The sequence below is a fragment of the Protomyctophum bolini genome (assembly GCF_963924005.1).
Source record: "Protomyctophum bolini genome assembly, chromosome: 3".
NCBI lineage: Eukaryota > Metazoa > Chordata > Actinopteri > Myctophiformes > Myctophidae > Protomyctophum > Protomyctophum bolini.
The window spans coordinates 18,334,277-18,622,634 of NC_137864.1; the positions used below are offsets into that span (position 1 = coordinate 18,334,277).

General features: G+C 42.4%; 10 protein-coding genes across 15 annotated transcripts in view; 7 read left to right on the top strand and 3 right to left on the bottom strand.

Moving 5' to 3' along the window:
* Positions 1 to 7,721: 7,721 nt before the first annotated feature.
* atf7ip (activating transcription factor 7 interacting protein) lies at positions 7,722 to 47,871 on the top strand. Its single transcript, XM_080757240.1, has 15 exons — positions 7,722 to 8,241; positions 8,358 to 8,450; positions 29,887 to 29,942; positions 30,760 to 31,306; positions 31,447 to 32,026; positions 33,012 to 33,184; positions 36,726 to 36,863; positions 37,055 to 37,126; positions 37,687 to 37,811; positions 43,069 to 43,124; positions 43,312 to 43,959; positions 44,599 to 44,700; positions 44,828 to 44,908; positions 46,066 to 46,148; positions 47,236 to 47,871. Exons 4-15 carry the CDS (start codon positions 30,767 to 30,769, stop codon positions 47,698 to 47,700), a joined length of 3,063 nt encoding a protein of 1,020 aa, XP_080613366.1. The 5' UTR covers positions 7,722 to 8,241; positions 8,358 to 8,450; positions 29,887 to 29,942; positions 30,760 to 30,766; the 3' UTR covers positions 47,701 to 47,871.
* A 19,127-nt stretch (positions 47,872 to 66,998) lies between these two features.
* On the top strand, positions 66,999 to 190,226 carry grin2bb (glutamate receptor, ionotropic, N-methyl D-aspartate 2B-b; the record flags this gene model as incomplete). Its single annotated transcript, XM_080757229.1, has 15 exons — positions 66,999 to 67,010; positions 89,584 to 90,312; positions 131,224 to 131,367; positions 133,284 to 133,557; positions 134,351 to 134,543; positions 161,467 to 161,581; positions 163,340 to 163,548; positions 165,311 to 165,482; positions 169,108 to 169,261; positions 171,906 to 172,031; positions 174,450 to 174,679; positions 175,047 to 175,207; positions 179,277 to 179,464; positions 184,886 to 185,124; positions 187,977 to 190,226. The coding sequence occupies exons 2-15, from the start codon at positions 89,605 to 89,607 to the stop codon at positions 190,224 to 190,226; spliced, it is 5,163 nt and encodes a 1,720-aa protein (XP_080613355.1). The 5' UTR covers positions 66,999 to 67,010; positions 89,584 to 89,604.
* Positions 190,227 to 199,398: 9,172 nt separating this feature from the next.
* On the bottom strand, positions 199,399 to 204,330 carry LOC308312741 (uncharacterized protein). 2 transcript variants are annotated; one of them, XM_080759449.1, is made up of 4 exons: positions 204,028 to 204,330; positions 202,520 to 202,656; positions 201,896 to 202,025; positions 199,399 to 200,635 (listed from the first exon to the last, which is right to left on the bottom strand). In XM_080759449.1, exons 2-4 carry the CDS (start codon positions 202,632 to 202,634, stop codon positions 200,299 to 200,301), a joined length of 582 nt encoding a protein of 193 aa, XP_080615575.1. In that variant the 5' UTR covers positions 202,635 to 202,656; positions 204,028 to 204,330; the 3' UTR covers positions 199,399 to 200,298. The 2 variants fall into 2 exon arrangements, with proteins under 2 accessions (XP_080615575.1, XP_080615574.1); XM_080759448.1 differs by having other exon boundaries at positions 204,077 to 204,328.
* Positions 204,331 to 206,856: 2,526 nt separating this feature from the next.
* On the top strand, positions 206,857 to 212,486 carry nfam1 (NFAT activating protein with ITAM motif 1). The gene is made up of 6 exons (XM_080759353.1): positions 206,857 to 207,040; positions 207,244 to 207,504; positions 208,086 to 208,204; positions 209,819 to 209,935; positions 210,082 to 210,198; positions 211,505 to 212,486. The coding sequence occupies exons 1-6, from the start codon at positions 206,974 to 206,976 to the stop codon at positions 211,565 to 211,567; spliced, it is 744 nt and encodes a 247-aa protein (XP_080615479.1). The 5' UTR covers positions 206,857 to 206,973; the 3' UTR covers positions 211,568 to 212,486.
* Positions 212,487 to 213,445: 959 nt separating this feature from the next.
* Positions 213,446 to 221,778, top strand: f8a (coagulation factor VIII associated). The gene is made up of 12 exons (XM_080759797.1): positions 213,446 to 213,549; positions 214,259 to 214,305; positions 214,722 to 214,794; positions 216,202 to 216,361; positions 217,311 to 217,379; positions 217,490 to 217,610; positions 217,729 to 217,821; positions 219,259 to 219,323; positions 219,766 to 219,847; positions 220,662 to 220,708; positions 220,998 to 221,053; positions 221,177 to 221,778. Exons 1-12 carry the CDS (start codon positions 213,491 to 213,493, stop codon positions 221,256 to 221,258), a joined length of 954 nt encoding a protein of 317 aa, XP_080615923.1. The 5' UTR covers positions 213,446 to 213,490; the 3' UTR covers positions 221,259 to 221,778.
* A 139-nt stretch (positions 221,779 to 221,917) lies between these two features.
* LOC308312968 (epithelial membrane protein 1) lies at positions 221,918 to 227,388 on the bottom strand. Its single transcript, XM_080759798.1, has 5 exons — positions 227,291 to 227,388; positions 226,209 to 226,292; positions 225,733 to 225,832; positions 224,513 to 224,653; positions 221,918 to 223,473 (listed from the first exon to the last, which is right to left on the bottom strand). Exons 2-5 carry the CDS (start codon positions 226,281 to 226,283, stop codon positions 223,310 to 223,312), a joined length of 480 nt encoding a protein of 159 aa, XP_080615924.1. The 5' UTR covers positions 226,284 to 226,292; positions 227,291 to 227,388; the 3' UTR covers positions 221,918 to 223,309.
* A 14,189-nt stretch (positions 227,389 to 241,577) lies between these two features.
* Positions 241,578 to 243,102, top strand: LOC308312333 (zona pellucida sperm-binding protein 4-like; the record flags this gene model as incomplete). The annotated part of the gene is made up of 4 exons (XM_080758935.1): positions 241,578 to 241,667; positions 242,223 to 242,345; positions 242,576 to 242,761; positions 243,092 to 243,102. Exons 1-4 carry the CDS (start codon positions 241,607 to 241,609, stop codon positions 243,100 to 243,102), a joined length of 381 nt encoding a protein of 126 aa, XP_080615061.1. The 5' UTR covers positions 241,578 to 241,606.
* A 4-nt stretch (positions 243,103 to 243,106) lies between these two features.
* Positions 243,107 to 248,284, top strand: LOC308310193 (zona pellucida sperm-binding protein 1). The gene is made up of 6 exons (XM_080756380.1): positions 243,107 to 243,189; positions 243,607 to 243,734; positions 243,974 to 244,154; positions 247,103 to 247,289; positions 247,877 to 247,971; positions 248,191 to 248,284. Exons 1-5 carry the CDS (start codon positions 243,116 to 243,118, stop codon positions 247,949 to 247,951), a joined length of 645 nt encoding a protein of 214 aa, XP_080612506.1. The 5' UTR covers positions 243,107 to 243,115; the 3' UTR covers positions 247,952 to 247,971; positions 248,191 to 248,284.
* A 951-nt stretch (positions 248,285 to 249,235) lies between these two features.
* rbfox2 (RNA binding fox-1 homolog 2) lies at positions 249,236 to 285,167 on the top strand. 5 transcript variants are annotated; one of them, XM_080755521.1, is made up of 13 exons: positions 249,236 to 250,297; positions 257,726 to 257,776; positions 269,572 to 269,772; positions 270,130 to 270,288; positions 270,899 to 270,952; positions 271,142 to 271,234; positions 275,584 to 275,683; positions 276,006 to 276,071; positions 277,584 to 277,791; positions 278,564 to 278,609; positions 281,410 to 281,504; positions 281,913 to 281,994; positions 282,102 to 285,167. In XM_080755521.1, exons 1-13 carry the CDS (start codon positions 250,046 to 250,048, stop codon positions 282,144 to 282,146), a joined length of 1,452 nt encoding a protein of 483 aa, XP_080611647.1. In that variant the 5' UTR covers positions 249,236 to 250,045; the 3' UTR covers positions 282,147 to 285,167. The 5 variants fall into 5 exon arrangements, 4 of the variants coding, with proteins under 4 accessions (XP_080611647.1, XP_080611648.1, XP_080611649.1 ...); XM_080755522.1 differs by lacking the exon at positions 278,564 to 278,609 and adding an exon at positions 279,237 to 279,273; XM_080755523.1 differs by having other exon boundaries at positions 277,638 to 277,791.
* Positions 285,168 to 286,713: 1,546 nt separating this feature from the next.
* The window catches only part of LOC308312724 (retinal cone rhodopsin-sensitive cGMP 3',5'-cyclic phosphodiesterase subunit gamma-like), a 4,208-nt gene continuing 2,563 nt past the window's right edge, over positions 286,714 to 288,358 (bottom strand). Inside the window, exon 3 of the mRNA XM_080759428.1 lies at positions 286,714 to 287,231. Coding sequence (XP_080615554.1) covers positions 287,114 to 287,231 — 118 coding nt within the window. The 3' untranslated portion in view covers positions 286,714 to 287,113. The remainder of the gene's footprint in view (positions 287,232 to 288,358) is intronic.

Sequence of the window (288,358 nt, forward strand, 5' to 3'; positions counted from 1 at the left end):
AGCAAAGCCACGTAGTCGAAATGGCGGTGCAAAAGAATGCACTCTATCCCCGAGCAGTTGGCAGCTGGATGTTGGGTTATAGTCTATAGGTCTGTCATTTGACTCCTGCATTTGATGCTTTAGCAATGATCTGGATGCATGGGATCAGGTTGCACTCGCAGCGTGTGCTAAGCTACAGTATTTTTACAGCTTAAACCCTTTTCCCACCAAATCTCTTCACCACAATTAGCTGAACTACAAGCTCACATCGTTGTGAGCTTATAGATCGTTAACAGACTGTAGCCTGATCAAAGCAAAGAGGTGATCCCACAACACTGACATGTCTGCTGGCTTCGGAATGCCGGTGTGTAACCGAATGATATGTCTTTCATGGTGCGTAAAATCTAGCCAATCTAAGAGCTCAGAACTCTGTGTATGATTGACAGATTTCCATTTCCATGTTGCATGTATGACGTTCAAAAACCAGCAGCAATGTTGGGCACAAGCAGTGGTGTAATGGTGTTTATTTCTTTTTGTGGTACAGCAATTTAATGATGTCACGTGTACGCAGCTGATTTATTTTTCCATTTTTTATTTTTTTTATTGATAGGATTTAGTGGAGAAAGACAGGAAACGGGGAGAGAGACTGGGAATGACACGCAGCAAAGGTCGTCGGGATTGAGACTCGAACCCGCGACGCGCTGTCAGGCAAGGGCCTTGTATGTGGCATGCGCCTGGGCCGGGCGCCCCAATTAATTCACATTTTTGCTGTGTCTACTGTTTCAGTGTCACACTACAGCAAGCGAGAGCACACACACACACACACACACACACACACACACACACAAGTAGCGGCCTTCAGCCTCGAGAGACCATGGCACAAGCGCACTTGGATTGGATCAGGTGGTGCTGAGGGAACAGTGCTTTGTGTGTCTGAGCAGCCCAACGCGTGAGAGGCAGTCTCTTTGGCAGTGATGGCATTTGAATGCGCTGCCGTCGCCTGCTGACGCCGATTGAGGTGCCTTTCGCCTATAGCTCTCCTTTCTGCTTTTTTTGGTACCCCGTGCATTCGTGCAACGAGCATGACACCACTGGGCACGAGGGTTTATCAAATACAGACGCTACTAATCACACTTGGTCCCCCTGTGGGTGACTTGAGTAACTACAGGTTTCCCTCTGTAATATGAGCCTCTCAAATGGCTGTCGTTATGTAATATGCATTAACCTCATAAGGTTGAGCGGAGTCCCTCAGGGCTGTATACTTGTGTGTTTTCTGTTTTCAGTTATTGCGGGGAAAGCTTTAGTTGAAAATAGCCGATCAACACTGTGTTGCGTTGTCAGCATTATGATCTGCTATTTTCTGCAAAAGCTTTCCCCCGCAATACGGATGCTGGCAGTTAAGTGGTTAATATGATTGTTGAAAGTGCCTCACTGCAAACTGTTTTTATGCACACTCTATAGATATGGTGCTGTGTATTGTGTTTTGCTCAATTCTCATGCACATACACGCGCATGCCGCACACACACACACACACACACACACGCACAGACACACACAGTTGTTTTTTCTCATTGCAATGTTTCTGTTAATTTAATAACGTTTCAAAATCCAAGAAGACACTTGGTTTTTATCAGGCAGATGTGCGAACAAACATGGGTTAATAATATTTATTTGTAGAGGATTAGAACATTGCACCCTCTGCTGGTGACATGGGCATAGTACTACTTTCCTTCAACCAGATGAAGCAACAAAATGGCTGTGCAGATCATAGACATAGAAACCTCATTCGCCAATCGACCTGGAAGTGCACGGTGCGCCCATAGAGTTAAGGCACAATCATATTCCAGTTTTAGGTGATATCTTATCACCGCGGCATAGGTTTTTTTTCTTCTTTTTTTAAATTTAAAAGATTTTTTGACGGTTGAGCTAACCGTCTACAGTGTAGGGTTGGAAAACTACAACATTGCGTGGTGATAAGCTATCACCTCACGCGGTGATAACCTATCACTTCACCCTGGAGTATGTATGAGGCTATATGGACATGAGTGTCATGGCGGCCTCCAGTCACGTGACTCACGCCCCTTCCTTTCATTATGTTCCTTGGCACCAACGTGGAAGGTTGCCCTCACTTGAGAGCATACGCCCCAGAGCTGGAAGAGGCGTCTACCTTTCTGTCTATGGTGCAGACAATATGCTTTATTATAATGGCTGGAAATAAATTACACTGTTGACAAAAGAAAGAAAAGAAAAAAGAATAACACAGATTTAAATCAGACGGTTTTCACTCCAAATTATTCAATCAATTAATCAAGTTCATTGCCAAATTATTCGATCAGGTAAAAATAATCTTCCGATCACTTAAAGCTTGACGACCTCCGGAACCGTCGATATCGGTATTGTTCCAAAAGCTGGAACAAAGTACTCCATTACAGCAGGAAGAGACTCTTCCTGTAGGCATAAGGGTTATCTTTAACATTGACATTTCTGTCAGCAATGCATTGGACACACGTTATATGGATCGCACCTCAGTTCTATAGGGAAGCCCCGCTGTGATTGACCGTTCTCGTTTTTGCAACTATGCCTAACCCTAACCCGCCTAACCTCAGTAAAACTATGCCTGCCTAAGAGCCAATCAGACGCATGGTAAGGTGGGTCTACCCTAGAACATTGGTGTGATTCATAATCACGCCCACACAGTCACACACTCGTCTTCCCTTTGAACATTAATGGCTATGATGAAAAGCGGGCAGCTGGCAGACATAGATGTTTTATCTAATGAGTATGCCCCCCTCCCCCACCACACACCAGGTGCAGTTATGACATAAGGTCTGCTTTTTCCATGAACATATGAACACCAGGCACTCAGTTGTGTTAACTAAACAATTATTAGCCTGGAATGTGTCTGAATGGAATTGCTTTATTTTCTTTTGCTAATAATAACAACAACAACAACAACAATCTTGAGGGGGAAAACCAGGGATCGGTATTGGACCCCGATATTTGAATCGGAACACCCCTACTCATTTTACAATGCACAATAACAGGCTAGAAATGTGCTTTTGAATTAAATACTGTATATTGCACATTACATTCACCCATTCACACACATTCATACACCAATGGCGGAGCAATTGTTCACTGCTGCTGCGGTAAGATTTCATGATCTCTCTGACAAAATTTGATGACTGTGTCGTGGCACAAAAAACGGTAGGAGAAGACATGCTCTACTCAGGGGGAGTCTTGGAGTAGTCTCTGTAGCTGGGTGATAATGTCCTTGCCAGTACACAGCGGCTGCTGTGCTCAAGCACCTTATATAAATACATTATCTCATGTACTATGTGTACATTTATTTGTGGAAAAGAGACCCTTTCGTTGTACGGCTGTACAGCCTGTAAATAAGATAAGAGAAACCCAACAGCTGCGCTGTTTGTGAAACAAGCTTCTGAATTATGTGAAACCCTTTACTTGTACTTTCTGTGGTACTTTCTTTCCCTCCTTGATCCCCCCCCCCCCTCTTCTTCCCTTTCTTGTATTTTCATGGAAGAAATGACATGGTGGGAAGTGAACTATGCACAAAAAATATTTTTTTACCTGTAAAGCTGTGAAGTTGATTCTTAAGGTGGTTGCACACTGGGCGCGTTTTTCGGAAAACCGATGGAGAAACGCCACTAAAAATCCTAAAAACGCGCTCGGTGTGTGGGGACCTTTATTCTTTAAACTCTTCCTTCCCTCCCTGTCAGTATTTATTTTTTGCTCTCTCCTGCATCCACAAATACATGTACCCTCTGTTTCACCAATAATAAGTCTCTTTATATAGACTAGTGTTCTCAAAGAAAATGAGACATAAACAAGTGGCAGTAGGTCATTGCAGGCTTGATGAGCTATGCACATTAGAAGAAATATATATATTAAAAAAGAAAAAACATTGTGACAATACAATTTAGGCGTTTAGCAGACTCTCTTAATCCAGAGCGACTTACATTAAGCAAGAACAAATAGCATGGCAATACATCACATACATAAAAAAGTAGTTCAATGTAGATTCATCATGAATCATACGTAAGCCCTAAATCCCTTTGCTGACGATCTACAAGATCACAACATTTTGGTGCAACACGTTGTGAGCTTGATGATCTGATTCTTTCACTTTCGTCTATTTTCGCAGAATGCTCACATTTTAGGACATGCCCACAATAGGGATGCTATAGGCTTCATATGGTGTAAGTGGTCATCCGTATTCACACACTACCATTAATGAAGCTGAGCTTTTACTGGACTCAAACACAGAATAATAAAAGCTAAATCCTCACATGTTGTTGTAATACTTCCCAATTAAGAGTGAAAATTCCACAAAACCTGTAAGTTAGAGCACCCCAAAAATAAAAAAAGAATTAAAAACAGAGAAAGAAATAAGAAATAAATGCATTTGTAGGTAGGCTATGGTAAAACACACTTCTAGTTCAGGCTAGAATTTAGCTTTTGAATTAGAATGTGTTCATTTATTTCTCAAACATAATTTGACCTAAAGTGACACTGTAATTTAAATATTAGTTTTTCCACACCCGTTTTTTAGAACAAACTGTTCCTTGTGTTCTTTAAACTCCTCCCCCTGACTGATTCCCCTCCCCCAACTGCACCCTTCCCCCACAACTGCCACAAGTACATACTGCCCTCTAGTCTAGTTCCTCCTTTTTTCCTGTGTGAATGTTCAGTCTGTGAGGCTAGTTTCAGCTACCGCCTCTATATAGACAAGTGTTCTCAAACAACATTAGACAAATAAGAGCCAGTATAGGTCCCTGCAGTCTACTCTGTGTCTTCAGAGCTGCCAAAATTACAAGAAAATAGAACAATCGGAAATGTAATCGAATCATGATCTAAAAAAAGCTAATATAATTGTGAAAGAATTGTGACACTCCTCTACACACAATATCTAATATAAAAAATCTTGCAAATGTTACAATATTTTGTAAAATGCATACAGCTTGCCTCATTCAAACGAAGCATTTCACCATATCAGTTTCAAAGTGTCTTCTTTAAACTCCTCCCCGTGACCGATTCCCCTCCCCCAGTGTTATCTTTCGTAACGACAAACTGCCCTTTGCCCCGTCTACCTACAAGATCTACCCTCTCTGTTCCTCCGTTTCCCTGAGTATTCACTCAAGCTGTTTCCGTTACAGCATATGTAGATATTAGATAGACTAGTGTTCTCAAACAAAATGAGATAGAGGTGGCAGTATAGTATAGGTCACTGCAATCTACATTGTGTGTTCAGAGCAGAAAAAGAAAAAAATAAGAAAAAAAGCTAAACTGAAAATGTAACCGAATAAAAGTAAAATAGAATCGTGGATTTCAATGTATTATCTCTATATCAAATCTAGCCAATCTACAAGCTCACATATTGCAACGCATTTTACATAGATCTCATAATGTTCATCTATTTTCATTGAGAGATCACGTACGACGACATGTCCGGAATAGGGATTGTAGGGTTCATGTAGAGAATATTCACGCACCACAAGGGTTTATCACGTGCATACAATATTTGTGGAAAACATGAAGACATTCATCCGCTATGGCTGACTTGAGTAACTACATGTTTCCTTCTTCGTTGTTATATAATATGCATTAATATAATGGTTTAATGTCTCTCTCACACACACACACACACACACACACACACACACACACACACACACACACACACACACACACACACACACACACACACAAATATACTATACTGAAATGTGTAATATAGGCTATTGTTGTTCTAACGGCAGCCACAAGGGCTTATCCGGGTGATGTACACAAACAAACATAGTAACATAGTTTGTAGAGAACATAAGCACATTGCTCCCTCTACTGGTGACTTGGGTAACTACACCTTCCCTTTGACTAGATGAAGGAAAAAAATGGCTGTGCTTACAATGATGATGGCTGAAAATGGCACAAAACCTGATTTATTGACAATTTGCTTCTGCTGTCTGTACTTGATCATGTCACCAAAGTATATAGAAAATCAAAGTGGGATTTAGTAACATTTATTTTGCTTGCCAAATTCAAATACTAGTATTCCTCAATAGCAAAACAACATGTCTTCTTTAAACTCCTCCCCCTGACTGATTCCCCTCCCACAGTCTTTATCTTTGCAACGACATGCACCCTTCCCCCTCCACCCACAAGCACATCTACCCACTGTTCCTCCTTTTTTTCCCCTGCGTGAAGAAGTCTGACAGTCTGTTTCAGTTACAGTACAGAGATAGACTAGTGTTCGCAAACAATATGAGATAAAGAAGTGCCAGTAGGTCAATGCAGTCTACACTGTATGTTCAGAGCTGTGTCTACATTATGTGGAGGAAAAATAAGTGGTGTGACTTTAAAGGAGGGAGGCCACTGGCAAGCACATAATCAGTGCCGGCACAGACGGCCACTGGCGGAGAGGAGACTGAATGCTCTCTAGTCTAGTCTCTACGGCTGGTATCGTCTGCCAAAAACACTGCGCAGTCTCTATAGACGCGCTCACGTCCGTTTACATTGTTCTCTGTGTTGACCAATAGCGGCGAAGCAGCCATGATTACACAGTTAGGCATGGTCATTATTACACTATTACAGAGGCAAATTTTGTTGGGATCATGGTCACCCGTGATAGCCGACCCTAATTATCTATTATTGACACATGAATCTGCTCAGTTAATTTATAATACTGGTCCACTATTGGGAAATAAGTCAATATGTTGAATTTGGCGATCCTAGACAATAGTATGACAATTTAAAACACACAAACATGAATGTCACCCTGGGCTTTTATTAGACTGAATCAGAGGTATTGATCACCAAAGAAGCATATTCGTAATTATTTCCTTGCCACTGAGTGTCATCAAACTATAAAATCATACCATTTTCCCAGAAATCCTATGCCTACTGCAGACTATGCAGAGATATGCGTACCATTCTCGTGCGATCACTGTATAAGTAGCCTACCAATCTTTGTATAGAAAGTTACCTGGTATGATTTCCAAGTGTACACGTCCATTGTCTTGTGTGCAATTTGTGTGTTCGTGCGCAGGGCAGCCACATTTTGTTTTCAAAAGCTTTTATTGAAATGTGTTAGTTTTATTTTTTCTTCATTTACATGCTTTTTTCGTTGTAAGATAGTGAATCTGGAAAAATCACCCCTATCCCACATTTGTATCAACTAGATGAGTACAATTGATCAGTAACATTTGTGGAGAACATTACCAAATTGCACCCCCTATTGGTGACTTGGGTAACTACATGCTTCCTTTAGTCAAACATGAAGCAACAAAATGGCTGTCCTTATATAATAGGCTACGCATTACTACAAAGGCTGAAAAAGTTATTATTATGAGAATATGGATTGACCACCAAATTTAACACAGCAAAGCAGAAAAGCATTAGATGTTATATTACAAATGCATTGTACCATATGTTTACTTCTCTTTGAGACTACAAGGTGCTTTTGCATTATAAAGACTAGTATATACTTAATTAAGTTTACATACTTTTCCCTACTAATTAGTTAAGTTCACAGTCTGCATTATTCAGACTGACATCGGTTATGGCCGAACCGATTTCTCCATGCCAGTTTCAGGAGGACAAAGTGTTCAGGCTGTTCTTTAGGCTCCTCCCATTGACCGATTCCCCTCCCCCGTCTTTTTTCTTCTCTTCACAAACTGCGCCCTTCCCCCCTCCCCACACAAGTTGCTTCTGCCCTTTTTTTCCTCTCCCCATCGGCGCGATCGACCGACGTTTCGGTCTGTGTGGAGGGTGTTTCAGCCGTCTAGCTAGCTAGACAGTCACAACTAGGGTTGTCGTCAGAGAAACCCTACATAACAACTTTCACGTAGACGACCCGTCCAGAAACGAAGAGCACGTCCTAACTGCCAAATACTCACCTTGTCAGATCTAACTGCTTCGGCACCAGGATCGGCCAAGACTGAGACTAAAAAGTTGGTTGGGGAAAACATCTACACGTGTTGTTTTTCCTGTGGAGTCTGGACTGCTCTTCTTTCGCTCTGCTCTCTGCCTCTCTCTCTCTGGCGTGCCTGTAACAGCCCCAGCCCCCCTCCTCCCCCCACTGCTGCCTGGCTGCCTGGCTGCCTGACGTCTGGCCACCGGCGCGCTCAGGACGAAAAGAGGAGGAGTCTGTTTCTGTGCCGACAGGACCGAGCCGTGTTGTGTGCACTGAGAACCGAGAAGAGTCCGACGCCGGAACAGCTCTTGAATGCACCGTCGCGTCGGTAAGGTTGTTTTATTTTGATGCACTAGTCATAATCATTCACGAGTTCTCCTCCTCACTGCAGCAACACCAAACCACTCCGCTCTGTAATCTCGAACTGTCACGTTTTGAATGCAGGCTCCGGAAGTGTGCAAGAGGAGGAGAGAGTTCGTGCACTGACGCGATTTCGCGGGGAACCGTCGCTCGTTCAACACTGTGGTTCAACACCCGGTGAGTAACCTATCAGTAAGCTGCTTGCATGCTAGCATATTAGCATTGGCTTAGCATGTGAATAAACAACAAGGCAGGGTGCATCATGCCATGGATATGTGTTGTGCAGTAGTCTGTTGCAAACTAAGGAGGATAATGACAAATGGGCATAGTTTATTATTGAGTAGTAGTCTATATTTGCATTTTGATTGCAAGTCGGTAAGGTTGATTGGTTGGTGGGTTGAATACTTTATTAAAGGACGACTTCACCCATTTTCAACTTATCTTCATATCCTCGCTAATAAAATTGTATTTTTGTCCTACTTGGTCTGTGTCTTAGGAGAGCTGTGGACACTCCAGTCTACCAGTGACATCATCGTTTGACTTTTTTCAAACAAGATTTAATTATTTTTTGTATTTAAATAAATAAATAACGCGATAGCATTTTTACAATGCTATAATGAGCATTAGTGAGGACCAATTATATGAAGATACATTGAAAATGGTTGAAGTCGTCCTTTAACAGTTTGCGTGTGAAAGCACATGGAAGTACAGTAGCCTACAACACAAGATTGATAACATGTCTGTAGTGACCCCTGCTGGTCAAGAATCAAGCAGGAAGGACTTGGAAGCTAGCTGATGTATTTGGCAGTTGGCGTACAAAATATGCATTTCGTTAGCGCTAATTAGCTTTACAGTTGGTTTCATCCAGCTCTGTTCAAAATGAATGTTACATGGTTCAGTGACACCACATCAACTGTAACGATGCATACGCTTTCCATATTTTGTGAAGAAGTGAATGCAAATACAGCTTGCGGTTTATTTATTTTTTTGTCCATACTTTCACACTGCTTTTATATTCATGATATTAAACAACATGACGTCAATGCCATGTCAGTCATCTCCATATTTGGGCATATCGAGAGACAGACGAGACAAAGAAAGTGTCAATTCTGCCCAAAAGGTTGCTAGTTTTATCTTTTAAAACAACCAAAACCAGGAGGAGTGCAAAATAAATCTTCTTTTTTTCTTCTACCAGGTGTCTTAATATAAATTTAGTTTAACTTTATTTTTGAGGGGCGCTAGCCCCTCCTATGTCCAGCTTTGAGGGTTTGTGTAAACACAAACATTGAATGGCCACAAATCACTTCCTGTATATTTGCTGTTTTGTAGAGTGACAGATATTCAATTGGAGTCATTAAATAAATAAAAGAAAGGTATGCTCACTCATGTTGAGCAACTTTAGTGTTCTGAACATTGCACCCCTCTAAGCCTACAGTGGTACATTCCTGCAGTACTTTTCCATGCAGCTCTGGTCTAGAAAGGGGGTGTGGCTTAAAGAGCTGAACTGTTTCACCCCCCCTCCTAGTCATTCTTAGTCCTGTTTTCTAGGCTGAAATACGGTATGCCTATTTATTTATTTATTAAAAAAGATGTTAAAATGTTAAGAAAAATGCATATGTTTAAGACACTGTCTCCACTAAAGATTTTTTTTTTTTTCATTTTTGTTTGAGAGTCCACAGACTTAAACTTAAAGCTTAGGTTATGCATCATTCAATGGGATTTCAACTGTGACTTAATTTGTCCCACAAACACACTGTTGAGCTGTGTAGACTTTACGGACTAGCAGGACATGGTACAGACCTGCTTCTAGTAGTTTCCCCTCCCCCACTTTGTCTAGTGTGACTGCTCACGTGGGACACTGGTAACCCGACACTCTGCTTTCTCCACAGCAGAAAACCAAGAACAGACTCGAAATGCTCCTCCCACTTGTTTGTTTGCTTCAGCTTATGAATGCCTAATGGCCGCTGTTGTGTTCTGATTTTGAAAGGCCTCAAATTTGCATATGCTGTATTGTCGATCAATGAGAATTGATATATTGACTGTACATTGAATTTCAAAGGCTGTTGTTGAAAACATTTTTTATTTGTTTTAATTCAAAGCTTCGGTGCAAATTACCAATGAGCTTGTCAAAGCTTGACATTTATTTATTTATTTATTTATTACACAAATACTACATTCTGATTCATTCTGTGGTCTGTTATTTTTGAGTACTAGATCGATACTTTGAAACAGGTCAGTGAGTTTGAGTGGGAATGTGAACACTGAACACCTTTGATTGTCCTTTAATGTTTTCACTCGGAAAGAAGAATTGTATTGGTTTATTAGCGTTGTCGCACATTGTGCAACATCCAGATTATTAAATAGTGCCTTTGTCTTGCAGTGATACTGGAACTAGTACACCTGGAAGCCAGTCCCTGCGTCACAGGGGGAGGGGAGCATAAGGGGGCCCCTAACCAGACCATCTAACCACCTCAGTCAAGACTGGCAGTTAAAAAAGAAAAAAAAAACTTCTGGTAATTTCGGTGTCAAGCCTTATTCCTCAGTCGAGACTTCGGTGTCAACCAACCATCAGGTGCACCGTGAGGGTTGGTTGTGCACCCCCCCCCCCCCCACCACCGTTGTCGTGATATACAACTGCTAAATAAATAATAATAAAACGTACGTGTGCGATAGCACCCTGTACTTGTGTTGCGCAAGTACATCAATAACATTTGATTACTAGTTTGATATCAATCAAAACTGATGCACACCAGTGATTTCTGGTTTGATATTGATTACCATGGCAACAATCAAAACTGATGCATGCCTGTGGCTGAAAAAATGTCTGCCATTTTCTCTCCTTGCGGCATTATACATGGTCTGAGTGTGGATCTATTTTAGTGCCATTTGGTTGTTGCACTGTAGTTCAGATTAGCACCCTCTATTGGTGACTTGGGTAACGACATGTTTCCTGTAGTCACATGAAGCTACAAAATGGCTGTCCTATAATATGCAGCAGGGTGAAATCAGCCCTATGCTGCTTTGGAAATATAGGGGCAAGAAATAGAAATACAGTGTGATAAATGTCTTTCTGACAGAATAACCATCTGATTAATGCATCTCTGATAGAAATACATTGTGATAAATTTATTTCTGACAGGAAATTGCAGTGTGGTAACTGCATTACCATAACCCTAACCTGTATCGCAGTCTAAATTTTTACTTTATCGCCAAAATAAGTTGTTTGCAGTTGGCACAAAAATAGTGGCGCAAGTAGGATTAGAACACAGGAGGTATGGATTGAAGTGGGGAGGGAGTGGTAGGAGAGGGAAGCCTCGCCCCGTAAGGTGTAAAAGTGTCCATTCATTGTCAATGGGAATTTAATGTTTGTGTAGGACGAAGAACATACTCTAATAGCTGAATATAGCCCCTCAAAAAGTGAGGACAGAAAAGTGAGGATGCCAAAAGTGATTGGCCGGAATGATAAGAGCGCCCCTCACTTCACACAAGTTTTTTTTCTTCCTATTTTACGTAAGGCGCTTTTGAATTTTCAATAAATGCTAGTATGTTACTTAAGTTTACATACTTTTCCCTACTAATTAGTTAAGTTCACAGATTGACAGGAACAGTATGAATATTGTAATAATTGTATACTATTAGTATACAGTGATGTCATAGGTTACTGTAAGAAGAAACGGTGTAGGCTTGAGTAGCTCTGTACTCAATGATGACGTATTGACTCACATGATGTAGCCTTGGTCCCAGGCTTACTTATCTGCGAAAAGAAAAGCCTGGTCACAACGAAAGGCAGAGAAGCTATTGGCGGATGTATCCTCCGGAACATCCGTTAGATGTATTTCCCCCGGATACGATATTTTCCCGACCAATCACAACACTTGTTTCATTCGCGGAGAATGTAAACTGATTTGTAAAGCATCAACGTAATTTCCTTGGGCGCAACTTCCGCCCAAACAAATGATAGGCTCTAGTCTACAGCGTAGGTCTTGCCAGGGTACACATGATGTCACAGCTCTGTCTTCCTACTGACTCCTGGTTGACATTACAGCCGAGCAGGAAAACGGTCACGGAAATAAAGACTACAGTGGGCTCGCTACTCGAGGCAACAATTATAGTCGTTATTTGTCTTCACAGTCTGTTGAAGGTGAAAGTAAAGGCACGATTTATACTTGGTTGCATGCCGGTGTCGGGCACAGATAATAGCTGATCTACAAGCTCACAACGCGTTGCAGTGTGGTGCATTTAGAACTGCAGTGTGAGCTGTAGGTAGCCAAAAGCCACCCCATATTAACTTGTTTACTGGCACTGTGATCCCAATCGATTTTGAAAAAAGAACCCAGCAATTGAATTCACACAGATGAGTGCAAGAGACGGTATAGGCAAGGCCTTCAATAAAATGAACTACATTGAGAGAATTGTGCAGCATTGGTTGGCTGTCCAATTAATTTTAGTTACTCTTACGTTTTTGCTACAAGAAAGACTTTAAGAGGTTTTTAAGTCAACTTGACAACTGATTTTGTCTGTTTAAAGTCACAGTAGTTGACTCCAGGTGTGCCATTTTGAATGTATTAACATTCAGCAACTAAAGACAATAAATATTTTCATGGAAAAATGTGGAACATGGAACATGGGCACCAGTCTTAAAACAATAAAGTATCTATCTAAACCCCTGCTGAAACTTAAACTTTTGGATTTTACTAAACAAAGTTTTTAATCTCATGAGTTTACTTTCATAACAATTTGGTAGATGATTATGTGTTTTTAATAACTATTTAATTTATACTCAATAAAAGGTTACATTTATCAATAAATTAATAATGTATTTATACTGAATCTGTTTCATCAGGGAAAATGGTGATTAATGTAAACACAGATTTTGTTGCTTAATGTGACCTTTAAACACATTTTAGTTTGGCAAGCAACCTTTTGGAAAGTTGTTTACATGCTCTTAATGATGCAGTGATTGATTGGAAAAGTTTGACATTGATTTAGTCTGTGGAACACCTGATTAACTGTCGGCCATTCAGAGCATTCAATCAATTGATTGGCGTTCAATCAATTGATTTTGCTGTTCCTGCAAAAAAAAATCCAGAATGTTGATAAAATGCCCTAGAAATGGCACAATCGGTTTGCCGAGTGGGCGACTGAGGTTCAATCACAGCTCGGGTCTAAATCACTACATCTGGTGTAGTCGGCAGGACATGATGGAGGTTGTTCTCGCGCAAGGGACATGAAAGACGTGCTTCGTTGTGTGTATCGTGATCGGCGTAGTGTGAAGTGTGAGGAGATGCTCCCAAGAACTGAAGGGGTAGATGTAGTGCCCCAGACAAGACCCGGCTTGGCCAATCTGTGTAGCTGGTCGGTTGAGTTGACCAATCGGTGAAGCCGATGCATACACTACCTATAAAATACTACTCAACGTGGACTGGTTCCATAGGTTTAGGACCCACCGCAGTGGTGTCCAGTGAGAACTTAAACGGGATGTCTAAATCTGCACTGTAGTTCAGATTAGCACCCTCTATTGGTGACTTGGGTAACGACATGTTTCCTGTAGTCACATGAAGCTACAAAATGGCTGTCCTATAATATGCAGCAGGGTGAAATCAGCCCTATGCTGCTTTGGAAATATAGGGGCAAGAAATAGAAATACAGTGTGATAAATGTCTTTCTGACAGAATAACCATCTGATTAATGCATCTCTGATAGAAATACATTGTGATAAATTTATTTCTGACACGAAATTGCAGTACCGCAGTGGTGTCCAGTGAGAACTTAACCGGGATGTCTAAATCTTTGACACAACGATATCTGGGTTGTAAGGCCAAAATATCGCTGACTCGTATAGAAGGCGATGGAGGAGCGTAGCAAATGCTGCTTGCATCTCCCTTAAAGGGCAACATCCACATAGGGTCAGCTGAATGCTTGTCACAATGTCTACATTGACCTGATGCCAGCACTAGATGTCTCTGTCGTCTCCATATATGGAACTTTTGTGAGAGTGAGTGAGAGCCTTCGTTACAGCCACCCCCAGATTTCTTGTGGAAATCTTTACAATATCAAGAAGGCTTGGAACAGTATACGTTGGCCCTACAGGCCACCCCATTAAAAGCACACCGCCACCCAATATGGGCAATACCGCTTTCTTTCTTCAATGTTCTGGTAGGTCATAAAGAACTGAAAATTGAAACCCTTGCCACCCCGTTGACGGATGGGTATCACAATGGTTCTCCTGCATCTGTAGCACTGATGGAGATAGTGGTCCCAGTACTTAGGGGCTAGGCTGTACTAACATCTGACAGCCAGTACCGACAGCCCCTGGAGGAGAGAGGTTTCCCAGACCAGTTCTTTCACTTGCTGCTGTAACACTCTTAATGTATCTGTCCTGCAGCTGTCTAGCCTTCTCTATCCAGACTCCGGCTGCCTTTCTTCCACTCCACGTTCACACAAGCTTCCTTCCTCGGAGAGCTGTTCTACCACCATTAATAGAGGATTTCCACATCCGGTTACTGCAGTACACCATAATCCGGCTCGAAGGACCATATAAAATACTACTCAAATGGAACTGGTTCCCTGGAAGTAGGACCCGCCAAAGTGGTGAGAAGTTAACGCAACGATATCTGGGTTGTAAGGCCAAAATATTGCTATAGCAAATGCTGCTTGCATCTCCCCTCAAGGGCAACAATCGTTCTGGGTTGAATGCCCGTCACAATGACCATGCCAGTTGTCAGCGGCAGCTACGGGTGGGATCTGCTAATCACCTGCCAATTAGCTTTTTTTTTAAAGGCCCACCTTCTTCAGTGATTGGGCTTCACTGAGCCCAGATGGAAGTAGTTTGTGAAATGGGTGTGAAGCAAGCTTCTTCAATCTTGTGGAGTCAGGTTAACGCATCCCTGGGTCATCAAAGAAATATACAAAGATGGACAGAGATTCCTGTTATAGATGGATAGTTATTAATTGTTAATTGTCCAGTGAATTTATCTTTTGTAAGGCATGTCATAAGGTGAAGCTATCACTAATCATCTCCATGGTTAAGCTCTACTATGCTATACCACAAGGCAAGACCAACTGTAACAGCAATCATGCTAAAAAATGAATAAAGTCCCAGAGGTAATACAACCTCCCGTTGTATGGTAGTTGTATGTATGGCTAGAGACATCTTGTCTTTCATAATGGTTCAACATCTCAAGGACATGGAGACATTTCAGATCTGTGGTGAGAATGATGCAGCGTGCACTGATCCCAGACTTGAGATATTACTGGTTCATTCTGCATTTCATCTGGAGTCAGACATGCATTTTTCAAACACATCTTTGGATGTTTCATAGATGTTAATCTACAGAGGTGCATACCGCATAGTGGTGATGGTCAGGGTGTCTTCTGCTTCCAGGAGTTCTTACTTGACCACCCTGGTTAACTGGTGGTGGTGCTGTTGGCATGTAGAGTGAAGTGGGGTCAATTTTCGAAGAGACCCACGTCACCACCTGCAGGAATTTCACCTTTGAGGCTGGTGACTGGAGGGATAGTCATTGTGAAACTGGGGAATGAAAATGTTGTATCACTAATATCATACAAAGCTTAGCTTAAAGGCAACGTGACATCTTGCACCATAATATTGAGACACTCGCATACTGTTCCCTCCTACTTGAAATGCCTTCAATTTACCCGCTGTTCCTGTGGGAATATGCAACTTGTATTGTAAATATCCCGTCACCCATGCCTGCATTCTTATTCCTCAACCGGTGGCAAAACTGTTCAGTGAACATTGTTGCCATGTCCACTTATTTACGAGTTTGGCCTTGTTTTGTTGAGAGTTGCTGGAGAAATTCATAGGGATGCAGCGATTGAGATCTTTCACTTCCGATCCGATACCGATATGGCAGCATCCATACCGATACCAATACCCATCCGATACAGCACTTATTTAAGTCTCTATGCTGTGTATTGCTTCTGTGTGCTGCCTGCTGGCTATGATCTGGTTATGATCACGTGGCCTCTGCATACTGCTACTGTACATGCTGGATCTGCTGGATAGAAGTGCTGGAGTGAACTTATGGAATGAGTGCTTGGATCATTTTCGCTGCAATCCCGTTCTAGTGGAAGTAGTTTTGTCCAATGGGCTCGACACAAACGCTTCCGCACGGGTTGTGCATGGATGTGACACTACTGCGCATGTGAGACGACGCAATACGTCGCATGAACCCCAAATACACCTGAGCTCTATGGTCCCATGCATGGTCTGGATGCCTAGAACCCCATAAAGTTAAACGGAGATAACCGACCTACTCATCCAGACATCCCCATATCTGGAGATAATTGACCTACTCAAGTCTGACATCCTTGACCCTATCTTTGGGCATGATTGATATCGGGGGCTCCAAATAAGGATATGAATGACATTACCGTAATGACACAAGCAACGCAGCCTAAGACATAAAGGCAATTGAAGACTCACATTACTTTCTCTTTCATCTTTAACCAGAGTGTCAACTACCTCTAAGATAGACAGATTCCACTGAGCTCTATCGGCAATATTAGACATTCACCCAGGTAGCTGACCTTACAGGGGCATCTAGGTTTAATTCCTACTTGGACACCATCTCAGCGGGTCCACAACTATTGGTAAGTCTTAATTGGATTGATCTGGAATATTGCTGTGAAGCCCGACGCATCTATCTATTTTTATTAGGCATATGGCCATATCACGGTTTGTTTTTACTTGTATTTCAAGGTGAGGTTGCTTGTTTTGGCCTTGTTTGTGGAAGTGCGGTTCCTTATTTGGCAACACAAATGCCTAAAATGTTTTAAATATTGTTTCACATAAATGCCCTTAATACACTTTACCTGCCAAATACATGTCACAGCTTTTAATTAACACCCCCGTCAGCTGCCAAATATGCGATATTGCATTTTAATCGCTTTATATGGATAATAAACTGTCAAGCTAAAAATCTACATTTCAGATTTTACACTGCATCGCCATTACAATATTAACGTTTCTGGAGAAACATAGCTAACGTGTGCTAATGTTAGCGTTAGCAATTTTTCTTCTGCTTTTCAGCTAGCAAAAAAACGGAAGTAAAAGCTCACTGCATCCGTCTGGCGGATATCGCTGGTGGCCACACGGTGGCAGTCAAAAATGTAACCGAAATGTCAGACGGATTATCACAATCAGTTCTGGGGTGCCAGAGTAAAAGCGGCCATGTCTGGTCGCTTTTACTCTGAAACCCACGACCCGGAAACAATCCACTAAAAAAACGTTACTTTACATTGCTAGCTTACATTGCGATCGTTTTAATTTATACGATATATGATCCAAAAAGCGTTCAAATTTTGCGGGAGAGATGGATGAGGAGCAGAAAAACGAAGCACCGACAAAACAAAACATGCAGATATTTGCGTAATTTATAGTAGGATATAGAGAAGTTTTAATTCATGTATTAATTGTTATACTGTGAAATCAGATTTATAAGGAGCGTTGCACACGTTTGCAAGGCACTGAGGGCATCTCACCTCCTCATTAGAGACTCATCCTAGAATCGCCCCAAACTGTAGAGTGCTGTAATATTACTGCTAGGTAGCGAACAGCACACATTCTTAGCAAACGTGGCAATGAACAATGGCAGTGTTGGTGCCATGTGAAATTATAGTTTTTTTCCTTAACTAGGGCACAAATAATCCATAGGCTGTGTGGAAAAACATAAATAAATAATCGGATTGTTTTTCATGGTCAAGCTTAACATTATATCCCCAAACTTAATGAATGGAATCCATGTAAACATTCATTTCCTCTCAAGTTTGTGCAATATAGTGTTTAACTTAGCATTTTAGCATGAGTCTAGAGAATTAATGCTGGTTGAACCTGTCATTAATTTTCTAGCTCCTTCCCTGGATGGAGCACCCTTCTGCTGGAATGGTTTAGTCCATGCTGGAAACCGAGTATGTGCAACAGACTGTGCTAGAGTGGGGGAGGGGTGCTGGCGTTCTGTGTTTCCATTTCTGCTTGCGCGGAGCTAGCTAGAGCTTACGCGAACTGATTAAAATCAGTTGTGCTTACATTTATGAATTGTTTTGGAATTGGGAATCAGTTAATATTAATATATACAATATTTAGTGAAAGTGCGTGTCCCCAGATACAGACACATTTCACAAGGACACATACATCTTTGTATCGAATCAGGGAATTCCAGGTTAAATGGATATTTTACACCAGAATAGTTGGTTGTGGCTTGGTAGAGATTGGTGGCTTTTTGTTGACACCGGAATGGTTTCTCTCAGCTGTGCTGTGTTTCTGTAAACTAAGGATCACTCTGCGCCTGATTCAGATGTGGCTGCTGGCTCAGCCACACAAGGGGAGGGGGGATGTGTGACTGTGGCCCACACATCCCCCCTCCCCTTTCCCTTCCCTTTTCTCCCTCTCCCTCTGCCTTCAACTACTGGGAAACAAATCACGTGCACGTTCTCTAGGGCCTAGACTCAGAGAACGGCCTACAGTCTAGGCAGCATTGGTCTGGTAAAGCGTTAGTTTAGTCATACAGTGTATATCTTTTGAAGAATTAGTTTTGACAATTGCTTGCCGGAGACAGAGAACATTTGTGTATTGTATTTTTTTTAGGAACCATATAATTAGTAGATAGTATGGCATATTATCTAATATGTATTTATTTGTATTGTAAGAAATTTCGTCTAGTTTAATAAATAATCTAGGAAAAATATCCACCTGGACAGACAAAATATTACCGTATGTTAGCCGCCCAAACGTCAAAGTAAACCACACCTCCCCACTCTTGGACCTTGAAGACAGCTTGACTGAATTTAATTTACGCGTAGCGCATTGTAACGGGGATAGACTCCCGCGTGTTACCGGCTGATACTGACAATAAGCCACTCCCGACCTACTTCTTGTCCAGTGGGAATATTATCATGATACAACAGGTGTAAAACTGATCATATAGAAAATGCACACAAATATGCTTTTCATAGCTACTCCCTGTATGCAAAGGAAGGGGGGTGAGGGGCACTTATAGATGTTAATTTTAGTTGAATAGGAAATTTACCCAGTAGGCTACGCCAGAGAAAACAATCGGGTTCATATTCAAGTACTGAACGAAAGTGAAGTGAAGGCTGTTTTAAAAAATGAGACTGGTTTCACTCCCTGGGGAATGGGTTATTTATCTTAATCTGCTGAATAAGAATATGGATTTATTCCTGGTGTTTTTTATTTATCTGCTTTTCCTCTTCCTGGTGTCCTTGAGCTGCTACGGGAGTCCTTCAGCTATTTATTTTTTAAATGATCTTCATCAATAGCCTATAGTACAAATATTCAAGACTTTGTCTAGATATGGTTGGAACATCAACATGGAACATCAAATCTGTCATTGATTGCTGACTGCTGAGTTCTGTGGTTTCCTCCATGGAGTGAGATGAATGACGTCATTTTTAATTACATGTATTTATTCAGCAGTTGAAAATCATTCACACGTGCCTGTGAGATTTCAGATGATCTGGAACTTGAGTAGAACGCCGATATTACCTGACTATGCTAGGTCAGAATCATGATTCAATGTAGGGGTGAATAGAGAAACGTAAAGACTGGCAAGAATCATAGCATAAACGTGTGGTTTTTGAACTAGCAATTGCTAAAAGTAATCAATTTTGTAAAATATTGCACAGCTATCATGTACGTAGCATGACATGACATGATGTGATTAATTAGTTCAGGCTATGTTAAAAATGGCAAACCGTTAAAACGGTAAGCTTAGTCCTCCACTGCTCACGCAATAAATCAATGAATGCACACACGATTTGCTTGGGAGCTAGTAAGAAATGTGCACGTGTGAAACTGACATATAGTTCAAAATAATGCCTCATTGCTGTAACTTGAAATTATACTGATATTGGGCGCGTTTCCAAAGAGAACCTTGCGCAGGTTCTTACGTGCGGCCCTTACGAAGGCTCCAATACGAAGGGTGCCTGATATAATTTTAGCTACCAGAGCTGAGGTAGGCCGGCCACAGCAAAACATCATGGTGGCCATTTTGTGTTGCTGCAGTGAATCCAGATTCAGCAGCCAGTGTGAGCGGGGGAGGGGATGAATGCGCACTGTGCGCAGTAGCATTGGAACACAGGCTAAACTCTCGCTGTTCATGGTTCAGCCTCTTAACTGGGAAGATTGATGAAAAATTATATGTTGTCATCTGATCAAATGCATTTGATTACCAGTGTTAAAGCAGATACGGTAAGTAGGACATGCAGTGTTCAGCCGTTACTCCATTTCATGCATCCACCTGGCTGTTGCTCTACTCTGTGTCAAGCAATGGAGCCATAAATTCAGATTAGATGAGCCATATAGGCCTACATTGAGGTTCACAATTGCAATTTAGATAAGCGATCGTGTCGATTTAAAAAATCCAGGAGGTCAGAGATGAGTAGTTGGTTCAGCTTTCTTTGAACTATAAACGGGTAAATATTAATCCACAAATATGAAAATATTTACAGAATGTTTTACGTTTTAACCAAAAAGTATATGGGGGAGGTTTGTATATCTACTTTTGTATAGCTATTCTGACTTGTCTGCTTAGCTTGTTGCTCAGCATGCTCAGCATAGCAACAAGGGTGGCCATTTTGAGTTGCTGCAGAAATGGAATGTGGGTGGGCAAAGAAGTAGGCCTACTACACAAAACTGATGTATTAAAACCATTTTGGCTGCAATGATGACTGATGAGAAAGAAAAATGTTACACACTACAGTGTTTATATTTCAGTTTAATACAAATCCCATGTAGGCCTATCTGTTTACTCGAATAATTATAGCCTACATTTTGTATCACACTCCTAGAACTTAAAAAGTCCAGTATACTGGAAATGTTTGATCTGGCAGGGGCTATGTTGTCATTTTAAGATTCTATAAGCTATATTGACATTTTATGATTCTGTAGTCCCCACTCTTGTGTGGAGAACCCCCCTCTGCTAGAATGGTTTGGTCCATGTTTGGCACCTCTGCATTGTGGGAGAGGCCTCCTCTAGCATTGACCCACCCCCGCCTGCATGTGAGTGAGGCTGTTCTTCTGGTGTGGGGGATGGGAGGTGAATCAGTAAAGTATGTCAGGGAGCGTGCAGTTCAGGTCCGGCTCTTCGCTGCTAGCTAAGCTTTGTTTGAGAAATAAAATTCATATTGTACTGTGGAAAACTGGAAATAGCCTGTGAAATATTAAACCTGAGCTTATGGTTTTTGGTTAGCTTGGTAAGTAATAGCCAATACGTTGCATAAATTCTCACTAGGAAGAAAAAACCTGTTTCACATCATGCGGTATAAATGGGGCGGTTTTGCACTGTGTATGGCTATTTTAAAGTCATTAACTGTTCACTTTTGTGTTAATTATATCCACAAAGCTTAAAATAAAAAAACAACCCCTCTGCAATGTGATGGAACAGTCTATGAAGAGCTCCTCCCCCTTCCCTCTTGGTTTTCCCCCTGGCCTCACTCTAGTCTGCATCAGGCCTCTTTGCCATGTGTTCCTTTGACCAACAAAACAACTTTTGAATGACATCCAACGGAAGGCCTTCCGCCATCTTGATATTAATCCTGTCAGAGGTGAACCTCTCTTCATTTCGAAAGCATATCTTATTTTCTTGATTGTTAATTTGACCTGATAAACAAACATGTATGTTTGCTAGCATAAAATGCTAATACCCTTTGATTTTTTTTGTTTGGTGCTAGTTAGGCTATATTTTACGTGAGTGTTTTCCACATAAGGGCTCTCTGTGCATCAAAAAAAGGCAACTAATGGAGTTAATTTGGCTTATTTTGAAACCTTGGCACAGTGCCAAGAAATGATTTAAGGAAGATTGATTTCAGCTGCAACCACACAACTCACATAAGCCTGTCTGTCGCAAAGTCACACTGGGTGTCGCCCGCAAAAGAAAAACGGGTATTGACGACATAGGACAGATCTATATCTCTGTCTGTCTGTCCTTTGCATATGTTCAGAACTGTTCATCCAATAAACTTCGTACTTGGCTGATGTAATGCTCGTGACACGTGAGCTTGTAGATCTGCTATTTTCTTTGGCTTGTCACATTTTACAATGGGCTTATGTGGTTAATCAGACTATTTTATTCGGATGAACTGATCTAAAAAGTAACCAAAGGAATAATTCATAGTTCTATAGTTGGATGGAAGTAGCCTACTGTATCAAGTGTGACATTGATCGTTTGTTGAAGTCATCTGAATATTGACTATATTCACACAGCGGCCATTTTGCTTTCACGTCATGTTTGTGGATTAACTTAATATCAAAATGGCCGCCGTGTGAATATGGCGAATTGGTGAGGACCCAGGGAAGTACAGTGTTGATTGGACGAGCGGTTATCATCCAGAACCAGCCTGTTAGTTTGAGTGGGCACACATTCCGATTTCCGAATGATGGCCATGCTCCAAAAAGCACTGCACTTATTTTGTTTATTCAAGGCAAGTCAAGGCATATGTTTTTCCGTTCTTTTTTTTCTTTTACGCGGCAGACAGGAACGAGAAGGAGTAGCTAAATAACAACTTATCTACATTTCATGAGCTGGATTTCAAACCCATTTTTGGAGATTCATGCATTGAATCAGTCATTTATCATCAGCCATTTTAGAGAATTCAGTTTTGTTGAGCTAAACTCTTTAGCTGCTAAAGAGTCTCACAACAAGAGATGTTTTAGATTATTACATGGAAGAGTTTAGTAAAGATTCTGAAATGTCCAGTATCCTATAGTAACAGAATATGAACCACTTGAGTCCTACTATATGCTTTGTTGGTGAAAATAGACGATCTACAAGCTCACACAGCGTATTGTAATCTGTTGTGTGCTTTTCTATTATGTTTACTAGGTTGTGGGGGGGGGGGGGTAATGTGATTAAATGAGACTTAAGCATTTGGGGAGAAAGTAATTTTTTTTTTTTTTTGTGAGGGTTATATTCTTTAAAAACTTAGTATAGTAGTAAAGTATGGAAAATCCCATCCCTCTGCCAGAATGGTTTAGTCCATGGCTGTCTGTGAATTTCCATACCGGTTTGAGTTTGTACTAGGATTGGGGATGGGTGCTGCTAGGTGGCTGTGTGCACTGCACTTTGTGCCTGCAGACACGGCTAGCTACGGTCAGTGTTCACTGTTTAGCTATGATCGGTGTTGGTTAAAACCACACTGTATTGGTTGGTTATACGTGTTGTTGTGGTTTGTTTTAACACGATGCAGACATGCAGTTAGGAACAGCACAGGCCCTGAAGGAAAACAATCTTGTATTTCATATGCATTACAGCACTGTGCCGTGTTCAGTCACTCCCAGTAATGACTTCACTAACCAATTCTATGTTTTAAAGCTACTCTGCCTGCATAGGGTTTTAGTATGGGAATATTAAAGGAGATAAAATTAAGTTTTCTTTTGTAATATAGTTTGCATGTGAAGATGAAGAACAACAATTTGTAGGCGGACCTTGTACTTCAGTTAAATGGTTCCAAGTGTTCAGTACAGGCGGCCATTTTGTGTGCTTTCAGGCAACGCAGATAAAAGATCCATGAAAGGTGGGTGGGGACGGAAAAAGCAAAGGATGCCGTGAAAGCTATGTGTTGCTTGGTAGGGTAATTCTTACAGAGAGAAGTGGTTTACAGACTAAGATATTTGTCTGGTCTACATTTGTCTGATATGGAGCCAAGAAATAGCTTAATTATAAACGGGTCGTAATACAGAAATGCTCATCACCCTGAAGATATTTTTAGAGTTTGTATTTAGGACCGTGGTGAATTCAGCTAATATCCATTCCATAATGATGACTCATCCATTGTGAACAATTTCTTGATCACAAATCACATTATATTTGGTCTCTGTTTATCATTCCATGTTGTGTATATGAGAGAATAAAGTTCCTGTTTTTGGTTTTGAGAGGAAGCTCACTGCTGTGTGGGTAAATTGGGGAACCCCCCCTCCCTCTATCAGAATGGTTTAGTCCATGCCGAGTTTGTGCTAGATTGGGGGATGGGTGCTAAGTGGCACCTTTGTGCTCTGCCCCTTTACCTTGTGCCTGTCACAGCTAGCTACGGTTGATGTGGGTTAAAACCACACTATTGGTTATACATGCGGTTGTTTTGTGATGTATACGTACTGAATACTTGTTTGTTTTAACAGTATGCAGTTAGGAGTTTTGTTCCGATGCAAAAATAATCTCTTAATTTCATATGCAGTACACGGTACTGCAGTCTCTCCCAATACGGTAATCACGTTAACGGATTCAATATAAAACTAATATATAAAGCTAATCTGCCTTCATATGTTTTATTAATGGCATACTATTAATGTTCTTTTTTTCTTTCTTTTTTTCCCCGTTTCTTTCTTTTTCTTTTTTAACTGCCGGTAAGGGGAGGGGCTGTTCAATGTTTAGCCCACTACATAAGGCAGAGAGTAGCTTAACGATGATGTCGGAGGAAAATACTGTAGCTGATCTGCAAGCTCACAACAAAACATATGTGTTGTGAGCTTGTATGTTGGCTATTCTAGTATTTTATTTTTATCATTTTTTTATGACATGCCCAAAATGCGGGATGATGGATTACGATATAGAATCGGTTAGTAAAAGGAGTATTGGAGCACTGTGTTGCAATGCATGTGAAATACCACAAATGGGGATAAGAGATTATTTTCATTTGGGACAAAGCTCCTAACTGCACCCTGTTCAAAAAGAATGAACCAATACAGTGGGGTATTAACCGACACCGATCGTAGCTAGCTGTGACAGGCAAAAAGGAAGTGCAGTGCACAGCACAGCCTACTATAGCGGCTCCCATCCCCCATTCTAGCACATACTCAACCTGGTACAGACAGCCATGGACTAAACCATTCTGACAGAGGGGGGTGGGTTCTTCATACTAAACTTCATATCAAAAGCCACAAAAAAACATTTATCCTAAAAAATAAACTAAATAAATAAAAGCGAATATGCACAAAATGATTTGATCTATATTAGCGGATTTCTTTTAAATTAAATAAACTTCTTTAGGGTTGATTTATTATGACATTTTGTAGTTTTCCAATCATTCCTTTTTCCCAGATCAGATATAAATAGACTAGACGCAAAGTAATAACAAAAAAGCAAGCAACAGATAGCTTTCTTTTTCAGATAGCCTTTTCTGTCCCCACCCACCTTTCATGGATCTATTCACTCACTGGATTTGCCTGCAGGCACACACAAAATGGCCACCTGTATTGCTATGCACCGGAACACTTAACACAGTTTGGAACTGAACTAGTTATAAGCTCCACCCACAAAACTGGCAAAACAGGGGAAAGAAACGCTGTGCTTTTTGGGAAATGTTTTGTTTGTCACTATGAAGACTGGAGTCAGATAGTCTTCCTAAAGCTTCCAAATATTTGTCAACAAAACAGTCAAGCTTCCAAATATTTGTCAACAAAACAGTCCATGTATGACAGTGAAGAACATTGTAATGTACACATACTGTGTGCTATGTCAGAAAACTGAAATTGTTGGGCATTATTACCAGTGCAGTACCAGTTTGTCAGAGCGTACTATTGCACTATGCGTCAGTACCCATTGCCAGAGTAGTGCAGCTCCTGGCTGTTATCACAATACTTGGAGGCAAGTTTATTGCTTTAGATTTTTCAGATCCCCAATTTTCACCTCAGCAGTGACTATCCTTCCTGGAGTCAAACAAGAACGTATCTCGTATGCTAGAACATATTGATGACATCAGTGATCTCCCTATATATGGGCGCACACACACACACACACACACACACACACACACACACACACACACACACACACACACACACACACACACACACACACACAGCTTCCTGGATTTATAGTTGATTTACCATTTGCACCTGTTTTAATTCCTATTATTCCTGAAGGCCTTCTCATCTCTGGAATCTGAGGTATCAAGCACTCTGCTGAGTCATATAAGGGCTGTCGGTTTTAAGTCATTCCTTAGGTTCCTTAGGTTTTTCTTATGGAGAATACCGTCCAGAGCATACCAAGGTTTTCTTTTCTCAATCAGGAGAGGGAATGACCAAGTTCAAACGGGACATAAATGCATAGGAATAGGTTGGGTTGAAATATGAACTCATGTAGTCTTGGAGCATATTTTATTCTACCGTACATTTTCGGAGGCAACATTTTGTCTGCACAAGGCTCTTATTTATTTATTTTTGATTCAAATTGGAACACTGCATTGAACATTGATTGTGTCATCAATAACCCACTAGGCCACTACTATGCTACTCCTAAGAGGGTTCAATTCAAATTGTGCTCAGTGCTGGTTAATCATTTCTGGCCTTCTGGCACATTAACAGGATCGGTGCCGCACATTTACGGCCGTCTTTTATGCTAGAATGCCTAAGTAGTGCTGCTAGGCAGCTTTCCCATTGTAAAAAATAGGGACTACATTTCCCATAACCCTTTGAACACTGGAGTGACGGACCTTTTTGCGATGACGTCATATTGCCATTATGACTTAAAACTGATTAAACGTGGATTAAACAACGAAAACATAATTTACAATATAGTGTATATGTAGATTTTCACCTGGGCGCTTGTCATCTGACATTATCCAGAGCTGCTTAATGCAGCGGTTCCTTAGGTTGGATATAGGCGGCTATAACGAATGCTGAGTGTACTAAGTTGTACGATGATGTGATGTGAAAATATCCAAATTTAACAGACAATGAGAAAATGCCTTTTGATCAACTCTTGTAACTTCTTAAATAGATTAACATTGGGCTACTGTGACTGTCTGCTAAGCACTGCCTCTTGCTCAGATTTCCCCAAAAGCATTGGGAGGGAGTTTTCTACTGGCGGCTGACCTTGCCGGTGTTGGTACGCATGCAGGGCAGGCAGTCTTAACCGTAGAAGGTTAGCTGTTGTGGTTCCTTTGTGCACATATAAAACACTCCAGAGTTTACTCAGCCATGAATTGTACTGTACCTCACCATCTGCAGTAACTTTGTTTGGTGAAAACATATTAGTGATCCTACATCTGTTGACCGTCGTACTGATGTGATGAATTGGCTAATTTGACGAGATTCTTTTATTATTCATGTTTAGATCTCAATTGAGATCCACATGAAAAACTAATGACTAATGACTAATACTGACACTTGAAGCCTCCAGTCCCCCTGCTTTTGGGGATGTTTGGAGCCTCCCGCAGGAAGCCCTGAGAAGGCTATGTAAAAGCTGCATAGACAAGCAGAGAAATCTTGGCATAAGCTACTAAAAGAGAATGATCATCTTCAGAATGAAAGCTTATTTATCCTACGTTCATCGGCTTGTATCCGTAGTCAGCAGCAATTAACCAACACTAAGAAGCAGTGAATTAGCTGTTTACATTATGGGTATGGAAAGGAAATACTTTAGGAAAAGCATTTTGTTTGCTGAGAGAAATGCTATACTGTTGAATAATTACTTTTTTGTTTATGATAATGACTTTGCCTGTAAGTGATATTAAATTAAAATTTGCATATGCATGTCAATTTAATATCAAGAGCAAATAATGAATGAACAGCAGGGTGGTGGTGATGTAACTTGATCCGGTGCAGCCTCTGAAACCCATTCAGCTAGCTACCGTGAATTCAGTCTGGCTGCGCAGAGCAGAGCCACCCGCCATTTTGAGTTTCTGCAGTGAAACCACCAGGCACAGTTGATGAAACCTTAGTGTGGGGGAGGGGAAGGTTGCGCACTGCACTGGGCAGTAACATTGGAATGTCAACTAAGCGTGTAGCATGCTGGGAATTTATTTTACACATGTCCATGTCCTCTTTTACGCTGCATATTTTGAGTTGGGGTTACTTTTGAAACTATGTGTTGAAATGAATTACGACGTCTTATAACGACCGAAAAACTACTGAAAACAAAAACAAAAATGTGGCTATTACAGTGTCACGTGTACCTAGTCAGCTCAGCAGCTTAGTTTGCCTCTCAGCTTTACATGCAGTGTAAAGAATTTACTGAGTGAGGTGTGCTTAGCGGATGTTGTAAAATTCTCGGGTGACTCAGAAGACAGCCTACCTTAGGCATGCTGAAACATAAGTGGTATGTTCAGGAACCAGGAAGCCAGAGGTACTAGGACAACAAGGTTCACATTGTTCTTCTAGACTTGTAGTTGTGGAAAGAAACACTGCACTTTTTTTTTTACATTCTAGAATTGTTGATTACAATCTAGGCATTTTGCAGCAGATTAGCAATGCTTTCACACTTTTTTTTTTTCAATTCTGAGAATGCAGTAGTTTGTTCATCATAATTGAGTAAAACGTACTTGCCAAGTACGGGTTGCATAATAATTTGCTTTGGGTTTGTGGTACACGGTGACAGCCCAACATCAGACTCAGAGGAGAATTATACACTCTGTAGTTTGTTTTCCTGTACAGGTTAAGATAAGAGCGCCAGACAAGTTTAAAAACATGGCTAGTAAATAACACACAGCTGCAGCTAACGGAAATAATAGGCGTGTTAGATGACGTAGGTGTGCCCAGAGCCACGGACGGGTGTGCCAATGTTGTGGAAGCATAGATGGTAGTGATCAGACTTGGGCACACCCACAGTAAATCCTTACACACCCATTATGAATGCATTTAGCTGCAACTGCATCGCTGTGTCCTATAAGGTCAGCCTTATGCAGCTTGCCATGGTTTTTAAGTTTAGTTCTTAACCTGAACCGGAACACAAAATCAGCTCTACAAAAGGCTTGTAGAGCTTGTAGATCTGCTATGTTCAGCAAAGAGATTTGGTGTAGATGAAAAAGAGAGAGCATACAGTGCAACTTGGGTCCAGAGTCTAAATGTTTAGGCAGAACTATGTATAAGAACATGGATACATGTCATTAGATCAATTAAAGCACACAGTAACCACAAGTAATGGCTTTTAGTTTTGTATCTTATAAAATAAAATAGTTCCCACCACAGAGTTTAAACTTAAAACACAGGTATAAAATATAATGGAGATCTGCCAGGGAGAAAAAGGACCTTGGTCAAAGAACCCACAAGTAGGAGCATTATTCTCTGTAGTGAAGGCAGGCAGAATATTCTCTAGGGCTAGGCCCTCTAGCCCTGTGTTTTAATACTGGTGACTAAACGGTTCAAATTGGTGCTCCACCTTGTGGTCATCATTGTCATTGTAAGGTCTGTCATTATAAGGTTGTCATAAGGCCTGTTAATGTCAAAGGCAACAGTATTGTTTATTTCAGAGAAAAGGGCACTTCACGATCAGCTGGTTTTGAGGAAGTCATAGGCATTTTTAAACATAATTAACCACTGTTTGACTTGACTGACTTTGACTGATTATAGTTTTTTTTTTAAATGTCAGTGTTTTTGGAAGGTTAAAACCACGGTTTTGTATGTATTTTTTTTGTACATATTGTATGTACTGTGCGCAACTGCACTACTGTAACTGATTTAACATGGTGTTTGAAAATTGGCTAATTTGCAGATTGTGTTATAATTTCTCAGTAGGCATGCGTCACGTTGACAATCACACCAATCTTCCACATTAGCCTGAGTCTGAAGACCGTACACCTACACTGTGAAACATAATTTAATCAAAACCGTATGTTTTTTTTTCTTTTTCTTTTCTAGGGTGCTGCTGAAGAATTAGGCAGAAAATCACATGATAATCAGTGTGCCAGTTTGAGGTGAGATGTAATTTTTTATTTTATTTTTTATAATACGATATTCAATCGTAGATTAGATTTTCTTTAAAGATGTTCAGACTGAGAAATTGGCAAATATTAGTTCTACCAGACTACAACTGGTAATCACACATAAGGTGTGAAAACTAGACTAGCTTGAAACGAGAATTTGTTCGTACGGGAATGGAAACTGCAGCTTTTGCATGACATATTATATTACTGTTGCTAGTGCTGACTACATTTGGCAAGTCTGATTGGCTGAGGCTGTGACCAATAGGATGATGCGGGGGAGGGGTAGAGAACACTGTGAAAAGCTGGGCTGTTTTGCTAGGGTGCCATTTCTGTTCATAAGATCGGGAGTCAGGACTGGCCCATACTTGAAATCCTGAGGCTAATCAGAAAACTGAGACTAGGGGCCTTGGGTTAGTGCTGTTCAGACTTCAGAGCAACCTCTAGTAACATAAGTGCTCATAGTGTACTCAGGAGTGTGTGCGTGTGTGCGCGCGTATGTAAAAATGCTGGGGAGCTTCAGTGGAGACACAAATTGCTGGGGTTTTCAACAATATCTGAATCAAATTACGACATGAAGTTGTGAAGCAATGATTTGTTATGCAGACCTCAGAGTGGAAAAAGAACCTTCTAGAACAGAACAAAGAAGAGAGTCATGGGGCACCACAGTGACCTCTAGTGTTTCCTCTGAAACTCTGCAGTGTTTTCTATCGTTTTCCGGTAAAGCATTCAACATGGGGAAGTGGAAGTGTATTGTACTCTTGTTCAAATTATCATTATATTAATGTCATCTATTCTTCACCCTCTCCAGGTAAAAAATGGAAGTTGCTATGGCAGAGGAGAAAAAGAAGATTTTCCGTGCCAGGAAAACCATGAAGATTAGCGATCGGCAGCAACTGGAAACTCTTCACAGCACCTTGTTATCAGCAGCTCAACAATCATCGAACCCGTCTCCATCTCCCCCTCCCACGGCACCTCTAGTAAACGGCACGCACAAAGAGGAGGGGCCAAAGGTGGCTGACAAAGAGCAAAATTACTTTTTGGACTCAAACTCGTCCCCCGCAAACTCACCCCCCTCCCCAGCCTCCCGGGGCTCCCCCCCGCCGTCCCTGTCCCTAAATTTATCCCCTTCCCCGACCTCTTCTCAAAGTCCCAAAGCCAGAGAGGACACTCCTCCTGCATCACCATTCCAAACGATCAACTTTGACTTGAAAAACACAGACGAGGGGAAGAAGGCCTCGTTGCCTTCACCATCAAACGGATGTTCAGCATCGCCTTCAACAGAGAGCAAGGAAGGACCAGATGAAGAGGTGGTCAAATTGGAAAAGAATGCAAAATCTACGGAGTCTAACAAAAAGGTTTGTATAATGTAGAAGTTTAAAAAACGACCCTAGATTGAGATTGAATCCTGATTGAATTAGTTTACAACATTGTTGCATTTTTGGATTGATTCGCAGTCCGAGCATCCCTTATCATACTTTTCGGTGTCTTTCCTCAGGAAATTAACACTACAAAAGACGATACAGTTACGGCGAAGGATTCTCCGAAGCCGACAATTAACGATTCAGCTCCATCTGTAAAAGAGGACGACCACAGTGCAGTCACTGATTCCACAGAGCCCATGGAGACAGATGCTGACACTATGGAGGCCAAGACTCCCGAGACCTCCACGTCCACAAAGAAGGACGAAAAAACATCTTCCTCCAAGGCAGGTACCTCCGCCTTGGTACCTGCATCCACCTTGGTACCTGCATCCTCCTCCTCCTTGGTACCTGCACCGTCATCCTCCTCATCCAAGGCAGCTTCAGTTCCTCACCAGGAAAAGGAAACCAAGGAAGCAGCTAAGGAAGTGAAAGAGGAGAAGGTGAAAGAGGAGAAAGTCAAAGAGGAGAAAGTTAAAGAGGATAAAGTCAAACAGGAGAAGTTAGTAAAGGATGAGGTGGCTGCTTGTAGAGAGAAGGCGAAAAAAGGACCAACAAAGGAGGTGAAGATGGATGTGGACCACGTGAAAATGAAAACAGAAGTTGGAGAGACCTCAAAACCATCCCGACCCACATCCACTCCTCCATCTGGCACAGGTATGAGAGCAAAAAGAGAATCAATGCCCAATTGAATGCGGAAAATAGAGGATCTACAAGCTTGAATGTGTCGCAGATCTGCTATTTTCCGTGTATAATTACCTTTAAGCATGATAAATCATGCTTAAAGGTCAAATGGTTCAAAGTTGTCAGATCCTTTTACACATGTTACTTTAGTCCGTTAGTCGTTGCACCAGTATGATGGATGAATCAAACGGTAACATTACATGCACAAAGTAGTCTTGTATAATAGTAGTGCTGTTAACGATATCGTCCCAGGTCTTTGGTATTTGTTTTCTTTTCTTCTTTTTTTGATTCTAAGGATTTGTCTCAGTCTGGACAGTGAATCCCTGTTAATGCCTCAACGTATGATTGTGTTGCTTGCTGAAATCCACCGATCTAAAATCTTTGTGACGCAGCACGTAGTGAGCTTGTAGATGTGCCTTTTTCGCCGTTGTCTGAATATGACAGAATATGACAAATGACAGTGTGGACAGTCAATCTTAAAGAAAGGGAAATAGGATTTGTCTGCAGTCTTAACAAAGCCTCTGGGTCAGCAATTTTAGACCAAACTGCCCTGGGAGAAAAATCTAAATTGTAAATAAACAGACTTACAGATTTGATACTACACCGATCTGAGCACCCGCCCCTGCCCCCCTCCGCCCCTCCCGCCATGGTATTAAACAGCAGAGAAAACTGACGTCACCATATTTCGAGCGACGCCCCTCTGCACCGTAGTTCACTCCCACACCTTGATTATAATTATGAAATGATGTATACATTTTTTTATGTTTTTGTTCTGGTAAGAGTTTGCGGAAAAGGCATTTTTCTACTCAAGATATAAGATATAAAGATATAAATAAAGTTCAGCTCCTGAAGAAGTTGAACTACAGGTTTTGCTACCACTAGCATAATACAACTATCTGCCATTCAGCAAGTGATCTATTCTACACCAAACTCACATACTTTTTCTTTGTTGTTTCAGTGGTCAAAGTTGATAAGAACCCCTCTTCACAACTTAAGCGCGCTCTGTCAGAGGGTGAGAAAGATGGTGTGAAGGTGGAAAGAGAGGGGAAAAGGCCCAAGGTGGAGTTGGAAGCGCAGCTGGAACTAAAGATTACTGCAAAAAAAGCTAACAGTCTTCTTAAACTTGAAAAGGTTTGTAATGCCCTTTTAATATACTATCTTTTATTTCTTCCATTACCTGTATAAGATATTTATTCCCACAGTCATGCACTTTACAGGAGAGCTCAGAAACACTGTCTAAACGGGTACAACCTCATCGTTCATGCACTATCGCCATCTTAAGCCGAAAAGCACTGGCCAAAGAAAGTTCTGTTCTGATAAGCACTGTGGTCCAGATTATATTTGAACAGACTAGCATTGCACACGTGCTAACGTCTATATGCTAAAGTTATACAAGAAGTTGAACACATATCCGACATATACAACGTTTTTGAAGGCCTGCAGACAATCTTCAGACATCTCATGACATCCTTGCTGTTATCTCGCTCAGTGAAATGTGCAATTTCGAACTTCCAATAGTATAAAACGGTAGTGCAACATCAACGGAAGCATTCAAAATACAAAGTAACTAATGTAGTGTAAATGACATCATCATGTGATGAATTTTGGTGGTATTGGACAGTCACGGCGTAGACTGGCATACTCGCCAATACCATTACCAGCATTTTAGGCAGTATAGGTAGCTTTTACAATACTGGTATCGGTATCCCTCACCCTCCTCATAATCGTCTCCATAGACCTGATCCTCATAGTCTTGGACCGATTCTTCGTCCTTGCCAACCTTTATTTTTGAAGGCGTGGTCTTGTCTCTCTTGTGGCTCGTCTCATCTGCTTCTGGGTCTGCCTCCTCCCTGTGCCTTCTCTCCCTGTGCTTGGATCGGTCTCTTCTGTCTCTTTCACCACGGTGATGACCAACATTGACCATCACTGTCATCTCTCTTAGTGTCTCCGTTCTCTTAGCGAATATTTTGGCAATCTTCTTTGTATACCTCCTTGTGTTCCGAATGCCTTCTGTCTGCATGCCTCTCTCTACTCTGTCATGCGACTCGTGCTTTTGTCGCTCGCCTTCTTCGTTCGGTTTGTCGCTGTAAAAAATCTACATCCATAAACATGTCATAATAATCCAACAAGAAATAGTTCAGTTATAAATCAAGTGAATTAACTAACTTTGTTTGTCACCTTCCCACGTTTAAAAAAACACACGTACAATTTTAAATATACCAAAGAACAAATTAACTTGATAATATAATTGATGAATTTACTATGCTTGAAATGTTAATTAGCCTACACTTTCTGTGCCCAGTTGCACCAACATGCTTACCTAGAATCACCAGTAAGTCATGCGTAATTGAAAGGAATAAATCACCAGTAAGTGATGCGTAATTACAAGTAATAAGGTGCTCAGATGGGCAAAAACCAGCCGAAACGGTAAGTACCAGTCCAATTCATTCATTTTGTGGGGGTCTGCGTCATTTTTCAAAATGTTTCCATTCCTGTCCGTCTACATGAAAGTGGCAGCGTTTTCAAAACAAAACAGGGCCAGCAGCCTTTTCAAATGTCTCTATTTTAGGGAGTAAAATGGCAGTGTGGATTATCAGTGTTGGAAAGTAACTAAAGTAAGTTATTAGTTAAAGTAATATTACTTTTCCCCCACTAACTAGTAATAGGACTAATTACTATCACAGTTTGAGTAATAATATTAGTATATTAATAATATTAATATTGGCCTGAATATATGGAAATATCCTAAAAATTGGGGTCATATTATAATCGGGCCTAGACTATTTGACATTCAATGTTCTTTTTCCACAAAGTCAGAGTCTTGGAAAAATGGGGGTTGTCTTATAATCAGTTGTCTTATGTTCGGGACAATACGGTACTATTTTCTAAAAGTAACTAAGAACTATTTCCACACGCCTTGGTGGTACTGTGGGTTTGATATTGGGTTTATTTATAATGGTAGACTGGGTTGGAATCGAGTTGCTTTGCAGGCTGCTGATCCGGTCTACATCTAGACTCTAGAGCGGATACGGAAAAGATGTGCACTTGTCTGTACGTGTGAATTACCGAATGCGGAAGGGTGGGCCTTAAACCGTCCGGAACAAACTGGGTAGTCAAGTGTGAGACTTTTGGGGAGTCACAGCCAATCTATTCGAATTCTAATAGAACTGGTTACGGCCTAACGCAGCGGCAGAAAGTGTCTATAGGGCGTGACTTCCATTGTTTCCCTGTGTCTTTTTTTTTGTTGCCAAATGGGTTTCATGCCTGAGGAATGTAAACGGCATCAATATAACTTCCTTGGGTGGTTCTTCCGGTACTTCCTGTTAGATACTGGGTGAGTAGAAGATCTCGCCCAGTGTGATTGTGTGGTCATGAGATTAGATGCGGTACAGGTACACAGTACAGGTAAAACAATGAAAAAGCTGAGTGAATGTTACTTAAACACGATTATGCAGTGTTTGTTTCCTCTGTTTATTTAGCTTTTTCTTTGGAATGGGAACTCTGATCCAAACCCAAAGGTGTCTCCAACTTGGAATACTTAAAGTTTAATTCAGCCTCTACCAGCCCTTCCAACTTTAGAAGATATGTAAACACCAATTAACAGCACTAATATTTGCAGACATAGTAAAAAAGTCACTTTACCTGAAATGGATTTGTGAAATATGGCCAGATTCTGAGCCGGTCCGAGATCTGATTATTTACAAGATTTTAAAGACCTGATGGGGAATCCATGATTGTACACTGGTGTTTTACATTCAAATCAGCCTGGCGTGCCTTGCAGTATGGTACGCTATGCATGCATTGCGTAGCTAAACCTTTTTTCTTTCGCTGCAGTAATCTGATCCTGTATTCTTGTCTATGAACTGGACCATGCCTCCCGGAAGTAGACCTCAAAAAGAGTGATTATGATTAGTAGTCCTTTTACTGCCGCCAGATGCAGCGGGGAATTTTATTTTGAAGACTCAAAAGTTCACCCCAAAATTAACCGGAAGCAAAATGGCTAATGTGGCTACCCTCTTCTTATAAGTCACTGGAAGCAAAATCGTCTAAAGCTAATGTGGCTACTGTCTTCTTATAAGTAATCTGACGCGCTGATATTCTAACCACAAGGTAGCGTCGATTCAGTAAGGAGCCACTAACACTTTGTTGTTCAAACACCTCAATCTGAGCCTCAATTCTGAGAAAAGATTGTTCGTGGTTACAATGGCGGTGGACGAGGGGGAATCAGCGGAGCCAAGCGTTACCTAGCGACGGGGACACTATTGGACGGTGGATATCAGCGGGACCATTCTGAATCAATAAAGACCTAAAAAGACGTTAAAGACATCAAACGGCAGTGAGTGCCATTGGGGAAAAGAGACGTCAACGACCGTCAAAGAGTTAATGAGTGAGATGTTCTCACCCCCAGTGAGGAGTGGCTTAAGAGAGGTGCTCAACGCATGCCGATAGTTGGAGATTACTAATATACATTGGGAAGCAATCCAGAGGAACACACATTACATCATGGTTTTCCGGTCAAAGGGCGCCAATTACAAATATGAGTACTACACTACAGAACCCACTGCAGTACCCACTACAGAAAGTACAAACTTTGAATGACTATAATGACGTGTTCAGGTGAAGTTCCGAAATGGCGTTTTGACATTGCATGTTTTTTTTCCTTCTGTTTCAGATTGTGCAGCAGGTTGTGGCAGAGCAGTTGAAGGCGTTCGAGAGTACGGTTATTGATAAAGGTTTACAAGAGCTGAAAGACAGAGTGGAAAAGATAGACTGTGCCACCAAACACCAGACCAGTATCAATACACTACAAGTAAGCGGATTATCTTTATTGAAAATGAATCTCCCCATACATTTTAATTGGATTAAAAGTTATGGATGGATACATACATGCAATAAGACGTCTTAATTTATATATATATGGTAATGTAAGAACAGTAGAAATGTATTCTATGTATTAGTTAGTAAGCCCTAAATACTAAGTCTGTCTGCACTCTTTTTCAGGCTAAAATAACTCGAATAGCGAAGAAGTTTGGAGAGGCCAATCAAGCATCGGAAAACAAAAGAAAACAGGAGGTAATTTATTTTCTTCAACACTTTCAGGGGGCATGAAACCTTAGGCTGATTTTAAGATTTAGGTGTGCCAATCTGGAAATGTTGACAATTAGAGATGCACAATATGGAAATTCTGATATTAACGGTCACATTAACGGTGAAATATCGGTCAATATCGATTGGCCGATACCGATATCATGCATCAATATTGACAATAGTTGGACATTGGCCACCATGGCTCAGGGAATACCCAAATAAATATATTAACAGAGTTGCCTTATCGCCTTCTAGTGCTGCACTCAAATGTGAATCTCGATTTTCCTCCACAAGAATTGAGATCACGATTTTCATTTGTTCCATGAAAATATTTATTACAAAAACATTAGAGTAACTAAAATGGATTGGACAGTCAACTAGTGCTTCACGATTATTCATAAAATGAGATGCATAGGTGTCTTGACTCATAGTAGTTTTTCACCTGTACAGGAAAACAAAATCAGCTTGGGGTTTCATTCGGTTTCAAGACTTTTTGTTCTGGTATTGAAATCATGTCTGAAAAACACATTTGATCATTTTCACAGATACTTACAGCTGCTTCCGCCAAGAGTGCAGCTGCTGCAACAGCTTCCATAGCAATGGCTGCAGCAGCAACAGCTGCAGCAGCAACATCTGGTCCAATAACCCAAATAAACCCGGTGACCCATCGGTAAGTGTTCATCTTTTTATTGATTCATAATGTAAAACACTCTCAATGCCTGACTTATAGCAGACAAGTATTCTGCCCTACAATGCCAAAGTGCAGTAACTATGTTTTTGAACATGCCAATTTATTTGTCTATCCTAAAGGTCAAATTAGCCTTTGTGATTTTGGGGGATAAACAATTACCTCAAGAACAGATTTACAATTTCTGTAATATCACTTATTTGCCGATATCTCATTTGGCTGACCAGTTGAAACACTTTTAAACCCAATAACAGCCCCACAAAAAAGTGTGTGTAGTTACTGCACTTTGTCTTTTTAGGGCAGTAATGATGTTTTACATAACGGTATATTACAAATTCCACTTGGTGAATCAGTTGGGTGATCTTTCATCTAGTCATCACGGAAATTAAAATTCTGTGCGATCATAAAATGCATCATATTTTGCGTATGTTTGTGAATTTCCCAATGGGCCTTTGTATGAACGTGACAATACCAGACTGAAGCCAGTAATATGCATGTAGGGCTATTATCATTTTCGTAATTCGGCAACATTAGTGAAAAACAAAAAACAGCGTCCATATAATTATACAGAATTGTGCAGAATTTTGGAGGGTTGAGTTTTTGACCATATTATGACTGCCAGTTTTATTTTTTTACCATATTATGACTGCCAGTTTTATTCTGGCTGCGTTAGGCCACTGCCAGCCTCGTATTTGATAACCTTTTAAGTAGTCACAGAATATTCATCTTCACTAGGATCACATCCCGATCGTTGATAATCTGAGATTCTGAGATTCTGAGATTTGCTGCGTGTTCGCGCGAAACAAAACAAAAACGTGTGTAAAACCATCTGTTCAATAGTTAGTCTATTGAATGTTGGTCCGGTTGCCGCTGGAGTGGAACGATACAGGAAGGGACACTTGAGCGTTCTAGAAAATTCTCCAACATGGGAGTGGATGGCAGGCGAGTTTTGCGACCACGTGATTTCCTTGTTCCTTGTCTCAGGGACTAAAACGGTGAATCATAGGTTAGCCAAGAACGCCATCTAGTGTAAAAACACAAACAACTTGTCCAAACCCGTCCTTGGCAATGTGGGCCTTTGGGAGAAAGAAAGTCGTCCAAACTCGTCCTTGGTAGTGAATAATTAGTTAAGACGGAGTGAAAGTGTACCACATCAGCAGCATGTACATCCATAAAAACGTGGGTATGGGATACAGAAAAATGGCCAGCAGCAGAGGAACCAACACCAACACAGTCTAAGAAATACAACATGGTTACGGTCAGACCAAAACAGTATCCACATGAGTATGAAGTTTTGTCAACTTGTTGACTGGACACGCGCACACAAAATGTAACGTCCATGCCAAATCCCAAATGTATATCTCAAAAACAAGGGAGAAGTCACATTAGTGAGTTTGAGAAAATGGATTTCATAGTGCCCTACACATGGAGAGCCGTTCACAGCAACAATATTTGAGATTGTCCCGGATGACTCTCTATGATCACTGATTGAAGACAGAATAAAGACCACAATCCTTTACATCTCCTAAAAACGATGAACCAAGATTCTGTGACTTTTCTTTTGCGTTGTCAAGAATCAAGATCAACTTGACCTTAAAAATATTTCACTAGTAAACCTCATTTGGAATAAACATGCAGCTTTTTTTAACCTGCGACGTAGCCCTGCATGGTTACAGCTGCTGAGTCTTGTAACGTTCTACAATGTGAAGCTTGATGAGCGTTACCCCAGGCCACTGCACAGAGTGTAGTTAAAACTGCAACTCTCCTCCCAACAGCGTGCTCCGTCGGCAGACGCAGGAGCCGCAGCCTGAAGTGCCCTCTGTCACTAAGACACCCGCTGTGTTAAAAAAGAAGAAGAAACACAGGACGAAGGACGAAAAACAAGAAATTCCGGCAGGAGGGCCGCAGGACGACCCTCATTCTGGCGTGCAGCACATGACCTTGGCACAGCGGTTGACGCAGTACAGCGTGGGCAGGTGCCTGACCAACGTTCCGCTCCGGACAATCAATACCCAGTGGGAGGCGGTGCTGTACCGTAACTGTGGGAGAAACTCGCAGAAGCCCAGGCCCGATCGATACGCTTCGTATATATTCCGCAACTTGGTTCCCTATGACATCTACTCTAGCTGGGTCACGAGGGTGAACTATATTGGCTTATTGGGCAAGGCCGCTCTGCCCAGGAACGTAAGGAAGACACTAAAGATGTATATCGAACGTCGGTTCAGCAGACTGTCCTCTGACAACTGGAGAGATATTCGTGAATCCATCAATGATTTACTACGAACGAAGAGAAAACCACACTTTTTTGGGGTGTGTTAATGGATGAACCGGTCCGCCATGTCTACTTGACCGTCTTTAGTTACAAGAACAAAAGCATACTGTAAAAGTTATTACATTATTGCATTTTCCTTAGACATGTTTTCTGCATATTCATCAAAAATAAAGTTGAGAATGTGGTTGAAAAAAAACTGTCATTGTGTGATATGTAATGTGGATTACACATGGGAAACATACTGATGGTCTTCTGCCCACTGCTTGGAGCTTAACTGCTTGGAGCTTCTGTATGTGGGGCGACACAGCTTTTCCAAACCTTCAAAACCGACCTCTTCAACATTGCTTTCCCTAGCTAACTCTTTTCACTGTTTATAATGCCCTTAGCTTTTAGTATTTATTTATTTTTCCTAATAAAGTTGTTTTTATTTTGTTGCTCCCTTTGTCTTTGGGTAACTAGAAAAACGCTATATAAGTTTGAGATTATTATTATTAACTGAAAACAGATTTGTTAGATTTTCATCCATACAGATACAGCCCTTCTCCACCACCAAAATTGGCCAATTTAGTGATCTATAAGTAATGTGCTGAGCTTTTCTTGTCCCAGAGAGTTCTCTGGCTGCAGCATTTTGAATGAGCTGTAGCCTTGAAGCCTTCATACAGTAGTTTTGGGTACAACAAAGAGCATTACAGTAATCTAATCTGTTATTAATGCATGCATCAGTTTCTTTCAATTTGATTGGGACATAAACTTTTATTTTGGAGATGTTTTTAAAGGACCATGTTAGTAATATCACCCAGGTGACCAGCTCACTGTGTTTCAGAGGCAGTGAAACCAAAGGGGAATGGGTCTCCTAGTACAGAGATCTAAATCTGTATTCTTTGTTCAACTGTAGAATGTTTTGGAAGTCGTTCAGTGTTAATGTTGATAATTATTTAAGATTTTCAATTAGTCTTGAGACAGAAATTATTACTTGGCACTAATAGCGTACACACACACACACACACACACACACACACACACACACACACAGGAAAAATCATGCAAACTAGAGACAACAGCTGCTTTGCTTGGGCTCAAAATCAATTCATCATGGTAATATGCGTATCCACAATAAGAACAAGTCTCCAATAATCATGGACCAAAACCAGCTATAGGAACTAGGCAGTTTTACATACTGTACCTAGGAAGCATAATTACTGTGGATGGACGAAAGGGATGCGGATGGCTGTGCCAGAATAGGAAAAACAGGGACATTTTCCAACTGCTGCTTCCGACGCCTCCTAGGAATCTAACGGCCATATAACACCATCTCCAATGCCAACCCGTGGGACCTCACCAGACAAGATGCCACAGAAACACAAATCGGGAGGAGGGAATGGAACTGTCTTACTAGTTCACACACCTGAAAGACATAATATTGATCAATCACAAAACATGCTCTGACATGGAACCTGCGAGGCAGGAGGAAGGCCCACCTGGAGAATTACCACAGAGTGGGAGATAAAGGCACAAGGCACGTCATCGAGGGCAGAGGGCACACGACTGAAGAGGATGGAGGAGTTTCATTAATGGCCTATGTTTGTCATTTAGTCAATATTAATCAATAGAAAGTATCATAAAGCTCAAATAATAGACAGGTCTCAATTAGGGACCAGGGGGGTGATTTGTGTACAAAGAGAGACATGGGTTTTTAACCCAACAAAAGTGGGTTAAAAACATTGAAGTTACAATAAGGGCTGTGGTGGACAATTTACTGTACCACAATTTTCATAGCAGTGATAGAGTTTCTGTTTTCAATATGAACAGCATTCTGGGCTCACGTTTCCAAAGCATCACCATCAAAGTTTAAAATGTGGCTGTAGTGGTTAAAGCGGACTAGCTGAATCCAACAGCTGAACATAGCACTGACAAATCGTAAATTAAGTGTGTCATCCACCATGGTTGCATTTTGTTAAGTTCACCTGCTGCCAAGCTTCCACTTCCAACTATAAACTCCAGTGCAAACCGCTCTCTAATCCCACACAAATCAAATCAATATTTTACAAGATTGTTGCACATGCTGCAAAGAACAACCAAAGAAAAATGTGTTTGTCGCTTTCTCTGGCTTCGTGAACAAGGTCTCTTTTCTTATTATCTGTAAAGCCTTCAAGGCAGCCATCAAAACCTTGTAGCTTCTAAGCTAACACGTACTTGGCAGATTTGGTCTGTCTGCGGAAATCTACATACAGGCAGTTTTAAATGTGTGTTGCTTGTGAACAAGCAACACATGATATAGAAGTTCATTTTTAATTCCAAATACCCATTCTAGTCTTTTCTTTTTCATCTGTGATAATGTACAGTAAATTACTTGCAGGGTGCCCAGCATTGAAGAAGCTTTTCACTGCTGATTCTCGGGATTGGTTGGGAACTTGGGATGCACTAATTTATTCTTGCAGTACTAATAATTGAGCTGAACATAATAATAATAATAAACTTTATTTGTATAGCACTTTTCATACATAAATGCAGCTCAAAGTGCTTCACAGGGCAAAAATAGAATACAATAAAACACAAGTAGTTAAAATGATAAAACAATGGCAAAGAACAAAATTGAATATAAGAACATAAAATAACGGCCCATAGAAGCAAAAAGCAGTGGGAGGAATTTCAGTCCGAATTCTGGAGTAGTAGAGTTTAGGTCAGCAGTGTAGTGTATTTGTGGTACTGGTACCTCTCTTGATTGGTTTATTTGTGAATATGCAAAGCTTTGATCAGACTAGAGACTTGCATGAAGACTCTATCCAATGATTCCTAAGTGAGCTTTCAACTTTTTTTGTAATCTCCTATGCCAATTTACAGAAAGGTCAACACATGTAATAAAACGACATCTGCACCTTGAATGTCACTGGATTAACACATTGTCCCCTTAAGTGTCCTTCTGATAACAGCCTGAATAAATACATTTATTTCTAAATTTCCAAACAGGCTGATCCGGACTACTACGCAGACTCCAACAACCATTTCAACAACCAATGCAATTTGTGAGTAACAAGATGTACATTTACGGTCTTCATTATGACTTGACTTTGACCTTTTGTAAGGATTAAATGAGCTACCTTTGAATATTTATTGATAATTATAACTCCAAACAGTATAGTTCATATTTATGTGTATCATACTTTCAAATTCTTCATTGCATTTGAGTGATCATTTCCCCTCCATTTCCAGCCTCTCCACGTCCCCCAACTTCCGTCTCCATGGCTACTTCTGGGGCCGCAACCCTGGTACAACAGAACCAGATTCTCCAGCTGATCACCTCCAGTGCCAATGCAACCGCTAACCTGGCCGCCGGCATCAACACCCAGGCACAAATGGGCATCCCATTGATCTTGAAAACGGCCAATGGTCAGCCCATGATGCACGGGGGCCAGCCCCTGCTCATCCAGCTGCCCATGTCTATGGCTAACTGCCAGCCAGGCACAGTGGTCAACATTCCCGCCTCCTGTTTGCCCACCGTCAACTCTCTCAACAAGTCCAAAACGTCCACAACCACCACTTTCATAATCAAGCCGGCTCAAGCGATCACGACCTCAGCAACCTCGGTCACCTCGGTCCCTGCTCTCCAAGCCGCCGCGAACCAGATGACCCAGATGGCCCAGATGTCTATTGCCCGGGCCGTGTACCAGGGGGGCGCCGGAGGGATCAGTACTACGCCCAGCTCTGGAGTGTCTGTGACCATGGCCAGGGCACCAACTCAGCCAATTGCTGTGGCAGGGGCTATGTCTTCATCCTCTTCGCCTGCATCCTCTGGGCCAGCAGCGACAGGTTTCACTGCTCCAGGACCGCCACAGGGAACATCCATGATGTCAAAGACAGGTGTGTGTGTGTGTGTGTGTGTGTGTGTGTGTGTGTGTGTGTGGGGGGGGGGGGGGGGGGAGCCTAGCTGTCTATAAGAGTGTTTGTTTGTTTGGAGCTAATCTTGCAAACCATGTACACACTGCTAGTAGGTTGCTTGCACTGCTTTGGGCAAAATCCACTAAAGAATTGACCAAATGCCCTCGAGAATCATTTAACCCATTTAGACAGAGGGCGATTTCTAAAAACGTCTTCTAAATCCTGTAAGTTTTCTGAAAGACTTCAGATTTGATCTCTTCACACGCGGTGTCAGCAAAGGGTAGATAAAAGCCTTGCCAAGTCATTTTGGCCAAATATGGTAAATTTCACTTCCGTTTCACCCGCTCGCGGATCGCCATTATAAGAAACGGCTTAAGTTAGCATTCGCTCACGCCATTTATCTTTCGCCAGAAACTTTAATATGTCGTAATCACAAATCAGAGCCGAACCTCGGATGGATGATGATCACAGCGAACAGCACCGTATTATTCAGAGAAAAGAGCCAAAGGAGATATATAATGGATGTTTTGAATTGTAATCCTATATTGTGTTGAATATCGTCATTGCCTTGACCAAGGAATGAAGAGTAATGGTTTCCTATGTTTGACTTCCACATTTCAGACAACCAAGCTACAAGCTCCACTCCAGGAAAACCTGCTGTGGTGGCGGGACGCCCCAAAGGCTCCGTCATAGACCTCACCGAGGACGATGACGACGTGCAGGGTAAGGTTGAGGAGCAACTGTGTCTTCTCCTGTCCTCCTAACACGAATCTTCATCTCGTGATACCTTTTGCATTGTGATAATAGATCAGAAATACAATATTCATTCTGATTCCTCTGTCTCCTACAGTAACGGGGGTAGTAAAGAATGCCACTTCTGCACCTGGCTCGGTTACACAGCGGCCTCACCCAGTCATCAGTGTTCCCAACAGTAAGTCCCTTCATATTATGATTATAGGTCTTTGGGTGAGTGGGTTTGGGAGTGTTATGCAGGCAGACATCATTGACCATTTCAGCACCATGGACAGAGAGTGCTGGACTACTTGCTGATCACATCAGTATGCTGATTTGATTAGATGACCTACATTGAAAACAATGTGTGTTGTCGTCTTTTATTTCCAGGCCTGCAACGATTATTTGACAAAGGTCACAATGAGTGGTTTTCTTGCCACTGCGTAGAATCTCAACCTTTTTGGCCATCGCTCGCCAATCTAACAACATACACGCACTGAACAAATACGCCATGAACAAACTTGCATACGCGCACACTGAGACGGCTATACTAATTATAATAGCTATATTAGTTAATCATTATGGCATTAATTATAAGTACAGTTTTGATAAGTGTAGTAATATTACACTCGAGTCGAACCGTGTGTCCGAGAGGAAAACCTATGCACCTCTTCACACAGTCCCAGTAACCAATGGCATTGGCCAACGATGTTGGCCCTGCAATTTCGCCTCTTATGTTGAAAAACCTGACGTTAAGCTTTCGTGCGTCAGAATCTCCGGACATATTGTGGCTGATCAATTCATCTTTCCCACCACTTTGTAAAAAGCTGTGCATGCTCACTTGCGGGTCGAAGTCAACCATTCTTGTGGGGTGTTAAATGTGTGATATGTTTTAAATATCTTAGTAGCCTATCTTACTAACATGCAAGATGCATCCGCATTCCATCCACTGTTATTGAGAGCCACCGTTTCATATATTGCAAGTTAAGTTTATGTGGTTCCCCGTGCTGCAGGGAGTGCAAAGCCAGCGTGAGCGGTCTGTCTCATTGTGGCCAGTGTGCCAGTGCTCTCTCTTCCTATGAAAATGTTCATGTCTACCAACTAATTCAATATTCTTTATTGTGATTTGTGACTGATTTAACTGAAACTATTAACTAAGGAAACAGATTTATATATATATATTATTTAAATGATTTAACGCCCAGCTTGAGTACCACTGAACGGGACACATGTGTCCTCTCCTTTAATACTTCTTGGTTAAGGATGCAAGCTTTGCATTGGATCCTACAGGAGCCCAACCCTAATGTAGGGCAACTAGCTTATTTGAACCCCCCTTGAATTTGTTCTCTTTCCTAGGTGCTGGAACCAAGTCGTCACCTCAAAGCAGTCAGAACTCTGGAGGCAATCCTCAGACCACAGTACACCATCGTGCCCCAGTGGTGAGATTATAGAATTACAATTTACATGTTGCATTACACACCACACACTAGGCCACATTTACATTTACATACTCTGTGTGAAATTGATGTCTGACTCAATAAGATGGCAGCTAATTACACAATCAATGAATAGCACAATATTTGTATGTGAAGCTAAACTTTAAATATTCTGTAATAATAATATAATATATAATAATATTCTGAATGGTGTAATCTGTGCAACGTCATGGATCCTTCAACCATTGCAAGAATGAAAAAAGACAAATTCAGTCATGTTGAAATTGTAATAGTGATGATTAATCAAGTAACGTGAGATCATTAATAGAGGGGGAAACAAACTGTATGTGAGTGCAATATATGGCTCCCATAACGTTGGGGAGATGAGCTTTGGCAAATAAAAAGTGTTCCAAAAGAATCTCAGAGCGACTTTCCAGCTGTGCCTTGGTGAAATTATTGTAGTAGATCCAGTGGAATACATAATCACTCAGACTTGTCTCGTCTCCAGACGTTATTTGCGCGATCCTACGTCGGATACATATGCATAAAGGAGAGGGGAGCACTTGCAATAGACCATATTCACATGGCGGCCATGTTGGCATTGAAAAATCAGACCTGTCCGAAGTGAGTGGTACTGTACTGTACTGTACTGTACTGTACTGTACTGTACTGTACTGTACTGTACTGTACTGTACTGTACAAGCCCTCCTCCCTACCTGTGTGTGTCTGTGTGTTAGGCTGTGCAACAGTGACACTTGGGGTGGTGAACAAACCCTATTACTCTATTTTCTCGCTTGGACAGACAGACCCTGCAGGGACAAACCCAGGGACAAACGGCTGTCTATAGGAGTGGTTTTACCACAAAACAAAAGCAGGGTGGCAAGTTGCATTCATGTAACGTTTTGCTATGCGTTGAGAGTGAAAAGTATAGAGAGAAAAAAGATGATGAAAAATATTTGGTTCTACGAAAGCTCAACATCACTTTATATTAAATATTAGTACTCACAGAATAAAGTTCATGTGATAACCTGTACACTGTACACTCAGGCAGTAGTAGTTTTAATTTATTTTCATGTTTGTTCTCTTTTAGGAATCTCCAGCGAAATCCCGTGTTGTAACCACCTCTATACCAACCAGAGCCACCGCAGCGTTTCTGCCACCCCTCCCCGCGGCACCACAACCTGTAGGTCGGCTACCTGCAGAGGCTGCCAACACCTCACCCCCCCAGCAACCCCAGCTGAAGCTGGTGCCAAGTCCCAGTGGTATAGTGCTGTCCTGGTGTGTAGCAGAGACTGACCTATCCTGTTCGACTGTAGATAGCTACCACCTATATGCCTTCCATCAGGATAACTCGAATACCAACAGCGCAACACAGCAGCACTGGAAAAAGATTGGGGAGGTTAAGGCCCTTCCTCTGCCCATGGCCTGTACTCTAACTCAGTTCCAGGCTGGCTCCACCTACCATTTTGCGGTCCGGGCCAAGGACATATATGGTCGATTTGGGTCCTTCTGTGATCCTCAGTGCACCAACGTCATCAGTCCCAACTCTGGCTGAGCTGAGGCGTTTTTCTGTTTTTTTTTGTTTTTTTTTATAACTCAAGACATTTTCTTTTTACTTTAATTTATGTTCATGTTCTTATTGTTACTTATTTCTGATGTTATTATTAGTTCATTTGTAAGTTCTGTCTGGCAACCAGACCTAAAGTTCAATAAACGGTTTTATTAAGATGCTCGTGGTTAATTACATTGCTGTGCATGTTGATACAATTTGTTGCCTAGCTTCTTTTTTTATTTTATTTTTATAACAAAAATGCATATAAATACATGTTTTTACTTATTTGGGGAAATATAATCAATAATACAATTTTAACATACTAAAATAGTAAACAAAACCGCATGGATACTGATGAAGTGCTAGCCTTCATCTAACATATAATTAACAGAATGTCTGAATGAATGAATGAATGTCTGAAACACTGTCGCTGCTTGTCACTGGCTGCACCAATCGCTCTGAATTTTCACACCGGCATTGACCATTATATTCTCAAACCAGACAACTCTTCCACAATCTTCAAATGCTTCAGAGTCGGGAGTCACTACGCTTCCTGAAAGTCTTGAATGGCTGCAGTAATGTTTGTCAGTAGGACATAATTTACGTCACTGCAAAAACAAAGCAGAAGTGGATTACCCAGCGGCTGTTGCGCAAATACCGTTGGAGAGGAGAGCGGAAGAGGAGAATGCTGAGGCCGTTGAGAGCCTATTTCAAATGGATGAGCGTACAAGGGGAAATGAAAATAAAAAAGGGTTAGGGAAATGGAAATGGCACGGCAAGTGATGGAAGTCTAGAAGAAACGCATGTAGTACGAATTAAAATAGTTTCAAAAGTGGATGGGAACTTCAAGGATCAACACAGAGTGGGAAAGTTTGTTGGAAGAACCATGATTGCTAGAATAATAATACTTTATTTGTATAGCACCTTTCATGGCATGAAATGCAGCTCAAAGTGCTTTATAGAGCAATAGAGGAAGAAAAAGCAAAGACAAAACAACATTCAAATAATAGCAGTGAATAAGGCAATACAGTGAGGACATGAATAAAGGGTTTTAAAAGCTCAACTAAAAGCAAGAGTGTAGAAGTAGGTCTTTAGCTGTGCTTTAAAAATGTCTACAGAGGCTGCCTGTCGAAGGTATAGTGGGGGTTTGTTCCACGCCATCGGCCTGTAGAAGTGGTATGGAGCGATGCTTGTTTGTTGCCAGTCCATTTTTTTAGGCACAGCAGGGCAGCAGTGGAGGACCTAAGGGGGAGGCTTGGGACATATCTATTTATCTAGGCAGGCAGTGTTGAACCAATCCTAAAAACAACTGGGAGCCAATGTAGTGAAGCTAAAACTGGAGTAATATATGTGCTCTCATCTTAGTTTTAGTTAATACTCTGGCTGCCGCATTTTGAACTAGTTATAGTCTGTCAGTTGTTGTGTTTGGCAGGCCAGAAAAAAAGTGCACTGCAATAATCAAGCCGAGAGAAAACAAAGGCGTGGATCAGCGTTTTTGCATCGTCCAACGACAAATTTCTAATTCTAATAAGCACTATTTCTATGGTGAAAAAAGGCAATTTTGGTAATGTGTGTATTGTAGGAGAGAACTTTCCCACACCTAGAAATCAGGTGTATGCACAAAAACGCTATGTTGAATATTAATATGTTTGACGTACACCTACCTGGCATCTGTCTATCTAATTTACCTTTGAACCTTTTGCATACAAGTACGTGTGTGGTAGTCGAGGCTAGACATTTGAAAGAAACTATTATACTGTAGGCTATTGTGTATAATATGAATGAATTTGCATTGGGTATTATCTAAGTAGATAGAAATGTGTTTTATTATTTCCTGTCATAATAGAGGAGTCTAAGAGGGCATAAGTGGAGAGGACCTTGATTATGTACCCCTGAGGGAAGGGTTCGCACCTGTTGAAGTCAAGAATGGAGTATTGTACATCACGTGAAAAAGGGGGTCACTTTAGGTGGATTTTGTAATAAAATAGACTACTGTCTATGATATTATTACAGCAGAAATACTTTGCACAGTAGGTGGCGGTATACACTACACTACACCCCACAGGTTACAACCTCTATTAAAAATCAGACGTGTCTGAAGTGAGTGGTGCAACAACGCCCCCTGTTGGTACCCTTGACAGACAGACAGACGGACGAACATACATTACATTGCTGGTTCTATAGTTGCACCACTCAAAAACCAAAGAAGATGGAGAACACAGAAGTGGTCGAGAGAATTCGACCTCCAATATTTTATTTATAACTTTTATGGTAAAAACAAAAGAAGAAGGAGAACACAGAAGTGGTCGAGAGAATTCGACCTCCAATATTTTATTTATAACTTTTATGGTGAAGACAAGTTGAACCGGCAGCATATTCAGCGGCCTGCCCGTTGTGGAGGACTTGGCGTTAACAATAACAATGGAGCCGATCGACTTGGAGCATGCAGGTAAACCACCACATAGCTGCTCTGCTAGCCATGCAGGCGTCATGGCGAAACTTTACCTAGCCCCATATGTGCCCTCTCCCTACGCTCATTCTGTAGCTCCGAGATGAGGTCACAGAATGGGCCCCTCCCACGCGTTTCAGGAACGGCCTTCAACGGCGCAAGCTTCCGCAGGGAACATTTCTTATCCTTACCACACCATTAATCCAAAAAGTGTATGGACAATGCACCTTTACACTAATTCATACATAGGAGCGGCGCAGAAAATCCCGCCGCTCCTATGTATGAAAGCCTTTACGTCCCGTCTTTTGTCAGTCGCTTCCATGTTTATCAAGGAAGTTGAAAAGCTTTAGCGCCTCCCCGGCGCCTCCCCTGGTCGAAATTTCCAACTGACTTCAGTTCACTCGACATGCACGCGCACACGCACACTTCCTTGATAAACATGGAAGCGACTGACAAAAGACGGGACGTAAAGGCTTTCATACATAGGAGCGGCGGGATTTTCTGCGCCGCTCCTATGTATGAATTAGTGTAAAGGTGCATTGTCCATACACGTTTTGGATTAATGGTGTGGTAAGGATAAGAAATGTTCCCTGCGGAAGCTTGCGCCGTTGAAGGCCGTTCCTGAAACGCGTGGGAGGGGCCCATTCTGTGACCTCATCTCGGAGCTACAGAATGAGCGTAGGGAGAGGGCACATATGGGGCTAAACTTTACCCTGCTTTGCGCACCTTGCTACTGTGCTACATTTGGCTGCAACGTTAAAGTCTACAACAGTAACAGTGGTTCCCAAACTTTCACGTCAAGGACCCCCAAATTGACACTAGTTAGCCTGCGGATCCCCCATTTGAAAAGGTGTGCCAGGGACCCCCATAAGAGAAGATTTTTACGGCTCTAGCATGCAGTGATTTTCAACCATTTTCAGTACAGTTTGATATGCATTAGGCTACAGAGTACGGACGGCCCCATTTAATGGCATTTCTATCTCTGGGACCCCAATTTATATTGTAAAATCAATGTTAATTTAACTCTGAGAGACTATTGTATGGATTTGGTTCCATTTGTACTCTCTCAGAGTTACAGAACCATAAGGGCCATTACTCCATTTGGTTCCTAATTATCATTTGCTGGGCCCTGGGGGCTCCCTCAAGGACCCATGGGGGTCCCAAGACTCCACTTTGGGAACCACTGACAAGTCTGACAGGGCATGCCAGAGTGGAATAGTAAGAGGGTGGCGACACGATCTATAGTTCCAGAGGTGGACATTAAAAGTAAATGTACTTAAGTACAGAATCTGTACTTAAGCACTGATTTAAGTACAGAATAATCTGTATTTACGTACAGATTTACTTAAGTAAATATCCACCTCTGTATAGTTCCAAACATTGGAACTATCCCATTGAGATAGAATGAGCACTTGCGCATTCCATTGTTACAAAGGAGTCAACGCTAGTTGACTCCCTTTTTGTTTTGTATTGAACAATACAGAATGAACCGGTGCTAATATCCGCCCGTGCAAAATTCTAACATCCGTGGCCCTGGGGGTGAGCACTTTATATTAGAAATATTAACGTTTATCTAGACTTTAACTTTGTACATTTAGCAAGGTGCCCAAAACGGGGTGAAGTAGCGTCAAGACTTTCAAACAAATCCTTTACTATCCCTATCCGCTAGGACCAGGTCAGTGGTTCTTAATGTGGGGTCCTGGGACCCCAATTATGGGGCCCTTGACGGAGTTCCAGGGAGTCTCCAGCTAAATTGGTTATATGGACCGAAATGCATGGATCCTTATGGGTCTCCAATGGGAACCAAATGGACCCATTTGTTTTACTGTATAAATTAGGGCCCCATATAAATGTCATTAAATGGGGGTCCGTAGCCTAATGCATGTCAAACTGATGTCATGGTTTTGTTAACCATATCATAATTTAACTAGCCTACTTAAATACTTATTTAAATACTTTGCCACATCTGTTGAATTTCCTACTTTGTTCTCTTTGCTAGGTGCTGGAACCAAGTCATCTCCTCAAAGCAGTCAGAACTCTGGAGGCAATCCTCAGACAACAGTACACCATCGTGCCCCAGTGGTGAGATCATAGAATTACATGTTATATACACACTATATACACATTTTCATACAAGAAAGGGGTCAAAGTGTGCTGCGCCTATCGAGCGTTTTATGCGTGAATTCTCTGTGAAATTCATCTCGATTTATGCCCATAAAAGGGACAAGAACTGACAAATATACACGTATATTGGGCATATCTGGGCATAATCGGACTAACGGACGCACATCTTCATTATGCCCATATTGCCCATTATGCCCGCTTGCCACATAGCTGCCCAAACCTCTAGTACTCTACATGGCAACGACAACCCAAAAATGGGTTCCCGTCTTGAAAGGTTAAAACCCCAAAAGCGGTTCCCGTCCTTAATGGGTTAACATAACTTTGACAAAGAATATAGTGTGTTGAATTCTTTCTCAAGCAAGTTTCAAGTCTCTGCAAATGGCTTTTCATACCATACTGAATGGACAGAATCTAATGACGTCCTCGAAAACAAGCACACTACAGTTACGGTATGCTTTGGAAAATGTCCGGCAATTTATTTTTCGTATTCATGTAACGTTTTGCTATGCCAGTGAGAGTGAAAGGATAGAGAGGATAGAGAGAAAAAAAGGACGAAAAATATTGGTTCTACCAAAGCTCAACATCACTTTAAATATTAGTACTCACAGAATAAAGGTCACGTGATAAGCTCATGTACACTCAGGCACCAATCTGTAGTAGTTTTAATTTATTTTCATTTTCATATTCTTTTAGGAATCTCCAGCAAAATCCTCTGCTGTAACCACCTCTATACCAACCAGAGCCACCGCAGCATTTATGCCACCCCTCCCCGCGGCACCACAACCTGTAGGTCGGCTACCTGCAGAGGCTGCCAACACCTCACCGCCCCAGCAACCCCAGCTGAAGCTGGTGCCAAGTCCCAGTGGTATAGTGCTGTCCTGGTGTGTAGCAGAGACTGACCTGATCTGTGCGACTGTAGTTAGCTACCACCTATATGCCTTCCATCAGGATAACTCGAAAAGCGCAACACAGCAGCACTGGAAAAGGATTGGGGAGGTTAAGGCCCTTCCTCTGCCCATGGCCTGTACTCTAACTCAGTTCCAGGCTGGCGTCACCTACCATTTTGCTGTCCGGGCCAAGGACATGTATGGCCGCTTTGGGTCCTTCTGTGATCCTCAGTGCACCAACGCCATCATCCGTTCCAACTCTGGCATTAAAGGTACCCCAACTGTCAGCAGCCGTCACAGATTTCCCTAGGGAAACTGAAACTGAAAGTTATTTAGTGCCCAGGTTGAGTACCACTGGCCTAGAACAGAAAATATGTGACCTTCAATACTCCTTCAAGGAACAAAATTGTCTTGTTTTACTCTGTTCAGCACTTTGGTCAGCTTTGGTTGTTGTAAATGTGCTATACAAATAGTTTGATTTGATTTGATACTCCTTGGTTAAGGATGCAAGATTTAGAATTTGATCCCTCGGGCGCCCAATCCCAATTCCCAAATAGGGCCCCCGAACTTTTCAGGTCGAGACCCAAAAGAGAGATTAGATGTTTGTCCAGGACCCAAACCAGTGAATACAGCAGATCTACAAGCACATGTCACTTTGCACCGTGTTGCATGCTTTTAGATCAGCTTTTTTCACTAGTTCTTTTTATTATTATTATTGGTTATGAAGTTTCATAGATTTGTAAGATTTATAGATTTATTAAATTACTTTACATTTTTCTATTTAAAAAAAACTTTTGATTCTGTATACCTTTAAATTTATTTTATGTAGGAAAAGAAAATGGGATTTTTACTCGAGTCGTGACCCATAACAATTGGTGTGTGGCCCAAAAATGGGTCCCGACCCACTGTTTGGGAAACGGTGCTCTAGTCTAGTCTATGCCACTGCTTGGTATCATGGTTTTGTTAACCACAAAATTATTTAACTAGCCTACTTGAACCCTAGCACATATTCTGTTCTCTTTCCTAGGTGCTGGAACCAGGTCATCCCCTCAAAGCAGTCAGAACTCTGGAGGCAATCCTAAAATAACAGTACAACATTGCGCCCCAGTGGTAAGATCACGGAATTACATTTTATATGTTGGATATGCACCACACACCAGGCTACATTTACATACAAGAAAGGGCAAAGTGTGCAGCAAATTTCTAAATTGTATGTGAAGCAAAACATAAAAAGTCCTGTTGAATGGTCTAATCCAGTGGTTTTCAAGCAGTGGTCCGGGGACAACCATTGGTCTCTGAGAGGGAACCAGGTGGTCCCCAGCTAAATGATGGAGAGTTGGTAACCAAATACCCAATTATAATGTAGAAGAAATAGTTTGCCTGTTATCTCACCTAATGGTACAACATCAATTCAGCATGGAATTGTGGACAAAACCGTATCCAACGATAACCAAATAGTCTTTAGTTTTGGCTCTGAGAGGTCAAATCTCATCATCAGATGGTGGTCCCTGGCTGAAAAGCAGAATAAATAATGGTCCTTGATATGAAAAGGGTTGAAAACCACTGGTCTTATCTGTGCAACAGCATGGAGCCTTCAACCATTGCAAAAATGAAAAAAATCAAACTGTCAAGTAACATGATCATTGACAGAGGGAGGAAAAAACTGTATACGAGTGCAATCTCTGGTTCCAGTAACATTGGGGCGATGAAAAAAGTGTTCCAAAGATTCTCAATGGGATTTGCCTGTCGCTGACAGTGCCACCACCACCACAACCTTCCAGTAATTCACTCACTTCCACACTGCCGATGTCCATGAGTGTCTTGCTAAAAGTATGACTATGAAGGACTAGTTAGGGATAAAAAAATCAGGGCTTAAGATAACATTACTGTGATTGCCTTAGCGATCCCACAATTGGTACTCACAGAATAAAGATAGATACTACCCTCATGTACGCTCAGACACCAATCTGTAGTAGTTTTAATTTAAAGAGAGGTTTGTTCTCTGTTAGGAATCTCCAGCAAAATCCCGTGCCGTAACCACCTCTGCACCAACCCCAGCCACCGCAACGGTTCTGCCACCCCTCCCCACGGCAATACAACCTGTAGGTCAGCTGCCTGCAGAAGCTACCGAGACCTCACCCCCCCAGCAACTCCAGCTGAAGGTGGGCGGCGCGGTGCCTGACCACCCCAAGCTACAAAAGCCTGGTGAAATAGTGCTGTCATGGTGTGTAGCAGAGAATGACCTGACCTGTGCAACTGTAGCTGGCTACGACCTATATGCCTTCCGTCAGGATAACGCGAATGCCAACAGTTCAACACAGAAGCACTGGAAAAGGTTTGCAGAGCTTAAGGCCCTTCCTCTGCCCATGGCCTGTACTGTAGCTCAGGTCCAGGGCCAGGCTAGCGCCACCTACCATTTTGCGATCCGAGCCAAGGACATATATGGCCGCTTTGGGTCCTTCTGTGATCCTCAGTGCACCGTCATCGGTCCCAACTCTGGCTGAGCTAATGCACCGTGATTTTTGTTTGAACTTGAGAAGTTTTGTTTTCACTTTTCATTTATGTTCATCTTCTTGTTGTTACTCTCATGGATGTTATTTAGTTCATTTTTTGTAAGTTCTGTCTGGCAACCAGACCTAAAATTCAAACGGTTTATGAACTCATTTACTGCCCAATTTATTTCGCCCCCTTTTCTCCTCTTGTCACTTCTTATTTTGAAGGCCAAAAACTCATGTGCCATGAACCAGAAGTAAAAACGGCTATGAAAAGTGAGCCAAGATCTTATTTGAATTCACGGAAACATACATTTTGTAACTGCAACAAGCGACGCTTTAGTTATGTGCCTTGAATATAGCTTGTTTTGATCAAAAACACAATCTGGGAAAATAATCTGTAAAAGTCGTCCTTGGCACTCAGGTCCAATGGGGGTAAAAGTCATCCTTGGCAGTAAATGAGAAGATGCTTGTGGTTTTCATTACATTGCTGTGCATTTTGATATAGGATTTTTTTGTCTAGCTTTCTTTTCCTACTTTTTTTGCATAAACATATATTCTTTCAAAAAGAAAAAAAAGCTTGAAAGTGGTCCTTTTTGTCATTTTGTGCAAATATGCATGTAAACTGAGTGCCAGAAAAATATAATAAATACATCCATAAATGTTGGCAGAAGGGCCTTTCTGTGTGGAGTTTGCATGTTCTCCTTGTGTTGCCTAGGGTAGGTATGGTACCCTCACAAAAAAACATGCAGTACTGCAGTAGCGCCGATGACAAAAAAATTATACATATACACACACACACACATGTTCATAAAATGTTAACAACTGAAATGGTAAACAAAACGGCATGTATACTGTTGAAACTCCAGCTTCATCTCTTAAACCAGACAACTACCACAATCTTTGAATCCTTCAGAGTCAGTAACTTTGCGTCCTGAAAGTCATGAATGGATGCAGTCATGTTTGTCAATTAACGTTTTTGTTAATACATTTAGAATTTCAACTGCTAAGCAGCACACTTGATAATGAATATACTAATTTGATTTCTAGTTGGACATATTTATGACTTGTCTTGAGAGACTAGGTCCAGCTGATATTCAGCCAGCCCGTTATGGAGGAGTTGAAGTTAATGGAGCTAATCGACTTATGCCAGGGGTTGCAGGTAAACCATTCTTTATTATTACTTTATTAACAGTTTGCAAAGAAAAACCTAAAAATAAATAAAGGCACAGTGGCACAGATCATTTTGTATGAGCTTGTTTCCATTAAGGTCCTGTGTATTAAATTAATCAAGACATTTAAAGACAAACAATATTATAGTGAGAAAAGGAGGCACTGGAGCAGCTCAGACAATTTAGGCCCTTAATTTATTAACAGGGTACAAGTCAAAAGCGACAACGTTTCGATGTTTCAGTTACATCTTTGTCAGGTCAGCCCGAGGGGCAACACAGTAAGGCTTAAGTACACACATGGTACAGGGGCAGGCCCTTAGTTAACCAATGTCACCCAGCCAGCAATCTTTAGTTCATACATATTTTTCACGTGGAACATTCAATTGAGGAATTATCCAGATGAAAATTAAAGTGCATTTAGACTATGAATATACAGACTATAAATACACAAATATACTTACATTTTCATCTGGATATTTCCTCTCTTAACTAAGGGCCTGCCCCCTATACCATGTTGCCCCATCGGGCTATGACCTGACGAAGATGTAACGGAAACATCGAAACGTCGTTTTTTACTTGTACCCTGTTAATAAATGAAGGGCCTAAATTGTCTGAGCTGCTCCAGTGCCTCCTTTTCTCATGATACCTGTCTTGCTTCTGAGATGCACCAGACTGGCCTGCCATAGGCTAGAGGCGCGGTTGGAACTGCCTTCTGCAATAATATTATAGTGTTTGCATTATGCAAAATCATCATCATATATACGAGTAATAAGAAAGAAAGATAATTTGGGTGGGGGTCATTTAATTCCAGTGATGAGCTTAGACTTTTTACAGTGGCCAGTTACAATTTGCAGCCACCTGTAGGAGCGGTTTTGAAGGAGGGAAAGTCAGTTATTTTTGACAGTTGGTAGGGCATTCCATATTAGTCACCCTTGAGTAACTTAAGCCCAGCTGTTCACACGCAGTTATTCACAGCGCAATGAGTTTCAACTTAAGCAGTAGCAGTGGTTTGACTCTGAATTGACCTGTTGCAGTTTCGGGATACTAGTTGCAACTTTTTAAGTTGTGAATCATTGCTGTGGACACTTTGACTTTGAGTAGCAATCACCATCCATTTCTTTAGACCTTAACCACTTAAGCCCTGATATCAGGGTCCTCCATTTTCAATTCATCAGAACATTTTAAGACGTACAAATATACACTTCTATGCAACAAATGCATAGAAGCGTAGAAGCATAGCATAGAAGCAGCATGCATGCCTTCATGGCTTACCAATGTGTGTAGCTGGTCCCACATTAAACCGTTTTTGTTGAAAGTTGAAATAAAGCATTAGTATTATTAGAAAATAAATTTGCAACGCTGTGATTCGACTGATTCTGTGTCCTATCAATGTAGTTTAAAGCTGCAGTGCAGTCTTTTTTTTGCGATTTATATGGCAATATGGTAGGTTGTTGTGATAGTCAGTGTATGGTTAGATCCCAGCTCGGGCCTAAATCACCACACATACTGACAGCTCAGTGGTTCACAAAGTGGGGTCCGGGGTTAAACAAGGTTGGTGCTGCAATACAGTGGCAGTAGATCTCTTCCCCTGAGAGAAAAAAAATAAATGGTTTGATATTACAGTTGTTGCTAAGAAAATAAACGGACCAGAAGGAAAAGAAGGAAATTTGTGTCATCTGTCATCCCAAGATGAAAGACTATTGAATAAACAATTGAATGCTACTGAGAAATTAGGGTGACATCCAGCAAGGACTTTAACCCAGAGGTATTTTATTTAATACTTTTCATATTGTTTAATTGCCAAAGTTGTTGTTTGTTGTTTTGAGCGCAGAGCAATCAGAATCATATTCTTTATTTAATTCAAATTAAATTAGCAATGCAAACCAAACCTTTAATTTGGATTGCGGGCCCTGGCCTAGATGATGCTCTCAATCTCCCCCAGCAGATGATGCTCTCGATCTCCCACAGCACGTGTGCCTGATCCAGATGTTTTGTGTCTGCATGCCTGAAATACATAATTCTAGTGTACTGTATGTTTAAAATGAATAGTGGAATCACCACTAGGTGGTGTATTTACTTTCTGTAGGTTATTAGTATTTTACACTGGCAGTGGACTGTGGGTTAGGCCATATTCGGCCATAGGCACTTGCCCAAATGTGCCCAAATGCACTGACCTCATCACATTTGTGATGCCGGCTATGGACGTTTTTAGCCCAAAGAGTGTTTTTTGTGCAAAACTAAAGCTTGGGTTGGATTCAGAATCATTAAAACCCCCTAGTTTGACAAGCAGAATGAAATGTAGTTGTTGCCTTAACCCTACACGGGTTAATCTTACTCTTTGTAGCAAAGGCAGCTTAGCTGTCAAATACGTTTTTTTCTTGTCTCAATAAAAGTCTATTTTCATCTGCCGGCACCTCATTAACACATGCATTTCACCTACTTTCACATTAACTGTCTTATTTACAGGTCAAATGATGATGTAATATAGAAGTGGAGAGTAAGATATTTAAAAAATGCGTTGGTTCTTCTGTCTCACTCGCACTCTGTTTGGAGCCTGATGCCAGATGGAAGTATCCGGGTGGCAGAGGCCACGGAAGACTCCCTGGGCACGTACACTTGCCTTACAACGCCCTGGGTACCATGGGAATTTCCCCCCCTGAAACTTTGGTGCTAAAGGTACATCATCCCTCTCAGGCAGAAACCTTGTATCTCCATGTTTCAACTTTTTGTGTTGTCCAGCTTTGAGGATTTGTGTAACCACAAACATTGTCCTAACACAAACATTGAATTCCATTGACAATGAATGGCCAGCTTTGAGTGTTTGTCCTAACACAACCATTGAATGCCATTGACAATGAATGGCCAGTTTTGAGTGTTTGTCCTAACCCAACCATTGAATGCCATTGACAATGAATGGCCAGCTTTGAGTGTTTGTCCTAACACAACCATTGCATGCCATTGACAATGAATGGCCAGTTTTGAGTGTTTGCGCAAACACGAACATTGAATGCCATTGACAATGGATGGCCAGTTTTGAGTGTTTGTGCAAACATTGAATGCCATTGACAATGAATGGCCATTTTTGAGTTTGGGTACATTGTGTAAACACAAACATACACACAAACACGCTGATAAGAGCGCCCCTCACTTCACACGCGTGTGATTTTTAACTTTACATGGCATGCTTCTTTGTTGTTGCTATTGGTAACATCTAACTCTGAAGTCTACGAATGTAACCAAAATAGTCCCCGTAAAGGTCCATTTGTTCCATTGGTATCCACACTTTTCCTGGGCTGTGTGTGCTCCAGTTCCTGTTGATTTCATTGGATATCATTGGTCATCTGACCAGTTTCATTGGCTTTTATTGGATCAAATCGACAGGAACTGGAGCACACACAGCCCAGGAAAAGTGTGGATATATGTGAGTTACACATGGATAAATTCAAGATATTGAATCTTGAGAATCCTGAGGATTTTAATGTATATTTACTCAATGCAATAGATGTGTACTGTAGCTCTCTGGCATCTGCTATAGAAGCAAACAGCCCAGGCGTGCAGGATTGAATGTTCATTGGACAAACTGTATAAACCTCCAGATTTTTACAAAAAGAAAAGAAAGAAAAAAATCAAGTGTTGGTTATTTTTGCACCAACAGAGGGAGCCATTTGTTTCCTTATAGTAATTTAGTTAACAATTGTTGCAGCAGCCAGTCCTTCATGACTGTATCACTCCTTTAATTTGAAATCCTAGGGATCCACTCTACCCCACCACCCCTTTATTCTGCCCCCCTCCTTCCCCTCTCTCTCTCTCTCTCTCTCTCTCTCTCTCTCTCTCTCTCTCTGGTAGGTTAGAGAAGGGGGAGGAGGAGAAAGCGAGTGAGTGAGTTGAGCGCTGCATTAGATGCCACACAGAGGTGTGTGTGTGTGTGTGTGTGTGTGTGTGTGTGTGTGTGTGTGTTAGTTCCTCACTCTCCATCTCTGGGTAGCGGCACTACACCATGCAGCCAGCTGAGTGCCATATCTAACAGTTGGTCTTGGCAAAGGGTTTACTACAGCTCTTCTAAAGGGAAAGTGTCACCTTGCTTTGAGGAGGAACGAAGACACAGAAGATTAGGCAGTTACTGAGACAGGGAGGGGGGGTACAACTGTAAGCCCGCCCCTCGCCTCACTAAACAGAGCAAAAACGGAAGGCTTTGGAGTATTCAATTTTTTCTTTCGTTTTATATTTTTCTTATTCCTCATCGCGGTGCTGGGAGGTGCTTCATCTTTTCATATAGTCGCTCTCTCCTCCATTTGCCTCCTCATCTATTTCTCCATCTACCTCGTGTACAATTTCCTCTATTTATGAGTGACAGAAAAGAGAGAGGAGGGGTTGCTTTTAATTTAAATTCCCATCCTTCCTTTTTTTTTGTTTTCCACCACTTTTTGCTCCTCCTCACCGTACCATAGTGGTACTCAGCCTCTTCCTTCCCATCTCTCCACTGACCCCTTTCATTCGTTCCTCGTGCTCTATCATACTCCTCACTCTGTCTCGAAACTTAGGCTTTATAATGAACATGGACTGAATTTTCTTCAAAGAGAACTAAACCACTCCTCATCAATGACTTTTTTCCTCCCCTTTTCCTTCTCTTTTGATCCCTCCACACCCATGTCCTATGCATCACACTTTTGCGGGATTCTGTAATGTTACACTATAGGTAGGTTAACTATCGTTTAGTGTCTGTCTATCTGTCTGTCTGTGTGTGTATTTGTGTGTGCTTTACGTATACATGAAACACACATTAACACACATATACACTTGCACACTAAACTATGGATAAAAGAGCTGATATTTGTTTTCACGTCCTCATCCTTTTCACTCAACAAGGCAAAGTGCATCCATTTTTTTAATTGTTGTCTTTGAGAAATCTGTCCTGTGATTTGGCCACATCTCATGTTCCTATTTCCATGTTACAGGAAACAGTACATTTTCTGGCAATTGGCTGTAAAAAGAAATCCAAGAGAAAACAGTATGAGACTCTGGGGATATGGAGATGAGTGTCGTTGCATTTGGCTTAAATTGATATATATTGAATTGGTATGTTGCTGACATGTAAATTATATTCTTTTGATGCGGTATCCTCTGTTTTGCTGCGGTCAACAATTGGTGCATATGATCATGTCACGTCATTTTGAGAGCATCACATTTCACACTTGGTTTACACTTTCTGTCATTCTGCTGGACCTGCAATTACACCTGGTTCTCCCCCTCCTCCCACTCTCTCTGTAAGACACACATGCACAAGCATGCACGCAAGCAGTTAGCGTGCGCACACACACACACACACACACACACACACACACACACACACACACACACACACACACACACACACATACACACACACCCTTAACCCTTTGGCACTCACTTGTAGCATAACAAAAGTAACAAGATCCGTGGTCATCGCCATCGTCTTTGACAGAGTTTAAATCTGTCATTTCTGTATGCTTTTACTTATCCATTACTTCCGTCTGATGCTATCCATGTAGAATTTGCCATTTCTTTGATTCCTAAAGCTCTTCCCACACTACTCGTACTCAGTCATATCCTTCGTCAGACAAGGGAGACCATTGGTATTAGCTGGTGGCTGATCGGCAGATTAGACCGGTGATGGCTTGCTATTGGTTTGAAGCTTCATTCGGAGTGTGTGTAGGCTGCAGATAGAGACAGACTGACAGACAGATAAAAATAGTAACTCGTCTCATCACTCCCCCTTTTTCCTTCTCCTGTCCCCCCCTTTCCCTTTCCCATATGGTGTCTTTTGATGCCGCCTGTCTGTGTTTCACTTTGGGGAGATTCTGTTTCAAACCATCATCAACACTAGTCTTGGGCTGTATTTCCATGGACATTAGTTGAAACAGGCTGCATACCCAAGTTAATAGTGAATTACTCAATAGCATACAGTTGGCCTATACCAGCAACAGTGGTTTATTTCCCCCTTTCTTATGGACTGATGAGGGGGACTCTCAGTGCCCACTTTCTTTATTGTTTCGAGAGTGGGATGTCATCTTGAAGGAATATGAAGAACCTCTCGTTTTGCTCCGTCGTTGCTTCTTTTGTGTCTCAACTCTGCTCTTCTGTAAAACATCTCCACTACAATATATAAATTATGTGTTACAGAAAAGAGATATTTAGGTGAGTAGTGAATTAATATTGCACTCACCTTTTTAAACTTAAGTGTGCACATGCATGGTGTGTGTGTGTGTGTGTGTGTGTGTGTGTGTGTGTGTGTGTGTGCGCGTGCGCGCGTGCGTGGCGTGCGTGCGTGTGTGTGCACAAGTGCCCACAGTACACAACTGAGTGATTATGTGTGCGTGAATCGGTTTGTCGGCATGTTGTACTGAAAGTCAGTAATCAGTATGGTATTCTGCATGATCCTTTGCGAGCAGGTTCTCTCTGAGGGGGTATTTTCACATTTTTCCTCCATCTTTTGCATGTGCAGTTAAACCTTTCTCCACCTCACTGTGACTAATTGGTTGTTTTTTCAAGCCAGGCCTTTCATCTTAATCCAATTTCTAAACATTCGCTCTCTATGATCGTGTGTTCATTTAGTCATTACACCTCATGGCATCTCATTTCAAAGTTGAGTAAGCCTAGCTCTACACTGAAATGTCCTAGTTTTCGACTATAGGGCTTAATTGTTCATGATTCATTCTTGCTATTTACTTCTCCTGATTAAATGATGCTGCTGTAATGACCAACTCAATTAGTCCAGTGTGGTGTGCAAGGTGCATGGTTCAGGCCTCTGGGGTTCATTATCTTTCTGTGTTGCTCGTTGTGCTTTTAACTAATGCCATTGCATTACTTGGTATGTAGTACTGTACCCCTGGTATACCTGTAGGCTGGATCTCTCTGGAAATGAATCACAGGTCTAGGATGACTCATACCCCCGCCTTGCTGTGTTGAGCTATTTCTCTAGTAATTTCCCTAATAAGAAAGAATATTGCCGTGTATTACCTACTATGGTTTCAGGCCGTAAATAACACAGAAAGTTCCAAACGTTGTGAACTTCCTGTTTTGAACTGCTGCCTAGCTCTAGCAGCCTCTGGTCCATATAGGCTATAGCGAATGCCATGGACCAGAGATAACTGACATAACTGTTGCCCAGGGAAACGGCATAAACTTTAATAGAAACAGCTGTTCGTTAGCTACACTAGCTAGCCTACAAAAAAGGACCACTTTATTTGTTTATGTTTTATTTAATTTTTTTGTATCTATCAATCAATCATTATCCTACTATCTTTCCCTCTATAATCCTATCATCCTATCCTATTGATGAAACGTCCTTCTGTCCTCATCATTTATCTCTAAGCTGTGAACATTCCATTTAAGCTTGCACATGTATGGGCATAATTAAACATTGGCTTATTTTATGGGAGATTGGGAGTGAAGAAGACAATTTTTCACTCACCACGCATTTGTTGTGTGAACTCCCACTCAATTAAGAGGCTGTGGGTGGAGTCGCGCACTGCATGGAGATGGGGGTGACTGAGAGAGAGAGAGAGAGAGAGAGAGAGAGAGACTTTTGTTTGTTTTGTTTAGCAAGTAGCTACACGTAGCAAATAGCAATGCATTTGCTCCAGCTCCGTAGCTACACCAATGTGTGTGGTCAGCCGGTCAGTCAAGCGCAGCTGTACAGTATGACCAATCAGTGGTACTCCATTCTCATGCATGTTTTCGCCTCAGTGGGTAGCCTCGGTCCCAGGCTTACTTATCTCAGTGGGTAGGTAGGTATTCTGAAATTGCTGTAACTGTTTGTAAAGTTTCCAAAACTTTATTAGCAATTTAGCATAATTAGCAATTCGTAATGGTTGTCAACTTAATTGCTGCTATAGTGGTGTAAACTGATTTCACATGTCTCTTTGCCTTATGATTAGACATGTAGGCTATGGCTTCGTGTAGCCTAATGTAATTACCTGTAGTTGTTCTGTTGTTCTTGTTCTCAAATTGGGGTCCACTGTCTGTAATTCCACATTTCTTCTTTTAAAACGATATTGTCAATTTGTCAATCTGTTAAGAGGATGTCAGTGTATGAAAATAAGTTTAACCAGGGTCTGTGCAAGCCTCTTTTAAAATATGAAAAAGTCAAGAGACAGAAAGTAGTATCCGCCGGCCCGCCACTTTCCTTGATGTTTCATTTTCATTTGAACGTATTTATTTCAGATTGAAATTGTCTGAATAATTTAGGACAACTTTCAAATGCATGGTGGGGGTATTAGAGTATAGAGTTGGAATAGAATAATGGTTTTAGAGGTAATTAAGTGTAGGCTTAGCCGGCTACCCGTAATAATATCAATCGCAGTGCATGCGGTTTGGCTGAGCATCTGTGTGCAGCAGTTTGGTTGTGCACGTGTGCACCAGACCATGGAAGCCAAGTCAGGTGGGGACTGGGGAGGGGGTCGTTGTGGCTGCCTGGAGGAGTGGATGGGGCTAGGTGCTCCTCACTGGCTGGTGAGCCAGGGTACATCAGGGTACACACTAGCTCTGGTCCATAGCGCATTAGAGCTATGGACCAGAGCTATAGTACACATGTACAGGGATGAGAGAATTGGGAGAAAATAAATGGGAGTCGGGAGACAAATAATAACAATAAAGAGGTTTTGTTCTTATGAGACAAATATTGCACTTTAAGCCTTGTTATATTGTTAAGGTGAGGTTGTCTTAATGTGGCTGTTGAAATCCAGGTCTGAGTCCATGCTACACCAAGGCTTTGATTTAAAAAAGGCCTTCTAAATCCTGACTTAAGTTTTCTGAAAAACCTATATACTATAGCAACAACAAGTTACAACCCCAAAAGGTGTTCCCAGATTGAAAGGTATCGTTACGTATAGGGGTTCCTGCCGTTTAACCCACCTACATAGTTTATCTGCATGAAAAAAACAGAATGATGAGAGTTGATTATATTGTCATCCAGGGAATATTATAAATGTTACTTTCATTCATTGAAACTTTATTGTACAACTCACATCATAATTCCACCTCAGTGCATCAGCTTCAACAAGTGGTCTGTCTATACACAAACACTGTGTTCGGGGGAGGGAAACGGGGCCGGCAGGGCAGTCTTATCTCTAGGATGGAAGTTCTACATACTTCCACTGGGGGCTCCTCACTGGCAGGTGAGCCAGTAGGGTACGAGGATTTGCCATAACGATTCAATTGTGAGCTATTTTACCGTTTTACAGTTTGGGAAAATAGCTGATCTTCAAGCTCACAGCACATTGCATCACAATGCATTATGAGCTTGTAGATCTTCCATTTTGTGTTTTCCCGCTTTTTTTGCAACTTTTTTGAAAAAATCAGGGACGCCAGGCTGTTGTGGTTAACCAATTTCGCACATGCATCATTCGCACCGTGCTAACACAACTGTCCTCTCTCTCTCTCTCTCTCTCTCTCTCTCTCTCTCTCTCTCTCTCTCTCTCTCTCTCTCTCTCTCAGACTGACGAAGAAGAGGGTGCAGAACAGACACCAAACGGATGACCATACCACTGCAAGGTGAACGAAAAGGAGCGAGAGAAAGCTACGCACGGGAGTGACAGAAGAAGCAGAACACACACTGTTCTCATCTCCACGGCAACAGTGTTCCCAGACTTACTGACCTCTGGGAGGAATCCTGGGCAAAGCCTAGGGGCATGATTTGGATGGAAAGAGACCAATGACCACTACATTACCACTGCATTACAGTACATTCATCATTTTTGGTTCATTTCAAGTACTGTCTCAAACATTTTGAGTTGACTGTTTGAGTTGTTACTGTTCTAAGACCTCAGTGTAAGGCATATTGGAACCTGACTGTCCCATTTTTGATCAAGGGTACTTTGGAAATAGCTGGGATTTGATCTCACTATATTAAATTGTCAATCACTTATTGAATATTAACAATTGCAGTACATATTTTATGCATACTCTCATTCCTGACCACACCCATTTCAACCTCAGTATTTCATCGTAACTCAAACACATAATTTCCCAGCTCATTCACCACAAGACGGTCACAAGACACTCGGCAAGCCCCTTTTCAGTCTCCTCTGCACGGATTCATCTGTCGACCATCCCTCCATCTGAGGCTATGAGAGGAGGGGTTGAAGACCAGACCACACCATCATGCCAGTTCTGAAGAGCAGAGAGGAGATCTGGGCTGGCAGTGTACAAGGTAGGCCAGACCCCATGGTCACTTGTCCGTTAACTCAGTGGTTTTCAACTCTTTTCATATCAAGGTCCATTATTTATTCGGCATTTGAGCCACGGACGACCATTAGATGAGATTTAGCCTCTCAGACCCCAAGACTTAGAATATTTTGTTGTCGTTGGCGACGTACCATTAGGAGAAGCGATGTTCAAATTAACAATTCTTCTACATTCTCTATTTGTGTAGACTTCTTATAAATTAGTAATGCTGATGTTTAACAATAATTTTACTCTCGAGAGCGTAACTTGAAAACATTTGGTTTCATTTTACACTCTCAAGAGTTAAAGATCTAATAAGTGTCTATTTGGTTACCAACTCTATCATTAGCTTGGGACCACCTAGCATCCCTTCAAGGACCACTGGTGGTCCCCGGACCACTGGTTGAAAACCACTGCTTTAACTATATAATTCTATTTCAACTCTTGAGAGAGTACAAGTAGGCTACAAATATGACGCTTCTGGGTCCATTTGGTTGCATTTCTACTCTAAGAGTTACAAATGGATACATGAACAGTGAGGATTTTAGGCCAGAGTTCAAATGTTCCTCACTACAATGGTCAGTGAATAATGGGACTAACACAGTAACATTGGAGTTTTATGTCTGTGTATTGATTCTGAAAACAGATCGTTTCCAGAGTTCAGTTCCGTGTGTGTGTGTGTGTGTGTGTGTGTGTGTGTGTGTGTGTGTGTGTGTGTGCTTATTACATATTTAACTAACATGACCTTTAGATTCGACATTGACTACTGTATTAGGCAAGGCACGTACTGCACATTTCAACAAGGCAATGCAATGTGCTTTACATAAAACATTTTAGCAAAAGAAAGAATACTAAAACTATAATTAGCCTAATAAATAGTGTTATTAACTTTAACATGAAACAAATGAGTGTAACTCTGGGTATTGAACTGAAGAATAGGAACGTTCTTTCCTTCTTTTTGCTTCTATACTTTAAAAGTAACGAAAAGTGATGAGAAATGAAGGATACATTCAGAGCCAAAGGAAGAATGGAGAAATTGCCTTTTCTTTTTTTTCTTTTTTACCCCTCATAGACTCAGAGCCTAGTGTTCAGATAAGGGATAATGAGACACTGGCTTCAATAAGCCCATCCAAATGCTTGAGATGTACAGCTTCACGAGGGAAAACAGGTCTAGACAATGGTGTGCTATAACGTATATGTAAAGCAGCTTGGACGAGGGAGCTGGAGTCCGTTTTTATTGCTGAGCTTGTGCTCCTCACCAGCCAGCCAACCGGCCTACAGCTCAGGACTGATAAGAGGGGGCAGAGAGGGGGGGGGGAGAGATTAGCAAGGAAGTTTTAAAGCTGTGGGAGAGGGCGTTGATAATGGAAGGACATACAGTAGAATACATTGATGCAGGGGGTGAAGCAGAAATGTAGCTTCAAAGTGGAGCTCACATATGTTGTTCTCGTATGATGGATTGTTAAAAGTAGCTGGGATCTCTTCAGTGGTCTGTCCTTAGCCCCTCGACACTATTTTTCCGAAAATAGCAGTTCAACAAGATCACAAGGCTTTGCGGTGCGTTGTGATGTGATGTTATTACACCTATTCTTGCATATAAGGTTCGTCCTATGACAGTCTAGACATCTTAGGACAGACTGAGTTTGTGTAGAGGGTGTGTGTGCCGTGTTTGCGTGTGTGTGTGGCCTGTGGCGCGAGCGCGCGCGCGGGGGAAGGGGGGGGGGGGGGGGGGGGTACAGAGCCTGGTTAACTTGCATCTAAGGTTTAAGTTGCAATTGTGCCTTCCAAATTAAATTACTAACATTGATTGATTGAGTATTTAACAGTTTGCATAATTACAGTACATTTCAAGCACAACTCAATACAAAAACTGTTAACTGGGTGGACAACCCAATACAGCACTATACTTGTTTAGAAGAGGGTCCACCTTGTTCAATTCATCATAACATTTAGAGACATACAAATATACACTTCTATGAAACAGGAAATCATCATAAAGGAGGTAAAAAGGGAAAAGAAAACATATACAGTGAGGGGGGGAAAGGGGTTGGTGGAGGGAACACCGACTCACACTCAAAATATCAGGTCACAGATAATTGGGAAGTTGTATGTATGCGGGAGGTGTACTTGAAGAAGTAGTGTTGTGTTGAAAAGACATGTCTTGAATGCTTTATAAGTTAAATCTGGTTTGATCCCAATACAGCCGCCTTGGTTCATTCAGGTATTTGAAAGACAATATTGAAATTCAAGTTTAAGCTTGTTTATTTACTGTGGTAGAGTAATAAGGCCCTTAAAAGTTACCCCTAACAAAGGAGGAACTATAAGAATAACTATACAGGAATACATTTCAAAGGTGGGGGGACACAGTACCGACACAATAGCCTGGCCATACTCATATCACACCGTCTTCGCAAATTTCTTTCCCAACGGCAGATTTGCTTATTATCCAGGCTACCGACACACATCCTCAAAAGGGCTTTTCAGACAGGACAACTCATGATTGCATAGAATATATATTTTTTAAATATAAAATGAGCAATATATTTATTATGGTTTGGCGATGAATTGGATCTGCTTTTAGGTACTCTAATAAAGCGCATCTCCCAACCATATGGGTCTCCAAATACCCCGTACCTAGACAGCAGATCCAAAACAACAGGTGGCAGCTGGGGTGGCAGCATTTTATAAGCAGATAACAGAGCAGCAGTTTCAGTGTGAGCAGCACAAAGCAAGCAGGGATGAGCAGTGCAAACTTCCAGTTTAAATAGCCAACATGCTCTGCACATGTCTGACGTGACCCTGGTTTCCGCCCTTTTTTGGGAGGGGCTGGAAACAGCGTTGCGGCTTGTGATTGGGTGAGACGGGCCGTCAGTGGAGTAGGAGCGCTCCGCTGTGTTCATTGTATGGGGGGGGGGGGGGGGTCTAAAACATAGGGCAAAAGTCCTCCCCAAAGCGGGGCAGAAAACTTTCTGTGACAGGCGTGACGCTCATTCGTTTTCAGGTCATCCTGCCTGAGGTAGAACCAATTGTGTGCCCCTCCAATACACAGGTTTAATGTTTGTCTTTAGTTCAATGTTTGCTTTGTAAACACCATTGACAATGAAGGGAACATTTACGTCATAATATGCCTCATTACGTCATATTGTCTCTTTAAGTCATAATAATGATCATTATAACATTGTGAAAGAAAATATAAAAAACAAAACATCAGGGAAAATGTTATATACGTGTACAATCGAAATATGTGGTGTGCACTTAAAAAATGCACTTAATTTCAAAAAGGTTGCAGACACCAACCTACACCATTTCACTAGTGAACTAGAGAAAATAACTAAAGTCCACTGGCTTTGCTTCATTGGTTGTTAATGAAGTAAAACATGTACTTGTTAGCACTCATTATTTCCCCTCAATAGATATATAAATATATTATTCACACCATGAACTTCTTTTCTAAATAAGAATGGAAAATGATCTCCCGTGAATCTATTTTCCATATGAAATGAAAATGTGTTAAAAAAATGTAAATGTTTGCGCCACCTGTGAAGTCTCATTTATTCACTGTGTCCATGGACTTGACGATGAATGCAGGCATAACATTATGGTTTCCGTATGCAGTAAATAGCAGCTGAGTTCTGATCATATTGGAGTTTATTGGGGACTTTGGAGGTGGTGGTAGCCGTAGCACTTGCACTAGCCTCAACGGTTACAGGCATATGCAAAGGCAACACTTATGTAATTTAGTAAGCATTTTATGTATGTATGACATAGCACTCTATACTCATAGTTTCATTGTACAGATTCTACTATTAGGTGGATGTTAGGCTCTCAGCTTGCTTGTGATCCTTGATGACTCTTTCTCTATGTATTTGATGTATTACCATGTGTTGTCTTTGCTTGCTGTAAATCGCTCTGGATTAACCAAATGCCTAAATTGAGTAAATGGTGGTGCCATAGAGGATACTGTTGCAATAGTCGAGCCAGGATGTGATGAAACTGTGATACGAACACAGCGTTGCATATTTTAACCATAAAATGTAGAAGACGTCCACATTGTTTTGGTCTCCGCTAACTGGCCAACTAGCAGCTCCAGGGCTTGTCCCTCACTGATACAATCTTAAAGCAAGTTTGTGGTTAAATTTAGGTGTTACTTTAGATCTAAGGGTGTAATCCCAGATTACAGGAACAACAAATTTGTCTCTAGGGCAGATTTTACCTTCATGAAAACAGGCTGATGTAGAGTATGTAGAGAAAATAAAATATAATGTAATGAATGAATGAAACTGATCACATTAATGCATCACATTCAATTAAGAAATCCCAGTATAGCACAATATCACACATTGTCAAACATGTATGTGGCCAAATGCACCTATAGGCTTGTGCACATTGATATACAGTACACTATCAAACATACAAAACATTTGCGCGCGTGCACACACACACACACACACACACACACACACACACACACACGTGTCAGGCTGGGAGGGGGCTCAACAGGGCAGGGGATCTGATATACATTCGACACCGTGTTTCAATATGGTAACAAGATATGTTTCCTCGTTATGACGTTAACTGCGTTCTCATTGTGCCGTGATATTTATTATACAAGATGGCGTCTCCTCCTGTCACAAGGAGATACCGTTTCTGGTACAATGGGGTATAGGCCTACTTATCATGTTATACTGAGATAATGATGAAATTATACATCTGTGTCGGCAGCTCGGGCTGTCTGTAGTTCACGCATGGCATGGAGTGTATAAAAGAAGCAGTCAGAATGAGGCAGGGAATCGACGTTAACAGACGTAATGAGGATGAAGGAGACCGATCGCCTGACAGATGCTGTATGTGGGACATGAAGCCAGGAAGGATAATGTGACAGTGACAGTGTGGTGGAGTTGTGGAGAGGGCTGGAGGTGTACTGCGAAACCCTCAGTGCTAATTAACCACAGTAAGCCTTGCTGACTGTGGCTCCTGCCATAGGGTCCGGCCGGAGCCTATCTCCTGTTTCTGTAGCATGAGGTGTGGCATGATGTACAAGGACACCCCCTGGACATGACGCTAGCTAGTATGTCGCAGGGACTTACCCCAGACGCTCCTCTAACCACAAGATCACTGAGCTGCCTGCTAGCAGCCTGTTCTGGGAAGAAGATTTCAGATTTCTCAGCACACTCAAACAGGATAGGATGTCAAACTGGGGTGGTCCATGAAATTTAAATGATGAGAATATCACTGATAGAGCCATAACAATCTTCTCTTATGGGGGATCCTTGCATATCTTTTCAAATGGGGGTCCGCGGGCTAATAAGTGTCAATTTGGGGTCCTTGACATGAAAAGGTTTGAGGCCAACTACTAGACACACACATAACGCTCAAGCACCCTCACACTCACAGTACAAGTAACCTAATTGCATGCATTTCGGCATTTCATGTTATATTGTTGTTTTTATTAATTAAAAAAATAAGATTCGATAACATATTGGTGCTCCTTACATTTTGGTGGGTGCTCCTAAAATGTTTCTCGCACTCCTACAATTTTATACTGGTAGCACTGGTGCTACCACGTAAAAAGGTTAATTTCGAGATTGGGTTGGGTTTTGGGTAGGGTGTTGGACTCATGACTGTAAGACTATTTAGTATGTCAGACCCAGGGACGTGCACACATAGACATCAAAGGGGCCTTCAGCCCCTGCCCTTTTACCCGTCTGTATTCTGTAAGACGTCTGCCCTCTCCAGACCACGAATGCAATCCATGCCATGCTGGAAGGCAGCATTCAGAAGAATTGCTTTTTCCCCCGAAGTCTCCTGAACTTGAACGCAGCATTTTGCGTTGAACAAATTTATTTAGAAATCCATGTCTCATCTCCACTAGCTAAACATTGCTGGGTTGTGCCCCAAAAATAACTGATCTACAAGCCCGCAACGCATTGTGAGCTTGTAGATCTGCTATTTTCGCTATTTTTGTCCAAAAGTGCCATTTTACGGGATTTCAGCCCCTGTCTCTAACACTCTCTGCACGTCCCTGGTCAGACCAAACACATGCACCCGTCCAAGAATAACTAAAGTCCAAGTCAACTAGTCCCTGGTATAATCCACAGTAGGTTCAGGAAGAGCAAAAAAGAAGAAGTAAAGTTACATTCATATACTCTTGGAGTTACAAATGGATAAAAGAACACTATGAAATGTAATGTTGTTTGCTCTCTTTTTAAAGTAGTAGTTCAGCAACAAACAAAACAAATACTTATTTTCTACCAATTACACATCCCACGAAGCCTTGAATTCATGGAGATTCGTTTTGTTTTTGTCATCCAATCATTTGACTGGGTGGCTGGTTGTTAGCAGGAGACTCTGCTGGTCGTGAAATTATTGGTTCAGGAATGCGACAAAAAAACACAAAAATATCCATGAATTCAAGACTTCATGGGGTGTGTAATTGATAGAATAATAAGTAGTTTTTAGACTAACTACGTCTGTAAACATGCAGCAGCATTCCCTCCCCTGTTTTGAACAGTTAACTTTGGAGACACCGTGGCCAAGTGCTCAATCAAGGGCGTCATTTTAAGTGAGGGCAATTGCCACCCTGTTAGCTTTTTAATTTAATGCCAAAATTCTGGCCTTTCTAATTTGGGCATGTCATTAGGCCACATGTGATTAAAGAACAAAACTGCAGCTCTTATATTTTTGGAATCAAGTGGTCCCTTTTTTGCCACCCCAATGAAATGACACCTCTGTGCCAAAGTGATAACTTTACTTAAACACATTTTTTGTTATTAGCTCGATTCCACTGTTCACCTCTTTCTTCCGCCGGCCCTTTATATTTCGATCTGCGTTTCTGCAATGCTCTTTGTACTAGCCATGTAATCCTCTCCAAATGTGCATGTCATTTACATTTCACACATGCACGCCAGTACGTACCGGTACGTACTGTATGTATTGTGTGCGCACGCCATGCCATGCCACGCATGCACGCACACACACACACACACACACACACACACACACACACACACACACACACACACACACACACACACACACACACACACACACAGATTATAATATATTCAACTTCACCTCACCTTTTGGCAAGAACAAATAACATTTGACATGTCTACCACTCTTTATTTCCATAGCTCTTCATGTGTGACTGTGAGAAAATGAGATGGAGCTAAGAATAGAAAAAGTGGGAGCAATACTGTGAGGCTGCTGCTGCTAGTCAGTCTTTTACACCAGTGGTTTTCAAACCTTTTCAGGACCCCCAAATAATATATGCATTTGGCTGCAGACCACAATCTTTTGTGCCCCATACAAGATTTGTGTTATGATTCAATATTTTTTTCTGATCTACAAGCTCACAACGCATTGCAATGTGACACGTTGTAGATATATCTATCCGCTATTGAATAAAATGCAAACATGCATCCGGAGCTAGAGAGCCTTCTTTCCCCTTGTGTGTTCATTTATGACATGATGAGCTGTTTCCGTGTCAGCTGCCATCTGTTGAGACCTATGGAAGTTGTCACTTCTCCTTTCATTCCAAAGATAGTCTTTTTGAAGCATTTTACTTGACACACTACGGCAAATAGAGGACAACAGACGCCAGTGAGGCTTTTCAGATGGAGAATGGCAGATTGCAGTACGAAAATTAAAGATTTGTGGGTTGAGGAACGGCTAGAGGTGACGAGAGAGTGATGACAGGTTTTGATTGCTGTACAGGATTGGGGACAATGTGATGAATTAAAGTACTGAAACGGGAGAACAGAAAAGAATCATGTGTGACACAGATAGCTCAGCCTGGGAGAGAGTGGTTGCAAGTGGATAATTATGTTCAAGAGGGAGAGGAAGAGCGTCATAAAAAGATGGACGAATAAAGCATAGATTGAATTTGTGGAGACATTAGCAGAGACATGATAGTCATCAGTAATAGGCTTAGTTCACCCTAATAAGTAGCAAACGTCATGACAGCTGCACATCGAAAATCAATTTCATTGTCACCAGACAATCATAGTTAATACTTGGTGAAACAATGAAAACAAAAAATGGCACACAATGGTTGTCCTCCACCAACCAGTTGCCTTCTACTCTGTATCTGTGCAAACTTATATCGTGTACTGTGTAATAGTTAATTAAGACTTTGAAGGAATTGAATTGATTGAATTGTGTTTTGTGAGGTCACAGTGGCCTTGGACTTGAAACTCAGCTACTTGTAATCAGTGTTGTAGTGCTACTTTTAGAAGTTTACAAGCTCACAAGAGTGTGAGCTTGTAGATCAGTGAGCTTGTAGATCAGCTATTTTCAGCAATTGTAAAATCAGCCATTACGACGCATCAAGGCCTGCCAAAATACATTTTAGTCGACTAAATCAACTGTAGATTTAGTCGACTAAAACTAGACTTAACACAAAAACATTCCAGGTGAATGTAAATTATTCAAAATACTATGACTAAAACTAAAATAAAAATTTGCTGCCAAAAACAACACTGGTTTGGTGGCCGAGTTTCTTCTATGTTTGACATGGTGACTTCCACAAGCAGAGGTCAGTTCAGCAGGTGGTGGCTTTGCAGAAGGGAAGATACAGCTTTAGATTCTGCTGATTCGTCAGCTGTCATATAAGATATAACCACATGGATGAGAAGATATGGCAGTAAACCATTCGATGCCTTTATCACACATCTCACCTGGGGGTGGGTGGGTGGATGGATGGATGGATGGATGCCTGGTTGAATGAATTGAAGAATGAATGAATGACCATAAGTGGCGTGGTGGTTAAAAATCACACTTGTGTGAAGTGAGGGGCACCCACTGTATTTGTATCGGCCACATGACATCTCACGTCATATTTAGTGCCCTAAAAAACAAACATTAAAGTCCATAGACTTGTCTGGCAAACGATTGATGTCATACGTGCTCTAAACAAATACTAAAGTCCATACTGTACACAGACTTAGCTGGCACTCGTCCATAGACTTGGCTGGCTCTAAAGTGCTCTAAACAAACCATTTTAATATCCTCAAAGTCCATAGACTTGGCTGGCAAACGATTTATGTCATAAGTGCTCTAAACAAACATTAAAAAAAAACATAGATGTAATCTTCAAAAGCCATGTACTGTATTGGAGGGGCTAGCGCCCCTCAATTACAGTGACTGCTATTGACTCCAGTATATTGTCTCTTTTCGCATAAAGCAACAGAGATCAGAGTCAGAAGCAATGCAGAGCTATCATCTTGGGGGTAAACGGAACACGGGAAGGCGGAGACGAGCCATGTTTGATTGTTTGTGAAACCGTGCATTAGTGCTGATTCATTACATTTAGGCTTATATTACAGTAAGTGGAGGGGAGTGTGTAGGCTTATACTTGATATAATTTGCTGGGATAGTTTTGCCTGCAAAATGAGGAACATAAAATATGACAGCATCAAATGGGTGAGGTGCTATGTTTCAAAATGAGACTCTGGTCTCGTAAAAAAAGATCACTGGCATGAAAGTCGAATTCACTGTGGAATATTATAGAAGTTATTAAATATGAAATATGGCACGAACCGCTTTAACAAAAACCTTCTTCTTTTTCACTATGAGTGGTCAGTTATCGTAACAATTATTTTAACATGTAAAAAGGACACATACTTCTGTGGGTCTTTAGATATAATTGCTCTTTTGGATTAGATGAGGAACTCTGGGCTATATAGCTTTTCACTACTGGTTCTCAAACCTTTTCATGTCAATGACCCCTTGTTGCTAAATTGCTGCAGACAACCCATCTGAAATTATTTTGTGCCAAAAATAAATAAGAAGCGGTTCATGTTGTCCATGTTTAACCCATTTAGGCCTGATAAATAAAAAGTCTGCACATATCCTGAAAGGTTTTTCTGTGAAACAGAAAAACATCCAAACAGTAGGCCCGTCTTCCATTGCACATACTGTACTACCTGGTGATGTCAATGCTTTAAATGGCAAAACTATGTACCTCATTCAATATGATGCCAAACTAGCCATATATAAAGATACAGATGCTTTGTCAATTAATTCTCCTACTTTTGTGAACAAGTGGCCTCACTTGTTGCCATGTGATGATCTGTCAGAGCCTTCGAGATTGTAAGATATGTATAAATAGTCACTTGCATTCGTTTGGATTGCAAACCACTGGTACTTCGACATTATTTTCTCCTTAATTTTTCACCCCTCTGCCAACCTAGTCCCCATATATGGGGGACATGGGGAGAGCAACGGACTTGAACTCATACTTCCTTCATGCCTGAGTATCCAAGTTGCTCCTTTCCCTGGTTGGATGTAGCGTGTGGAAGGAACACGTTATTCCAACCAGTTCCTTTCCCCTCCATCAGGCGCCCCGGCTGGCCAGGGGGAGGAAGTTTAGACACCAGGATTACTGCATGTCTTTTGTGAGGGTACCTACCCTAGGGGACACGGGAAGAACAAAGGAAAGGAAAGGTACTATGTTTACCCAGGGTAACTGGACTAAGTTCAATAACTTGTTTACAGCCAGGCCCTGCTCATAGAACATTTCATGGTAGGGGTTCAATGCCATGTCCAAGGGCACTTCAGCGGTGGTAATTTTAACGTGCCGGTCCGGGGATACGAACTAGCGACCTTCTGATACCAAGACCACTCCGCAAACCGTTCGGCCACCGCTGCCTAACATGCAAACTCCACACAGAAAGGCCCAGACCCGCCTCGGGTATGGGCACTGATGACGCAGAGTAGGAAACACGCCGCCAGCACCCACAGCGTCCCGAGTGGGAATCGAACCCAATACCTTCTAGCTGTGAGGTGACAGCACTACCAACTGTGCCACCATGCCCCCTCAACATTATTTTCAATAGAAATTTTCCTTGCTTTACTACATAGGGACTACAGAAATACATCAACTAGATGGGAGCCACTGTTAAAGCATTGAATTTTGTGACACATTGTACACTATTACCAAGACATGGCACACTGCACGTCTATACACTTGTGAAGATATGACAGGGGGCTGTCTTTGTAAGCAGTCAGCGTAGCTATAGTTCCGTGGTGGTTTGATCCCACTGGGGCCCCCAGGGGCCCCGCCATTCTGAGAAAAGGGACGCGTCATTTTGCTGCTAAATTAAGTTCAGAACAGGAGATATGACCTCTGTGGAATAAATGGCTCCAATGAGGTAATGAAGACCCCGGGGGATAAAGGAATCCTTCCTTGAATCCTCGGCCCCCGCTTTTTTTCCTCTTCCTTTCTTGTTCCTTCAGCCCTTTGTGTGCGTGCGTGCATGCTTGTGCGTGCGTGCGTGCGTGCGTGCGTGCGTGCGTGCGTGCGTGCGTGCGTGCGTGCGTGTGTGTGTGTGTGTGCGTGCGTGTGCGTGTACTGTACGCTAGTATTTGTGTGCTTATTACCCCGTCTCTCTCTAGTCAGTTTATTTCCTATAATCAAGAGAATAATGTGTTATAGGATGTTCTTTGGAGAGCTATATACAGGCAGCCTCAATACGACACTCTGGATCTGTGTCTTACTTACCAGAGGAGACTCGGACAACCTGAATTGCACTTCATCAAACACCCCAGACCCTCTTCAGTGACCTAATGATTTCCCCATCATTCTGCGGCCCTCTATGACAATAGCAAAGTGAAAAGACTCTTCACTGTAGAGGGCCCTTAGTGGCTCGTATTAGGACCTGCCATGGTTTCCTCTCTTCACTGTAAAGACCACTAAAATGGACAAAAAACTGCAGAAAAACAAAAAGCTTCAAATTGTGAATTTCTGCTGTTTGTTCAGGTGCATGAATGACACTGTATATTGTCTCTTCTTTTGAGACCATTACCCTCCCCTAATGCTGCTGATACACGCTATCCCTAGGGTATGCGTGTGACATCATCATACCCGGAAGTTATGCAGGAACAACGTTAAACTGTGTGTGTGTGTGTGTGTGTGTGTGTGTGTGTGTGTGTGTGTGTGTGTGTGTGTGTGTGTGTGTGTGTGTGTGTGTGTGTGTGTGTGTGTGTGTGTGTGTGTGTGTGTGTGTGTGTGTGTGTGTGTGTGTGTGTGTGTGTGTGTGTGTGTGTGTGTGTGTGTGTGTGTGTGTTCTATCTACAAGCTTAGAATGCATCACAATGCATTGTGAGCTTACATATCAGTTATTTTCACTATTTGACATACAGCAGTCAGTGTATACTGTAGTGGGGTTTTGCTGCATGGAACTATACTGTAGCGGCCCTCGATTGTGTAAGAAGACAAAGTGGATGGTCTCAACGGGTGTCTTTATTTTCTTTGAATAAGCACCATTTGAACACCGTGAAAACAATAAATACTTTCAGACTCATAACATTTCATTTCATATTTTCACACAATGGTACATGGTAAATGGTGCATTTGTCGAAAAAGGCGCTTTACATATAGATACATTACATTCACCCATTCACCCTGTACCTCGCTCTGCTTATCGAGGGTGCTATGGGCTGGAAAGGCCACATTGAGCTTCATACAACTTCATACAACGAGTCACAGCATAGCAGTCACACCAAACAATCAGACACTGGATCATTTAAACGGTTCAGTCCACTGAAGCTACAAACATCTTGATTGTTCAAGATGACCACATCAGTGTGCAAGCATGAACATTGCCAACACACAAACTTCTCATACCGCGTTGCGCTGCTGCGTTCAAACACGCTGTCTCCCCCTCTGTCACTCTCTAGCTGTGTGTGGGTGAGTGAAGCTATCAGGTTAACCGGAAGGTTCACAATGAGGTAGTAGGTACTGCAAACATACAGAAAGTAACAAAATAAGGCGAACAAAATAATCAAAGAAAATAACGAACTTCAAACTAAATAATTGATTGAAGTTAAAAGAACCAAGTGTCACCGACACTTCCAGTACATATACCATTATGAGTGATTGACATATAAACCGTTCTTGATTCTTTGATCCTTGGTTTAAGTGGTTAAATATCCCAGATCTTTCTATTTTAATGTCTCACAATGCTGCATAGCCTATTTGTAGATCATCAGCATCTCCACTGTAATCCCCCCACAGTATTTAGGACAAGCAAGCATTTACCAAGATTTGCACAATAGCCCCTTAACCACCGCTCACATTCATTACTGTAGAACACAGCCAGGGCTGAGTTGATCATGTCATACTGTGGATTAGGGCTGGACAATAACCAAACATTTATTGAAACTGATATTTAGAACCAGTTACCGACTTATATAGTCAAATAATTGAGAAGCTGTGTTTTTTTATCATATTTTTTCCATATATCAAACATTTTAGTTGATGTTTATGTAATAAACTAAGGGCCCTATTTCGTGCTAAACACCTCATCCCTAAACTTCTTTGTCTTTTTGAGCGGTGCCTCTGTCCGTATGTAATATGTATGTCCGTATATCCGTATGTATGTCTGAGCACGGAAAGCTGCAACATCTAAAGTAGGGCTGCACAATATATCGTTATCGTATCGATATCGAGGTATGAACATGCACAATATCAGTATCGCAAAAAGACAACGGTATCGCGATATAGATATATCGTCGACATATCGATATATCGTCTATATCGACAATATATCGTCCACTTCTAAAGCCAGCCCTCTATTTTAGCCTGTGCCCCTCGGAAAATAAACCATCACTCGTTTGTCCCTCTGTCCTGTTGTAGCCTGGCTCCAGCCCTGCATCGCTAGCCAGGTCCATTAAGAAAATATGTTCTGGCGATTCAGGTCTGGAGTCTCCCGACGACGGTGTCAGCTAGGGCTGCACGATATATCGTCATCGTATCGATATCGAGATATCTGCCATATATATCGTGATATGAATTTTTGTCCATATCGTGCAGCCCTAATCTAAAGTGGCCAGTAGAGTACAGCACAGAGTAAAGTGGCACAGAGTACACTACAGTACGAGCCTACTAACTTGAAAAACATTTTTGAATAGTTCAAAATGCCGATCTACAAGCTCACAACGTGTTGATGTAGATCGCCTAGTTGAACAATTTTTAAAACAAAGTTTAGGCATAAGGGGTTTATCACTGACGAAAATAGGGCCTTAGTCTTAATAAGCCTTAATAATCACATAATCCCGTTCATAAATTGCTGTATTGTGAACCGCCGTGAGCTTTTAGATCACCCTTTTTAACCATAAAAACCAGTTCCTTAATTGTAATCGAGGAAAATGTTTGAAATGACCATGATGCAGATTTGTAGTCATATCGCTCAGCCCTATAGTTGTGGTATGAAGCAGAGGGCCGTATAAAATCTGTCCCCGGGTCGCATCTGGCCCACGGGCCGCACTTTGGACTTCCCTGCCCTAGTCACACGTTGCCAGACTATCACAGCACTCAGAAGCATTTAGAGATTTATTTGTGAGTCTAGAGTAACTATAATGTTACTGTAGTTTGTGCTGTTTGAGAGTTCCTCGATCAATGCTCTTTGTAAATGGTAAGTGTGATGATGACACTAGCAGGCAAGCCATCTTATTGACATGAGCCTTTTTATCTCAGGGCCCGCTTTATGTGTGCGTGCGTGCCAGCATGCGTGCGTCTATATGTTTGTATTGCTTAGCTCTGTCATGTCTCTCTCTCTTTTGTCAGTGAGACACGCACACACACATGCACACGTGCACACGCCTCTTTTCATAGAGGGGAAGCATGCTGTGCAACACATCACAAACACATGACCAACACGTCAGGGGGGACTCAAGTGTGTTTGTATAAATGTGGGAACACAAACTGTGCTTGACCTACAGTCCTACAGTATACTGTACATGCCAGTGATGGAAATGTTTCACCCAGCGCGTGAGGCTTGCATCGTCCAAGTTATAAAGGATAGAGGGCGCCTGCATTCTCAGCTCTGACCAGTAGGGCACATCGCTTCAATGCTGGCAAGCGTTCCTGGGCGCTTGCCATCGTCTTCATTGTGAACGAGCGGAATTAGGGGAAACCAAACTCCATGTTTGAAGTTTTTAATTCCCCCCCCCCCCCCCCCCCATAAATCAACACTATTGAACACCCTACATCTGTGTGTTGGTTAAAAAATATATCGGACGAAGTTAAAGTATTAAAAAGTGCTTCTGACAAAACCTCTTAACTGCATGGACCCTCAAACTCCACCTTCCCCCCCTCTCATGCAAGGCATTGACAATATATAAAGTCACAATACTAACTTTGATGAGTCAGTATTGCAATATAAGCTTTTCTTCATTTCCTGTAAAATGAACATTTTGGAGTTGGGTGCGTTCTGCCTGACAGCAGATACACCGTATCTGTGTGCTTATGGGGAGAGGATTATCCTTCATTTATACTTTGTTGTGTGTGGGTGTTGCACGCAGGTGTTGCATGCAAGTCTTTAGAGAAGGCCGAAAATAGCCGATCTACAAGCTCACAATGCGTCACACACACTGGCACATATCAGTATTTATATCTAAATGAGCAGGTAAGCGATTGAACAGTGTGGGTGTCTAGCTGCAATACAAACAGCCATTTTCTCCACATTGTGTAATGGGAGTATAATCGCTGTGCAAGTACCATAATGGACATACCCATATGGAAAAAAAAATACTAAATTTGTATATGTTTTACATGAAACTTGTAGTTAATATATATGACAGTCAAAGCAGATATAAGATCCATAGTATTTTTTTGTAAAGTGAAACTTATATAATTTTGTCATTTATATGAACTATATAAAACAGTCAAAGCACATATAAGATCCATAGTATTTTTTTGTAAAGTGAAACTTATATAATTTTGTCATTTATAGGAACTATATAAAACAGTCAAAGCACATATAAGATCCATAGTATTTTTTTGAAAAGTGAAACTTATATAATTTTGTCATTTATAGGAACTATATAAAACAGTCAAAGCACATATAAGAGCCATAGTAAGTTTTTGTAAAGTGAAACTTATATAATTTTGTTATTTATAGGAACTATATAAAACAGTCAAAGCACATATAAGAGCCATAGTAAGTTTTTGTAAAGTGAAACTTATATAATTTTGTCATTTATAGGAACTATATAAAACAGTCAAAGCACATATAAGAGCCATAGTAAGTTTTTGTAAAGTGAAACTTATATAATTTTGTCATTTATAGGAACTATATAAAACAGTCAAAGCACATATAAGAGCCATAGTAAGTTTTTGTAAAGTGAAACTTATATAATTTTGTCATTTATAGGAACTATATATAACAGTCAAAGCACATATATAGAGCCATAGTAAGTTTTTGTAAAGTGAAACCTATATAATTTTGTAACTTATAAGAACTATATGTGACGGTAAATCCACATACAATATTCTTAGTAAATTAGTATAAATTGAAATATATATGAACTTAAACTTAAATAATTACTGCAGTAAATCCACATACAAAATCCTTAGTAATTGTGTGTTGTCAAACTTGTAGAGTTGGGCAAACATCAGTGAAACCAAAATCTGATAGGATATTGTATAGAAACCATACAATACAGGCCATGTATGTCACAGAGACATCCAAATTAAACAAAACCTAATCTTACAATGAAATAACATGAGATGACAAAATAATGAGTTGTATTCCCTTTTACATTTTATGACTCCTACATTATTTAAGATCCCCCCACCCAGTGCCCCCCCAGCCAGTGTCCTCCCCAGCCAGTGACCCCCCCAGTGTGACACCCCCCACCCAGTGCCCCCCAGCCAGTGTCCCCCCAGTGTGATGCCCCCCCCCAGCCAGTGTCCTCCCCAGCCAGTGTCCCCCCAGTGTGACACAAGCCCCCAGTGCCCCCCCAACCAGTGCCCCCCCCCCCAGCCAGTGCCCCCCCAGCCAGTGTCACCACCAATGTCCCCCCATGTACCTCCCAATGCATTTTATTTTATACTGCTATGGTAACTTATAAGAATCTTCTAAAAAAAACAAAAAACATAAAGAGAGCATATCAAACACTTCACATATGTCAGGATGTGTCTGGGTAGCTCAGTCGGTAGAGCTCTCGCCTTAAGACCACAAGTTCGTGGGTTCGATCCTGGGCACTGGCAACTCAGCGTATGAGTAACACAGCTTGGGTGCGGCAAGTGATGCGGGAAGAATTGGGAGTTGATGGTATAGTAGGTGTGGTGCTCTATCTCAGCAACTTTTTAACAACTATAAGGTATATTGTATTGGCTGATTTTATAACAATGTTATAAAAATCATATAAAAGAAGCATACTTTTCTTGTAAATTAAATGGTTACAAACTATAAAATACATACTATAATGGTATTTTCTTTATATATGGAAAGGATATATCTCATATAATTTAAAACTACAAACATTGTATGGAACATGTAAGGAAAATACAGTTTGCCATGTACTTACCTCATAGATCACATACATGTTGTTTACTTGATTCATACATGATTCACTTTATTGTCTTATATGAGGATTGTATGAAAGGTGCCACTTTCAAGAGTTCACATATAAAATCTAGTATGTACTTTACATGACATACATGTAAATGACATACATAAAAAATGTAAATACTTACTATTGGAGGCAACAGGACAACATATATGTTTCTTCTACTTTTTTTTCCATATGGGTATACAAGAGCATATCAGTGCAAATGTCAGTTTAGATTGGTTGTTCGTTGATGCAATGCTTCAGTGTTTATTCTTCTCTTTCTATTGTATTGTAAATATCTGTCCGCTGTGAATACCCTCGGACACCCTGCCTCCATTTAGATGTTAATTAGTGACGGTATGAAGACATTTGGCATAGGAGTGCTAATCCCCAAATGTCAGTGCAGTTTACACTTTGTCAGAACGCGTGCATGTGTGATGCACAGGTGCCCGGAACCGTGTATAATTTTGTATGAATGGTGCAAACTCAAGACTAGAGAAAGGCATGGCGCCGTGCTTTGTCTGTAGCAAGTGTTATATTTACTGTATATCAGTGAAAGTTAGCCCAATAATGTATAGCTATGATAAAAGTGAACAGTGCATTGCATGAGTTTTGTGTGAAATTGTGTGTGAGTGCGTGCGTGCATATTTCTCTGTCCATCAGGGCACAGTGTGGAGGCATATTTGAATTGTTGCCATGGAAACCAATTGCTGCTGTAAAACAGAAATTCTCTTCTCTTCTCTTCTCTTCTCTTCTCTTCTCTTCTCTTCTCTTCTCTTCTCTTCTCCCTGCCTTCCTGGCTTCCTGGCTTCCTCCCACATGCTTCCTCTTCCTTCTCTCCCCACACCATGGCCTCCTCACAGAGAATTCAGCTCATTCACAGTTAGTATGTGCACCTGCAATTAGGGCTGACAAAAATCCCTCATAATTAGACCTTTTGGATGGACCGTTTTAGCAGGAGATCACCACCCCTCCCCTCCTGTTCTCCATCCTGTATAGAATACACATGGGATCACACTATGAGTGTTGTTTTGTTGTGGTTCCAGTTCAAGGGTTCGGGTTTTTCGTCTGCACTTTGTTTTGGTTCCCCCATTCCCCATTTAAATGCTGAATCGAGTATACTGTAACTACTAGTTTTAGTTTAGTCTCGCCAGTCACTACTAGAAGATTGATATAACAAACAATCTAAGGGTTTTATTGGGCAGGCCCTAAAACTATGATGCAGGGAAACGTTTTGGGTAATACTGGTTCCGGGTTGGTGGTTTCCGGCCTGATGACTACAGACCAGTGACTACAGCATGACGTAAGTTACTGTACCATCTGCTCCCGGACCGGATCAGAAACCCGGAAATGGTACGCCTCCAAGGCTACTCACTAAACAGTAAACACTATGCATTATTTAGAAGTCAGAAACCACAATTTTCACATCATGCGATGACTAATCGTGTTTCTCCTCGCCTGACATGCCCCCCCCCCCCCCCTCCCATCCCCTGCACACGTGTGTCGTCCTCCTCCCACTGGCTCCCAGCTCCTCTTTCTCTTTCCCTCCTCCTCGCCTTCCCCATCTATCCTCCTATTGCTCTGTGCATGGCTGTTAATAGACGAACAGTAAATAACAGCAATAATAGTAAATAATAGGTCTGCAGCTGACATCAAAGAGCAGCGAGGGCGTGTGGGAGGGGCTGGGGGGGGGGGGGGGGGGGGTGAGGGATGGAAAAGAAAGAAGTGTACTGAGAGTGAGTTAGGAGGGAGAGATAGAGAGAGAATGGACAAGACCATCAGTCAGAATTGGTCACTGGTGTGATTGTCTAATGGTCACTTAGCCTGGCAGCGAGTCCATGAAGCTCTGAGCCCGTCAATATGTCGAAAAGCATCCGCCGCTGTCTTCACTCACTGAACGCACGCACACACACACACACACACACACACACACACACACACACACACACACACACACACGCACACACACTGGCCTTTGAAGTGTGCAGGGTCCCTAAGGTAGTCACAGCACGAAATAATGGATCTGCCGTTTGTCACTGGAAGCTTTATGAAACCGTTTAGGATCCTCTCTCAAAGGGCATTGTAAAATTCTCAAGTGTTAATTTAAAGGGAAACTAGCCTACACTGTATATATATTATATATATAAATATTTTAGCCCTCATTTCCCTCCATCAGCCACTATATTGTTGTGCTGGTGTGTTTCCTTGCAGAAAGACGCATCCCTCTGGCTGTATTTGGGGTTTGTTCCACTGTTGACATTTCCTCTGTTTAAGTTGACTGATCCATTGGGCCATTTAAACTTGTTCTGTGCTCGTTAGTGATCTCTCTAATCAATTAAGGCATCAAAGACACCTGTTGGATGCCTGTCAGAGAGAGGGAGTGTGTTTGTTATGGACCGATTCCGTAACGGGTCTCATGGTCGCAGCCTACATATTTCCTGTAGGCGGAGACGACACATCTGCGGTTTCCCCGCACCAAGCTTCTACTACAGTGAATGGAAAAGTGACTGATGTTAGTCTGCCTCAAACTTTACTTTTTTACCTGCTTTTACTAACACTAACATTACAAAGATGCCCAGAACATTGGGATGAACCTGTGTAGTTTATGGCTGCTCCAACAGTAGTGGCAACATATATATATATTTTTAATAAACAAATGTGAAAATATCTACCGTGGTGGCTGAGACCAGAGCCATATAGTAATGGTTGAGACAAAGCAGTGAAAGGTCCTGAAAGACACATAATGTCAGTCTTACCCAATACCCAATCTTTCTGTTTTAGGAACACAAGGCTGTTGTACTTTATACCTCATACTAAGCAGTATGAGGTATAAAGTAAGTATGAGGACCTTTCACTGCTTTGTCTTAACCATTACTATATGGCTCTGGTCTCAGCCACCGCGGTGGATATTTTGTTTTTCTTTTCTTCTTTTTATGTTGCCACTACTGTTGGAGCAGTTATAAACTACACAGGTTCATCCTGATGTTCTGGGCATCTTTGTAATGTTAGTGTTAATAAAAAGCAGGTAAAAGAGTAACAGGCATCAGTCACTTTTCCATTCACTGTAGTAGAAGCTTGGTGCGGGGAAACCGCAGTTGTGTTGTCTCGGACTACAGGAAATACGTATGCTGCGACCATGAGACCCGTTACCGAATCGGTCCATACACACACAGTCAGACTTGCCTAGTATCCCTTTAACATGCGTGCTGTACAAATGGAACCGTGTGTGTGTGTGTGTGTGTGTGTGTGTGTGCGTGTGCGTGTGTGTGTGCGTGTGTGTGTGTGTGCGTGTGTGTGTGTGTGTGTGTGTGTGTGTGTGTGTGCGCGCGCGCGTTCAGTGAGTGAAGACAGCGGCGGATGCTTTTCCACATATTGACGGGCTCAGAGCTTCATGGACTGCATGCGTGCGCTCGCGCGCATTTGTGTGTATGTATGTCTCTCCACACAATACATACTCTTCCTTCCATATGGCGAAAGGGGGCTGGAGGTCCCAAATGTTGAGTGGATTTATGCAGCAACAAGGCTGAGCCACCTACTACACATGCTCAATAATGATGGTGGCACCATCAGAGAAATGGCCAGGAGAGACTCTGGGAAACTGGACTCACAAGCCAAGGGCTTTGGGGTCTGGTGTGATTGGCCAGATCTCAACGACCTCAGGAGACAGGAGTCCAGCTAAAATGGGCAAAAAAACTGTGCCCATCTCTGATGGATTAATTACAGACTCCAGCGTGGTAGTGGAGGCTACTCTCACCCACCATGCAGGCAGGGGACACTAGACTACAGGAATAAACGGCTACACAGGTTCAGCTTAGTACAAAACAGACTGAAGCCAAACAACATTGGCGTGGACTTCGACTGCAGGGAAAGTTGGCCTGTGTTGATTCAGATGATCACTCTGTTTCACATTCGATGGACAAAAATGCTATTGGGGAGGATGTTTTAAAATTCACCATCAAAGCGAGACTGCAAGTATTACCAACCAAGACAAGCACAATCTGTCAAGTGCATACAAGAATGTGTACTGTATATTGCTCACCACGACCGTATTGTTGACCGTCCTAGTGTCTGATGCAGTTCCAAAATAAATCCAGTGCAGCAATGTATACACTAAACATTTAAGAGTGTTACCAGATTGGTTTAGTTGTGCATGCGTTGTCTTTGCTAACATCCCAAATACACCTGATGATGTTTTTCAAGGAGGTCCTGATTCTGGAGGTGGGCTGTGTCTTTGATTTGTACATGGACCAGGCATTTCATGATAAACATTCTAAGTACCAACCATTACTTGGAATCATAACAAACCTTGGGTATCGATGTAGATTCGCCATAATGATATTCAGAAGCCTGGGCCATTTCCTGTACATAAACTGACCAACGAGTGGCCTAACAATAGCTGGCATGACAAAGAGGGAGCCAGTGGAGGGAGCGGAGCAGGGGGGAGACATGTGAGAATTTTGTCTGGTTGAAGACCAAGCGAGCTGCGGCATTTTGGATCAGTTGGAGAGGCTTAAGTGCACATGCTGGTAGGCCAGTAAGGAGGGAGTTACAATAGTCGAGTTTTGACAAGAATGTTGTCTGGATTAGAAGCTGGGCTGATTCCTGGGTGAGGAACGGTCTAATTCGTCGTATGTTATAGAGTGTGAACCTACAGGATCGAGTGACGGCTGTGATGTGAGTTTTGAACGAGAGCTGACTGTCCAGGACAACACCAAGATTCCTGGCTGTTGGGACAGACGTTACCAGGGCGTGTGCGTGTTCACGCTGATATCCTGGCAATGTGGGTCATTCACTTTGCGTTTTAGTTTAAAGCAATGGTGCTCAAAGTGGGGTTCAGGGAGGGACCCCCACACAGGGTTCCTTGACCCTCACAGGTCTGTAACTCTGAGGTTCCATTTGGTTCCAATGATGTGTATACTCTTCCACTTCCATCCACTCTCAGAGTTAGGGGGGCATTGAGAAAGGCTCAGCTGCATCACTTTGCACTTCCTAAGCACAATCATGTATTTAATGACCCTCCCAACATCTAGCTTTTGGAAATCACGTCACATGGCAGCCAAGTCTACAGACTTTAAATGCTTGTTTGCAGCAGTTTCAACAAACATTACCAGGCGCCCCTTACTTCACACGAGTGTGATGTTTTTCAATCCAATTTCAGGTATTCATGTTCTGTGTGTGTCATATATTTACCACCCCACTCTCTCTCTCTGTTCCTCCAGGGATTGCATTTACACTCCTCCATGATGCTCGTCAGCCTCCGCCTCTCTCCTTCCCGTCTTCAGGACTATCTCTTCCTCTCCCCCGGCTCCTCCTTCCCTCCTCCTCCTCCTGCCGCTCCAGACCACCCGTCCCACCATCATCCTCATCCCCGACTGGCTCTGCCCTCCGTCTCCCTGTCCTTGTCCCTGTCCCTCCTCTTCCTCTCCTTGCTCCTCCTTCCGGCCGGCGAGTGCAGCCGGGCGGGGGGCAGGCCCGGCGGCGGAGGAGGTGGGCCCGGAGGTGCCCAGGGGACGCAGGGAGGCCAGAGGGGAGGGGGAGGGGGCGGCGGACAGAGGGGGGGCGGTGCCCTCCTGCCCCCTCACTACGCCGCGGGTTTGCCCCCCATCTCCCCGGCGGTCAACCCCAAGCTGGTCAGCTCGCTCAGCATCGCCGTCATCCTTGTGGGCAACTCCAGTGAGGTGACGCTGGGCGTGGGGCTGGAGAAGGAGGACTTCCTGCACATCCCCTACCCTCCCAAGGTGGAGGTGGTCACCATGAACGAGACCGACCCCAAGAGCATCATCAACAGGATCTGTGGGCAGATGACGCGGCACTCGCTGCAGGGCGTGGTCTTTGGCGACGACACGGACCAGGAGGCCATCGCCCAGATCCTGGACTTCATCTCGGCCCAGACGCACATCCCCATCCTGGGCATCCGGGGAGGGTCCTCCATGGTCATGGCAGCAAAGGTAAGGGCTTTGTTTGTTGTTTGGAGAAGTGGGGGAGGGGGTCCAGGGACCCTCAGACTTCCTTGAGGGGCTTCCAAATTGACCCTTACAGGTCTCATTGACTGCCAAACACCATTTCCACATTTAGTTTTTCTTTTTTTATATGCTGGATGGCACTTTTCGCTAACCTATGGGTCCCCATTGGTTTCGGGGGTGACAACCCGACACATCGATCATATAAAAACTGTTTTCCCGAGTCTGTAGGAGCCGGTGGAAAAACACCACATTTTGTTAATGCATTCCTATGGACAACTGCGTACAGCGCTCGCTCTACACCAGAATCCTTTCAGCCAATGTGTTGACCACATTTGTGCACCATAAAAAGAGTTTGAGAACCAGTTTGAGAACCACTGCCCCAGAATACATCCTTATAGCCCATGGGTGCCCACACTTCTTTTTTTTTTTTACTTCAGAGCGACTTTCAAAATGCCCAGCTAAACGAGATCTACCCACCAAAAGTTGTTTTATCCCATTCCTGAAAATAGTTTGAAGAAATGTACCTTTGGACTAGTGGCACTGATGTTACATATAATAGAATGGTACATTTGGTACATAACATTGTAATGCTACTGACATTTGTGTGCAACACTCTTGAAAACAAAGAAGACATTGCATTGTTTGTGGGTTTGAGCTGACTTTTTTATGTCAATCAATCAAGTAAAGTCGCCTTAATTCATGTGGCAGATGCCTTTTTATATTTAAATTATATCTTTTTAGGGGCATCATGTGGTCTACCTGCACAGCCTTTGTGATCTACAGTACTGGTAGATCACGATCTACCTTTTGGGCACCCCTGGGTTAGCATACAATACATACTTCATTGACCAGGGCTGCCAGCAGTCTGTGTTCAGCATCCATATTTTGGGGGGAACATTAGCCACAAATAGCTCACAGTGAGATTTGGTGTACATGGAGAAAAATAGGTCCAAATAACACAGGTGATTTACTACTAGGGTTTAAGAAGTGCATGGTGAATTGAATTCCCCTGTGTATCCAACCTCACATTGAAGTCGTTGACAGTGAGTTGACTCTAAGAGGAATGAATCACAGTGTGTATAACCATGGGATGCTTGACAAGTCAAAAGAAAGGTTCTGTAGGATTTATCAAATGTGGTTATAAGAGATCTAATCTAGGATACACATGGAGAATCGGTGATGTGGTAATGGAACGATTTATTCAAACAGTGCACTAGAATAATGTTTTCTTAATAGGCTTATACCAGTGAGTGAGTCAATTACTGAACACTCCGGGAATCCATATTGAGGCTCGGGCATGTATTATCTTTTTGATTCAGCTCATAGCTGTTGGAGAAATACTGAGGTTGTATTGGATTCACTACAGCGGTCGTTGATTTGCAACATTCATGAATCATGATTCTTTACTGTTGTCACATACACGTATAGAGTACAATTATTGGGGCTCAACATTGCAGCGAAATGAGAAAATAGCAGCAATAGCAATAAAGTAACAAATTGGAAAGAGCAGTTAAAAACAAAAGTACTAGTAAAAATATATACAAGAGCAATTACAAAAATGTGTCTTTGTTGTGTGTGGGTGTGTGTTTGGGGGGGGGGGGGGGGGGCACATTAGGGCACCTGCCCTCACAAAATGTCTGTGCATGGCAGCCCTTGGTGGTTGAGGGCAGTGTAGTCCCCATACAGTGATGCATCCAGTCAGGGTGCTCTCTGTGGTGCTTTTGTGTAGAAGACCCTTAGGAACTTGGGGCCCACAAAACTGAAGAGTTTTACTTGACTGTCTCGTTGCATTATAAGATTTGAAAATAAAATGTTCCAAACTGTGATGCTGAGTATAGTAGTCCGGTACCAGTGCTATAGGCCTTTTTATTCAGTTGGATATTTATTTTTGCCTGTCTCTCAAATTGAATTAAGGGAGAACCACATGAATGTCCCAAATGAAGGGGAATTGAATCAATTCCCCCTCAGCCTAAAGGCCCATACGGCGGTTTGCAAAGGTCGGAAATGGTTCACAATCACTCATAAAACCTGAATGCCTCCCTCTTCTTCCAAGTCAATGTAACTCACTCACCAGGGTTTACTTTAGAAGAGACAAGGGCCAGGTTTTTAATGCATTCTCTGCCATTGAAGTAGATTTACGTCTAAGTCTAATCCAACGGTAAATGCACCGATGATGTTTATTATATATTGGTTTATTATAGATCGCGCTCTTCACCACGGCATGAATAGCTCTTGTTTACTAGGCGATCGATAAAAACTGAAAAAACGGAAGTGAAAAAGTCTGCCTCTTTTTTATTCACTTATCTCAGATTATTTTCCCAGATTGCGTTTTGGTCAAAACAAGCTTTATGCACGGCCCATAACTAAAGCGTCTCATGTTTCAGGATAATTCAAATAAGATTGTGCGGCATGATGTCGCGCGGCCACGGTGTTAATGCAATAGGATCTATAAAAAGGGCAAGAGACTGTATGGAAGTGATAGAGAGCAATACTAGGAAAGGAGAGAAGGATAGGAAAGGAGATGGGGAGAGAAGGATAGGAAAGGAGATGGGGAGAGAAGGATAGGAAAGGAGAGGGGATAAGGATAGTAAAGGAGATGAGGAAGAAGGAAAGGAGAGGGGGAGAAGGTTAGGAAAGGAAATGGGGGCGAAGGATAGGAAAGGAGAGGGGGAGAAGGATAGGAAAGGAGAGGGGGAGAAGGATAGGAAAGGAGAGGGGGAGAAGGATAGGAAAGGAGAGGGGGAGAAGGATAGGAAAGGAGAGGGTGAGAAGGATAGGAAAGGAGAGGGGGAGAAGGATGGGAAAGGAGAGGGTGAGAAGGATAGGAAAGGAGAGGGTGAGAAGGATAGGAAAGGAGAGGGGGAGAAGGATGGGAAAGGAGAGGGGGAGAAGGATAGGAAAGGAGAGGGGGAGAAGGATAGGACAGGAGAGGGGGAGAAGGATGGGAAAGGAGAGGGGGAGAAGGATAGGAGAGGGGGAGAAGGATAGGAAAGGAGAGGGGGAGAAGGATAGGAAAGGAGAGGGATAGGAAAGGAGAGGGTGAGAAGGATAGGAAAGGAGAGGGATAGGAAAAGAGAGGGGGAGAAGGATAGGAAAGGAGAGGGGGAGAAGGATAGGAAAGGAGAGGGGGAGAAGGATAGGAAAGGAGAGGGGGAGAAGGATAGGAGAGGGGGAGAAGGATAGGAAAGGAGAGGGGGAGAAGGATAGGAAAGGAGAGGGGGAGAAGGATAGGAAAGGAGAGGGATAGGAAAGGAGAGGGTGAGAAGGATAGGAAAGGAGAGGGATAGGAAAAGAGAGGGGGAGAAGGATAGGAAAGGAGAGGGATAGGAAAAGAGAGGGGGAGAAGGATAGGAAAGGAGAGGGGGAGAAGGATAGGAAAGGAGAGGGGGAGAAGGATAGGAAAGGAGAGGGATAGGAAAAGAGAGGGGGAGAAGGATGGGAAAGGAGAGGGATAGGAAAAGAGAGGGGGAGAAGGATAGGAAAGGAGAGGGGGAGAAGGATAGGAAAGGAGAGGGGGAGAAGGATAGGAAAGGAGAGGGGGAGAAGGATGGGAAAGGAGAGGGAGAGAAGGATGGGAAAGGAGAGGGATAGGAAAAGAGAGGGGAGAAGGATAGGAAAGGAGAGGGGGAGAAGGATAGGAAAGGAGAGGGGGAGAAGGATAGGAAAGGAGAGGGATAGGAAAAGAGAGGGGGAGAAGGATAGGAAAGGAGAGGGGGAAGAATAAGGGAGTGATATTGTAGAGGTATAAAGAACAAAGGATTAAAGGCGTATGTGCATGGGGGATGGGGGGGGGATGATGGCTATGAAATAACACAGCGTGTGCAGTGGTGGAAAGTAACTAAGTACATTTACTTATAAGTACTGTACTTAAGCACAAACATTGAATGCCATTGACAATGAATGGAGAGTTTATGTCATATGTGTCTGAGCAAATCGGTATTTTTGTTAAATTCCCATTGACAATGAATGGAGAATTTACGTCATATGTGTCTGAGAAAATGTTACGTCATGATGATGTACGATGATAGAGCGCCTCTCACTTCACACAGCTGTGATTTTTTACTTCTACTCTACTACATCTCGGATCCAAATATTGTACTTTTACTCCATGCACTAGATTTATTGGAAAACTGTAGTTATATAGATTTCGATTATTATTGCAATATTATTGCTATATACATTTTGGCCATTTGAAAATAGCCGATCTACAAGCTCACAAGTTTGCAGATTGGGGATATTCAAAAGATTGAAATACATTTGAAAACCTTGAAATGGAACATTGTGCATAATGAGTAGAGTACTAGCACTTTACAATACATTTTCATGCCAATACTTTAATAATAATTATTTCACTCAAGCACATTCTGAATTCCGGACTTTTACTTGTAACAGAGAGTATTTCTACATTTCAGTATGGATACCGCAAAAAGTACTTTTCCCAGCACTGACAGCGTGTGTGTGGCTGTCACGGATCTCAACGTGTAATTACCACGTTTGAAACCTGCGCGACAGAAAGACAGCGAGGGCACCAACCGAGAGAGGGACATGTTGCAGGAGACACCGCGCTGAGGCAGAGGTGAAACAGATGTTTTAAAATGCTGCCGCAGAGAGGAGGAGGAGGAACGAGACACCAGCGAAGATGTCTTTTTACACTGTACAGTGTATGATGTTGATGCTTTCCATTGAAGGGTTTTTCTTAGAAGTGATTTTCCACTTGCCAGGCTCTGCTTGTGTCTTTATCTCTTCCCTCTGATGCTTACTCACTGACACACACGCGCGCGCGCGTGCGCATGGGTGATCAAACGCGCGCAGATCTCGGTGTGGTGGATACGGTTGCCGTGGCAACCACTTGCTTATACATTTACTTGTCTTCTATATATAAAGTCAGCTTGAGAGAGGAGGCGTGTTAATTTCTGGGCCTGGAAGAAAAAATGAACGGGGTTCTTCAGATTCACAATACCCTCAGCCACGGAAGGAAGGGGGGAAGGGCGGATTGTCGTTGGTGTGGAAAACGGAGAAGTTGAGAGAATGAGACAGAAAACAAACTGGGTGGAAAGATGGATACGGGGTGAGGTGTTGATCACACAGTGTCCAGTATTGCACAGGCTTTTCCTGACAAGTTGTGCACAAAATTGATGTTTTTGACAGCAATTTTTGATGTAGTTTTAAGTCACAGTCTTTTGAATGATATGTAATTTAGTTTGAGTCACATTTACGTAGTCATCTGAAATGTTTTAGTCGACTAAATATCATAAGTGCGCGCATCCCATATAGGGTCCCATTAAAAGTAGGATCTACTTTGGCTGTTATCTCAGCACTGTCCGTGGTGGTCATCATCCATCCGATGTTCGGATCTGATTTGTGATTTTTGAGTGGTACAACCACTCCCTTACGGAGCTGTGTGGGTGGCTGGGTGCGTCTGAGCACGAAAACAGCATGGTTGTTTTTCACCAGCTGTGCACAACCTAATACACACGCAAACACACATGCACATATTAACTGTATACAGTATATGATGATTTCAGGTGTGCCAGTACAGTACAGTACAGTAGAGGGCCCCCCACTAACTCTGTCATTTCTCTACCCTCTATCGCCACCCGGTGGCAGTTAACTTGGATTTGGTTGTCAATTTTTTTTGGCAGGCCAATACCTGAATTTACACTCGGTTGCATAAATAGCCGATCTGCTATTTTCAGCATGTAACCATGAAAAGTTGACGAAATTTGTAAATATATTTAGTCATAGCTCAGTTTTTATTATGTTTTTATTTAGTTTATGCCGGCGGAAAAAAAGGTAGTCGAAATTTTTTGGTCATAGTTTTAGTCGACGAAATCAACACTAGTGCACAATTACACTGCGGTGTACAATGTATAGCCTGCCCTATACCGTATATGAATCGGGTTAAGAGAATGCTGGTGAAATCTCCGATGCAAAGGCAGAGAGCTGTGTGGGAGAGAAGTAACATGAAGCCTGTATAAAGTCCATGAGGGGGAGTTGTATGAACAGAAGTGTGTGTGTGTGTGTGTGTGTGTGTGTGTGTGTGTGTGTGTGTGTGTGTGTGTGTGTGTGTGTGTGTGTGTGCATGTGCGTGCGCGCGTGTGTGTGTGTGTGTGTGTGTGTGTGTGTGCGCGCGCGCGCGATTGAGTGAATGAATTTTCCAGCATCAATAACTCAATTACCTTCAGGTTGCTGGGTCCATTCTCTATCAATCCACAATTATGTCTAATCCATTTTGTTATAAATATCCAGCAGGCTTTGTCTTCAGGCATCTGGGTAGGGCAAACCATTTGATTGCTTGATATCATTCATTGGTCACTGAACAATTACCATTTCCATTTGAAAACGACGCTGGATGTACATTTCCCTTTTCTGCTTTCAGCCGCTGATCTTTAAGCTAATATTATTCCACATGCTTACTGGCGTCAGTGCACATGAGGGGCATGGCGAAATAAAGAGTCATTGTTGGTTGATTGTATGCATAGGATTCCTTCCATCTTCCTTCCCTCACCCCGTTATAATAAATGGGTGAACCAGAAACAGATGCAGGCAGGTTAGGTCCATTATGCACCAAACAATTCACACACTCCAATTTAGCCATTCATTCACACCGTGCCATGGGTTGGTTTCGGCATAATGGGACAGCAGTGTTCTTGGCCCCGACCCACAACTCACCTCCGGCTCCAGAGACTAATGAGGTCTCTCAGATCTATTGTTGGGAGTTAAGGTGTGTGTGTGTGTGTGTGTGTGTGTGTGTGTGTGTGTGTGTGTGTGTGTGTGTGTGTGTGTGTGTGTGTGTGTGTGTGTGTGTGTGTGTGTGTGTGTGTGTGTGTGTGTGTGTGTGTGTGTGTGTGTGTGTGTGTGTGTGTGTGTGTGTGTGTGTGTGTGTGTGTGTGTGTGTGTGTGTGTGTGTGTGTGTGTGTGTGTGTGTGTGTGTGTGTGTGTGTGTGTGTGTGTGTGTGTGTGTGTGTGTGTGTGTGTGTGTGTGTGTGTGTGTGTGTGTGTGTGTGTGTGTGTGTGTGTGTGTGTGTGTGTGTGTGTGTGTGCGCGTGCGTAAGTGAATTACTATACTTGTGAGTATTAGTAGAATTTATGGGCTTTTTTTATCCAAAGCGCTTTACATGTACATTCACACACACATTCATACAACAATGGCAGAGGTAACTACTGTATGCAAGGCACCAACCTGGGAGCTATTAAGGGGTTCAGCATCTTGCTCAAGGACACTTTGACACTAACACTGGGAACCTTGTGGTTCCCATCCGGCTGCTCTACCCCCGAGTCATTGGCACTGCCGCCCCGGCATGGTAAAAAACTAAATAGGCTTACATTTAGGAACAGATTGAGGTTGGAGTTAGGATTAGGAATTTAGAGGTTAGATTTAGGGTTTGGGGTTAGAGTATCCCTATACACAACATTGTGTGGCAATCTCACGCAGCGGAAAATAGCTGAAAAACTAGTTCAAAACGCGCGCTATTTTCTTTTTTATATATATATATTTTTTATCCCACGATTTTGTAACCCATTTTTCACCCCTGTGCCAATCATCTACTGTGATCCTGGGCTCTACACACCCTCCGCCAACCTGGGGAGAGCAACGGACTTAACTCATGCTCCCTTCATGCCTGAGTGTCCAAGTTGCTCCTTTACACCTGACAGCGCTATTTTCAATGACGCCCTAACATGTCTATGTCCTCTAAGTAATACAGTATGTATGTATGTGTGCGTGCGTGCGTGCGTGAACACACCTAAGTGTGAGCATGCTGGTGTTCAAAGATAATGGGCCCTGTCCTTGTGGTTGGGGAGATTACGGTAGTTGTTTTCTGCGCAAACAAGGCACCAGGAGGCTTCCATCCCTAAACCATTTCTCATAAAACGTATGAGAAATGCTCTGGTTTTCTTCAAGTTGATACAGTTTGTTTGTTTTTTGGTTCCACTTCAAAAAGCCTATAACTTTTTTTCCAATGTGCGAAATCGAGTGGTTTGCACTTCTTGCTCTCTCAGTGAACCTCTCTAGGGGTAGAAATGCAGTCTGCTGTGCAGCAAAGTGGCCAATTCTGAGACCCGTGGATTAATATTAATAAGTGTGTTTTGTTTGTTTTGTAGAACTCTCCTCTCTGTGCTCTGTGTCGTTAATGCAGTCTGGCTTCCCCTGATGAAAGAAAGGCAAGAGCAAAGAATAGCTTGCAATTTCTTCATTAAAAAAAGAATACAAAAATAACAGACACTCTAGTGACAAAACCCTTTATTTTATGTTGTTGATAGGGAAATATTGATCACAACAATTATTGATTTATTACATCTTAAGCTTGTGGTTTTTCTTAGTTGTGCATCCACGTCCCTGTTCAGGGCATGATAGGGGAACATTCGGTGAAATTAGGCAAACATTTAGTGTAGAGGGGGGAAATAATGCTGGGCCAAGTATACAAAAGTATCTAAAAGTATCTAAAAGATCTCTCAAAAAAATCTACACAAGCTTGTAGATTGGTTATTTTGGCTAGTGTTCCACCCAGAATATGGATGCTGGGGTTCAACTGCATTTGTCATCGGCACGAGGACCAAATTGGCGGCCGTGTCATGGGGTGCATAGATCTGTTGTTTATTGTCTGTTCATTTGCTCCCCTCAGTCAGTTCAAGCCTGTATCTCTGGCCTTACTCCAGGGCTCGAAATAGCGACCATTTTGGTCGCAAATGCGCCTGAATTTGAACCTTTGCGACCTAAAAATATATTTGGGAGCACGAGTGCCACTACAAATAATTACTGTGGTGCGCCTGGCTACAACGATCGATTGTACAAAAACGGGCGCTCTGAGCCGCTCTCTGACATCCACTGCACTGCTCCTGTCTGCTAGCTGCACTAGCACTTGATGCTAACAAACCAACGTGTGTAGTTAACTACTCTTTGACACAACGGTACGGGACAACGTTGAGCGCTGCATCGCTCACATTCCAGAGCGCCTCGGCTCGCAACTTCACTATGTGTCAGAAAGTACATTATTTCAAGGCAGCGATTCAGAAAAGACCGGAGCCTCTAGCCAGCTAGTGGCGGACCGGCATGTGTGTGTGTGTGTGTGTGTGTGTGTGTGTGTGTGTGTGTGTGTGTGCGCGCGCTAGCGCGCTTGCAAGAGAGAGAGAGAGAGGGAATGAGAGAGAGGGAGGGAATGAGAGAGAGGGAGGGAGAGAGAATAGCAGACCTGTAAGTGTTTCTACCTGGTTTCTACATAGCAGCAGTATTGCTACTTTTACTTAAGTATAACATTAGAGTAATTTTCCAGCACTGAAGTGGTAGGCATAGTGAGTAGGCATAGCTATAAATACCATGTTTTACATAGAAATTATTTTATATTAGAAATTCTAATTATATGATCTAAATAGGCTATGAAGGTGAAAAACACAAAACAAAGAAAAAGAAAACGGGTGATTGGGTGACTGGCCGGAATCAGTGTAGACTAGAGGGTCCTCAACTGGATATGTTTGATGCCTCGGCCTCTTTGAAGAGATGGATGGATGAGGGACAGAAAGTCTGGACACTACATTTTAAATTCTGGCATGTATTTTTATACTTTAGTCATTTTATGTTATTTGTAAACCACACGTTATATTATTGTTTTTATGATTATTTCATAAAATTTCATTTTATGATCGATTACATATTGGTGCTCCTTAGATTTTGGTGGGTGCTCCTAATTTTTTTCTGGTGCTCCTTCATTTTGAAATTGGGAGCACCACCAGTGCTACCAAGTAAAAAAGTTAATTTCGAGCCCTGCCTTACTCTCAGATGTCATCATGCATTTGGACCTACAAACAGTCCCTCTGAAAGCATCCGCCACACCTCCTTAGTAGTAATAATAATAATAATAATAATACACTTTATTTATATAGCACCTTTCATGTCATAAAGTGCAGCACTAGGGCAAAAATGAGAGAAAAGTGTTTGATTCTGTTGGTGCCATGCTGTGTTCTGTTGTTGATTACAATCTGCCATAGCTCTGCTTTTTAACAAGCTGTGGTGCTGACTTAGTGTGTGTGAAAGTGGTTAAATGTGTGTTTTATAAATATTGAATTATGTATTGTAAACATTCTGTAAGTGCATAAATTATGTAATGTAACACATGCTGTAATTGCATTTGGGAAATGGTGTCTTATAAACCCATGAGGGTTGGGCACAAGGGGCTCCATTTTCGTCACCGCTAAACGCCTTATCCCTAAACTTCTTTGCCTTTTTTACTATTTAGCAAAACATTTTTGAATAGTTCAACTAGCCAATCTACATTGACACATTGTGAGCTTGTAGACTGGCCATTTTAACTATCGAAATGTTTTGCAAAATAGTAAAAAAAAAAAAAAAGGCAAAGACGTTTTGGGACTAAGGGGTATAGCGGTGACGAAAATGGAGCCCAAGGTGTGCATGACACGAAAATAAATAAACAATCAATCAATCAAAATATTGAACCAATGACTTACTGTCAGTATTAACAAGAGCTTGTGTGACTAAATTATAACACATTATACAATGAATCCATTGGAACACAGGTTTCCAATGGATTCAGGTTTCCACCCGATAGCGAAGGCTTGTTGTCTGTCTTCCCTACTTTATTGGTTACAGGTTATATGTACTTGGGTGCTAGTGGTGGGGTTGGATGCACCCTGGCAAGACCTACGCTGTAGAGGCTATCATTTGTTTGGGCGGAAGTTGCAGGATTTTAGCGGAAGTATCGGCCAAGGAAATGACGTTGATGCTTTACAAATCAGTTTACATTCTCCGCGAATGAAACAAGTTTTGTGATTGGTCGGGAAAATATTGTATCCGGGGGAAATACATCTGACGGATGTTCCGGAGGATACATCCGCCGATAGCTTCTCTGCCTTACGTTGTGACCAGGCAGATAAGACCGAGGCTAGGTTGGATGAGGCTGAGCAGGAAGTTATAGGTTCCTCAACGCTGAAGAAGGCCCACCTGGCCAAAACGCGTCCGTTGTCTCGTCAGAGGTAATAAACCATGTGAAAAGGACATTTATTGTGTGCTGGCATCTCCTTTGTTTCGTATTTTTGAGCCTTGCGCAGACAAGAATATACTCTTCTAATTTGGAGTGCTGCGGGTTGTCTGCTTCTGCAGTCTTTTTTTCCTGGAAGTTATAGGTTTACAACGGTTTATTGGTAATGGAGCAGACACTGCTATCTATGTGATGTCAGCACAGTCTCATCATCATTCTGTACTCATGCTGCTTCCATCTGCATTGTGTTTGAAAATACAGCTATTTCTATGTTGGCATAACTTGGCAAATTACTTTAATCTGTGGCTTTATTATCCACAAATTCCATTTGCATTGTGGATGTAGTTGTTGTGTTTCTATTGTAATTTATTCCCCTTAAAATTTGTTTTGCTGGAGCAGACAGGATTTAGCTCTTTTTCGAGATAAGTGGCAGCAGAACCTAGTGAATGCGTGAGTATAATTTTCAATAACCATAATAGTACAAATAATTGACACGAAAATCCTTAAATGAGTGCAGTACTGTATTTACCCCTACTATAAAGAGATTACTGTAGTTTTTAAATAATCTCCCCAAAATGTTTTAGTAGATAATGTCAAATTGCAGAAAATGGCATCATCATTTCCTTTCATTCTTTCCCCAGGAAAGACCCCAATGGCCTAATTGTATATCCTCGCCCCCCGCTCTCCAGAATTTGGCTTCTTGTTACTGTGTTTGCTTGTCCCTTAATGCTTTTTCTATCCTTGGCCTCAGATCTTCTAAAATCTCGAACTAAATGTGACTGGGAGATGGATTATGAATTATGCAGCCACATTAACATACTGAATCCGTATTCTTTTCATCTTTGACCATTCAGTCTTCATTCATGATTGAGCAAGGACAACTCTCCCACAGCTACAACCAAGCAAGAAATCCCAGACTAATGTGTGATGTCATGGAAAGACAAAGCCTGGGGCTGTTCTTTAGTCAGTTCATTTATTTTTCATGCACACACTCGCACGCATGCACACACGCACACGCACACACACACACACACACACACACACACACACACACACACACAAACACTAAACAAACTGGCTTGTGCAAGTACTCTGGTTAAGGCATTAAATCGGGTAACAATTAGATTAGTAATTTGTTGTGTGGAGGTATTTTTGGTCCAGGTGAAATAATTAACATATCTATATTTTGTCAATACAGTAGGCTTTTTCATCTCCTTTTTGTCCCCTATACGTTATCCCACAATTTTGTAACCCATATATTTCACCCGGTGCCAATTGCCTAAAGTGTAATCCTGGGCACTACTCTCCCTCTGCCAACCTGAGGAGAGCCCCTAACTGAGCTCGTGCTTCCCTCAATGCATGAGGAGTGAGCAGGCCGCGCCCGCTTCGTATTACCTGACAGGGGGGAGTTTCCCCTGTAGCATGTAGCGCGTGGAAGGAGCACATTATTCTAACCAGTTCCTTTCTGGCGCCCCGGGGGGAGGCAGTATAGAGACCAGGTTTACTGCATGTGTTTTGTGAGGGAACCTACTGTATCCTAGGGGACACTAGGGGGACACGGGTATGGGTGCTGATGACACGGAGAAGAGATCACGCCCAGCGCCGCCCACAGCGTCCCTGGTTTGGAAAGCCTGTCCGAACTAGATGATTTTTTCCGGCCTCTGAAGGAGCATGTATTTAGTCTGTACTTACGATCAAATTAAACATACGGCAGGTTTCTCCTCTTTGTTGCACAAAAAAAATTACCAACTCATTAAGTTATTTAATCAAGTTAATGTGTCAGTGTCAAGCACCCAAACTGACACTATGGGAACCAACTCAGGGCACTGACAGGACAGGAACGTTCTGGTCCATAGTTAGAACCAACTCAGGGCACTGACAGGACAGGAACGTTCTGGTCCATAGTTAAAACCAACTCAGGGCACTGACAGGACAGGAACGTTCTGGTCCATAGTTAGAACCAACTCAGGGCACTGACAGGACAGGAACGTTCTGGTCCATAGTTAAAACCAACTCAGGGCACTGACAGGACAGGAACGTTCTGGTCCATAGTTAAATCCAACTCAGGGCACTGACAGGACAGGAACGTTCTGGTCCATAGTTAGAACCAACTCAGGGCACTGACAGGACAGGAACGTTCTGGTCCAACTCCATACATAGTTAGAACCAACTCAGGGCACTGACAGGACAGGAAAGTTCTGCTCCATAGTTAGAAGGACTTCTCCTTAACACTACAGGACTTTCAAACCTCTGTGCACGCATTACAGGCTTCGTCTTCAGTAAAAAATAAAAAGTACACTTTCACTACTCACCAATAAAAGGGGGGGGGGGGGGGGAATTGCACCACTCAGTTCACACGTGTGCGATTTTTTTACTGAAGACAGGCTTTTCAGCCTGTGATGCGTGCGCCGTGCACAGAGGTTTGAAAGTCCTATAGTGTTAAGGAGAAGTCCTTCTAACGCTATGGACCAGAGCTACTGAGCTAGTCATCAGTATGGGTCTACCTGGACAAAACCCTTCTATGGGCGCAGTGTTGTTTTTGGCAGCAAATTTAGATTTTAGTTTTAGTCATAGTCTCTTGAATAGTTTTAGTCACATTTTAGTCACCTGGAATGTTTTAGTGTCTAGTTTTAGTCGACTAAATGTTGTCAATACATTTAGTCTTAGCTTTAATCAACATACAGTAGCTTAGTTTTAGTCGACGAAATCAACACCGTATGGGTGAAATCATTATCTTCAGGATACTACATGAAGATGTACTGTAACATAATTGAGTCATGTGATAACCATGTATAATTAAGATTATCTTATTTTATTTATCCTATCTATTCTAACTCATCTCATGAAAAGCTTTCTGCTTGAGGAGTGAAAAAAGCGAGTCTTCAAGTGCACTCTTGTAGTGGACACATCATGGTGTGTATCACAGTAGGGGGTCTGAGTGTTGGATCAGCTTGAAACCAGAGCTTATTAGAGGAGAGAGGCGAGTACCAATGAAGTTGTCACTCGCACAAAGAATAGACGCACGCACACACACACACACACACACACACACACACACACACACACACACACACACACACACACACACACACACACAGTATAGTATTTGGAGTTGCTTTGAGATTGTTGATACAAGAAAATTGTTGATACAAGACATTTCTGTTGGAACTTTATTCCGACAGAATGTTTCTTTCTCTCTTATATATCTGCTCTCTCTTCTTATCTAAGTTCAAACAAATTAGAGGCTCTGTGGTGAATATTAATGACTGGCCTCTTCTACTCCAACACAATCAGCATAAACTCAACCTCAATGCCTTTGTGGGGGATTAAATATCCAGGTTTAGTCCACTCCCTCCATATTTAATACCCTTTCCTCTGTCTTATGTAAAACCATGAAAACCAGAAAAAGTTTTTTCCGTCTAATAATTATCGCTTATCTTCGGTGTCTCCTTTATCTCTCTCTCTATCTTTCTGTAAAATGAAGAAATGCTGCATTGACCAAATGAACACATTTTCGCAGCCATTTTGCTCTTGAATATGGTCACCGAGTTAAATTCACAAACTGAGCTGGCGTCAGCAACCCTTCTAAAACTAAATACGTAAAAAAATGTATGTGATGTATTACCATGTTTTTTGTTCTTGCTTAATGTAAATCGCTCTGGTTTAAGAGCACCTGCTAAATGCCTAAATTAGTAAAACAGTTCAGCGTAATGTGAGTTGAACTTTTCCGGAGTATTCAGTCCTGATGACCTTGAACTATTCAATGGATTCTGCCAATGCCTACAGTATACTACAGTATATCCAGTAATTAGGAGTTTACGCCTGCTTAATTCTCCTCACATTGGACAACGTTGAGTTGTCCAAAATTGCTCAGGCATGCACTCTGCGCTGATTCTACATGTAGGCCCACTGTAACGCATGCTTGCTTCATCACACTTTTGGGAAATCCCACTGGGACCTAATTGGGATCTGAATTTGAAAAGCTTTTGGGTTTGATGTGTATTTGTTTATCTCTTATTACGTCAGTCCAGCACCTTTTTCAGAGAACGCTAGTTGTGAGTGCTAGGCAGTCAGCATAAATAAAATGGAAAATGGTGCATGTTCAGTATAATGTTTCAGTATGCTTGGAAAACCAGTCAAACTGAAAAATGAGCTTCTTGTTTGAGTGAGACCACACTTTAAGTTGGCTAAACTGTTGAAATATTTTGACCAAAGTCAAATCAGATGCAGATGTATGCAGTTGCATTTTAGAGTGCAGATACCACAATAGAATACAGTGCTGTCTTGAACCAGTACTGTATGTTGGGTGATTTATTTGGACAGTATATAGGCTACCTACAGGTACCTTGGCGCTCACGCTGGGCAAGACCTAGCCGGTTGAGTGGTTTAATAGTAGCGGAATTTTGATGGAAATACCGCACGCGGAAATGACCTTGTCCGACGGATGTTCCGGCCCGACACTTCAGGCAGAACACTCTCTGCCTCAGGTTGTGACCAGGCAGACCTATTGCAGACGTACAAGCTCGTAGCGCAGCACTCGGTGCCGTGCTATGAGCTTGTAGATCTGCTATTTTTCAATACCTAAAGGGTTCCCGCCCAGAATGGATTAAATGACATACAAGGTTTCTCCCTGACAGCAACGATATCAGTCTTTCTTCGGTCTTCTGCTATCTCTTCCTCTTGCTCCATGTTTCTCCTTGTCTCTCTCCCTTTTACTTTGTTGTTCGTACTGCTGTTAGGTGTTGTTAGCCTGCTACTGTTCTATATCAAAGTGTGTGTGACATGTGGCATGTGCCGGCTCAAACGCTTACTGTACATTGTCACCCATCAAAGCCACAGTTTGTATATGCATGTTATGAAGTCAAAACGGTGTTTGGATTTGTTTGTGGCACTGACTGCAAGAGCTATGCGTGTTTCATGCCGCATGCACGCACTCACTCACGCACGCAGGCCGGGGGGACACTGAATGGGTGAATATAACAGGAATATGATTCATTCACCACCGATACTTGAGGATGACATGGCAGTATACTGTATGTTAGTCACCATGAAGCAGGTGATCAATCCCCCTGTGCTTGAGAGCAGCGATGGGTGTTGTATCGTAGACTATGTAGCCAGGGAGCTGTCATCCATTCCTTTGAGGGATTAGAGGTATCATTTCATCCTGTCATGACTAATGTAAAGTGGTTGTAAATTATTCATACAAATTCATACTGTTGCAGTACTACGCTCTGTCCGTTGGATGTTGTCACACAAATGGATACTGCCACTGCCACACACATGGCCTTATGGGACAAGGATTGACACACAGACACTGAACGCTCTCTCTCTCTCTCTCTCTCTCTCTCTCTCTCTCACTCACCCTATTTCTCTGTAAAGCACTTTGAGCTGCATTGCATGTCATGAAAGTTGCTATACAAATAAAGTTATTTATTATTTATTTCTAATAAATCCTGGCAAGCACCTTATGGTTTGTGTGTGTGAATGCGTGAACTTTATCAAATCACTTTACAATGTGCATTTATATGCACATTGTACTGTAAAGCAATTTTGATAGGCACCATTTACCATTGCACACTGTATTCTAGAAGCATAGTCTTACACAAATAAGACTAATACAATTTTAAAACTGCCAATAAATCAATGAATATGGATCTCTTGGGGGCCTGTTTGACAGGCATTAAGAGAACACGACTTTAAGAGGCCCCTGGCAAATCAGTTGTCTCGCTGCATCATGGAGGGAGTTTGTGAAGGGAAGTGTCTGTGCTCAAGCAATATTTTGTGTACATGCCATGGTGGTATATATAATTATAACTGTATTATATGCAAATATATTCCAGTGCCCGTCCGTGTACTGTGTGTGTGTGTGTGTGTGTGTGTGTGTGTGTGTGCGTGTGCGTGCGTGCGTGCGTGCGCGCGCGCGTGTTTTTGCGTGCATGCGTGCCCCTATCCCCTTCAGATAGATGTGCAGAATGCTAATATGCTATGAGCCAGTCTTGGCCCTTAGGGCCCCCCCCATGACATACTGTAGGGGTGATGGTGGGGCATGTTGGGAGAAGAGCACCGTGTTCCAATGACGCATGAGGGTATGTCAGCTGTTGTTTTGACAAGGCCTTAGTGTGCTGGCCATTGAATCATCAGCCGTCCACCTCAAAACCAAGGCCCACGTCACAGGGGCTGACGTATGTAGGGAACATACTGTCTATACAGTACAGTTACTGTACGTGACAAACCAATGTTGTGTGTACAGTAAGTGGTATAGGTACATGTACACTACAGCAGTGTTGTTTTTGGCAGCACATTTTGATTTTAGTTTTAGTCATAGTCCCTTGAACAGTTTTCATTTAGTTTTAGTCACATTTTAGTCACCTGGAATGTGGTCTGGTTTTAGTATTTTTTTCACTTGCTGAAAATAGCTGATCTACAAGCACACAACGCGTCGCGCTGCGATGCGTTGTGAACTTGTAGATCATCTTTTTTCAGCATGCAACGAATTGTAAAATTACTTATATTGGAGGAGTTTTTATTTGTTGAGTTTTAGTCATCATAGCTTAGTTTTCATTTAGTTTCCATTTAGTTTTCGTCAGTGGAAAAAGGTAGTCGACGAACATTTTTCGTCTTAGTTTTAGTCGACGAAATCGACACTGATGTACAGTATAAAGTAAACACACTGGCGTTATCCGCTCACGGGTCAACGGTCAGCTTGACTTGGCTTGTGTGTGCACCGGGTCCGCCCCTGAAGCAATCTGACGTGTCAATGCACCAGAAGTCACACTGCATGTGAAGTGAGTGGCACCTCACTTCTTTAAACAAACATTGCACTTAAAAGTCCATAGACTTGGCTGCCACAGGACATCATTTCTGAAAGCCGTACATTGGAGGGTGCTGGCGCCCATCAAAAAATGCACGGGGGATGGGGGTTGGATGATGCACTCATCAGACTGCAATTTAGGAGTAGGTTTGCAGGAGGTCATGGGGCTTGTAGTCCCTCTAAACACTCATCACTAAGTGCAATTGAATATGCTGTATTAAACAAATTGTGATGCTATTGATTCATTTTACTGGGGGCCCCCTGGAACCCCCTCAAGAGCCCCTGGGGCTTATTAGTAAGGCCATTTGACTCATCCCTCATAACACAGGCGGCAGACCTACACTGTATCTGTCATTGTGCTACACTCATAATCTGACGATAATTGCACTATTGAAGTTGACCTCAGGTGTATTACTTAATTAGCTGTACGCACGTCTCTGTGTGTGTGTGTGTGTGTGTGTGTGTGTGTGTGTGTGTGTGTGTGTGTGTGTGTGTGTGTGTGTGTGTGTGTGTGTGTGTGTGTGTGTGTGTGTGTGTGTGTGTGTGTGTGTGTGTGTGTGTGTGTGTGTGTGTGTGTGTGTGTGTGTGTGTGCGCGTGTGTGCGTGCGTGTGCCGTGTGTGTGTGTGTTTGTGTGAGCATAATAGGTAAAACCGTTTTCACAGGCTATTGTGTATTATTGTGCATATGTCCTTATGTTTGTGTGCGTGCGTGCGTACGATGCAGTGGAGTGTAAGTGGGTATTTTTTCACTCTAATGGCATCTTTAGCAAGGCCCGTTTCCATGGAAACCCAAGTTGCCACGGAAACACTGCATGTCTTTTTGAATTAGAAATGTCTTTCTCCATCACTTGTCCCTCTCTCTCTATGTTACTCTCTCGCTCCGCACTATCTCGTAGCTTCAGTCGTCTCCCTCCTTCCTCTGTACCCCTCGCCCCAACGTTGACAGGCCAGCTGCTGTCAGTCAGGAAGTCTCCAGCAAGTAAAAGGAGACGTGTTCCACAAATGGAGGAGGAATTGGTTGGCAGCTCTGCTCTCCGAAAAAAAAAAAAGGAGACAGATTCGTTCCTTTTGTTCTTTGTTTAATCAAAAGCACTGTATTGAAATACAATGGGACGATGGAAGTCTTGAATGACAGCCAGAAGATACACAAGAGCAAGGAGACTGCAAGGAGGATGCAAAGAACATATTAAGAGAGAGGGGGGGGGGGGGGGGGGGATATTAGAAATACCAAGAGGGATAGGGAGTTAGTTGATGAAAGGCAGTGCCAGTGAGAGGTGATTGATTTTTGCTCTTTTTTACTGCCTCTGGTATCCGAGTAGCCAAAGCGCCCGCACTTATCTAGCCCTTCTGATTTGACTGTGTGTAAGAGAGAGAGAGAGAGTGAGAGGGAGAGAAAGATATATTATGTATAAAGAAGACAGAGGCTTGAAGACTTTTAAGCAAATATATTGAGTGCAGTGGTTCTCAAACATTAGCATGTCAATATGTTCTTGGGCACGGATCTCCATCTCATTTCCTCAAGAATATTGTTGTTGGAAAATCGCAGATATACCAGATCATACTGGTACAGTACAAGCAGCAAACTGTTGGTGTGTCATGTTCCACAAGATTGTTTAGAGCAACAATAATGACAACTAATAATAATATTAATAATCATAATAATTCTATGTGTACGTACGTGTGTACATCTGTAATCCACATAACTCGTTCGCCCACCGACTTCAAATTCGACACACACATTCCACCACAGGGAGTGCAGTGCAGTGTCCGGTGTCGAGTCTGTCGGATACACCGTTGTCCAGAACCAGCACAAAAGGCTCTTCCCGGGGTCTGGCCCTGATCTCACCCATGTACAGTATCTCCATATATGGAGCTGGCCTGTTCACGTGGTGTTCTGACATCTGCATAGACTCCATTTGGGCATGCCTGACAAAGAGCTCATAATATTTTTTTTAAAGTTAGGGACGCTAATATATTAAAGTCTATTTCATGTTGATTAGGTGATGTAATGTAAAACACAGGTGCAAACACAACATTAAATTATCTTTATTGTTAATGGCATTTAATGTTTGTGTTAGGGACAAGATGACGGAAATGTTCCCTTCATTGTCAATGGCGTTTTTAAAACAAACATTGAACCTTTGTATATAGGAGGGGGCCCTCAAAAATAAAGATAATACTGGATTGTAGTGAAATTAAATAGGGCAAGAAAAATAATAAAATACGGTTGGATAAAAACATTAAGGTTAACATACCGTAATATAAGAATAAGTCATAGTGCTATACGAAGTAAACATCCTCAGTGTTTATTTATCCAATACTGGGGATTTTACAATGTACACAGTTGGGTAGAGAAAAACAGAGAGAGAGAGAGAGAGAGAGTTCTCTGTCAGGGTTCTGAACTGTATTCATCTCATTGTTGTACACTACGCTTGACACCATTCTGCACTCTCACGCTGTGTGCTTGGAGAAAGAAAACAGCCGAGCCAGGGAGGAGGGAAGAAGAAAGGGAAGATGGATAGAGGCGGGAGGCGGGATGTTGCAAACATGTGTTTTTGGTGATGTGATACACCCACACGAGGCAGCATCTAGAGAAGTCCCTTTTTTGAAGGAAGACAAGAGTTACAGTGTGAAGTCGTTAGTGTTCGTGTACATGTGTAACTCAGAGGGTACATTGTGTACATTTCTACACTCTTACTACTTACGATTTAAATTAATACTAAGGATTGTACTGAGTATATCCGGATGATTTGGTCATGTTTATTACAACTGCTTTTCTAAATCCTTTAGACCCGTTATTGACCTTATACCAACCCTGAAACCCACCTTAGTAAGGGACCACCATTTGTACCCATGTACCTTAGTTACATCATCAAGAATGGTGGTCCCCCATTGGCCGACGGACAACACCGACATATGTACACCAACATACGCAGCTTGCACGCTCTGCTTGCGCATGTAACGACCTTTCAGATGGCAAGGACATCTCTAGAGAGCAGCGGAAGCTGTATGCCTAATCAAGCACGCTGTGTATTCATTTCATTGTCAAAGTATTTGTATACTATGTGCAGTGACAATAAATTGAATCTAAATTGAATCTAATGTGTTGCAAATTTAGCATGTGATCAGTACCTGTGAAGATAACTTTAGATTATTTTGTACACCACTGGATACTGCCCACCTGTGGTGTCGCTACAGACAAGGCAGCATCAGATGACTCACAGTGTCTTATTAATGACTGTATGAGGCTGCTGCTGAGAGCTCCAAGAAGTTCCAGTGTGAGCCAGATTGTTTGTTACTGTCGGGGGTTCCCACCTGCTCTGCAGTGGGACTCAGGGGTAGAGTTACCACTTGAGAACCAGACGGTTCCCAGTTCGATCACGGCCTCCCCCTGAGTTCGTGTCGAAGTGTCCTTGATCAAGACTCTGAACCCCTAATTGCTCCCAATTGGTGCCTTGCATGGTTTCCTCCGCCGTGTGTGTGTGTGTGTGTGTGTGTGTGTGTGTGTGTGTGTGTGTGTGTGTGTGTGTGTGTGTGTGTGTGTGTGTGTGTGTGTGTGTGTGTGTGTGTGTGTGTGTGTGTGTGTGTGTGTGTGTGTGTGTGTGTGTGTGTGTGTGTGTGTGTGCGAGAAATGTGAATGGATGAATGTAATGCACAAAGTGCCTTGGATAAAGGCGCTATATAGATTCACCATTTACCTAACCTTATGTACAGGTTCATGTGTTTGGTAGTGTCGAGGTATCACCTGCTCTGCTGTGCTATATAACCTTATACAGCTTTATGTGAAGGGCATATGAGTCAATAAATGACATCATCGCTGTCATAACAAACCCTACAAGCAGTTCTGTCAAGTTTTCTGTCATTTGTCACGTTTTCAAATTGTCCTTGGGTGATTGATTGTGGAAAAAGTATGTGTCTCTGATGTCTTGCTACAGTGGGCAGGTGAAGTGTAGCTCAGCTGCCACCTTTATGTTGTGTTCAGCCTTCTCTTGGGATCCAGGTCTGCCTGCAGCGGCCTTTATACTCTCAGGGTCTGTATACCTATCCATGCTTTTCTTTGTTTTGGGTCAGTCACAGTGCTTAGGTATTCTGCCTCTCTCCCTCCCCCCTCTCTCTCTCTCTCCATTTCTCTCTCTCTCGTTTTTCTCAGACACAAACACCACTAGTCGGTTCAGCTTAGGTGACACAGTCTAGGTCATGGCTAATTGAGCCTTTGGATCTTTTGGATTGGTTGGATGTGGTCCAATCAGCATGCAGCTCCCATGTGTCAGTGATTAATTACCTACATTCTTCATGCCATGCAAACACTTAATCAACTCCTGAAGGGGCTTTCCATTAACTTACAGGGTCAAAGATTACAAGGCTAAATTGACTTCTTCTGTCCCTACCTCCCTCATTGTCCGAGCCACTTGAAATTGAACCCATGAGCCAATTGAATCCATGATGACCCAATACTTGTGTGAAGTGAGGGGCGCAGCAAGTGCAGTATTTACATCAGCCCTAAACAAACATTAAAGTCCATAGACTTGGATGGCGACCGGTTATTTATTTAAATTATGGCTTTCCAAAATGTTGTCATGTTTGTATAGAGCCTTTAAAAAAATCACACTTGTGAAGTGAGTGGCGCTCTTATCATACATCATCAGACATACCGGTACATCATATACTAAAGCACTAAAGATATTTTTGTACAATAAATCTGTTATTTTATTGTAAAAAAAATGGTTAAAAAAAAGACTGTACCATATGACATAATAAAGTGCTCTAAACATGCATTGAGAGTCCATAGACTAGGCTGCCGTCATTTCAAAAGCCAGACGCTGGAGGGGATATAGCGGCTCTCAAAGAATCACTTGTGTGAAGTGAGGTACACCTGGTAATGTTTGATTAAAGGGCTCTAAACAAACATCGCTGCTACTCTTATGTTTTGTATTGAAGAGATTTGGTGTATCCTGAAAATAGGCTGGGTGGCTGCGATCCGACTCCGGTCATCAACAGGTCATCAAATTATGGACTTAGGAATGTAATAAAAACAATAGAATCCCCATGAATTCAAGGCTTCATGGGGTGTGTAATTGATAGAAAACTACTAATTTTAATGGTTTAATTAAATCTTGTATGATTGTGCATTTACTGTAGGTGACGGAAATGTAAACAGCATGTGGTACAGTAAGACATTAAGGCTAAAATGATTAACACAAAAACGACCTGGGGACTTGTTTCCATTGTCATCAACATAGCATAAAAATGTACACCACAATACATGTCATCAACAACTACGAACGTAATGGAAAATTAGTACATTTCATTTACTTTCTTCTTTCAGGACAGTTTTGAAAGAAAGCAGTGTTTCACATCCTTCAATGCAATGGTTTTCAACCCTCTTCATATCAAGGCCCTTTATTTATTCTGCATTCGAGCCACGGACCACCATTTGAGATTTGGCCTTGCAGACCCAAAACTAAAGAATATGTACACAAAATAACAATTCTTCTACATTCTCTAATTGTGTATATAGACTTCTTGTAAATTAACTTAAGTAATGCATGCTGTTTAACAATAATTTAACTCTTGAGAGCATGAAATGAAACCATTTGGTTTCATTGTACACTCTCAAGAGTTAAAGATCTATAAGGGTCCATTTGGTTACCAATACCAACTCTCCATCATTTAGCTGGGGACCACCTGGAACCCCCTCGAGAACCACTGGTGGTACCCAGGGAGAACCACTGCTTTAATGGATGTGATTGTCAGGACATTCCACATTTGGGTGGCAGAGTAGTAGTCGAATTATTGTTTTCCCATGTTTGTTCTTTGTTTGGCTACAGTACCAGATCGTGGTCGCTCCCTCTATTATTGTGGCTGTGGGTGTCACTCACTTTATGTAGCTTCTGTGGTCCACGGATCCCCTCGCTTGATCCACAGCCATGTAGACGCCTTTGCAGCGTCGGTGACGTTTTGATGGCTCTTCTGTTGTGCCGTCTCTTCTTGTTGGCAGGCAGTAGGCCACATGACACGGCCATGTTCTGACAGCATGTACAGTACACACACAGTACAGTATGTTGGTTGCTTGTTCACATACTATGCTGGTACAGTATGCGCCTGTTCTTGTTTTCTTTCTTTTGTTTTACTGAGAATTAGGTTAGAAATAAGTTTAGGCTTAAGTGTAGTTTTACTGGGGTTAAGTTTAGAAATAGGGTTAGGTTTAGGCATAGTTTTACTGAGGTTAAGATTAGGAATAAGGATAGGTTTAACCTAACAAATTCAAATTCAACCTGAAAGGTGGCTAAAAACAACTCAAATCTGTAATCATGAGTAACTATCGGCACTATTTAAGCAATAATCCACGAGAGGTCTCAGGTTACCGGGTATTTTACACTGGCTGGGGGCGTAGGCAGAACCGTTTAAGCATAATTTACTTTAGGAATACCAGACTGAGCAGCTCCACCGGCTGTATGCCTGGGGCGAGTTGGTAAATGGGCGACTCGTTTGGTATTCTATGCATCGATGTATACTTGGATTCACTTAGATGTGAAGTTTGATATTTAAGTGCTATAGGCTTGATGTCTACCTGGTTACTTGTAGCACTTGGCGATGGGCGACAGGCGACGGGATCAGGAGCAGGTGAGCCCTGGGAGCTCCTAGCTTGGGACCCACACATTGGCGGCAGACGCAAGAAGATTGCTGGGCTGACAAACATGCTGGTGAAGTTGCCCTTCGGTTGCTGCATCTGTGTCAGCTGTCATGGCAGGGCTTTTTAGCCATAGTGCTGCCCTCTCCAATTCGGAGAAGGCCCTAGAATAGGGTTCGTGCCTCTTATCGTGAACGTTTTAAGCCGCTCTGATAAAGAGCGTCTGCTAAATGCATTAATCGTTTCAGAATGAGGCTTTGGGCTTGATTGACATGATGTGAGGGCTGCCAGAGTGCCGGATATAACAGTGGGTGATTGAGTGAAACAATTATTTCTATCCATCTTCACAGTGGCAGATGAGGTTATCAGTGGTGGAGAACGCTTGAGCCTTGAGCCTAATTTATGATTTGATGCACAACAGTGTCGCTCAGGGCTCATCGAAAATAACTGATTCTCAAGCTAACAATGTGATGCAATGTTGTTGGCTCATTTACTTGAGAAAGAGTTATTTTCTGCAAGCAATGTTGTCGTACAACAATGTATAAATTAGGCTATACACTGGTTTCACAAGCTTTCATAAGGTGTGTGTGTGTGTGTGTGTGTGTGTGTGTGTGTGTGTGTGTGTGTGTGTGTGCGTGTGCGTGCGCGTGCATGTGTTTGCTCTAATTAGACATTAATATGATGTTTCAATGCTTGGTGGCTAGTTATGTGGAATTTAATTCATGGTAGAAGTGGTTTAGAGAAGATAATTAAAGCCCTCTGGTAAACTAACCAGTTCAGAATTATCGTGGTGGAAATACAGTCACTTTGACTCTAAAATATCTGCCTTGATTAGACAAAATAATAATAAAACATACTTTAGGAGTATAGCACATATATTTAATTTAATTTAATTCCTCCCTTAGAGATGGGGTGAGAACTAAGTTCAGTCACGTGAGAGAGACTCGGAGTAGAGTCACCGCTTCCTCGCCTGGAAAGGAGCCAGCTTAGGTGGTTCAGGCATCTGGTTAGGATGCCTCTCGGGCGTCTCCCTAGGGAGGTCCTCGAGGCACGTCCCACTGGGAGGAGACCCCGGGGCAGACCAAGGCACAGTTGGAGGAAACACATCAACTCACTGGCCTTGGAACGTCTCGGGATCCCCCAGGAGGAAGTCACTAATGTTGCTCTGGAGAGGGAAGTCTGGAGCACTCTGGTGGAGCTGTTTCCCCCGCGACACGACTACGGATAAGCGGTTGAAGATGGATGGATGGATATTTAATTTAGGGACAAATACCAGTAAGATGGCCTGAGGGCAAGGTCGTGCTGAAACTACAGGACTGGGAATGCCCATATATGGACGCTATTTTCGGGCTGGGCGAAAAATGTGTGCAAATTACTAAGGCCAGGCGAGGCCTCGGGCCAGCCCAGTTAGGGCCCAGGTCAGCTCCATATATGGAGCTCTATGGGTGGCAGCGGGGGCAGTGTCTTGAGTGTACAGGGTACTTTGGGCCCAGGTAGAGCCGGGCCTTGATTTTCTGGCCTGTTTAGGTGAATACATATCTTTATTTTTTATGGATATGTCTATTTCACTTAAAAGCTTTGGGCTACTACTTTATCCTAATTCTTTCCAAAATAAAAGTGGAAAAATAATAATGATGCAGCACTTTTCATATTTAGGTCCCTGAACTCAAACTTAAAAAAAACTGTTCTAGCTGAAGAATGAGTTTTCGTCATTAATTGCGTTGTCCCCCTGTGATACGTGGTCATATTTGGCATCTTGTGTGTCTGCATGCATGTGTGCGTGTCAGGGAAATAAATGAACACTAGCCTGCACCAAATGCTAAAGTTACATTTTGTCTACTACTCAACCAGCTACAGTACTGTTTGTGGCAGGTAACCAGATCTATTTTGACCTCACTCTGACCGCCACTTCGGTCTTAATCATGAACGATGCCACCATCTACCATGGCATCATTCATGATTAAGACTATAGTCACGGTCTCATAGACCCATATACTGTAGTTACAAAGCTAACTATTTAGTACTTAATACTACTTAATAATCCACGAGCTGTGTGTGTGTGTGTGTGTGTGTGTGTGTGTGTGTGTGTGTGTGTGTGTGTGTGTGTGTGTGTGTGTGTGTGTGTGTGTGTGTGTGTGTGTGTGTGTGTGTGTGTGTGTGTGTGTGTGTGTGTGTGTGTGTGTGTGTGTGTGTAAGCGTGCGTGCGTGTGACACATCTGTTAATTTGAGGGGTAGAGTGGCCGGATGGTAACCTAACCGCAAGTTTGCTATTCGAACCCGGGCTCCCCCAGAGTTAGTGTCGAAGTGTCCTTGAGCAAGACACTGAACCCCAAATTGCTCCTGATGTGTTTGTTGCATGCGGTTTCCGCCGCCATCGGTGTATGAATGGGTGAATATAATGCATAATCTATGCAAAGTGCCTTGGATAAAGGCGCTATTTAAATGCACCGTTTAACAAAAGCAGTTTGACATGATGACCAATGTGATGTGGTCTCACATGCTGGTGGCTCTAACTAAAAGGTGAGCCAGTGTTTACCAGGGTGGAGATTATGTTTAAGTATAGAACACAGAAAGATGACTGTGATTAATTCACAGTCAAGCTCGCCGGTGTGCTTGACTGTGAAATAAATAAATTCATAGACCAGTCGATCGCAATAGTGTCCTCCCAATAGTGCGGGGACATTCGATCCGCTCTGATTATTACAGTGCACTTTCTTAGTTTTTTTGTTTTTGTTTTTCTATTTCATTTAAAATAATAGATAGGAAATTTGTCTCAGTAGCAAACAAAATAAACTCTGACTAGTATGGATTGACTGTGGTCGAGATAAGTCCTAAATATTATAATATATCTAATCAACGTGTACAGTACAATCCTTAGTGTTTATTTAACTAATGTCCAATTTCGTACTGGAAAGATTATCAACAGACTATCATCGAATGAGCTTTAAAGTAATTTATGATATTTACTGTATTTAAATGACATGCCAGCCTGCCAAAAGGTGTTTTATCAACCACATTGACATTTCCATGCCGCAATGTTTCATCAACATAATCAGTAATCAGTCTCTGACAATTATGACAAATTATTATTAAACAGCAGAGCAGAGAATATATGTACAGTAGCTTATGGAGTCTATCCTTAGCTCCCTCGTTTCTTCTGCCAAAAATTGACAATCAACAAGCTCACAACACGTTGCATTGTGAAACTTTGTGAGCTCACAGATGTGCTCATTTTGGCGAAAGTCTTACAAACACTAAGGGGTCAAGTGATTCTTCATAGCATTATTTGCATGCTAGTCATGCTGTTGCTAATCATAGCTCTTATACATGTCCCCATGGCTACAATGTCCTCTTCTGAAGGTCTTCATTTAGAAACCCGTGACATTGTCACCATCCCATTGACAGCTCCGGGAGTGAATCATGCTCCAAAAACACTCGCTGACAGTAATTTCCTGGACTGAAATAGCAAAGTAATTGAATTAGAAGACTATGGGATCTTTTAAAATTAAAGTGTAATAAAAGAAGCTGCAGAGAGAGGCGGAAATAGGGTCGTTGCTAATTAAACAACGAATAAGAGATTAATTAACGCTGTGTGTGTTTGATTAGCAGGGAAATATGATGAAGCGGCACAGAGGGCTTGTACTTAAATAGACTGACACAGCAGCAGCAGCATGCATGCCAGAGAGAAAGCGCTGAATACTGGGACAAAAGATCCACACAGAGAGGAAGATGGAAGGGGGACAAAGTGTGATAAAGAGGAATAAGCAAATCTCAGATTTTTAATTTAGAAGTATAGCTGTTAAAGTCCTGCATTCAAAATCTTACTTACCGGTGTGTTAGCGTAAAAGTATACTTACAGTAGCAAAAGTGAAACGTATACTCATTATGCAGAATACCCATGTTATATCATGTTATATTGGATTATAATTATGGATCATTAAAGGCGTAGTAAAAAAAATCACACTTTTAGACCACATTCGTGGTAAAAAAAACATTCTTTCATTTTTGTGTATTTATATTTCAAAAGTCCATTAAAATCGAATTTTAATTACTTCCTGAAAACGAAAACGTACTGCGTGATGACGTGTCGAGGCCCACATCGATAAAAGCCAATAGAAATGAAGCTCACCCGTTTAATTCCCCATATCTGCGCATCCGTCCAACACAGCTGCTACTGATTACAGAAATCCTCCGTTTTTATTCCCATTCAAGTTAACATCCAGACAGTGTATTACTGACAGTGTGTTTCAACTTAATCATCACGCTAAAATATGTATATGAAAACATTACACGGTAGAAATAAGCCAAATAACTGCAAACTGGTACAGCTGGCCGACTATCTGACTAAACAAACACATTCCATGGGTCCTGGTGTAGCATAGCTACCGTCCCATCGCCTGAAGGGATGCGACGCTCTGATTGGTTCAGAAACTTCAGAGCGGTGTTTCAACTTGAAACCGTCTGAAACTTCAAAATAAAATGTCCACCATTTCCGTTTCACTGCGCCTTTAACCACTCCACTAATGCCTTATTTATACTTTGGCTATTTGAAAATAGCTGATGTGCAAAGTTCACAACGTGTCACGCACAAAATCTCAAATGTAAATAGTAACTCAGGCTACTATAAAGTATCAAGAAACAGAAATACTTACTCAAAATTGTACCTTAAAATTGTACGTAAAGGACAACTTAAGTCATGCACACTTTTAGAGAAAGTAAAAGATGAGTGTTCAGTTTTTTTTCTCCATTTACTGCTTTCTTTCATTTTAGGGATTTTAGCTATTTTTGACTGGGGGAATTCGAACATGGTGATAAATATGTATTTTTTCCCCAAATTTTATAGCGATTTCTTTATTAATATTTACTATAGTGAATAAATTACCCAATAAATTACATATAGCCACAAAAGATCAAAGGATCTATTGAATGTGAAGGTATACTGGGGGGATGGTGTGTCTCAGGCTCAATACTGTATGTCAGTTTGTCTCCTCCCCTTCACATTCAGTAGATCCTGTGATCTTTTGTGGCCAGATGTAATTTTATGAGGTCTAGTAGGACTAAATTAGTAAATAATAAAAAAGAAATCATTATAACATTTTGTAAAAAGAAAAAACATATTTAGCCCCACGTTCAAATGCCCCCGCCCCACTGTCAAAAATAGCTAAAATCCCTAAAACGAAAGAAAGAAAAAAGAACACTCATCATTAACAACCTAAAACATGAACTTAAAGTTGTCCTTTGAGTACAGTTTACATCACTGGGAATAAGGAGGAGCGAGGAAATGAAATGAAAACGTTCAGAAATTGTAAAAATAGCTACAGTGAGCTTGCAGATGGGCTAATACAGTATGTAGGACATAGGTGATAAAAAATTAAAAAAAAAACATTAAAAGTTGAACTATGGAAAATTGGAGATAAAAGGTTTCTGCCAGACAGTGACAATATGTGTGTATTTGAGAGTCATTCAGTCCCTCTTGAGGTTTTAACTTTGGACTGTTTTCGCATGCATGACTCCTCAGTAAACCCTATTTTATGAGAAAACTTTGGCAGATCTTAGAATGGCTTATTCTTTGTACAAAATCAATTGCAGTAGGGCGAAAACTCACTAACAACTAATTATTTCAGTGCCCAACATAACAATTGGAAGGGTGCGCTTAGCAGAGCACAAATCTCCATGAGCCATGTGAGGACAATATGTTGGCGGTGTGTGCATGTCTGAAATGGCACGGCGCGGGGGAATGGGGGACAGGGATATAATAATCATTATACATCATTTTTGCTACCAGAGTAGACGAGCTGTATGGAAAATCAATCATTTGACAGTCACAGCACATCAAAAGGTAATGTTGTGACATGTTGCCATCACTAGGACAAACACGACCTTATAGTGTTATAGCCTAAAGGACAATCATTGTCCAGATTTATACCACGACCTGACATGTGTGTGGGGGGGGAGTCCGTGGCCAAATACATATCATTTTGAGGGTCCTCGGCACGAAAACGTTTGAGAACTACTGATTTAGAAGGCATTTAGAAGGTCTTAACTCTTATTGTGCCTCTCTTGTTTGTCTTTCTCCCTCAACCTCCCCTCCAATCCTCTCTCACCGGGATCTGCTCGTAACTCCCACGGCGCATTAGTCCGACGACCACGTGGCTTGGCGTGCGGTTAGGGTTCGGGTTAGTAATGATGACGCTGACCCCTCTCACCGGGACTTGTTGAGCGCTGAGCCGACATGCCACCCTTCCTCTGCATGTTGTCATCTCCATATTTAAACTGTAGTTCTTTGTAAATGAAGGCCTACTTTTTCCTTTGACAGTGTTGACAGTGTTCAAAATGAGTGAAAATATCAGATCTACACGCTTACAATGGGCCAATGTGATAGTGAGCTTGTAGATCGCCTATTTTCCTTGTTTTAGAAAGAAGAAGAATAGTAAAAGTGTCAGTTTAGTGTAGCAGAAAGATGAAATCAAGGCACTCTTGTAGAAAAGTAAAAAGCCTGTAATAAAGTGGCTAATGCATTGAAATGACGCCTTTCAATCTTGCAATGCACTATAGCCACTTCATTACATTCTTTTTACTTTTCTACAAGAGTGCCTTGGTATCATCTTCCTCTCCTTCCTCTCTTTGTCTGTGGTTTTATCAATATTGAGCCAGTGAAAAGTATGAAGCTTGTGACTAAATAACTAAATTGGTTCCACTGGAACACAAGGTTAGTTTCTTTTCCATTTCCTTGAAAAAGTAACTCTTTTGGACATACAAGGTTTCCCAGCCGACATTGACGAAATCTAATTGGGAGAGACGACAGGCTTTCGTTGGGTTGGCATGACGTGGTCATGCGTTGCCAGATCCTTTCAGCCCCCTGTTGTAGGCTCTCACTCTCGCTCTTTAGCACATGTGCTTTACGCCGTATGGAGGCAGCATGCAGCGTGCAGCCACGACGGCAGCGGAGAGCTCCATGTCACTAATGCCCAAGAGGAGTGGCCGTGGCGAGCTGCATTACATCCAGTGTGCCCAAGAGTCCCCCTAATGGGTTTAGATCTCCCAGCAACACGGGAGCCACCACACTGGCATCCAAATAACATCCCATTCAAATATCGCTGTCTCGGGTGGAAACTTTGTATGTCCAAAACTGTTACTTTTCAGGAAATGCAAAGAAAATGATCTCTTCCAGCCATCCATCCGTCCATCTATCCCTCTTCTACCGGTTATCCGGAGTCGGTTCACGGGGGCAACAGTTCCAGCAGAGAGCTCCAGATTTCCCTCTCCAGAGCAACATTAACGACTTCCTCCTGGGGTATCCCGAGGTGTGTTCCCAGGCCAGTGTGGAGATATATCATATAATCCCCCCCACCTGGTCCACAGGAAACAATTAGCAAAAAAGAAAATAACCTTGTACTGTATGTACTTTTCAGGAAATGGAAGGTTTACAGGTGTGAAACAGTGGGAAATAATTGTTTTCTTGTGTGCTCTCCATCAGTGTGTATAGTATTCCATGAGGACAACAACAACCTTGTAGAGCTTCTATTTTCTAGAATGGCATGGCCAGACTAATATCACTGCGTTACAAACAGATGCCAACATCACAGCGGGAAAAAAAGGTCTCACTTTGAATAGTGTGCTCTGATTGGTCACCCACAATTCTTGTGTGAGTTAAATGTATTTCAAACTGAGGAGTGCCAGACCAATCTCCCCAGGGATTTCTTTTTTTTTCCCTGTGTCAGATTCGTCTGGTTTCCAGTTGAATTATATAGTTTGGAACCAAATGGACCATTGTGGGTCTGTAACTCTGAGAGTGTACAAATGTACACTCTCAGAGTTAAATTAACATTGATTTTACAATAGAAATTGGGGTCCCAGAGATAGAAATGCCATTAAATGGGGGCCCGTAGACTAATGCATTATGTCAGACTGGTGGTCCTTGAAATTAAACGGGTTGAGAATCACTGCTAGAGCTGTAAAAATCTTCTCTTATGGGGGTCCCTGGCATATCTCTTCAAAGTTCAAATGGGGGGTCTGCGGGCTAATTAGTGTCGATTTTGGGGTCCTTGACATGAAAATGTTTGGGAACCAGTGGCCTATAGGGTTGGTGTGTAAGCTAATGGCTCTCCAGGACATTCAGTGAAGGAGAAGCATAAGGGCGGAGCTGAGATTCATACTGTCGATCAGTGGTTTTCAACCAGTGGTCCCTGAGGGGGTTCCAGGTGGTCCCCAGCTAAATGATGGAGAGTTAGTAACTCTTGAGAGTTAAATTATTGTTAAACATATGCTGCATTTCTTAATTTACAAGAAGTCTACACAATTAAAAAATGTAGAATTATTGTTATTTTGATCAACGTTTGCCTCTTGTCTGTCCTATGGTACCAACAACATAAATGTAGGATGGAATTGTGGACAAAATCTTATCCAACGAAATGTGTTGGGTCTGAGAGAATAAATCTCATCAAATGGTGGTCCGTGGCTCAAATGCCGAATACATAATGGGCCTTGATATGAAAAGGGTTGAAAACCAGTGCTGTGGATGGGAGAGATCGAAAGTGCGAGTGGACAGGGAACACTGACACTAATTCAGTGCAAATCAAGGAGAGAAATGAAATAAGGGTGATTAGGGTTTGAAAGAGAAAGAAGAAAGAGGATCATTAGCTGTAATCTAGAGAAGGGGAGCATGTACCCAGTGATCTCTCTGACTGGCAGGTTGGTCCTTGTGCGCCTCTGTGGACGCCCTTGGGGGAAAGAACGGATTAGAAGGAGAGGAGGACTGGGGGTGAGGGCTGAGAGAAATTGATACTGCCCAGGTGAGAGGACAATGCGAAGAAAAAAGGCAACCTGGGAGAGTGGTGTGAGATGAAAGTTATTTGTGTGTGTGTGTGTGTGTGTGTGTGTGTGTGTGTGTGTGTGTGTGTGTGTGTGTGTGTGTGTGTGTGTGTGTGTGTGTGTGTGTGTGTGTGTGTGTGTGTGTGTGTGTGTGTGTGTGTGTGAGAGACTTGTGTGTGTGTGTGTGTGTGTGTGTGTGTGCGGAAAGGGGGTTACGAGGTAATGGACAAAGTCGAGAGGCGTCAGTGGGGATGGAGGGGACAGGTGGATTAAGGAATCCATTGAACGGAATAATAGTGTCGGGGGAAATTACATGCGGCACTTATCTTCACCTTATTAATTTAACACTCAGCGTGAACTGAAGTAGCCGAGATACTCTGACAGTGGCAGAGTGGGAACGGAGGGAGGAGAGAGAGGTCACGGGGTGAACGGCCAGGTCCGTTCCAAAAAAAGTGAGGAAGTACGTTTACATTTTAGTACTGTCCTTTTTGAAAACTTTACACTTACACTACACTACACCTCAGGGGTGTACTTTTTACTAAAAAACTACAATTAGCTTTGGTTAGTTACTTTGCAGACATGTAGGTCTATTTCTTGTTAGAGTCAAATGTGGGGGGAGCACACACCAGTATGCAATGGCTCTGTGCATGACTGTTTTCTTAAGTGCATTGGTTTTGGGCAGAGGAAAAGTAAAGTGACCATTTAGTGCATGTCTAGTATTATAATCAAGACAATTTCGACAAGCTGTCAGTCGTGTGAACTTCTTCGGGCATACCTGAAGTTTGAATATGTACAAAGCGTTGTGATGCAACGCTTGTAAATCTGCTGTATAATGTAATTAGTTAGTTATTTTGTTATTTTGTCCACCATATTGGGCTGCATACATACTGAGTGTCATCGTGTCATGTCAGCTTCAACACCCGACCCTGCTCTGCCGTATTCGTGACCCCTCCAGCTGTCTGGAGTGGTCTGGAGTATATTGGAACGCCACAAATAGGGCCGACATGGTTAATGTGGTGAAGGTATGTGAACTATGGATGATGAAGTCATGCCGGTCGGTCCCCATGGGGGAGGGGGAGGGGGGGGGGGGGACAATGGCCACAGGGGGTAAGGGGAAGATGGGCTTTTGATGTTGATTGGAGCGAGTGGCCCTCGACCCGGGGACAGGCTTAGGCATGACTAACGTGTACGAGTGCTTGCACACATGGATGGGTACACAGAACCCGTTAGAAATGTGTTCATGCGCGAGTACATATACATGATGAACGCATACACCTATGCACAAATTGTAGAGATGCACAGTATACACTGTATGCATGCATCTCTACGATACTATACAGTATATGTGAATGAGGGGGGGGGGGGGGGGTAGTCCTTTAGGGCACTGCTACTTAACGTAGGGTTCAGGGGATCCAGAGTGTCCCCAGCTGAAAGGATTAATACTGCTCTACAAAGCCAAAGTGCATGGCATTGGCAACTAAAGTTTTTGGACACACTTGACTTTTTTGTGTATTCCAAAGGTCAAGTTAGCCGTCATTGGTTTGGGGGGGATAAACAATTACCTCAAGAACAGATATGCAATTAGTGTAATATCACTTACTATGCCGATATCTCATTTGGCTGACCAGTTGAAACACCTTAAATTTGGGTGTGTCCCCCAGAGTTAGTTAAGTAACTGAAAAACGCTAATTTAAGAGATGCAGAATTTGTACATGTACAGCTGGGGTGTTGTATCTTACCGTGTCATTTGAATAAAAACTGTGACTGATGAATGAATGTGTACATCCGAACCGTCCATGACAGCTCGTGTGTCTGTGTATGGGGCAGTGTTGATTTTGTCGACTGAAATCTTATGATATTTAGTTGACTAAAACTAGGCTAGCACTGAAACGTTTCAGATTATTAAAATCTGACTAAAACTAAATATGATGTGGGTCAAACTGAACAACCAATATGTCAATTTGAAGTTATTTGATTCCCTGCTTTCATATGACATGAAGAAACGAAAAAGACTATGACTAAAACTAGCAACACGGCTGTAGGGCCTAGTCAGTGGTGGTCAAATACACTACTGAACACCAGGACGACTTTAGACACCGCAGGTCAAATATGACTCATAACTACAAGTGAAAGTTGCTCTGTCACATTAGTACTTCAGTTAAATTACTGGAGCAAAGGAAAATAGTAAGGCTTTAAGTATGAATGACATTTCATATTTTCCAGAAATTTAATTAAAAATCTCTCTTATCATCGTACATCATCAAATACACACTATGGCTATTTGCTCAGGGAATGGAAATTTCTCACGCAGTGTTTACACAAACACTCCAAATTGTCCATTCATCTTCAATGGCATTTAATATTTGTGTAGGACAAAGTTTGTGTTTGCACACACTAAAAGCTGGACATAGGGGGGGCTATCACCCCTCAAAAATCACAGTGAGGGGCGCATCACTTCTACAGCTGCTATCTGGTGAACGATTATCACATGCCGAAACGTTGCCTTCACTCTTAGATAAAAACCTCTTGAACCAGCAAGTGGCAGTGTGCGGGTCTCCCTCCTTCTCTAAACGTCTGCTGCTTTGCTGCCAACGCACCTGCTGAAAATTGAGCCGGGTGTGCGGAAGTCTTCTCTTTATTGCTTTTCCTTCCTAGAAATGCAGCGGAGTCAAAAGCACAACATTTGTCTTTCAAATGTAGTGCAAATACTCAAGTAAGGTACAGTCAGAAAAAAACAAAGTACTCTCAAGTCCATACTGAAGTATATTTACTCGGTTGCTGTCAGTGTTGATTTTGACACCAAATTTTGATTTTAGTTTTTGTCATAATCTCTTGAATAGTTTTCATTTTGTTTCAGTCACATTTTAGTCACCTGGAATGTTTTAGTGTTAGAATGTTTTAGTGTGACTAGTTTTAGTCGACTAAATAGCATAAGATTATAGTCGACTAAATCTACAGATTTAAGGTCCCTGCACACAAAATTGCCGATCTACAAGCTCACAACGTGTCACAGTGCGACGCGTTGTGAGCTTGTAATCGGCTATTTTCAGCATGCAACCAAGCACATACTGGATCTCTTGTCCACTAGTCCCTTCCTAACATTTTAGTCATGTCTAGGTTTTAGTCATCATAGCTTAGTTTTCATTTAGCTTCCATTTAGTTTTCGTCAGTCGACAAAAACAATTCGTCATAGTACTAGTCGACGAAATACTGGTTATTGTTCTGTCCACCACTGGGGCTGTATGTACATAGGCAGAGGCAGCAGACAGTGTTGCTCATCATGAGATGCACCCTGCAGGGCACGTGTCTCCAGTTTCCTCGTCAGTCGCACTCTGGTCTACAACTAGCGCGCACAAAATTGTTGACATGATGGCAATGTTCTCCATACAGTCCCACCCTAGCTCCCCCTTCTCTCTCTGTACGCCGCGTCCCCTCTGGTCATTTTTACTTCCATTAATTGTCCACCTCAATCTCTGTGTCCTGATGAGTCACGCGTGCACAGGCATGGGTCACTGCCCCCCCACCCCCACGTCTCCTCTGCCCAAGAGAGACTCAGACATCAGGCTCCTTGAGCTCTCAGAGCTGTCCCTCGTTCTCTCCTGCTGCTCTTCATTAATCTCCTTCTGCTTCCTACGCTGTAAACAGTATGCGGCTGTGATTCCCAACCTTTTCTGGGTCATTGGAATGTCTCGAAAGCGTTCGTGGCAACCCCCACCCCACCCGTCTGACCGCACAGAGACTGGGCGTTTCTTTTCGCAGCGTGTTTATTTGAAACGTTTCATGACATTAATTTTCATCTATTTTCATTTTTTTTTTTTTTTTTAGGTTTCATGACCTCTTATTACACCCACAAAAACCTGAACTTTGAACATTCGGTGGATTTGTTTTGGGATTTTTTCCTGTGTCTGTGAAGCCTTTTTTGAGCTGCGACTAAGGAAAACAGGCAAAACGGTGAAATTACGATTCAACGTCTGCTCTGATCAAAAGAGGAGGATCAAAAGAGCAGCGCTCACCTCCTCTCCAGAAGGTGAACTATTGTCAGCTTGAAGCTTGGGCGCTGTGCCAAAAAACACCAGATGCCTGGATCACTGAAGCGTGACTCTCAGGCGCTGGAGCAGGCGGAGCAGCACCAGCGTGTCTTTACCGTGGAAACGCATGGCAGACAGTCTGTACCATCGGTATGTCCCAAGACGCCCCCTCAGGTCCTCCGATGCTGACCTGCTCTATAAGCAGTGGTGTGCACAGATATACACTAGGGGTGGTAGAGCACCACCTGGCCTTTCCCTCTGGACAGAAATGTGCCATTTTGAAAAAAAACTAAACAAATAAATACTTTTTTTGTACAGTGTACAGTATGTGGACCATGGTGACATTGATCAATTCTTGATGAAAAATTATTTATGCCCCAAAATATATAAATCTCATACTATTAAGGCAACCGGCCGATTCCACGCGCTGCACAAGGTGCCCTTTTTCACTTGAGCACCTGCCCCTCTAAGTGCCTACAATGGCAACTAAAAACATGGTGAAGCAGCACCCCCCTCCCCCCCCCCACACACACACAGACATACGCACACACACACACACGCACGCACGCACGCGCGCGCGCGCGCGCACACACACACACACACACACACACACACACACACACACTCATCTTACAGTTGTGTCCCCCTGCCTAATCTATAGTTGAATAGTACCCCTGACTTAGGTCACATTCTCACCTGTACTGCGGTAGACTCGATGTGATTGGGCGGAGAAGTTGCATCGTTCTCGCATATTTAATTTCCTGCGTTTGACTTCGCACTATGTTCATCCGCACCACACCGTTTGGAAAGGCAGCAGGGAACTTCATCAATGGGTTCAATTCATAAACAGCTACAACTACACAGTGAAATATATGGTGTTAAAATTGTAATTCGAGTAATAGTTATATAGGACGTAAAACGTGGATGCAGTGTGTCGGGGACTGGACGTCTCTCTTGTCTCTCTCTCTCTCTATGTCTCTATCTCTCCACTCGCCTTGAATGTTATGTTACATTGTGTGTGTGTGTGTGTGTGTGTGTGTGTGTGTGTGTGTGTGTGTGTGTGTGCGCGTGCGTGCACATACACGCACTGTTCTTTTGGGCATGTGTAGGCACAGCGCAGACTGCAGCAGAAAATGAATCATTTACAAGTTTATCGAGATAAAGAAAGTCCCCACTCCACACAGTGACAGCAGTGACAGCACTCCATGTTTACGCACAGACAGACTGACAGACTGAATATTCTCTACACTGCAGTGTTTTTATGTGTTTCCTTAAGCAATTGATTAATGTACTCGTCCTCATATTTCACGTCTATCCACGGTAACGGGACATATTTGCTCCGCGTAAAATATGCCTTCTCCATCTCCAACTGTGTTTACTCCTCATTCATCCGCCACATTGTTTGCTTAATTTCCTTTATTTGATGCGATTGCATTCACCATGCGGTAATCGCAATCGGCACTCTGTTGCGCTTTGAAGCGAAGTGAAACCCCCGTTTTTTGGCAAAGTAGAATGCGTTTCTTTGATGCGCATTAGGATTCGATTGGGCCTTCACAAATGCCAAACGAAGCGCACTTTCCGACAATACGCAGCAGGATTTGTTTTAATCTCAGTATAGCATGCTGGTGTGAATGCGACATTAGACCTTCTAGTAAAACAGACCTGAGTTGGCACTGTACTTGGTGTGCTCTTTTTTCCCCCCTCTACACTAAACTTCTTCACCACAATGTGTCGCATTGTGTGCTTGTAGATCTTAACTTTTGCTTTGGCAACGTAAATGTTTTCTCATGCTAATAAAGCCCATTTGAATTGAATTCAATTTCCCACAGTTTTTCAAATTATTATTTTTAAAGATTTTCTAAATGTAAAGAACTTTTTTCCCCCATATATATATTTCTATTGGCTGGGGAGCACCTGGAACCCCCTCAAGAACCACTGGTGGTCCCCGGACCACTGCAATGCTGACCTTCCTGTTCCTAGCCCAGAATGTAGTCACTCACTGTATGAATAGAGTCTGTATTTGTGAGTCATCATAAAATGTGTAAAAATGTGAATGTTGTGAAATGGGTTTGTCAACAGCCATTACGGCTGTTGCTTTTACTGCGTTTGGTGACCTGCTTTGGCTGTGCAAGAGGTCCATTTCAACAGGCCTACAGTACTTATTTTAGTCATAACATTTTGAAGCAATGTTTTCTTTTAAATAAACATGAAAAAAGAAATGTTTGTCACAAGTGCTCAGCAACATGATTTATTATGCAGAATATTTAGCAGACAAAATACATTTGCAAAGCTAATTAATCTCCTCTTTCTTGCAGTGTTCATAACCCAATACTGTATATTTCCTGTGATCTCCAACTGGTTTTGGTCACAACAACGGCGGTGGCGGTGGCTCAGGGGTAGAGTGGCTGGATGGTAACCACAAGGTTGCCAGCTTGAATCCTCGGCTCCCCCAGAGTTAGTGTCAAAGTGTCCTTGAGCATGACACTGAACCTGCTCCTGATGTGCTGGTTGGTGCCTTGCATGGTTTCCGCCGCCATTGGTGTACAGTATGAATGTGTGTGTGAATGGGTGAATTGATGCACAATCTATGTAAAGTGCCTTGGATAAAGCTACTATATAAATGCACCATTTACCATTTAACAACTGTATGAAATAGATCTGTGGTTCTCCGTATTAGCTCCAGACCCTAAAGAGAGACATTGTGTACGTTTTGTGAGCTTGTATAGATCGGCTATATTTTTACTACTTTTATTTTTATGGACATTATTAGATTTTTTTTAATCACACTTGTGTATGTATGATACATCATCATACATCACATTCCGTGCTCCACCAAACCAATCACCACAAAATGTCATTCTGGCCAATCACTTTTGACGTCTTCACTTTTCTGCCCTCACTTCTATCCTAATCCTAATATGTACTTTGCTTAGCAATCAAATCATCTATGGGGTGATCAGCAATTCAGATCATCGTGTTTGTGTTCACACAGAGGGCGTAAGCACAGGCGTCTCTTCCTGGTTTTTAAACAGCTGGTGGATTCATTCATCAGTGCCCATACCCGAGGCGGGGTTGGCGAAAGGGCGTTTCTGTGTGGAGTTTGCATGTTCTCCCCGTATCCCCTAGGGTAGATACCCTCACAAAAACATGCAGTAATCCTGGTCTCTAAACTACCTCCCCCTGGCCAGCCGGGGCGCCTATTGGAGGGGAAAGGAACTGATTGGAATAACTTCCTTCCACGCGCTACATCCGGCCGGGAAAAGAAGCAGCTTGGACTCCTCATGCATAGAAGGAAGCATGAGGTCAGTCCGCTGCCCCCCCAGGTTGGCAGAGGAAGTGTAGCGTCCAGGATTACATTAGATAATTGACACTGGGTGAAAAAATGGGTTACAAAATCGTGGGATAAAAAAACATTAAGAAAAATGAATTGCAGAACTCTACCAGACGTATATCGGTATAGGCAGAGATCTCCGATCATCTGGTACCTAAAAGTAACAGCTCTTAACTGTTAATGAATCGTGTGCTAGCTTATAAATTTTTCAAAATGAAAGTTATAAAATGCTGTGTTGTGTTGTCTGCCTAATTACCTACATGGGCTTAATCCTCTCTGTCTCTGTTTTCCAGGACGACCACTCCATGTTTTTCCAGTTTGGTCCATCCATCGAGCAGCAGGCATCAGTGATGCTGAACATCATGGAGGAGTATGACTGGTACATCTTTTCTATCGTCACAACATACTACCCCGGATACCAGGACTTTGTAAACAAGGTACTGTAAATTATTTAAAAATATATATACCTGTATATATTTTTTTGCAACTGAAAATGGAAATTAAGAGTTCACATAGTATGTGGTGCATGCATAAACTTTCCTAATGATTCTGGTTTCAGTATTCATTTATTAAGGTTTTCTTTGCAGTCATTTTATATTGGTGGTGGGGAGGGGGCTGGGGTCGCGAGACATGGCCAAAGCATTTCCGGCGGTCCCCAGCCAAAAACGTTGAGAACCCCTGTTTTAGCTTGAGACCCAAAAGAGAAATTTGTCTCCCCAGGACCCAAACTACGTAGAATAGCAGATCTACAAGCTCACAACACGTCGCATTGGGGTGCGTTGTGAGCTTATAGAGCGGCTATTTTCACTACTTCTTAATAATTTTGTTTCTAATTTAGGATATTTCTGTGATTCTTTTTATTTTAAATTATTTTCAAAAAATGCTTGAATTTGTTTTCAACTCGTGAAAACAAAGGGATATTCACTCGTGAGTCGCGACCCAAAAAAATGGATCCACGACCCACAAATGGGTCCCGCCCCACTGTTTGGGAAACAGTGCTGTAGACCTACACTCTGCCTGGGCTCTGTGCTGTTGACTTTGTGTGATCATTTAACATTTATTTTATTTCTAATCGTGAATCGTTTCGATGTCCGTACATTTACGGACAATAGCAGAAATAGCAAATCTTCATGCTTACAGTAGTGTTTTGGAAGTAAAAATAATATTTCAAATTATTAAATGTGTCAGTGATTTCTTTGTATATTTAAGTTATTTGTCATATCTGCCCTGTGCAATTTGCGATTACGAAGCCTAAAAGGCAAACAGAAATAACAAATCGTTAAACACAATTATCTGTGTGACAATTAATCTCTATTTGTACATAGCTTTTGCATCTGCTATTTTTGAATAGCCACCGCTAAAATCTAAGGTGTATACAGTGGCTTCCCGGTGAATGCACTGAGAGGGAGGCCATAGTGGCCTCGATGGCCTGCTCGCAGTGACCCTCCTGATTTCACGGTCTTTTGTTGAAATTCTGAATTCTGAACTCCCCCCGACTCCCCCTCTTCACACAAGTCCAGTAACTCTGACCAGGAGTGAGCATGCATGACGTTTGGCTCTGCTTTCCCCATTAAAAATAGTCCTTCCCCCCTAATTTGTTTAATTTTTTTGGGTCCAAGATGTTTTTTGCCAGCAAAGTTAACCTGCTTTTTGTTAACTTTTGCACAACAGAAAAGTGAAGCTTTTGGTCATTTGGACACATACAACATACATATTTAGGAATATTGAAAATAGAAAGGAGTGATAACCAATAGAATAAATTGAAATAAAAACACAAATAACAAAGAAAAACTAAAAACTAATGGAAACCAAAAAGAAAAACAGTCACTACAATAAAAGTACATTTCTCATGAGCACAATTAATTAAAGATTGTCACAATTGTGCTTCCATTCATGTCAAATCTACTTCAGAATGGAACTCCCATCCGTTCAATTAATCTCGCTTGTCAGTTATTTCTTTGCCAGTTTCTAACCTCCCACAATATGTTTTTTTTCTCCAGTGCACTCCAGCAGGGGCGTGCACACATAGACATCAAAGGGGGCTTCAGCCCGTGCCCATTTACCCGCCTGTAAAACAACTGCCCTTTGCAGACCACGAATGCAGCATTTACTATGGTGAAAGAATGCAAATGCCACTCCTTTCCATGCCATACCGGAAGGCAGCATTCAGGAGAATTGCTTTTCTACGAAGTCTCCTGAACTTGAACGCAGTATTTTGCGTTGAACAAATTTGTTTTGAAATCCATGTCGTACACCTCGCATCTCCACTAGCCTAAAGAGTGCTGGGTTGCGCCCCGTCACGGGATTTCAGCCCCTGCCTCTCTAACACTCTCTGCACGTCCCTGCCCTCCAGATCCGAAGCACCATCGAGAACAGCTTCGTGGGCTGGGAGCTGCAGGAAGTGCTCCTGCTGGACATGTCCATGGACGACGGAGACTCCAAGTCCATCCAGAACCAGATGAAGAAGCTGCAGAGTCCTGTCATCCTGCTGTACTGCACCAAGGAGGAGGCCTCCACCATCTTCGAGGTGGCCCATTCCGTGGGCCTGACTGGCTACGCCTTCACCTGGATCGTTCCCTCGCTGGTGGCCGGAGACGCGGAGCACGTCCCTGCCGTCTTCCCCACAGGTAGGTAGTCTCAGTGCAGTGCGGTTTGCCCGGAAAGACCTACAAGCTTGGTCTATGAGCTTGTAGGTTTTCTTAGCCTACTGTATAGCCAAAAATGATGCCTTGTGAGCTTGTAGGTTTGCTATTTTTGCTATTTTTCAATCTGAACTATATCTTTTTTTTTTCTTTCTTTTCATACATTAATGCTAGATATTTGTTTTACATTTTGAATTTATATGTCTTTAGTTTTCTAAACTTTACCTGAAGCAAAACGCATTAGAATGATAAACTGCAGTTTTCTGGTACTTATCGTGAGTCACATCGTTATCGAGGTATTCAACAACGTTATCGAATATTGCATTATTTTCTAATATCGCGCAGCATTAGTATCGTCGCTGTCGGGTGGAAAGCTTGTATGTCCAAAACCAGGAAATTACAGGGAATGGAAAAAATAATCTGTATGCCCATAGATCCAATGTCGTTATTATTTAGACATTTGCTAATTTTATGTGACACTTTTGTGCAACGAAGTAGGGCATTTATTTACAAAAAAAACTAAAAGTTCAAATATACATGGTTTCTGCAAGGCAGCACCAATATGCTTCCATTCATCCGTTTGTCACTTCAGAATGGAACTCCCATGCACGTTCTCTCTTAATCTCGCTTGTCCGTGTTTTTCCCAGTTTCTAACCTCCCACGACATGCTTTCAATGTCTTTTCCCCCCTCGGGCTGTTTTTTCCATTGTACTCTCTCTGCCTCTTTAGTTGATAAGTATCTCTTGCCTCTCTCCCTCTCCCGTCTTTCCTCTCCCAGGGCTTATTTCGGTGTCGTATGACGAATGGGACTACGGCATCGAGGCCAGGGTACGTGACGCGGTGGCCGTCATCGCCTCGGCCACGTCCACCATGATGCTGGACCGGGGGCCACACACCCTGCTGAAGTCGAGCTGCCACGGCCCGCCAGACAAGAAGGGCTCCGGTCCCAGCAACTCCAACGAGGTGCTCAAGTGAGTCAGTCGACACACACCACACCAAGCAGCCCATGGTGGATGGCACAGCATACAGACCTCCAGAAATGTTGGTGTCATGCATAAATATTGTTGATGTCGGCCGGAAACTTTGTATGTAGTGTTGATTTTGACAGCAATTTTTTATATGGTTTAAGCCGACTAAAGATACGGTTGATTTAGTTGACTAAAATGTATATTGGCGGCAGGGCTCGACAGTGCGACTAGGTACTCGCATTTGCGACTAAAAATATCACCGTGCGAGTTGTAAAATTCAATTTGTAGCACAGGTGCGACTACAGGATTTGACCATTCAATCGTGATAAAGACAAGTCTTTGTCTACAGCAAGTGCACATTCTATAGTCGTGGTTCTATACCTAAATTTATATTTCTGAACGGCGGTGTCGTTCGCCAAAAAGAGAAGAGCTACAAGCTAACAACGTTCATTTGAAGATCTGTCCCCTTTGCTCCCACCTCCCCTCCCCTCCCTGTGTTGCTGCTCCGTGCTCTTCCCTGTCAGCGGCAGACAGAAAAGAAGTCAGAGCGAACTCAACGGGATAGCATTAGCATGATAGCACAGATTCAGAAGGAATTGCTTGGACCCGACACGTTATTTGCAAAGTTTGTTTGTAATGTTCAAAGTTCAAACGTATCTTACTTTTAACCAAACGCGGGTGAAACAGCGTGTAGCCGTGCGCGCACGCGCGCGCACACACATGGAGTGGACGGATTGATGTTTATCAAAAACAACCCTTGTTTAGCGTTTGCTTACAAAAGCGTGTGCCCAGCGTAAATGATAATGCGAATGACCGAACTGGCTGGATTACCGTATTAATATCAGTCAGTCAGTCAAAGCCAAGGAGAATGTTACAATACTAATTCACCATCGAGCAGCCTCTGCACTGTCTGAATGTCACACTAACATGATAGAACAGCAGGATAAAAACGGATAGCCTGTCTATCCATCCATGAGCAACTTATTATCTATCTAGCTCTGGTCCATAGCTCCAATGTGTTGCACGTATTAGAGGTATGGAATGGAACAGAGCTACTATCGATCTATCTACAAAGTATTAGCATAAAACAAATTGATTATATATATTATATGAAAACAAACATAACAATGATATGATGAATATCACTATTTTGTGATAATTGCTGAAAAGATAGTGATATAATATTGTGACATTATTTCCACCCCTAACTCATATCACTTCATTAAAGAAAAATCACACCCATGTTAAGTGAGGGGCGCTCTTGTCATCATACATCATCAGGTATCATCTCATACTGGCCAATCAGAATGCCTGTTGCCTGTGATTGATTAGCTGATTTGCTCGTTTACATATTACATACATTTTCCCTTCAATGTCAATGGCGTTTAATTTATGTCATATTTAGCAGAATTTTGACGTAATTTCTCTGTTGATCGTCAATGGCTCATTTTGAGATGTGTGGGGACAAAGGCTGTATATAGGAGGGGCTAGCGCTATGGGCTCAGATCCATGCCAATATTGTCTGTGTGTTCGTAAAAGAAAATGCGTAAAAAAACAATCCGTAAAAGAAAAATGCGTAAAAAAACAATCCGTAAAAGAAAAATGCGTAAAAAAACAATCTGTAAAAGAAAAATGCGTAAAAGTTACAGATGCTTTTTTTGGTTCCCCAGTGATATCACTGCCAAAATTCACATGACGGCTGAGAGCCAATCACTTACGAACAGAAAAAAAGACAACCTAAATTACGAATGCTTTTTTTGGTTCCCCAGTGATATCACTGCCAAAAATCACATGACGGCTGAGAGCCAATCACGTGAGGCCTTTTCCTCTACCCAATCAAAAAGCTCCATAAGTCTGCCTGGCAACTGAGGTTGCCATGTTTGTCTGGGGCTACGTTATAAGTATAAGTATAAGTTTATGAGTTACAAGTTTAGCTATATTATATCCATATCTTGTCTTAAAACAACCACTCAATGGCATTATTGACTAATTCATTATTTTATAATGATATATATATGATATATATATATATATATATATATGATATATGATAGCAGCCTCATCATACTATCATCATCATCACATCATATCATATCATATCATATCATATCATATCATATCATATCATATCATATCATATCATATCATATCATATCATATCATATCATATACTATATATATATATATACTATAATTAGTGAATCACTGCCTGCACCAATCGCTCCCACTTTTCACACGGGGGGGCAATATCGCACAACGGGCAAGGGCTAGTATAAAATAGTAATACATAACTTTAAAATATATATTTAATCTGGGACTGGGCTTTCCTGTCTATAGGTTTAGCTATATATCCATAATATCTTGAATTAAAACAACCAGTCAATTACACAAATTCGTTATTTTAGTAGCCTAAAATAAATAAAATAAATTCAGCTATATATCCAATATCCATATTGGAAGCATACCCCCCCCCCCCCCCCTGCCTGAAACAGGATGTGACGTTCTCCCTCAGCTGCTGTCGGTTTGTGTAGCCTAATTTGTTTGTTCCAAGCCACTCTATGGGGAGAAGCCTTTAGCCGCGAGCGAGCATGGTTCCTGACTAGATAGGTGAAGACTTCTTCTTCTTTGGCGATTTTTATCATACTAGATTGGAACGCCCATAAACGTCACATCCTGTTTCAGGCAGGGGGGGGGGTGCGGGTGGTGTGTGCATGAGACAGTGAGCAAGACGTACAGCGTCTCCCTGTGGTGAAATTATACAATGCCTTACTTAATCGTCAGAACGAAAATAATGATGCCTGTGTGCAGAAATTAGGATATAGCCTATTTGCCGATTGTTTTAATATCATATGGATATTGGATATATAGCTGAATTTATTTTATTTATTTTAGGCTACTAAAATAACGAATTTGTGTAATTGACTGGTTGTTTTAATTCAAGATATTATGGATATATAGCTAAACCTATAGACAGGAAAGCCCAGTCCCAGATTAAATATATATTTTTAAGTTATGTATTACTATTTTATACTAGCCCTTGCCCGTTGTGCGATATTGCCCCCCCGTGTGAAAAGTGGGAGCGATTGGTGCAGGCAGTGATTCACTAATTATAGTATATATATATATATATATGTAGTATATGATATGATGATATGATATGATATGATATGATGATGTGATGATGATGATAGTATGATGAGGCTGCTATCATATATATATATATCATATATATATCATTATAAAATAATGAATTAGTCAATAATGCCATTGAGTGGTTGTTTTAAGACAAGATATGGATATAATATAGCTAAACTTGTAACTCATAAACTTATACTTATACTTATAACGTAGCCCCAGACAAACATGGCAACCTCAGTTGCCAGGCAGACTTATGGAGCTTTTTGATTGGGTAGAGGAAAAGGCCTCACGTGATTGGCTCTCAGCCGTCATGTGATTTTTGGCAGTGATATCACTGGGGAACCAAAAAAAGCATTCGTAATTTAGGTTGTCTTTTTTTCTGTTCGTAAGTGATTGGCTCTCAGCCGTCATGTGAATTTTGGCAGTGATATCACTGGGGAACCAAAAAAAGCATCTGTAACTTTTACGCATTTTTCTTTTACAGATTGTTTTTTTACGCATTTTTCTTTTACGGATTGTTTTTTTACGCATCTTTCTTTTACGGATTGTTTTTTTACGCATTTTCTTTTACGAACACACAGATAATATTGGCATGGATCTGAGCCCATATAGCGCCCCTTAAAAATACATCATTTTTCATCGTGCTCCTAAAATAATTTGTGTGCTACTAGATTTTTCAACTTAGGCGCACACGTGCTACTTGGAAAAATGCTAAGCGTCGAGCCCTGATTGGCGGGCCTTGATGGCATCGTAATGGCTGATTATAAATGCAGATCTAAAAGCTCACAACACGAGCAACGACTGAGCGCAACCAAACATAAAGTGACTTGTCTTTTAGTTCTACTGGATCTCTTCTCCACTAGTCCCTCGCTCCCTCCCTAACATTTTAGTCTAGTTTCTATTTGTTGATAAAACTTTCAGTATATTTTAGTCTTAGTCATCATAGATTAGTTTTCATTTAGTTTTTATTTTGTTTTCGTCAGTGAAAAAAAAGGTATAGTCGAGGAACATTTTTCCTCATAGTTTTAGTCGATGAAATCAATACTGCTTTCATGTATCTAAAAGCATTACTTTTCTGGAAAAAAATAACCCGTGGATGGATCCAATGTAATTATCATTTAGTCACTTATTAATACTATTCATCGGTTCATTATTTATAAAACCCCACAGATATACTGAATGGGTACAGGCTTTAGTTTAGACCATGGGTGTCAAACTCAAGGCCCGCGGGCCAAATGTGGCCCGCCATGTCATTTAATGTGGCCCGCCTGCCTCAAGCAAAAAAAAAAAAAAAAAAAAAAGTTTTTTTTTTTTTTTTGGCTATTTTTTTTTAATAGCCAAAATATAGGCTTATAAGTAAGGCTGCATGATATATCGAACATGTACCTTCATCAGAGTGGAGAATATAAGTATAAATCAAGTTGAGCAAAGCCACTCTTCTCTGCCCCTCTCTCTAACAGACACAGTTAACGATTGCTTGTTAAGTGCCTGCCAGACAGACAATCAGATGAAATGAAGGCAGGTGTAGAGTAGAGTGTAGACTAGTGAACTGAACATGTTCTCTTTATCAAGTACTTCATACCAGCCCCTTATGAAACTACTTCTCCCCAAATCCAAATGGATTTCATTTTCCATCCTGAATGGCAGTAACTAGCATACAATGAGAACTGAGAAGATCTCCACAAAGGTTTACTCATCAAAACTGATTATATAACTGTAACCATCAAAGCATGCACTCAACATAATTATGTGACCATGGCATGTGCATAATATAAAATCTTATACGTTTTATCTGATATTGATTAATATGGGGGGTGGGTTCAATTAATCGATTATTAATCGGCAGAGCTGTCGACTATTCAATTTGGCTGATGTTCACTTTGTGGCATCCCTACAAGTTACAACAAGTGAGTAAGTGACTATCTCTCTTCCATACTGGTGTGTGGCGTCTCTTGCGTGATATGATGAAGTAGAACGGTGCCGTGCACATTATAGGGACAAAGTCGTGTGTGTGTGTGTGTGTGTGTGTGAATGTGTGAAGACCCATCTTCTCTTTCTGTCATAGTGACATTGTCCTGCATCAGATCATGTCCAAATCAGGTTCTCCAATCTCCAGTAGCCTCTTCAGTTTTTTGAAGATTTTTTGAGTGGTGCAACCACTCCCTTACGGAGGTGTGTGTGGCTGGCTGGGTCTGAGCACTATGTGTGTGGCTTGCTGGCTGGCTGGGTCTGAGCACTATGTGTGTGGCTTGCTGGCTGGCTGGGTCTGAGCACTATGTGTGTGTGTGGCTGGCTGGCTCTGAGCACTATGTATGTGGCTTGCTGGCTGGCTGGGTCTGAGCACTGTGTGTGGCTGGCTGGCTGGCTGGCTGGGTCTGAGCACTATGTGTGTGGCTTGCTGGCTGGCTGGGTCTGAGCACTATGTGTGTGGCTGGCTGGCTGGCTGGCTGGGTCTGAGCATAGATAGATAGATAGATAGATAGATGGATATTATAGCAGTGACTGACTGAAGGGCCTCCCACACCGTCTGCGAACGCCGCGCGTCAAAACAGCCGCCTCCATAATTTTCAATGAACCTATTGCACACCGGCGGCGTCCGACGTGCGCTGACGCGCCGCGTCGGACGGAGCCGGTGTGTGTTGGGCTTGAGACATCGAACGTGCGTCCGCAACTGGTTGTGGCCCCCATCAAGTGACCTTTTGACCAATGCGGCCCTCGCCCCAAATGAGTTTGACACCCCTGGTTTAGACATACTATTTGTCCGACTGTCATTAGACCGACAACCTACTGTACCTCAAACCCTAACCTAACCCTAACCACAAGCACGGGAGCAGCGCATGTTCAACCGCATGTCCCACCGTTGCTTCTGCATGTCGGTCCGTTGATGTGTCTAACTAGAATTTCGTGGCCGCTTCACGAACACTCATTCCAGATTACGTTGCCGCGCACTATGGGAAGAAGGAAATTGCCTGCAGGCTATTCGTGTGTGTGTGTGGCGTGGCGAGAGAGAGAGAGAGACTCCGCACGTCAAAAATGAATTGGAATAAAAAAAAAATGATGTAGCCGCTGCAGGCTAGCCACTGCCTATATGTATCGTCTGGATCGCATGTTGGTGAACTCTTCATGCCGTGTGGCCGTGTGTGATCGCCGGCGCGGGGCGGAGGGGGTCCGCGGTAGTATGCGTGGTAGTCCACTGTCCGCGACTACAGTCACTGAGTCTGTTCCCCATGAAATCCTTTACTGTAACATTAAATCAGCGAGTCTGCTGGCACGTTTTGTCGGCACTCCGCTGTTTTTGTGTGTGTGTGTGTGTGTGTGTGTGTGTGTGTGGGACACGTGTGTGTGTGTGGGGGCGTGGCTTACAGGCGTGCGTGTGCGTGTGTGTGTGTGCATGCAATCAAAAGCCAATGCGAAGTTGCGAACAGTTTAATTGTTTTACTTAGGCAAAAAACAACTATTGTCAAACAACAATAGTTGTCAACAAGAGATTTAGAAGGAATAAGCAAAATCGTGAGGCTCCAATTCCCTTCCTCGTTTGTCTTCTCCTGCGGGTGCGGGACTCGGAGAGAGGGGGATCAAATTGCAGGCTCGCAGCAGGCAAAGGGGAGGGGCTAGTGACGGGTGAGCACATGTTGGCTCTGATTGGCTAGTGGTATGGGCACAGTTTTATGGGCACATCTTTTCATTGGCTTGTTCCCACAACTTTACAAATGTATAATAGATTAATGCGTGTGCATCCCCACTGAACCGCTGAACCGCTGTTTCACAAATTGTGAAAATATTTTTGCATGGCACCAGTCATTTCCACACACCCACAAGAAAAAGTTGAAATGGTTTTGTGCCCAACAGCAACAATATGCTACACCACTCAAGCGGGTAATAGGGAGTGAACATTATGGATTCCTCAGCACTGATTCGCAGCGCTAACATGCCCCTCAGTTGCAATTGTTTGCACCTTGTTATGTTATGCTTGATTTACTGTCCTACGTTGTGACCCTTAGCTTCAGGCGAGCAGCGTTGTGGGAAAGGCAGCCAATAAGAAAGCAATGCAACATGTTCCTTCACTTTAAAGACCACATCGCCCATTTCCAGCCTAAACTGTATCTTCATAGGTTTAAATGCCGCTTTTGGAGGGGTGCTAGCATGGCATGGCCAAGTCTATGGACTTTTAATGTTTGTTTAGAGCCTAATAATTATAAATGTACCGTCCCAGCCAAGTCTATTGTTTATGGTAACGTAAGACGTCATCTCGCTGTATTAAATGTTTTATGTCTACTCACTCTGTGTCCCAGAGGAGGCCTGTGGAAAGCTCAGATCTATCTATCTCAGATCTCTATGCGGGTTTCTGAACTGCCCATAGCCCGCCAATAAGACACAGAGTGAACAGACTGAGATTACAGAAAAGGCAGGTCACACAGGTGTAATCTTTTTTTATTCACTACAGCATGTATTGTAGAAGCAGCATACTGAAAATACTGAACATAATATAGTTCAGAATCAGCTTTATTGTCTCATCACAGGTTTTCAGAAGTGGGTGAAATTAGTTTTTGTGCATCGTTCAAATCGTATTTTTATTTCGTAGGTAAGTAAAAAAGGGAAGAAGAAGAGTGGTGGAAGGGAGAAAGGAAAAAAATATCTACATACTGTATTTACATGGTGCCTGAGATAAGATATAAATAGGGTGCGTGAGCATACAATTTACAATTTACAATTTAGGCATTTAGCAGACGCTCTTAATCCAGAGCGACTTACATTAAGCAAGAACAAAAAAGCATGGGAATACATCACATAAAAACATTTATCATGAAACATGAGTAAGCTAAGAAAGTAACAGTGGAAAATCTATATATATAGCAACAGATGTATACTGTGCATGATATACTTATAAACAGTTAGTTAAGGTCGTGCTGTCATGCCCAAGCAATGAAGCATACACCTTGAGCTCAGCTATGCAGCCAGGGAGTGGTGTGTACATGGCTGTGCAGTCATACATGTACAGGGAGTATAGAGGAGAGGGCTCAGCACGCATCCCTGAGGTGCTCCAGTGTTTAGGGTCAGGGGGTCAGATGTGATGCTGCCCATTCGCACCACCTGATGTCAGTTTGACAGAAATCTGTGTATCCACTCGCAAATGCTTCGGTGTTGTAGCCCCAGGTCTCGGAGCTTTGTACATACAGTACTCTACACTCATATTATAGGCGTACTGCACACATCATATTGTATACTGTAGATTATCACACAGGCTGTCAACGTCGACGACTAATGCCAGCCGATTTTGTTTATCTCATACGGGTCGACTTATTCATTCACAAAGACAAAGATGAAATACCATTTGACCAGCACTTTAATTAAATTATTAGATTAATGTTTACTGTCAACGAGGAACTGCTCTGGTGAACAAATTGGTTGCTGTGATTTCACTTTGTCGTGGTGGGCTAGTAGTTGATTGAGAACACAGACGGCCTCACCAATCACCATTCCTGATTTATATATTCCGTGTCGTGTCGTGCACCGAAAATAGCCGATCTACAAGATCACAACACGCCACGAGCTTGTAGATCTGCAATTCCTGTCGAAGGTGGCTGCTTCTACTTTAGGTTTTTGCTTCTTTGTATGTGGGTTTGACATGATGAGTTCCTTCAACAGCGAGAGGCTCTGTACTGTAGCTTATCCTGATAGGTCAGCTGGCGTATTATCCCTATTGGGAAGAATACTGCTTAAGCTTGTATCGATTGGTCCACTGACATATTATTCATACTACAGTATGTGCTCATGTACATAGGTATTACAAACAGAGTTATTTCTCCTTTGTTACTTTTTTCCAGTCTACACAAGCACGTAAAAACATGAATCTCTGTCTACATGAAAACCAATTTAAAACACTATAAAACACCAGCTGTCATAGCTTGACTGTCTATTGACAGTTTCCAGTCAACACCTGCAAATATATCGCCCAGTCTGTGCTTTTGAGATACCTCAAAAGATTATACAATGAGCAGTGAACACATCGAAAAACAAGAGATATGTGTAAGAGATATATTGCAAATAATCTTCCTAACAGGCCTACAGTGTTTATTCATTGGCTTGTCCACCTGGCTCTCATTGAATTTAATGCATTCCATCGGGGCTCCAGTTATTGCCTCCCAGTGTGTAACGTGGCGTTATCTCATAAGCAGCAACTGGATTTAAGTGACAATGTGCAACAACTAATCAGATGGCAGATGTGTTTATTTAGTCATACTGTACTGTAGGTCCCGAAACTAGCTGTCGCCAATGTGAAGAGAAGAAGCTATTTCTGGTTAGGTGAAATATACATCGCTTACAGAGACGACTTCCACTGTAGTCTACTGTACATATACTGTAGGAGTAGTTCACCCAAGAAATTACTTATTTTCAATCTTTTTCAATATTTTTATCAATTACACACTCCATGAAGACTAGGATTTGTGGGGTCAATAAGCCAATCATTTGATGACCTTGTGGCTGCTCAGTAGGAGACTACATGCATACATTTCCTTAATGATACTGTATATCTCTTTTTTTCAGTATTAATTTATGATATATTTTCTCTATTATTAAGGTTATTTTTTGCAGTCAGTTTGTATTGGGGTGGGGAGGGGGCGGTGGGGCGGGGGTTGCGAGAAATGACCAAAGCATTTCCGGGGGTCCCCAGCCAAAAATGTTTTGGGTGAACTACTCCGGAGTATAGTTCACCTGAAACATGCACAGGTGTCCGTCTCTGGTGTTTCTTAAAGGCCTTTAAGAACCACCTGTGCAGTGGCCAGCTGCTGCCCATTTCACCTTCTCACCGGCCGGGCGCGCGTGGCCACACAACGCCACTGGTATTAATGGTGATAAAATGCATCCTAGCCTACGTGTATACTAGGAGTCAACATGCAATGACAGCGCGGAATATCAAAATAAACTAGAAAGCAGTTCCTGTAGAAACTGCGTGGGCTCGCATAAAATGCAATGTATAAAGTTATTGCCGTGTCAAGTTTGAAACTCGGGGCCCGGAGTAATAGTGTTCCCATTGGTGGTCTAAATCCATAATCAAAATTTCGGGACTGTAGCATATTGTAAACAAAAGTAGAAAATGTATTAAAGCTGAAGTAAAAGTTTAAAAAAGTATGAACATTTGGAAAAACTATAGTTTAAGCATATATAACTGCATAAAGCGGAATAAAGTATGTGGAAGTTGTAGAAGTGTTTTTAAAAGTTTTTCTTTGAAGGTAAAAAAAAAAAAAACTTTATTAAAAAAATTTCAAGTTTATTCTTAATAAGTAAAAAAAAAAAAAGTTTAAGTTTTTTCTTAATAAGTAATATTTCTTTTAAGTTTTCAATTTTTTCTTTTTTTGCAATTTTTTCTTTTTTTTCTTTTTTTTTCTTTTTTTTCCTTTTTTTTTCATTTTTTCTCTGTGCTTTGGTGGTCACATTGTGTGAAAGAGGACATGTGTGGCTACAAAATGACCAAAGAACATGCGTGTAAAATGAATACTTTGGCCGGGACGACAATTTGTTTGGTAAATTTTCAAGGAAAGAATTTCAGTCTCCACACTCTAGTCAAAGAAGCCCCGCACTCTAAGATGGCACTAATTACGCGAAACGGCCTGCGATTGAACTGCGATTTCGGAAAAAACGTTTAACGTATTCGAATACGGTTTGAACCGTCCAGAGTCCAGAGTCGTGTGAGCGTTCTAAAGTTTAAATCACGTTTCTACGACAAAGTATGCCAGAGTAATGAGGCTGCAAAAGTGAGGTTGATTTAGAGATAAATCCCATTCATTGTCTATGGGAGGCAAAAACTATAAATAAAGTTAAATATTTTAAAAAGTATAAACTTTTTCAAAACAACTTTTTCACCAATGAAAGTTCAAAGATAGATGAACATTATAAAGTTTGAATGAAGTTTCAAAGTGAAAGTATGACGGAGTAATAAGAGCTCAAAAAAGTTAACTGTGAAAAATGGGACCTTTCTTCCATCGACTCTCATTATAAAGGATGTTAAAAAAAGTTAAAAAGTATAAAAAGTATAAAAAGTATAAAACTTTGTAAAAATAAAAATACAAGCCACAATCACTTCAAAGAGCTGAACAGTTTGAAGTTTGAACAAAATTTCTAGCTTAAAGTATGTGGAAGTAGTAGGGTGTCAAAAAAAACGGCGGAATAAAGAATAAAGAATAAACATAGGTTGGCAATAACTAGTGTGTGCTCGCTGTAGCGAGCCCACAATGATGTAGCCTACTCCCACTTTGCAGCATGTCTATAATGTGAGAAACCTCCATTTATCTTGTTTCTTGGGGGGGGGGGGCATCAGCGCACTAGATTAAAAAATGAAGGTGGCACTTTATTATTTGTAGAAGAAGACCATATTTCCCTTTGGATAAACATGTCTATGGCTCTGTTCAATCAATCAATCAGTCAATCAATCAATCAATCAAAACTTTATTTATATAGCACATTTCATACAGCACAACCCAATGTGCTTCACAGATTAAAAAGTCACAGATTACAAAAATAGAAAAAAAAACTATGGAGAAAATCAAAATCAAACATTTAATTAATTATAGACAAGAATAAACAATGGATTCATAATATTACCTAGTTAAAGGCAATGCTAAAAATGTGTGTCTTAAGATTTATTAATACTGAGTCCATGGATTCAGAAAGTCATAGGTTCACAGCCAGGCTGTTCCACATTTTAGGACCATAATAACTGAATGCTGCGTCTCCTTGTCTGGTATAGCCTTTGGAACATCTAAGAGACCAGATCCAGAGGATCTGAGAGCTCTTCCAGGCACATACCCTGTTAAAAGTTAGCATTTTCAATTGAGTGCTATAGTATAGTGCCACCCTTTGACCAATGGTCGTGGACTTCGCGTCTTCACCGTTTGGCATAGCCCTCTACCATAATATTGCCAAGTTTCGTGAAAACCGACTGCACGGTTCAGCTAGAACTGCTATTTTTGGCGGAAGACAAAGAACCACCAACCAAATTCAATATGGGCCCTTCCGGCTTGGTCCCTTGATAATGGACAGCTGCAGCCTTATTGCAATGTATCATTGTATGTGCCAAGTCTGCCCACAAATACAGAGCGAAAGAAGAGGAAGAAATTATGTAACTGTGTACAGTAGCATAAGCCATGATCACACATGCTTTACAGTACTGAATCATCCTGACACCTACTGTATTACCAAAGCATTTCAACTCCACCATCCTCAGCCCTGCTTGTTTATATGTTGTAAAGGTTGCACAGCTGATCTGAACTGAGCTTTTACAAGAAGATCAGCTGAAACATACACTATAATGACACCTGATACAGTAAGCAGAAAAGACGAGCGAGGGAATGAAGCCTGTATCTAAGTCGTACTCCACTGTCCCAAAAATAGCGTAGCAATTAACCGAAAAAATTATTGAAACTGATATTTAGTTTAGAACCAATAATCGTCTTAATCGTGCTCATGTACACAGGCAAATTAGAATAGATTTAGTTTTTTTAAAATAATTTACAAAAATCTATTAGTCTGATTAACCACGTAATGTTGGTTTCTGCCTGACAGCAGAGATATATAAAAAGCCCAGCCCTTCATCTACTGCTTGTAGATCTGCTATGTTCAGTGTGTGACACCGCTACACAAACCAATTATAAATATACGGAGGTGCTGAGTGAGTCAAAGATAGTGACAAGCTGAGAGAGAGAGAGAGAGCAGAGGTGCAGCGGAGAGTGCATTAAGTGCCTCTGACTGTGAATACATATCAGCATATATATGTCAACAAGTGCAAGCAGATAAACTGGAATCATCTCTCTTTCTACTCCCCCCCCCCCCCCCCCCCCACATCCCTCACTCTCTCTCTCTCTCTTTCTGGTTCCGTGGGCTACAATCACCATGGCGACGCTTTGCCTCCGAAACAACCCAGCAGAGAAATAAATAAATAGTGTGGATGGATGCAAGGAGCACGGAAAGGGTCCGTGTAGCATACTTGTTGTGAGCAGAGGTGGATAATTTACTAAAATGTTTTACTTAAAGGGTCAGGACCCCTCGTCATTTATTTCATCAGAATTCAGATCTAAAGTAGGCGTGGTTATCCGTTGTTGTGGGGGAGAGGCGGCGGAGTGGTGCGTGCATATATCATTATATTCTGAATGGATTCTGCAGAGAGCTGTCCACTATGCGGAAAATGCTAATTCTGAAAAACAGAAAATTAAAACTACTGTAGCTGTTGCAGGTGTAAAAAATAATACAGATTCCGCAACTTCGTGGCATATAAGGCGTTTACAAACATGCTGTATCCAGACTGTAATTTTCTTCTCCCATGCTCGGCTCGCCCTGTTGGGCTCTGACTGCTGTGACTGCTGTGTCTGTTGGGCTATGAGTCTATGACTGCTGTGTCTGTTGGGCTATGAGTCTATGACTGCTGTGTCTGTTGGGCTATGAGTCTATGACTGCTGTGTCTGTTGGGCTATGAGTCTATGACTGCTGTGTCTGTTGGGCTATGAGTCTATGACTGCTGTGTCTGTTGGGCTATGAGTCTATGACTGCTGTGTCTGTTGGGCTATGAGTCTATGACTGCTGTGTCTGTTGGGCTATGAGTCTATGACTGCTGTGTCTGTTGGGCTATGAGTCTATGACTGCTGTGTCTGTTGGGCTATGAGTCTATGACTGCTGTGTCTTTGATCCAGTTGAAACAGCGGAGCGGGAGCTCCTGGGGCACAACCTACTACGAGCGTATCGCTGTTGTTAAAGCATTACTTGGATTCTATAAAACAGTACATTTGAAGTATCCTGGCCCAGCCAGCGTGCTTTCTGGTATAGAGGGTCATTTGAAGTATCCTGGCCCATAAGCCAGCGTGCTTTCTGGTTCTGGGTCATTTGAAGTATCCTGGCCCAGCCAGCGTGCTTTCTGGTTCTGGGTCATTTGAAGTGGGTGCCACTGGGATCATGGCGGTGGATGCTATTGGTTCACCTATCTGAGCCTGGCAGAAGCTAAATGCAGTGAGAGATAAATCTGCCAGTCAATGAGTTGACGCAGCAAAGGTCGTCGCGATCGGGACTCGAACCTGTGACACGCTGTTAGACTGAAATGGAGCCTATAGGTGCCCGAACCACTAAGCCAGCGGTCCGGGCCGGTTTCTTTTACATTTTTTGAAGCTCTTCTATAATGAAATGCCTAAAATAGGGATAGATTAAGATAGATTAGCGTTCTCTTATTTTAATATATAATCGATTAACACTCGCATGACTGAAGTAAGGCCAGCTACCACACAAGCAAGCTGACTTAAGGTCAAAAATACCTTTCCTGCATGTTATTGTCTCCACCGGGCCGAAGGCATGGGGAGAGAGTGTGTGTATGTGTGTATGTGTGTGTGTGTGTGTGTGTGTGTGTCTGTGTGTGTGTGTGTGTGTGTGTGTGTGTGTGTGAGTCCGTGTGTGAGTCCTTGTGTCCGTGTGTCCGTCCGTCCATCTGTGTACAGCTTATCTCCGGCACCGTTAACCCGGTGAACCACGATGAACTTCTGCCCCAAATTTTCCAAAACGGCCTGTTATAGCGCCACCAGGAGGCCGACTTTTGAAAAACATTCCCACAAATCGTTACACAGTATCTCTAAAGTCATGTGTTCAAGGCAGGTCTGTCAGATATTTCATATTCCATTGGCTAACATTGGAGGAATGGCCCGTTTTGAATAAAAAGCCTCAAATCATGAACGCAGCGTGCAATATTTTGTGAAATCTTTCACAGACTTTCCTACTAGGCTCAGGAATATATCCCACCCTTTTCACATTGGCCTGTTATAGTGCCACCAACAGGTGGATTTTTGCAAAAAACATTTAATCAAAATCATCCAATTGCCATCCAAGGCGTAAGAAGAAATGGCACCCTTTTCACATTGGCCTATTATAGTGCCACCAGGAGGCCACAACCTGACCTGCCCTGGTGGAGTCCACTCCCGTGGGGGTGGAAGGGTGACAGGGGTCATTTTGATCGGAAACAAATAGGCAGAGATGGTATAAGTATGCCTACATTTATGTTTAAAAAAAATCACACCCATGTGAAATGAGGGGCGCAATTTATGTTAGCGGACCTTTGACATTGCTACATAATGTACATCATCATAATTTTTCGACCGCGGTCATGGATTTCACAATGCCACGCCAGACTTTCCGGTCCTTCATTGCCATCCCCAGTTCCTGCTTACTGATGCATGTGTACCTAGCGATGATATCAGGGAACGACAGTTTTCTACCTCTGGTCTGCTTTGAGGCAGGACTCCAGAGAAGAAGGGAAGATATAACCTCATTGTCAGCTCTGTAGCAGTGGCCGGCAAACTGTGTTCTTCTGGATCAGACTAGTGAAGAAACACATGGTTGCTGTACAGTATATTAGATTAGTCGATGGGTGGCTATTCCAAGACAGATTTTGCGCCCTCATTAGAAGGTGGGTGTAAGTGCCATCCAACCGTTTCTCTAATTTCTTTAAAAGTGTCCATGTCTCGGAGCCATAGAGTAGAATCGGCTCAACGGTCGTCCTAAATATTTTTACTTTTAACATCTTACTAAGCCTGGATGACCAGATCTTATGCATGTCATTGCAGGCTGACCAGGCCATACCATACCATAATGGTCTGGCCATACCATAATGTACATAAGGTGGTCCCCTTATTGGTCAAGTGCTCCCACCAACATGTGATTGGTTAGCCGATTTGCTCGTTTACATATGACGTAAGTTTTCCCTTCAATATCAATGGCGTTTAATGTTTCGATGTTTAATTTACATCATATTTAGCGGAATTATCATCATACATCATCATGCACCATCCCCTACTGGCCAAACAGAATGCCTGTTGCCTCTGATTGGTTAGCTGATTTGCTCGTTTACATATGACATACATTTTCCGTTCAATGTCAATGGCGTTTAATGTTTTGATGTTTAATTTACATCATATTTACAGTGGAATTCTTCTTCTTTTTTATCTTTTTACCTTTTTTTCCATTAAAATACTGGACATACAAAGACACAAAAGGAACAGTACAAAACATGTTCAACACAGATTTACCCTCCCACCCACCCTGAGGGGAGAATTGTAGAGAGAAGCAAAATTCAGTGTGTAACAGTAGTAATAATAATATTGGAAATGAAAGATAAAGTAAGAAAAATAGCAATCAATGGGCAGGGAGGGACTGAAGAACCAAGAACCGTAGACAGGGTATGACAAAAAGATGTCCAAAAAGAAAAAAGCTTTGTAGCTTTATAGTGGAATTCTGATGTAATTTTTCCGTTCATTGTCAATGGCAAAAATTGAGACGTGTGGGGACAAAAGCTGTTTTAGAAGGGCTAGCGGCCCTTAAAAAATAAAAAAAAACGGATTTATTTTGAATCGAATATTTAGGAAAAGTCATGGAAGAGGAAATTTCGTCAGAGCTTCATGGGCATAGATAATCAACTTCAAAATTTCAAAATGGGTCAGAAAGACCTCACAGACACTCAAGTGTTAAATCCATTAGTTTGCACCGCTGGTATACTGTACATATGACCCATGGAATGAGGTCAGAAGTATGGCCGTGTGTGTGTGTGTGTGTGTGTGTGTGTGTGTGTGTGTGTGTGTGTGTGTGTGTGTGTGTGTGTGTGTGTGTGTGTGTGTGTGTGTGTGTGTGTGTGTGTGTGTGTGTGTGTGTGTGTGTGTGTGTGTGTGTGTGTGTGTGTGTGTGTGTGTGTGTGTGTGTGTGTGTGTGTGTGTGTGTGTGTGTGTGTGTGTGTGTGTGTGTGTGTGTGTGTGTGTGTGCGTGCGTGCGTGCGTGCGTGCGTGCGTGCGTGCGTGTGTGTGTGTGTGTGCGTGCGTGTGCGTGTGCGTGCGTCCACCTGTCACATGCGGTTGGTATCAACACCCTTCCCAGAGAGGAACAGAGGGGGGTACTCAACACCATCGTTAGTATCAGGTGCTGTCATGCACAAACCTTGTATGTCCAAAAGCGTTACTTTTCAGGACATCGACACTGTCGAGCAGAAACCTCCCATCTCGTAATTTGCTGTCCTACTTGATTACAAATTTAAGTTGACGATTAATACGTCTACGATTAATTATCTTACAAATAGTTGAGATTAACGTGTTTTTGGCTTTGGAACATTGGACAATACATTTTTAATTTGCCTTTTTAGGCCTCGTAATAAAAAATTGCACAGGGCAGATATGACAAATACTTACTTACTGACACAAGAAATTACTGACACATTTAATAATTTTATACTAAAATGTAAACATTGCAGAAATAGCCGATTGTAGATCTGCTATTTTTGCTTTTTTATTTTGACAATTATGACGAAATAATTGCAATTATCTCATATAACTTTGTAATAATTGTGACAGGCCTATACTTGATCATACTACAGCGTCGCACTAAAGCATCATAGTCTCAGATCGACGAGCTCGAAGCACGGCGCGAAGCCAATAAGCCATGCTTTTCTAATGCTAATCTGTGTTTTGGACATAATTGACCAGATTTGACTGAGAGCCTGCCATCATGCAACCTCCAGCTTTTCACCAGAGGAGAAAAACTGAATTTATTTATATTTTATCCAAAATGAGTTAATAGCACAGGCAGACTCTTCCCATACTAGAGCATGTCTGAAATAAATATCAGAGCTGAAATCGACGAATCGAATGTAAATATGAAATAAATGCTTAAACATGTAGCTAGGTGTAATGTTAGAGTCCATAAAAGTGAACCTTTCAAGCCTGTTTTCTCAACTCACTGTTTTCTGCAAGACATTACTCTATAAGCCATTTCTCTAAAACTGGTGGGTCAAACTGAACAACCAATATGTCAATTTGAAGCTATGATTCCCTGCTTTCATATGACATGAAAAAAAAACGAAAATTCAAAAGACTCCAATGGCAGTCCCTCAGTCAAATTTGACCACATACAGTATGAGGTTTCCACCCGACGGAGATGAAACGGAAAAAGAACCTGTGTTCCAGTGCATCCAGTGTAGTTATTATTTAGTCACAAGCTCTTGTTAATAATTTCCTTGGTTAAATATTTATAAAAGCCTACGGACAAACTTAACAGCGGGTACATTCCCTGTTAAATGTTTTCCAAAAATTGCAAAAAAATATTTACCATATTTACCATCTCAGCTTCTACTGTATAGGTCGGCTATTTTTGCAACCTTTTCTCGACCCCGTCATACGGCAAAGTACAGGCATTAATTAATTCACGAAAACAAAAAGTTAGAAATATGGAGATACAAGGTTTCCCGCCTGACAGCGGCGGTATGTCATGTAGAATGTAACGTAACGTGTTACCATGGTACCCACAACCAACAGCAAGTTTAATGCATTTTGGCTGCGTTGCCATGGGAACAGTAATCTCACCCGAGAGATGGGTGGTGCATGGGAGGAGGAGGGGGTCGTACGAAAAGAGAGAAAGAAAAAAAAAGAGAGTCGGAGGAATAAATGAAGAGAGAAGATGTTTCTCTCACTCAGTCTGTGTGTTGAAGATCATCGTGTCTGTCACAATTTACAAATCAATGGTTCCACCGCCTGGAGGAGCTGGTGGAGGTTGTAAAAGTAGCAATGCCAGTATGTAAAAATACTAGTTAAAATCAGGCCTGTATTCAAACTTTTACTTGAGTTAAAAGTACAAAAGTATTGGCGTCAAAATGCACTTACAGTACCAAAGTTAACACATTTTGAGCCATAGGCGTATATTTACGTTCTATAAAACTTTATACATTAACCGTTTCCCCGCCAGGATGAATTAATAACATCCCGGGACATCGCGCCATTCAACCCTTATTTTGAAGATCCAAAACTCTGCGACCGGATGTTGTCAGCTTAATGGTGTGTGGGTTGTCTAGACGGGATGTTATTGTTTGCCTGGAGCATGAGAGGCACCATTACTGCACCCTGGGAGGGGTTTTGGAGACTAAAGTGACTGAAAGCGTGTCGTGCAACCAAGATGGCGCAGCCCAGGGTCTAAGGCTCTAAGCTAACAACAGATAGCCCTCAGAATCTAATGTGAGTATAGCCTTTCCACTAGATCGAATCAAACACATTTATACAACTGAATAAACATAGATATGTATTTTGGCAGCATCGCTTCCCGACAAATAACACAGATATAGCTATATTCTTGAAACTAAATTGAGATAGAAATATTTCACAACTCAGAATGAAGGCCTACACCATTTCTATTTTCTGGAATTCAGAAGTGATGTGTACCACAGATGCCGTACACTACAGCGACATGAAAGGTGTATAAACCTTGGGGGGTTGTCTGTGATTGAAACGAGGGCTTCACAGCTCCATTATGATCTGGGCCAATCAGGACTGGTGCTGAGACGGGGACATCACACACGGATACCTGTGGAGTCTTGAGAGAGGAACACTATGGACTCAAGCAGAAAGCCTCCCATCTCATTCACAGTGTGAGCACGGCTTAATAACAGCTGCACCCCACAAACCTACAATGACTGTTTCCATTAGTTGTTCTAAACGGCACCTGAGCAGTCTTGGTGTCCCTATTCTGGGCTGAACATACGATGAAAATAGAAGACATACAATTCTACATACAAGCTCGCAACCATATGGTCATATCGTTAAAAGTGTGTGCCTTGATGCCATATAGGAAAACATATCCAAGACAAAAAATATGACAGAAATCCTCTTAGAATTTAAAGTTCATTAAATCACTGTTAATGAAAGCAATTTTAATGTTGAGCAACAATATTAAAGCACACATGAGCTCACACACTCTGACACAAGTCAAGTGTGTGCCTAATTGCTCACTAATTAAAAAAGCACTGCCTGAAGCACATGAATACTGCTCTTTGCAGTATCTTTTGAGTGGGTTACAGGATACAAGATCGTACCATAATAACCAGATTTAACCAGTCCACTTTTCACAGTCCGTTTGCACTCTTCAGACACAGGCAGACAGATGCAGAGATCTCCATATACAATATGGGCACAACAGTGACACAGACAGACTATGACAAAGGTATTTCATTGATTGATTGATTGATTGATTGAAAAATGTATTTCACAGTATGCAGAATGGGTACATTTCAAAAGAAAGTACAGGTCAATACAAAATAAACTGCTGCTTTAGGATAGAACCAGAAAAAGCACAAAGACTTGGTCCTCCATTTTCAATTCATTGGAACATTTAATGACGTACAAATATACGCAAATATACTAGGTTCCCAACTTGCATCGTTTCCAAGTAGGCCGGTGGCCGACGGGCACAGGTCTTGTTATATTATGCGTATATACATTACAGTACAGTTTCAATACAGTTCTTATTGTCATAGATTATTCCACGGAGCAATCTGGCACAACATTCACTAGACATTATTAAATGCTTTAATATTAGTTTGTTTTACGAAACGCAGCAAGATGAGCAGAGTCATCTCACTGCCATCATCGAAAACGTAATGAATTAATTTGTACGTTCACAAAACCTCATGAAGATGAAATCTACACGTCAATAGTGCCGTGAAAAATGCATTATCACACACAGAATGCACTGAACGTGCACGTGAGAGGCACATATAATAGATGTCTATTAGTGCACTGATCCGATAGAGCGCACGTTCCAATAAGGTGAAGGGCCATGAAATGACATGAAATATTGATAGCAGGCTAAATGGTAAATTCAAGAAATAACTTGAAATATGTCATTTTAATGCTATCATGAATAAAGCAGACAAACTCTCTGCCTACACACACACACACGACCTAGCGAGATAATTTGTACTCAATATACCAATAATAAATGGTGTCCATAAACATTGATCAAATTCAGTACATAGTTTTTTGATAGTGATGCCGGAAGAGTCAAAGGTTGTGTACTTGCTACTTGACCAAATAAGTTAACAAAGTACACTAGAATTGTGTTGAGCAATGGACATTGTTAGGATTAGCATTTCCTGGTCCTGAACTCTTCTTCACTACACTACACTATGGTTAAAAATAGCCTAAACTTGCTGTCCTAAAATGTTGAAGTCTGAAGTGTAGTAATACAAATGCGTGCGTGCATGGGTGCGCCAGTTTGAGACAGCCTGATAAAGAGAAAGTGGGAGATTGACGTGAGAGGAGTGACAGAACGAGATTGAGACAGTTTTTTTGGGGGGGAAAGGGCACTATAAACTCCTTCAAATAGGCAGTCTAGGAAAAGTGTTGGCAGCTGCCGAATAATGCTTTGAGAGAGAGAGAGCGAGATGAAAAAAGAAAGCGAAGCAGGGCTTTCCGATTCAACTTCAGCTAATTGAAAGAGATTTTTTTATTTAGAATGGACTGCTATAAGAGCACAGGAATGGAGAGCCACACACACAGCAGTAATGAGAGAGAGAGGGAAGGAGGAGGTGGTGGTGGTGTTGTTGTTTTGGAGGCAGAAAGGCGAATAGAATTAAAGTTGAATACAAGGGGAGAGGATTCTGGTTTGAAATGTAAAGCACAAAGGTAACAAATGGAAGATTTCTTTGAAAGCAGAACACTCGCCCATGCACTGCTCGCAGGATTGAGGCAGGTTTAACCAAGGCTTAATTTGTGCAACCCAGGTCCCCTTTGTAAGTGACGCATCACCCACGATTTGTTGCCGCGCTGAGGAAGGCTCTGTCGACAACAAAGTATAAATGAGACGTTACACCATTGGTTCTCAACCTGTGGGGCCCACTGGCGCAGTGTTGTTTTTGGCAGCAAATTTCTATTTTAGTTTTGTCAATAAAACTTTTAGTTTTAGTCAAATCTTGTCACCTGGAATGTTTTTGTGTTCGTCTAGTAAAAAATCCGAAACCGCGTGTGCAGGGACCTTTACCGTGTGGGGGAATTACTGTAGCAGACAACACTCTCTCTCACACAAATAAGAGTGTGGTATTCTCTCTCCCTCCCTCTGCCTCTCTCGCATGCACTCACACTCCACATTGTAATTAGCAGGCAACTGTGCAACACTCTCTCTCTGTTTCTACTGTAGCTCAACAGCGCTACTTTGGCACCTGTTGGTAGTACCCTAAACATACATGCATACGTAGGGACACAGGGATGGACATTGCTGTTCCTTGGAGTGGCTGCACCACTCAAAAAAAACTAAAATACAAATAGCAATAGCCACTTTGCTCGTGAAAGAGAAACACAATGAAATGCCGTTTAACATGTGTGATATGTTTTAGGCTGGTTTAGAATCACATGTTGAGCTACGCAATGCATGCGTACCATACTGCAAGGCACGCCAGCTGCCACTGCCAGGCTGATTTGAATGTAAAACACAAGCCCCCAGCACGGCTGGCCAACGTTGAAGCGCTCGACCCCTACTGGTCAGAGCTGGGACTGCAGGCGGGCCCATGCATTTTTAGCACGAGTAAACCCCCGTGCACCTGGGGTTTAACATTGAGCACTTGTACATTTTGGACAGCATATTTTGGTGTCCAAATCGAAGAAATGTGGAAGTGGAATAGCAGGGGCTCTATCCTTTATGACTCTATGGTAAAACACCGGTGAACAATCATGGATTCCTCGTCGAGTCTTACTGGGATCTCAGAACAAATTGGGTCCATAAAGCAAGTCGGAACGGCTCGGAATCAGGCCAAATTGTCACAGGTCCACTCAGGGTTGATGCTGTGATTTGAAAGAATTCTCGGAACGGGTCGGAAACAGATCCATTTTGGGTTTGGGTCCATTTTTTTTGGATTTGTGAAGATTTTTATCCAAATATAACAATTAATTAATTCGTATTTGTCAAAGAAAATAATGACAAAATGAAAAGATTTTTTTTTTCTTGAAACCCTAGAAACGTAATTTATTTTATAGTGATAGATTCTTAATATTTGTGTTATGCACCCGAGGTGCCCAGCCCACATGGACATGGACTTATAGGACACAACATATAAGTCATTGCATAAATATTGCATAGGTGTACTGTACAATAAAATCTGTTTTATGATACCTAGTAGTGCTTGCGAACCTCACGATTAAACATGCCTATTTTTTTGTTTCCTACATTGTTTGTACTTATTTCAAAAGGTTAAAACACAATTTAGTATTGTATTGAAAATAGCATAAGCAACGCTTGTGAGCTTGTACTGTAGATCTGCTATTTTCACTATTTTGGGTTATTGGGAGACATCAAAGTTCTCTTTTGGCCTTGAGCTAAAATGTTACGGGCAGCATGGCTTTGCAGATGGGTACACCCGAGAAACAAACATTCTCTATACATCTTAAGACAGAAAACCAACTGCTAGGATCACTGCATTGAGTATTACCACAGGGATTTGCAGGGGTGGAAAAAGTACTCAAATATTTTACTTAAGTAAAGTAAAAAATGCCTCGAAATGATACAGTACTTTCCACCACTGGGGATTTGTGGGTCATTTCACCTGCGCGGAGTGCGCGCACGCACACACACACACGCAAGACACAAGCAGATTCACACATGCATAATAGAAAGGAGAAAAAAACAACAACTCTTGCCCGGAACCATGGAGAGACAAATGCGGCCCTTACCACCTCATCCACAACCACTTGGAGCACATTGTCTCATTATTCAAGCCTTCCTGTCCTCTTATCATGCACAACACAATGGAGCGCCTCTGGATGTTGTGTGTGTGTGTGTGTGTGTGTGTGTGTGTGTGTGTGTGTGTGTGTGTGTGTGTGTGTGTGTGTGTGTGTGTGTGTGTGTGTGTGTGTGTGTGTGGCATGCAAGTACATGTTGAGGTTACAAATATGTATTGTCTTTTTAGTGATTATATCTTTAACTTTTTTGATAATAATTAATACATGAAACTAATCAAGGTGAAGAAATTCAAATGAATCCATTGCATTGGATTTTAGTATTTATATACATAGTGGTACAGTATATTGCTACTGTTAAAGTACTCGGGTAACACATTTGTATTTTGAGTGTGTGTTAAATTGAATCAGGGAGTGTGACAGGACGGTCTCAGTCCATCACTGCAGACAGGATGTGTCATGCAGATCCACAAAGCCACGCAGCGTATACCCTCCTGTGGCCATATAGGAATATTGGCTTTATTATTGCTTGTGTCTCTGTCGAGGGAAATGCGCTAGTTGGGTTTCGTGTGTGCGTGTGTGTGTGTGTGTGTGTGTGTGTGTGTGTGCGGAGCTCTTCCTGCCCCCTAGGGTCACCACCAGCTTCTGTTGCTTTAAATTCTCTACCTCTACCAAACAAATACAGAGAATATTTGGGTGGAAATCATGCACACACATGTAAGCGTGCGTGCAACAGGCACACACAGGCACACACACACACACACACACACACACACACACTAAGATACAGCAACCCCGCGGTAGAGAGAGTCCCAAGTGTACGCCTTAAGAGTGATTGAGCGCTAACTCTAGGTCTGACAGAGCCCTGTGGGGATTGAAATATTCATGCAGCTGTATGTTGTGTTATTGTTATCTGGGTCCTGGTGGTGGTGGTACATATGTGTACATGTCCTGGTGGCGGTGGGGTCGTATGTGTACATGTCCTGGTGGTGGTGGGGTCGTATGTGTACATGTCCTGGTGGTGGTGGGATCATATGTGTACATGTCCTGGTGGTGGTGGGATCATAATGTGTACATGTCCTGGTGGTGGTGGGATCGTATGTGTACATGTCCTGGTGGTGGTGGGGTCGTATGTGTACATGTCCTGGTGGTGGTGGGGTCGTATGTGTACATGTCCTGGTGGTGGTGGGGTCGTATGTGTACATGTCCTGGTGGTGGTGGGATCGTATGTGTACATGTCCTGGTGGTGGTGGGGTCGTATGTGTACATGTCCTGGTGGTGGTGGGGTCGTATGTGTACATGTCCTGGTGGTGGTGGGGTCGTATGTGTACATGTCCTGGTGGTGGTGGGATCGTATGTGTACATGTCCTGGTGGTGGTGGGATCATATGTGTACATGTCCTGGTGGTGGTGGGGTCGTATGTGTACATGTCCTGGTGGTGGTGGGGTCGTATGTGTACATGTCCTGGTGGTGGTGGGATCATATGTGTACATGTCCTGGTGGTGGTGGGGTCGTATGTGTACATGTCCTGGTGGTGGTGGGATCATATGTGTACATGTCCTGGTGGTGGTGGGATCATATGTGTACATGGTGGTGGGATCATATGTGTACATGTCCTGGTGGTGGTGGGATCATATGTGTACATGTCCTGGTGGTGGTGGGGTCGTATGTGTACATGCCGCACGTGCTACAACCTCACCTCGTATTAACCCATTTTGACCTGACACTAGATTCTACAAAATGTCTTCTGAAAAACCTGTTTCTATGTCAGTCGTTCATGTCAAGGACCCCCAGAAATGTAATTGGCCTCAACCCCCTCCTGAAAATATGTTGTTTCAGGGACACCCCCAAGGGCAAAGATTAGTTAAAAATGTTCGCTCTCAGAGAATATATATTCAATGATTTGCGCCACTCGGCACTCTGTGCTGCGCTAAGAGCTTGTAGATCTGCTATTTTTCAATAGCTAAAGTATGACATAATGCTTAAAACTCCAACAGGAGTTCCCACCCAGAATGGGTTAAAAACAGAGACACGGGTGATGTCGAGCTGCGAGAAATGCATCCTACTAACTTAAGTCTTTCTCACCAGCGGAGGAGGTTGTTTTATGTCATTCTACTTACTGTACCTGCTTTCTTCACCTCCCCCCAAATGTAAAGATAGAACTGGAGAGAGGAAACTAAAAATGAGCCGTGTTTATTTATAGAGAATTATGTGGGATGTAAAACCATAGCAATTGGTTTTATGAAGGCAATGATGTATAATGTGAGATGACATGAGCCCTTTAGAGCTCAGAATAGCGACAATATGCCGTCCGATAAGTAAGTGTGTGTGTGTGTGTGTGTGTGTGTGTGTGTGTGTGTGTGTGTGTGTGTGTGTGTGTGTGTGTGTGTGTGTGTGTGTGTGTGTGTGTGTGTGTGTGTGTGTGTGTGTGTGTGTGTGTGTGTGTGTGTGTGTGTGTGTGTGTGTGTGTGTGTGTGTGTGTGTGTGTGTGTGTGTGTGTGTGTGTGTGTGTGTGTGTGTGTGTGTGTGTGTGTGTGTGTGTGTGTGTGTGTGTGCGTGCGTGTGTGTGCGTGCATGTGTGCCAAATCACCCCCCCCTCCACTGCCAGATTTATTATGCTCCCTTGACGGGCTTTCGTTTATCTGTATACCTTTTCAGCGAAATGAGAAATAGACTCGGCTTTGGTGTCAATGGCCTCTATGCATTTATTGGATTAGGCCAGCTATGTATTATATTGGCCATTTGCATGTGACATTATTCCTGATTGGATGTACAGGTAATTCTGAGTTTTCACCTATGCTCAATTTACAATGTAGGCATTTAGCAGATGCTCTTCCCGGACCTCAAATTGGACGTCCGGGCTTAACTTCCGCTTAATCGAGCCATTGAGTTATTAGTTATCGAGTTATTCGTAGTACTTCCGGCACTCTTCCAGGTGCTTCAACACGCCACTGAGCAACTTGCATCGAAATGAATAGCGGGGGGGCGGGGCTAGCGCTCCGGTTCGGTCTCTATCCTTATAATACTAATACGGGGTATTTCATGTTTTACATAACATTCTTCTTGCTACCCTGAAGAAGGCAACTTGGTCTTGCCTTGTCCACAATAAAACATCAAGGCATACGAGTGTGCGACTAATACATTTTTTTTATTAGCGTTTATCCCGTTGGCTGGCACCTCCCAAGGACCGGTGTGTGTGTGTGTGTGTGTGTGTGTGTGTGTGTGTGTGTGTGCACCCTTTGATAACCGTGTAAATCTGTCTCCCACCTGTGTCCTCTTCTCAGGTATCTAATGAATGTGACGTTTGAAGGGCGTAACCTGTCATTTAGTGAGGACGGCTACCAGATGTATCCCAAACTGGTCATCATTCTCCTGGACAAGGATAGGCGATGGGACAGGGTGAATATGTTCTGTTCTGACCTCTCCTCTCCTCTCCTCTCCTCTCCTCTCCTCTCCTCTCCAGGCTCTCTTCTCGGTATATCCTTCAACCCCCATCTGTGATTTATCTGTCACAATATTCTGTGAACTTGTCCTGGCCTCTTAGCATCAGTTAACCCCCAAATAATCATATTTGAACTGGGGACCCCCCCCCCATATCCTGATAAGCACTTGGAATGTACAAGCTCACAAATGTACATTGCGTTGCGTTGTGAGGCTTTGTGAGCTTGTAGCTCGGCTATTTTCACAATTTTTGCCTCTACAATTTGGCCAATGCTTGATCAGTTATAATATAGTTTGTTGATTACTTTTGATGCGGTAATGATCTTTTCTTTAAATTCTCCCTGTTTGTTTGTCCCTCTCTCAGATACCCCCTCAGTATTTGTTTTGATTTTGTATTTGTTTTTATTTTGTTCTGTTTTTTATTTTAAATTATATTTTTAGTTGTACATTTGTATTGTATTTGTTTTATTCAGGACCCCAGGAAGGCTAGAGGCTCAGTCATGTGTCTCTAATGGGGATTCTTCAATAAACATAAACATAGGCCGGTAACCTCTGCCTACTTTATGGGCGTCAGTCCAACTCCAGACCTGTGTCAATCAAAAAATATCAAATCATAAACATAGTCTTTTAAACCCCCCAAATAATAACAAACTCACAAAATAGACAGCACAGAATATATAGGACCTTACCCTTGACAGATGGCGTTAACTATATTGTTGTATATTAAATAATACAACATGCACTTTTAAATGTTGATATTAAAATAAATCAGGTATTACACCCTGTATTACATACCGTTACAGTATGATCATGTGGGAGGGGTTAGGGTTATGATGTCACTAAAATGGTGTTATTTCGATTGGGCTTTTTGACTCAAAGGCTTTCAGCTTTCAAGAAGAAACCAAAAATACACAGGGAAGACATTATTTGAATATTATAACCACACCTGGGGGTCTATTACAGTAATGTTAACTCCATAGACACATGCAAAACAGAATAAGTACAAAAATCACGGCACTCCATCTTTAACACATTTAGTACCGGAAGTGCATCAAAATAGAGGCTCCGGGGTGCCAGAGTAGTCACCAGAGTAGTGATCGCTTTTATTTTGAAAGCCATGAATCGGAAACACTTTCTTAAAAACGTTGACTGACAAAGTGACCTCACAATCCCCGATCATCTTAATATATTTATATACGCTCCAAAAAGCGTTCATATTTTGCGGGAGAGACGGATGAGGAGCAGAAATGAAGCGCCAGCATGTCGATCATTTTAACACCACGGAGAGCGCCCTGGATGAGAAGATACGAGTCATTCTTTCCGCCGCGCTAACATGGGAGTCAATGACAAGCTAATAGTTGCACAGAGCGTTAGCATACGGCAAGCGAAAAGCGAAATGCCAAAAAAAAAAATAGGAATAATTCGGAATATTCTTATCTCGCCCCGTGTCGTTTGGACGTCGCTAGGACGTCCACAGACGTCGAAGGCACCACTCGGTTCGAATCCTTATGACGTTTCCAGACGTATTTTGTACTAAATGTGACATTGAGCACTTGAGGAAGTATAGACCGTTCTTCCGGGTGCTTCAAAACGCCACTATCCTATAACTCTATGGTCCCGTACCACAGGTTGAGAACCACTGAGTTAACCTAAAAAAAAACAACCCACAAACAGTGCTCTTAATTCACTAAACAGACGCCTCTCTCTCTGCTGCAGGTGGGCAAGTGGGAGCGGCGGTCGCTGACCATGCGCTACCACGTGTGGCCGCGCTTCGAGCTGTACGCGGACGCCGGCGAGCGTGAGGACGACCACCTGTCCATCGTCACGCTGGAGGAGGCGCCGTTCGTCATCGTGGAGGAGGTGGACCCGCTCAGTGGGACGTGCATGAGGAACACCGTGCCCTGCCGCAAGCAGCTCAAACTCATGTGAGATTAGATTACAATCTATACAAGCATCCATAATGTTATTATGGATGCTTTGCAAGCAGGGCACAACAGACAAAAGGCTGAGATATACAGTATATATAGATAGATGGATGGATAGATGGATAGATCAGTGGTTTTCAACCCTTTTCATGTCAAGGCCCATCATTTATTCAGAATTTGAGCCACGGACCATGCACCATTTGAGCCTCTCAGACCTAAAACGTAGAATATTTTGTAGTCCTTAATTCCACATTTGTCCACAATTCCATGCTGTATTGATGTGGTTACCTGTGAGTGGGGAGTGTTGGCTGATGAATGAATATCAACATCCTAATACATCCTGATCAGTGTATAAGTAATATACTACTTCCAGTAATATTATTACTTTTTTCCAGTAATATGTAACTTAACTAGTTACTTTCACATTTTGAGTAATAATATTACATTTACTTTTTTCCAAAAGTAATATTATTACTATTTTCACGAGCCTTGGTGGAACTGTGGGTTTGAGTGTTTATTTATAATGGTAGACTGGATAGGGGTCAAGTTGCTTTGCAGACTGCTGATCCGCTCTAGATCTAGACTCTAGAGCGGATACGGAAACGATGCACACTCGTCGGTACGCATGTGTGAAGTATCGGATGCAGAAGGGCGGGCCTTAAACCGTCCGGAACACGGAACAACAACCTAAACTGTTTATTTTTTGTGACCAATGTATATATTTTTTTAAGCAACTATAGCATTTGTTTGCTTTAATAAACAACATAAGTTGTTCAAAGATTGCGTTTCATTATCTATTTTAATGATCGATCAATCGATTGTGTTCTGGCTTGGATCAAGGGAAGTAACGTACGAGGCCTACTATCTCTTAACTACTATCTCTCAGGCTTATGGCATATCGTTGTTTGTTGCTTTGTTTTCTGTTTGTTGGTTGTTCATTTTGTAAAGCGCCCTTGGTTTCATGAAAGGCGCTATATAAATTCAAGCTATTATTATTATTATTATTATCATTACATAAGTTCCTATTCATCGGTATTATCACAATGATTCATGTGGGTGCGCTGCCAGCACCCACATGAAGCTGTGGGTGCTGGCGGCGTGTTTCCTCCTCCGCGTCATCGGTGCCCATACCCGAGGCGGGGTTGGCGAAAGGTCCTTTCTGTGTGGAGTTTGCATGTTCTCCCTGTGTCACCTAGCGTAAGTACCCTCACAAAAAACATGCAGTAATCATGGTCTCTAAACTGCCTCCCCCTGGCCAGCCGGAGCGCCTGATGGAGGGGAAAGGAACTGGTTGGAATAACGTGTTCCTTCCACGCGCTACGTCCAACCAGAGAAACTCCCCCCTGTCAGGTGTAAAGGAGCAACTTGGACACTCAGGCAAGAAGGAAGCATGAGTTCAAGTCTGTTGCTCTCCCCATGTCCCCCATATATGGGGACAAGGTTGGCGGAGGGTTTGTAGAGCCCAGGATCACATTAGATAATTGACACGGGGGTGAAAAATTGGTTACAAAATCGTGGGATAAAAATTATTACAAAAAAAAGAAAACCAAAAATTGACCATGAAAAGGGTTGAAAACAAAACAACATAATGGGCTGATGTGTGTCCTTTCTGATCTCTATCTTCCAGTTTCATTTTATTTTCTATCTTTGAAAAAGACACCCAGGTGGTGTTCTATCCTCAAACCACAGTATAGACCTGTTTGTTGAGAAGTGTTTCTCTCCTCTGCTCCCCAACCCCACCCCCAATAATCCACGCTGTCAGCAACCAGACTGGAGACTCCGGCATTTACATCAAGCGCTGCTGTAAGGGCTTCTGCATCGACATCCTGAAAAGGATCGCCAAGCTGGCGAAGTTCACCTACGACCTCTTCCTGGTTACCAATGGAAAACACGGCAAGAAGATCAACGGCACATGGAACGGCATGGTCGGAGAGGTGAGGACATAGCTTGGTATACTCTGTCGACCTACAAGCCCACACAGATGCAGGGTGTGTGTGTGTGTGTGTGTGTGTGTGTGTGTGTGTGTGTGTGTGTGTGTGTGTGTGTGCACGTACTTTCAAACATGGCTCGTTAAGAACGTGATGCCTTGTGGGAAACGGAAGTATCTTGTGTTTATGTGAACTTGTGCTGTTTATTGCGACCGCATGTCGCATTTACTATGAAAACCTGCATTGCGGTGTGTCACGTCACACCTCGTTACATCATGCCTCCATCTCCATATACGGAGCTGACCTGTACTGACATTCCATATATTGATCCTACCCCAATCCTAATCTCCCGAAAATGTTAACAAACCTTAATTTCTTGACATATTGAACTGGACTGAGAGAGGGGGGGGGGGGTTGGGTGAGGTAGAATGCAGCCTCAGGAATGGACCCACTTCTCTCCTTCACACATACAGTACTACCATAGCAGTGCTGGACAAAGTCCTCAACCCCAGGACTAGAGTCAAAGTATATTGTGTAGAATGATACTCAATGTTGCTCAACTACAAGTGAAAGTTTCTCTGTTACTTGAGTTAAAGTGCTGGAGTACTTAAAGGACCACTTCACCACTTTTCAACTTATCTTCATATAATTGGTCCTCACTAATGTTCATGATAAAATACCACAATTGTTTTCTACTCAGTCTGTCTCATAGGAGGACTGTGAGCAGTTCAGAAACCTATCCACCAGTGACATCGAATTTTTTAAAACAAGATAAAAAATAATAATATTTAGATTTTTATTATCTTGAGAACGATGGCTTCCATTATCGCATTGAAAGGAATAGAAAGCCTGCAGTTTCATTCAGCTTGGATTCGCCATCGATCATGTCACTGGTGGACGGGTTTCTGAACTGCCCACAGCCATCCTATGACTATGAGACAACGGCGTCAACTCCGTGGGTGCGCAGGAGCCGAAGCACCCACTGGCAAAATAATAAGCCAATAATAATAAGTTGCGGGGCGGGTGGGCACCTTAAAATATATAGGCTACTCTAAGGTGGGCACCCACTGTCGTTAGAGGAACCTTCCGCCACTGCTATGAGACACAGACCGAGTAGGAAAAGAATTGTGGCATTTTATCATGAACATTAGTGAGGACCAATTATATGAAGGTAGGATGAAAAGTGGTGAAGTGGTCCATTAAATGTAATTAAATACCTGTGTATTCAAAAGTACATGCCTTTAAAAAGGCTATTCTGGCCTTCAAATCCATCCCTATATTGCGCTGGTCAGAACAATGGTCACCGGGTTATGGCCATCTGAAATGTTACAAACTGCTGTACAGTAACACTGCTGTATTGCCCCATATTTGTGCAATTTAGTTTTGTGCTATAGTAAGTTTGGTGCAGATTGGAGCAACACTGGGCCTGTGGCCTCCAGGACCCCTCATGCCAGTTTCCGTGCACTCCCCCCCGCCCGCGCGCCCACCCGCCTCCCACAAGCTGCGAGCAGAGAGAGAAGAAAATGTATCCGCAGCATGAGTGGCACAACAAGCGCTAAATAATATAGATATAGGTCGGATATAGGTCCTTGGGATAAATTTGGCCATAGTCACTGTCAATGTCTCCAAATGTGCTGACCTCATCATATTTGTGATGATGGCTATAGGCATTTTTAGGCAAAGGAGTGTTTTTTGTGCAAAGCTAATGCTTGCAATGGATTCAAAATCATGAAAACCCCCTAGTTTGACACGTCACATGCTACTTAAAGCATAATGAAATTTGGAAATTGTTGCCTTATATTGGTTGCTAATGGTACCCCATCTTTCAGCAGCTGTCACAAAGTTTCCCAAGGGAGTTGGGTTGGAACAAATTTATATGTGATTGTAGACACCTTTATGAACACATCTGTGAAGAAAGCTAGTGGTGAGCATTCTTTTCCTAGATTTTCTACACATTTAAAAAAAGAACTATTTAAAAATAGTTTTTTTTAAAAGCAAAGAATTTTAGGAATAAGGGGTAAGGCACCGGCAAAAATAGGGCCCATAGTGTACCTGGTGCAGTGACTATTGGCATGCCAGACTCCTGAACAGCGTTTGTACCAAGTTTGGTGCAGAGTGAAATATACTTAAGTACAGTACTCACCACCACTGCACATTAGACATACAGCAGAATGCTTCCATTACACGTTGATGTGATGTAATTGATTCTGATACAGCTGCAAATTGCTTTATTATTAAATGGCAGGCATTACCTGGTTAAAATGTGAAATTGTTTTGACTATGGTCCAACCATGTTGGGAATATCTGTCTGCGAGAAAGTAAGCGTTGGGGAATGCACGTTACACGCATGTGTGGATGCTAAACATAATAACGATTTAATTTTAATAGGAGAGAAGGGACACACAATGGAATATAATGAATGATTGAGAGAGAGCTAAAGAAAGAGGAGAGAGAGAGAGAGAGAGACCAAATCAACTTTCTGTCATATCACAAGTTTACAAGTTTAAAGAATGGGTGAAATCTTTTTTTTTTTTTGCAGGCTCTATCCCCTGTGAACTGAGTCACTTTCAAATATTGCCCAGTGCCTCAGGCCGTAGGTCTAAATATACCTGCAAAGACTCACAGAAAGGGGGCTAAGCTTTGAAAAGGAGCGAGCGAGAGAGAGAGAGAGAGAGAGAGAGAGGCCATCAACAGAACTACTGTACAGACCAGCCAGTATAGTAACCCAGAGTCAAAACTATTCCAGTTTATTTACGGCATACATACATAGATATACACATTTATTGATCCCGAGGGATGTTCAGTTGTCATAGCAGCACCACAGAAACAGGTACAGGTATGACTAGAGCAGTAAGATAGCCTAAACCAGGGGTTCTCAACGTTTTTGGCTGGGGACCCCCGGAAATGCTTTGGCCATGTCTCGTGACCCCCGCCCCCCTCCCCACCCACAATACAAATTGACCGCTACAATAACCTTAATAATAGAGAAAATACATCATAAATAATTACTGAAACGGTGAAACCAGATATAATCATTAACCCATTTAGACCTGAGGTCGATTCTACAAATGGCTTCTAAATCCTGACAGTTTTTTGAAAAACCTATGTCAGTGGTTCTCAAACTATTTCATGTCAAGGAGCCCCAGACTTATGTAACTATTTCAATAGCTAAAGTATAACATAATGCTTAAAACACCAAAAGGGGTTCCCGTTCAGAATGGGTTAAGGAAAGTTTATGCATTTACTATGTGTTCTATGTAAACTCTTAATTTCCAGCCATTCAGTTGCAAAATAATTATCTGGGGACCCCCCAAAATAATTTGGCTCCCCCCCCCCAAACTAGCACTGGAAACCGACATCGTCATTTCGGAAAGCCATGCATTGGAGGGGCAGCCCCTCAAAAAGTATGTTTTGAAATACCGTATATGTATCTTTCAAATGCAGGAATTAATAAGAAAATTTGATTTTACCCGAGTCGTGACCCATGCATAAAAATTGGTCCGTGACCCACAGTTTGTGAAACAGTGTTCTATAGACGTTTAACAATATCCAGTCTGTTTTTCCACTGGACATGTCTTTGACCCCCATCTCTCTCTCTCTTTTTCTCTCTCTCTCTCTCTCTGGGCCCCAGGTGGAGTTGAAGAAAGCTCACATGGCGGTGGGTTCGCTTACCATCAATGAGGAGAGGTCGGAGGTCATTGACTTCTCGGTGCCCTTCATCGAGACGGGCATCAGCGTCATGGTCTCCCGTAGCAACGGAACCGTGTCACCCTCCGCCTTCCTCGGTGAGGAGATGAGCCGTGCACCTGGTGCATTTGGAAGATGTCCAAGTCATGACGTCCTCTACACAGTACACACACACACTCACTCGGATGAAGACATGAGTAGGATTTGACAGGAATAGACTGTGGCGTCTACGGATGACGCAAATTATTATTTTTTTAAACCAAAAAATATCAATTAATTTGACACCTGCACAGTAATTCGAAGACGAGGCAGGATTTATAACGAGCTCGTTAAATTAATTTGCATGTCCATTCTATTTTTTGACCGGTGTTTAATGGTGGTTGGTATAGTACATCTTTGGTCTGTTTTTAATTTCACCATGGGTCTCACACTGAGACTGTTGTCTGATTTTTTTTTTCTTTCTTTTTTAAAACGTTTGTTTATTGGTTTCTGACACAAGCATACATTGCATCTCCACCAAACAGTTACCTGACTGGCCTGGACTTTGAATTTGAAATTGTTTATAGGGTCAACATAAGTAAAACAATATAGCCTTTCCTTAGGAGTATCTTTTTATATTTTTCCAAAAAGAATACGAACAGCCAATAACATATTACAAAGTTAGCCCCCTCACTGGGGATAATTCCGGGAGGAAAAACGGGCAAGCACCAGGATGAGTTGTCCAGTATTCCTTAGAGATATGTGCCATATTCAAACAAAGACTAATCAGGTGTGACTGTGGCTTTTCAGGGCACTTTCAGGGAAGTGTTCTGAAAGGGCACATCTGAAGGCTGTCTGGGAATCAGGAGGTGCCCGGTTCACTCCCCAGCCCCGGTCTACGAGTCGAAGGGTCCATTAGCAAGGCACTTAACCCCTGACTGCTCTCAGAGCAATGCACTAATAGATAAATGCAGAGGACACATTTCGAGTGTATATGTGCAAATACACAGTGACAAAAATACCCGAAAGGAGTGGGGACTGCAGGGGACCACATTATTACAGTTCATTTCAATGTCATTGCCACCCGAGTGGCCACCACATTGTCATCTGGTGTCCACGAGCTCAGTGTCTCGGGGCCACGTCATACTGTAGATCTTGTGGCCATGATGACATAACTGAACTGCACCGGGTCACTTCTCTGGAATGGCAGACTGGCCCCAACTCCAATATCAAAGGCGAGAGCATTTGTTTTTTTCAAAACTGTATTTTACAAACTGCCGAGTGATGGGAAAATCACATATTTCACATAAACCACAGTCAGTTACAGTTAAAGTAAGGACCCCTAATGTACACAAGCCTTAGTGCTTAGTCTTTTAATCCTCTGCTAGCACATGGTTTCCCAACGACTGGTACTAGTACCACTAGTGATACTTGAGCCCCCCTCTGGTGGTACTCAGAGGAGTCTCCCAAAAAAAAGAAAAAATGAAAAAGTGGAATGAAATATTTATATTAATACAGGTATTGTTCTGACCAAGCAATTGGTTGAAATATAGGCTCTCCAGTCGTGCTGAAATGAGTATGACAGCACACCTAGCCGTAAGATTTTAGGACGGATCACGATTAGAAATATATCAGTTGTGAGCAGCAGCAAGATTGTCTTAGGAAAGGAACAAAAACAAAACAATTTAAATAGTCTAGCAGACCTTGTATTGAACTGTGCTTTCCTGTGCTTATTCTACAAACTGTTTTCGATCAAATCAATCAAGCGAGTCCATAACTAATGCAAAACCTTTCGCCATTGTCATCAGTGTTCAGAAATTTGGGACCATTTCTGACCATTGGTGAGGTATTTACCAAGCTGTTATGAAAACATATAACGGCAAAGCACAACTCATGTACATTGATGTACGGCATTGAACAGCATTGAATGGTATGAACGAAGACATAAATACAGATGCCGTCAGCAGATATGACAGAGGGTGCAATTTTGCTTTCAGTTTCCTGCACGTCTTTGATGAAAGTTGACTCCAGTAATTCCGACAGTTAGCAATTATCATTACTCAGCCTGATAAATGTTATGTGATGTCACAGCACATAGGGCTGAGATGTTACAGACAGAATGCTAATTATACCTACTTAATTATGTATTAAGTAGGCAAATTAATTAAGTGGAAAATTGGAATAACTGGTATGAGAGAAACACACCTGTCAATTTAAAGAAGCTGTAATCCGGAACTTATTTTGAACGAATACAAATGTATTTGAACCAATCTGTATGGCTGAATGTACTATTACTGTTTAACTAACTAGCACACTGGTTGCTAAACACTGGGTCGGGGCCCATTTTTTTATTTGGGTCTGCCTGAAGTGCAATATCTCCCCTGAGCAAGCGGGGGCTAACCCTCCCCCTCTTGGCTTAATTGGTGATTTGGTTTCCCACATCTGAGTTATTGCAGTTTTACGGCAACTTTCATTTCCCCTTTTCTTTTTAAAATGTAATACTGGTTAATGTTTGCACAGATTAACTGCAGACTCATTCATAATACATAATACATGTGCACACACGCACGCAAGCACACACACACACACACACACACACACACACACACACACATACATACACACACACTGTGTACACAACACTTCCAAATACAAATGAACATGCATCTACCAGAGAGATGTTTTTTTTAATCATTTTGATTAATCTCCTCTCTCTCTCTCTCTCTCTCTCTCTCTCTCTCTCTCTCTGTCTGTCTGTCCCAGAGCCCTTCAGTGCTGATGTCTGGGTGATGATGTTTGTGATGCTGCTTTTGGTGTCGGCTATAGCGGTGTTTGTGTTCGAGTACTTCAGCCCGGTGGGCTACAACCGCTGTCTGGCAGACGGACGAGGTGAGACAAACACATTCTGTACTCACAGAGCACATTGACAAAATCTGGCGACCGTTGCTGTAGTCGGGCAGAAACCTTGTATCTCCACATTTCAACTTTTTATTTTTATCTATCTATTGTATTTTGTTTTCGTAAATTAATACCCTACTTCGTCATACAAGAGTGTGGCATTGTGAGCTTGTAGATCGATACTTTCGCTATTTAAAAAAAGTGGTTAAGTGTGTCCGTGGGGTTGAAACGTAATTAATTAAACATTGGGTCCATTGGATCACAGATTTGTTTTTCCATTTCCTGAAAAAGTGACACTTTCGTACGGTTAACACCCGACAGTGACGCAATGAAGGACATCTCTAGGTAAAGCCATCTTGGTACTGTACATCCACTGTTTGTTAAAAAACAAACAAAAACTACCTCTATGTGACCCTTTGGAGTAGAAGTCTTTTTAAAGATTAGGAGCTCTTATCTTCGTTTGCGATCACTTAAGCCCCTTTGTTAATGAACTGGATCACTGACAAGAACTTACTGGCTGATGTTGGGAGTTCTTAGAAACACTCTGGGAACATAGGCCTTCTTCCATTGCGCTGTGCGATGGCCTACAAATTAAAGTAAGTTATGTATGGAAGTATAAACGAACAGTACAACATGTATAGTGAACTTTTATTGAAAATAATCTTTGGTCTCTTCTATGATGAAGTAATTTACACAAAACATAATAATGTTTAAATATATATATATATATATATATATATATCAATACAAGGTTTCTGCCCAACAGCAATGCTATGTCAACCACCACTGCTCTACAAGATCACATCAAAGGATAACTTCTATTCACAGAATACAGTGAAATTATGACTATTAGAGAAGCTTAATAGTGTTATGAATCATACATACTGTAGCTTCTCGCCTTCTCCTGAATAATGTTACCATAATTCATAGTAAAATGGCGAAATGTTTAAGGCGTGCGTGTGTGTGTGATGACTTCTAGGATTATGTAAGCCTGTGGCTTTGTAACTGCTGCTCCAGCTGTAGCATAATTGTAGCCTGTTGTGAGCCCATCCGCCTCAGACTTGGTCCTTTGATGATACAGTAGCTACAGTCACTAATGTTTTATCCTGCCGTCACTGAACAGGTTGGAGCAGAGGTTTGATGATACAGTAGCTACAGTCACTAATGTTTTGTCCTGCCGTCACTCAACAGGTTGGAGCAGAGGTTTGGTTTGGCATCAATCTGTGGGGAATCCCCACTCACAACAATGTGTTGTGACAGTATTTTCATGACAAGTAGTACAATCCAGACTCTTGTAGCAAAAGCATGAGAATAACTAAAATGAATTGGACAGCCAACTACTGCTGAACGATTCTTGCTCAAGGAAAACATGCACATGTTCATATGATACACTTTTTACCAGCTGCTTCGAAGAAGCACAATGTTTTCTCTCATCTAAGGCGGAGATGATATTGTTAGTTATGAGAGTGACAGCGGTAACTGTACTGTGATTGGATCGAAAGCCGGACTGATTTAAATTTAAAACAGAGAAACTGTAAAGAAATACTTAACTGGGAGTTTGAGTGTTTCCAGGATTTTAGCAAGACACGTTAGACGTTAGACGTTTCGAGATAGGTCTGTAATTATCTAAATCTTGCTTGTCACCTCCCTTGTTATATGTGTGCTTTTCCAAATATGAGGGAAACAGCTTGATGAAATTGAAAGATTAACCCCTTTTGGTGTTAGCATTATGTTATGCTTTAGCTATTGAAAAATAGCAGATCTACAAGCTCGTGCAGTGCAGAGTGCCGCGCTACGAGCTTGTAGGTCGGCTATTTTTGAAAAATCGAAGAACCACTGACAAACTGTCATTTTCAAACAGACATTTTTTTAATCTGATCTCAGGTCAAAATGGGTAATGTGTCTAATTTGTCCTCCCCAGTTGAGATCTTTTGATTTATGTTTAATAGTGCTTCTTGGACAACAGTGGCAGGGAGGGGCTTGCAGGGAGAATTGATCAGTTGAGCTATTTGTAGGAATATGGTTGACAGCCTTGAGTGCAGGTCCTCTGTATGTATGGGTGAAACCGTGAATAGGTGTCCTTCTGCAAATGTGTATTAAAAGATGTACATATTTCCATGGGTTCTGAGATTGAGCGGTTGTTGCAGATAATTTATGTACCGGTAGGTAAGGTAGCAGTGCTGGGGTTCTGAAGAGAATTCACTGCCTTTCAAAAATGTGCCTGCATTTCCCTGGGAAGAGGTAATTACCTGAAAATGATAGTCTGATTTGGTTTTCCTGAGGGATGAAGTGCATATGTTCCTAATGCGACGGAAGCATGTCCAGTGAGCAGGATCACCGAATTGAATTGAATTTAAATTCTCCCTCCCTCCCTCTCCCTCCCTCTGTCTGGCTCTCTCTCTCCAACAGAGCCGGGCGGTCCCTCGTTCACCATCGGTAAGGCGGTGTGGCTGCTGTGGGGTCTGGTGTTCAACAACTCGGTGCCGGTGCAGAACCCCAAAGGGACCACCAGTAAGATCATGGTGTCGGTGTGGGCCTTCTTCGCCGTCATCTTCCTGGCCTCCTACACGGCCAACCTGGCTGCTTTCATGATCCAGGAGGAGTACGTGGACCAGGTGTCTGGTCTGTCAGACAAAAAGGTGAGAACTCACAGGGAACTGGATGTGTTGTGTTGGGTATAATATAGGAACAGGTGTACTGCAGAGTGAGTGTGGGCTGGTTGTGCATGCGTGCGTGCCGTGCCGTGTGTGTACGTCAAATTGCTTCCTCTCCCATCCGCCTGCGCCCTCATATTACCACATAGTGAACAGAACGGAACCCCCAGAACAATTTGTTCTTTGTGATGTGGAAGCACAGGGTTGCACAAATAGACCCCGTTTGATCCGAGCCGATGCCTTTTCCACACTGACGGACACACTTGTTTAATTTTCTGTGTGTGTTGTTGTTGCTCTTTTCACGGTACACAACCCCAAACCCTCCCCCACCCCCCGTCCCTCCCTCCAACAGTTCCAGAAGCCCAACGACTTCTCGCCGCCCTTCCGGTTTGGCACGGTGCCCAACGGGAGCACGGAGCGCAACATTCGCAACAACTACCGGGACATGCACAGCTACATGACCAGCTTCCACCAGAAGAACGTCGACGAGGCCCTGTACTCCCTGAAGAACGGGTGAGTTGCTTAAGGGTCCCATCATATAAACCTCATCGAATATCCCAAATCTCAGCGCACGCACGTGCTCTAAAGCATCTTTAGGGCTCGGATTGAGGTAAAGGACGATGTTTAGAGCTTATAATAATAATAATAATATATACGATTTATAGAGCGCTTTTCTAGGCACCCAAAGTCGCTTTACAGAACAGCAGTAAAAACAATTTTATTCGAAAAACTAGTTAAAAGGTTAAAAACTAGTGTGTGTGTGTGTGTGTGTGTGTGTGTGTGTGTGTGTGTGTGTGTGTGTGTGTGTGTGTGTGTGTGTGTGTGTGTGTGTGTGTGTGTGTGTGTGTGTGTGTGTGTGTGTGTGGGGGGGGGGGGGGGGGGGGGGTGTGTGTGTGTGTGTGTGTGTGTGTGTGGGGGGGGGGGGTGGTGATAGAGTGGAGATTATTTCAAACTGTGGGGAAAAAGAATGGAGAAACAAATGAATGAAAGCATGATCATGCACCAGCCAAGTATTTTGTGCATGAAATGCAGAAAGACTATGGAGAGAGAGAGATAGGGCTGTCACGATTACGAATTTAAGTTGACGATTAATTGTCACACAAATAATTGCGATTAAGGCGACTAATTGTGTTTTTTGCATTGAACGTTGGAACGTTACAATTTGTATTTTTGTTTGCCTTTTAGGCTTCGTGATCACAAATTGCACATTATGACAAATAACTTTATATATACAAAGAAAACACTTTAAATGATTTGTAATATTTTTTTTCTTTACAATTTCTTTTTACAACATCTGCTATTTTTGACAAATGTATGGACATTTTTCAACATGGAAACGATTGACGATTATGCAAAAATAATTGCTATAATCTCAAATAATTGCGATTACGCGATTATGTAATAATTGTGACAGGACTAGACACACACACACACACACACGGGCGGGGAGAGAGAGAGAGAGAGTGATGTGGGTGGGCATTCACTGAAGCTGGCTGCTCAGCATGCTCAGAATAGCAGCACAGCTTGTGGTTGCAGTGGGAGCTATATGGCACAGTAAAATCCTCCGGGTTCATTTGACTAGAGTCTAAACTAATTGACCCAAATTGACCTGCAAAAGACTTGTGGGTCAATTCAGGTCCCTTCATCATTAACACTGTATTATTGACACTGAGGGCTGTTTTATATTCTCTCTCTCTCTCTCTCTCTCTCTCTCTCTCTCTCTCTCTCTCTCTCTCTCTCTCTGGCTGTCAAAGCTAATAGCTCCTCACATCTCTCACTCACTCTATCTCTCCTTGTGGTGGGAGGAGGAGGAGGAGTACTACAATGTTTTCCTTAAGTAAACGTATCAATGCTTCAACGTGGAAAGTAAAGGTCTGGTATTCAAAATATATTGACTTTGTAGTTTGCAGGATTAGTCCGTTTTGAACAAAATGCCACAAATCATGGACACCGCATGCTATTTCCGTGAAAATATGCACACACATTCCCACTAGACTGAGGAAGAAATGTCACTTAAAATAATTCAAACTAGATAAAGTGCCCCTCGGGGCACAGGCCAATGTGAAAAGGGTGCCATTTCTTCTTACACCTTGGATGGCAATTCGATGATTTGAGGCATTTTATTCCAAAAATGTTTTGCAAAAATCCACATGTTGGTGGCGCTATAACAGGCCAATGTGAAAAGGGTTGGATATATTCCTCAGCCTAGTAGAAAAGTATGCATGCTGCAATCTGGAGGAGTAATATTTGCAAAAGTCGGCCTCCTGGTGGCGCTATAACAGGTTCATCGTTGGCATCGACCGGGTTAATGGTGCCGGAGATTAGCTGTTAACAGACGGACGGACACACACACAATCCTGCAAACTTTGAAAGCCAGTGTTAGCCAATTAGGATGGAATATGAAATATCGGACAGATCTGTCTTGAAATCGGCCTCATGGTGGCTCTATAACAGGCCAATTCATGTTCTTACCTACTAGTGAGACGCCCGGAAGGCGAGAAGCGACCTTACAGATTGTATCCATATACACCACGCAATTCGGTATACACTACCTCTATAGTCATGTGTTCAACACAGATCTGTTTGATTTTTCATATATTACTCCTAAAAATGTTGTCCAAACATCACAAACACTATTATCCTGGTGGAGACTTGTGCCCCGAGGGGCACCTTTTCTAGTTTGCAATACTAATCAAAATCTACAAAGTAACTAGTAACTAAAGTTTTCAAATTATTGTAGTGGAGTAATATTTGCCTCTGAGATGTAGTGGAGTACAATTAGAAGTATAAAACTGCCTCCCCCTGGCCAAAACTGCCTCCCCCTGGCCAGCCGGGGCGCCTGATGGAGGGGAAAGCAACTGGTTGGAATAACGTGTTCCTTCCACGCGCTACGTCCAACCAGGGAAACTCCCCCTGTCAGGTGTAAAGGAGCAACTTGGACACTCAGGCATGAAGGGAGCATGAGTTAAGTCTGTTGCTCTCCCCAGGTTGGCGGAGGGTGTGTAGAGCCCAGGATCACAGTAGATGATTGGCACAGGGGTGAAAAATGGGTTACAAAATCGTGGGATAAAAAATATATAAAAAAAAAGAAGTATAGAAGTTTGGAAATACTCCGGTAAAGTAAAAGTAGGCCTACCTCAGAATTGTACTTAAGTACAGTAGCCTACTGGAGTAAATGTTCCTAGTTACTTTCCACCACTTCTTGTGGGTCAATTCGGGTCCATTTATTATTAACACAGAGGACTGTGTTATACTCTCTCTCTCTCTCTCTCTCTCTCTCTCTCTCTCGTTATCAAAGTTAATAGCTCCTCACATCTCTCACTCTATCTCTAATTCCCTCCCTCACTCCTTCTGTATCCATCTCTCTCTCTGTCAACAGCTCCTCCCTCTTCCATTCTTGTCAGATCTACAAGCTCACAACAACAAATCGCATTGTGAGCTTGCAGCTAGGTGTATACATCAGGCTTAACACTTCTGAGGGATATATTTTGTGAATTCAGAGAGGTGGCTTAGCTCTGGCAGCCAGCTTGTCTCGGCTGGTGGCTGATTGAGCTGCAGCCCTGACCAGTGATACGCTAGCGGCGCTGTGGGGGTGCTGTTTGATTAGAGCGTGTCACCCAGCTGCATACTGTCATGTCCATTTATCCGTCAGCTATCACCAGCTGGGCATGACATCAATAAATACTGCAGAAGGTGATTGATGGGGCGGCAGTGGCTCAGGCGTGGAGTGGTCGGTATAGACCGAGGCCAGATTATACCAAAGATTGTTGAGGTTATGTCCAGCTTTGAGGGTCTGTGTCAACACAAACATTGAAGGACAAAAAAAATGCTATTTTAGTATATGAACATCTTGGAAATATTGTGTGGCTTGTGACGATCGGGTCCAATATTTAGTTCAGTGACCATGGGGCTAAAGAATGGTTCAGAAGCCGTGTTCACGTTGATTCTCCCATTGAAATGAATAGACTCCAACCTGCTTCCTGTCTCCTAAAAATGTTTGTGTCCAGTGCCCACGTCACGCTGGGCACTCTCTCACTTCCCAGAGTTAGTGTCGAAGTGTCCTTGAGCAATACTCATTCACCGCTAATTGCTCCCGACATGCAGGTTGGTGCATTGCATGGTTTCCTCCGCCATCGCCCATCGGTGTATGAATGTGTGTAAGTATAAATCCTCCTTATAGACCGCACCCTAAGGATGACAATTGTCAACGAATAGTGTTTCTGGCCCGGACAGCTAGGGTAGCGGTCCAGGCATGCACCTATAGGCTGCTGCAACCTGCCAGCATGTTGCAGGTTTCGAATCTCGACGACCTTTGCTGCATGTCAGTGAGGGGCGTCCTCACCTTCGTCATCAATGTTTGTGTTACACAATGTTTGTGTTTACACTAAAACTCAAAATTGTCCATTCACTTTTTTTGTGTTAGGAGAAAATGTGGGTTACATACACCAAAAGCTGCACATAGGAGGGGCTCAAAAATTGCCCCTCCAAAATAAAACTGTCTCTGTTTCTGATTCTCCCCTCTCTCCACTGAGAAAAATACATCATGTAAATCTTACCCAAAAAAAAAAATCTTCCCTCCCAGCAAACTGGATGCATTCATCTACGACGCGGCCGTTCTGAACTACATGGCGGGCAGAGACGAGGGCTGTAAGCTGGTGACCATCGGCAGTGGCAAGGTGTTCGCCACCACTGGCTACGGCATCGCCATCCAGAAGGACTCCGGCTGGAAGAGAGCCGTAGACCTGGCCATCCTCCAGCTGTTTGGAGACGGTAAGGACCTGAAGCCTTCCAGTTTCTTTTAAATGTGAAACCTCACTATTTAATATAGCAGTGGTTTTCAACCCTTTTCATATCAAGGTGACAGAAAAGATGATTCTGATTCTGAAGGTCCATTATTTATTGGGACGTAGAATATTTTGTGAATAGCGTTTTGTCCATAAAAAAACCCCATTTGGTTTCATATTATACTCTCAAGAGTTAAAGATCTATATTAAAGTGTCCATTTGGTTACCAACTCTCCATCATTTAACTGGGGACCACCTGGAACCTCCTCAAGGACCACTGGTTGAGAACCACTGCAGTGCTATATAGTCATAAAACCTGGAAGTGGGTTTGCGATCCGTTCCTTTGCCACATTTCTGTGTTCATTTACTAGAGTTTTCAATTTTCTGCAGATTGTGTGATTTAGTCTAGTTTCATGCTCATGAATTACGCATTGTGTTGATTTGTGGAGATTATCTTATGAACCGAATATCATAAGCCTTTGTTGCTACAGTTTATTTTTTACATTTACCCAAAACCCACTGGAACCATTTTATTGTAGATGTACCATAACCCATAATGGTTTTAACATCTGGGTTAGCCTGCAAAAGGACATTCCTATTAGCACTCTATTACAGCTGTTTACACTTTGTATTGAGAATTGCCTTGAACTATTTACAGGTATACAGTACTATGGAAGGAAAACAGTTACATTTTTCTTCTCTTGCGTCCTCTCTATTCTAAATAGCTTAATAATCCCCTCGTTGCAGTCCAATAAATTCCCCATGCTATCCACAAATCGTTTGGTATGCACGCTGCTTCTTTCATATTTGAAACAATTAAAGCCACATGCAAATTCAGGGTGAACACCAGGAAAAATAAATAGCACATTCATCCCTCCACAGATCAGACTAGACCACAGAAGAAGGAATTAAAAAGTGCCAACACTTCACATGTGATGACATGTGCAGTGTTGGCACTTTTTAATGGTGTCTTGGTTCAGGAAAATCATGAACTCACTTTAAAATGAGTCTGGACAAAGTGGACATGATCATTTGGATTAACAAATCCAAATAGGTATAGACATGCCTGATCACATACTGTACCTCGCAATACTGTGTTCAGCACCTAAATTTACAGCATGCACGCACGCACAGGGACGTGCTGCATTTTCTCATACAGATCGGTTACTTTTGCTGCTTGTGAGGAGGCACACACGAGTGCTCGTTAATACGTGGCGGAGCCGTGGAAAAAATTGTTAATATGAGGGTCACTTCATGGCACACTTGGCACTTTTTGGCACATTTTGTTTCCCCCCTCGCCGTGTTGCCATACTCGCAGTGAATATCACTTATATGTATAGCTACGGCACTGACACACAGACACACAATGGCCCATGGTATCGTCTTTGGCCGTACAGTATATGTACTTGACATGTGCTACGGTGTCATGTCCCAGTTAGTTTCTGTGATGGATGGAAGGGGTCAGTACAAACAGAACGCTCATCAGCGATCACATCCAGGAGGAGGATCGGTCAACGCATCTAGTCCGACACTGAAAGCTTTGTCAGGGAAACGGCGGAATATATGGTGTCAGCTGTGTGTGTGTGTGTGTGTGTGTGTGTGTGTGTGTGTGTGTGTGTGTGTGTGTGTGTGTGTGTGTGTGTGTGTGTGTGTGTGTGTGTGTGTGCGACTCACATGGGCAGCCTGTCTGCATGCATTAGTTGCAATTCTATCTGACATTTCAGAGGTATAACAAAAGGACACGTCTCCCACTAACGATGGACATCGGTGGTGTGTACCCTCGATCCTGGTCTCCTGCCAGACGTACACACACACACACACGCCTGATCGGTCATTGTATGAGACGTCTCATCTCGTATCACAGACCATATCTCTCAGCTGTCAGCGTGCATACGTTGGCCCACATGAAGGTCAAACTCATCCGGTGTGTACTCACGTGTCTCCCTCTGTTAGTACACAAGAGGTGTGGATGATGCGGTTGTAGAGTTGTAGACACAACTGGATTAACTGTGCGAGTGTGCGATACTTCCACTGGTGGGAAAAGTAGGCTAACTAAAAGTACATTTACTCAAGGTACTCTACTTAAAGGACAACCAAGGTTCATGTTTTAGGTTGTTATTAGAGAAAGTAAAAGATGAGTGTTCATTTTTTAAAATTTGCTTCTTTCTTTAATTTTAGGGATTTTAGCTCTTTTTGACAGGGGGGCGGGGGCATTCAAGCATGGGGCTAAATATGTATTTTTTTACAAAATATTATGGCGATTTTTTATTATTTACCATAGTCCTACAAGACCCCAGGAAATTACATATGGCCACAGAAGATCACAGGATCTACTGAATGTGAATGTAGCCTCCTGGGGGGAAGCCACACTGTGTGGCATAGGCTCAATATGCAGTTTGACACATTCAGTAGATCTAATAATAACCTAAAACATGAACCTTGGTTGAAAGAAACTAAAGTTGTCGTTTAAGTACACATTTTAGGTATTTCTATACTTTGTACTTCTACTCTACTACATCTCAGAGGCAAACCTTGCACTTTTTACTCCAGTAGGATTTTTATACATGGTATTCCTGGACACACCCCCTATTTCCGCTCTGGGGTCTTTTCTCGGAATGTGACTGTTCGAGTGTTCCGGTTGCCGCTAGTGATTCTCGCTCTATGGATTGTCGTATTGATCAGACGTATTTGCTTTACTTGTGAATAACTGAGTAATAATACAACAAACCGTTTGAGCACAGGTAGAGAGCATATTATGTGTTTGGGGATGTTGTTGAAAGTAATGATATTTCATCAGCTTGATACCCAAGCCATACAGCGTTTTATATCTTTGAGGTTTGAGGCTAAGCTCGGCTAACAACACAACTACTACACAGATGCACATAATTATCTAACTGCTATTCATTTACTAAGGAGAGAACATGCCTGATCACTTAATTGACTGTAAAATGTGAAAGCTGAATTAATAATAATCTAAAATATAGACGTCAGACTACAGTCTGACCCATAGCAGGTTACTACACCTCAAACTAAGCTGGAAATGAGTGCATTTTACCTCCAATGTCTGAACCCTCCAGTTTCTCTATGGATTGATTTTGTGCTAATATACAAATGCAACAGCTTTATGTATTTGAAGCCTGATTTGAAGGCAAGTGTTGAACCCCATCAGTAGCATGGAACAGAGTTGAATGACTCCTAGCAAACCTTTCACCTGTCAGATGTCAGCTCCACTTCTCCAGTACCACTAATTCCGTCATGATGAGCACACACACCGTTGGCTTTTGTTAAATACATTTTTATGCATGATAAACATAACCCATGCACGCGATATCTGTTCATAATATATCCACTATATCATGTATACGTTTCATCTTAATGAAGGCAATAAATAGCATATTACATTCATATTACATTCATCCAAAGCATCAATAACACAATATACATACAATACAATGTCCTATAATTATATTACCGGTGACGAGACCCTCAAAGCTTTTGGTCCTATAGCTGCAGGCTAACTAGCCATAGATAGCTGCAGGCTAACTAGCCATAGATAGCTGCAGGCTAACTAGCCATAGATAGCTGCAGGCTAACTAGCCATAGATAGCTGCAGGCTAACTAGCCATAGATAGCTGCAGGCTAACTAGCCATAGATAGCTGCAGTTACCTGGCTTATTATTGCTAGTTGTCCCTCCTTCTGCTTATCTTCTCTCTCGGGGGTTCGCTCATATCTCCATCTCACTTTAGAACATGTTAAGGATGCAGGCTTAAATGTATGCCATCCTTAATTGTTAATATTATAGTTAATACTTAATAGTAGTACTTACTTCATAGTTAATACTTACATACATACCCGAGGCGGGGTTGGCGAAATGGCCTTTCTGTGTGGAGTTTGCATGTTCTCCCCGTGTCCCCTAGGGTAGGTACCCTCAACAACAAAAAAACATGCAGTAACCCTGGTCTCTAAACTACCTCCCCCTGGTCTGCCGCGGCGCCTGATGGAGGAGAATCGAACTGGTCAGAATAACATGTTCCTTCCACGCGCTACGTCCGGCCGGGGAAACTCTCCCCTGTCAGGTAAAAAGAAGCAGCTTAGACTCCTCATGCATAGAAGGTAGCATGAGGTCAGTCCACTAGATCCACATACAGCCAAATTACAAAAAAATGGACACGGTTAATATAGCATCTTAATCAAGATAGGTACAGCTACACAGAGCTCATACAGCCAAGAGATGTTCTCACAATCACATCCTGTCCAAACCAGGAAGCATAATGCATGGGAAATGTAGTTTAAGAGTAGCTTTTAGTTCATAACTGAAGTCAGTGAAGATGAATATAAGTGTTTGAGACGTAATTAATGTTACGTGGGAGACGGGCGTATAGAGACACAAGGTCGAATAATAATAAGAATGTTATTCCCAAGGCCAAGGGGCAGATAATGTAGGGCGCCACGGAATGTGGCTAACTAAAAATACAGGAGAAAAAACAATGCAATCCACAATGCAGTAGACCTAGTGTTGAGTACCTAGATGATTCAAGGTAGTTCTGTTGTACTGCTAGATAACACAACAGAACTACCTCGAATTCAGACGAACATAAGGACAAACACGGCAGATTTAGGGTGAGTTTACAGGAGGTCAGTGTAAGGAGGTGGCAGTATAAAGAAAGATATAGAGAACAAGTGAGTGATGGGAAAGAGAAGAAAAAGAGAGAATGGTAGGAGCATAACAGGGAAAAGGAGAACCGAGGAGAATTGGGTCTCCCACTTATGCCTCTCCAATTCTCACATGTCTCCCCCCTTCTCAGCTCCCTCCACACAGTATAAAACTCTGATACTGGCCCCCCATATCTTCAAAGCCTGATGGCAAGTTGTAGCCAACACAGGGACGCTGGCAGAGCATTCACTAAAAAATCCGGGACAACGCTCCACACGTCCCAGACTCTTCTCCCTTCTGGCTCCAAAACTATGGAACTTCCCAGAACTGGGATCAGAACTGCAGACTCACTCTTCCACCGTAGTCTAAACTCTAAACCCAGACTCCATCTTGGCCCATAGCACTTGCCATAGCACTTGCACTAGCCTCGACGACCTTACAGGTGTATCCAAAGGCTAAACTTTGAGTTCAGACAGACAGACAGACAGGCAGGCAGGCACAGGTTTTGGTTCCCAAACTATCCAAAAAAGAGATTAGCCGTTTGCCCGGGATCCAAGTCGTGACCCATAAAAATTGCTCCCGACTCCCGACACACTGTTTGGGTTTGCTTTAAAGTAGCCAATTATTTGTTGCCCCTTGTTCCTCCACAATTTAGTCATGCCAATTAATTCCTCCCCACACATTTCTGTGTTGCCGCTGCAGTTGTACACTTGGCCTTCACAAAGTAATAGATGTCTTGCCTCTCGTTGCAGGTGAGATGGAGGAGCTGGAGGCTATGTGGCTGACTGGGATCTGTCACAATGAGAAGAACGAGGTGATGTCCAGCCAACTGGACGTGGACAACATGGCGGGGGTCTTTTACATGCTGGGGGCCGCCATGGCTTTGTCACTAATCACCTTCATCTCCGAACACTTGTTCTACTGGCAGCTCCGCTTCTGCTTCATGGGGGTGTGCACGGGCAAGCCGAGTTTGACCTTCTCCATCAGCAGGGTATGATTGCGTTGTTTATGCTGACATTAGTTCTGACAAAAGGCTTTTGAGACCACCAGCCGTGATTGACATGTCACAGGGGTAGAATGACTCACCTGTGACATTTTGGGAGGTGCTGTGCCTTTATTGATAGATGCAGTAGTCTGACAGGAAATGGAGTGAGAGAGATCTGGAGTCAAACCCGTCAGGTGGCATTTGCGGTCCAGACGTCCAATGCCAGCCGGCCGGGCCACATGCAGCATGAGTGCATATCCTCCATCACATGCCATCTCCCTCTATTTGTAGCTACCAATTTAAGTCTTTTGAGTGGATTTTGCCCATCATAAAGAAACATTTCTCATTCATTTGCTTTTACATTTGCTTTTACACCATCCAATCATCCGCGTCCCGGGGCTGAATGTCATGATGCACTAACTCTAAGCTAATGGTTCATGAAACACGCCATACGAGCAGCTTGTGCCTTTATAAGCCAGGTGCTCACACATAAACAAAACAAAGACCTTTCATTCATGCGAACATGGGAAATCCTTGCCCGTGTCAGCATGCCTCCACCACTCTTCTCACAAAGACGCTGCCTTGCCAATGAATTACCCACGCAAAGAACACTTTGAAATAACTACTTCCTATTTTCTCAAAATCAAAGCCTGTGCACTATAAAGGTCTGGCACAGATGTTAATAGGGTTGTCCAATAGAGGGTATGCGTCCCGCGCGGGACGCTGTGGGTGCTGGCGGCGTGTTTCCTCCTCTGCGTCATCAGTGCCCATTGGCGAAAGGGACTTTCTGTGTGGAGTTTGCATGTTCTCCCTGTGTCCCCTAGGGTAGGTACCCTCACAAAAAACATGCAGTAATCCTGGTCTCTAAACTGCCTCCCCCTGGCCAGCCGGAGCGCCTGATGGAGGGGAAAGGAACTGGTTGGAATAACGTTCCTTCCACGCGCTACGTCCAACCAAGGAAACTCCCCCCTGTCAGGTGTAAAGGAGCAACTTGGACACTCGTGCATGAAGGAAGCATGAGTTCAAGTCCGTTGCTCTCCCCATGTCCCCCCATATATGGGGACTAGGTTGGCGGAGGGTGTGTAGAGCCCAGGATTAGATAATTGACACAGGGGTGAAAACGGGTTACAAAATCGTGGGATAAAAAATAATAAAAATAATAAAAGAGGGTATGCGCATGCATAACGTGAGTGGCAAAGTGAGTTTAACATCGTTTTTCGTCGTTTAATGCAATCAGACTTTTCTGTTTGGATGCATACATATATACGCACATGAGGCAGATTGTATTCAGTCAGTTACATCACGGTATCCATTTAGCTTCACTATTCAAGAGTGTCTGCTATTATTTCCCATGGCAGGTGATTTCCAATACTCCATTACACTTTTCCATGCCTGGTTTAACACTCAAGTTGAGGTGGGAGTTAGGAGAAATTATTTGGAGACAGTATGGCTCTCAAGTAACCTGCACACACATACAGTATACTGTATAGCGAAGAATATAGTACATATAATATTGTACAGTATATAGGGAAGAAGTGAGACTTGAAGAGTCTAATAAAAATAGACAGTGGGAGAACGAGATCAGTTATAGAGAGGAGTGATAAGGAAGAATAGCCACGATCAGGAAGCGGGAGCACAGAAAAGAATGGATTGGCTGGCGTGCCGCTAACCTCTGTTCTATTTCCATTCCCTGCAGCCGTAGTCGCTACTCGCTACGGACGTGGAGAGATTAAAAAAAAGAGACAATCCCACCGGGGGCCGTCTGCCGCTCAGCAGAATGTCCAGTGACGGAGATAAGAGAGACGGGACAAAAATGACAAAGAATGGACGCATAAAAGAGACAGTTATAGTTTCAGATTCATGAATGCAGCTCGGAGACAGGGACAGTCACTATAGGAGACGGACACGGAAACATTGTGTGACAAGTTGACGCCTTTGAGGAATGTTGGCCTGCGCGCTGGATGACGGGTTATGGTGCCCCTGACCTTTTGGCATTTGGCTATCGTATTCGGCCACGCAACCCGTCAGCTGCCATTTCAACACGTACAGTATGTTTGACTTCTCCGTCAAGCCGTCATCTCTTCAAAGTCCATGCTTTCATAAGCCATCAAGCACAGATTCGGCCCATGACAATTTGCGTGTGCGCAAGTCTATTTCATAAGAGCGTCCTGATTTTTGTATCGCACTTGAATACTCACGGCTTGCTGGCCACTCTGAATCTTGTATTTCAGTTATTTTAATTTATTTCTGCTCTTGTGTAAACTGAACATGCAGAGGAAGGTCCGGTAGTTTTTTTTAACTCAACTCCTATTACTGTTTAATAGTGTATTGTGTGTAATCAAGAGCCTGGTCAGTCAGACAGACAGAACAGTGCATTAATCGCTCTCTGTCGGTTAGTTGGTTAATCTGTCTGTCTGTGTGCCCTGTCTCATTTTCCTCTATCCTTGTAGGAGCCAAAATGGGAATTTAGCTTGTTGATTTTATTTTATTTTGGTTTTTCCCCACGCTTGATGTCCCACTTCCTACCTTCTCCTGCTGTGTGTCACCTTCTTTAGTTATGTCAGCTGTGTGTCTGGGGTTGCCATTCAGTGCGAGAATGTTTTCTGTTTTCTATGTCATAGCGCTACTTTTAACTTGGTTTGATGGGAAGAGGTAGTCGCTACAACAATCCTGCTGAATCCCATGTGGTCTTTAACTTTGTGTTAGCACCTCCCAAACCTCTCCCCTATCACACATAACTTATCTTACTCTGTTTGATTGTTCTCCTCTCACTGGTTGCTTCCTCTTATGCCTTCTCTCTCTCTCTCTCTCTCTCTCTCTCTCTCTCTCCCTGCTCCTGTCCTGTTCCCTCCCTCCAGGGCATCTGGAGCTGCATCCATGGGGTGCAGATCGAAGAGAACAAGTCCAACACGGACTCCCCCTCCGCCACGATGAACATCAACATGATGAACAACACTCACTCCAACATCCTGCGGCTGCTCCGCACCGCCAAGGACATGACGGCCATCCCGGGCGTGAACGGCTCGCCACACGCCGCCCTGGACTACGGCCACGGTGGCCGCGAGTCGACCATCTACGACATGCAGGAGCAGCGGCGCAGCCTGGCGGGCCATCCAACGGACTGCAAGGACAATATGTTCAGTGACTACATCGGCGAGGTGGAGAGGACTTTTGGCAACTTGCCCCTGAAGGACAGCAACCTGTACCAGGACCATTACCTGCACCACCACCCTGCTCTGGGTATGTCCGGACCCCCGCCTAATAGGCCGCGTAGCTTAGGCAGCGCTAGCTCGCTGGAGGGTGGGATGTTCGATTGCGACGGCTTAGGGGTAGGCGTGGCGCCCATCTTCACCACCCAGCCCCGTGCCTCCATGACCCACCGGAACACCAATAAGTTTGACCTGATCGCCGGACACGCTCCTGCGGGCTCCGGCCAGGGCACGTTCAAGGCAAACAACGTCTATGGCAGGTTCTCTTTCAAAGGAGGCACGTCCAGCATGGGGCTCGTCCGGGGTCAGGACAGGTACTGCGGCGAGGGTGGGGGAGGCTCGGGGGGCGGCGACGACGACGCGTCGGATATCTCCACGCACACCGTCACCTACGGCAACCTGGAGGGCGCCAAGAGGCGCAAGCAGTACAGGGACAGTCTGAAAAAGCGCCCGGCCTCGGCCAAGTGCAGACGGGAGCAGGACGAGATAGCGCTGGACGGCCTCAGACGGAGAGCCCACCACCAAACCGTCCACCACCACTTCCCTCACGGCCCCATGGCGCACCGCTCGGCCTCGCCGCCCCTGGAGCGGAAGCGAGGAGGAGGAGCGGGTAATTCTTCGCCTTACTCGTTCCGCAACGAGAAAGATAACCTGAGGGATTTCTACGCGGACCCGTTCCGCTCCAAGGAGGGCAAGGCCATGTGGGAGCAGGAGGGTGGTGGAGGAGGTGGTGTTGGCAGCCTGGTTCCCGTGGAGGACTTCTTGAAAGGTAAAAGCAAGAAGTCCGAGTGTAAGAGCGGGCTTGGCTCGGGGCAGCAGGCTCACACCTGCTGGGAGAAGGGTGGTCCTGGGATAGGAGGGGGGGGCATAGCCGGGGGCGACTGGGAGTGTCACAACTGCCTTGCTCACCACGGTGGAGGTGTAGGGGGAGGGGGCACCACTCGCCCCAGCTCGGCTGGCAGTAAGAGGTGCGAGTCCTGTAAGAAACAACCAAGCAATCTCTACAACATCAGCGAAGACAATAACATTATGTTTAGCGGTGGGAAGAGTGGCGTAGGGATTAGCCAGTCCCAAGCTCAGACACAGCGCAGGAAGTTAGGGCCAGGGGGGAGGGTCTTGCGAAGGCAGCACTCCTATGACACATTTGTAGACCTGCAGAGGGAAGGGGCTAGTCGCATGGCAGGAGCAGGCGGGGGTGTCGGGGGGCAGCTCCCCCAACCCCGAAGCGTAAGCTTGAAAGACAAAGATCGTTTCATGGAGGGCCCCAGCCCCTATGCCCACGTGTTTGAGAGGTATGCAGGCGGTGGTGATATTGGGGATAGGGCGAAAGGAGGCTCCTCCTTCAGTTCATTCCGTGGAAGCGATGGGGGGTTGCACCGGCGATCGGTTGGGGAGAGAGACCTGAGGGACAGAGATAGAGCTATGGTGGGAGGTGGGGGCGGTGGTGGTGGAGGTGGTGGTGGCAGCAGGGCGGCCGGGACTTACTCCTTGTCTAAATCTCTCTACCCAGATAAGGTGAACCAGAACCCCTTCATCCCAACCTTCGGTGATGACCAGTGTCTTTTACACGGTGCCAAACCGTACTACTTCAAAAAGCCACAGACGCAGCAACATCAGCAGCAGCTACTCAACAACAGCCGAGGAGGAGGAGACTTCCGTGGCTCCATGGGAGCAGCGTCCTATTTGCCAGCATCGGCCACCGCAGGGGTGATGTCCAATGTGGCCCCCAGGTTCCCCAACGACCTGTGTCTGGGCGGGGTGGGAGGACCCATGGGGAACCACATGGGGACCAACAAGTTACTCCCAGGTGGTAGGGACACATTAGGACAAAGACCTTTCAACGGCGCCAGCAATGGACACGTTTATGAAAAGCTCTCCAGCATTGAGTCGGACGTCTGAGAGAAAAGATTCTGAGCGAGCAAGAGAGAGAGAGAGAGAGAGAGAGAGAGAGAGAGAGAGAGAGAAAGAGAGAGATATACGGGTGGTGGAAATGAGAGACACATTCATGGAAAGCCTGTCCAGAATCAGTCTGGCTTTTGAGCGACATGAGATCATCTCAGATGGTTGGATGTGGAGGAAGGAACAGAGGAAGTGATGAGGAAAGAAATGAAGATGGCTTTCCTGTTAGAAAGACCACTTATTCTTTATTCCGTATGTTGGCCTCATACCACTACAATGAAGAGAAGTTGGACAATGAGCCAAGGCCACTGCCCACTGCAGACTTAAGACCAAGGCCACTGCCCACTGCAGACTAAGACCAAGGCCACTGCCCACTGCAGACTACGCTGTTGGTGAAGTATTTTCCTTCTTCTTTTTTGGGTTTCTGCTGCTGCTCTCTTCAACTCAGAGGAAGATGGGATGGGAGGGAGGGAGGAATGGAGATGAAAGAAGAAGATAAAATATTTCCATCTCTGCTGCTCTCCTTCACACCCTTATTGTCATTCCCTCCCTTCTGGCGCTCTGTACACCAAAAGAAACGTTTTGTTTTTGCTTAGCAATGGAAATACAATCATGAATGAGAAATCAAACACTTTTGTTGAAGTAACAGGGTAAATTAAATAACAATTTTATTGATAATATTAATAATGCTATTGATTATGATTCCATTCTTTATGATGATGAGTTTGGGCTTGTTTTTATTTTTATTTTATTTCTTCAAATAGTTCATGTTGTTATATATTTGTACCAATGTTGATTCTTTGCTAGTTTAACCAATATTACAGGAGACAGATATAGAATATTTGACAGTCCAAGATTAAAACTAGTGTAGATCTTTTTGGGCGTCCTGTAATGTGGACTTTCTTCTTTATTATTATCAATTCTTTCTCCATGTTTGAATTGTTTCTTTTCTTTCGTTGGAGTGCTGTGAAGTGTATGTGAAAGGCATGACCTGCTGAGTACAATTGTGTACTTATTGCAAATGGAGGTTTTTCTTTTTTTTATAACCACGGCTGCGGAAACCGCAGCCTCATACTGATTTGCCATTTTCCTCCTATTGTATGATTTATTTCTTTATTGCCTGGCAGATCTCATATTTAGAGCTGGATGTGCCTTATCGGATTCACGATGATCTTCACACAAGAGCGTTTCTATTTATGGACAGGCCCATCTGTAAGCAATTGAGTGAATTATGCCACTAATTCCTTAGTCGCGCATTATATCCAAGAAACGTGAATATCCATCTGGAAAAGGTCTTGGCATACAGAGTGAATGTCACAGTTAATGTGTTTGTACACTGGTGTGTTTTTTTGGCCGAATATCGGAGCGAATTTCGGAGGCACGTAAAAAAAAATCACTTTTGTACACTGCCGCCGAATATTACGTCTGTATAAAAAGAAATTCGGACCGGGGTCGATTTTTATCAGTTTTCCGCGTGGGGTCTAGTGGGGTGTTGATGACAGGCTGACAGCTAGTGATAGCCTACTACTTTCTACTGTCTAGTGGGGTGTTGGTGACAGGCTGACAGCTAGTGATAGCCTACTACTTTCTACTGTCTAGTGGGGTGTTGGTGACAGGCTGACAGCTAGTGATAGCCTACTACTTTCTACTGTCTAGTGGGGTGTTGGTGACAGGCTGACAGCTAGTGATAGCCTACTACTTTCTACTGTCTAGTGGGGTGTTGGTGACAGGCTGACAGCTAGTGATAGCCTACTACTTTCTACTGTCTAGTGGGGTGTTGGTGACAGGCTGACAGCTAGTGATAGCCTACTACTTTCTACTGTCTAGTGGGGTGTTGGTGACAGGCTGACAGCTAGTGATAGCCTACTACTTTCGGATCCGCAAAACGCAGCGAAAGAAATGTACCAGTGTGCAACCACCTTAAGGGTGTTGGAGAGAATAATAGACCTGAAAGAAAAAACATTTTATGTTCACATTTTATAGGCATCATCTGGCTGAAGCCCATCAGAACACAGTACACATCAACTTAACCACTTGGACCCTCATACTTGAGTTGGCACTGTATACTTGGTGCACTCTATTTTACCCCTCTATACCAGATCTCTTCGCCAAAACTCTTTAAAATCTCACAACGCAAAGCCTTGTGAGCTTGTAGATTGGCTAGTTCCCTCCAGAATTAAGCTTTATTTTAGCTTCCTCAACACAAATCATCTATAAACAACCAGTGCACTAAATGTAGGTAAATCCCCTTTTATGCCTGCATGTTGTAGTCCATTGAGTTTTGTTCAAATGACATAAGGACTGTGGGACGGGAGAGAGATCTCTATTGCTGGGATGGACAGTCTGGCATGTTCATTATTTCATGACTACTGTATGTCTATAAAGCTTTGCCAGCTGCAGTAGAAGATCAAATTTGAGGAAAGAGAGTGGAGGAGAATCAGGTGCTGCACATTATTACTATGAGAAAATAAATGGTAAGAAATGAGTCATTATTAGAACTTATATTTATATATTATTTATAACTTACAGGTATACTGTATTGATCACCCCCAAGCCCCAACGCACACGTTCCCAACAATGCTGTACACTACCTAAATCAAAATGACATATTCCACTTACAATCCATACCGACAGCCAGGATCCCACTAACTCACTTTGGACCGTCAAAACGTAAACATCCTTTCTCACAATGTGTGTGTAACTCAAACGGAAACTACCAAGGAATATGTTGAACATTCTGCTCATAGGAATAAAACGGTAATGAAGAAATATGTATACCAAGGATGTAGTGAAAGAGTCTGACAAAGGGAAGAATTATTGTGTGTCTGTCTTCCTGTTCCAAGTCTGAGACCCTGGGTAAGATTGTGTGCGTTGTGGAGAGTCAGTAGTACACTGTAAAACATTGAGTGTTCATTTAACTCTTGAGAGTGTACAAATGCAACCAAAAGGACCTGATATACAATGAGGATTTGACTTGTAGGATATAAAAGATGGGGTTGATACAAAGTGTATTCCTGACTGAGTGGATCGCTGAGTGGAACCATTTCCCTTGGCGGTGAATTAATCTCAGTGCTGCACATCAAAGCCACTTAAGATCACACACCGGTCCGATTATACAAATAACACTGTAATTATACTATTGTTTACTCTGTGACTCTGATCCCTCACTCCCATCAAAGCATTGTAATGAAACTATTCAGGACATCCATACTTGGAATTCAGCCTCAGTCTCTGAACGTATTGTGTTTCAAAGACTCTTTATTGCATTCCGTTGCCAAACCAAATGCTATGATCTAAAGCACAATCTGTCTTAATGGATTTCTTATTTACATTCTTGAACACCCTAATCTGACCTTTTTGAAGATTTCCCCGTTCCTGGTTGACAAGTCAGTATGTATGATATACTAGTGTTTGTAAGGACTTGCATGCAGCCTACTGTGATTTTTCTTTCTTTCTTTCTTTTTCCTGTTCTTACTCTTTCAGCCCGAAGTGGGTGATTTCGAATGATATTTGAATATTTGGAGTTTTATCAATTTCATTGATTCTGATCCATGTAGTGTAGGTGTTTGTTCTTGTTTGTGCAAGAGAAGACAACGATTTATCACGTTACCAAATTTTGGCTATACTCAAATACGTCAAAAGTGATTAAACTGGATTTTTCACTAACGTAGTAGCAAACCATTTTATTGTCGGTGTGATGAGAACAAATTTGTATTAAAGAAGAATAATTAAGGTTTTTCTTGATATTTGTGTAAAGGCCTGTGAATGAGATTGAGTTCTTGGATTTCTGCATTCTTTGTCATTAATGAAACAACACCACCCGTTCTCGTTTCAAATATTTATATTCTTTCCAATCCTTTGAACCTCACAGTATTGTTTTACTCTTTCTGTCATTGTCTGTGCCTGAATACATACGCTTGATTACCTCTGTGTGTGTACTCGTGTGGAAGAGAGACAGGGAATGGGTGTGAGAGATAGAACTGTTTACTGATTATACACAGTACAATCCAAAATTACCAGAGGATTGCGCTATGTATGTATTATAAATAATGCTGTATATATAAGTAATTTACCTCCCCACTCCCAGAGTTTTGATAAAAAAAAGAAAATGTACAATATGACACAGAATAGATCTATTTCAGATACATGTTTGATTTGGAGGTTTCCCCTTGCAAAATAGTTTTTGTAATGGTTTGAGGCAGCGTTATGTGCAATTCTTTATTGTATTCATAAAAGATAGTGTGTGCATTTTAAAGCAGTACAAACTAATGAAAGGTTTTCAATGTTTTTTTCCTTCCTTCTGATTATAGTCAGTGACCAGGGAAACACTACACCACCATCCCTGATTTGGTACGTATAAAGCGGTTGTTCCCAAACCTTTTAGCTCAATTAAGACCCAAAAAAGAAAATTTACTTTTGCCCGGGACCCAAACTAGTGGAAAAAGAATATCGGCTATTTTCATTATACTTCTTCAACATTTGTTTAAGAAATGTAGGAAACAAAAAATAATAAGGACCCATAAAAATGTGTCCGTGATCCACAAATGGGTCCCACTGTTTAGGAAAAGGAAAAGAGGGCACTGTTTTTCCTTTATTTTTTGCCAATGTGTTCAGCTTGAGGAAACGGTGATCTAAAGCAGGGGTTCTCAACGTTTTTGTCTGCGGACCCCCAGACATGCTTTGGCCATGTCTCGTGACCCCCGCCCTGTCACACCTTCCCCACCCCCAATACAAACTGACTGCAAAAATAACTTTAATAATAGAGAAAATATATCATAAATTAATACTGAAACCAGATCTAATCATTAAGGAAAGTTTATGCATGCAACTAGGCTATGTATACTATGTAAACTCTTAATTTCCATTTCCCAGCCATTCAGTTGCAAAATAAAAGTTTTTTTGTGTGGGGATTAGGGGTTCCCCAAAATAATTTGGTAACCCGCAGAGGGGTCGAGACCCACAGGTTGAGAACCCCTGATCTAAAGCACTGTTTCTCAGCCTGTGGTCCGGGGCCCACCAGGGTCTGTAACCCTGAGAGGGCACAAATTTAACCTTTTTCTTTCTTTCTATTTTTGGGAACCTGCACTCCTGCAGTGTAAGTTGACACTGTAAAATGTAAAGATGGAGTGCAATGATTTTTGTACTTTTTCTGTTTTGTATGCGTCTATCTATGGAGTTAACATTACTCTAATAGACCCCCAGGTGTGGTTACAATATTGAAATATGTCTTCCCTGTGTATTTTTGGTCAAAAGGCTCAATTGAAATGACAGTGATATCACAATATCATCCCCTACCCTAACCCCTCCCCTTATCATATCAACAGCTGTGGGTGCGGCTTCAGTTCAGGTGGATCGCCACCCACCAGGCAAACCTTAATGAACTAGTGGGTGTTTGGCCACATAAAAAAATCATTTTAACGCTTTCTGTGCACATTTTTGAGTGTAGTATAATCATAGTACAATCATAATACCTGATGATTGGGTTTTATGGGGGGGGGGGGGGGGGGATCATGGCACTCCATCTTTAATTTACAGACCCATACGGGTCCATTTGGACCACCTGGTGGTCCCTGGACTCAGTGTTGAGAACCAGTGACATAAAGCACAATTGAACACATTGCATATTTTTCTTCTCTGAATAACTTATTGTATGTGTTTCCAGGCGACTTGTAATACCGTATATCCATCTCTCAGAGCTGTACAGATTGTGAAAAATGTAAATATGACAAACATCTACTTCACCCTCTCATTTTTGTATATGGAAAGAAATTACATGTGTGAAGACCGTCCGTAATTCAAATTTGATTGAATATTTAGTAACATTGAAGACGGGGATTATTAAAACACACAATCAATGTCGAAATGAGTGCTGAAATATTATTCCTCGGTCTCTTTGTAATAAACAAAGTGTTTAGTATTAATAAAAAATGAGAAATCTCAAAAAGCATTTGTCATGTTGCTCTTTTTCTTCACAAGATTTGATAGTCTATTTATTATTATTGTGGTCTTTGGCAGAAAAGAAGGACAACATGACTCTGCTCTTAGATGTGTTTCCCTATTTATATTTTACATTAATTTGGACTTGATATAATAAAACGCCATTAACAACCAACCAACCACACATTACCCCTGGGCCTGGTCTCCCGGTTTTAGGAGTTTATTTGTAGGCATAAATTCTCAAAATCTCTTAGGCCTAGTAGCATAGCATGACGAAGTATAAATGAGGCTTAAGTGGTTACGGTTACCTCAGTGGGTTTTGGGCGGGAACCCTTTTTGGTGTTAGCATTATGTCATGCTTTAGCTATTCAAAAATAGCAGACCTAGGTCTGCTATTTTTGAAAAATCGAAGAACGACTGACAAGAAACATAGCTTTTTCAGAAAACTGTCAGGATGTAGAAGACATTTTTAGAATCTGATCTCAGGTCAAAATGGGTTTAAGACTCAAGGTTATTCGTTACTCGTAGACGTTGGTTTAGCCTGCATTTTGTAGGAGGATACGGAGAGAGAGAGTGAAAAATGGAACAAGATTTAGAGAGAGAGGGAAGAGAAGGGGGAGGAGATTCACGGTGAACTGTGTTCAACCAGTGGTTGTAGTATTTGCATTTTTTACTTAAGTAAAAGTATCAATACTGCAATGTAGAGGTACTATGTTACAAGTAAAACTCTGTACTTAAAAATCAAGTAAAAGTACAAAAAGTACTCATTATGCAGAATGTTGTAATGTTTTCAAAAATGTATAACAATATTTTGAAAGTAGCAGATCTACAAGGCACAATTAAGCTCACAATGCTTTGCATCGAGTCACATTGGAGCTTGTAGATCTGCTATTTTAGATTCCGAAATGTATATAGCGTTGAAGTGGTACTTAATGTATATGTTTGGTAATAATAATGAAAGTCTGCAAAAAGTAACTGCTTTGCCTCTGAATTGTAGTGGAGTATAGAAAAAAACTGTACTGAAATCGGAAATACTCAAGTACAGTAAAAGTACCTCAAAACAACCCTCGCTCGCGCTTCTCAGACTCTCGCTCCTCCGCTCTCTGAATGTGTTGTCCAGCAACAAGGTTTATTTAAAGCAGCCAACTCATTCAGAATACACTGATGCTGTTAGATTTGGTGACAGAATTCAATATGTGTGCGTGAACCCTGGGTGTCTCCCAGAGATGGATGATGGCCATGTGCGGTAAACAGTGCTGACAGGGAGGGAACGAGTAGATGGAGCGCACGGCCGGCTTGTGTGCGTCTTGATCGGTCTAATCTTTTAATCACTTTTACCTCCATCGCCCGCGTCTCCATCCAAAACCCGACTCCTCTGTGTTATTGTCTCTTCTCTGCTATCTCGCTCTCCTTTCTTCAGGAATTTCTATCTTTACGTCTCTTTTTTTCCTCCCCTCCTCCTTCTCTTGCTCATTCCCACCCTTATCTCCTCTTGTGTGTTCTCCACCCCCCCCCCCCACACACACACACACACACACACACACACACACACACACCATCCCAACAATCCCTGGATGCATTGCAACACATGTAACTACTTCTTGACAATTAACCGTTACCTAGCAACTGGATCTTTTTCCAGGGATGGGGAGAGAGTAAGAGAGAGAGAAGAGAGGGAGATTTGTATACAGTACACTTACGTCGTCATACTGGATTGGATGCAGCAACACAATGCATCCACATAATACAATACCAAAATACACCCACACATACTGTATACTGGTGTGGAAAGAAGGAAAGGATAAATGAGAGAGACAGACGGACAGAGATAGAGATTTCCACACAAAAAAGGAAGAAGAAACACTTGCTCCAATGGAATCAAATGGTGACAAATGATGACAAACATGGGGACAGGATGTAGCGTGCGTGTGCAAGCGGAGAAGTGGGAGAAGGTTACAGTATAGCCTACACCACAGTGGAGTCAGAGATGAGGGAACAGAGCAGAGGAAACCGTTTACACCACAGTGGAGTCAGAGATGAGGGAACAGAGCAGAGGAAACCGTTTACACCACAGTGGAGTCAGAGATGAGGGAACAGAGCAGAGGAAACCGTTTACACCACAGTGGAGTCAGAGATGAGGGAACAGAGCAGAGGAAACCGTTTACACCACAGTGGAGTCAGAGATGAGGGAACAGAGCAGAGGAAACCGTTTACACCACAGTGGAGTCAGAGATGAGGGAACAGAGAGCAGAGGAAACCATTTGCTGTAGAAACACTTGTTAAAGTTTTAATGAAGGCCCAAAAGTTCAATCCCTGCAGTGACCCACAACGCACGCGCACACGATTCATATTCTGCTGCACGGCGGTGTTGCGCGTCTAATATAGACGAACTACAAGCTCACAGCGTGCGGCGGTTGCATCATGCATCAAGCTGTGAGCTTGTATAGGGCTGCACATTTTCGACTCACACGGACTCATGCACACACGCACACACACATGCACACAGACACACACACACACACACACACACACACACACACACACACACACACACACACATTCACACTACAACAAACAAATATTGTTTAGCAGAAAATAGGCACCCCCTGCTGTCTCAGTTAGGGCCAATCGTGATTTCAGCTGAGTAAAAACAGAGATCAAGCCTCCATTAATCAGTGTAATGTCACATCACATTATGGAAGAATGCATGCATGCCTGACACCCTGTGGCAAGAGCATGGCATCCTCTAGTGGTATACAGCAGAGTGGAGTGCATACCGTTGTATTTGTTGGCATATTAAACACTTAAACCCTCTATATATATCACTGTTTCACAAACACTAGGTCGGGACCCATTAGTGGGTCGCGTACACATTCGTATGGGTCCCTTTATTTTTTGTTTACTATATTTGGTTATTATTTTTATTATTATTATTTCAAAACATTTTTCAAATACATTCTTCATTTGTCATAAATTCAAATGAAATGCAATGATTTTTATTTCAGTAATTTCAGGAAGATATCTATGAAATTCCATATATTAGAAAGCAAATGTTTAGTGACCCTAGCCGATCTACAAGCTCCTGCATGGTGCGAAGCGACGAGTTGTGAGCTTGTAGATCTACTATTTTGGGTCCCGGGCAAACGTCTATAGTTTCAATATAACACTTGATGGGAAATGGCCAAATGGGGATGTCTTGTTTCCATTCTTTTATAAATCGAAACAGGCAAAGCGGTCTGAAGTAAGCCCAGTTTATTAATGAAGACATTTATGACACATCTATTGCATGATAAACAACTAAACTCCTATTGCATGTATCCTGATCTAAAAAAGAGAAGCAGCGTTGAACATAGAATTAATGTTACACAAAAAGAAAGAAAATCTGTACAGTATATATACTTTACACTCCTACTATTTCTCTTTATTATTGACATTCAACAAAACTTAGACCCATTCGCTAAGTGGTGCTTCTCAAACGTTGTCATGTCAAGGGGAGCCCCAAACTGATCTGGGTGCGGACGGACCCCCATCTGAAATGATTTTGTGCCAAAATATCAAATATCTTAAAGGAGTAGTTCACAAAGAAATGACCATTGATTCAATTACACACCCCCATGAAGCCTATAGACTCTATAGGCTTCATGGGGGTGTGTAATTGAATCAATTCTAATAGTATAGAGGGTATGCGCATGACATCATCATCATATGCGGAAGATATACAGGAATGCCTACCGAGTGGCAAAAAAAATAATTCTGGCCATGACAGCCCATACATCCAAACAGTCTGAAAAGTCTGATTGCATTAAACAACGTAAAATGACTTTTCCACTGACTTTATGCATGCGCATACCCTCTATGTGTGTGTATGTGTGTGTGTGTGTGTGTGTGTGTGTGTGTGTGTGTGTGTGTGTATATATATATATATATTTTTTTTTTTTTTTTGGGGTGAACTATACTCCTTTAAGTATACAATTGGTATATAGTGGTTAAACCGATTTTGATGGTGTATTAAGTAATTGCGCAGGGGACTGTTTGGAACCCCCTCGCCCCCACTTTGAGAGCCAGTGCACTAATAGCCTACATCTATTCTATTCCATCCTTCCATTCCAGTGAATATCTATACATATTGATCCGTCTATCTCCCGCTCTGAACCACCCGCGCGCCCCCATCCCTGAAGACCCTCACTCGTCTCCTCCGGACCACTCGCGTACCCTTCGGCGGGGTCAGCTTGGCCATGACGGTCCTTGGGGGGTACTTGGAGAAGCGTGCTGCTGCTACCTGGCCCCTGGTGTTGCGGGGGCCCTGCAGAGCCACGGCGCCCCCCCTCGCCTCCTCCCCTTCCCCCCGGTAGCCGTGGCGACGCAGGAACGGCTCCAGGGTTGCTAGGCGATGGGTGAGCTCGTTGATGCGCCTGTGCATCAGGGAGACTTCCCGGAACAGGTCGTTGACAGACTCAGACAGAGGGCGCACTCTGCAGGACGTAAAGGGCAGGCTCAGCCACAATGTCTGCAATTTACATTTCTGTTCCTATTATAACGGGTCATTGTACATGCACCAAATGTTGCCTGCTACAGCATTGTATCCAACCTTTTCTCCCTAATGCTGAGACCCCTCCACTACAGTGTTAATTTTGTTGACTAAGACTAACACTAAAAGTCAAAGTTTTGGCCTGGACAGCTGGTGTGGCCGTCTGGGCACCTAGGCTGGTAATCCACCCTGACAGTGGGTTTCAGGTTCGAGTCCTGATCCCGACAACCTCCTGCGTGACACCCCACCATCTCTCTCCCCATTTCCTGTCAGACTTCTGTGTACCTATCAGTAAAGGCATAAAAACGTTCAAAAAATATTCTTATTATATACTGTATATATATTTTTTTTAAAGACTGAGGTTTTCAGATGACTAAATAGGACTAAAACGAAATGCTGTGTTATTCAAAAAACTAAGACTAAACCAGATTTGCTGTAAAAAATAACACTGCTCCATAAGTACTTTTTTCAACCACTTATGCCCTATAACTTCATCGTACGATGAATAGCTGACAACACGACACACAATGTGTTGTGAGCTTATAGGTCAGCCCATTTTTGATATTTTTTAAGCTTTTCAAAAGATGTTGGCTATATTTTGGACTATATTCTTGACCATCTTGTGACATGCCCAAAACAAGGACGCCAGCTTGTGAAAGTGATTACATTTTCTAACAATTGCTTTCACATTTTGAGTAATAATATGTTACTATTTTCCAAAAGTAACTTTTTTTACTATTTTCCACAAGCCTTAGTCCTCCTGACTGGCGCTTTCAATGACCAGTTATATAGAAATATACAATACTGCATTGAACTGCACTGGCACATGTTGACCTCATATGGCCTTATTGGCCTTAGCACTTTGTTTGGAGCTTCTAATAACTGCTTTACCAAACAACAGAAGTTGTTCATTATCAGTTTGATCCCCCAGGTGTGGTTTTCATTTAGTCTGTAATTCATGAATTTTTAGTAACTAGTTTTTGGGTAGCCAAGTTGGACTCATACATGTTCAGGCTGCCAGTGAATTAATCCAAGAGGATTTTGTGCAACATGTTTGAAATGTTGGATAACCTCCAAACAGACAAAGGCCTCGTGTCCTCATGGGGTTGGGTCATGTCCTGGTCCCAAACCCCCTACATACCTGTAAGAGAAATGCATTATATACTTTTAGCTTATTTGCTTATTCACTAAATAATACCATTACCTGGAATAGTCGGGCAGCAATGAACTTGGCTGGGAGTGAAGCAGGGTCTTAACCTCGTTGAAAATACGCTTGCCCCAGGCATCCAAAACCCTGGTCACACTGCGGACTGCGACCACGTTGACGTTATCAGCTGCAATCACCACCAGTGGACATTAATCACAATCAGGGAAGTGAAAGAATATTAAACTGCAATTATATATTGTCTATACATTGTTAGACAGTATAATATCTATACATGTATAGACAGTATATTGTATGCATTTATATAGACAGTATATTGTCTGTACATTTATATGACCAGAACAGGCAGTACTAATCACTGCCTGGTCATTTTGATTTTGTATTCAATGTACCACTTTTACAAATAACGGTATGTGATCAATTTTACTTCTCCCAGGTGATGTCATTACTCAATTTAACAATGACAATGTTCTAAAATATTTTGTGAATCAGTGGTTCTCAAAGCCAGGTCCGGGGACCTGGCTTTTGAAAAGTATATATTTCAAAATCTTTTGAAATGTATATATTTTTTGGGAACCAGTGGACTAGTAGATGATTTACAGTAGTCTGGACCCATATCTAGACATATTTTTATATCAAAGACAAGCCTGTGCAGTTTATTACCTCCCTCCCTGTAGTTCCAGTACCCATAATCCAATTCATTCTCCTCGCCACTTGATTGTGACACGGTTGCCATGGCAGCCATCATCAGCACCATCAACACAGTGGGATGTTTCATGCTGAATGAAAAAGAAACACCCCTTCGTGACACGAAAAGAAAGAAAAACAAAATGATTGGAGAAGGATGTTAGGTTTCTTTTTTGAAAATTGGTTAATTAATTCCACAACAAACATCTTGGGTTGTGCACAGGAAAGAAAAGAGGAATGAATTGAGTGACAGAAAAAAAAGAAAAGTTTGAAGGAACACAGCACTCGATCGTTTTCCATGTGATGTGAGCCAAGTCTCATGGCATCAATCAGAGGTGAAAAAACATCTCGCATTCTGCATGTTCATGTCTTCAACTACTCATTTCCTTAGTGATTAGGCTACTTTTCGATTATTCGAGAAGCACAATTTCAATTTCTTCTTATATATTTTAAATGAACCAATCATCACCAACCATTCAAGCACAGCTGTCACGCAAAAACAGTGAAAATAAATAGCCACTCATAAGCCTTTGCCTATAATGACCATGCCCACAGTCGCGATAGATTATTTATCCATTTTATTAATTGATTGATTATCGATTATTTCGAATAATCAGTTCAGCGCGATGTGGTCGTCAGAGCACAGTCAGCCGAAAGCTCTGGTCTCTCCTAAAACCTTTGACATTTAAGACAGCAACCAATCAAACGGCTGATAGAGAACAGCTTGTAACATAAGGTCATGTCAGGCAGGAGACATGTCTTGTGACCCATATAACTTGGGCAAATCCAATTAGTACTTAATTGGAGGAATCAAACCAAATGTCTCGTTTTTGCTCTGCGACAATTCGGCCAGTGTATATCTCTCTAGAATAGAGGTGTTATGGGTATGGGATGACCACAAATTCAATCTACAACACAAATAGAGTGAGGTTTTATGGCTGTAATCCATTGTCATGGTGATAAAGGTTAGGAGACCCGGAAATATAGTAGAGAGCAGAAGAAAAGCAGTTGGACGGCGTACAGCTGCGAAAATCTGTCTGGCATCTGGTGACGCAATGAGTAATCTCAAACAATCATACACTGATGATGACTGATGACTCATTCTAAAGCTATTCTAAATGTTTTCATTGAAGTACCTCATGCGGTTGGAGACTCGCCAAAGAACAGATTAAATTTCAAAACACCAGTATCGTGCATGCGGCTTGCATAATGTGAAAAGATTCAACATCAAATAAGAAACACACAATGCAGCAGTGGACTAGTTCACCTAAATTAGGCTATACCTTGAAATTGTCTGAAACTACAAAAAACTGAAAACTTTTCAAAGCAATAGCAAACAGCACGCACGGACACACACACACACACAGTCACACACACACACACACACACACACACACACACACACACACACACACACTACACTGTTGTAGACTGGAGGATAAACACGTTCTGTCCTGAAAATGAATAAATGAGCCAATACTCACAGCTTCAAATAATGTTTGAAATAGGTTTCTCTCAATAGGATGCTCTTACCGAGATAGCCTGAAGTGAATATGTTATGCTTGTTTCTCTCCCAACTCCACTTCTGTAATCTTTTCCCTTTACTTCTCTCTCTTTACGCTTGCTTTCTCGTTCTCTATCCCTCCCTCTCTTTCTACTCTCTCTCTCCACCCTTTCCTCGCTGCTGTGATGTGATTAGCAGCAGAACGTGGTCTAGCAATGCGGAGCCACTTAAGAAACTTTTTTATTTCTGAACTGGTAAAGAATTGTGGTATGCTCGACTTTCACACCCCACTTTAACCCATTTCTCTCTCTCTCTCTCTCTCTCTCTCTCTCTTGAAGAAACTCTCACACACACACACACACACACACACACACACACACACCAACACCACACACGTCACACATCTGTTGCCAGATGTGTGACGCTCTTCTGAAATTAATCTTCTGATTTATATGTGTTTTGTCTTTCCTTAATAATTCTCTGCGAGAGACAGATATGGGTCAGTGGCTATCCTATAACAAGTTAACAACCCTATACCATACACAGTCAAACCCACAGTTACCTCACAGTTAAATGAACACTGAGGATTCGCTGTGAAGTAAGGTGGTCCAACAGGCTGAGTTATGGGCCATGGCCACTTTGATCTGTGTCTGGTTCCCACTCTGAACCCTCTAAACTGAAGCTTGACCTCATGAGGGTAAAAACCATACCCGAATGGAAGTTCAATACCTTCCATCTTGAGAGACTGTGGGCATTTTGTCTTGCCAGATAAAGGTATCCAGTACAATAAATTCAAGGTACAATCAGCAGGAGGGGATAACAGCAACAGTATTTTTATTCCAGCCTGTAATTCTGATACACTGCATGTAATTTTACTGGTCTGTTTTAATTTAATTTATGTCATGTTACTTTCCAAAGCGGATATATTAGATATATTTATATTTAGCCTTCAAGATCATTTAGAATCAGCAGAAGGCGATAATTCGTTTTTACGTCCGGATAAACCGTCCAGGACAGGCTTCAGTTTATTTTATTACAGTCTTTCTACTTGTACATGTATTTTGTAATTTGTAATTGTTATTTTTCTTGTTACATTCTAAAGCAGATGAACAGTTACAATCCTGAACCAAAATGTTGGAAAGCATTGCCCTGAATTGACCCAAAGATGGAAGTGATCTGAGTTTTAAGATATATTTATATTTAGCCTGCAAAACATGCACGCAGCAATCTGCTACTAGTTTGGAGCAGACAACTACAGCATGAGAAGCAATCAAAGAAGCATAATTGGAATGGTATGGTGCACGTGCTGTCACTGATATATCGTCTGTGTCTCCATATTTCAACTTTTTATTATTTGTTTGCATGAATTAACGCCTTATAGTTCATCATACAAGATCGAGTGTCTCACAAACATTCTTAAAATAGTGTATCTATTCTACAAACTTAGAACACAATGTGACGCGTTGTGAGCCTGTCGATTGGCTATTTTCACTATTTAACTTTTTCATAATGAAAAAGGAACAATTGTATCACTTCGGATGTTGAATTTATACAACAATATATTGTGTCAATATAGTTCTAGTCAAGTAAAGGAGGATCGGGGGGGGGGGTAATGGATGAACTGTAATGTCTGTTGATGTGTCTCATAGAACATATAATATCTCAAGCAGACTCAGCGAGTTCTCATGTCAGTTGTAGTAGTATTAGTTCTCGTGTCAGTTGTAGTAGTATTAGTTCTCGTGTCAGTTGTAGTAGTATTTATTTAACTTCCAATTATTAGTTATTGACTGGTATCCAGATGTCATTCCAGCACTTTCTTTCTTTCTCCCCTCCTCTCTCTCTCTCTCTCTCTCTCTCTCTCTCTCTCTCTCTCATATATTCTGGGTCTGTTTTTGTACCGTGGCTGATGTGTGAGGTCAGAGTTGGCCACTAATGTTGCCAGCAAAAGGATGGTGAAATAATAACCACGCAGAGAAGAAGGGGAGAGAGGAAGGCAGGCAGGCAGGCAGGCAGGCAGGCAGGCAGGCAGGCAGGCAGGCATGCAGGCAGGCAGGCAGGCAGGCAGGCAGGCAGGCAGGCAGGCAGGCAGGCAGGCAGGCAGGCAGGCAGGCAGGCAGACAGACAGACAGACAGACAGACAGACAGACAGACAGACAGACAGACAGACATTGTGGCGCACTTATTCATTGCATGCTTAGTGACTGACAGTCTGACAGAGTATTACAACGGTGAAGTGGTCACACTCTTCCACACCTGCTTCATATTACAGACAGGATAATTTGTCACCTTCACCAGACAGAGGACTGTCCTCTCTGGATCCCCTCTTTCATACATATTATGCATACACAAATTACACATATATATTCTGTCTGCATTCTTCTCTTCTCCTCTGCACAAAATGTAGATTCTGATGTCACCTTTGACGTTTGTGAACTCTGAGAAAATATCTCGCCCGCACACTCCAGATTTGATGAAAGTCTTTTGGTGGAAGGCTCAATAATGTAATAGAAATGATACAGTAGCCAGCACACAATACATGTCCTTTTCACATGGTTCATTTACCTCTCATGGGGGAGGAAGGCCTATCAGGTCAAATCAAAACTGCATGTGAAAAGGATATGTATTGTGTGCTGGCTACTTCATTTCTATTAATTACCGTTGTAAACTCTGCAATCATATTGTCTATTTGTATTTTTCTCACACAAAACAGTACCAATTGGAGGAAGTTACAATGCAAAACAAAAAAAATGAAAACGAAACAACAAAACAGGAACATGTCTGCAACGTCACAGTGGGTGCCAAGATAAATGAGAAACAGCGAACAAGCCCATTGAAGAAGATAAAACTTGGAGCACAAACACTGGAAACTATTTTACACTCGCCCAGATATTTACCAAGAGGGAATACAAATACAGAAGAATACAGAATGGAAACATGGATAAGACTATTTGTACTTCTCACCCCATTTGTTACTTCTGGAATCATCGGTCAATGTAAGGTATCTTTACAGTGACTATAACATACAATGTATAGTGGAACTTGTATTTTGTTCAAGTCTTATAACAGCACTGAAGTAGAATTAAAACTTACATATACTATTATAAAACTCTGTGAGAATAGGTTTGGGTAATTTGTCACTTTGGACATGGATGAAAATCCATTTATAAACATTTATGATCTATGTTCGCCAATACAGCCATTGGAGAGTTGGAGAATAGAATCTCTTTGGCTCTCGCTGGAGAAGATCTCAACATTCAATTCGAGGTTGTTCAGCCAGTCAACCAGAGTGGCACCGGAGAGTGTTTCAACCCCAAGGACAACCTGATACACCAGTTTCAACCATCCGAACCTACTGCAACTGTCAATGTGAAGCTGACGAATGTGACAAGTGCCAACACAGGAGAATACCGCTGCCAATATAAAACAGCTGCGGTTTACTGGACAGTTCTAGTGAGAGGTAAGCGAAGAGAAGCAGAGGTGGAAGTAGAAAATGAAAATGTTGAAGGCAGTGAGGAGGAAGCAATAAACCATTATGTCTAGAAACAGGAGGGATATACAGTAGGCCTCGTGATATATGTGAAGTAATAATTTAGACTCAAACAGGAACTGTAGTTTGAAAGTGACGCCTAAATGTGAGATTAAGAAAATCACAGCAACATCAAAATAAGCACAGTACATGAATCAGATAACCGACAATTAAATAAAGCAGTTATAATCGTCTAAATCCTGAACAAAAATGTTGGGAAGCATTGCTCTCAATTGACCCAAAGTGATCTGAGTTTTAAAGTCTTTTGGAGCTCATTTCCAAACAGAGGGGCCACGACAGCAGCGACGGCTCCAGAAAATTGTGACTGGGGGTGCTGAGGGCTGGCTATTTAGAGAGGGGGCTAATGAATCTTGGTTTACATAGAAGTCACAATTAACAGCATTCTCTGCACGACAGAGAATGCTGTTAATCATCAAAGTCAAATCATCTGTTTTAAATCAAATGTACCCGCAGTAATGGACATAATTTTGTAAAACTGTCGTGTCTTCCAGATGAGGGATACAGAGAGCAACCCTCCATGTCGGGTTACCGGGGTGTCGTCATTGTTGGTGTCGTCACATTGGTGCTGCTCATTTTGAATGTTGCCGGCTCAGTTTATGTCTTCTGTTGGGTAAGGAGTTCGGCATTCACTTCTGTTGGGTAAGGACTTCTGCATTCACTTAGGTAACAGCAGATGTTGTCATTGCTTTCTCACATTCTTCCTGTCATGTTTGATGTCAGTGTAGTCAATATTATGACACTGATACCAGATGTCCCAAAATGTCCTCATGAAGAGCTAGCTTAATTCAGTGTGTGCGTGTGTGCAATGTGCATGTGTGCGTGCGTGCGTGCATGCACTTTACTTTTTTTTTAAGCTTATCAGATACAGGCTATGGGAAAAATACATTCAAAGAGCCTATCAATGATCTGCAGCTACTCAGTCAGGTAAAACTGAATGTTGGATGAATGACAGTCCTTGAGCTTTGTGGGATTATAGTCACATACTGAGGAGGTGTTTGTTCAACCTCTTCTTGAAGGCGTGAACACTGCTAGATGTAATGTCTCCAACAACCACAGGGGGAAGGCTGTTCCATGTCCTTATAGCAGAGTGGAGAAAGCTCCTATCAAGGCATTTGGTGTTTGACTTGGGGGTACTCTCTGGGTGATTCGAACTGAGGTGTGAGCTTGAGGTAGTAGTGCTTTGAGGTCCACTGGACAGTTGGAAGTGTGCATCTTGTAGAGAACAGTTGTTGCTGCAACTGTTCTGCGATGACTCAGCTTGCCGATGGCGTACTGCTGTAGGGCAAGGTGCTCATCTACCCCGATGATTTTTAAGGCCTTCTTTTGGACGAGGTCCAACTGCCTGAGAGTGGTCAGAGAGGCGTTCATCCAGGCTAGGCAGGAGTACTCCATGATGCTCCTGACCTGGGTTTTGTAGATGTTGGCCCTGCCTTTAGCATCAAGCTTGTTGGCCAACTTGTCGGCCAACACAAACTTGTGTTTGTGTTACTTTCAGAAACATTAGACATTATGAGGTGCTGGTCCTCAGTGAGTTTTGGGTTGGGGTTAGGATTGAACATTCAGAGGTTAGGTTTATGGGATTGGGGGTAAGAGTTATGCCAGATTCATTCTTTAGGTGTCACGCACCAAAAGTAGTTAGATCTACAAGCTATTCTGCTTTTCGGCTTCCCGATTACTGGTTAAAATGGCAAAGGAATTGTGAATTCTGAAATGTTGATGCATGTCAGGACAATTGGCTTGGCCCTTAATCCCACATGGGATTATCATCAAACACATCAATTAAAACACAAAAACATCCCAATGTATTTCCCATAGGATTTTCCCCAAATAGCAACTCATAATACAACCTGATTATAAAGAGCTCTCTCTCTCTCTCTCTCTCTCTCTCTCTCTCTGTGTGTGTGTGTGTGTGTGTGTGTGTGTGTGTGTGTGTGTGTGTGTGTGTGTGTGTGTGTGTGTGTGTGTGTGTGTGTGTGTGTGTGACTGTGTGTGTGTGTGTGTGTGTGTGTGTGTGTGTGTGTGTGTGTGTGTGTGTGTGTGTGTGTGTGTGTGTGTGTGTGTGTGTGTGTGTGTGTGTGTGTGTGTGTGTGTGTGTGTGCCGTGTGCACGCGTGCGTGTTCGTGTGTGTGTGTGCGGTGGCCATGTTCAGGCACTAGTGTCCATCCATGTGTGTCTTTCTTATCAAGGTAATTTGTGTGTCTTTGTACCCTATCATTAATTTCAGCATCATGAGCCTGTGGGAGATGAAAGTGCAAACACAAGTGGGATTAGAGTGCAAAGGACAGAACAAAGAACAGAAGAAAGTAGAGAAGAGGACGTGGCTGCAGATTCTTTCTACACTGTAAGATGAAGCACACAAGATATTATATTCATGAAATCTTATTGCCATAGGATATTGCTTATTGCGTGGAATAAATTTGATTTAAATGTATATAGTACTAATACTCAAGACACCTTTTTTTTCTTTCTTTCTTTCTTTCTTTTCAGAGTCTAGAGCCTCGACCTGTTTCCGTATATGAGGTGCTGAACACCTCTGCGGGCGCTGGTGACATGGGACAAGGAAAAGCTCTGCCCAGGTCAAACAGATCCGTACAGCAGGTCAAGGTCAGTAGAAAAGCTCTTCCCAGGTCAAACAGATCCGTACAGCAGGTCAAGGTCAGTAGAAAAGCTCTTCCCAGGTCAAACAGATCCGTACAGCAGGTCAAGGTCAGTAGAAAAGCTCTTCCCAGGTCAAACAGATCCGTACAGCAGGTCAAGGTCAGTAGAAAAGCTCTTCCCAGGTCAAACAGATCCGTACAGCAGGTCAAGGTCAGTAGAAAAGCTCTTCCCAGGTCAAACAGATCCGTACAGCAGGTCACGGTCAGTAGAATGCCACCCAATATGTATTGAAATAGGGCATGCAAACCTTGCACCTTTGGTATGCAAATTCGGGGGGTGCGGCATAATTTTGATTGTGATGAGTCACTACTATACCTGGCCAACGGATAGGCATACAGTGGTGGAAAAAGTGCTCAATTGTTTTACTTAAGTAAAAGTACCAATACTGCAATTTAGAACTACTCCGTTACGGAGTAAAAGTACGGAATTGAAAATGTACTTGAGTAAAAGTTGTATCGGCATCAAAATGTACTAAAAGTAAAAGTACTCATATTGCAGAATGTCCCACTTCACAAGTTCAAAATGTGTACAAAGTCTATTGAAAATAGCAGATCTACAAGCTCACAATGTGTCACGTTGTGACGCATTGTGAGCTTGTAGATCGGCTATTTTCAAATGGCCAAAATGTATAGGGTTGAAGTGGTTAATTTATGTTTTCTAAAATCACCAAAGTAACTAGTAACTAAAGTTTTCAAATAATTGTAGTTAAGTAAAAGTACAAAATTTGGTTCTGAGATGTGAGGGGGGTGTAGTGGAGTAGAAGTAAAAGTACTGGAAATTGGAAATACTCAAGTAAAGTACAAATACCTCTTGAAGATTGAAGGATCAGACCTGCAATTTTCAATCTTCAAAAAGGTTCCCCAAAAGATGGAAAAGTATGAAAATAGATGTATACAAGCTTACAACATGTCACTCAGCAACACGTTTTGATAATTAAAGACTATCATAGATGTATTTTAGCAAGCTGACTCGTAGATACGAAAGTCAAGGTTATAGTTGGTCATACCTGCTCTTCTAATGAGAAATGTATATTTACAACTTGACAATTGGTTTTACATGAAGACCAAGAGAAGATCAAAACCGTGAAGAGAATCCACTAGACAAAAGGGCTTTGTATTAGGTTCCAGCTCAACAGTAGAAATGCAACACTTGGGCGGAGGGCCTGGGTTAAACGGTTGGGTAGGACTTAACAGTTATGGTTGGGGCTTATCATCATTGCTAAACCCTCCTCTTCCCAACTCTCCTTGTACAGGTGGAACAAAGAACGCATGACGAGAATGATGGAGAAATTGAGTCGATCTATGAGAATTTCTGATTCATGTATTATAGAGGTGCTACATTTATCTGTGGCCTGCTGACCTCACCGTCCCACTGCAGCGGACGGGAGAAGTAACAGATGGGGCGCCTATTACCTTCTATAGAGCGTTGCAGTCCCGCCCCCTTTCAGAACGACAAGGGCCCAGGAAATAATTCCCCATAGACGTTTCAAAAGGTATATATTTAAAGATGTTTGCGCCGCGGACAAAGCCAACTCTTGTTGTGACAAAACATGACAATAAACACATGTTTTGGGCCGAAAGAAAAACAAAACAAAAAGTGTTGTACCCTGCCTTTTTTTCTTCTTACTAATTATTTGATCTGCCCAAAACATTGTGTTTATTGTCATGATTTGTCACAACAAGAGCGGCTTTCAATAAATACTTTTTGAAAAGCCTATGGGGGAAATGAACGGGGAGCTATTTCCTGGGCCCTCGTCGGTGCAACGCTCTTCTATAGTCTCTGTGCATAACCAGAAACATATAGGTCTACTGTACGACACCTTCACAAGTCCGAGCCAATCAAAGGAAGCTATGGGAAACCAGACAACCTGCCACAGGAGAAAAAGAAATCGCTGGAGAGTTTGGTCTGACACTCCTTGTTGTGGGTGCTCATTGCCCAATGGGTGCCCAACCAGAGCTCAAAGTGAGACTTTTTCGCTGTGACGTTGGAATCTGTTTGTAACCATGCACCCCTTGGAAATAAATCTTACACACCCAAGTTCTAATATCACTGCATAGATATTAGTCTGGCCATGCATGCCAGGCTAGAAACAGCCTAGCTAGCTATGCCACCTTCTGAAAACCTGGGATAACATACAGTTGTGCACAGAGCCTAGCTGGTATAGAAACTATCTCAATTCTCCTAGTCCTGCTTCTTGTTCTCCTGTTGTTTAATGCTGATGAAAAATAAAGTGAGCTACACACCAATCTTTGTTGTCAAGACTATAGTCAAAACAAAACCATGTTCCAGACTCAGTCACTTGTCTCTTTCCTACTAGAGTATTACACTTTAGGAACACAAAATCTTTTCAGTTAGTTGACCAACATCAAGTGATGAGGCTTGATGAATGCTTTTGTCCTAGAGAATTAAGTTAGTCGAGGTGCTAGACAGGATACTGCATGGTCAAGTGGACACCTAAATCTTGGGGGAACCTTGCAAATCCGGTGACCACAGAACAGCTAGGGCACCGGATATTTCTGGGCACCAAAGCCGACAAACTTTTTCATGTCAAGGACCCCCAAATTGACACTAATTAGCTCACGGACCCCCATTTGAAAAGCTATGCCAGGGACCCCCATAAGAGAATATCCACTTTGGGAACCACTGGCCTAAGGGACCCATATGGAACCCTGAATTTCTGAATCATTGACCCTCTGAATTTCTTTGAGGGCCAATAAAGGTTTTTCTTGTTAATATTAGACCCCAGAAAATGTAGGCATGGAACACGTACCCTGCCCAGATCCTTATTAACCACACTAAACCCATGCCTTGCATCATTGCATGCCATGGATGGAAGGTACAGTTTATTTCAACAAGACAATCCACAATGAAGTGCTTATAATCCCTTATATGCAAGTATTAAGACAAAGTGCAAAAGAGATGTCTTGAAAACTAAGCCTTTAAATTTAATTAATTAAGACCAATAACCACACTTAACGTTAACGAAGTGTAATTCATTAAATCTTTGTCAAACTTAATTACATTTAAAACGCAATTAGATTGGTCGGAGGCGCTGTCTATCATTCTTCCCTTCTATCGAGTTCCTCTTTGTTGAACCCGCCCAGCTCTTACGCTCCCAACCAATGGAGTCGTCGGCTGAGGTTCTACCCATAGATCTATCAGCCAATCGGAGCACTGAGCGCTCAGACGGACTTCCTGGTTGGATTCGTTGTTGTTTTCTTTTCACATCATTTTGACAATGGCTGCGGAAGGTGATTTTCTGATGAGATACCGTGCGGTGTCAAATAAACTGAAAAAGTAAGCTATTTATAAACAGATCCACCTCCTTATCACTTTCACGTACATATATTGGCATTCAGAGAGGAGACAGAATGTCTGTGTAAAATTAGCTCTGTAGCTAGCCATGGTTGGCGTTGCCTCTAACGCTAAGGCTTTATATCTTTTATAACAACACTCGCTCGGAACAGGCACACTAATATTCATGTGTGAATAGAGGCAATACTTTCGAATTTAACGATACAGTTACATGAGTTAACACTTCCATCAATCCAGGCTGGTGTAACATTAGCCTGAGATTTAGACTCGTAGATGATTCTGACATTTTCAATCTACGAGAATCTGTCAGAATCGATAAATACATCAGAATCGATAAATACGAGAGTCTAAATCTTAGGCTAGTGTAACGTCAGTGCTGCCTCTGCCTATAGTTGATTGATTGATTGAAGTATTTATTAACAGTTTGCAGAATGGGTACATTTCACATGAAAGCACAACTCAATTCAAAGACTGTTACTGTGGACGACACACTGATAAAGCATTACACTTGTTTACAACACTGTCCACCATTTCCCTTTTTCTCAAGAGTTTCAGATCCTTAAGGTTGCATTTGGATTCAGTAATTTAGCTGGGGGACCCCTGGAACCTTCTCAGGGACAGGGACCCATGGGGGCCCCCCTGACCCATAGGGTGCTGTGATTGATGTAACAAATGTGTTTTCATTTCAAAGGCGTTTTCTACGTAAGCCCAATGTAGCGGAGGCGAGTGAACAATTTGGTAAGTGTCATCTACAGCTGCATACAGTACGTGTCAACATTAACTGTTAAAAGTACATTGCCATAATGTTGTTTAAGTCTGCAGACTTTTGTAGGCCTACATAATTGACTAATAGCAATTATTTGAGATAATCGCAAATAATTTTGTCATTGTCATAATCGTTTCCACTTTGAAAAATGTTCATACATACAAAAATATTATTTGTATATTTCAGTTATTTGTCATATCTGACCTGTGCATTTTTTTTGACAACCAGGCAAACAGAAATGTATTCTTTATTCATATGTTCCAATGTTCAATGCAAAAAACACAATTAAATTGTTAATCGTAATTATTTGTGTGACAATTAATCGTCAACTTAAATTTGTAATTGTGACAGCCCTACACTTTTGTTTTGTCCCTTTGTGGTCCTCCAGGCCAATTAGCTAAGGAGCTGAAGCAACAGGACTGCCTCCAGTATGCTGCATTCTGTAACCTTGCTATGGCACGGTAAGAGTCGTTAGACACAACTAACTATATAACAAAAACCTACTACTTCATACTGCGGCAAAGTCCTAGCCCTAGATTCCAAGTTCACACAGTCATAGAACACTCGTACACAAATACATTTTCGTGGACGGATTCATGTTGGCGCTATTCCAATTCATAGACCTCTCCTCCATGAACTCACACAATAATTAATTAATTGCTTAATGATTTTGGGGTCAGCTCTTGTCGCCTACTTGTATGATATCCAGTTGAAAGTTCTTGCGGACAGTTCTTAGAAGGCAAACATTTTTTTTTAACATTTTTACACATGAGCAAGTGAAGTGAGTGTGGACATTTAGGTCCTCAGACCATCATCAACACTCACGTAGTCATTGTCATCATTGAGTGCTGATGAAGGTCTGAGGATACGGTAAGTGTGAGTATACAGACACAGAGTAGTAGTAGTACACACAGAGCGTGACAAATTAGAATGCAGCTGAGATGACTCCCCCCTCACATACACACACACACACACACACACACACACACACACACACACACACACACACAGAAATGCATTCAGAAATGCATTCAGTGTTCTTAAATGCAATGAAGCTACCTATTAAATGCAATGAAGCTACTTAACTCAGTACAAGACCATAAACACCTAATTTGAGCAATGCACACACGTTAATAATGACTTAATCCTCATACATAAGATCACAAATACGTAATGGGTATCTTTTTCTGCAGTTTGAATTTAGATTTGAGAGTGATGCGATTAAAACATGTTGTGTGCCAATTTGAAAGGGCCAATTTTCTGTATCAGAATATTGTCACTAAAAACGCCGGGACAACACTCCACACGTCCCAAACTCTTCTCCCTTTTGGCTCCAAAACTGTGGAATGCACTTCCCATTGCAGTCAGAACTGCAGCATCACTCCCAATCTTCCGCCGTAGTTTGAAAACCCACCTTTTCAGACTCCATCATGGCCCATAGCACTTACCCCACCCCCTTAGATAGCAATTCTGTAGACTTAGATAGCATTTGATACAGACTTATAGCATGTTATGTAAACAGCATAAGTGCATTGTATGTAGTCATAGCACGTCATAGTACATAATGTATATCACAGTAGTATAGATGTATAGCTTATATGTATAGTTTCATTATAGATATTCCACTGTTACTTTCTTAGCTTACGCATGTTTCATGATAAATGTTTTTATGTGATGTATTCCCCATGCTTTTTGTTCTTGCTTAATGTAAGTCGCTCTGGATTAAGAGCGTCTGCTAAATGCCTAAATTGTAAATTGTAAATTGTGCTTCAGAGTTATAACTAATGGAACCAAATAAGGTCTTTTGAGCTCTTGCTAGGTTATAGCTACTTATCACATGATTGTACATGTTGGGTTTGTGCCTGTAGGTGTGAGCAGACTCTGTTCAATGCTCCCGGAGAGGCCCTGGCGTTGACCGACGCTGCCCGCCTCTTTCTCTCCTCGGAGAAGGAGAACCGGGCACTACAAGCCCCAGGGTTCGATGAGCATCTACAGGCTGCACTCAACTGCTACAGCTTTGCTATTAAGGTAGCTTTCACCTGCTGTTTGGTAAACCCATGCATGAGCATGAGCTCAGCATGAGCATCCATATTCTCGGCATGTCATAGGCGAAACATTTGGTGAAGATTATCTCCAATCAGAATCAACTTTACTGTCACGTCACACACGATTACAGGTGTAAACAAGTGGGCGAAATTCTTATTTGTGTGAGCTCTCAACACTGCAGTTATGGGAGGAGTTAGAATAGGGGAAGAGACAATAGAGAACAGGTCAGATAACAGGAAGGTACATTAAAATCAAATATGCACAATGCAATACATAAGGTGCTTTATAAAAATAAAATAAAAACAATGGATAAATGGTACTACAGAAGGCAGAAATGATTCTTGTGCAGGTGGAAAATATATTATCTAGCAAAACGCATACATCCTTTTGCAGGTATATAAATTCACAGTTTGTGCATGGTTAAAGAAAGGAAAAAACGCATCACGTTTAAAACCTGATTAAATAACCATTCTTTCCCCAACTATAAATAAATATAAGAACATTCAGCAAAAAGCCGATCTACAAGCTCAGAACATGTCGTAACATGAGCATGTGGATCGACTATTTTATGCAAACGATTTGGTGTAGACTGAGGGAATATATGAGGGGAAGTATGGAACTAGATCTGACTGTAAGGTGGTTTTTCTATTTTATGCAAGTCAAATAATCAATTTAGATAACAAATTCAAATGCAGTACCTCTGGCATTCTGGGTAGTGAGTAGTGTTAGAGTACAAGTTAAAGATATTTAGCACATCGCTCAATACGATAAAAAAACACCTGACATTGAAAAGGTGAAAATCCAAATGTGGGAGAGTCGGATAGTTGAACATCTGGACAATAGATTTTTACTGTACATTCCCATGGTGCCCTCTTGCCTACATTCCTTTTGAGACTGTAGAATAAGACGATGCTTTACAAATGGCTTACAGGTGTACATTGAGATGAACCAACCGGTGATGGCAGCCAGCCTGTCTCTAGAACTTGGCAATGCACTCAAAGTAAGTCAGCAGAGCTAGAATGATTCTACTGTTCTACTGATAAGTCTACGAAGTGGGCAAATTCCATATAAATTCTCTTCCCTCACTGCCCTCTTCTTCCTCTAACACAGGAGATGAACAGACCAGGTGAGGCTATTGTTCATTACCAGAGGGCAGCGGAGTTGCAGACACAAACCCCTATCGAAGCTCTGCTGTCCATGGGAGAAATGGCAACCTGCAAAATTCTTACCCGTGAGTCCATTGGTGTTTGTGTGTGTGTGTGTGTGTGTGTGTGCGGCTGTGCGCGCGTGTGTGTATTGCAGATTAGTTTATCTGCAACCGCAGCTTTCTGGCTTCTCTTGTTTTGCAGGTGACTATGATGGTGCTTTGTCCGTGCTGACAGAAATGCAACTGTTGTGCCAGGAGAGAGGACTACAGCTGCCTGGCACTAACACCCCTGTTGGTGAGGCTCTGATTCACTAGTATAATCTATTGGGGGAAAACACAATGTTTGGCCTTGTTTTCTGCAGTCTTTCCCACTTATCTGTCTGTCTACCCCAAATCTCTTCAACGATCTTCAACCTCATAACACGTTGCGTTTTAATGTTGTGTGACGCACGGACTTACAGACATACCTACTTTTGAGCACCATGGTCGCCTCCGGGGGGCCCGTTCGGTTCCAACGGCCCAGCATGTGACGTTATCATGTGTTCCATATACAGAAGTATCAAGACTGGGGAATGTCATGGGGTATCATTAGTAAACACCGCCGTCATGACTTAAAAATGGGGCCCTTGTATTTCTTTCAGGGATTGCCCCCAGGGGTGCGTGAGCTGCCTCTAAGGGGTGCATGACATTAATATTGTAATGGTGGTGCTAGTGTTATAGTTATTAAAAATGTGTTAACTAATATATTATTTCAAAATGTATATAAAAACATCTTAACCTTTTAATGTTTTAATTAAGAATTAAATGTACCCAAAATGACTTGATTGAGAGCTCAATAGGCCTATTGTACAGTTGTAAAATGTTCTTATTAGTTTAAAGTTCATGCCTACGTTTTTTTTTTAACGTGTCTGTCGGTAGCAGGGGGTGCATGGGCTAAAAAGTTTGGGGACTGCTAGAAGACCGGCTTTTATTTCTTTATTTTAACGGCGCCCCCGGCTATTTATAGAGGGCCAGCTTTATTTTTTTATAACTTTATTTATAAGATTTTCGTAGACAAACAACCCCTCATGTACCCCACCCTCCCCGGTTCCATCACAAAACAAGAGGGCCAGCTTTTAATCGAATAGAGTCACTATTGGAGGATTTACGGTATTATGACATGCCATGAAAGGGTACGGGTATATGGTTCATGCAAATCTACAAGCTCGCAGCGAGTCACATCACAAAGCAGTAGATGTAGATCTGCTCTTTATGCAAATTGTATTATTCTTGGAAAATCTGTCCAAAATGGGGAATCCCAGGGTTAATGTGGTTAAAACTTGCTGGCAAGACCTGTTTACATGATTTTATGTGTAGCATGATGACCTTTGATAAAACCTCTGAGGGATGTACAGTAATAAGGCCGTTTGAGACGGGGAGCGACTGACGCGCATTAGTGATTCGTTTCCAATGAGAGACGTGCGTTTATTCTGGACACGTGGAGTTGAGGGTCGTTGACGCAAGGGAGCGCGGTCCCGTGAAATTGTTGTGTGTGTGCTTGTTTGTGCATGCGGATTGTGGTGAGCTCATGAGCAGACGCATTGCTGATCCAGCGTCACTCCCTCCCCATCTGAAATGGCCTGTAGAAAGCTTATTGGATGGATGTTAATCATGAGACATTTAGATGTGCAATTGCTCGGTTTTCAACTTGTCTTCATTTCCATTCATATCAATCTCTTATACATCCTCCTAGGTGCATTTCTAGATATTGTGGCCAAGTGTGAGATCTCCAGAGTGCTGCTGCTGATGTTGCTTGAGGTAGTTGTCTGCCTGTCTGATCATTTGGGCATGTCCAGTGCATATGTGTGCCTGTCACAGACACCACCTATTACAACTTGAATGTATACGGTATACAGTATATTGTATAAAAGTATCATTATTATTATTATTATAAAGCTCTATATTCTGATAGCTCTATATTCTTATAGTAGTCATTGCTAAAGAGTGTTTGTTCTGTAACAGGAGTCTCCAAGCATAAAATACATTTTTAGATCGGGATACCAATTTTATCCAATCAGGATAGAAAACTCTGAAAACACAAAACACAAAAAGATTATTAGATAGTCGTTTGTGACGTCAACATTTAATGGAGAATTATACAGAAGAAGGGTGTTTTTGCCTGATCTCATTAGAACAGTGGGATTTAGGTTGAAATGTGTTGGGTGATCGGTGAAGAACTTTCAACTGTGTTCTATTGCAGCCTCCACCTCAGAAGCTGTTACCAGAACATGCCCAGACCTTGGAAAGGTACGCGTGGGAGTCCTTTGACCCTCATAGCCAAGGTAACTGTACTTGTCCTTAACCCATTTAGGGCTGATGTCGAAATTTAAAAAATGTATTTTTTTCCTAAAAAACCTCATGTTTCTATATTAGTGGTTCTCAATATTTCATGTCAAGGACCCCAACAATTATATGTAATATGCATCCACCCCAAGATTTGAGTTATAATGTTCACTCTGAAAGAATATATATTCAAAGATTTGAGGCACATTTTTATGTTTTTTCAAAAATAGCAGACCTGCTCTATGAGCTTGTAGATCTGCTATTTTTCAATAGCTAAAGTATGGCATAATGCTTAAAACACCAAAAGGGTCCCCGTACAGAATGGGTTAATTTGACTCATCTAAGAATACATTTGACAACCAAAAAAAAACATCTTAGAAATTATAGATAATGTTTGGCACCATAATGTTTGTACTCTGTTTACCATGAGTAAACTACCATTGTAGCAGCAACATCATCAGCAGATAATCCCCTCCCTCCTATATTCGTTTCATAACTATTCCCCTACAAGCTCACAAGTCAACACGACGCGTTGTGAGCTTGTAGATCTACTATTTTCACAACTTCTTAAAGGTTTCTCCCTTTTTTTTAAAGGAATTGATGTTTCTTTTGTAGGACATTTTGTTGGAAACATTTTGTCATAGCATAACATAGGACTAAAGTGGTTAAAACTAGGAAGAACTAGTATATATTAACATATACAGAATCCCAGACAACATCATGATATCAATATAATATCAATATTATTACCTAGCCCTACTCGTCTTTCTTTCTTTTTCCTTTTTGACACTGTGTTTTTGTTCTCTTACGCAGTGACCTTCCTGCCTGAGAATGTTTTTCTGCTGCTCCAATCAGTAGTGGTGAGTAATAAAATCTACACACTTGTACAGTTTGCAGGATTTCCTGGTCCTAAAGGTTTCACGTAGGAAAAAGCGTGTTCACACATGGCCCAAGCCAAGGTGCATTTTAATCCAGGAGTAGCTACTGAGAAAGATGGGGTGAAGTAATTTGTACGTGTGATCTGTGTCAGGGGAAAATGACCAAAGAACCATAAAGGCTGATAGGGTAGGGAGAGGCCTTGTCTAGGTGATCTGTATTTGCAGTTAGGGTTTTATTTGCGCACTGTGTAACAGAAAATCTGTTTTGCAGATGGCCTGCCAGGAGAAAGACACAGAGTCCCTCAAGTCTCTTCAAACTGAGCTATGGTGAGCATTCAAAAATGTTAATTTCCGTCACGTGTCTTGGGATTTAGTTGTGTTTCCACTACTCCTGATTTCGCTGCGTTTTCCATATTGATCCATGTGTTTGTGTGCTCCTGTCCCCCTCAGGCCATTTCTCTCTGCTGAGCAGAACCATCTACTCCACCTGGTGGTTCAGGAGCGTATCACACCCTCTGGGCAGGGGATTTAGTTCAGTCCCAGTCCTAACTAGCTCCTTCTTGGAATCATACACAATGGAACATTCTGTCTCTGCCTAGGTCTGTTTTAAGACCTGAAGAAATGCATTCACAACCGTGGTATTCTGTAGCTCAGCAATTCCCAACCTATGGGCAGAGGCCACTGGTGGGCCATGAGGATATTGCAATTGGACCCCCAAATAGAAAAAAATAAAAACACGACCAGGTGTTCAACGGAGAGACGAGCTGTTAAAAGTAGTACCAGAGGTGCTCCTGGATCAATTAGGTTAAAACATAAAACAACAGAGCATCTGGGCACTTGGTAATAATAATAGGAAGCGAAAGGCCTTTATTAAATCAAGGCAAACCTCAACATGTTTTGATCACAACAGTTCTTCATCAGGGCATATGAGGGAACCCAATGGGCCTCTAAATAATTTGCAAAACAGCTACGTTAGTTCCATTCATTCAAACTGTAACATGATTGATTCATCATTAACATAAACGGTCAGGAACCACTGCTGTAGCTCTTCCTTTGTTCAGAAAGCTGGACACATTACAAAGTGTTAACCCATTCCACTCGAAACATTGCCTCTCAGCGCAGAAGTGAAATGGCATGGTTTGTGTTTATTTATTTAAAACGTTTTGAAGGAAGTTGAGTTGAATGCAGAAATTTGGTCATGTTTTTTTATTTATTTAGTTAATACATGATATGGCTTAAATTCCACTATAATTACAAAAACTTCTAATGCATTGTCCTGAAATATGGTGATATGAAACACCATTGTCCTCCCATTACTGGTTTACTTAATGTTCACTGGCACAAATTACTTGTACTTTGATATGATAGCAGCCAACTAAAAACACAGAATCAAACATGGTTAAAAAAAATCACACAAGAATACAAAATATTACAATATTACAAAATGGTTAAAATGTACATGGATAATAAAACAAAACAAAATTGTTACAATGTATGCTATATATAATAACATGATACAATGAATTAAAATTACTAGTACTGTAAATTAAGGCTCGTCTTTTCTGATTGTTCAAGTACTGCAACAGGAATTTTGAAGTTTTACCAATGTTAAAACTATATACCTTTTATTAAATACAGTATATCACCCCTCAGCTAGCTGTCGCACTGGAAACATGCAGTAGTAACCAAGTACAACTTGATTTTTTAGAGGTTGAAGAATATTGGCACCTCACAGACTGTCAACTGCTAAGTATCGAAGTGCTTTCACTTCACCTCCTTATCTCTTCTCCTGTATGTAAATGTAAAATGATTTAAAGAATTAAAATCACAGACCTCCCATGTCCATTACGTTAACCAAAACGTGTAGCACTTTGGCACTGGCAGCTGATTTATTTATTCATTTATTTTTAAAATGATTGTAATGCTACAAAATATTGGTTTTCCCAAGTCCCTATTTTGATAAAGCTTTAAACTTTATAATCTTCCTATAGCACCCTATCCCACCGTCTAGCTCCCTTCCCTAAGTTCCTGCCCCCATTTTCCTCTTCCCTGCTTTAATTGAATATGAATGATACCATAAAACTATTCTCCCTGCCAATCTTCACAGCTTCTCTCTTCATTTAGGGTTGGGTGAGTTGACATTTAAAAGTCTCCAAACAAACTACGAATCCTGTGTGTCAAGAACTGGTGGGCAACTATATTTTTCATATATTTTTCTGGATAAATTCTGCCTCTTGACCACTTACACCTTATATACTTAGTTAAAAGGGGTCTATAATTGGTCCCCCCCTACAATAATCTCTTCACCGATCTAGAAGCTCAAAACGTGTTGTGAACTTGTAGATCGGCTGTTCCCACCTTAAGTTCGCCCCAGAATAGGGACACTAGGATTTATGTCAAATCTGTGGTTCTCAAAGGGGGATCCAAACTGAGAGTGTGCAAATGGTCCATTTAGTTCCTTTTGTACACTGTCAGAGTTATGGGGGTCCTTGAAATAAAATAAAAACATTTGAGAACCACCGGATTAAATTGTCTGAATTGGTTCTAATGGGACGTCAACTCTGCTGCATATCTCCAGTGGTATCATTCACTCTTTTTCCGCAGGATGAGGTAGGTGATGGCCAGGATGAGAGTGAGGACGAACGAGATCCAGGCCAAAACAAACGAGTGCCCATAGCTGCCTCCTGCTCCATCCTCTGTGTGGAAAGTAGCCGTGTAGATGGAGGCTGCAATCATTATACACAGACCTGGAGAATAGGAAATAATTGTTTATATTTAAATTGAAAAACAATTCAACCCACCACATGGTGTCCCTATTTTTTCATAGTCATTGCAGGCGAAAATAGCAGATTAAACACCTCAAAATGTTGCATTGCGATGTGGCGTGAGCTAGGAGATCGGCTGTGAGCTTGTAGATAAACTGCAACACCATCGTATGCAATAGGGCTTAGGACGGTGTTTAATCATTTTGTTCTTTCTTTTACCTGATTATGGCCCCTACACACTTTTGTGCTATTTGCTCCGATTATGCTGTCAGGGAGGAGGGACCATATTTGGTGCTCGCCGACAAAACCCCTGATCTGACGCAAGATTTTGCTCTCTTTGTCTGAAAGGCTCTGCGATGAGATCCAGCGGCGATAAAGGTGCTCTCCGATGCCTTCCCGAGCGTTTCTGAATATCTAGCAGGTTTGATATTTGACTCTTTCGCCGACTGTGCTCACAGACAGACAGAAAGTCTGTCTGTATTGATAGATGATAATATATAACCTTTATTCTGTGGGTAGAAAGCCTATTTATTCCTTGGCTAAAATGGTATATCCAGATGTCAATACATATTGGTAGCTATATTAGCCTAATATTGTCATTTGTCATATAGTCTATGAGATCCCACACACTGTCAGACAGCAAATGTTGCTCTTTATTAGGTCGATGTTTCGGTCGCGTAGACCTTCATCAGGACAGACAAATGTGTCTGTCCTTAAAAAATGTGAGCCTCTCCTGCGGTCCTGCAGGTACATTAGACAGACTTAAAGTTACAATACAGATTAGTGATGTGTAGTGAGATTGGTGTGATAGAAGCTGAGAATTCTTGCATTTATAATGAGTCTCATAAGAATCTGTCACATCAATATTGCACTTACAGGCTCACTACTATTTTTGTTTTGTTTAATCATTTACTGTAGAATCAGTCGACAGTGACACAAATTCCTCCCGGGTGCCAAAAGACATTTTACAAATTAAAGTATTTTCCTCATGGCCCAAAGTCAGAGTCTATTAGTTACTTACAGGAGATAAGCTGTAGAACTCCAGAGAAGGTGAACCTCTGGCCCTTGCCCAGAGTGAACAGCTGAGCCACAAACACAAACAAGGCCAGGATGGCAAATATACATGCCAGCACTGAGGTTGCCTGTACTGCCTGAAGGTAGTCTGTAGGGGGCGACAAATAGAGCATAATTTATTGATCAATCAAAAGACATGGGGAATGATGACAACAGAGGGATAGCTGAAACAATATGCAAAATATGTTTGTAAAACAGGAGTGGGAGTCAAAATCAATCCTTTGCTAATATGTGTTCTCTATTTTTTACAGCGTGTTACATTTACCGGTAAATCACTTCTAAAATCAAATACCAAATGAACACATACCATGTGTTAAAAGCCTGTGTGTGTGTACGTGCAAAATAGAAAAACTATTTAAGACCATCAAATGCCAAACTGAACAATTACCGGTAGCCTTTTTTTTTTTCAAGGACCCCTCTATTCTTTCTTTTGACACTATTTTGTGGTGGTCTGTCATTTGGTGCAGAATTCCTTTACTGTCAATGTGCTGTCTGTCTGTCTGTAGGTACAGTAACAGTGAACCTCTGATCAAAATAGCCATTCTGGTTATTCAGATCACTTAGCTGGGGAGTCACTTTTTTTCGGTTCAGTACTACATGCAATGTGCATATACAGATATTATAAGACTGTCAGTAGTATAAGATGTTTTAACCACTTGTCAACTCTGCTGATCTTCTCACTCAACCCAGATTCAGCACAAACATGGGGTCAAATACATCCGACTGCTATGCCACCAAAATGTAGAACAAATCCAACAAACATCAAAAAGTGTGACTCCTTACCCTCCTTCAAAGCCGCCATAAAAGAGCACCTGTCTACAAATTGTAAAGGGTCCTAGAAAAGCCCTCTAAGCTTAGCACCAAAAGGCCATTCATGGCCAACTTGTGTGCAAAGCGCAAGTTGGCAGCTCGACAGAGTGCATTTCTAGTTGTAGCATGTGATTGTATGTCTAATGTATTCATGAATTGAATACACAGGAAAGGAAACAAGCCCCTTTTGTGTTACCTTTTAATTGATTGATTGGAGAATTACAGTACATTTCAAGCACAACTCAATACAAAACGATCAATGATCAATCATGATGATCAATGATCAATCAATCAGGTATGTTTGAGTAAGTATTTAAAGTATTTAAAGTGATTTGAGATTATAGAAGTTGGATTTACCTTCAGGGTAGCCTTTCAGGTTGGTGTAATGCCAGGCTGATTTCACCAGCTCCCATCTGCCCCACAGGTCAGTGTATGCCGTATCTGTCATCCACCAAGCCTGGTGGATGACAGATCAATCATATTTGACATAAAAAAAGAACACATTAGTAAGAAGTGTGTATAAAGTACTAGTTGCTGTCTTCATCTAAAGAAAAGCTGACATACTACATACATCACATTTGCTTTGTTGACTCATGTCATCATAGAGCGTTATGGTGCATTTAATCAGCACACCCTTAGAAGGCTGACACTTCAGAAATGATGCCAACTCTTAACGTCTGTGATCGTGGGAGATTGAATTTGCACTGCACAGACAGCATGTGGTTATCAGATGTTATTTTTGGTCCTTTCTTTTTTAACTGTGTTTTGATAGAGGCGGGCCTCACAGGAGAACATATGAAAGCAACCAAGAACGGACCATATAGTGGACTCACATTATCAATGGTTGCCACCAGAAGCAGGATGATGGTTGTAATGTGCAGAACAACTATTCCGGCCAGGATCAACATTCTGTCTCCCTGAAACAGATATAACAGAGGAAGGATGTACAATATTTAGTTTCCAAACATTCTGTAGTTATATAACCCATCTTTAGACTTGAGGTAAGGCCACTACACACGCATGCAGCTGTTACAAATAACCACCGTCTCAGACAGGGAGATGAACTGAAAAATGAGAACTGTTGCAACAAGTCCAAACTCGTCTCTGTAGTCCCACAAACAGTCCGTTTTTTTGAATAACTGCATGGGCCATCTGCTGTCAAACACCCCCACTTACTCCCACGGAGGATTTCCCTGGCTCAGTGTTTTTACCTCACTGCACAAAGGGAAGATCAGGCTGGTTTAAGAGGTTTTTTTTAAGTACGAACATTTGTCTCAACAAGGACATCTTTGGAACCAGTGAACATCTATGAGATGCCCTCACGAATGCTACCAGTACCATGTGTCATAAAGAGGTCCTTTTTTTCCTCCTCCTTTTTCTTTTTTAAACTTCCCAATGGTTTTATACGTTTCCATAGGCTAAACATCTGACGAGGAACGCCATGTCCATTTTAGATTCATTGCTTCGACAACAAGAAAATAAAATGTAACTAATTACACGCTGTGCCCTTATTGGGACATTCCCGTTCGGGATGGGTGCTGTGCTGCGCTGCTGTTACTCCCGTTAGATGGGCACAGGCCCTATAGTCAACTACAATGAAAAGAGCGCGAGAATACGACGACAGAAAATAATAACACATGTCAATAGTATTTGCCACAAATAAACGCTATTGACTTAATCACATTAGTGGAAATATTTTACAATCTCGTGTCTCTGCTATAGGTTAATTTAGGGCTATAGCCAAGTGGAAACCATGTTATTCGTCAAAGCCCTGATGAAAACCAATTACGCTGTTGATCAGTTTTCACAAGTTCACACATTTTCAAATCCCTCCAAACTTATGTGAAATATTAGCAATCATGATGACCCGCATGCATTGGTCAAACAAAATCTAAACGATATGAATAAACCTTACCTGCTGTGAGCACTTTTACGCACGACAGTTATTTTGGAATCTGAAATGCTGTAGTAGACCCACCCAGCTTCGAATTCATAGCATACACATCACCCTATTTTCTTTCTCCAGCCCCTTCCTACCCTCCCCCCGACCAAACCCCACCCATATCCTCAACTTTTTCTCACTGAAAAACTTTAGAATCAAATGGCCAGTGGTTCCCCAATCCCTACCCTGGGACAGGGCAAAGAGTGCGCAAAGAGTAATGCTTAGTGTGGTTAAATTATAGAACGCTTCTTTTATACTTGGACACATTTCGACTGTGGGTTCATCGTGTTTTTTTAATTGTTTTGTTGAATGAATTCCTTTAGGGAAATAAATCTAGCCTCGAGCTCTAAAGAGCGCTGTGTGTGTAATTCTCTGGCTAAACCAGCTCGGCAGGCAGCTCCCCTGCCCTGGTTGTAATGTTTTAGTAGCCTATGGAGATTTTAGGCACCGCCCATTTCCCCTTTTCACTAGAGTAGACCAAACTTTGAATTATCTGCACTGTGTCACACAACTCAACTGTGTGTATTTGTGTTGTCTTTTACTAGAATATTGTGCCTTTTGAAGACATTATAAGTAGGCCATCTTCAGTTCTTCACCCTAATTAAAATCAATCAGCTGCCTTTCCAATACATTGTCAATTGTCACACTAGACAGATTGCATCAATGATTCCTAATTTAATTAAAGTAAGCTATTGCATGAATATCAATCTCATCAACAGCTGTTTGCTGAGACAGTGGACAGACACCTGTGAGAAGGCACCATATGGGGTTAGTTACCCATGGGGGGGGGGGGGGGGGGTACAAACTAACAAGCTGGTGAGGTAGAGCAGTGGTTCCCAAACTTTTTCAAGTCAAGTCAATTTTATTTATATAGCACATTTAAAAACAACAGCAGTTGAACCAAAGTGCTTTCCAGAACAGGTAGACCGTAGTCTATCACAGTACAATAATAAAACATGTAATACAATTTTCATGTCAAGGACCCCCAAATTGACACTAATTAGCCCACAGACCCCCATTTGAAAAGATATTTTACGATTTACCATTTAATTTCAAGGACCCCAAGTTTGACATGCATATTAGTCTACAGACCCCCATTTAATGGCATTTCATTTATATTGTAAAATCAATAATTTAACTCTGAGAGGGTCCATTTGGTTCCGTTTGTACACTGACCCATTTGGTTCCAAACTATTATTTAGCTGGGGACCCCCTGGAACTCCCTCAAGGACCCCACTTTGGGAAACACTGAGGTAGAGGAAGGTGAGGTGGCGAATTTGTGGGGCATTTCAGCAAGAGGGGAAACGACAGATAGGGCTACATGCATGTTTTTAGGCTTCATGCCTTCATCATGTGGCTTTTTGACCACAGAATATAATTCCAATTTTACAGAATATGATTTCATTTCTACCCATAGATAGGCTACATACGATGCTTCACCATTCTATTGGCAGCAGAATATGGTTCTAGTTATACACACATATTCATACACATACACAAATTAATACACCCAGCCAGCCATTAAGATGCATTAATCTATGCATTAAGTTAACTTTGTCTACTGTACATTTATATATTAATTTTTTTATAACTGTTGGATTGGATATTGTCATCAATTTCTGATCTGATGGTGTTCTTGAGATTCTGTTTCCTTTGACTAGCTATCGTGGAGCTACTCTTGCTCTGTATCTTACAGTAGCCTACTTGCCTCAAATCATCCAATTGCCATCCAAGGCGTAAGAAGACATGGCACCCTTTTCATATTGGACTATTATAGCGCCACCAGCAGGCTGACCTGCCCTGGTGGAGACCCATGTGCCCGGCACTTTATTTATTTTATAGTTTTACTCTGTATCTATCTGTACTGTACTGACTCTAGCGACTGGATCAATAAAGGTCTATCTATCTAACACTGAGGATTTTACTGTGTGTCCCTCACATTGGCTGCAGGACTGATTTCACGATAATCACATTCCATGAGCACAACTTGGACTGTCCGGTCATCATCAAATTAACTATAATGCAAAGCCTTGTGGAAGTCAGATGTATCTTCAAGTCCTCCAAATTCACTTACACAATAATAGCCACCAATCCAAAAACAGTATAGTCCTAGGATTAAAGGAGAATTCCATGCTAGAAGGCTTTCTTACCTTTCTTTGTAGTTGTTACGTCCCCACCAAAGAGGTCCAGGTGTTATTTTGTGCAAAGGCTCCTTATTGGCTATTTCCCCTACCATAAGCCCTGAATGAATTGCATTGAATTGAATGGGGGCTATGGGGTGTTGTGCTAATTCGCTTATTTCCATCGAAATAAGTAGTAAAGTGTGCCGCTTGGGATATTATTTACATTATGAAGAGAGGATATATACAAAAAAATATAAAGTTTGAGCGATGGAAATAAGCGAATTAACACCCCATAGCCCCCATTAAATTAAATGCAATTCATTGAGGGCTTATGGTAGGGGAAATAGCCAATAAGGAGCTATTGCACAAAATAACACCTGGACCTCTTTGGTGGGGACGTAACAACTACAAAGAAAGGTAAGAAAACCTTCTAGCATGGAATTCTCCTTTAACACCATGTGTTATTCAGGGTTTATTTATTATCAATATTCAACCAGTTAATATTCCTTTATGTTTGTAATAAAGGATATTCCTTTGTGTCAAAGATACTTAGCATATAGTGAAATTCAATGTCATTTTCAATAAATAATGCCTTAATTTTCCCGTAGTTTTTCCAAGTAGACCTCATTACCTCTCTACCTTTGCCTGTTCAAAATAGCCTCATATCAGGCTGTTCCCTGATGCCATCATGAGTATGACTAGTGACAAGAATTAGGCTACATTTAAATAAGTAAATGTAGCCGACAATATACACTTTTACATTATAGCCTAGGGCCCTAGGCTTACATATTTTGGATAGAGCTCAACGGCCAGACGTCAGAAGGCCAAAGACTATGTTTCCGCTCTGCATGCACACACGCGCAGTGACGTAGAGTCTGTGGGGGCCGGGGGGGCAGCCGTCCAGGGCCCCCATGAGGAATTGGACCAGGGATCTCGGCCCCCATGAGGAATTGGACCTGAATATATATTCGCCTCGGTTCGTCCCGTTTGTGCCGCACCAGGTCGCGCCCGTTCACGCAATTCTCGTCTTGCATTGACTTTGTATGAATGTATGTAATCCCGCCGCTGGTTAGAGCGGCGGGATTACATACAATGTATGTAATCCCGCCGCTCTAACCATCCAAGTCTGGCACCTTAACACGTCTGTTTTCCTCACTGTCCGGGGTGGTGGACCACGTTGCCTGTCCCCTTGTACACATGCAGATCAGGCATTGAAATGCTAATCTGGGTGCTTAACCTGCCAGGTAGGTAAGGGGATGCATGCATACAGTACTGTACTCTGCTTCTTAGGCTGTATACTTGTTCACAATGAAACCACCAACAGCAAGAACACGGCCTGGCTGCTAGCCCGCCGTTGAAACCTTCCGCCGTCCCAGCAACAAAACACAGAACCTGCCGAGGCGGACAGGACTAGCCTGCAATCATGGCATTTAAACATGCTCTTCTGTTTATAAACTAAACACTGACACGTTTAAAAAGTGTTACAAATAAGTGTTTAGAACCTAAACATGGGGGGGGGGACGGGGACGGGGACGGGGGGACGATTATAAAAACATTTCGTCTCTGCACATGCGTGTGTCTGTCATTATGTGAGCCGCTAATCTCTGGCATTTTTGGACTAGCACATGCATGCCAGTATAAACCGGTCAGGGGATCTAATCTGATCGACAGTAGGAATTGTCTTAAAAATATGTTTTTTTTTCTTGTTTTGTTTGTTGATGTTTATTGCAGAACAATATATATTTATATATATATATTTATATTCCCAAATCTTTTCAATTTTTTCTCCCCAAAATGGTGGCAGCCTGCTTCATATATTTTGTTGTATCTATCAGTGTTCAGAGTCAATGCAATGGGCCGGCCGTGTGGGTAGGCAACCCGGCCTGGCAGAGACATGTGCTCTGAGCATTGATTGATTGATTGAAATATTTATTAACAGTTTGCAGAATTACAGTACATTTCAAGCACAAACTCAATACAAAGACTGTTAACTGTGAGTGGACGACCCAATTAAGCATTACACTTGTTTACAACAGGGTCCACCTTGTTCAATTCATCAAAACATTTAGAGACATGATACAAATAGACACTTCTATATAGTTAAAGAACAGAACAGGAATTCATCATAAAGGAAGCAAAAAGGGAAAAGATACATATACAGTGAGGGGAAAGGGGGGGGGCGCATTCAGATTTTACAGGGGCCAGTTTCGAATTGCAGCCATCCGTAGGTGCCCTTTGAGAGCGGTTTTGAAGGAGTCAAGGGATTCACATGTCTTAATGACTGTTGGTAGGGCGTTCCACATTTTGGTGGCATAGGAGCGAAAATAATTTAGTCTCTTGTTTGTGCCGAATCTGGGTTGTATGGTTTGTTGCACTCCCTCTGGTGTTGTGGGTGTGCATGGGTATCTTGGTGGTGTATCGAATCTTGTGGACCAGACCCATTGCAAGATGCTGTACTCTGTCGTCGACCCTAAGTCATCCCAGCCTGTCAAAGGGGGGGGGGGGGGGGGGGGGGTGAGGTCACTGAGGTGGGTTCGAGGAGTGAGGCCAGGTAGGAGCCTGACCAGTTTGTTTTGAGAGGTCTGGACTCGGAGCCTTGTTTTAAGGGCCTTTGAGGTGCATGCATAGTCAAAGAAACCTTGTACGAGGGCTCCTGTTAAGGTCTTCAAGGTGTTTTTGTTGACCAGTGAGGAGATCCTGTAAAGGAATCTTGTTCTTTGATTGACTTTTTTGATTTTTGATTTCATCACCGGAAAGATTGGCCTCCAGGATGGAACCTAGGTAGGTAATTTCATCTTTTCGTGTGATAATATTGTCACCCACTCTAACCAAGAAGCCATCTGCCTTGCTGAGATTACTATTTGATCCGAAGAGAATGGATTCAGTTTTTCCCAGGTGTAAGGATAGTTTGTTATCAGCAAGCCATGGTGCAGATTCTACCTGATTCTACAGCATAACTCTGTCTCTGTGGCTCTGAGGGGCGCACTTTTCTATTTGAAATTTGAATTTTAGTATTCATTCACATTTGTTTTATAATTGCTTGCCAAAGCATATAATAGGCTAATGCGAATGTGTCAATCACCTGCTGTTAAACAAACTACTCACATCTTTGATACATTTCTAAACATTCTTGTTGCTTTTTGATTGGCCCACACCTAATGACGCTTTATTGATGTTGATCACACTTCCACAACCCTGCTGTGTGAACACACGTGACGACGTGAGTCTGCTGTCTAGTCTACTAACCTGACATCAACCTGGAGATGTCTCGCGAACACAAAATAAAAACGTCTTTGCTTTTATTTATCCTATTATTTGTAGCTGTTTGCGCATTTCATCCGATAAAGGTTCCCCAAGGAACAGTGTCACGGCAATCAAAAATCGACACAGAGAACACAGGAGAGAATTCTTACTCAGTGCGGGTTATCCGAGGGGCTCCTCTGCACAAATCTGACCACGTTGGTCTTCGGTTCCCCAAGGACATAGAAGCCAAAGTGAAAGAAATGGTCAAAAGATTTGAACAAGATGTGAAATATTTACCCCAGGCTTGGGCCGTTGGTAATGTTAGTAGTCCTACGCACAAAAGTCAAATGGATGCTGGATATCAAGCAGATTACCCAGGTAAAAGTTGCTTTAATTATTGATACGTGTCACAACTAATGGTAGAGTAGGCTGTTATATGTCTGTTTAAATAAAGAAGTAGGCCTATATATTGTTTTGTTATGTTAAAGTCCTGGGCTATATTCTAATAGTAGGCTACATAATCACTGATAGTGCATGTACATTGTACATTAGGGGGGGTCTTGTCTTGCCAGCTCTAAAAATACATGTTCAGGAGAGTTGCCAATATCCGCCAATCAGGTGATGGTACCCATTTATCAGCTTCAAATTTATAGTGTCCCAGTTCCAATTTAGTCTGTTCACTTATTTGTGTCATCATCACTCCCAATTTCGTGACCAGAATGTCAGATGTTACTGAATAGAGAGCTGAATAGGGAGCAGAATGCATTTTCTCTAATGTTACTGAATAGAGAGCAGCAGCCAGGAGCACTGGACCAGGGCTATAGGGTAGCCCCTTTCTGGACCCTCGGTTTTTGGACGTCGGTACCCCAGGGTCCCTCAGTACTTATTCCTTCCACTCTCCATGGGAGACAGATGTACATAGCCTCCGTTCACGCTGTGCTGAGCACCGCTTGAGTGTTGGTCAGATGTGTCAAAGACGCATAAAGCGGCTATAGGAGACAACGTAAACGTGGGAGAAATCGCATTAAGCGCCGATGCCGTTAAGTATTTTTGTTTTGTTTTGGCTGCTCTGAAATTCTCTCTTCCTCACTTCCCATGTCCCACCTCCCACGACACAACAGCATTATAAACATCCTGCATGTACGCGTCGGCCAATCAGAGGAAGCAACTAGGACGTGCAGCTAGCCAGTCGCCGCTCGGGAGGCGGTACAATTGGAAGTCAACAAGGAAGTGAGAATTTCAGAGCAGCCAAAACTTTAAAAAAAAGATTAAAAATACTTAACGGCATCGGCGCTTAATGCGATGTCCTATAGCCGCTTTATGCATCTTTAAAGCAGCGTGGCGTGAACGGAGGGTATACATCTGTCTCCCAAGGAGAGTGGAATAAGTACTGAGGGACCCTGGGGTACGGACAAAATTCAGAAACGGTAACCGAGGGTGCCGAAAGGGGCTAGGGGCCTGGGAGATCCTAGCCATAGTTCACATTATGAGTTATGAGATCATGTTTCAGGCTTCAGGCTAGCTCTGGTCCATAGCTCTAATGCCATGCAAATTGGCATTAGAGCTATTTCAGCTAGAACATTTAGGCCTAAATAGCCTATTATCACTGGGGGAATTTATTATTGACTGCATTGCCTTTTGTATTCACTAGGTGTCCAAAGTGTCAAAGCTGGGAAGGTATTGGGCCCATCATTTGATTCCAGCGCCTTTGTCCCTGAATGGCTGGCTATGAGGCCTCTGGTAGAATGCAATGACGACATCAACACCATGACTCTCACCGCCACTGGGCGAGGATCCACACACCTACTTGTACGTAGAGGTGAGTGAGTGTGTTATTATAACTTTTCACATCAATGTGCTGGCACATAAAAAGCTTGTTTTGCTTATTTGGAACTCCAGTCCAGAATCTTCTCTTAATATCAGATGTGGGAAAAAGTTGAGGAGTAGATAGATAGATAGAATACTTTATTGGCAGTTTAAGAAAATGACATCATTTTAAAAAGCGCCAAATGGACTTAGACACAAAAAAGCCTTCGCTTGTTTCCATTGTGGTCAACTTTGTAACATGAAACTATACACATACATTACTGTACAGACAAAACAACCATGGAACATATAATAAATAATCCTTATATTTAAGGCTGGGAGCTATATACATAAGACAAGAGGTACCCTGAGAGAATAGTCCTGAGCATGGGAGATGGGCTATCCAGGGTCGGAAGCTAACTATGAGTTTGACCAGATGAAGAGCCTTGGCTCGAAACGTCATCAATAAAGTATAACTTGAGTTCTCTTATCTTTTTCTGATGTCACTTTTGAACCCAGCACCTCTACTAAGTGATGCATGATTTTCCCATCTGGAGTTTGGAGTTTGGAGTTTGGAAACGCTCGTTGGAAATCACTCAACTGTCCTGCGTACCACCTGTTTCTAAATGTCACATAATGCAGGAGGCAGCAAAATGTTGTGTTATAGAAAACAAGCACTTCCAAACTCTGACACAAAAATAATCAAATGCAAAGCATTTCTTGACAGAAAGTAGCTCATAACCAGGGCTGCACACAACTTTTTTGGTCTAGTACTCAGAGGAGCACCTGGAGGAGTTACTTGGTGCTCCTAAAATGCGGCGACCCGTCTCGCCGGATGGATAAAAGAGGGATGCATGAATAACTTATAGCAAAACGATATTTATTGGATAAGTGGGGACTGGGGAGTCAATGGAGAGTATTGCAACTCTAGTCTAGATTCATCCCATTATACAAAAAAATCTAGAGTTGCAAATTGCAGCTATAGGTCCATGTGTATTCCAGCCCTATATGAATATTCTAATACAAACTTCTTAATACTTCCTAAGGATAATATGAGAATCAAAGCAATATTTAGATACTTTTTTAAATTTAAATAGCCGATCTACTAGTTCATAACGTGTTGCGGAGGCGACACATTGTGAGCTTGCAGATCAGCTATTGCCTATTTGTTTAACATACGACACGTCGTACGGCGAAGCATACGTCAGGCTTACCTCTTGTTTTTAGCCGAGGCGATGTACACACAGTCAACACAGAGTCAAGACAGTCAGACACACATGGCTCCTCGTGCAAAATAAACAGTGTACACTACCTGACTTTACGATAATAAGGGACAGTATGTCGGTACACGCTGTTGTCATGTTGATAAGCTTCATATTGTGCAGCAGTGCCAGTCCGTGAGAGACGGCATCGCACACAAGCAACTTGCTCCAGCACCCGGTAAACAAGCAGTGAGCAGCATTGAATCCTCCCCATAGAGTGGATCCTCCCTCGTTTGACTAAGGACGTGCTGTGATTAGCCACAATGGCCAGTGCACTTGTGCAAGACGTGCTGTGATTGGCCAGTAGTAGCTACTTTGAGTGGCAGTCAGTGGGAAATGCTCTCGCCACAGAATTTACTAGTATTCTGGCCATGATAATCATTCTGTGCGGCCCCAGCTGTTGGTACACAGAAGCACTTCCCGGCGCTTGATTGACAGCGCATTATGAATTTTGACAGAGCATGCGCGCTGGCGCACCACTTATGTGCAGCCCTGCTCATAACGTTTCTATGGTGGATTTTTATGAAACAAAAGCTTTGCAGATAGAGGATAATTCAAGCTTTTCGTACTGCTGCAATGTTGGTGAGTTTAACATTGTTTAATGCAATCAGACAGGACTTTTCTGTTTCTATGAATGGCATGTCAAGGCCAGAAAGTAGTTTTTTGCCACTCAGTGGGCGTTCCCGCATAACTTCCAGGTACGATGATGTCACGCGCATACCCTCTATTCTATTAGTTTTTGGAAGAAGTTGAGGCCACATTGTTGTATCAATCAAGCAAGTCAATCTCTAGCTTAATGTAGCATTACGCGGAAGCTGGGATTGAACCCGGGGCTCCCACTCGCCAGACCAACGCCGTGCGCAACCTACCGTGCCAATACGGCTGAGCCCGATTGGCAGGGCTGTTGCGGGCTGGGTCTTGGCTGGGGGCTACAATCATCCCCCCAGTCTTTCAAGCGCTTCTCACTTCACACCGCGGACCGCCAATCGGGCTCAGTCCTATTGGCACAACAGGTTGTGTGTTGGTCTGGCGAGTGGGAGGCGAGTTCAATCCCCGCTTTTGCGCAATGCTGCATTAACAACAGGCCTTTGCTTGTGCAGGATTCTTCCAAAGGAGGGCTTTAAACTGGGCTCAGAATTACAGTATATGGATATAAACGGATAATCCTGTCAGCATCAGCGTTTTGAGTGGAACATTTCATTTTTCTGAAGGCTGTTCATTACTGTATGCACTTCAAAATCCCTAGCCTATAGTGTATTTTGTGAAATATTTATATACGTTTTGTGTGAGCACTTCATTTGGAAATCCTGGTCCCCAAAAGGCTTGTAAACCACTGCCCATTGCTTAAAGGGACACTGTCACAATATTAGCTTTGTTTGTTGTAGGGCTAATGTTCCATTGGCAGCCATAAAACTTGCCATAGTTGTGCTAAAACGTTTACTCCAGTGATGTCATCCATGAGTATGAAACTACAGCCAAATGTTTGCCCCCTAATATGGACTGTAGGGGTTCAACTCAAGTGGTTAATTATTTCCACATTAATTTAACATTGTGCTGTTTGTTCAATACATTAGTGGTTCTCAAAGTGGGGTGCTGGGGGGACACCAGCAAAATGAGTTAATATAGCATCAAAATCAGTTCAACCACTTGAACCCTATAGGCCTATTGGCTCTTTGAAAATAGCCAACGTAAAACATTTTAAAACTAAAATCTCACATGGGGTTCCCTGGTCAAACATTTCAGATGGGGATCTGTGGACTCTGTGGCCAAATGCATATAAATTTGTCCTTCACTAGAAAACGTTTGAGAAACACTGCAATCATAATTTCCGTTGCAGAGGATTCCACCCCCATCTCCCCGTTCCAGTTGCCACCACACTGTGGTTACTCTGTGAGTACATCATGGAAGGATCTAGTGATGACAGCACCTTATGACGGATGTTACATCACACAGGAGGTAGAGTAGAGGCAGCATATCTCTCCTTGATCAATTATGTTGTGGGCTTGTAGATCTCATGCAGGCCATTCAGTCCTTTCTCCCTCTGTTAGAATGGGAGTTATGTTCTGCCCATGCTGTGGTGGGGAGCCTCACTGAAGCTATCCTGTCCTGCTCCTCCTCCGTCAGCACCAGGGGTGGTGGTCCTCTGTTCTCACTATGGCATGGTTGTCCACCTGTATAATGGGGAGGAGGGGATTTGCTCAGCAGCTTGGGCTCTGGGTAAGTAGGAGGATCCTGTGCTGGTTTGTTTGGCTAGTTCAGGGGAATACATACTATTCACTCTTGTATATGCCATTTTTCCCAACGTTTTTCAAATCAAGATACTGCACTTATATTTGAAATATATTTTATTTAAAAAACATGTATGAACTATGAAGTAGTAGATTGGAAATTTGGAATCCTAAAGGCATGTCTTTCTATCCTTTGTTCTCAGTGAATGGTGAGTGGGATCCTTTTGCGTCAACGCTCTGTGCTCACCCTATAGACGTCCGACCTGGTCAATGTCTTTTCTTTATTCCCCTCCGTGCTCCCTGTGTTACTGTTGGCGTAAGTTTCGGTTTTACAGTTCGATTTATTATCATTGTCAGCAGCTGGCATGTGACCAGGGTATATTTATGTATGATTATTTTTGTTTCCAGGACGGTGTACTTCTGAAACTGCTTCTGAACAAACACCAATTTATTCTCTCCTGTCCAGTCTACCCTCATCTATTCCCCTACTTCCCATCTCCTCCATACTCTCAACCCTCATTTCCTGGTGACCCCCAGTATCCTTATTCCCCAGACCCCGGGAGTATTAAAGCTCCAAGCAAACCACCTCCTCCTCCTCAACCACCAACTCAACTTTCCCAAGGCCCTCCTGGTCCATGGCCTGCGCATCTCCCACGGCCTTCACCAGGCAGTCCCCCAGGAGTGCAATCTTCACAGTCCCCGCACCTCATAATAACGCCTGGCCAGTTGCCCTATTCTCCTGGAATTTACCCAAATCCCCCTTCCCAGCCCTTTATTCCAGACTACCCAGCCACTACCCAGGCTACCCAGCCCCCCAAACGACCTATAGGTCCTCAGTATTATCCTAATCCACAGTACTACCCCTTACCTACTAAAGAACCACATGTTCAGGGACCACCTACATCTGCTCCCCAGTTTCCGAAGCAACCTTTGGGTCCACAATACCCGCAATACCCGCCACAATACCCGTTGCAATACCCACCTTATCCACCTTATTATAACCCCTTTTATCTAGCACCTATATCCTCTAGTATCCCGTCTATCCCTAAGACTATAGTACCAGAAGAACCCCATGTTCCCCGCTATTCCTCTGGTCAGTATTACCCACCTAGTTCATTTGACCACTATTACCCCTATGGGCCCATTTATGTACCCATGCCTCCACCTGCCAAGGGGCCACCTCATGACTCCCAGGAACAACCCTCGGGTCCAATTGACACAGCAGTGCCCGCAGTTCAACCAACACAGCCTTATGGACGATGGATGTGCCCTCCAAATGCTCAGGCCTTCTGTAGCTACTATCCCTACCATGGTTTGTATCCACCCCAAAACCCTGTGCCCCTTCATCCTCATGCATCCACCGCCATTCCTCCTACTACCCCAGAGACGGAATCTCTTACTCCACATCCTACTACCCCAGAGACAGAATCTCTTAGTCCCCATCCTACTACCCTAGAGACAGAATCTCTTAGTCCCCATCCTACTACCCCAGAGACGGAATCTCTTACTCCCCATCCTACTACCCCAGATACTGAATATCCTGCTACCCCAGAGTCTGAAAGTTTTCCCACCCCAGGTACTGATTTTTTTTTTACCCCCGTGACTGAATCACCTACTATCCCCGAGACTATCCCCTACTTCCCCCCCGCAACCGTTGCTCAACCCCCTCAGCTTTCCCCATCCCTCCAGTGTGTGGCAGGGAGGATGACGCTTACGTTGCCTTCTGCTGACCCAGACTCCATCCGGGTTCTACAAGGTGGGATTTTTACTGTAAACATTGTCTAGTTTCTTCAAAGAGAGCCAAATATAGAATGAAGGGAAACCGCCATGCATCCCTCAGTGCCGGCCTCACATTTGTTTCTTCAAGGCCAGATGTGAAAAATGGCATATTTGTAGTTGTCAAAGCATGCCAGAAAAGTAGCGGCAAAAGCATGTACTGTATATCCTGAGCCTTAAGATGACAGTGACAGACCACAGGGTGGTGGAGGTGGTATGTGTACAGTGGGGTGTTAATGTATTATATCACATTTCCTGCCTTATTTTGTGAAAACGACAATTATTTGAATAATGGAAAAGAAGGTTTTTCTTTCTTTTTTGCAGACATCCACTCTAGTCTGTTGGTCAGAAACTTTCAAGCCCAAACCAAGAGCTAGTCACAGCTTATCACAAAATATGTGCCTGTCTGTGGGGTTGTTGTTAGTTATCAATATACTCACCATTACATACAAAGCCCTCAACAATCAGGCCTCGGGCTACCCCTCTGAACTCATCCAACGCAATGTCCCCTCCCGCTCCCTCAGGTCGGGCACAACCTCCTGGAACCTCACAAGTCTTAACAAATGAACGTGGGGTGACGGGGCCTTCTCGGTGCGTTCCCCTTCACTGTGGAACTCACTCCCAACTCGCATCAGAGCTTCACCACGTTCACCACACCCACCTTCACCACGTTAAAAAGCACTCAAAAAACCTTTTTTCAGACTTGCTTTCCCTACATAAATCACCTAAAAGCACAGATCTACAAAATGTTCCGTGTTCTAGTTGGCATCGTTCCATCTTACATATTATTTCTGTTGATGCAGTGAAGACATGCTCCAGTGTGCCAGAGTGGTGTAAATACATGTTGGAGTACAAACAAGGTCATGGAGTGACCCTCCACTCTCCACATCAATCATCCAAATGCCCCATCCCTCAGGTTAGAGCCTCCACAATGGTTTCATTTTCAAACCACCAGAATTTTCCTTCCTTCACTTCCAATGCATCTGTAATGTATTTATTAATTCTCATTTCTGACATAACATGCTCACTCATTTTTGTTTTTGGAAGTTTTGGACCTTGTCTTGCTGATCGGTTTCCTGTCTTCTCCCAATAGAATACCACTACCATTGTTCTGAGGTTTAAGGACCTGGTCCTTAAAAAGTATAGGACCCTGAAGGTGGAATGTCCATACCAAGGTCCTATTTCCATTATCCCCAGGCCTAAAGTGTACTGTTCTGCTCACCGTATGACTGTAGAACTCCCCCCTGGTCTCATCGCTGGAGTTGTTGTTAAGGGTGCGTTTTGCTTGTGTGTGTATGTCGTATAGTATATTTTTCAGGTACATATGGTTGTCATCATCTCTGCATGAGTTGAATTGCAACATGGTTTGTGGTTCTGACTTCCCAAGCACTGCTGTGCATACTGAGATGAGTGGAGGTGGGGAATAGTTGTTTAGTTTAGTTTAGTTTGAGTACTGCACTTAACCATAGTGATTTAATGTGTTGAATGCAGTAATTTGGCTTACATCATGTTTTTTTGGACCTAAATTATAAATGTTTGTCTCCATTTGTGCATACTGTACATAGTTATTAACTCAGACTTCACTGCATTTCCTTTCATTTTTAGATGCCAAAGGGAACCAGATGAAACTTCAGGACGCCCCTCAGCATTGTGGGTATTTTGCCAGGAAGGGAAAAGATGGCAGAATCATTCTAAAACTCCCCCTCAATCCAGACTGTCATATGAGTGTACAGGCAAGTATATAAACCCAGTGAACACACTAACACAAATTATTTGAATATTTGATCCATATAAATATGTATTTTCTTTTTTAAGGGAAAGGAGCACCTCATCAATATTGTCTACACAACTATGCATGGAAGAAGAGAGGCTCAATTGTCCTGTCCAGTTTCTATTCCAGTGTCTCACACAGGTAGACATATTTTGATAATACTTGATCAAACCACTTTTTGATGCATGTCCAAAACTTTTTACTTTTCAGGTAATGGATTTTTTTCAAATAATTTAACTAATTTTATAATGGAAGTCAAAGGGGCTCTGTGATTGTTGTCACAGGCTGGTCACTGAAACGCAAACACAGGATATGATGTTATTACCCAAAGTGCCACGGACTTGGGGACTCTGCATGGCAGGACCATCCTCCTCCCTGAGCCACAAGCTCTTGTTAATACTTTTTATTGGTTATAAAGGCCACTTTCAACCTTGCCGTCCCTATTTTGGGCAGGTCGTGAAAATCGTATGTGAAAATCTTAAATGGTGAAAATAGGTAATCTAAAAGCTTACAATTGTGAGCTTGTAGACTGGCAATTTTTGCAACTTTGGCACAAGATAAGGTATGGAATGGGCCATTGATTTATGAAAATATTGAGATGCAAGATTTCTGCCCGACAGGGACAATATGCTAATAATTGTTTTTATTCAGTTAATGTTATTAACTGTGACGGACATTTGTCATGCTGTCGCACAGAGTGCAACCTTCCCAGTGACCAGCATCTCCCCTGTGGATCCAACTCTTCATCCCAACAACAGTGCCTCTCTGTTGGCTGCTGCTTCAGCGCTTCGCCCCCTGCCTGCTACTATCCAATGGATGGTGAGCTGTGCTTCTGTCGCCAATCAACGGCATTTTCATGGTATTTAGCTGGATCGAGTTGATGGGTTTGGAGCATGGAGATATAATCTCTAGTTGCTACAGTAGAATTGTGAAAAGGCCTAGGCTGCAGTCATGCTGGCAATGACACCTTGGGTCTCATTATCAATTTCCCCCTGAGAGTCCTGAGCTTTTGTGTATCTGATTGTTCCCATGTGTCCCCCTGCCGTCAGAGTGCACTATGGATCGTCACTTTGTCTTCTCTGTCCCTTCGTCCCTCAACGAGCGTCTCATGTCCCGTGCCTCGCTGGTTGCTGCTAACAACTCCTCCTGCACCCCTCAGAAGGTGACGCGTGACTATGCCCTCTTCAAGATACCAATGGACGGCTGTGGGGCTGTGAGACTGGTGAGCGTTAACAGTCAGTGTTCATATCTCAGAATAGAGGGTATGCGCGTGACATCATCATCAAACCAGGAAGTTATGCGGGAACACCTACTGAGTGCCAAAAAAATATTTTCTAGCCTTGATAGCTCATACATCCAAACAGAAAATTCAAATATGATTGCATTAAATGATGTTAAACTCAATTTGACACTCACTTTGCCACTCGATTTGACATTCACTTTATGCATGCACATACCCTCTATACTGTAATATTGTTTTGAGCATATGAACGGCACATTTTACTGGCCAAAGTGATCATGTTTTGGCAAAAGTCTTAATAATTTCTTCTACCCTGTCTTCACAGGAGGTGGGTAAGACGGTGATCTATATGGTGGAAATTACCAACGTGATCAATTCAATCACCCTCAACCATGGAACCATCACCAGAGACACTCCTGTTAGGTCAGGATTCTTTTTTTTAGGTTTATTTTTCTTCGTTGTTTTTAGCAGTTAACCACTCAGCCCAATATGAATAGCAAAAATATCCAATCTGCAAGCTATTTACGCCATTTTTTAAATGATTTTGATGATGACTTTAGTCTTGCCCACATATGGGGAGACGGTGGGATGTCAGGGGTTCTGCATCTATTTTTATGTGCTTTGTGTAATTGGATTTATAGTGAGGCATTGTGTTGTAGGCCAATGATTCTCAACCTTTACTGGATCATGGCCACTTGAAAATCTTGAAAGCACTTACCGAAGTAAACTGTTCAGCACTTGTGAGAGATGCATTGAGTATCTTTATTTTACCATTGTAGAATTGCACAATGCACTTGCACACTGTACAAAAACATCTCTGATTGTGTCTCTCCCTGTCAGGTTATTGGTAGAATGCAGGTACCTGCCAGGTTCTGTGGTCAGTGTGGGTTACATGGTCAAAAGCCCTACTCTGGGTTCCCCAATTCATTCCCAGGGGATATTTGGAGTACAACTCAAGATTGCCAAAGGTCATCATTTATACCACTACATACTTTGGGAGTTGAAAACAGAAGTTTATTTTTAAGTACTATAATAACTAAATTCTGGAAAAACAATTGACAGCACCCTATGAATGCTTCTGATGAACACTTGGTTCTGTTCTGTTCTGTTCTGTTCTGTTCTGTTCTGTTCAGTTCAGCTCTTGCTAAAGCTGCACCTTGTCTCAAGTGAACACTTCCTTTTCTTCCTCCATTTCTTCTCCTGCTAGACCCAGATTACAAGAGTTATCACCCTGATGTACACCGGCCCCTGCAAAAACTGCTGCGGGAACCGCTCTACCTGGAGCTGCGGGTGCTCAACACCCCAGACCCTGAACTGGTGCTGCTGGTGCATTACTGTGTGGCCTACCCCCGCTCAGGACATTCTGCATGGGTGATACTTTACAACGGGTAGGTTGGCCCTCGGTTTGCTTCAAGAGAATGTAAAGAAAGATACAGGTAATGTAACAAGTCATCTCTAATGGACTTTCTTTTTCTAGAGCTCTTCCTTGCTAACTCTTGTTTTTCCTCAAGTCCCACCCACTTTAAAATAGGTTTTAAACTTTTTGCCCCTCTATTCTATCTTTTTAATTTTTTTTGTTTAATAAAGAATTCAGAAAAACTGGAAAGTATAATATAAAAACATTTGTTACTATACAGATAACATATTACTGTGTTTACCCGATGTTTATCAGGTTGCCAATATTGCCAGAGAGAATACTAGGGCCAGAGCCATAGAGTAAGACAGAGTTACGACGTTCACTTCAGGTGGCTCTTCTACATAGACTTCTATTGGCGAATAGTGACAAAGGCCTGAACCGGAAGTTGACAGAATGCATTGGAGTCTATAGGCTTTACAGTGAGGCAGCGGTGGCCGAGTGGATTGCGGAGCGGTCTAGATACCGGAAGGTCGCCAGTTCGAATCAGCGATCCGACACGTTAAAATTACCACCGTTGAAGTGCCCTTGGACAAGGCATTGAACCTCTACCATGAAATGCTCCATGTGGGCCTGGCTGTAAACAAGTATCTGATGCTTAGTCCAGTTACCCTTGGTAAACTTGATTTACCAGAACGCATTTCTTCTTCTTCTGACAAACAAGTTACATTGAACCACTTGACCGGGCTGTTTTCTGCCCCCTCAATGTCGTAACTCTGTCTTACTAAAAAGTTGCACTCGTTTTTGTTGTGCAAATTCGAAACAGGTGGTACGCAGGGCCGTTCAGTGACATACGACGAGTGATTCCAAACTCCAGCACTTAGAATAATAATTACCTGCACAGGATTTCTTGACAGAAAGTAGCTCATAACATGTCTACGGTGGATTTTTATGAAAAACAAGCTCGGCAGATTGAAAGAGGACAATTCAAGCTTGGACTACAACTGCAATGTTGATGAGTTTAACGTTGTTTAAGACAAGCAGATCGCAAACCAAATTGGATGAGTGGGGAGTCAATGGAGGGTATTGCAACTCTAGATTCATCCCATTATAAAAAAAAACTAGAGTTGCAAATTGCGGCTAGTCTATGCCGTATTATTCCCCCCAAATTCCCATTCAAGTCAATGGCAAAATAAATTACTATGACGTCATGAACTTATAGTGGATGCAGCAGATCAACTCATCAATAGCCTCGGAAACGTTTTTTTTTTTTTTTTCAGGGAGAAAACAAAAAGTCCACAAAGAGTCCACTTCAATTCGGAGTAGCGCAAACGTCGATCACTTTCTGCTTATTTCTGATCGTCTGCACCTTTACACACACTCCTCTCTCTCTGTCTCATGTCGCACAGCTGCGTCTAGATTCTCCCGGTGGATCCTGCCGGGAGCTGCCTATGCCATAGAAAGCATAGGTGGAGCCCAGGCTAACTCATCAATGGCACCGCTCACTTCACACAAGTGTGATTGTAGCTGCAGCTCAAACTGTATCTATATTGTATCTAATAGAGATACAGAAAATACTTTGTTCATGTACCAGAACTTGGACAGCCTTCACATCTTACTAACAATTGAGCCTTCGGCCTGGGCCATGGCTCAGTGGTCCAGGCACCGTGGCTGGCAATTCAGTCTGGCAGTGTGCCGCGGGCTCGACCCCCGATCCAGACGGCCTTCACTGCATGTCTTCCCCCCCCATCTTTCTCCCCATTTCCTGACAGCCTACTGTTTGTCCCTCCATAAAATATATAAAATAAAGGCGAAAGCCACAAAAACAAAAAAACTTCACCAGCTTTCAAACTTTACAATCGAACCTCTTCCAGCCTTCACAAAGCCATCACCGCCTACAAAGCAGAATGTTATTTTAGCCTTCACTTGAGCCGAGATTACCACTGTTCCATGGCTGTGTCACACTATACCGTTTCTTTGATCGTAACTTAAGGGCAGAAATTGTTTGTTACATTCTTCCCGGACACCCCTGCATTCCAGTTAACCAGCTGTATGTGTTTTTCTTTACAAATAGGATCAGGATCTCTTCAGACAGTCCCAGTGCAGAGAACTCTGTAACCATTATTCAACTGGTTGTCATACAGTCTTGATTACGTTCTTGCCGGACACGACTGCAAGCAGGCAGGGGCCAGGGGCGGCCATTTGGCTGCTGGCCATTTGGGTTCCCTGAGCATAATATCTTTGTGGTGCCAAACCACCCTGCTTTACAAGCTGAAGTATAACGAGACAACGGTTGTGGTGCCAACTGTAGGATTCAACATTGAGATGCTTGTGACAAAAAGAGGCAGGGAATTGGCAATTTGGGGTGTGGGTGGACACAGAGGTTGGTGAGGTGTCACTGTATCTATGCTGATACAGCTTGCCTTGTTTAGGGTGGATAGTTGTAACACGGGTCAGCTAGAAGAACCTCGTAATGATCTCCATCAGGTTCTGATGTCTGGTGCTTCTGGCCAACAAGCAGGATATCCTTGAGCCCTGCAGAGTGCAACCAGAGACCAGTGTTGCCAACTCTCGTGAGAGAAATGAGCCAGCTCTGGGAAAAAAACAAGCCAAAAGGTTTGTAGGGGCAGGGCCTGGTTTGTCCAGCACTGCTCAGCTAAGACTGGTTGGGGACTGAACAAGGGTTTCAGAAGGATTTTCCTTTCCTTTTCTTAAATCAGACTCTGAGAAAGGAGAGCTATTCAGTCAAACTGAAGCCCAAGGCTTTCATGACTGAAAGATCGGAAGACAAACCCGTAAACAATATTCCACGGGTAGTAACACAATATCCATTCCTGGACCATAAGGGCACTCGTACAACAACTTTAGTTATTTAGCTAACCAGTTTTACACTTTACAGTCAGTGCACGCAAAATTCCACATTTGCACTTTTAAGATTTTGTCTCCTGTAAATGTTTTTGATATTCAGTATTTTACTTTTAGATGTCCTAACCCCTTGGATCCAGCCCCCCAGCAGGCTGTCCTCCCTCCACCATCACCACCCTCTCCTCAAAAACAAATACGCAGATTCACCATCAGCACCTTCAAGTTCCTTAACCACGGCAAGACTACTGGCGGCAAGACTGCTGGCGGCAAGACTGATGACGACAACACTGCTGAGGAGGAGGAGGTAAATGATGGAGGCTCTTTAATTGATAAAGGGGTTTCAATCTTACACACACAAAGAAAAATGGCATCCATAACCATATTATGAACCTTATTCATAGGCGAACATTCAGCTAAATGGTACGTACAAGCTTGTAGATTGGCTATTTTCGGCAAAGACGGTGTGTAGAGTGAAAAAATAAAGGTACCAAGTATATAGACTCCCTGGGGTTCTCCGGCTAACGAAATATATAGAGTTTAAGACTGTAAGACTGGATATTTAAAATACATTTACCATTAGACATTGTTCAGAAACCCAGTAACATCATCAATGGGGAAATCCAAGCTAATAGAAACCGCAGGCTTGCGAAAGTTGCGATGCGAAAATGGAAGCCATCGTTCTCACGGTAATAAAAATCTTGTTTAAAAAAATATATATATATGTCACCTATGAAACACAGATCATGTTGAAAACAATTGTGGTATTTTATCATTAACATTATGAGGACCAATAAGGTTGAAAAGTGGCGAAGTGGTCCTTTAAGAGCTGACTTGTATATCTGTCTTTAAGAAAAAGGAAAAGATGCGTCTCTGATCTCTCTCTCTTCTCAGATCTACTTCATGTGTTCAACTGAAGTTTGCTCTCCGCTTGATGGCCCATGTGTCGAGGGATGCTTTGGCCAATGACGACGGGGCCAAAAAAGACGGTAGCCTACACTGTTCTGTTTTGAATCACCCACCACCACACCCATTTTGAACTCTTGAAAGAATGCATGAGTATAACGCCCATCTGTGAGGCCCATAACACAATTCACTAGACGGAGCATGAGAATCAAGACTGGCCACAGTCCAATATAACAGCAGGTTTATAGATTAGTAATGAGTGGTTTTAATTATTTAACACTGATCTGTTTCCTGTTTTTCAGCTGCGATGTGGAGAGACCAGTCTGTCAATGATTTTGATAAGCTCCTGACTCATACCCTACCGTGTATTCCTCTCCCAGAAAGATGTTGCAGAGAGAGAGGTACTTACATGTATGCTATTGTGAATTGCATGCATCTCTACTCTCTAGCTTCTTTCCAGGCCAAAGGCATCACATGTTCACTGTCAATAAAAGTCCTCAAAGGAAGCTGCATGTTGTGTGTGTGCGTGCATTTCTGCTCCCTAGCTTGCAGCCATTAGGTTTTATAGCAGGAAGTGTCACTCTGTCAAAAGGTTCCTCCACCACTGCATTGTTGATGTTAATGCTCCATATGTCCTGAACACTCTGGCCCCAAAGGACTAACTGGGTTTCCCTTAATACTTAGAGGCTAGAGCTAGATACCACTTTAATGTTGTGACAATGAATGACAATTAAAGCCGCTGCCTAGCCAGTGACCACACGGTTGTACAAGCTCTCGTTTGTTGTTTTTGCCTTTGGCCACTGGGTGTCATCCAAACTATAAAAATGCTGGGTGAACATGCTCCATGACTCACTGCAGGTCTCCAAAGACCTTGACGGCCTGTGTATTGGTTTAACTGTTGTGTAATGATTTAGGAATGCTATCTTTTATATATATATATATATATATATATATACCAACAGCCCTCAGTATAAAGATAGTCTTTATTTCACAATGCTTAAGCTCGTACATACTTGTCAGGTTAAAATAAAGTAGTATTAAATTGTTAGATTTTTTTTGGTATAGTCCGCATTTGGCAGAAATAGTACACCATTCTCTTTATTACAGAATAACGCGTCAAATGTTGAGGTATATATGCATATAGGCAGCAGCCTCGCAACGAGGCTCTCATAGAAGTGGATGTAAGCACTGCGGCACACTGCGTTTATTTGATGGCTGCCTGGCTGAACGTTCAAAGGGAGAGCGGAAGATAGGAGGAGGAGGAGGGCGCACGAAGGGAGACGAGGGAGGGAAGGGGAATGACTATACGAAGAGGGGGAGGGAAGACGATTTCCTTTCTGTAGCAGGCAGCGCACACGCCATAAGAAAATACACCGGGATCCAGACAAAAAAAACATAAGGGAAGAGGCAGAAGGAAACACCGCAACCCTGTTCTTTTGTTTTGGGGAGACACTTTACGCAGAATAGAAGGACTATAAGATGGGGGAGGAGAGCTCCTGACGACGATTGCCTCTCAGTAACCTTTGTGGTAAAAGTCTCGCTGTGTGTTAGAGAGGAAAAGCGATAGGGAAGACATGTTATGGGATTCTAGTCTTGAGGTTGCACTAGGGTGATTTTGAAACCTCTTGCACAATAAAGAGTGTAATAGTAAATTGGGCGCTATGTTCTTGACCCATTGTTTTGATCAGTGTTTAATTGGTTTGTTATGATCTGAGATAGCTTAGGCCTTGGGTAGCCTACTGGAGATACATGATCAGCAACCGCAGGACTGTAATATAGATGGGAATTCAACTGACGGGCATGTTTTGTATCTTGTGAATTTGGACCGCCGTGTTTACCGCAGGATAAGTGGTCTTTGATTGGCTATTATTTCGTCCGTATGTTTTAAAACCAGCTGTGCTTAAATAGCCTAAGCCTGGTCGTATAATCAAAACAGTTCCGAATCCTTCCAACTCCTTGTGGGGTCATACAAAGGCCTAACAGAAACATTGCATGGGCAAACATCACAGCACAGCTTAAAACCTCGTTTCAGTTTGGTTATTTTTCCACTGCAGAGAGGAGTGTTCATACAGGCCATATAGCACGGAGGTGGCCAAGAATAGGTGACAGTTATTCCCATTTTTAGAAAGAGACCGGGGAAACATCAGAAGATTTTAAATGTTAATGTCGACCGACGTAGCATCAATCATGCTGCCCGTGTCCCGGGGTCTAATGGACCGGGATCGAGAGCTGGAAACAATGGCTGGACTCCATCCCAACCAGAGCGGCGTTCCTGGTTCTGTCCGATCAGGGATGAAACGAGGAGACCCCGAGCCCGACGCTCAGACGGCGGCAGCTTTCGCCGAGTCAGCCGGGGCAGAGTGCAAGCGTCCCCGGATCGATGGCTCTGGAATCGCCGAGGTTGGCCAGGTGAGGATTTATATCATGACCTAAAAATTGTTGTGTACACCGTCACCAGCTTGAGCTAAAAACATGGTGCTGCACTGCTGCTCGCTTTTGTCGTGACTTTTCCTTGACGGGCCTTTAGTGTGTGTGAGTGATTACATTCTTGAAAAGCCTAATATAATAACCATCATTAAGAATGAAAATGTTCTTTTTAATAGCCCATGGCCCATGCATTGTAATCAATTCTCTGAACTACGTAATTAGCCCTCAAGGGGTCAAGAAGCAAGGGATGATGATGCGGATTGACCCGTGATGCCACCAACACGAGCCACGGGCATTGCTCTCATGTGTTCTGCTCAGTCAATTCCAAACATTGCTGCTGCTAGGAAAGTGGAAATAGTATAGAACTCTGGCAGCTCTCAGAGCTGTAGAGAATAGAGATCATGCATTCATTCACGTCTGCTACTCTTACGTGGCCTGCACAGCACACAGTTTACAGTAGGCAGACGCCTATGGCTATTTGTAAGCGTTGATAGATGTATAGAGAAGAGTAGGGAATGTAAACAGACCTGGCCTTTTGTAATGCTAAGAAATAAGACACCCTCTGGGCATGTGATGTGGAGCAATGGTGTGGATAACATTTGGTTTAGAATGCGTAAATGTATGTCAATGTTTGCATGTGTGATCTTTGGGGAGAACTTGGTATAGGTTTGGAGGGGGAGGGGGAGGAGGTGTTTGAGGTAAACAATGACCACACCACCCATTTCGTGAGGGGTAAACAACTTAGCATTCTGCTGCATAATGAGCTTCTGAACCTGAAGCACAAATGTTCAGATTGTTGTTGTATGATATCACATTCCATGTCAATTAGTGACACAGTCGAAGGCTTTTTCCCTCCCAAGTCAACTACCGGTAAATCAAATAAAACTTATTTTTTTCCTTTCCTCAAGTGATTTACACAACAGATCATTTTCTTCATGGAGCATTACAGTGGGCCGGGCAGATGCACTAGACATCATTATATTGCATTACATGATGGGGTTAAGAGCATCATGGGAAGATAGAAAGCAATTTCTCTGCCATTGTAAGCAGCGGTAATGGAGGGGAAGTGGTCGGTTTGCACTGCAGCTCTCTCTGCTCTCTGGTATTGGGGGAAACTAATGGCCAGCTACTTTACATTGCTGCTGTCCGGGAGTGCTGAGAGACAGGCTTAGGGAGGTAATGCACTTAAAAACAGACAAGAGTGGAAAAGGGAATGTCTCTGTGTGTGTTTGTGTGTGGCCATGTGAGTGAGGTATGGATCAATACTAGCTTCAGCCCCTAAAAAGTATTGAGCGTCAGCTGGCAGGGCAGTCCGGAAATGAAAAAGCGAGGGGAGGGGAGCAGGGGCGCTCCACTCTTCAAGCACTCTATGTTCAAGCGAGTGCAGGAACAGATTTGCCCTATCACTGGCAGTAAAGAGGCTTTGTTTTGATCCAACAGGATCACTGCTTGTACTGGAGGGGGCATTATAACCAAACTGATCCCTGAGATCCCTATCTAAAGGGAAAGGATTAATCCAATGCACACACACACACACACACACACACACACATCAACATAATGTGATTATGGTTTATGAGGACCATATTGGCTATAATTCTTGTAAACAGTGGCCTGGAATGGTCCGCCTAAGTGTATTTCAGTGAGCAGCAGTTCTACCTTTGTCTGTGATTCATTCACACAAGGTATAAACCTCCCATCCTGGAGTGAATAAAAATAAAAATGACGTATTTTCATTCCTCTGACCCATTGACACCATTAACATTACAGCAGTAAATTAGGCTGAGCGAAGTTCAATTTTCCTACTTTAAAATGAGGCTGTGTAGCTTTCCAAGAATCAACGTACTTTGTAATGCACATTATGTGCACTTCGGTATAAACTATAAAGCTGTTTGTCCGTGCTAGGGGAGAGTGAAAAATGGAAAATATTGCAGTAAATGGAATCATGTCCCTCATTCATGTCCCTCATAAAGTACATTGTGATTTATAGCTCTCTCCCACTATCGCTCCCCCATCCATCACTGTTCAGAACCATTTTCTTTACTGCAGACATCATGGCAGCATTGAACTCTGCCCTGTCTCTGAGGCCAGTGGGGTGTGGTTGGGTTGTAGTAATGAACAATCCATTTGTGAATCCACAGACCAATGACTGCATTTCCCACATCATGGCTACAGTATATTGCTGTTTTCATGATCAGACACTTTTTGTAGAGCAGTAATGTATTATCAAATCTGATGTACTACTGACTATCTGACTAATCTATATAATCTATCTATATAATATAATACTATTATATAGATTTGCTATCTTGTTTTAATTGTACTAATATTCTTTGGATATTGGTCTCTTTGGATAATAACATCATATCCTATGTTTGTAAAACTTCACTGTTTTGTTTGCTATTTGAAGCTCTGGTTTAAAAGATGATCTATACATACACACATTCATTATTGCTATTAAATGAAACTAGATATGAGATGAGACCATGGTATCGCACAGATATCCATACACCACATGTAGACTAGATCAGCGCATGCTGAAGTACGATTGTGCATGTATGGCCGCATTGCACACACCAGTGCCCATAATATCCCACTCCCTCTCTTTTTACCTATTGCTAAATTATACAACCAACATGGCACCAATCCAGAACCCTGCAGCATGCAGAAAGCCTTACATTTTTCCAGGCATTCGCAGCGGCACACTGTGTCTCTCCACACAGCCCAAGTGAGATTTTGGGAGATGTTGAGAGGAGGTTGTCTGCTTCAATTTCCATCGTGTGTGCGGGCGGACTGGCCCACGTTGCGTTGTCACTGCATTGGAACCCAACTCTTCTAACCTAATAAGGCCTTGCCTGGGATGACAGAGCTAAGGATAGATGACTTGACTAGAACATTAATGTAGGTGAATCAGCCCCATGTACGTACTTTCATCTCAGCCGCGGCACTGAAATAGAATGAAAATGTCAGCGAGAAAAATGTACTCCTGCAGCACGTTGAGAATATTTATTTAGTCTTTTTATTTTTTTGGGGGTCCCTGCTTCTCTTTGAAGGATCACTGGCTGCGCTCTGTTGACTGAATTATGATAGAGAGAGACGGGGGGGGAAAGGAGACTTGCTTGCTTTGGGCAGTCTACTCTAGTGGAGGTTAAGTGTTGTTAGTTTGCCATATACCTTAAATAATGCAATGTATCAAGATACAGTATATGAAGTCATTTTTTTTCTGGTGTTGGGAAGGATTTTATATGTTGGCTTTTTTCCATGCTTGACATTACTTTTTGAGGGGTGCTAGCCCCTCCAACGTCTGGCTTTTGAAATGACATATGTGGGTCACGCGTTTAGTCTGACATGACATCCCGTTAGTCCGACTTCGTGGCCGGTTAAGACTCACCCGTGGCTTCCGCGTGCATTTAGAGTTTGGGAAAATAGGGTTGGTATACTATGGCCTATGGGGCTCTATGGTCAGAATATTGGGTAGTCAGATTTATGGGTATCGAATTATTATCATATAGCTTTTTTAGCTTTAGAGCACTTTATGCCACATATGGCACAGCCAAGTCTATGGATTCTTTTTAGAGGACTTTAAACAAACATTACCAGGCGCCTCTCACTTAACACGAGTGTGATTTTTATTCTTGATTTTATCAGTATTCAATTGTCTGTTGAGAGAAGCCTGTGCAAAAAAAGATGGCCTCCTATCTACCGTCCTAGACTAATGTTTACACACCAGTAACTAGTTCAAATTTATTTATCTAGCCACACAGCTCTCAAAATCCACTTGTACTCCAGGCAGCAGGTCATTGAAAAAGCTAGTGTGGGTTTACTGTGGAGAGTCGGGAGAATGTGAACTTTACTGAAAGAGAAAATAAACTGCAGGTCTTCTGGCTGACTGCTTGCAGGCTTAGCACATAAGTGCTCGGCGGATGAAATGGATTCACATCCTCTCGATTGCACGCACGGCGTGTCCTGCTTTTTACAGTTGGGTAATATGACCAGCAATGACATGTGATTGTGGTGGTTCCTTCTGAGGAGCCGCCCTATTGCAGGATGAGAGGTACAGTAGCACTAGCAAGGATTCACTCATGCCGAAGAATTATAGGGACGGGGTGGGTGATATGGAAAAATATAACATCACAATTATTTTTCCAAGCAGTACTATCACGATCATCCGCCATATTCTCACGATTGTGCTAAACCAGAACCTGCAGTGGACAATTTGTAGCTCACACGCCAGCAGGTGTTATGTTGTTACTGTGCCTGTGCCACTGCACAGTAACATGTTACTGTACATATTTGTAACCCACCATTTGGGAAACCATTTGTCTATGTACGTGACGACACTGTTTCTGCAACGCAGTGAATTGTTGTGACTGTAAATTACTTGAGGTAACTGAGGTTCCGCTTTACCATGCCCCACACACACACACACACACACACACACACACACACACACACACAGATACACAGACGCACACATACATACACATGGTTACACACACGCTTCTGCACTCCTCATCTTTATGCTCTTTGGAGATTTCTCTCCATCAAGCCCTATCCTGTTCCCTACCCCTCCAAGCCTTTTTCTCCCTCCCTCCTTCCGCCCCGCCTCCTCCCCCCTCCCCCTCCCCCTCTTCCACCTCCTCTCTTATTCACCATCTGTTTACTTCCAGTCATCTTGTTACTTTCTCCTGATTGCTCACACTGTCTTTCCCCTGCGGTTCAGTCCTCTTTCTCATGCTTCCCGCCGTGTCTGATGCATCTACACCAGGGAGAAGAAGAAAAAAAGACAAAAAGGGAGAAGTTCTCTCAACCCACAGCTGCAATGTATGCGTTACTCTACTATTCTATGTAGGCTTTGCCAACACAGTTGTAATAAATCCACTTCAGACCGAACATTCATGACCAGATGAAACCACGTTAAGCTCGAAATTCCTCGTATGGAAATAGCAGATCTACAAGCAAGCTACATCTGCTATTTCCTGCGCGTGATACGATTATACGATGGGTTGTGGAGAAACATACCCCGTAGCCTATTTGAGTGTGTATGACTGTGTTCTCTCCTTCCTAGCTCCTCAAGGAAATCAAGCACATGACTCTGCTCATGTATGAGTCATTGTCTTTCCTCCCTTCCTCCCTACTGGTGTTTTTCTTTTTTCTTGCCGTTTCCCTTCTCCTCCCCTTCTATCCGTCTAGCTCTGGTTCCTCCCTCAGTCTCTCACTCCACCCCACGTTCCATTTCCACCTCATTCCCCATTGCTTATTTTCCCACCAATATACTTGCGGTGCACGATTATGAAATTATGATGACCAATATCCGGTCTCAGATTATTTGCAGGGTCATATCTGCCGAATCCGATATTATACAGAGGACCAAGCCTTGGACCAAAGCCTGTTCATAAAGTATTCAATCAATAAATAGCCTAGATACTCTTTTCCAAGTGTCTGTTTTCACAACCCAATTGATTAAAATAATCCAAAAAGTAGTCTATTGAATATATCCAGTATAGCGATAGTTCAGGTAGGCACCGAAGGCAGGATGTGCACATTGCTAGCTCACCCCCCCCCCCCCCCCCCCCACCATTCATTCATTCAACGTTCAACCAACTCCGCTCCTTCATTCCCAATTTTGCTTTCACACACGCCCTCAATCTAATGATTAACTTGCGACGTGTTGTGTGAGCTTGTAGATCGGCTATTAGGCGGTCTATTTAGGCAGTTGTCTACTCAGCATTGGACACGGCTCCGTTCCTGCTGCCGTTTTTGTTTTCAAATTCACAGGAAGAATAGGGCCTTGTTGTGAAATAAGGCACACGTTTATACTTTATTCATGACAGTCAAACCTCTAAAAGGGGATGCATTATTTACAGGTTCTACCTCCCAAAGCCAGTACATTAAGTTCATTTTTGGCTCTGAGGAAGGAAACGTTAACGCTGCTTGATACATACTTGGCGGCGGTGTCACGCACCTGAAAATAGCGGATCTACAAGCCCACGCCGTGCCACGGATGCGAGTATTTATGGGCTTGTAGATCTGCTATTTCCGGCCATCGTACTACGGCAGAGACCACAGCAAATTAGGCACTAGAACCATCCACAAATTGTCCTTTTTGTCCTTTTCCTCCCCCCCCCCTCCTCAACCATTCATCTATGTTGGGAGACTCATATTAGTGAGTGTGTGCTTTAGTAAAACAGGCCCCCCCTGGGGTTTGGTAGGTAGAAGGCTACAGTATTAATCAAGAGGATTCAAGCTGTGATGCACGCTGAGCAAAGTGTTCCCCCTGGGGACGCTGCAGACGGACATTGGTTCCAGATGAAAAGAAGATGAATGTGGCACATCTCGTGTTTTTCTAATTTAACAGTATGAAGCCAGAGAGGCAGATATGATTTCCCCCTCCTCCAAGCACATGGTAATTTCTGTTATATATACCGGTATTTTTACATTTTATGAATCTTATTTGCAAGTGTTAACCTACGCAAATAAAGTGCTACAGCCTATTTTTAGGTCGTAGTTACATGAATTCCAATTACTTCAAAAGGGGTGAAGTGTTTTTCCCCCAATTATTCTTTTAGCTCAATTAATTACAAGCCCAAAATGTATGAAGTCTCCATTACAACACTGTGCTTTTCACAGCCAGAGAAAATGACAAGAATGCGTATGAGATTGCATCAGGGCTGATGACGCCATGTCATGCCAATAGGCGACATATTCACTGACACCGCTGACCTATTTTATGATTTAACGGCCAACGTGACACTCTATCTCGCTTTATTTCTTTCTCCTCACTGTGCGCTTGAACTCTCGGCTCTGGTGGGATGGATTTAATAGACAGACAAGCGGGTCCAGTCAGTGGGGTGAAAACCCAGCGGGGGAATGATTGACTGGGCAGGTACACGATAAAATTCTGTGTTAACTCAGAGTTTGCAAACGTTCGAACGTTCGTTTCTACACACTCAATGTGTAGAACAACACAAATGGGTAAATGTTGAACACTGAGGAACGTGTGTGTGCATGCACGGCGGATATATCTGACATTAATGGAACCCTTTTGACGACACTCATTTGTTTTAGCATCTTTCAACCTAGCATCACTCTTTTGGGCAAGTCGTCATAGGTTGAAAATTTCAAAAGTTTCAGAAAAAGAAAAAAAAACTTCATTCCGAACCGATTTAACACTTTTTGACAAGAATCTTGAACAACTTTAATTCCACACATCCTAGGTTTGGACTGCCATGAAGGGAGACTAATATTACTTTCAACCTTATTGTCAGTTCATCAACTGAACAAGTGAACCTAAATGCTTTTCTTTCTTTCCTTTTAGCTTGGGGTTACTCAAAGTGACCTGACCCGACCCATGTAGTTGCCTTACACATTAAGTTCTTGTATCAAAACATCTGCTTTCCTCTCTTTCAGAACAACGACCCCCTGACCCTCGGTTACCATGGTTATGTCCCTCAGTGTCAGGTAAGACCACAATCTGTAACGTTCTGTATTTATCTGTAAAATATGATAAATATCACAATCTCACGTTCTATATTTATTTATCTATAAAATATCACATCGTTGTTGTCGGGAAGAATCATACTATCTCCATATTTCATCTTTATGTGACTAAATAATAACTACATTATATTAAGTTGGCAATGATAGATTCATTTTTAGATTGAATCGATTAACCACTTAAAGTTTTACTTTGTTGAATAATGCTGTTGTGCAAAAATAGTGAATACTGTAGGCTATATCTATTATCTACAAGTTCACAATGTGTATATCAGCTATTTCCTCTATTGGTTGTTCATTCTTTTAAACCTTTTGCCTATATTGACAAGCCCAAGGGCATAGTGTATTCATCTATTATTTGATTAAATGATCGATTATATTTTTATATATAATCGGATATACTGTAGTTCAGTTAACTGTTGCGGCCCTACATTCGCATCTACTAGGTTGTGTGTATTAGCCTGCTGATTTTGTTATTTGATGGTTCAGTTGGTGTGGTTAATCCTCAGATCATCCTCCACTCATCCACTCACGTTTGGCCCATAATCCCTTCAAACCTTGCTTTCCATGGCCCTTTTCAACAACTTTAACTGCACTCGTGTTGATTTACTTTCAATTGTTCAGTTGTTAGGCTTAGGCCTTCACTACTGACTACAGTGTTCTAATGACCCTAATGTAGGAGATTGATCGTAGTAATTTTACATACAGTACAGGTAAAACGATTAGGGTTTGACTGTTGTGGTTCATAAACACAACATTGATAGTTGGCCCTTCCTCGCCAGCTCAATTACACCAATAATGAATGCCTACTACCCGAAGGTTGACACCCAGAAACGGGCCAAAAAAAAACAATACACAGGCACCCTGGGGAAGATAAGACACCACCACACAATCATTATGATTGAGAGGGATAATTTTTGAGTATATTCTTATTTAGGAAAATCGTACTTATACATTTAAGCACGCCATTTTAGAATATAATTGAATGCCCAGAAAGTCATGTAACTTTAATAAAGTGTCCCATAATAAAATGGCCTCAAGCTTGTGGGGGTTGGTGGGCAATTAGCCAATTAGGCTACATATCATTTTTGGGGTCCTTGACATGAAATATTGAGCACCACTGATAAAGATACGTAAATATAGGTATTTCAGAAAACTGTCTAGAAGACATTTTTTTAAATTTCGACATCAGGCCTAAATGCGTTAAGCTAATTGCTACGATGGCGGAACTACAATAAAGTGTCCGCTGTGCGCTGTTACTTCAAATAACTTCACTTGCATGGCCAACCAGGTAATGTCCTACCCGTGTCTCGGAATCATTCAGCTGTAGCCAATGTAATCTTCAGAGGATTCTGTAAATTACATTGAGCAGTGTGATGGCTGCAATGTCGACTTGGTGTCAGCCAAGTTGCATGCCGAGGAATCCATCATAATCTATTTCACAATTGCACGTAGGCCTGTCAAAATTATTACATAATCGCAATTATTTGAAATAATCGTCGTCATTGTTTCCATTTAAAAAATGTTTGATAATGGCAGATCTACAAACTCACAACGTGATGCTTTGTGAGAATGTAGATAGGCTATTTGGCTACTAAAACATTTGTTTTTAGTATAAAGTTATTGTCATTTCTTTGTATATTTAGGTTATCTAGGTCCTGTGCAACCTCAAAGCCAAACATATGGAATCTTTATCCGATATTCAACGAAATCGTCAATTGCAATTATTTTAGCAAAAATCGATGGTCAAGTAAAATGTCATAATCGTGACAGCCCTACATAGTGCTTGACGGCTCATGTGCATGAAGGTCGGTAGCTAAAAGCTAACTAGCTGCATAATGTAAACAGACTGGCAGCAAGCCTGACGCACAAGTCCCACATTTCTTCCGCCCAGCTGGAGGACTTTCGCCCACTCAGAGGACTTGAGGAATTGTAGGCAGACCGCGGCTCCCAACCACTGCAGAGCTGTAGCTGTGTACTGTTTATCTGTTTGTATGTGTATCTGTTTGCTACTCTGTTATATCACTCCATTATATCAATGTTTATAACCTTTTAATGGAATATACTGTAGATGTGTGATCTCACAGTTGGCTTGAGGCGTTTGAAGTGATAACCGACCTCCCACGAGAGAAAAACAAAACAAAAAAAAGAGAAGGGGGAAATGGATAGGAAAGTAAAGGTACAGGAGACATATGTTATATGCAGGGAAGACTCCCTCAGCACTGAGGTGCTAAACTGTCAACAGGAGTGTGAGACTGATGTGATCAAAGGCAGCTGGAGGGAAGAGCAGAGAGAGAGAGAGAATCTTCTTTTTCTATCCCAGTGGTGCCAGCAGCCCCAGTTAACTCACCTACATGGAGAAAGAGAACAGAAGAGCAGAGGGAGGGAGGGATTGAGGGAGGGAGAGAGAGAGAGACTGCGACATGGGAGGGGAAAGTTTGCAGGTGTGACAGAGAGGGAGAGAAGTAGGAGGGAGAAGCGTCAGGCTATCTGGGTGAGAGGGGTGGAGGAGAGAAGGGTGAGAGAAAAGACACAAGCAGAGAGAAAGAGAGAGAGAGAGAGAGAGAGAGAGAGAGAGAGGGGGAGGGAGATGAGCAGGCAAGGGCATAGCAGTGAAACAGAAGGCTGGGGGTAGAGGGAAGGAACGGAGCGAGAGAGCTCGAGCTACACAGAGGAAGCAAGCGAGTGAGAGAGAGTGACAGGGACAGAGGCCAGCAGAAGAGGTGGGGAGGGGGGGGGATTGGGAGGACGGACAGACTTGAGCGATCGGGGGAAGAGAGAGGGAGATTTTGAATCTGGGAGACGGACACAGACAGCAGAGAGAGAGCTGGAGAGGGGACGCAGGCTCTGAAGAGAGAGAGAGCTAGAGGAGCGAAAGGAGAGAGCGGACAGGAGGAGAAACGCAGATTATTGTTTTTGCACGGAATACGATGATGGGGCTGTACTATCCTTCCATGTTGTCGGTGAGTTGCTAGTCTTCACATCTTTTCGCGTCCTCGGGAAGGGACAGGCTCTCGCTTGTAGCCTCCTTCCCCATCACAAGCTCTCGGGTGTACATTAAATGACATTAAAGCGGACAGGGCTGTCATTGAGCATGAAATGTTAATTCAGCACTAACGGACAAGGACTCTACTTGACCCCCTTTTACACAGAGTGGTCTAGTCAGTCGTCGGGCGGTCGGTCAGTGCCTCTGTGGATGGGATAGAAACAAACAGTGAAATGAATCGCGTGGGCTTGCGTATTGATGACGGTAGGATAACAGACTTTGATTTTGATGCTCGGCTGCAAATGGTGATTTGATTTGCTATTCTGAAAGAACAGGAGCAGCGCTGTTGTATCGTGCGCGCCATTGTCAAGGCATCTGTTACCCTGCCAGAGGCTAGTTAAGCACACTTTCTGAACATTAAACCCCCCCACTGCCAGGAACTGTACTGTCATGTATTATGTACCGGAGAGTCAGTGTATTTTTAATTGTCTGACTGCTACAAAGCACAGTTACTGTTCCCTTGTTGTTGACGATGACCAAGTAGGGGCCTATAAGGTCTCACTGTCTACTAACTGTAGTAATGTAAATTGTAACTCTGTAGGCGTTATGGTGAGCGAGAGGGAATAGGCCTTTATTGCCCCTGCAGCTGTCCCTGTATGTCCCTCCAGCCTGTGAGCGAACGGGACAGGTGTCCACAGAACAGTTGTTGTCTTTCTTTCTTTCTTTCTTTCTAAACACTGACTCCTCGCTGTAATCTCTGTATCTCACACATGCCATATACACCTACTGTACTGTATATACACACACACACACACACACACACACACACACACACACACACACACACACAACCACTTCACGCAGGCAGCGGGGTCAGTGAGTGAAGTGTCACATACGTATCATTACATTTCAATGTGGGGCAGTCGGTGGTCCTGGGTGTGAAGTCTGCCACTGTGTCTTCCTGCCTGCGTTTGCGTTGCGTGTCTTCTCTTTCAGCTGTACCTTGGAATCCTGCTCTCTTTACTGTTTGACCTCTTTTCTCCCTCTATCTCTCTCTCTCTCCCTCCCTCTCTCCCCCTCTCCTCCCTGGGGCCCTGGCAGCTGTTATCTCAATGTTTTCCTTTAAGAGCCCCTGGAAGGGGGAGGGAGGGAGAAAGCGGAGAATGAGAGCAGGAGAATGGAAATTGATTTTAAAAGGTGACAGGCCACCGTCATTTTCCAGGAAACCCCAGAGATGTCGTAAGGAGCCCGAGATTATGTGGAGATGAGACAGATTGAGAGATACGGTTCATAGATATCCGGAGAGTCGCAAGGAGATACGAGTGGGAAGAGCCGATATCCTATTTGTAGGTTAACAGGAGAGCTATACTAGCTAGTTTGCCCAGTGACGCAACACCGGACTGTAATGCTGACTTAGCATGGTGTATGCATTCAAAGTTGTTTTATGATGGCAATAATGAGAGATCTCTGCAGGCAAGCACAGCACTGAATAAATTATAGCCAGTGATTTATGTGCTCGCTTATAGTGCACTTTGCACACTCACAGTCTATCTGTCCTCCTTTCATCCTGTTTTTCTTTTTTCTTTTCACTTGCTGCTCTAATGATAAGAGTGAAAGAAACTAGAAAGCGAGCAAAAAAGCTGACATATTTGCTGAGCCCCACCTTAGCATGTGCCCTGAGGCAGAGACGCCTACCTGGTGAGAGAAACATGCACATTATGCACGCACTGCCACGCGTGCACCACGTTATATCTAAGGAAGTTCAGCTGCCAGGCCCAGACTTTCTTTTCTGCACCGGCTCGTATACAGTAAACATAAACAACACAACACAGCGGCCAAATGATCGCACCGAGCCCTGTTACTATGACTACGTTGTATGACTCATTCATTGATAAGGTTCTTTTATCATTTGCGGTGTGCATAGGTGCCATGGGAAAGGTGAGAGTAGACTACACAGCCGTTTGGAAACACCTTTACACTGTACTTCTAAAAATATCAAGATAGCTCTACTCACTGCAGGAAAGCCGTTACTAAATTGTTCACATTAGTGATCAGATTTAATGCCTATATGAGTCATGCACCTGTTGGGACATGCTTGTGTGGCTTTCAGAGGAGCCCGTCTTTGAAACGGAGAGGGCTTTCCCCTCTTCTGTCTTTGGACAGTGGCTATGGACAACGACAACACTGTAGTAATTCCAGGTGGTTTTGTGTGCACTCATAGGACAGCTACTCGAGTGCTGTTTTTTGGCTTCTGAAACCTTCCCTCAACTCTAAACAAGACTAACTAGTTCCATGATGGTGGTACTGAAAGTATATGGGCGGGAGGAGTATGAGCGATGAGTAAATACTGTTTTTTGTTTGTTCACCTGCTTATGTGCTTGTCGGGGGGCATTGTGTCTGTTTAATGAGAAATATATACGTGTATATCGACAGATAATGTCAGCTGCCTTTTGTGTGGAGTGTGTACTTTTCATAAAATGCTTCGCCGGAGCCTAGCGAACAATTCATGCTGCTATTCAGAGGATGACAGGGAAAGTCAGTACTAGAGAGGTGGGGTGTGTGGGTGTGTATGTTCATACAGTACTTGCGCACAGGTTGTGTGTGTGTGTGTGTGGGAGTGGGGGGAGGGAGGAGGGGTTTGGCAAGAGTTTTATTGCGGTGGGCGGCGGATTTGGAGCACAGACAAGACCCTACAAGGAAATGGATGGGGGTGGAGTGGGAGAGGGCGGAGATGTATTGATGAGCAGATCCGTTACCCTATAAGGAGATGAGGAACATGATGGGAGGCGGGCGCTCGGGGCCCAGCAGAGGGCCCGTTGCTATGAAGCAGCAGGCCTGATTGACACATGCGGGGGGCGGGACAGATGCAAGGGTCCCGTCTGGATTTTATGAAGCGTAAAAAGCAAAGCAGGCAGAATGAGGGGAAAGAGAACAGCAGCACCGGAGGAGAAGAGAGAGAGAGGGGGAGGAGGAAGAGAACGATGGGGGAGGGGGAAATGAGGGTGGGTGGAATTGGGATGGAATAATTTATCAAGGAGGGGGGGTCTCCTAGGAGGGGGGTCTCCTAGCTCATCGGTATGCCACAGACAAACTGTACAATGTTTCTCCAGCTGTTTCGCGGCTCCGGTCACGAACCGACAACAAACGGCAATGTCAAAAGCCTGCAACTGAATTGGTGTACAATACATGGTTATCGCCGATGTCGGCCCGGAAATCTTGGCATGTCCAGAAACTGTGCTATTTAAGGAAATGGGAGAAAAAGAAAAACCCTTTGTTCCAGTGTAGTTGTTATTTAGTTCCAAGCTCTTGTTAATACTACTCAACGGTTAATTATTTATAAAACACACAGAAATACGTCCCCATTCCATGTCATCTTTTGAAAAATAGCATTGCTTTTGCGCGACCCTGTCATATGTATAAGTATATATTATTAATATATAGGCAGGGCATTCATTGTGGAAAAACAAAAACCAGAAGGATTAAATGTGTAGATGCATGCAAGGTTTCTGCCCAAAAGCGACAATATGCTTATTGAGCCAAAAATATGAATTGCTGGTTCGCTGCTAACAATACGAGTCACATTTTCCACCCTCAAGTTTGTTGAATTAGGCTGTAGAAGACTAATGGCTTTAAGCCTGGAAAAAAATTGTGAAAAGTCATTATTCATGTGAAATGGCCCAGTGCTGTCCTAGTTAACGCTCTTAGCCATGTTCCCTCTCCTCTCCTCTCCTCTTCTCATAGTTCTCATCTCCTCCTCTCCGTGTCACTGCAGCAGACGATTGCATTTTATAACATCCTCCTCAGACGTTAGCTGCTGCTAACTGACCCGAACGTAAACTAGCTACAGCTACTGCTCTGAGTCATTGCCTAACCAGTGCACACACTACTTACACAACCACTTAACATGTGCACATGACTGTACTGAACACACACACACACACACACACACACACACACACACACACACACACATGCACGCACGTGACACAACATAGAGTAAAGTGCAACGTATGTACAGCGCATGTGTGCAGACTAGAGCAACAAAGAATGTTTTCTCTCTCATGTTTGATGTATAGTACTTATTCAGGAGATGCTTCTACTCTGATGAAAGGACAAGGCCACTACTATTCACCAAAACGCAGATAATTTGACAGCGCATGCGGGAACACACTGTATGTGTTGATGATGACGCTAGGCTGTTGACATACTGTAGTGTCAGGCAGGCAGAGACGTCTGCTAAAGCGATGCTCAAAATGGACCCACTCTGAAAAGGCCACTAGTTCAACACAAACACAAGGTTCTTCTCTGCGCCTTTTTTTTCCCTCTCTTTTTTCTGTTTCTATTTTGGTTTGACAGAAGGAGCAGTGAGGGCCATAGTCGAGTCGCTGCTAGTTCGGGGCTGCCTCTAGGAATGAGAATTAACCATTTTTTGTTTCATCGTACGACAGTGGTCAAAAACTACAGATTTTCAGTATAAAATGCTAACCATCAACCACTGAAAAACAAATCTACATTTTCAAATAAGTAGTTAAAATTACCTTTTTTGTTTTGACAAACGTGGGGACATGGAGGGAGCCCATTGACCCGTGGATGTCTATTTCTGTATCTCAGGGTTGATCCGTCCTGGCTCGTCACTCCCCTAGCTGCTCCTGTGTACTTATAAGGGAGTTCTTTTTCATTACACGTATTATTTCTTTTGTAACCAGGGTTACTGTCTGCATAAATTACCTTGTTAATCCCTGTCCAACTCCCGCATGAAGTGAATTTTTCCACATCTACCTTGCCTCAAAATATTGCTTTACTGATAATCTCTCTTTTCTGTAATGACCTAAGTTTGGTGATGGACTTTTCCATTTCTAAGCAACAACACAGGCAAGCGTCTCGTCTCTCTTAATATTTCTGAATCTAGTCCAGGTTAGCTGTTACCTGGTGACCCAGTATGACTAGCTCCGCCCACTATCATTTTCACCTCCACATTGCGAACAAATACAGTTAATTCAGGATGTGTCGCTGGCTGCAAGGCAAGGTTATCACAAGTATCATTTATCATCATTTTTGTCACATGCAGTCCACAGAGGCCTATCTAACCAGTCCACTTTTTCTCCTTTTCCCACTCTGCACATGGAGTAAATACAAATAATCCAGGGTGTGTTGTTGTTACTAGGGATGGGAATTATTGATTAATGCATTAATAGTTATAATTGATACGTTTGGATAAGCTTATCGATTGATTAACCGCTTAGTTGATAAGCGGTGTTTTTTCTTTTTTGGAGAATCTTAATTTCCCTCAATGTCTAACATAAAACTCTACACTTTGCTGATATACAGAAAGAATACAAAAAGCATATTATATTTCTTAATCAAATAGTTATTTTACCATTTGCGATACAGGGCCAGGCAATGGCATCTTTGTATGAGAAATAGAATGTGTCCGTGACCCACAAATAGTTCCCGACCCAGTGTTTAGGAACCAGTGGTTTTGCGCCGGGCCTTCCCTCTCTCAAATGAAAAGTGCACTGTCTTGTCTGTCACGCAAATTAATTCGATTAGTTATTAACTGTTGAGTAACGACTAATTTGATTCATTAACGGCGATTAATCGATTAATTATTACCATCCCTAGTTGTTACAGGTGTAGCCCATGTATATAATTTGGCTAACAGCATTAATGGTCAGAAGAGGAATTTGGGAAATCTTTTGACATTCGGAGGCATAATGGAAATGCAGAGAGCACACTGTTGGCAGGATAGATAGAGGACCAGCCATGCAAATAAGTAGTATAAAATTAATTTGTTCCCAAAATCATTTAGCCACATGAACCCTACTGTCCCTATTCTGGGCATGTCATAACATTTTGACAAAAATAGGCAAACAATTGGCAAAATTAGCTGTTGGCTATTTAGGCAAAGAGATCTAGCCTCTGAGGCCCAAAACGTAGAATAGTTTATCTTGGATAATATTCTGTCCAATATACAGTAATAGTATAGTATAGTAGTGAAGTGAGTAACTGTTGCTGATTTGATCATTGTTCATTTGTTCCATTAAGCACTAGTCGCCCCCCTCACCGTGCCTCACGCAATGCTGTATATTTCTGCCTACTCTTCAGTTGAGAACCTGTTAAAGTCCTCTTGTACGATTCACTGTGCTTACCATTAGGTTCTCTAAAAAGAAAATCTCAGTCTGTACTCCCATCAATTTTTAGCTTCCACCACACATCTAGTGTTAGTCATTCCGTCAGCCAGTAGGTCGTGCCAGTCCAAGATCTCTACGTGCAAAAAGGCTTATTACAAATGATGTGCTTGTTCTAGTAATGGCTGCAAAAACATGACATGAACCCTGCTTACAAAATTGTACATACTTCAGATACAGTGTGATATTTCAACATTTTACTGATGGAAAGTTTTATCTAGATAGCCAATATCGTCTTTTAATTTGCAGCTACAGTTGCTGCATGCAGATGTAGTCTATTCCGTTACTGCTCCCCTAGACAAGTGACTATATAACCCCCTGCCTTTTTTCCTGTCTTTTTAAATTATTTGAATTTTGTAATTGTTCATGTCATGATTATGAATTGAACCGCAAGAACCTTTTTCGGTGCTATCCTTTTAGACTAGTGTATGACTGTACTCTGTACTGTTTACATTACTGCCTAATAATAAAGTATTCATAATCCAATCAATCAAACACAACTCACCCCATGTATCTACATCCCTTAATCTGCCTCGTTACTGCATATTTATCCAACTCAGCCTGATGAGCCCATGTACGTCCCTATAACCCATTAACCCTGTAAAACCCTGATTCATTTCTACTTGCAAAAAAGAGATTTCAACCTTACTACTACTTTTTACTACTAGGACTTATCAGAGGAAATTATGTAAAAATGTTTGGGGTTTTTTTGTGCAAATTTTATGCACATTTATTATAATTATTAAAATAATAATAATACATTAATAATTTACATTTGGGGGATATCTTTCACAATAATAAATAAAACATATTCTAGACATTCTAATGATCACAAAAAAACATATATTACAGTTATTTTACTTAATTTGTGTGAATCTCAGCCTCTGTGGGGGGTAATATCATGACCAATGGCACGCTTGGTGTTACAGGGTTAAGGCCGGAGGGCCAGGCCCATTCCAGATTCTACAAATACCTTCTAAATCAGTAGGGCGGCTGTGGCTCAGGAGGTAGAGCAGGTTGTCCAATGATCCCTGGGTCGGTGGTTCGAATCCCAGCTCCTCCTGTCCACATGTCGTGTCAGTGTCCTTGTGCAAGACACTGAACCCCACATCGCCTCCAATGAGTCGGTCGGTGTGAGCTCGCCACCATTGGTGTGTGAATGTTGGAAGTGAGGACGCTGGCGTTGACTGTTCACCACTTCACCTCCCAATGTATGAATGAATGAATGAACCATTGTAAAGCGCTTTGAGCACTTGGAAAAGCGCTATAAAAATGCAATTCATTATTATTATGACAATTTCAAGATTTTTTCCCATAAATGTCCAAAGCTCGGCTGTTGCTCTGTGAGCTTGAAAATAGCCAACCCAAAAATCTAAAATGACACGGTCACTTAATCTGTACCGTTACTGGATATGAATCCAACTCGACTAAATCCCCATAGCCTGTCCCATGAACTCACCCCATGTGCACCCCTAGATTATCAGCTACAGTTGAGGGACCCAGGTCCCTACTGTCCGTGTCACAGATGCACGGCTGAAAAAGGTCAGAAGCTGGGAGACAGATGGTGGACACGGACACACACACACACACACACCCAACAACCCATGCACTTTTAACACTCCCAAAGGGACGGAGATCCATTGTGCAATGCAGATCATCATTCAGTCAACCTCTTTAAGCGCACGCACCTATGTATATACAGTGAATTGTTTTGTTTTTTACACAACAGTTGTATCATATTCATATCCACCATTACTATTACAGTTCATCTATTACATATCGAGCAGCCATTCCATGTTATTTATGTTGTGTGCCAGTAGCACCAGTCTATCGATTGGAACCGAGGTAAAAAAAGAAAAGAAAGTGGCCATGGATGAGTGACGGTGATAGTAGGATAACCAGTCTCCAGTTCAGTTCAGGCCAATGCCTCTTCTTTCAGTCATCACCTCTTTCTGTCTCTACACCCCCCCGCCTGTCTGTCTTCACACTCTCAGCCCTCCTAACCATTACCATTTAGGGTAGCAATGCCCCCTCTGCCAGCAGCCAAGGAATGTGCACACGTGCATGCAAGTGTATTGGTGTGATTGTGTGACTCTTGCCATTGTTCTTCTGGACGCTTCAATGTATTGTAGTTTCAGGAGAGTTTCCCGGGGGTCGTTGTATGTGTGTATATTTACTGCTTAATTGGGCAGGACTATGTCGTCATCGTCGGCGGCGGCTCACAGTCGTCGTGGTTTTTTAGTTTTTTTTACAGTCTGATCATACGAGCAGCATTAGCGTGTGCGTGTGTGTGTACAATGCATGTAGGTTCCTGACCCTCAATAATAGATGTGGCTGTAGTGAATATTTAATGTGAGGCGACACACACACAGTCTCACACTCTGAGAGGAATGGAAATTTAATATCCATGCCTGTAACACTCTAAGGCTGAAACTCTTGAGAAAGTGGTCTCTGGGTGGCCTAGTATAGTGATGCTCAGTAAATGAGACTGTGCAATATCGCCAGCCAGTCACTTACCGTTCATTATTTCTCTCTGTCTCTGTCTCTCTCTCTCTCTGTCTGTCTCTCTCTCTCTGCTCTTCCAGGGCTCTCAGGACAGCGCTGGCGGCCAGGAGGGTCTCGTCCCCCCGCAGTTCTCCACCTTCCCCCCTCCTCCCCCACCGCCGCCCCAGAACGGCCTGGCCCTGGAGTACGGGGGCAGTCTGTACACGGCGGGCGCCGTCCAGGGACCCCTGGAGGCCGGGGGGTCTGTTAACGCCAACGCCCCCATCAGCCTCAGTGCCCAAGTGAGTGCTGTGCGGCCTGTGTGTGTGTGTGTGTGCGTGTGTGTGTTGTAATGTCGTGTAATGTACGTACCTCAGTGGGTTCTCAAACATTGTCATGTCAAGGACCAAATTGATATGTATTAGGCTTTTTTTGGGAACGTTTATTTTAAATGTTTTGAAATTATAATTTAAAAAAAATGTAGAAATCTAAAATATAAAGAGACCCATAAAAATGTGTCCGTGACCCACAAATAGTTCCCGACCCAGTGTTTAGGAACCAGTGGTTTTGCGCCGGGTCTTCCCTCTCTCAATCCCTGCCCTCCTCCCCCTTCTTCTCTCTCTACCTGTTCTTCATCACTTCCACCTCTGTCCCGCCAGTCGGACGGGTCTTCTCAGATCGACAGCCAGGCCGTGGTCGTTTCGGTAGGAGGCGGCGGAGGGAGCATCGAGGACGACGACAAAGGGACTCCCAAGCGGCTCCACGTCTCCAACATCCCCTTCCGCTTCAGAGACCCCGACCTACGGCAGATGTTTGGGGTTTGTAATAACGCAGGCAGCCCTGGGGGTGTTCCCCCCTTCTTCTACTCTCTCGTCTCCCCGTGAGAAGGTGGCATTAGATCAGATCAGGTCATTGGAGATTATTTTCGACAAGCAAAGTCTTAAGACCCCTCTTTAAACCAACCTCCCTTTCATGGCCTCAGTGTTGTGCCTAGGGGATGCATAGTTGTCTTTACCACAGGGCCCACATCTGAAAGAAAGCATGCTTTTGGTTTGCCTGTTTAAATGGATACTAAAATGCTCACCCGAGCATTCCGGTTACCGTTTAAATGACCAGAAATCAGGTTTAACTCTTATTTTACATAGAATTGAATCAAATGTTTGATTGAAGCTCAAGATCAAGAAGATCAAGCAATTTCAATGTGTCGAAGCCGTTGCACTGTTGGATTTGTACGTTCCAAAATGCACTGTAAATTTCAGAAGAATACCTGTGTTGTTGTACTGCAGTGCAGAGGCAGTATAGACATGGTGGAATAAGCTGTATCAATGCCAGATTATACGTGATGTACAATACTGACACCCTGTGGAGAGAGATGGTATAAATGTACCAATGTGTTTAAAAAGTTCCCTTTCTTTCTCTTTCATTCAGCAATATGGGAAAATTCTCGATGTGGAGATAATTTTCAACGAGAGGGGATCTAAGGTAGGGCATCCTTGTAAATGTGTCACTTGATATAATTAACTGTGTATCGATTGATTTATGCAACTCCACAGCTAATGAATTATTAATTATCGTTCACTGCAGTGCAAAGGGCTTTGTTGCTATTTTCAGCCCCTTGCTCACCCCTCTTTCTTTTGTCCATGTCGTCTGTCTCTCCTCTTGTACTACCAGGGCTTTGGCTTTGTCACATTTGAAACGAGTATCGACGCAGAGAGGGCCAGAGAGAAGCTTCATGGCACCCTGGTGGAGGGACGTAAAGTTGAGGTAATTCACCACCCATCCCCCCCCCCCTCTAAACGGTGGCCATTTTCCTCTGTTTCCCTCCATATCCAACAGTGAGAATGAGTTTGTTCCGGTTGATTCTGCCTGTGAGAAGGTTTCCCGGGGCGGCTGTGTGTTCAATTCTAACCCCCCCCCCCCTCCCATCCACCCCCACCCCCCCTCCCCCCACCCTTGGCTTCACTATAGCATGGTGCAGTGGTACCTCACACAGAGATGTCTGGTTTGACGCCACTTCCTCTTGATGTTTATGTTGTTATGTCGTCGCTGTTGGGCTGTCCATTTGCACCTTGATCTCTCTAGCTTCGTGGGTCTGGTTTACAAAGCATGCTGGGTGGTGTGTGGCTACGAAACAGGGCATGGCCGACATTATGAAAGAGCTTTGACACGGTTGCTGACGGTATATCCGCTTACATCACAGCATGTAGGATCTGTTTTATGTTTCTCTTGTTTACCTGCACTCTTTCCATTACCACCACCACCACCACCACTACCTCTTCCATGATCAAGATGAATTTTGGTTTATGGTTGTATTCACTATTGGTAAGACAACACTAGCCTATTTTATTTTCTTCTGACAAGTCATGCTTGCTGGTGTTTTTATAAGAGGATATTTTTGCATGGATGTTTCATGAGATCTAGGTCGGATGGTGTCTTGGAATTCACAGTTTGCCTTAATATTTAGGGTTTGCCATTGGGGTAGAATGTCAGTGTTTGATATGTTCAGAGACTGCATGACATGGTATTTCCAGGCAGATTTGGTAATGAGTCTGCCCTGAGAAGTGTGGTGTCATCTTTGATGCTTCGTAGACTGGGTCGTTTAATTTCAGATGTGCTGTATGGTTGATTAATTGCTCTCACGTCACCTGCATCCATCGCTCTCGAAAAAGAAACATCAAACTCTCAAGCCTAATTTATTACCCTGTCGTGCAACTGTGTCGGTCATCCCAAAATGAATGATATTCAAGCTAACAACACGACACGGTCAAAAATACGTGTCACGTTCTTCACTTGAAAATCACTAATTTTCAGGGAGCAACACCGTCATGCGACTGGGTATTTTTAGGCTTCAAGGAGGTGCATTTTTGTTGTGATGTTTTATTTGTCAGCATGTCCTCAGATTTCAGTTCCAACTGGCCTTGAAGATTAAAAAAACAACACACATTTGCTTTGAATTCTGCTCTTTTATTACATTGCTACTCAGCTCCTCTGCATGCTCTGAAAAGTGTTGCACTCTTCTCTTGTGTGTCTGTGGGAATGTACACGTCACGCGTGGCTGTGTCCGAGAAATACAGGAGGGAGGAAAGGGAGGGAGAGACGGAACGAGTGAATATAATGTCGACGGCGTCGTCTACCTCTCCCTCTCCTTTTCCTTGCTTTTTGGTTCCTCTCCATTTCCGTCCACTCATTCTATCCATGCCAGTCTGTCTGTCTGTCTCTCCCCGTTTGTGTGTCCGTCTCCGTCCCCCCATATACACGCATTTGTGAACCTCCTTGACTGTCAATCCCCCTCTCTCTATCGTGCTCTCTCTCTCCGTGTCTTTCTCTCTCTCTCTCTCTCTGTCCATTCCGCTGTCTTCTGTTCACTGAATTAGGACATTTATTGGCCACAGTGTTTGATACTTTAGTAGTGTGTTCATTTGGTAAATTATTAGAATATGAATGTTAGGTAGTGCCCCCCCCCCCCCCCCCCCCCAACGTTACACTCCCCTAAGTGTCTGACATTCACCGATTCCTTTATTTGTTTTCCTTTATCGACTCTCCCCTCTTCATGTGTAGTGAGTTTAAAGCCGTAGCGAGCGGTTAGATCGTTTGATACGAGTAGGTGTCTGTTGACACTGTCTGTGACATCACTTCCTCTCTACCTCAGGGTGGGGGTTGCTTTTCATTACCTCGTTTTTGTTTTTTGTTATCTTTTTTTCCTTCGGTTCACCTTTTTCTTTTCTTACATATATTTTCTCTATTTCCCTGATGATTTTTGTATGTTGTTGTTGTTGTTGTCAGTCTCCACGGTAACTGCTCGCGTGTCCTCACGCCGTTTCCCCAGCAACGGTAAGTTGTGTACACATGGCATCATCTTTGAATGACTTCCCCTCCCCGCCCTCCCCCCCACCCCACCCCACCCCATTCGCCCAAGTATAATAAAATACAATTCACCCAACACACAAATGGACTGCAGAGGGGGCTTGATTGATTGGAAAGGATCTTGATTGGCTAATCCTGAGATTGATTGGGGGAGGTGGTGAATGTAACGGTGATTACGAGATTAGCCATTGACCGCATGGCATTGTCAAGGCCACTTACATAACTGAATGTACGGCATCTATCTGCAAGTGCAACAACTGTGACTACCACTTATATGCATTCATTCCAATCACTCTAACTGCATTATTATTAAGCATATAATTCCAGAGCTGTATCCTGCATGGTTTATTCTCTTTCTCGTCATTTGTATGACGTCATATAGTCTTATGTCATCTCTCTGTTTTAATTAGTCAGTAGTTGCATTTGTGCACTTTTAGTGGGACAGCATGCTTACGCATGAATGCTTTGTTAGCTTTAATGGAGAGAGGGCAATGATTTTTTTCGTCTTTTGTAATGGTGTGCTGTTGTGCCGATTGGCAGACTGTGGACAGTCGTAGAACAATGGCTGTCTAAACGTTGCCATTTGGAGAATCCGTGGCCCAGTGGACATGTCATAGAGTAGTGCTGAACATTCCTCAAGTCATAGGACATACACATAGAATCACATCTCAAAGCTGATGTTCTATTCAAATGTAAAGTGAAATGAGCATCTGAGAGTAGCAAACTATTGGTATTCATAAAACGATATCCGTAGCAGCACCTAAAACATCTTTTTGATATATTTATATTATTTTAAGTGCTTTTCTTTTGGATGAGTTTGGTTTCGGATGCTGTGTTTGTGTGCTTCTAGTTCTCTTTCTAGTGTGACACTGATGTAGAATGATGGCAGTGTTTCACAACCATGGTTTTCATTTGATTTTGAGGAATGATATTTGCATCCTCCATCCTCTCTCACTCTCTCTCTTGATCTTGTCTCTTCTCTCTCTCTCCGTCTCTCTCTTCATCATTCTGGCTCATTCATCCATCGCACCATTCTCGCTCATGTATGAATAGATCCAAATTAGGCAAATGGTCCGATGTATTTTTGTGTGTTTTGTATCGCATCTTGGATGTTCATTTTCGTTTCATTAGAGGAATTGCACATTTTGGATGGATTGTTCACGTTCTCTCTCTCTCACTCACTCTCTATCTCTCTTTCTCTATCTCTTGCTCTTTCTCTCCCTCCTCCTGCCACCATGTATGTGTTCCCCCGTCTTTCAATGTGGACTGGCTCATCTTCTTCCTGCATCCCCATCTCTTTCTGTCTGTGTGTCTGTCTTCGTCTCCCTCCCCCTTTTTCTGTATGACGTGTATTTAATTGGGAGGGCTGCAAACTTCTTTTGATTGGTCTCTTTGCTGCATCCGATGCTTGCTGATTGGCTAGTATTGCTCACCTCTGGTCATGCGATGCGCTCTTGATTGGCCGTGTGTAATTTTGTCTTATGAACTCTTATCAATTGATGTTGCATTGATGTTCAATGATGAATCTGCTGCTTATACTTCACCCTCTCTCTTCCCTCTTTTTTGAAGGTAGCAATGGAATGGTCTTGGATTTATTTTTGAATGCTTTTGATCTGAAATGTTTTTGTTGTTGTTCGTTTGTTGTAGTTTTTTGTTCCGTGAGTCAATTGTTATGTTATATGTGTGCAAAACTGCCTGATTTACTCACAGGATCCTTGTTTTCAATGTATTTTTTCCCTCTAAAGAAGTGCATGTGTCTTCAGTACCATTTTTATTCTCATCAACATATTTAACCACTTAAACCCTGTATATTTTGTCGACGCGGGGTCCCCTGAGGGTCTATTCTTTGGCCCCCTCCGTTCTTTTCCTTCCACACCACCAGATCTCTTCGCTGAAACGAGCCGATCTACAAAATCACAGCGTGTCGCGACGGGCTGTGAGCTTGTAGATCGTCCATTTCCTCTCCGAATGTTCACCTATTATGACATGCCCAGAATAGCGACGCTAGGGTTCACGTGGATAACCTCTAAATAATGAAGACAAACGACACATCTCAGTATGTACCACAGCATTGATTTAAAGAGGAAAACCTTTTAATAAGCACAATGTGTCCGTTTTAAGTTTCACACAGTCAGCATAAGACACGGGCCTTTAGTTATTTATTGATTATATCCCTGCCTGCATCGCCGTTCGCTTCGATGGGAATTGAGATTGCACCTTTTGACCCTTTGTTTTGTTCTGGTGCCCAGGTCAACAACGCGACGGCCAGAGTGATGACCAACAAGAAGATGACTACCCCGTTCTCCAACGGAGAGGGGCTCGCCACTCTACCATACGGGAACGCTCTATGTATGGAATACAATTCTTAAAACCATTGATTGTTCATACACCGGTCAAATCCTATGTTCCATTTGTACACTCGGGTTACAAAGTGATACATTAACAGGATTTTGCTTTACTGTGAAGCTTTGTTCATAGAGACTGAGAACGAAGCACACACCCAGAAAAACACAAGTTGTCCCTATCATTGATTGGCAAATATTTAAACAATAAAATAAATGCTAGAGATGAACAAACCAATAGCTTCAAACCAGGAATGAACCATGATATTGCTGTGATTGTTTTATCTTCTTAATTAATGTTGGGAGTTGAATTGTCTTTTTGCACATAGCTGGATGGAAGCTGAGCCCCATGAGCTCCATGGTTGGAGCCATGTACAGTCCAGAGCTCTACACAGGTAAGAAAAATACTCGTATTTAGTGTTATATTGTGCAATGTGCATACATTTTAATATCCATCTATCGGGTGGAAAACACCCAATGTCCAAAACATTGCAAATAGCACATCTACAAGCTCCAAACACCTCAAGCTGTGCTTCCAACTGCATTTCTGCATTTCGACATTTCAGATCTGCTATTTTTGAAAAAACACAAAAAGTTACACATCGGTTGCTGCCAGCATCTTTCACACTAAGCGAGTGCCAGCAGATATGGGAGATTTAACTCTGAAAAGCCCTGTTTTCCGTTCCCCACCAAAACCGGGAGGCATAATGTTCCATTCTTACCTCACGGTGGTCACACTGAAGTCTCTCTAGCATTAATATTCCAGACGAGAGGCATGCTGAAGTCAGAAATGAAGACAGAAATATTGCCGGTCTGGTCAAAACCACAGAGAGTTCCCTAGATTAGGAAATACGAGCCATTCTTTCTGAGTAAACAAGGAAGTGAACGGCAGCAAGGAGTACTGTTGCAGAAAGAGGCCAACCAAAGAAATTCTAGTTTTTTGTTTTATATCAATAAAAAAAGACCTAAAGACGCCTATACATGTCCAAGGCTCCCGCGGTTTTGATATAAAGGACGTGTATACACGTCCACGGCCAAAATTGTGCTCTGCCCTATCGTCACTGCCCTATGTTCTCTGTTTCTGGTGTAGTCCCAGGGTTTCCTCTAACGTCACTGCCCTATGTTCTCTGTTTCTGGTGTAGTCCCAGGGTTTCCTCTAACGTCACTGCCCTATGTTCTCTGTTTCTGGTGTAGTCCCAGGGTTTCCTCTAACGTCACTGCCCTATGTTCTCTGTTTCTGGTGTAGTCCCAGGGTTTCCTCTAACGTCACTGCCCTATGTTCTCTGTTTCTGGTGTAGTCCCAGGGTTTCCTCTAACGTCACTGCCCTATGTTCTCTGTTTCTGGTGTAGTCCCAGGGTTTCCTGGGACAGGGGTGGGCAACTTTGACAATGGCGACATTGGCGAGGGCCAATATATTTCCACACTCACTCCAGAGGGGCCACAGTGCATGTTAATGTCGTAGGAAAAATAGCCAATCTACAAGCTCAAAACGCAGCGCGACGCGACACGTTTTGAGCTTGTAGATCGGCAATTTTTGCTATATTTGAATTGAAAACCTGAATAATGTTTTGCTATTTTTGAATTGGAATCCTGAAAAGTAACCCTTTTATTGAATTTCAAATGCATTTAGTTATAGTTATGTTAACTTTCTGAACTGTTAACATAACTACATTGGACACAAAAAGACAATAACATTTTAATACTAGTCATGAAGTAATTAAAGCAGGTTTGGAATTGTAACAGCTGAAATCAATACTATATCAGTATTCTGATATTAACATGCGGGCCGCATTAAGTGAAGGTGGGGGCCGCATGTGGCCCCCGGGCCGCCAGTTTCCCACCCCTGCTCTAACGTCACTGTCCTATGTTCTCTCTCTCTCTCTCTCTCTCTCCGTCTCTGGTGTAGTTCCAGGGTTTCCTCTAACGTCACTGCCCTCTGGGCTCTCTCTCTCTGGTGTAGTCCCAGGGTTTCCGTACCCGGCAGCAGCAGCAGCAGCCGCTGCCGCCAACAACGTCGCGAGCTTTCGGGGAGCTCACCTCCGCGGTCGTGGACGGCCAGTGTACAGCGCTGTCAGAGCAGCTGTACCCCAAGCCGCCATCCCCGGCTACCCTGGGTAAGTACGCGCACACACACGCACACACACACACGCACACACACACACACACACACGGAAAGTAGTGACAAATCTGACAAATACATAGAACACACATAGCACATATAAGCAAACTCAGACGCATATCTTATGCATTCAGACGTCCTCCTTAAATGCATGTCTTCACCTACTTCAAACTAGGATTGTAGAATTGTGCATGGTGTGTGTTTTTAATATTTAAAAAGGTGATTTGAATTAATGCCATTGATTGTATGCTGAATTGAAATACCATTTCCAAAAAGGGGAAAACCGTTCAACATGAATTGTGTCGAGATAAGATAATTTATAATTTATAATAAACATGTGTGTTCCAATTAAATCCATGTTACTGAATAAACAACTATATTGTTTTTGGTTTAGATATTAAATCGCTATAATGCTATATATTCCTATAGTAATATAATATTACTATAGGAATATAGAGCTATTAAGCTATCTTTGATTCATTTGATTTAATTGATTTATTGACTTAAGTAAGACCCCAAGTGTTTTCCTGAACAAAGAAGTGGTATTTAGCCTTGCATGTTGCACGGTGTGTAATAATCTCACCTTGCCTTTCTCTTCTTTCTTCACAACCTTTTTGGCACACCCCTCCTCACTCTGTTCTTCCCTCAATGGCCACATGGTGGCGCATCCCTCCATTTCCTACCCCTTCCTTTACTACATTCCACCACCACCACCCTCTTTTTGTTCCTTCCTTCCTTCCTCCTCCTCTTCCTCTTCTCCCACTCAGTATGATGGCCTATCAGGAGGGCTTTTATGGTGCAGCTGAACTCTATGTAAGTATACTTTCTCTCTCTCGCTCTTCTCTGTCTCCCACACTCACTCATTCCCTCCGTCTCCCCTTTGGTCTGCGAGTATTCAAGTATATGAGAAAGCATGGATCAACAAACCCATAGAGTTGGAGCAGAACTACAAAAGGATATGCATTCATGATGAATCAATGTTAATCACTAGAGCTTTTCTAAATTATTAAAGCCCACTGTTAAGCTCTAAAACACAGTAATCCATTTTTGTGTGCAAAATGAAACCAAATGGACCTGCGAGGGTCCTTTTGGTTCCATGTTACACACTCAAGAGTTCAATTGACAACGGCTTTTACTACTGTGTACACATGCACTATCTTGGGAAAAGGCTACACACTATCCCACACATAGACGACCTGACCTATTTTGAAATTAGCAATACTCCACATGTCTAGTGCACAAAACTTTCACCAGAGTGTCTTTGCATTGACTGCTCTATGGTTTTGTCTCCAAGCATTTGTGGGTGTGCACCACCGTGATTATGTGTGTGTGTGTGTGTGTGTGTGTGTGTGTGTGTGTGTGTTTGGAGGGGGAGGGGGGGGGGGTTCACTGAAGAGTGTGAGACCGGGTTGACAATAGCTGTTTCTGTTCTCTCTGTAGACTAGTGTTTCAGGACATTAGTGGCAGATTGCCCCAGGTAGGGTTGAGTCACTGTGTGTGAGAGCCAGTGTGCTGCATCTTCCTCCTCGTCTCCGATGACTTGACTGTGTGCCACTACTAGACATTGTTGACCATCTTGAGATTGAAATGCCTTTTTTCCCCTCTGTCTTTTTATATCTACTAACTCACTGGTATCTGATATTTGCGGAGTTGCAGAAGGGGGAGTGGGTTGGGTTAAGTTTAAATTTGGCTGAAAGAAGAATACACGGCATGGAAATTAATTTTGATAAAATACCAATTTTGATAGACTCATGTATATTATTTACTGTAAAAGCGTTTACTGTTTATGAGATGGTCTAGCTCTCGATTTAGAAAACATTTTAGGTTTAATCCGTGTCCGTGCACCCAGTATAGTATGTATTACTTTACAGTTTACATTGAGTCGTTTCCAAGTCACCACTTTAAATTTGGAATCCCTATTTTGGGCAAGTCATTATAGCCGAAGCTATGAATCAAATAAATGTTTTAAAAAAATAAAGAAAATGGTGAAAATACCACAAGCTCCACAATGGAGTACGACTTAGGACATAGTTTGGAGTAGTATATTAAGGCGACTAGATTTTGCACGCTCTTCCTCACACAGTATGCTCAGATTTCAATGTCATGGATAGAGAAGACATTGCAAATGTGCCTTCTAAATCCATGACACTGAACAATGATGGAAGTCTCCAAAACTGGGCCAATTTTGGGAAATGTGTTGGAAAAAGCAGGCCATGTTAACATAGCATTTCTCACACCAGGACGTGGCGGTCACCCCACTTAGTTTATTTTTGTTGAGGCCATTTCTGACGTCAAGCATTGCATACTGTATACTGTGACTCAAAATGCTCCTGGCAAATTGATGCCACTGCCAGTATGACATAAGTTCTTTCACACTTGATATGTTCACTGAAAATTGAGCAGTAAGACTTAGATAAAATATAATAAAATTGTAATTTAAGACGGTACAAGGTCATGATTCAGACACTCAACAGTAGTTGATTCAGAGTAGACCCCTTCTCGGAATCTCCCTACCTGGTTCACCTGTGGCATGCTAACTGGATCAATGTCGGCATGCTCACATATTGCACTTACAAGCCTTCCTCCTCCCCTTCCTCCATCCTTCCACCTTCTTTTCCTCCTGTAAATCCCCCCCATTTTAGGTTTCTCTTCTTACATCCTTATGATGTTATATTTTATAGCAACTTTCTTTATAGCTCCTCTTTCAGTCCTTTCTCTGCCCTTCCCTCCCCTCCTCCTCCCATAGCAGCACGTGTTTGGTCCTGAATGCCTGGACTTGATCATGACTGATCCTATATATATATATATATATATATATATATATATATATATATATATATATAGTGTGTGTGTGTGTGTGTGTGTGTGTGTGTGTGTGTGTGTCTAGGGATGTTTGGCGTAATACTCTATACATTCTGTGTTTGGGAACGCATGCTGTTCAGTGATTAGTTGCTGGGTGTATGTCTGTGTGTGTGAAAGTGTGTTTTATTTATTCAGATTGGCTGACTGTCTTCTTCCTCACATCTGTAGTTTTTGTGTTTGTCGGTTCATCAGCTGCTAAAATAATGACACAATCACCTTGCCATATGCCTTCCCCTCTTCTCCGGTGTGTTTAGGTTGTCAGAAGGGTGGGGGGTGGTCAGGGTCACTGCTAAGGTTATGAACACTCTTCCTTCATGTAAATGTAAAAAGAAAAAAAAAGTATACAAAAATCTGTATGCTACTTGTAGCACACTTTACGCATGCACATACAGTAAAATCTTTGTACACATTTTACTGTGTTATATGCAACCACAAATAAATGATTCCAGATGAATCATGGAGGGAGAGATCGACACAGAGCCTGCGCTATACAGCCTTGTGAATGCCATAATGCACCAGATTAGCCAAATGTTGCAGAGTCTGCTTCTTAATCTCTAGCTCTCTTCTCAGCAGTTTCTTCTCTCTCTCTCTCTCTCTCACTATAACAACCCTCTTAGATTAACCACTATTCTGTGTTTTATAGTGACACGATAGACTTCACTAATAAGAATTGTACTATGTTTTATTTTCTGCCACGTCCCCCGGTCTACCGCCATCGTTCACCCTCCTCTCTCGTTCTCCCGTGCTTCAGGGTGGCTATGCAGCTTATCGTTACGCCCAGCCCACTGCTGTAGCGACTCCTCAAGCGGCGGCGGCGGCCGCTGCTGCGCAAGCTTACAGTGACAGGTGAGTGAGAGCTGTGCACAGTGCTCAATGCACGGTCAAAGAAAATGTCAACCCTTTTCATACCAAGGTCCGTTACTTATTCGGCCACCATTGAGATTTAGCCCCTCAGACCCAAGATTTAGAATATTTTGTTGTTGGATAGGATTTTGTTCACATTCTGTATTGATTGGTTGGTACCATAGGAGAGATAACAGGCAAAGTTGATCAAAGTAACAATTATTTTAAGTAAAGTAATTTAAGTGATGTTTAACAATAACTTAACTCTTGAGAGCGTAAAATGATTCATTTGATATTGGATGACATAATAATCTATCTTGAAATGCCAATAATATCAACTATGAACTATCATATTACGGTTAAGATCTTCTGGAGGCTTGATGTTTTCCATTGTGCCTGTTTTTCCCCTAGCTATGGACGGGTGTATACGACAGACCCCTACCACGCCGCACTAAACCCAGCTACAGCTGCTGCCTACGGCGTCGGAGCCATGGTACGTCTACAGTCCAACCTACATAACGGCCGTAAATGTGATGAGCATGCAATTATTACTCATATACAGTATGTATTTAATGCTTGTCTTTTTCCCTTCCTTTCTAGGCCACACTGTACAGGGGGGGCTACAGTAGATTTGCCCCCTACTAAAGACATTACCATCCCAGGAGTTCCTCTCACTTCCATTTGAAATACTCTGAAAGAGCCCCCTCTGTTGTCCTGGAGGTGGACTACGCCCTTTTTATGGGTTATATGGAGTCTACTGCGATCAAGATATTTCAGATCCCACCCTACTTGCAGTCCAACCCTTTTCTTACATACACTACTACAAAAATAAAGGAATGCTGTTTTAAAGACTGTTGGGCTCAACATATATATATATAAAAAAACGGAAAATAATAATAAAATGACTTAAATCTATTGCACGGCTGTATTATAGTCTCCCCCCCCCCCCCCCCTCGTTATTCCCTCAACACTCGGCAGCACAAGACACCGGATGGAGCCCAGAAGTTCTTCCAGTAGCTGTAACTGGTGCATGGACCACAGACACTAAAAACAGCCGTCACCTCACCGCGTAAAAGAGTGAGCCAAGTTATGTGTGGACCTCACAAACATGACATTAAAAAAAAGAGAGAGAGAAGGAAAGAGAGCGAGAAACGACATCGAAGGCAGCGTTTGAAGGCAGGCGCTGCGTTTGAACGAAATCAGAATGGCAAGTCACGGACGTTTTAAATGCTCAAATGTCCACCAGTGGATTTTTACAATTCCCCTTTGGGCGGTTGAGTTTGATGACAGGAGTTCCGTTCTTGTAATGCTCTGACATAAAGAGACTAAGGTTAGAAAAGGTGGCGTGATGATTTATAACTGCATATAAATCACTGAAGAAGACTGAATGAGGAAAGGCTAGTAGAGCTGTTCCTTACCTCAAGTTTTCTTTGTGGGAATGGTGAAACTTAAAAAAAATTAATTGTTACAATATGCAAAGATAATTAGCTTAAAGTCGAGAAGTTACCAAATTGTTATGCCACAGTTATTGTTATTATTACTATTATTATTGACTCAAGTACTCAGCATTCACTTTGCTGTTGTGGGTTTTTTTTTTAGTACACCAACATTTCAATGATTTTTCCTGGGGAGTCGTAGGTCTTGGAGATATCGTGCTACAATAGGCCCTCTCCATCATGCATTGTCCATAATCACATGGCCTCCATGTGGATATGATTTATTAAAACATCGCTATGACCATTATTACTATATTATTATTGTCTTCTCCATTCTAATTTCCATGCACAAGACTGTACCCCATGTGTAATCACCACAGAGCACGTCACCCATTACAAACACTACAGACTATTGCTAGTGTTTCATTGCTTAGCTGATGTTAGGCTTAGACTCAGTCATACCAGCACCATTACCAGATCATTACCATGACCGTTTGGGTTTAAGTATTCTTTGCCGTTCCTTGAGTTATTTAATTTAGAGATTTATTGTTTCGGATTAACCCACCTGCTCCATCTTTCCTAGAGCAAGTAAAACATTGAAGTGAGTCTTCCTGAAAAACAAAAATAGTTGATTATTATAGTTGACATGCTGTCAGCAAGTACTGAACAAGAGATTCCATCAATATGAGTCAGTAGAAAATATTTAAATGCAAAATATGATACTATTGTGCATATTTCTATATCCTTATACTCTATTTCCGAATGTGGTTGTTTTTGCCTTTTTGTTTTGTTTTTGGTTCCAAAGATTTGTAGAAAGCACATTTTTCTGCTTGTGTATAAGTATATTATCTTTGTTATTGTGGTTATTATCATGATCCCTGATGATCCTATTGCTGTTTTCCCCCCGCTTAAGTTTCATGTTCTATTTTTCTAACTGTAAGAGTTGTTCCTTCTAATAAGGTTTCATTCATCAAGAATTACTTTTTATTTTTATTTTTGATTAATGTTCTTTGGCAGAGAGGACACCTTTAGCAGTTAAACTGAAAGAAAACATGAAATGCATGTGACACTACACTACTTTTTATTTTCTCAGCCAAAAATGCAGTCAATCCAGACTTTTCCCCCCACTTGTTTTGGTCAATGGTATTGAGTATGGCTGGCATTGCGGTTGAATTATTCAACATAATGTATGCACAAATGGATGGATACATTGGTCCTTATCATTTTATTCATATTCCAAGTTTACAGTTGACAGAGCCCTTCAGCATGAATGAGCACAGGCCTGTGGCACTTCTCAAGGGCTGAAGCCAGTTACTTATTTTTATCTTTTTTTATTTTTATGACTCCTTACATTTCAATAGTGCATTCTGTTGGCTCAGACAGTTTGGTCACTCCAGGGTTTTTGGAAGGTAGCCTCATTTTGAAGCAGATTTACGACTTCTGAAAGTGTTATCACTCCTACGACGGTTGATATTTCAGCATGGTATGATTGAGTATCAAGAATTGATGTTCGTGTTTTCTCAATTTTCCTTTTACTCTCATTGCTGCCTGCGTGTTTACCACTTAAAAGACAGTTAAAGAGGTATTTTTCTTTGTTTTAAGTACATGTGCTGCTGGGGTTTGTTAAACCAGTTACTTTGACTCTTTAATATTTGTGTATTACAGTTGAATGTGATCTGAAACATGGAGGGGAAAGGGAAAAAAAAGTAACTCTAGCCAAAGATGCAATTTGTCTCCACATCCCCGTCCCCAACTTGAGAAGTGCTACACAAAATATACAAAGATGGACTCTTGAGCCATTGAAGGCATGGACAACCAGCATGAGTGATACTTGTAGTTTGAAAATTGTTTTGCATGATCTTGTGTCTTTCAGATTTGACTTAGATTTGACCCATGCGTTGCATTTTTCTTTACCACTGAATCCCATACACCAGAGAATGATAGGCAGCTAGCTATTTCATCATGCTAATGCTAGCTATAATTATGAAGAGCACAGTGCCGTTTAGTAAAAAGGGCCTGCTGACAGCAAATGGCCTGAGTCCCCAAAGACCGTGGGGTAGGCAGTTTCCTGTCACAGTTCTCGTCATTGTATTATATTAGCAATGTGGTTGTTCTTCATAGTCGCTATGGAACCCAATGACTAATCTTCCCCTTCTGTCATGTCTATATCCCTTGACTGCCATTATGTTATTTTGTTATTGAATGTCCATATAAAATCTTTTATATAAAATGTTTTGTTGTGACAATGTGTTGAGTTTGTTGTCATTTGGGTAATCTAGTTGAAATACAGTGTGTTATGTTAACATTTCTTTGTAATTAGTCTGGCAGTCTATTTTTAATAACGCAATGACGCAAATTGTGATTGGCCAGAATGAGATGATGTATGATGACCCCCATACTCTCACCCACAAATGGGTCCCGACCCACTGTTTGGGAACCAGTGATGTAGCCCAGTGATACTCAACCTCAGGCCCGCGGGCCACATCAGGCCCGCGGGACCATTATGACTGGCCCACCAATGAAAATCTAAAAAAAGAAGAAAAAAAAATCTGGAAAATGAAATAAAAATAAATAAATCTGAATGAAGTTATCTTTAATTACATTATTATAAGTAATACTATTAGAGTTGTACTATTACTCGAACGAAAATAAAAGCTTAAGATGCAATGCAAATGAAAGACATATATTGTGTATCCCTATTCCCTGACATAATTTTATAGCTAAACGGACAGAATTCTATTTTATTTGAATGATGAAACCCAGCTGCCATTAATAGTTGGAAATGGAAATGGAAATTGCGGAAATTGAAATTGGGGAAATTGCAGAAATGGTGGAAATGGAAATTGCGGAAATTGTGGAAATGCGGAAATGGAAATTGAGGAAATTGTGGAAATGGAAATTGCGGAAATGGTAATTGCGGAAATTGCTCTTCACTTATAGCTATCTATTTTCAGGTAGATTGTTTTATTTTACTCAGTCAGCCATATCACTACTCATTTTTTTTCATGAAAAAGGTCATAGCTGGGTAATCTGACAGCTACTCATAGACAGACAGACAGCTACTCATGGACAATTGGACAGGCAGGAAGGCAGACAGCTACTCATAGACAGGCAGACAGACAGCTACTCATGGACAATTAGGCAAGCAGGCAGACAGCTACTCATAGACAGGCAGACAGACAGCTACTCATGGACAATTAGGCAGGCAGGCAGACAGCTACTCAGACAGGCAGACAGACAGCTACTCATGGACAATTGGACAGGCAGGCAGGCAGACAGACAGCTACTCATAGACAGGCAGGCAGACAGCTACTCATAGACAGGCAGACAGTAAGACAGCTACTCATTGACAGACAGACAAATAACTACTCATGGACAGACAGACAGACAGGCAGGCAGGCAGGCTAACAGCTACTCATGTTATGTGCAATAATTTGTGCAGTTATGGAAACAGCTCTTTGTGTTTATGCAAGAAAATGTAACACATTTATTTATTTACATATTGTGTGCATGCACATTGTACTTTGATACATTTTGCGAAAATAAAGCAATTGAAAGAGAGAAGTTATCAAGTATCATTAATGTCGTAATTTTATCTACTGGCCCCTGGCCCCTTGCCATTTTTGTAATGTGGCCCACAGGTAAATCTATTTGAGTATCCCTGATGTAGCCTATATGGAAATGACGTAATCTATTTTATTTTTCGAACTAAAACATATCCAAATACGTTTATGTCTGCAATGTATATATAATCAGGAAAGAAGACCTCAGCGATGTTTCTTGGGAAAATATAGTTACATTTATTAATTTAATTTCAACATTTACATTCACCGGTCATAAAAAATAAATTTGAGGGGCGGGGTGGGTGTAAGGAAAAGGCAGGAGGGGGGAGGGTAGTCAATTGTGATATCGCGATAAAACAAACACTCATACGTAGTCAAAAATATAGACAGCAGCTTTTCATTTTCAGGATGGCTGTTGAATGCAAATGGAGGTCAAATTGTGTCCAAAACGTCCACGTGTGCACCAAAACAGTGCCTTTATAATCATGGTGTCATGTCGTTCGTCCTGCAAAGTCTTTTGTGTCCAGCCCTGGAGGGGACGGGGAGGAGGACAGTTTATGGAAGATGAATGCAGGGAAGTAGCAGTAGTAGTAGTAGAGAGGATGGAGGGATTCTAAACAATTCCATATTTTGCCAGGTCGCTGAGCTCCATGTCACCGAAGGCTTCCCATGGGCAGACCACTGTGATGTCTGTGCCAAGACCCTCCATGCCGGGGATGTCATCCCCGAATCTGATTGGATAAAAGAGGCATCATGATATAGAAGCAAGCTACAGTACAATGAGACAGATCGAGGCCCCTTTTCCACCAAAATAACTTTGGTTCTAGAACTGGTTCCTTTCTAGATTCTTGGATCCGTGGTGTTTTCACGGAACCGGTGGCCATTTTTTGGTTCCAGTTCCGAACCAACTTTTAGGGTTCCGAACCAATTTGTGTTCAGTGGAAAACACTCTGGTTCAATAAAAAGAACCGGACTGGTTCAACCCTGATGGAAAAGGGGCCAGAGAGACACTGTATAAATTAGTTTTTGCTGAGGTCAAAATAAAGTGGTAAAGTGTAAGTCCAGTGGTGTAAAAATACTCCTTTGTATTGTCCTGATCGGATGAGGGTGAATCGGAAATCGGGGCCGATCACGTCATTTTCAAATGATCGAATCAGATCGGGAGCCAAAAACGTGATCGAGACATCCCTAGTATCAAGATATTGTTGCGACCGGAGATTGCAGTTAAATATGAAACCTTGCATTTTTGACACCTAACCCACAATCCCTGTCACTCTGTCAGGTCACCTAACTCAAATCCTTGTCGCTCAACCCATGCAAGCCCCCAGGTGCCCAGGTCATGACATCATGTGACATTCCATATCTTGACCTCATCACACCCTATACACTCAAGACACGCTCCATATATGGCCAGTGCACGCAACCTCGCCCTTTAGGGCGTCTTACTGTAGCCTACAAAGTAGCCTCGGAGACCGCAGGCGTTTTACCTAATTAGTAACTAGTTTTCACATAAATGTATAGTGCAATAATTGGATCCGAGATGTAGTGGAGTAGAAGTATTGGAAATTGGAAATACTCCAGTAAAATATAAAAATGTTAATTAAGTACAGTAGTACTTGAGCAAATGTATTTATTTTCCACCACTGCAATAGGCCTATACATACAATATGCATGGATATGGATGGTGTGGAGATATGTTTGGTACTTTGGATACAGGAATAGAAAATGTTACTGTTACATCTAAGGGTGGAGGTTAGGTTCCCCATCCAAAGCAGTTGCAATATTAAACTAGTTTAACTTGAACTACTAAGATTATTGGAAATTGTAAATACTCAAGTAAAGTACAAATACCTCAAAG

Bases quoted from the DNA above. Each gene is read 5' to 3' on its own strand.
- atf7ip (XM_080757240.1), top strand. From the start codon at position 30,767: ATGGAAGTTGCTATGGCAGAGGAGAAAAAGAAGATTTTCCGTGCCAGG. The intron at 33,185-36,725 runs GTTTGTAATGCC...CTTCTGTTTCAG, and splicing joins GTCTTCTTAAACTTGAAAAG to ATTGTGCAGCAGGTTGTGGC. The intron at 44,701-44,827 runs GTAAGGTTGAGG...TGTCTCCTACAG, and splicing joins GGACGATGACGACGTGCAGG to TAACGGGGGTAGTAAAGAAT.
- LOC308312741 (XM_080759449.1), bottom strand. From the start codon at position 202,634: ATGAAACATCCCACTGTGTTGATGGTGCTGATGATGGCTGCCATGGCA. The intron at 202,026-202,519 runs GTAATAAACTGC...TGGTGATTGCAG, and splicing joins CTGGAACTACAGGGAGGGAG to CTGATAACGTCAACGTGGTC. The intron at 200,636-201,895 runs GTAATGGTATTA...TACGTCCTGCAG, and splicing joins TTGCTGCCCGACTATTCCAG to AGTGCGCCCTCTGTCTGAGT.
- nfam1 (XM_080759353.1), top strand. From the start codon at position 206,974: ATGGAAACATGGATAAGACTATTTGTACTTCTCACCCCATTTGTTACT. The intron at 207,041-207,243 runs GTAAGGTATCTT...TCGCCAATACAG, and splicing joins TTCTGGAATCATCGGTCAAT to CCATTGGAGAGTTGGAGAAT. The intron at 209,936-210,081 runs GTAAGATGAAGC...CTTTCTTTTCAG, and splicing joins CTGCAGATTCTTTCTACACT to AGTCTAGAGCCTCGACCTGT.
- f8a (XM_080759797.1), top strand. From the start codon at position 213,491: ATGGCTGCGGAAGGTGATTTTCTGATGAGATACCGTGCGGTGTCAAAT. The intron at 214,306-214,721 runs GTAAGTGTCATC...GTGGTCCTCCAG, and splicing joins GGAGGCGAGTGAACAATTTG to GCCAATTAGCTAAGGAGCTG. The intron at 221,054-221,176 runs GTGAGCATTCAA...TGTCCCCCTCAG, and splicing joins TCTCTTCAAACTGAGCTATG to GCCATTTCTCTCTGCTGAGC.
- LOC308312968 (XM_080759798.1), bottom strand. From the start codon at position 226,283: ATGTTGATCCTGGCCGGAATAGTTGTTCTGCACATTACAACCATCATC. The intron at 225,833-226,208 runs GTGAGTCCACTA...GTCATCCACCAG, and splicing joins TGGTGGCAACCATTGATAAT to GCTTGGTGGATGACAGATAC. The intron at 223,474-224,512 runs GTAAGTAACTAA...CCTATTCTCCAG, and splicing joins AGTTCTACAGCTTATCTCCT to GTCTGTGTATAATGATTGCA.
- LOC308310193 (XM_080756380.1), top strand. From the start codon at position 243,116: ATGGTGGAAATTACCAACGTGATCAATTCAATCACCCTCAACCATGGA. The intron at 243,190-243,606 runs GTCAGGATTCTT...TCTCCCTGTCAG, and splicing joins ACCAGAGACACTCCTGTTAG to GTTATTGGTAGAATGCAGGT. The intron at 243,735-243,973 runs GTCATCATTTAT...TTCTCCTGCTAG, and splicing joins ACAACTCAAGATTGCCAAAG to ACCCAGATTACAAGAGTTAT.
- rbfox2 (XM_080755521.1), top strand. From the start codon at position 250,046: ATGTTAATGTCGACCGACGTAGCATCAATCATGCTGCCCGTGTCCCGG. The intron at 250,298-257,725 runs GTGAGGATTTAT...CCTCTCTTTCAG, and splicing joins GAATCGCCGAGGTTGGCCAG to AACAACGACCCCCTGACCCT. The intron at 275,684-276,005 runs GTATGGAATACA...TTTTGCACATAG, and splicing joins ACCATACGGGAACGCTCTAT to CTGGATGGAAGCTGAGCCCC.